Source organism: Gambusia affinis, linkage group LG18, assembly GCF_019740435.1.
Source record: "Gambusia affinis linkage group LG18, SWU_Gaff_1.0, whole genome shotgun sequence".
Taxonomy (NCBI): domain Eukaryota; kingdom Metazoa; phylum Chordata; class Actinopteri; order Cyprinodontiformes; family Poeciliidae; genus Gambusia; species Gambusia affinis.
The window spans coordinates 8,276,844-8,519,836 of NC_057885.1; the positions used below are offsets into that span (position 1 = coordinate 8,276,844).

The following is a 242,993-nucleotide window of genomic DNA, read 5'->3' on the forward strand; positions in this document are numbered from 1 at the left end:
ACCAATGTAGCCTTCACCCGTCTCTCACACATCAACAAATCCACCAAAGAGCAGTGGCCCACCCTCTGCTCTCTGTGCATCTCCCTGATTATTGCCCATCATGCTTGATATTTTCCTTAGAGGCAGCCAGGAAATGAGTTTTATAAAGCTGGAAATCATACACGCATACACACAGAAAAGCCAACACTTCCTGAAGAGACTACGTGGGGCCAGACAAGCGCTCAACCTGACACACACACACTTTTCTTCGAAGAACAATACTTCTGTTTCAACCCCGCTGCCTCCACTACCGGCCATTGGGAAAGGGAATTTCAGAACCAGTGGGAGTGGCGCTATCAGAATACCTTGCAGGGAACCTAAACAATGCGGTTATTCCTGCGGCAGCGCGACAAACATCGCCGAGCCTTTGATAAGGTCTTTAAAGCACCCTTCCTTGGCACACAACGGGCTTGTCTCAGGAAGCTGAGGGGAACCGCCAGCAAGGAATGAGCTCAGGAAAAAGCAATGTGGCTCCTTCTGATTGCTTTCTCACACTTACGCAGAGTTCATGTTGGAGACAGTCAGATCCATGAGAAACAAGCCATGGAGACCCACCGAGGTGGTCCACACTGATGATCAGGCAGCATATTGTGGAGGAAGGAAATAGGGGGGGACAACAAACACAGAATATGCAAATCAGCAGGTCTGTGAGAATGAAACAGAAGAGGAAGGAAGGAAGTGACTAAAACAACTGGAGCAACACTAATAAATCAGTTCATATTGAACACCTTTGGATAAATGAGCCTTAATGTGAAAGAGTGATAAACCAGTAGCACAGACAGAGGCTAAAACCAAACCAAGCTAACTGCAGCAAATATAGGTTTCCTCTTTAACTTTAAAAGTTTATGACATACACTTTTGTCTCACACTCTTTTATTCTCGAGATTAAAAATATGTTAAGATTCTCCAGTCAGTATCTGGAGAATCAAACTTTGTACTGCCCTGGTTACAAGTGGAAAAGCTAGCAGGAGTTACACCTTGCTATGCTAACAGGTTAGCGATAAAATATCAAAAGAAATTGGCTGCATTTAATTCATTCTAACACAAGAGCAAAAATTTTATATAAAACAATATCAAATGTTTAAGGGATTTTAAAAAGGAAATAAGTCTATTAATGAGATTATAGTAAAAGTTTAGCATAAAGCGGCCATGTTGGGTTTAGAGGCTGGAGTATTAGGGACATTTAGGGGGAAAACAATTTTTTTTTTTTCTTAATTTCTATTACACTTGAAATTTGATTTAAAAAATAAAGACAAACGACTGACAATAAAGGGGAATTAGCATATTAAAGGAAAGGCTATAGCTGCAGGTTTGGTAGGGTAACCCTGGTGCTGAATGAGAGTATGGGTCCACAGGAAGGTTATATGCAAAAGCAGGAAGAATTTATTAAATCCTACTCCGAAGTATGAAGGAACAAACTCATTTACATAAATGATGGCTCTGATCTCAGCAACATTGCTTGCAACTCTATTGTTGATCTGGCTTTCTCCACAATTTTCTTCCCTTAAAGTGACAGCAACATTTACTAATTATTCAATTCGAAATCTTAATACTCCAGTTTTTCAAATCTAATGAAATCCTGGCTCATACCACTACCCCACCTCCACCTCGCTGGCGCTTCTGTCGAAGTAGAAATTTGTCTCCGTTTCTGATCTAGCCTCGGGTCCATCCATCTGGTCCAACCGGTGACAATCTTATCCCATCATTCCAAGAAAGCGTTTTGGGTTTATTTTTTTTGGTTTTTTAAAACATAATCCGTCTTTAAATATTTCTCGGCCCATTCTTCAAGTTTAAACTCGTGCGTCTTGTTCAGCGGCGGTCGGGTTTCAGCCCTCCTTGCCTTGGCCATGTCTCTGAGTTCTGCACAGCCTTTACGTCTGGGCCCTCAGGTGGTTCTGGAATATGAGCGCGCTGGAGGAGAGCTGGTTCCTGGTAGCTTCGTGTTTGATTCCTTTAACACATATCGTTTTTGTCAGTAAGTTGGAAACTTTGCACCTTTCCCCCCCCCCCCACATAATTTTTTACAACTAACATCCTGTAGAAAAAAAATTTACACGTCTTCTTGACAAAATGTAGGTTTTTTTTCTTTGCTTTAAAACATACAAATAGAAATAAATTGATAAATCATTGAAAATGTCAACAGTAGATGTTTATCACAAATGATAAGTTTTTTTTCAAAAAGTTATGCACTCTTAGTATCTCTAAAGGAGTTTTAATTAGCTGGACTGAAGAAGATCGCAGACCCATAAGAGCGTTGATATAGAATTTAGGCCACACCCTCCCTATTTACTACAAAAACATGTCACCCGATACGCTTGCATCCAATTAACGTTCAACCTCATGATCCTGAGGACTTGGTTTTCAATCAGTTGGAGATTTAGACTTGACCAGAATCCTGAGATGAAAAAGCACCGAGCAGAGAAACTGATCAGAGGAGATCAATAAATACACAGAGAACTGAACCAACCACAAAAGGATCTACAAACCAACGGGCAAAGGCTAAGACCAGACTAAGAGTACGATGAAAACTTCACAGAACAGAAATAAATAAAAAGCAAACTCAAAACAGAGGATTAAACCTGAGATGGCAAGACATTAGTCACAATAACAAACAACCCAGAAATGATCAGGAAAAGAACACAAAGGAAAACAAAGAGCCGTGGATCACGGCATAGCTAAGCTGATCAAAAGGTTTTAGCTGCGAGCGGCAGTTCCAAGACAAAGGTTTTGGACTGAGCTAACATTTTTGATTTTTTGTTTCCTCATCATGATTTTTAGACAGAATAAACCTTCTGTCAGGATGAAGCATTTAAGACAAGTTAGAAACCACAACAGCTGTTTGTTTTAGAGCTGGTCGCATCCCAACGTGAACCTTTGCTTCTAGAAGATGGTGGTCAGCTCCTTCTCAGTCCTGTGACTGAGAAGATATGTTTTAAATTTAAAATGTAAAATATAGCAATATCTTTATCATTACATGGTGGAATAGGGAGAGTGATTTTTCTTTTGTAGATAAAAGAACCGCAACGTTAACTTTCGCCTCTGTCCAAAAATGTACAGTTAAACAAAACTCAGTCCCATAATTCCCAACAACGTTTGATGTTTTAATTCGACTCCATTCTTCAACCTCTTCTCTACTGACTGTAATCACAATCTTAATTATATCATATGATGAACGACACCTGGAAAAACAGATGTCTGATGAAAGGTAAACAAGTGAATTTGTTAGATAATCATCACAGTGTATTTCAGTCTACAGCTACGCAAAAATATACACACAGTCTGCAGAACGGGCGATATAAATTAGCGACAAGTTGCTTCTGGGTTGTGTCTTAATCCAACTTCTCCAGCAGGGTTTGGACAGGAGAAATTACACAATAACTTGGAACAGGTTCAGCGTGTGGAGAACAAGTGAAGTCTTTGAAAAACACGGCTCGGGGAATAAAAATAAGCTTGAAGCGGGTAGCTTCGATAGAAATCCTGCCCAACTTATGGACAGCATATAAGAAAATTGACTCAAAGTATTTTTTTTAAATTGTTAAGACGACTGCTACAGCTTAGACTGGCAGAGAGATCAGGTCGGATTAAAATTCTCGTCAGTGATCTCGGAGAAAGAAATCACAACGGGAACGCGCCGTATGCCTTCAATTTGTGTGTCCAGCAGAGCCCCAAATAATTCACAGTAGTCTGCTGGATTGGTCACAGTGGCATTGTTCAACAAATCATAGACAGGCGTGACTGAATCTGTTACAAATAAAGCCTTTATGCATCACCCCGATTCAGGAATAGAGCTAAGCTCTGAAACAGGCCGCAAAGCTAGCGAGTGAAGAGTCGGCCTGTAAAACTGTCTCCTCCCGGAAGCCAAAATCCTCTGAAAAGTACAAGAAAGGAGAAAATATAAAATATTCTACCATTATTTCAATACCACATGACATGAAAAAGATGTTTCAGTGTAGAAGTGGTACAAAAATGCACACCAAATGCATCATCATTACCCAACGAAGCTTAACTTGTGGCTTCAGCTGGTGCGTGTTTGTTTGTTGACTCGAAGGAGACCTGGATTACTCCTGCAATCCGTGCATTATTTTTCCATCGGTTACCAGCTGATGAGGAACCAAAATAAATGCAGCTGAAGAATCTTGGTTTAAAACAACCAACAAAGACCACAGAGGTGTGAAAACTAAAGCCCAGGAGGAAAACTAGCCTTAGCATTCAAGCCAGGTTCCATTGTGGGGAATTAGCTGTAGTTTGCTAGTTCCCCACAACAGGAGCTAGCGAGGAGCTTGTGCATTAGCATGATTGACAGTATTCCCAGTGTTATGGACAACATTTGTTAAATTTTCAGCTGGTGTGATTTGCTTTCATACTGCACTCTATCAAACGACCCAAACCCTTTGATAAGCCTTTCAAAGTATCCTTAATATTCCATCTTCTAGGTTTCAGTGGTTGTAGGATTCCTCTTTTGTGTTAGGTAAAAGACGACAAGCCATTTCTCCTGCTGGCGCTAGACTCAAACTTTGTATGTATTTACCCAGAATTCCCTGCGCTATGGTCTGTTTCCTGCTTTTGAAGCAGCCTCCTGGCTGCTTGGCATTTACATATGATTTCAAACTGCACCAGCATTCACTTCAGACTAATGGAGGCCTACGTTTGTAACCAGACCAGAGTTCCCTTTCTTTTAAGAATGAACTGGTCTTTCTAGACAAACGAACCAGAGTTCTATTAAAGCGGAATAAAAAGGCCGGCCATTAATGCACCTTAATACTCTCCTGCTGGATCTGATTGTTTGTTTCTGACGTCACTTTGGGTTTTCAGGGTAAAAACTGATACAAGAGCTGAATGAGAGATGTTTACTCATACCGTATGCCTCATGTGTGTCAGCAAAGGTTGAACATCCACCACTCAATGTTTCTACTCTATGACTGGACCAAAACATTTTCCAAAATGCCTAATTTTTAAGACCATGGTAAAGCTTAAAACGAATAACGGATATGTCAGCAATAAAAACAAACCTCTCTATATATTTTTTTAATTTCTCAGACAAAGATAAAAGATGCAAAACAACACGATTAGCATGGAGCTAAATGCTAATCCCAAAGAAGACAGTAGAACAGGAAAAAAAAGGTTTCCCTCCTCTGACTGGCCTCCGGTTGTTTGTTATTTTTGGCAGGAAAAAGATCACTGTGATTACTCTGTTACATGAGCGGCGGCAGCGGGGAATGAAGCTGTGGGAACCTGCGCCTCATAAGTTCAGGTGAGCCCGAGTCAGCCCGGATGAAACAGTGCAGAGCAGATTGGATTGCACACCTACACACAGCGCAGGCAGGGTTTACTCCTGAACATTCGCTCACCTTGTGCAGCCCTCAGGACACACACACACACACACGTTTGTGTGGCTATCTTTGTGGGGACTTTCCATTGACTTCCATTCGTTTCTACAGCCTAAACTTTACCCTTATCATTACATACCTAACCATAACTGAATTCACATCTTAGTCTTAAACCTGACCTCTGACCCAAAAACAGCATTTCCCTTTGTAGGGACCGAAGCCTGGTCCCTACAAAGAGCAGTGGGACCCCACAACGTAGCATGTCAGAAGAATGGTCCCCTCAAGGTACTACAAACAAACACGCACACACACACACATAGAGAGGGAAAGAGAGAGAGACAGGTATGTTAGAAAAGAACAGCTCTGACACTTCAAGGTGTAGGATGACGCCTTAAAATTGGCTCCTTACCACATCCAAATATTTTTGCTGCTTTGTAATGCACATCGATACAATAGCAAGCCTGGGAACGGGGAGATTCTGATATGAGAGAAGCAAATTTAATAAGAAAGTAACACAATTACAACACGGGAAAGAAACAGAAAATCAGCAGTTCTAAAATGGAGAGAAAAACCAAATACTTTGTGCGCGTCGGTGAAAAGAGAAAGAGAGACAGTGCGTTCAAGGTGTGAGAACGCAGAACCCGCAGGCAGGTCTGTAACCCGATCCCCATGTGAAATCTCAGGAAGCGAGCAGGACGTAAGATCAAGCCTACGCCGAGTGATTACAAGCTGGATACAATGTGCTCGCATTCCTGAGACGTACACACACTCAAGCCTCACAAAAAAATAAAAAAATGAAGCGTTGCAGTAAGAATTCAATTCAGCAACACACACACACACGCAGACATGTGCAACAAATAAATGAATCCATATGCAAAACACCCACATCCATCACCGCGCTCCTCCTCTCCATCTTCGGCGAGCAGAAATTCCTTCTCACAGGGATTATGTGGCCAGACACATGCTCTGACCGTGAGTCAGAAGTGACCATAATTAACTGCGGGGGTCACCATGTGGTCCGCGGTGAGGACGGTGAACGGGTCGTCAGCACGACTCCCATTCTTTAACAGCCATCGCAGCTCAGCTGATATCAATTTATGGGTTGGTTTTTTCATATGCATTTTCTTCCCTTGATTATTTTGAAGCAGGTTTTCTACAATTTTGACAAGATGAGACATTTTATTATTTATTTATTTTAAATATATATATATATGAATGTATGTTTATATATGTTTACCAAAATATTTAATCTAATTTGACAAGCAATATTCACATTTTGAAGTTGAATTTGATTGAGAATGTGTGGAGGGAGCTAAAGATTGGGGATTTATAAGACTAACTCTTCAACATGCCATTTCTTAATAAAAATGTGAATGAAAGCATATCCCCCGTATCTCATTTTCTTATCTTTTCATAGATGCCCGTCTCATCTCCTATCAGAAATAAGCTTTTTGATTGAATAAAAATAATCAAATCTAAATCTAAACTGTGCCCCAAACATACATGCAGCTGTAACGCCATAAAAAATGCGGCTCTAAGTTAAAACCCAGCTCAAGTTTCTTCCTACCTCTATTGTTTCTGGTGGTTTGACCAACTCAAATTTAAAGACTTTTTAAGAGTATTATGAATAACCTATATTACAAAAGAAATTACTTACCAATGATAGGTGCAAACATGCTAGCTAGCAAGCTAGCTAACGAGGGTTTACTAGCGGCTAGTTAGCAGTAGCCTCTCAGCACATAATGAAAACGTCTGTGTGCGACTCAAACTTTTGGCGGACAGAAAAGTCCCACGAGAAAAATAAACCACACCACAAAAATCTCAATAATACTCCAGAGTGTGTGTTTGTACTATAACACTAATATGAATAATCTGTGTGCGGGTGAAACAGGCAGGCGTTGAACTGCTAAATCCCTACTGATATTTTGCACCAATAACACGACGGCTTTGCTTTTTAAAATCAGACCACCAGCCGTTCTCAGTAGCTAATGGCCTCTTTGTGTCATTTTATTGATGCTTTTGTTGGTTTTGAAGTCCAGGCTTCCGCAGGTCAACAGCAGACATTGTTCAAACCCTTTGGGGCCAATACATGCACAAGCCTGATAATAAAAAGCTTCAAGTAGGCCAATCACCTGCTGAGTAATTCATGTAGAAATTCCTCCCTAACGAGCATTGAAGGTATTTTCAGCTCTACCATTTATAAGTTACTTAAGTTTATCAGACAGTAAAAAAAAAAGAAAAAGAAAAAAAAAGTAATGTCTACAAAGTCAGATTTAGTTGTGGATTCTAGCTGGACCACAATAAGTTAAGTTTTCTCTGATGAGTCACTCACTACAAGGCTAAAATATTTGTAACTTCAGCACTCATCCTACAGAATTGGTAAAAAACTGACTGATGTTCAGAAATGCTACCCTGACAGAAATAAAAATCTATTTTGATCAGTAGAGAAGTCATCCCAAACCATGATGCAGCCACCACCATGATTCACTGCAATGACGTTCCTTTACTGATGTTTTTTTTTTCTGTGCAGCTTCTTTGGCGTTACCCTTTTCTCTCTGCAAAAATGCCGTCCCATATTTTCCCCTGGAATTGACCGTCTTCACTCAGTGACAGTTTCCGATATACGGGGGTATGCGGCAACTGCAATTGATTTGTGCAGATTATCTCATACTTAAGGTGAAATTGTGCTTTTTGTTTAGATTTTACTAAATGTAGGTCAACTCTCTAGCTCGGGGAAACCCGTTGAATAACCTACAGCTGAACTAAAATCCCATCCACACTCAGCCAAGCGAGAGTAACTAGCCTCATCAAAGCTAAAAGAAAGTTTCGTCACTTCGGATTTATTGTTTAAAACTTTCTTCTTTTTTACCTTTTACACGTTTCCTCAGGGTCTCCAGAGACGTGCAGCTGCTGTGGAAGAATGGGAGGTAAATGTTTCAAGATGTGCGTCAGCCTGACCTACACCGTAGCTCAGACCTGTAGAGGAGTGGCAACAAATACGGGCTGGAAAAGTTCTTTAAAGACTTGTGCGATTAAGCTTAATGGTGCAAACGGCCTTCATTTTATTTTTAGTTACATTTAAGAAAGTGGAGGGGAAACGTGTGAGGCTTAAAGAACGTTCAAAAAAATTTCTCTTGTAGGTATTTTTGAAATTCAATATTTGTGATATCGCTTTAGCAGTGGCTCTGAAGGCAGGTTAAAATGTGTCCAAATGCAAATTTTTGTTTAAATCTTGCAGAACTCTTGTGAAGTTGGAAGTGTAGCTACGTACATCTCAGCAATTTGGCTCCAGGAATGACTCAGTATTTTTGAATATCATTTAATTTTCTTCCTCAATCATTTAGAGCTTGCATGAGAAGTCCCAATATTAGGATTTAACTTCGTGATGCGTCTCTATTAAACAATCAGCAGCGAAACAAATTTCACCTTCATATGGTTGATCCAGAACAAATGACAACAGGGTTGGTGATTTTTTTTTCTTCCTGGCACTGAACGAAAAGCACTAATTGTGCTTATCCACTAATTTGTGGATAAGAGATGGAAACAGATAGATTGATAAAGAGTAAGGCAGAAATACTCCAACATAAGATTAGATTTTATAGAGCTAAATCTGATTAGTCAGGATTCATTTAGTCTGCTCCGGAGCGCTGCTTTGGTTTTGTCTTTCAGTCGGATCTAATGGAACGTAATAAATCAGATTCAGTTCATTATTTTTGAAAAAGAAAAAAAAAATGATGGTCGTATGTTGACCCAACACAGTCAAACTTCAGTCTTTTTTGTTGTCACCACGTATTTGAACATGTAGAAACGATGGAGCGGCGGAATTGGACAAAAGTTGAACCTGTAAATGAACAAACAGGTTTTCATGGCTTCCCAGGGCACATTTCTGGGCCAAGCTGATTCTGAAAGGACAAAGAGTTTTTTTTCTATCGGCCCTCGCCTCGGTGTTTGTGCTGGCCATGCACAGCAGCTCCCGGCCCTGATGGAAGGAAAACAGAAAATCAGCTCAAAGGATCAATAAAATTTTTTTTTTTTTTTTAAATAAAAAAAAAAAAACGGAGAAACTTTACGAGTCTCAGCTTCCCTGCATTGAGTCATCAGAAATGAACCCTCTGGGACTGTAAAGGGTTAAAACTCAATCTAGGATATTTTTCACCTCGTGAAATATTTGTGAGCGGGACTGGACGGGGATGAATCTAATGCAAAAAAAAAAAAAAAAAAAAAAAAAACAAGCAGCAGCTAATTACCCCCCACGCATTTTCCCCATTCCACTAATTAAGGCGACTTTGAAAAGTATTTAGAACTTTGAAACTTTTCCGCATCATGTTACGTTACAGCTAGAGATGCACCGATGTAAAGATTTGGTCTAATATTTGATATTTACGTTACTGTTATGGCCCACAACCGATATTTATGTCTTATATATTTTCACCTTGAAACTGACCCAGACTATTACTTGGTCAGTTTCCTAAACTAATAGATGAAGTTATTTCCCCCCAAAAAGATGAGATAGGGAGAAAAAAAAAAAAAAAAACACAAAAAAACCCTTGGCAAAAAATTACTTAGGCCTTTATTCTAGAAAGATGACAATTTTAGTTATTGATTATTCTACCAATTAATCACTTTAAAAACTTCATTTAATCTCTTGAACCTTTTTTATACAATATTAGTTGTATCTTAAAAATTACTAACAAATAAGCAATTAAATTTTTTTAATTAGAAAAGCATTTTATTTATTTTATAACAAAGTATTCCTTTAGCGTACGCATAATCGTTTGTAGCAAAGACTGTAGCTAAAAAAATACTTCTAACATGACTAATTGATTAATAATTGAAATTGGTGCTTATTAGATTTTTTATTATTTTTCTTTACAGACTTTCAATCAGGTGAAGCTAAAACTTGTCCTTAAACTAAGGAGTTCTGCATAGAACAGATTCACCAACAAATTAATCTTAAATATAAAATCTATATATTTTTGTTAAATGTTTATATTGATTATTTCAATATAAATATTAACCGCGAGTAATTCTTTCAAACCTAATGGCACTTACGGGTCGGTACACTCCGGTGAACAATTAAAGAATTACTAAATTAGTTGACGCTTACTTTAATAATCGATTAATCACGATTAATGGCTAGATGCAGTAACATGATGCACCCATAATAAAGAGGTTGAAAAGTGAATAACGTCCAAGTATTTCAAACAAGAATATTTGGACGTCTCGGAAAAGATTCTGATGGGATTTTAAAAAATGCAGCACGTTCAAATTGAGGTCAGCCAGCTACAAGGAAAACATAAAAAGAGACAACGCAATCTGTTTAAATCAGTGTAATAATTTAGTGGGATCAACAATTTGACATTAAATTAAATCAATGTGTCATGATTCTTCCACTGCGGCGCTCCCATAAGGCATGGCATGGTGTTTGGATCAGAGCGGTTCTGCTACGGCGGCCGGTCGGTTCCCAGGCTGCCGCCGAAGTCTCGAGCATATAGGAGACGTTTCTGGGGACTTCCCAGGCCGTCGTCAATGTCTTCGTCGGAGTGTAGATGTGCAATCCTCTGCGTCGAACTCCTGAATCGATCCCCTCTGGTGTTGTGGGCGAGCCATCGCTGCATCCACTGCTCCCGGAAAACGGCGTCTTGTCTGGACTTGCAAAGACAGATCCGGGGCATTCACGGAGCTTCCCAAACCTCTGTTTATCTCCTGTCCACCCACTTCATTTTGTACGTTTTTTTCCCCTCTCTCTTCATCTAGTTTCAGCGTCAGTCACGTCGGATCATCTCCTCCCTCCGGTCTGAGGAGAAAGTAGGAGGAAGATTCCAGACTTCTTCCGAGTTTCCCCCCCTCGAAAAACGAGAAAAAGAAAACGCAGAAAAAGGAAAGTGCCAAAAGGAGCACATGTGAACCAGTCGCCCACACCAACTGAAGCTCTCCGGGTGAGTCACTGCTACAGAGAGCTTTTGCTTCATTGGATCCAAGAAGGCCTCCAAAAAGAAAAAAGAAAAAAAAAAAAAGAAAAAATTCACAGGAATTTGAACTCGGCCAACCGTGACTTATTTGTGCAAATGAACGCTGGAGGTCTCTGGTTTGAGGAGGGGTGAGGCGTGTCCTCTGGTTTGTGTCCTCCGTCCCGCTCCGTGGACAGGAGGTGGAAACGGCAGATGAAAGGAGTTCAGTTGAAGAGGATGGAGTCGGGGTCTCTGTTGGATATCTGAGCCATGTGTTTCAAGATGTCCTTTTTAGTGATGATTCCCAGCAGCCTCCTGATGACGAGACACAAAAGGTTCAAGGTTAAGCTCGGACTTTTAATACGAGAAAATGGTTTATTGTGTTTTTAATATCAGCTTCTGAAGGAATCATTATAGAGAAAGAAGCCGATTGTCTCCTTCTTATAGACACTAGAGAAGTCAAAAAATGGGATGAGCAGGTATAGAAGAACAAGAGGAAATTGGGATCAACCCGGACTGACCCACCTTATACCCTTGAAGTACGACATCGTATATTTTCTTGACCCGAGTTTCAAATTTCGGTCAACCAAAGATTCAAACCTGCTTCAGCTGAAAGGAAGAAATAGCTCAGAGCAGGTTGTCAAATTTATTTTAATTTTAGAGCACATCGAGATCTTAATGTACGACAGAGGATTAGGGCTACTGGGGAAAAAAACAGAGGATTTTGACTTTTCTCAGATTAAAGTGGGAATTCTGAGGAAAAACAAGGTCAAGCTCTTATGTTCATTTCAATCAAAAAATAAACAGAGTCACTTTCTTTCAATATTAGTTTAAAACAAAAATTCTTATCTCTTTTTTCCACCAATGCTGATCAACTAAATTCCTCTGTACACTCCACATGGGGATCCACTCTGATCAAAGCCTGGGCCTCATACCATTGGCCCCAGAGCAGAGCATCTAGAGCAGACGTGTGTGAATCCTACAGGGGCCCGTTGTGCCTGTCGACGGCCTGCTAGAGGCCGCGCACGATGCTGGGAAGTACCGACGGACTGAGACGCTTCTGCTCACGATTACTTTAGATCCAACAAAGACACCTCACTTAAAGAGGCATGAAGAAGATCCAAACTGCAACCCCGCGGGAAATGTTAAATGTACATTCTGCTAAAACTAATCTGAAAGACTGTCCGCTTACTTTTCAATCCCCTGGAAACTGTAAAACGGAACAAGAAACTGCCGTTTCACACCGACACCCACAAAGAAACTGTTTAGATTAAGACTTTGAAGTTGAAACTCTCCCGGCCGCCGCAGCCTACGCCGGCGGTGGCATTCCTCCTGAAAATGAACACAATGTGCCAAAGACAGAAAATAACAAAGGAAGACCACAACATGTGTACGTGGAAGTTGTTTGGCGGTGAAATCGTGAGAATGCACATAGACTTCCACTTCCCCCGAAAGCCGAGTTTCAACAAATCCGAGAGAGGAAGAGATAGAGGACTAAAACATTTTTTGTGGTTGTATCTTTTGTTGAGGTCCGTTTGTCTGATTCTAAGAGAACAATATTAGACTCGTATAAAGTCTGACACGCAGCTGTACTGTGGGTGACGTGTTCAGATTAGTGGGCCTCGGTGGAGCATGGGGTGGAAATGATTTCAGACAAAGTGAGGTAACTTTTACAATCAGCCGAGCAGCAGACCGAGTCCAATTTCTGGCTCTTTGAACAGAAATGTATCCCGATTTTCCAACACACAGAGAAGAAAATCCCCGCTCAGGTGTTTGTCGTTTGGTCTCTCAGGGAACTAACTTGGCTATAAGTTCTGTAAAGGTCCAACAGCAATATCTGCTGCTGGGAAGTTGTAGAAAAACCAAAAATACCAACTTTTTTTTGTCCGTTTCTATTGTAAAAGCCATTCAATCTACCCGGACCGCACCATTCATTCGGTTGTAGGTCATAGGTTATAGGATGAGCAGTGGGCCATAAACCAAAAATTAACCAAAACAGAAAGTTATGACGATGACCGACATCATTTTATTTAATTTTTTTTCCCACCAGGGGGTCTTTTTGTGAGCTCTAGTGTCCCTTATGTGACAGTAGGCTGACAGGAAAGGGGGAAGGAGAGGGGGGAAGACATGCGGCAAATGTCAGTCGGGTCCGGGAATCGAACCCCGAGGACTCAAGGCCTCCAAATGTGGTTCGCGCCATCCCTTACGCCACCACAGCACGCCCCGACCGACAACATTTGGCCCATCTTGGTATTTTCGATGTTTTAAAACAAGGAAATGAAAAATTGTTTTTGTCTTTTTTTGGCCGTTTACAGGTGGACCACTCTCAGGTCCCCTTAAGACGCTGCTCTACTTGTACTTCTTCATTTACTTCCAGACGCTGTAGTTTTAAAGTTTTATAGAAGAATGCCACTTCTATTGCCGAAATAACTGCGAAAAGAAAAAAACATACATAGGACAACGGTACGATTAGCCTGAGGCTATTCGGCGTCACATCGCACCGTCCATTGACTGGGGGACATAAAAACATAATTACTTGCGACAAGCATGGGACATAATGTAGTTGCACGAGAATGACGCCACATCGGGCGTTTGGGTTTAACCTCGTCTGTCCAGTAAAATTTCAACTGGTACAGCGTTTTAACACAACTGCTCAAACATTGCATCAATAAATATAACATTACTTAATCTCATGAGACATTATGCAAATGCTCAGTCTACACTCAGGAAATTTCAGTCACCTATGCATTCTAGGGAGTGATTAAAACTCAAAGGGAAACTGATGGCATGACCAATTTTCTGACTATATCAGATTATTATTCGAGTACTTCTGGGCACTAAAAAGGCCATTTGTTTTTTTATGCCTGAACAACAAGCTAAAATAAGTAAATGTACAAAATCCTGACAGAAGAAAACTGAATTTTATCCCATTGTATGTGCAATATTCAGGAAGGACACAACACTTCAAACAGGTTTTAAAGTTCCAATAAATCACCTTATTTTTTCATGTTTGGCCTTGTGTAATACGTGTTAGTTAACTGTGTGACAGCAGCTTTATTCTCAATTCTTTCATTTTTTTTCTTTTACTTTTCTTACGATCATCCTGGCAACTGACAGATTTTTGAGAATCAAAAGTTCAAATTTTTTTCCTCCAGCTTTTAGAACCTTCTGGACTACTGAATACAAAACATTTAAAAGCTTGGTTTTGTTATATGTAGGTTCCGCAAATCACAAGCCACAGACACTGAAGTTGGCTTCTGATTAGACAGTGCGCTATGTCACAGGACTTACCATTTTGACATCTGGCACAGTTCAAAATCCACCCCGTTGAAAGGTGGTTTGAATTATGCTACATGGAACACAGATTCTTTAAAGACATTGTTTGTGATCTGTGACTGCCCTGTTGTTTATAATATGTAAAAACAGAAACTTCCAATTCTATGTTTGGCATCTTAACCAGACCCAGATTAAAAACCAGAGGTCCATAATGAAAAAAAACCCAATCTAAGAGTGAGGAACACAAGAAAATTTGCTATAAACTATTTTCAATAAAAGCTAGATTTGTCTTAAAACCTTTTTCTTTAAACATCCCTCTCTCCATGGGTGTCCATTATACAACACAAGAAAATCATACCCGTTGTGTGTGACCAGACACTGGCGGAGCCCCAGTTTCCTGAATATATCCACGGTGATGTCCATGGGTGTGTGGTCCGTGACGGTGAAGGGGCTCAGGTCCATGATGCCTCGGAGGCGGAGGGGAGGGGGCGCTTCGGGCGGCTGAGCGGGGCAGTGCTCTGTGAAGACCACCAGGGAGGCGCTGACGATGCCGTCCTGACGTTTCCGGGCGTTATCTGATAGGAGACGAAGAGCGGAGGAAATCCAGATGAAGAGCTCATTGGCATTTCAGACCAAACGTTTTACACTTCGATCCGCAAAATAACAACTTCAGAGGCTCAAACTGCAACAAATATTTGCTGAAGTATGCAAGAATTACTCAAAGGCCTATTAAACCAGAAATCACTGACAACAAAAAGGGTCTCAACAACTACAATCCTCACAATCACATAAAATGGTACAATTTGAATATTTATTTAAATTCATGTTTGTATTCAGTCGCAATCCCAACCTATTGATATGAGCAGGTCTCTTCTGAGCACAAATCCCACCAGCCTTTGGGATTCCTGCGAGATGACCACAGGGAAGCCGCTGTAGTGAGTGATCTCTACTAACGTCTACAAAAAAAAAAAAAAAAAAAAAAAAACGTTAGGAGTTATCGTGTGGATAACAAGACATCATTCAAACGTAAACATAATAGGAGATTGAAAATGTATTCACACTTTATGAACTCTTTGTCACAATGCAAACACAAACTTTAGGTATTCTACTGGGATTTTGTGTGACCATGTCAAATCACAAAGTGGAGGCAAAAGGAGATGTGATTATGAATGTTTTTTGTTGTTGTTTTGTTTTTTTACATACAAAAATCCATAAAGTCTGGCATGCTTTTACTTCCATACTTTTTAGAACCTGCGTTTACTTTAATTGGTATTATTTTTCATCAGGTATGAATACTTCTACAAAGTGCCATGCTTTATGTATAGCATTACCATAGTAGGGCTGAAAGGATTCATCGGATTAATTGTGATTAATTAATTATTGAAATCAATCATCAACTAATTTAGTAAGCGATTAATCATTACTGGAGTAACAAATTCAAAAAAGACAATTTTCTAAAGGCAATACTCAGAGCAGTAATTAAGCCAAAACTGCACAAAAAATATGTACACTTTGTATTTTAGGTTTAAAAATATCCTTTGTCTGTAAATATGTTCTACCCAGAACTTTTCAAGTGGCATAGATTCACCTTGTTCAAATGATGTAAAAGACAATATCTCTTAAGCACCTTATGATATAATATTACCAATCAGATAATTTTAAAAATAAAAACAGATTGATGCTAAATATTGATGTTAAATCAAACAGAAAAAGGCTGAACTTTTGAAATGATCAACATATTTCAAAAGTTTTTTTTTTTTTTGCATTTTAGGCAACAAAAAAAAAAAATTACTTTCTAAATTATAAAAGGAATTGAATAATTTGTTTTTTTTTTACATTTTTATCATATTTTAGATATGGCATTAAAAAAATGGCTTGAGTTGCTAAATGAAAAATCTCCAGAATGTGTCAATTCTTTCGTCCAATTAATTGATTCATTAATAGAATAAATTGATAGAATAGTCGATTACTAAAGGAATCTTCAGTTGCTGCACAGGGTTTTGGGTGTCCGTACCTCCACCTCCCCTACAGTCATGCTGTCCTGGGTGAGCACGGCCAGAGCAGGGTCCCCCCTCCTCGGCCTCATCACGTCCACTGCCAGGCTGCTGTGCTCAAACTCTTCTTTCGGCTCCAGGAACGGGTAACCGTTCAGCCTTATGTGAGCCTGCAGATACAAGTGAGTGAATCTTTCTGCTTTAGCTGGATTAGACATGCAGAAATAAACATGCCAGGGGAATAAAAAAAAAATAAATAAATGCAAATGCACCAGAAAAAACAGAACAAGCAGAAGCAGAGCCGCTCGTTCACGCCTTTTGATCGGATCGTTAGCCGGAAATGATGGCTAAAAAATACACAAAAATCAAGTTTTTGTTTGCAGACACTTCACCTCATAAATTCCCTCTCTTCCAAAGGCGTCTGCCACCCATTTGCTGGTCATGGTTGCGGCCATGAGGGGAACGATGTACTCTAACCCGCCGGTCAGCTCAAACATGATGACCACGAGCGACACCGTCATTCTGGTCACACCACCTGCAACGGGACACGGGTGGCAACAACATTAGACTTTGTGCACACAAAGCACCAGCCACCTGATTGTTGCAGCTTCAGGGGAAAACCCCCCAGAAATGATTGCAGTTGCATCGAGCTACGTGGCTTCAGTCTGAATTCAAACGCACGTCTCTTGGCAGCCTCGTCCTTCTGTCGACAGCTGGATGGGAGATTTATGCGGCAGCCATTTTTGAGGAATGAAAACGAGCTCGTTAAGATGTCAAAAATGCAACAGATAATACCGCTCTCTGAATTGCCTCCTGATGTTTACTCAAGAAATGTTAAAACTCTTTCGGTTTCCTGTAAGACCGACCAATAAGTCAGCGATGTCTTTGTCCGGCCTGTCAAAAATGAACAGATTTTATTCAATGAAGTTTGAGTGCAAATAAGCTCACAGTGGCTCGTGTTTCTTTAGTTTTTAGCTTGACAGAAACTTAAATAAAAACCTAAACGCAACTGTTAAAAAAAAAAAATGTGTGCAGCACAGACACACAAGAAAAAAAGAAATAGCAGAAGCAAAGCTGATTAACATGCAACATTCAGTTTTTTAGGATACCTTCTGATTAAATATTCAGATCCAAGATTATTTACTATTTAAATCACTGTTCTGTGAAGGAAAGCAATTATCAGATTTTTTTTTTATCTAACAAAGGGTAAAATCTAACAGGAAGCATTTAAAGGATCTAATTTACACTAAGTAATAAGAATAAATCAAAAATATCTCTCAGTAACAAGTTTAAATATAAAAAACTTTGTTTATGTATTTGTTTTGTTTACCAATCTTTATTTTCAATAAAAAGGAGCACACTTATTTCCTGCCTTCATCCAGTCCGACAACCATCGAAATAAGGTCACAAAGTTATAGAAAAATTTGAAGAAAATCATTTAAATTACAAAGTTAGGTATTGTCTCTTGTTTGAATAAACGTCAGTGGTTAAATAATTTATACACACAAACTAAAAATACTTGACATTTGTTCTGCCTATATCTATGTCTTCCCATCGCTGCCTTGTTTAGTTTCTAAAACCATTTCCAGGAAGGACTGAAGACACAATCTTAACCAGTTTAGCATGTTCAAGCTCTACATTCTCAGAATACCATCCCACAGATACCACAAGATGTCTTTATCAAACGGCCAAGCAGCTGCCTGCTTTTCATCAACTCCAAGCTCCTTCCGGACTTTCAGAGGAAACCGCCCAACAAGAAATTTGTAAATTCCATCCCAGTCACAACCCAGATCTCCTGAGCATCTCATGTAAAGTGCAAGAGGTAACGCTGAGCTGCTTAAATAAACTGCACCGGGCTGAAACAGCACAAATCCAGAGAAGACGAAGCCCCACCTAAACAAGCAGCGGCCCCAACCATTGCGTAAAGGCCCGGTGTGATGCAGTCGGCTCCTGGGGAGCACCACCCTCTAAAGATGAGCCAGTCATGGTTGTAGTAGGCCAGCTGCTCCACGCCCACGCCCAGCAGTCTGCCAGCTATCGCTCCCACAGCCATGCTGGGGATGAAGAGGCCAGAGGGAACCTGGGAAAAGAGTCAAGAGGCTTTAAGAATGCAGTTTTCCACCAGAACAGAATTTTAAAAGCAAAGTGAGACGGTGCCTAAATTTAGGGTGTTTTCAGACCTCGTAGATCGGAAGACTTGGTTTGATTTGGGACCAAAATCGCACCATTTGTATCAAACAAACCAAAACATTTGAAAAACCTGTTTCTTCCCTCACCCGTGGTAGCACTGCATCAGGAACCACTGAAGGAAACGACAAAGAAACCTCTGAAGAAGACATGAGTAACTTACTACTTTGCAAAAGGTAAACAAAAAAAGAGTAGAGTCAGATTTTAGTGCTTGTAGGACTTCTCTTTTGTCTTTGGTAAAAGACCACAAACCATTTCTCCAGCTAACGCTAGGTGTGTTTGTTTTGGTTGTATTTACACAGAATGCTCTGCACTATAGACCTGAGCAAACTCTGGTCCACTTGTCATTCACATACGCATTCGAACCGCACCAGAGTTCCCGTCAGCTGAACCGGGACATATATTTTTAGATAGACCAGAGTTTCTTTTTTTGGTCCTTAACAGATTCTGATTGCACATTCACACCAAACAGGTCTGGCATGAATGCACCCTAAGTCTAATTTGTGAAAGTTTCATTCATAAGTTTCATTTAAGGGTGCATTCACACCAGCCCTGTTTGGTCCACTTTAATTGAACTTTAGTTCATTTGCCTAGAAAGTCTGGTTCACTTGGGGAGGTGTGAATGTGCAATCAAACTCTGATCCGCTTAAAAACTTTAGTCTCTGTTTGGTCAAAGTGAACGCAAGTGCAGTTCTAACATGAATGCCAAGTGAACCAGAGATCACTCCAAAAGCAGGAAGCAGACTATAGAGCACGGTATTCTGGGTAAATAAAAACAAAACAAACGCAAGAGTCTATCGTTAACAGGAGAAATGGCTTCTGGTCTTTTGCCAAAGACAAAAGACAAATCCTACAACCTCTACAATCTGACACTACTACGTTTTTGTTTACACTTCGTGAAGAAGGATTTTGCGCTTATGTCTTATTCAGAGGTTTTTGTGTTGTTTCCTTCAGTGGTTCTCGGTGTAGCACCACCACAGGTGAGAAGATGAACAGATTTTTCAAAAGATTTGAATAGTTTTGACCCATTGCAGTGTGAAAATGTAACAAATGTTGCAATTTTGGTGTCCAATCAAACCAATCTATCGGACTATCAGTTGTGAAAACACTCTTGCACACATAAAACTCTTTTACAAACAGGTAGCACTACTAAAGAAAGAACGGAGTCTTGTATTTCAGACACTTTTTCCATCATAAACTGAAAAAGGTTTATGATGAATGAAAGGGAAGCATGTCTTTAAAATGTGGCTGCAGTTTTGTATAGTGAACACAGTGGTAGCTGTGGTCTCCTCACATGCTTAGCACTCCCACAGAGTCCGCAGGGGGGGAAAAAACACGATGAGATCAAAGCGGAACGATGACAATTTAACAAGCAACCAAGTACAAATGGCGATATAAAACGTCTACGACGCGCCGAAGCGAGGCCGTTTCTGCGGGTCGCAGAAAGCCAGAGCTCACGTGTGTCCTGAACTGACCTTCATGCCAAAAGTGATGACGGTGATCAGGATCTTGAAGATGAGGGCCAGGGCCAGCTGCCACAGGGCCGTGTAGAGGCCTGCCCCTGCTGGCCGGTCAGCCAGGCTGTTATCTACGCCCGTTTCTGACGTGTTGACCGGCTGGAAGTGAAAAAAATTTTTTAAAAAGAGAAAAATGATACATTATCTATAGCTTAACTTGTCTTACAGAGACAAAGAGCCACCTGCTGACCTGTTTGTAGCCACACAGCTGAGAGGAGTCCAACAGGGAGCAGTCATTGAAAAGCTCGGATATGAGCTCAGCTCCACTCATTCTGGTGTAACTGTTTGGGAAGGCGAGCAGGGCGGTCACCGCGGTGACCAGCAGCACCTCGATGACCGGGTAGTGCCCGAGCCGAGTGGTTTTCCCTGCAGGACGCGCAAAGACGAGCCGATTAGTACACACAAACAAAACACAAAGAGGGGAAAAAAAAGGATCAAACAGGCAGTACTCACGCGTCCTGCACCACGCGATGTTGGCCTTGATGAACAGCGTCCCCCAGAGGCCGCCGAATATCCCCAGCAGGATGAAAGGTGCCAGCTCCACCAGGTGCCACGGGGCGTGGAACTCCACATAAAACAGCACCAGGCGGCTGTTTCCAAACGGGTTGATGGAGCGCAGGGTGAAGGCCGCCACCAGGGCGGCGAAGAACGAACGCCACAGGGTTTTCAGGGGGAAGTAATAACTCACCTAGGGGGGAATCAAGAGAAGCAGGAAGTAAGCAAAAGGTTGGGATTTTTGCCCATATATGCGCAAAGGATTATTAAAAATATTGATTCAGTGGCAGAAGCTATAAAAGTAATACTGTGCTTTGGAAATACATTCTTACTCCTTCATGTTTATCACATTTTGCTGCATTGCAATGTACAAACCAACACAAAGCATTGCTAAATGTCCAGTTTTACTTCTCAATGACACATAGTACTATGCATGCGGTTGAAAAATAATTGTTTTTCTCTCTTCTTTACAAGAATCTCTTCTTCCACATGTTTTATATAATTTATTTCCCTTTTACTTCTTGATTACAAACTCTTTTATGTTGTTTTGTCACATAAAAAGTGAAGTTAGTGATTGCAAAATGAGACAATGTTAGAGGGTATGATTTTTTTTTGCAAGCCACAGTACACTTATTTTCATTTTAAATGCCTACTAGTACACAGAAAACATCTTTAGAAAATAAACAAGACTAACAAACGAATTCAATTTTGAAGCGGATCTGACATAATGTACTCCCCTCCCTACATCGTCATTTGTTTCCGTCATTGAACATTTCGTTATTCAATAACCAAGAGCTGCCAAGGACACACTGACTCTCCGAACTATTGCAGCAAACGTTTATTCCCGGTTTATCATGTCTTAATTAGCTGCCAGCGTGCGTTTGCTCCAGTACAAAGTCACATGGCTGTGAGAGAACAAACAAAGAGGAAAAGCAAGACGCGACTAATTCAAATCGTCTGTGTCATGTGGTGCAGATGGCTTTACTGGCTCTGTGGCAGGACAGGGAGACGGGTATGCACACTTCAGCTCATGGTTTTATTTCTCAACTTCCTACCCACCTCCTCCAGACTGAACAGGACTCCTCCTATGGGGGCACCGAAAGCCACCGACACTCCGACTGCGGCTGCCGCCGATAGAACCTGCAGAAAGAGGGGGGGGGGGGGGGGAAACGAAGAGCGTTTCAGAACAACGGAGACGGGATCCATCAGAACCAGAAGCACAGGGAAAACATCTGCTGACCAGGAACAGATGATGTTTACGATTTGCCAGTCGGAAAGACTGAATCAGTCGAAACGCCACAAACGAGAAGTAACGACAACACTCTTCGGTGTGGAAGTTGTTACTAAGGCAAGATGTGTGAAACTGGGGTATTTCCAGTATCAATCAAGTAAATAAACAAACATATATCTATAAAATGCAGATTTTTCTTCACAAATAAGAATAATGAAGAAATACATTTCACATCTTATCTTATCCATCCATCCATCCATTATCTGAACACCCTTCTTCCCTAATGGGGTCGGGAGGGTTGCTGGTGCCTATCTCCAGCTGCGTCCCGGGTGAGAGGCGGGGTCACCCTGGACAGGTCGCCAGTCCGTCGCAGGGCAACACAAAGACATACAGGACACAACCATACACACACACACTCACACCTAGGGAGAATTTAGAGAAACCAGTTAACATGACAGTCATGTTTTTGGACTGTGGGAGGAAGCCGGAGAACCCAGAGAGAACCCACCATGCACAGGGAAAACATGCAAACTCCATGCAGAAAGACCCCGGGCCGGGAATCGAACCCAGGACCTTCTTGCTGCAAGGCAACAGCTCTACCAACTGCACCACTGTGCAGCCACATCTTATCTTATGGTGCACAAAAATAAGAATTAGTTTATCTATCTGATGAAGTGAAGAAGATATGCTCGAATTATCTTTAGCTGTTTTTTATCTGGCCAATTATTTGTGTTCCATAAGCTAAAATGTTGATGCAATTGCAGATTGATTGTTTTAGAGAAAATTATGAATTTATTTTTACTCTCAAAATGTTAGTTGTCACGTTTTAATTGTAAATATAGTTACCTGTTAGCAAGAACTACCAAGAATAAAGTTTCAGTTTGCTTAAACTTCAATGTACCCCAAACAATCACTTGGTGATGTCCAACAACAAAAAAGAAAACAAACCTTTATTCTACCAGTAAACATAACAACATATCACATCCTCTGAGCCCACCTCTCGCCGTTTGGCCTCGTTTTTGCGGTATTTGGTGAACAGATGGCAGAGTATGTTGGCACAGCAGCACGCCACATGGACCAGAGGTCCCTCCTTCCCCAAGCTGAGGCCGGAGGAGACGGCTAAAACCAGAGTGATGGTCTTTATGATCAAGGTCCACTTCCCCAGGTAGCCACGAATGATAAACCCACTGAGGATTGTTTTAATCTGAAAACGACAGAAAGAGAGAGAAAGAGGGTTGTGAGCGGATTGGTTTTCCATTCCAAAGATAATGACCTGTTTAGACTTTGGTGAGGAATCGCTTCAGATGTGTATCTGCTCTCTCTCTCGCAGAGTTATAAATCCTAAAAAAAATTTAAAAAATATTTTAAAAAAGAGGGGGAGGGGAATAAGTTCCCTTTTTTTGTTTGGAGAATATTTTCTTTCAAATAAGATGTTAATCTCCTGACCGCGGGCCTCCTGACCAGAGTCTGACCTGCGAGAGATTACAGTCAGAGGAGAAAATGATCTGAGTACGTGAAACTAGCCGCAGCGAGAGGCCGACAGCTTGGTTTGGGTTTTTTATTCCGAGATGGATCAATCAGTGAGACTTTTGGGACAACACAGAAGAGTTGTTGTTTTTTTTTTATAAAAAGCCTTTGTCTGCTCCCTTTCTTAGAAATAAAAAGTGGAAACACAAGATTAAGTGCTGGAAAGACGAGGGAGGATTGAATAAAACAGAGAATAATATAATGCTTTTAATTCTTGTAATGGGTTTTAAATAACCAGTGATGGCATAGTTACTTTGAAAAAGTTACTTTAATCGGATTACTGATTACTCCTTGAAAAAGTAACTTAGTTAGATTACCGATTACTTGATTTGGAAAGTAACTTTCTCAGTTACCTTCAGCAGCTGCTAACACCAACACTCCGCCACCTGTGAAAATTACATTGCCAATACTTAATTGCAAGTCATTTTATAATTATTACATCGACAATGTATCTCCACTTATATGGTTGAACTGAAGGGGAGATTGTTAAATGGTTACAACAGTACAAAAAAAACCTTAGTAATTTGTGCGTGTTTTTGTATTTATAGTTTTCTGTGTGGAAAACTATAAATAGGATTTTAGATCGCAGTGGACGTGATGAGGCCCCCCCATCACTCCCCGCCCCAGTGTCCAGGTTCTGCGTTACGGCCCTGCATTTGGTGTCAGAGCTCAGCGCTCCTCCTGCAGCTCCACAACTCAGATGTCTCACTGCACAGATTTGTGACATTTATCCTTAATATTAATAATTATAATGGCCTTTAGTTGCACAACTTTACGGACACGCTCATTCGTGGCTGTTTTCACGTTTCTTGCGCTGTTCATATTAGTCTCGATGTTTGCAGTTTTCTGGAGCGCATCACGAAGCTCGACGTCATTCACAGCTTGTATATTAACTTGATATTAACAAAGACACAGCGGGACGAATCATGAGTCTGGCTAAAACTAACTGGATGACAGACAAATTATGTCTGTACTTCTGAGCCCAAAAAGAGCAACCTGCGACTCATTAAATCTACAAGCGACTTCAGAAGAAAACAAGCACAAGGCTGCTTATAATAATCGGACTTGGCGAGCAAAACTAAAAATAATTTCTGTTTTTCCAGCAACAAAATGCGCAACTCCCTCCATTGTTTATGTTTCCGTCGCTGCTGATAAATGTCGCATAAAAATGGCGATCACTCCCCAAGAGGAAATTAAATTAAATTAAATTACAAAAGAAAACAGTAACGCAAAGTGATTTTGATAAGTAACTGTAGTCTGAGTACTGGATTACTCGTTACTGAAAAAAGTGGTCCGATGTCAGTAATGTGTTACTGACATCACTGTACATAACAAGACATAAAAGAAACAATGTGATCTTTATCAGGTTCTAAAATTATTTTATTATTTTTTTAACCATCAGTACCTCTGTAGGAGTTCACTGGTTTGATACTTAAAATTGCTTAATAGCAGAATCCCAACAGAGAAAGTCAAAACCAATGACTTTAGAGACCCAAATTGTCATTTCGGTTTGTGGCCCTTATCTGGGACAATACAAAGGATTATCAGTCATCATCCGATTAATCAATTAATCATCAGAATAATCTCTGGAAGAACCGATTACTAAAATAATGACCTGAAAACACAGCAGCATTTTTAGCAAAATCTTTACACCTACTACTAGGCATGGTGGTGGAGGGGTAATGATGTGGGCTTGAAAGACTCCAGACATTGCAATAGCTCAGCAAAGGTCCAAATCTCAATCAGTAGTTGCCGAAACAAACATCTAGACAGCAATGTTGCACAGACAAGTGGGTCAAGCGCCGCTAACAAAGAGGGCAGACACTCAAAGGTCATACAGAATAAACTCCTGGGAGTTACCAGAGTGCACTTGATTCTGGATTTAAACACATTTAGAACCTGATAAAGACTAGATGAAAATCATATTCTGCTATTTACTATATAGAAATAATTTTGGATCTCCCATCTGATCTAAAACAGGAAAGGTTTAGTCTGATTTAATGTCAGACACCGAGAGAAAAAGGGTTTGTTCTTTTTTTTTTTGCAGTGGACGTAAATATGTGGCTGTAACTGTAAGAGAAATTCAGTCAGATATCAAACAGATTGGTGTAACAACATGAGCTCCACTGTTACCTCTGGTATTCCTGATCCACAGGCATATGGAGCAAAGGCCCTGACCAGCGTCACAGCCAGGAATGAGAAGAGCAGAGCCCAAAATATGTACATCAGGTAGTTCACTATGTAGGCAAATGGGCCCTGAAAAACACAACAAGCACATTTATTAACCTTAATACTGAAGTAAATGAAAATATAAATCCAGTCAGAGAAAAAAAAATGTTGTCTTTAACGATGACATGTTGCAGCCAGTAGATGGAACCCAAGCGTCACTATCATTTATGTTGCTGTCCAAGTCGCTGAGATTCTTATTAGGACATAAAAACATGCAGCTTCCAAAGACTGGTTGAGCAAATACAGTAAAAAAATAAAATAAAATAAAAGGTTCTCAAGCTCTTTATGTTGTATTTGTAACACAATTAGAATCATGATGTTCACATTTATGTCCGTTTAGAGCAGAACTCAAAGATGTTCCTAAAAAAATAATAAAACACATTCAGCTGTTTGATAACAGTTGTAAATACCGCCATGTTTTACGAACAAATGAGGGAAGTACTTCAGTTTTTGTCGCTTATTGAACTTTAGGAAATTACAGCAGCTGCAGAGCGCGCCAGCAAAGGGAAAATAACGGTGATTAACGGGTGTGAAAAACAACTTAAGCCCATTTATGTTCTACTTTTTCTCGCTCTTTTCTCAACAGTCCCGTTGCCATGACAACCGACTGACAACAGCTCCACGCACCCACAGAGCAGAGGTCATGTTCAAGTGCATCATGAATCGACATCAAAAATGCATAAAAACATTTTCCACACAAAAAAAGTACGTAAAAACACCAAAACAAAGCTTTCAGTCCGTTACAGTTTCATGTTTTCGGGGTTGATGTTTTTTTGCAATGGTTAAGAAGTCATCGTCTCAACACAGCGGTCGCTGATTGGCTCATTTAAACACCTGGTCTACTGATAATCTGTCAGAAAATGGGTGTGTGGGTCACCTTTTTTAAAAAAAACTGAACCAAAACATTGAATTCCACAGCACATCTACATGTTAAGTTGTAAAAGTCAAGCTAGCATAACTACCCACTTCCTCACTTTTTTTTTTTAAATGGACACTGATCTGTGAAATATGATACTCTGGTACCGCGTTATCTTGTTGTCTTAGTGCTGACAATAGCAAAACCTTGCGCCCCTTTTGTTAGATTCTTTGCGTGATCGTATCATTTTCCGACCACATTGCTGACTCGATGTACAGCAATGGCACACGTGTGGCGCACAATAAGTCACGTGATGTCCAATCCAATAATATTTATCAATACGTGTGACCCTATGGAACGGCGTCCTACCTGAGCCGTTCCTGCTATGAGTTCAGCCCAGCTCTTCCACTGCGGACAGCGGTCCCTCTCCTGGAAAGTCGTCTCGTTAGACGTCCAGCAGCAGTGCTCGTGGTTGAACCAGAAGCCAATGAGACAAACCCCTTCCTTCAGGTCTGTCATCCAGTGAGCTGCGATGTCGATACCACCAGCGAGAGCACCTGTGGGACAGAACGCAGAGCCCAGGATGGAGGCAATTTGTGGCTGAGCGCACAATATTTTTCCAGGTTGCCATTTTGTTGTGTTCTGAGCCAATTTACCGTAAGTATACGAGTATCCTTTAATGTTTTCCAAGCCAACATGGAGTGCATTGACAAAGTAATTATACCCCCAATGAGGACAGTTAGCTAGAAGATGTGTTGAGATGTAGCTCTCCCTCACACACAATGATTTGCATGTAGGGAAAACAGTGATCAAACTGTCTCAACGGATCTTCCTCCTGGCGAGGCGGCATGATAGTCCTGGGTTTGACTCCTGGTTATTCTGACCACAGGTTCTCCCAGCCTGAGCTGAGGATCTAATGGCTGCTTCTCTGAAAAATACCCTCCTTGCCTGATCTGTCGGTATAGATGGTCGGTCCATGCGGGTTAGGATAAATTCAGACATTAAGAAAAAGAAGCTTGAGCTTCAAGTTTCTCCCCTGCTTTATCCATGAAAATGATGTACAACTTTGTGTAGTTCTTTTGTATAATAGTAGAAAAACACACTTAACTTTGCTGCTGTTATGTTACAAAAAGTGTAAACTCTTCAACAAAGTGCTTGGCCTGCTTTCCCTGAGACCAAAGCCAAGTTTCCTGCTGGGCTTCCGGTCAATCTGCAGAATAATCACTTTCTCAAAATAAAAATAAAAAAGTCACATTGCCTGCTTTCAGTGCTATCCCAGTTCTATTTTGTGACTCTACACCTGCAGTATTTCAACTTATGGGAAATCAAAACTCAACTGCTGCAGGCGGCCCCAAACCGAAGAACCACTCTGGATTTAACAGAGCTCTGTCTGGAGGATTGACACTGAAACCATGACTCATTTTAACTCTGCCTGCTTTCAGGAATGTTGAATCATTGCTGTAATGACTGATATCAGCTACAACATTTGGGACGAATCAAGTATTTTTGAATGTAATTGTGCTGAAGACCCAGTGTTTGACGATTTAACTGCAGGCTTTAAGCATCCAAGCATCTCGTCAGATGTAACGTACATCCACCCACCATTTAGGTAAGCTAGTAATTATGTAAAGGTTGAGTGTGTGAACTACCTGCCATGAGTCCCACCAGCAGCATGAGCAGCCATCCGGAGAAGGCATCGCTGACGCTGTGCAGCAGGGCCACAGTCGACTCTCTGCTCTTATTGGTGATCTGCATGGTGACAGAAAAGTAAAAAGTAAGACAACGCCTCCTGATATCGCTTCCTACTTCATTTAAATGACACAGTAACAGTGATTGGTTGAATAACGAGTAACAAAAATACGCTTTTACCATCGTACACATGAAGTGCACATATCACAAAATCTCCAGCAATCTCCACATATTTACAGTAGGGCTGAAACGATTAATCGGATTTCTCACGATGAATCGATTACTAAAATAATCGTCAATTAACCAACAGAAGTATATGGACTCTAAAAATGATAATCTGCAGAAAAAACAACACAAAGCAGTAATTAATTTTGTTCTGCAGTTAGGGCTGAAACAGTTAATCAGCTTAATCAAGTATCAACTAAATTAATAACTGATTAATCATTAACTGGGGTCTACAGCCTAAAGAAAGCCCATTTTCTGAAAGAACAACACACTCAGAGCAGTAATTAAGCTAAAACTGTGCAAAGAATATATACATTTTGCATTTGGGATTTAGAAAAAAATACCTGTCTGTAAAGATGTTATTTCAAAAAGAATTGAATTGTTTGTTAGCATCTGTACTTCCAATATTGTATAAAATAAGTTTAAATGAAAAATCTGCAGAATGTGCCGGTTTTTAATCAGATTAATCGAATAATCATCAGAATAATCTATAGAATAAATTAATAACTGAAATAATTGTTAGCTGCAGGCCTAATTTACAAAGTTGTTTTTTTTTTACCTTAAATGCTAACTCTCTTTATTTTTATACTGTTTTGCCTTAATTACAGCTCGTAATACATAGTTCTTTCAGATAATAACCTTTTTAGAGAAGAGTTAATGATTAATCAATTGCTAATTTGATACGTCACAATTAATCAGATTAATCGCTTCAGCCCTGGTTTTTAAATTGGCAAAAATTGATGCAAGGTTCTTTGACTCCTTTGTGGCAGAGCGTTCACTTTCCTCCAGAGAACTGAACCCGACTCTGCTTCGCCTTAGTGACACCTCCATGCTAACACCTTCGACAGAACGCACATGCCTTCTAGTCTCAAAGTAAACACTTCTTTATCCCCTGCTCTTGTTTTATCTCGCTCCATTTCTTCAAATTTACTGCATACCTCTCTGTGTCTGTCGCGGTCCTTGCTCTTCTCCCTGACCCAGTCGATGGTGTTGAAGTCTTCGTAGGTGCCCACCCCAGGCAGCGGGTCTTCCAGAGGGTCCACTAGCTTGGTGGGGCCGCTCCCGTTCATACCGGCTGCTCTGCTGCTGCTACCGGCGCTGTACTCATCATAACCTCCTGGGGGAACGGAGGTGGAAAGAGGTAAAGGTGGGGAAGGAGAGAGAGAGAAAAAAAAAAAACATAAATGGAAGTATCTTTCACAGTCAATGATCAACTCATCGGTTCTGACTTCATTAGTGTGCTTTAAAATAGGTCATTTCCTGTTTTATTGACCTGCCACGATTCTTAAAAACAAGGGAGCCACATGAACTTTATCACTTACGCTGAGGTATAAGATCTGGTCTCTCTCTCTCTCTCTCTCACACACACACACACACGCACACGCACACGCACACACACACACACACACACACACACACACACAGTGTTTCTCTGTGTGTTTCCATTTAGGTAGTGCAGTAAAGTGCAGTTGTATGAGGCATAGGTCTTTCCCAGGAGTGACTAATGCACCTAATGGATGGCGCACTTAAATTCATCACAAGGTTTGACTAGAAGAAGAAGAAGAGGAAAAAAAATCAAACATATTTTCAGCATATTCATGATAACTGAGCACCGAGTAGCTCAGTTCTGTTAAGATTAGACAGGAAATTAATCTGTAAGAGAAAACTTGCACTTAAACATGCTGACGTAATCATAAATCCAGCACACAGTGGGGCTTTGGTTAACAGAAGTAAGTCTTCCACAGAGAGAGCGAGATTGTTTTGGCCGTTTCTACTTCCCGTCACTTTGTCATGTCATGTGTGCCATTTAAATCAAATCACTGAGTTCATGAACCAAGAGACAAGCTTTGTCAGTACATTTTGTCTGCAAAAGATTAACTAAAGCTGCATTGATGGATGAAACAAATCAATGAGTCACAACAAAAGTGCTGCATAAACAAGATTACATCTGCTAAAATCATTGGCAGCAGTATAGTTTCTCTCGTATTGGAGAGAAACTATACTGTGTGTCATGTCAGAGCAATCTTTAGAAGCAAAACATTAACCTGAGGAAATGTCTGTGGGAAGAAAATTGCAAAATGGAAAATTTGTAAGAAATGCTGCAGGGATGCACAGATTGCAATTCTCTGGCATATCACCAATTTTTCAAAAACCTGACATGCCAATTCCGATCGATACCAACTGTTTTCTTCTGGACAAAAAATGACTACATTTAGTGACAAAGTTGTTGGCGATGGACTACATAAGACTGGTTTCTCATGCAAGTATTCGCTGATCAATCCTTCGTTTTCCTTTGTCAGCTGGTTGATTTATCAGTGCACAATGCTGTGCATAGCTTAAATTTATTGTTCGAAAATACAAAAAGATCTGATTGGGACCGTTTAGTTTTTTTTGAATGATAGCTTCAGGAAATGGATTGGAATCCATATTGTGCACAATAGTGAAGCCATTTTAGAGCAATACCCTAGTCTCCGACTGCACGCAATTAAAAAGTTAGCGCTGAAAAAGTGATGAATTTTTCTCATCACTTTCATTTGTAATTTTAGGCTCTCGTTGGCTTTTGCTAAAAATATATCTATAGTACTGATGTGGTGTAATGTGTGTTTTTTTCTTTTAAAGCTACAGAGTCAAAAAGGAAAAATTCACGGCAGTGATTTTGATGACAAACGTATATTATTTAATAACTCTTATCTGTATTGATGACAATCTATGTAATGGAAAAGTGTCATAACAATCCTTTGGTTATGACACTATAATGACTCTATTCCCAGGATGTATTCTCTTGTTCTGTAACTTAAAATCACTTTCCCATCAGAACCTCATTCTATAACCAAACCGGAGCCCTCAAAGAACACTTTCTACTTTTTTTGTTTTTGTCTGTCATGACAGTTACAAATTTTTCTTTTAAAAACCGCATTTATACGCATATATATCCACACAGACACATAATTACAGACATGGTGGTCGGTAATTGTTTAGATTTAACAATATGTGACAGAAACAGCAGCTGTTTTAAAACTGCAACCATCTGGTTTATTACTAGCTGGAGGCGAATGTCTGAGCTCGATTTCGTTTCATGACACCGGCAGCGTACAGTTCACCGTGCTTTTCATCAGGGCGACTGTTTCCCCTTACTGTCGTTTTCTCCAGGAATGTGTAACGCAGAAACTTATCCTGGCAGTTCCTGCCAAATTAAAGTCAACAATGTTCACAACAAGGTCCTTCCTGCAAAACGGATTCAGACTCACGAGGAAGAAAAATTATGAGGACGAGAAGGGGAGTGCAGTACACACACTGGTAAAAATTACATGCAGGAAGTCGACTGTCACAATGAGCAAATGTTTGGATAAAAAAAACTGAATTCTGATAGATTCTTTTTGAGGATTTGTTTCAATTAAAGACAACTTTTATATAATCTATTCCTTAAAATGACTAGAAAACTAAACTAAAAAGAAAACATCTGCTGCCCTTAGAAGTCCCGCTGGTCCACTTTAAAAGAAAAATGTTGAAATTAACCACATGAGTGCACATATGTTAATGTTCAGATGACACTGCGGTTTTTACACAAAGAAGAAAAAAAATGTCCAAGAAGCACCTTTGAATGTGGGATTGGGACATTTAAAAAAATATATTGTTTATTATTGACTAGTAAAGTACTGAGTAGCATGTTCTGTAAAACAAAAATTAGAGGATGTTATTCCACTACATTAACATTATAGATAATTATTTTTATTATTGAAGTGGCATTTTAAAAGATTAATATTCAAGAGCTACAAAAGAAAATCTTAACGTTTGATTGATTGATTGATTGCTTCACCACACAGAAGCAATCAAAAAGCAGATCCCAATGGAAACAGGAAGTAACACAGGAAGTCAGGCCCTTTTAGCTCGAAGCTCATTCAGATGGGTCATTTTGGGGGTAAAACAACAATTTCAGATAAAATATAACTGTTTTCATTTCTGTATTACTGGAATTGAGAACAAGTTAAAGTTGGAGGAGGCAGGGCTCAGCTGTCACTTTGAATACACTTTAAGAGTTACTTCATATAACAGGCTTAAACTTGGCCGAAACCCACAATGTAAATGCACCTGAGGCGAAGCAATCACTTTGATAATATTTGATTTTGGTGATTTCATGGCGACAGAGCATGAACTGTAGCATATTTCAGAATGTAAATACATTTCCCCGACCGTCCAGGAACGCAGCTGGAATCCAGAATTCCTTCACACTTCGCATCTGAAAGAGCTCCTATCTACACAAACGCGTAGATAGGAATTTTCTACAAATTCAGCTCTGTAGAAAAATGTTGCTGCGCATTAAAAACAGAAGTAGCTTTTCAGCTGTCACCTGAACTGACAGGTTGAACTGGTCTGTAGAGTGGACTAATGAGAGCGAGTAAAAGCGGAAGTATGTTCCCCCGAGGCCGCGCTGACATGAACACCGACAACATTCAGGGCAATTTGCTGTGACAAACATGTTTAAATTCTTTGTCTCAGAACTGAATTTTAAAGTTTAAAACTTACAGAAAGCTGCAAAAACTGGGGTGAAATCAGAAAGCTAAAAGCACTACTAAAAGCTGATCTGATGGCACCACTGTGGAAGACGAGACACTAACATAACAAAAGACAGCTAATTTTTAGCCGTGGCGCCACTGCTGATTTTATTTTTTTGTCAGCTGGTAGATACATCATGCCAGAGTGCTTGCAGATCTTGCTAGCTACAAAAACTTTGGGTGTAGATGTTGTTACTGACTGACTCAAATTTAGCCAGGTTGAGTAACGGTGGGGTGTTTGAAAATGAAGCCACAAAAGTTACGAAGGATAAAAGCAGCTGTGGAAAAAGAAAAGGTTTCCAGTTTCGGCCATTACCCAGAATTAACCCGCCTTTCATAGGACATCAACTTGTACCTGCAATCGAGATGTTTGCTTTCAGTGACTTAAGCCTGGAGAAGATAACAGGAAAGCTAAACTGAGCATCGTTTAATATTTTTGAGGTGGAGTCGGACGTCTCTCTAGTCTTTTGGAAATCTCAAATGAATACACTCAGAGACTGCGCCTACGGTCAGTAATGCTAACTGTGCTAATGTCTATTCTAATTACTTTACCCTTGATTTAAATAATAAACCCTCCGTTTTACTGTGACTGCTAGCTTAACCACACAGTGTGACATCACCCCTGCTGCTAATAAAATCAATTAATGAATGTTCAGAGCAGGAAGGCTAAAAGTAAACATTTGAGGTATGCACCAATATGACAATTTTATTCAATATTTAAACTTGATGTTAGAACCAATAACCGACATTTACCAATATTTTACATCATAGACCTTTTCCTACCTTTGCGACACACTGAGTTCAGTTAAACTCCCGACAATCCTGCACTGTATGACTATCACTGTCACAAAACAAATATCGCATGACCAACCTCTGTCCCTCCAGAAACAAAGATCAACAAGACGGAAATAAATATCGGTTGTTACCATCAGCCAAATTTTAGTCATCGGATCGGTACTAATATAATCACTTTCCCAAAATAATGGCCCAAGTCTTTTGGGGGGGTTTTTTCCCCCCCAAGCGATTTTTTTTTTTGTCTAATTCACCTCTTGGCCAAAGGAAATTTCTTAGACCATTATTTCAGAAAGATGACCATTTAAAAAATAAATATTGCTGATGTTGGTGCCGATATATTGTGCATCCCTAAAATAGTTCTAAGTAAGAAGTCTGTGTTGACTACGAATGGCATTGGCAGGTCAAAGCTTTACAAAACATGGAGATTGGAACCGGGTACAAAACTAATCGACGCATTTCCAGGCTTTTCCAAGGTACTGGAAAACTCAGACAGCACAAACTAGGTTCTGTGAAGATGACAATGTTCCCGATATTTACATGCGATGACTATGTACCCGTCCGCAGGCCTGTGGCTGTGTTGAAAACATTTATTGCAACATACTCAAACATTTAGGATACTGTTTATCTCCTAAAGACGCACAAAAAGAGACAACAGTGAACAGGTTTCCTCCGTGTCTGAAAATGATTTGTGGGAATATTTTGGGGGGCTAAAAATAATAAAGGTGTGTTGTGTCCACCTTGGAACAGGATGGATATTATCTCGGCTTTGAACTCATACATGGCAGTCACAACACAGTCAGCAGAGCCTTGAGAAATCACGGTCCAAAGACTAAAAAAAGGTACACAGAAACACCTCACTCAGATTAAAGATTAAGAAAAATAAAATCTTCACCAAAGTCAGATTTCATCTGACCCCTTTCTCTATTGTGCAACCTCAAGCAGTTACTGGACCCAAATCATATGACGGGTGGTAAATGTACTTAATGATTAAACTCTGCTGAGGAAAAGATAAAGTCGGCATCTCATGCACAACAGAGAGAACCACATGAACAAGATAAACTTGATTAAAACACAGGGAGCAGACGATTAGGCAGCTCTAGCAGCTGCACAGAAACTGATGGACAAATACCAACAACTGGTTCTTAATGCAAGCGGTCCAACAGGAAAAACATGTCGCTTTTTAAGCCACATCACCGGGACGCAACAGAAATGACTAACTCACCGTCCGCCACTAGTTCCTCCTCATCCATCTGCTTACTCCAGAACTCCCAGCCCATCTCTCGTTACACTCCCCCCACCCTCGCTCAGGATCCACCGTCAACTGAGTCAAACTGGAAGTCTCTTCCTTCTCCTTGAGGAACAAGCCCTACCGCAGGGCCCTCCCTCTGTGACTCACGATTGGCTAAGCTGTCTGGGAAGCGGATGGTGATTTGCTGAACTACTTTTTACAGGTCTTGAGTAATGAGCTTACTGTACGTTTGGGGAGGCTGAGAGGTAGGCGAGTGTGGAAATAAACACACTGAGACAATGAACACAATGAGATTGCAGAATTTAAAAAGGTGAAAGACAACATAAACAGATGAGTTTATGTTGTACTGAGATGCATTACGTCAAGGTGACTTTACCTGGTATTCACTCAGTGTTTTCCAAAGGTCTCATTGCTCTTCATGGTTTAATGATTGAACACAGTAAAAAAAAGGATCTGAACAATCTTGGATGAAATGCTTTACAACTGAAGAGTCTCAGGGCTTTCAGTGTTCAAACTGAAATGAAAAAGTAGCTACTGTGCTTTCAGAAGCAACTCATATAGTCCAGACAATACTGCATGACACTGAAGATTATCTTTCCATCCTGACCTGATTAGACTGCAATATTACACCAGCTTTGTAAAAATGCACCAATCACACTGATTCTACTTTTATTGTAAGTCTGACCTTCCGATTCAGATTTTGATCAATTTTAAGGGGGAAAAAATGTCGCGCATGTTTAGATACCAGTAGCAGTTTTGAACGCAAGAATTACAGAATACTTTACTTAATACAAAAAAGTTTATCTCCTTGACTTTTTAAACGGAATTTTATGAAACTCAAGAGAAGCACTAAACAACGTTACTTTTACTGTTGAATTTATACACAAGAAAAGTGGGAGTTTTTAGTTTTTATGTAATAGTCATATATATATATAAATATATATATATAGATATATTTCAGCATTTTTTGTTCAAATTAATCTCTTATAAAAATAAAATACATTTTGATCTGTCTGTTATCCAGTATCATTTTACATAAGGACGCATGCAAAAACAGTAAATAATTAAATAAATAAAGACTGGTGACTGTAACATAGCGCAAGCAAGTAGTTTGCATCTCAACACTCTTCAGTGTGGACGTTGTTAGCGAGGAAGGGAGATTAGAAGTACCAAAAGGGGAGTGACATTTCAGCAAACAGGAAGCGGTTCAGCTTTGTCCATTTAAGCTTTCAATGTCTCTCCCTCATGCATTTTGTGATGTCACCTCTGCTCTCAACATGAATAATTAATGTTAGCTCACCACAAAAAGGCTCCTCAAAGCCCCAGGAAAACCAGAATAAAGAAACAATAGATCACAGCTTTGTCCACTGAAATACTTGGTTACTTACTTTGTTGCAAACATTAAATTTTCCTAATAATTTGTAAATTCAGCAAAACAAATTATTTTCCCCAAAATTTATTTTCCAAGAGATAGAAATGTTAAAGAGTCATAGTCTGGTTTACAGAAAGCATATGCCAGATTTATTTCCAAAACCGTTTTATTTCTAAAATAACCGCCGAACTACAAGGAATACAAACATTTAGAGAAAATGTTTTATTAATTTTTCTACTAACAATGCTTTATCGTAACAACAGGCAAGATCCTACCAAAGGATAGAAAAGGCCAATGGTGTCGCACAAAAACTGGAACTATACCAGGAAAGAGCTCCAGAAAGTTACTGTACAACTACTGAAAATGGTTTTCCCACAATCTCCTCCATTTCTAAGACTTAAAAGTCCAACATTTGTTGTTCACTGAGAGCTTCCCTTCTGACTCTCCCACACGCTTTCTGCCACAACCAACCCCTCGCGAGTTTCCAGAACAATTCTCCTCTCAGCGGGACGTCAGAGGACATCTTTTCCGTAATGTTCAAAAACATTTAACAGTCTGTTCCCAGTGGGAGCGCTTGTGCTCTGCTCCATAACATTTGTTTATGTTAGTGCACTGCGGATGATTTCATGCATTTAAAAGTAGGTCTGATCAGAGATCTTTCAATTTTATTTTTTTTTGCCCCTTTAATTATTTACATACATGCACAGAGGACCGGAGGGTTGGGCGGTGGGAGGGAATATTTTCCTTTGCATCATGGGAACTTCGCTTGTGTACAGGCTCTATAATATTTCTCTGAAGTTCAGGAAGATTTCGATGCGTTCTCTTGGATCACATTTCTGCCAAAACACACACTGCTTTAGCTGACCCACATAAATGACGAAGGATAGGAAGACACAGGTTCAAGCTAGAGTTCGAACTTTGAACTCTTAAGGTCCGATTGCCATGGGAACATGAGTTTCATGTGACCTCGATGACGGAGGCTGCATAAATGTCTGCCTTATTGATTGCAATTACTTTGAAATTTTGAATTTTAATCGTATTTACAAGGTCAAAGGAAATTGAAGGAAACTGGCATCAGTGCAGACGATGTCTCTTAAAGTGTTTTCTTGAGCATAAGATCATTTTCTATTTAGATAAAGAATTAAAAGAAACAGTCCTCGCAGGACATAGCAGGATGAAGACACAGTAATGAATATGAAAGTGAGAAAAGAGTCAAAAAAAAAAAAAAGTGCAGTAAATGTCATCGCAATTTCCAAAAATAGCATCGGAATTTAATGTTTTCCTGATGTTATGCCGCCCTAATTCACAGTATTTTCACAGTTCATGGCTTCCGATCATCACAGTCATTATCACATGTCAAGAGGTTCACAGTGTAACTAAGCCAATCTGGTATATGAACCACTCAGAGGGCCGTAAGCCAATATGCCCAGCCATAAAGTCATTAGAGGCAATAACAACACACTAACTGGTAATAAATCCAACACATTCATTTACACAGTCGAGATTGAGAGCAGTAAAAAGAGCAATGCATGCAAAACGAGAAAGATAAAAGCAAACTGGAAATTCAGCTAATTAAAGAGGAAAAAGCCCCTCCTCATTACTTAAGGGGTGAAAGCGTCCATCTGAATATCTTTTGCTTTTTTACAAACCAAGAATGAAACTCTTAGCAGTTAAATTTCTGGTCTCTAGTAATTAAATTAGCAGAAATCATTTGTTGCTGCATGCTCATGTGAAAGCATTTTTTGTATTAAAAGCATAGCAGGGTTTAGGCAGGTTCCACCAACTCAAATTTAAGACTTTAAGACCTTTCTGAGGTCATGACAAGTCAAATTTAAGGTCTATATCATGACAGAGATGTTCAAAAGAAATGCAGGGGACCAAAACGTTGGAATCTCTGGGAATTATTTTGTGGCTCTTGGTAGCAGCTTTTGCTAAAGAGTTATATGCTAGTTGCTAATGGCTTGTTTATGTGTTTGCTAGCTAGTTGGCAAGAAAGCCGTATGTTTGCCTGCAAAAGAACCATATTCTAGCTGCTAATGGTTTGTTTGCTTGTTTGCTACCAAATTTATATGCTAGCTGCCAATGGCTTGTTTGTATGCTTGCTAACTAGCTAGCTAGAGAGCCATATGCAAATGGCCCATATTCCAGCTGCTAATGACTGGTTTGCTTGCTCGCTAGCTAGCTAGCTAGAAAGTCATATGTTAGCTGCTACTGATCCATATTGGTAATGAGCCAATTGAGATAAGGGGTAGGATTAAATGAGTGTTCACTTCTTCCCACTCTTTTTCCAACAGAAAAGAAGTGGTAAACAAATTATTTGTTCTTGGTTATGTATGGATTTGTTTTCCTCCTACCTGCTTGTTTTCTTACTTTTAAAAATCAGTTTTAAATAAAGAAATCAAATCAAAAATAAGTTAGATACTAGTGGCTTGTTTGTGCATTTGCTAGTTAGCTAGTTAGTTAGAGAGCCAAATGCTAGCTACTAATGAGCCCTGTGCAAGATGCTAATAGATTGTTTGTTCGCTTGCTAACTAGTAGCAAGTAAGTATTGGCAGATTGTTACCGGTACCATTAGCTGCTTTGAGTCACAGAACGCAGTGACTCAACACTTTGGCCTCATAGAAAAGACCCGCGAGAAAAAAAACCTACATAGAAAACATTATATTTAATTTTCCTCCCACGATGTATTTAAGGCTAAGTTACGTTTTCTGTCATGAATTTAAGGCATTTTAGGGCTTTAATTTTAGATTAATGAACTAAAGACTTTTTAAGGATCCGTGGACACACTGCAAAAAAAACCCAGAATGCTTTGAGTTTTCCAATTGGGCCTCCTAATAACTCATAGCAAAGAATCAAAATTCTCAGAAGAAATGAGAAAAAGAGAAGAAAAAAAAACAAAATCAACCCTAGTGATATATTTCTTGCAACATGTGTGGCTAAAACCAGGCACAGAGCAGCACCTTATTAAAACCATCTCTTGGTTCAGACAGGGTGATGACGGCATCAATCTGTGGGTTTTATTTCCACGACAGGGCCGTGGAGCTGAGCCAGTCTAGAGGTGAGGAGAGACCCATACTGAGAAATCCGCAGAGAAAACATTTAGAAGACGCTACGATCTATGAATTGGTGCGGCTGTTTTTCATCTTGGCAAGACGAGGACTACCCTAACATCAAGAAAACATAATAGGGGGTGGATGTGTGGGCTTTGGGAAAGCCTCAAAGAGCAGGCCCTGGTGTGACCCAGAGAACGTCTGGTGCACTCCAGGAATTTTTGGAAAGTCCTGGAGGGCTGGCGCTGCCTATCGATCTAGTAGAGTCTGAACATCTATGCCAAAAAGAGCTGGAGAAGGAAGAGGAGGATCACTCCAACAGAAAACATGATGGTGCCAGAGGTGCTGTACTTATGTGTACTTACTCCTCATGTACATGGATTAATAATTACTTAAGATCACTGTGGAAACAGAAAGTGCACCCAGTAATTCGCCAGTAGGGGTCACAACACAAATAACGGAGAAGCAGAGGGAGAAACTGAGTTCTCAGGTAAATACACTCGCATGTCAGGCAGTTTGATTTCTACAATGTAACAAATGTTCCTTATTACCAGCCTGCGGACATGCAGACAAAGTCACTTAAGACTTTCTTAAAAGAAGACAACAACGGCATCCTACAACTTGTTCCAAAACCTCAAGAGGGAAAAAAAAAAGAAGAAGTGAGAGTTGGACTAAAACCTCAAGAATTTCAAAACAAGCTTCGGGTTCATTTGAACAAAACAAAAACTTGTTCAGTGTATAAGTCAATGGAGTCTTCTAAAATTTCTAGTTGACTCTGCATGACTGAGGCCAGCATGAGTCACAACTCTCCTATCAATCCCACAGCTTGATGCGAAAACAAGCTGTGGGATTGAGTCAACCGGACTCAAAGCTGTAGGTGACGGAGATTACAAATAATCTACACTCCAGAAAGGGGGCAATGAGTGGGATGTAGCTCCACCCTCGGTTTCTAACAGGCTGATAGAAGTTTATCACCAAGAGGAATGTGATAAACTTCTTCTTTACCAAGAAGTTGATAAGAAGTAAAGCAAAGAAAAAAAAAAAAACTCCTCCAGTTTTTCTCCTACAACTTCGACCGGACACTCTGACTGTAAATTCACAAACTTCCTAATTTGCAAAAGAAAGTTCCGTTTAAAAGTGAGGCGAAGCGTCTTTCCTTTCCTTCAGCTGACACTGCAGAACAGCTCACTGTTGAGTTAAGAAGTTCTCCAGACTTCCTTCCTGCTGACGCGCGTTTTATTCTGTTTGAGTTAGCCGGCACGGTGAGGTCACCAGTAACCAGGCAGCTCTAAAGTGCAGAGGAATAAATAGATCCTGCTCACCATTCAGATGCGCCACATTTATTATTAAGGGCACCTTTTTATGAAATATACCACACATATATGCATGACGTTTACTTAACAGCCGGCTTATTAATTGGATGAGGGCATTTTAGGCTCTTAAAGGGCCCCAGTTAAACAGAAACCACAGCAACTCGAGTTTAGAAACAAATAAGACCGAAACTTTCCATGCCAGTCAAACATCCAGTCGTAATTAAATCTCATTTTATCTATTCACGTCGCCTTCTTACAACATCACAAGGCAACAGGAATTTAATTATCTGACGATGACATCATCAGTAACCGGACAACATTGGGGAGGAGAAAAAAAAAAAAAAAAAAGGATGATTTCTATACACACTTCCCTATGATTGAAGCTAGACCGCTGATCAATGGTGCCTTGTAAGAGTATTCAAGGCACCATTGATGTGAAAAAGAGAGAGAACTTTTTCACGTCCTCTCTCGCTACAATCGCAAACCTCAATGAGATTTAATCAGGATCCAGATGCATTAGTATGATGCAAATGAGTAAACAAATGAATAAGGCAAAAATGAAGGAGGTGTGGGTGGAGCGACACATTCAAAAAGTACGGCTAAAACGAAATTACATATATACTCCATAACTGTGAGCATAAAGGAAACTCAAACACCAAAGAATAAAAATGGGTCTTTTGAGGAAAGATTTAAAAGTCTCGACAGTCTCAGCCGTCCGTACATCTAAAGGTAAACAAAGTTTAGATTTAAGTTTAGAAACAAGGTGGAGGAACTTTCCAGACTTAAATCATACTGATTATTTGGGAAAAGACTCAAACGTTGCCAAACACAGACACTATAGATGCGATGTGACCAAGCTCCTTTGAACTACTTTGAAAACAAAATGGACAATGACAAACTGCAGCGGTTTCAATGAAACATTTCCACACCGGGGCTGAATGCAAATGCATGTTGCAACTTTTCAGATTTTATATGAACTATATCACACTTACCAATATGAACCCAACCCACCGACTTCATGATTCCGTGGAGAGAGTTTTAAGCATTAACAGTAGACTTTCTGGGGTTACTTTAGGCAACCTGTGCTATGCATGTTGAGCTGAAACTTGTTGGCTAAAATGAAAGATTACCACATCTAGAGCTGCCAGTGGACTGAATAATGTCAGGCGTGGGTCAGTCTGAGTCAGCCAGGGCCCTAATTAATACCAGACCTCGGTCGATGGTCGACAGCTTTACAGAGGTGACTCCACACGCGCGTGCAGGTTACCTGAGCTGAGCGGGGGGACGTCATCTGTGGTCGAAAAGTCCAGCGTGGCTCCTGCGATGTCCACCATCTCGTCATCGTCGTCGTCGCTGGGGTGATGGAGGCCGTCGAAGCCGCTGCTGTAGCCGGGGTTCTCCATAAGTCCAGGGGCTGTTTCACAACACACACACACACACACACACAATTAAAAATGGACCATTTAACTTCCAGCGTCTATAAAATGAACCCTTCCTCCTTCTCTAACTTCAGGTAATTACCTCTGTCCACGACGAGGGCATAATTCCGATACAAGCGCGACAAAAACTGGAACATTGGCTCTGAAAGTCAGCGGGGTGCCTGTGTGTTTATTCCACCCAGAACAGTGTTCAAAATGAGGAGGGTGTTATAAAGACCCACTGCATATCCGCTACTCTCATACAGACATGACTACAGTTTTAGTTAAAGGGAAGTTCTGTAACCACTTCCGCTCACTTTTTCTGTCGCATCTTTGTGGTTCAGCTGGTAGGACGAGCGCCTAACACTCACCAGAAGAAGACCCGGTGGATTATATTAGCTGGGGCTTTAATAATAAGCGCTTTGCTGCTGACGAGCAAATTCGCATAGTCCCCCCCTCCCCGTATCCCTCACAGGCTAACTTATTGTGTTGTTGCTGTTCTTACCAAATGGGAAAAGTAGAAGAAGAAAAGTTATGGCCTTACTTTAAGCCTTCGACTGGAAAAAAGCGGCAATGAAGAAGTCTTGTGACTCGGATTTGCCCCGCCGCTCTCCCCTCTTCTTCTCCTTCAGCTGGAGCTGCTTATGTCAACAGCAGTAAACTTAAAGATAAAATCCTGCGTCATTCTCCACAGCGGCAAAACCTCGGCTTTTACACGGCGGATAAACACGAAACGAGCGCGTTTTAATATGGTTTATCCATCCGAACACGACACATTGCAACTGACTGTATTTTTCGGTATTTACCCGTTTTTTTTTTGCCACTTAAACTGCAACATGTAAGCTAGTGTGATGTAAACTATACACGACTACCACTTCCGGTTTTATCCTTCAAATCTCAAAACTTTCGAATCTGCTTTTTAATTACAACATAACACATGTTATGTTATATCAGAGGTCTGTTTTTACAGATTTATTCATGTCTTTGGGATGTGAATCTACATTTTCTGAATCTACATTTTCTTCTTCTTTCTTCTCTAAAAACGTTAAACTGTGAATTTTATTTTGGAGGCGTACGGATGTTTATTTCCGGTTACACTTTTTCACTTGATAAGAAAATACTAAATATCTAAATTCCAGGACAATTAGTCGAGTGAAGAGTCATTGCTTTTCCCATTGATATGTGTAAGGCGTTTTCAAATGGGTCAGTGGAGCAGTTTTACTAATCAATCCTCGATGTTTTCCTAAATCTTACAGTTCGGGTCGATTACAGTCAGTAACTAAATTAATCCAGAAAATGCTTTGATCGTCAAACGAATTTGAAAAGTGGAATTTTAGCTGAGTACTCTAGTTCTTCTTTTTATGTTTCTCAAACACTGGAGACCGAAAATAAATAAATAAATAAATATTGAATTTCTTGAATGCATAAACCTAGCCATTTTAATGACCAATGAGGTAACGTGCCACAAATTAACCTATAAATTATGTGGCACGTAATATGTGCAAATATTAATTTAAATACAGATAAATTAATATTTAAAAGGTTAAAAAACATCTTCCAATTTCTTCATTGTGATAGATTTGCAGGTCAAAAATGATTTAAGAAATGTATGCAGGACAAAAAGAGAAAACTGTCTGTATGTAAACGGAGACATGTGTAAATGAAATGTAGTGTCAAACTGATCGAGGCAGATCGTAGTTTTCTCATATAGCCCCAAAAGCTCAACTGTACCATAGGAGCTGCAGCCGTGCTATTAAATGAATCTTTAGGAATATGCGTCCATGTTCTACTTCACAGCGGTTAGAGGGCGCCACCTTGCGGCCACTAACTGAACTATCCATGTCTCAGTTTCATGCAGAAAGTGGCTCCAAGTTTCCAACAGACACAACTGTTTCACCTCTGAGGTCTTAAAGCATTGATTTAGTCATTGGTGTCTTCTTTCTTACTATAAACCCAATCACGCACAAAATGGTCCATTCCTAGGAAAACTTTCCTTTTGGCAGTAAGTCTTCTGAAAAGTCTGAACCAAACAGGATTATCATGACCAAACTGAGAAACAAGGAACACTTCCTCATCCTTTTGTCCCTCTTGTTTCTTGTTTGACAATATATAGTTCTGTGAACAAGTTGTATCATAAGTTGTTCAATCTCAAAACTTGAGATTTTGGAAAGCTGGGGTTGACTTTCACTAGTCATAACCAGGCCTGATTGCTGTCAATAAAGAAAGCGAACAGAATCCGCCTCATAACATCAATTAGGCTACAAAAACCAGAACGCCAAGGCGCAGTCTAAAGAAATTCAAAATAAATTTTGTTGCCAATTTGTCAGAAAATGGGTACAAAGCCATAAAGGAAATCACAAAACAACCGAGACACATCTACAGCAAAGCCGGCATCACTCCCCTTAGCTAAAGGACGTTTTCATCATTCACCAATAGGAAAGAGACTGGGTCAAAATTTGCCACACAACCTGATAATTATGTTGCAATTGTCCCAAAACACTGGCAGTTATTTATAATGCTGGATTTCTACTGTTGCTCCCCAAGGCAAAACAACCATTTATTAAGTTTAGCGGGTGAGTTTGCTTTTTATTTCACTTACCATTTAATAAATATGATCCTTTGAAGTCTGCTTTTTGCATTCACTCTGTGCAACACAGAGGCAGAATGGGGGAGGAGGGGGTGACTACTATTTCACAGCACTGCATTTTTACGCTCTATTTCCGCTCTTGTTTTTCAGCGTTTACAACTTAAGCAGGACTAAATAACAGCCCCTGCTTCCAGGAAACACAACTTGACAGAGCTATCAGTACTATCAACACATGATTACCGCTCAATGTGCCTCCAGGGTAAATTTCTCCACCTCCCACAGACCTGCTCAACGACTCCCCTCTCTCCGCTTGTCATTTGTCAACCTCCATATAACCCCAAGCCGTGTTTACTCAACCATCCCGCGACTTTCAAATGTTAGCTTCCCCTGAGAAGCATTCACACGTTAGCTCAGGACATTTAGGAGGCCCGTCAAAGCGTAAATCACAACAGTACGGCTAGGAGGTAGTTTAAAAGTCATTATTATTTATGGTACAATTTCCTCACACAAGTGTTTTTGCAGTAACAAAATGTTTTCTTTAATAAATCAAAATTTAACCGAAAAAAAAAACAAACAAACAAAAGAAACACACTCTCTTACAGGTCCAACAGGCAATGTTTGTCCTTAAAATATCAATATGTTTCCAATGAATTTTCCAATGAGAATTGCTGTTTGCACCACAGGAAAACAATCAGAAATATACACAGTAACGACAACGAACAATGTAATCTTAGACTTAGGGTTGCTTACAACTAAAAACAAGAGGAGTCCTTTGCTGATATTGACGTGCAGCTTTCAATAGACTTCAAGCTACTTCAAAATGGAGCAGGTTGACTTTAGCAGCAATTAACGAATGGCTATGTTTCTTTACTTGACTTTTCAATTCCTTTTGTTTTAAAATGTTTTAAACTTGTTTTTATCAGAGGCAGTACTCTGCTGCTTTAAGCATGTCCATTCTTCTAAGATTTCGTCAGTGACTTCATCCTACACTAGCAGCTATTGCCCACTAGGTGGCAGAAAAGTAGCATACAACTATTAAAAAATAAGGGAATAACCGCCGGATAATCAGGTCCCACTAAGTGGTCGACATTGACCAGCCTAACAAGTATTAACAGCAACACAAGGTGGCTGGTAAACTGCATCTCTCTCTGTGTCTTGTATTCAAATATCGTGTTAAACTGACCGAGATTATAGAGTACTTTAGGTGACTGATTTTAAAACAGAACTCAGCCAACTAGGAATGTTCAGCAAGATAAAATCCTACACATTTTTTTAAAAAATTAAAGATTTCTTGACCTTCAACAAGATTCTTACAGCGACCGCACAATTTAGATCTTTGCTCTGTAGGGAAAAATGTGACAGGAGATAGGTTCTCTTTTAGGTGCTTGTTTGCTTATTTTGTAGCATGTAGTGGGAATGGACAAAGCTACACTTAAAACCTGCCTACCTACATTTTAAACTCACAGCTAAAAAACTAGCTGTTAATATTGAGACAAAAAGTTACTAGCTAGCAAAACAAGCTAGCTGATGTAATAAGTAGTTCTCTTTGCTTTTGTTTGATTCTTTGAGCGTGAAGAAAACACTAGCACCTCTTTAATTTTGAGTTTTGCTGGTGGAACAATAAATAAATTGTGACAGCAAAAGAAATTCCCCCCAAAGATTAAGTTTGTATGCTAAGCTAACCTGCTAGCTAGCCTGTCCTGGCACAATGGTACAGCCTGAGAAGACTAAAACAGAATTTAAAAATAATAATACACACGACAGCAACAAAAAAAAAAAAACATGGATAAAACAAAAACATTTTGAAAAATATTTAGTACTTCCAAAATGTTTTAATTTTTGGTTTTGTTTATTGATGTGTGTATTTTTGTCCCTGAAGTGTTTTTCCACTTTTGGTAATATGGTATATCTAATTTTGCAAAACACGTTTTGCTTAAAAACGGTATAGAAAAATGTGGATATGTTGGTAAACGTTAGGTTTTATTCTTGCACTTTGGAACTAAAAGTCATCTACCTGCTGTACAGATTTCTCTCCATATGAAGGTAAACTAGCATAGTTTCCAAGTCAGCTGAGGTGACAGCTGGGAATAGAAAATGGCCGAAAATAAATTTGCAAACTTCACTTGATGCAACACAAACCGCACTCCACTCCGGATTCATTCATTGTAAACATATACAGTAAACTTCAACCCTTCCAGGTCTTCTCACCCATCTTTTAAAATGAATGTTCTTGAACATCAACACCACAATATACAAACCATATACATAATAAACACTAGTGCCTCCTGTACATAAAGGTCGTTACGTGACAGTCAGTCCATGGAGTGTCAAACTCCACACAAGTACAGTAAAGTGACACAAAATAACACAATAAAAGTATATTTATGTCTTGCAGAATCAATGTTTAGCAGTTAATAAAGCTGACAATGGCACTGTGAAACATTGGCTTTAGTGTGGATATGAGAAGCACCAAAAAAACTCCTCAAGTTCTCCGAACTGGGAGGTTTAAATATAAAAAAAAAAACAGAAGTGAATGACACAGTCATCTCGCAAAAATGTCTTTGGCAACAAAGTGTGTAACAACAGAAAATACATAGTGTCAGTTTAATAGTACAGTACATGTCTAAGGCACAAAGTGTTTGATTTCTTTGTCGTGGCCTTGAAAATATGCAACAAGCAGGCTTTTCGGACACTTATCTATCATCTATAGATAAGTGTTATCTATAGCTGGTTTTCGTCTTCGCTATGATGCTGAGAGTCTTGTCTTCATCTTTGTTTTTCCATGCCTTAATGTTTGCCTGTTGAGCTGTCTTGTAGGACCATTCTGGGATGACTTCACGTGCTTCTTGGGATAAAATTAAGAGTCAGAATATCCTTTGTTAAACTGCTTTTTGCCAGTGGTTGTGTGTGAATACCCTTACTATCAGATAGTAGTTTCAAAAGCAGTTTTAATTCCTATATTTATGTCTAAGTAACCGTCTGCAGCAGCTTCGTATTTAGTGTCGTCATACAACTATTAAGATATTGTCCTTAACTGTGCGATTGATAACATGTCTTCCACGTGTTGGACTTGATTTGAACTGAACGTGTTAACGGCTTCATCCTTCATGTCACTTCTTCTGTCTTGCTCAGTAATGTCCGTATCCCATCGATATCCCCATTCCCATTCCCATTCCCAGGCCCAGGCCCAGGCTCTCTCTCAGCCCTCTGAGTTGCTCCTCTCCCAGCCGAATCTTGTCCTCAAGTTGTCTCTGCTCCACCAGCAGGGCAGCCTTCATCTTCACAAAGTGGCTGGAGAGAAAAAACAAAAGTACACAAAGCAATTTAGTACTCAAGGACAGTTCACTGGCCAGGTTGAAGGTGAGTTAATTCCTATTCTGATGCGCACCTGTAGTCTCTGTGCTGTTCTGGAGTGAGGCAGCGGGCCAGAACCCGGCTGACGGCCTGCTCTCTGCGATCGACGTGGTCCTTCAAGTCCTGAGCCTCCGACAGCTGTCTCATGAGGTGACGTTTCTTTTCCAGCAGGGGGAGCTACAGGACAAAAATGACCTTATTTAATTAAGTTTATGAAGGTTTCATCAACTCAAATTTAAGAGCTTTTTAAGAACTTTTAAGAAAACTATGAATAAAAAGTAATGCCCATATCATCACAGAGATATACAAAATAAATGAAAAACTGAAATTTCTTAAGTCTTTTTGTGGTTCCTGGCAGCAGCTTTGTGCTTCACACGTAACAAATGGCTTTCTAGCTAGCTAATTAGTTAGATATGCTAGCTGCTAATGAGCGATATGCTGGCTGATTTTTTTGTTTGCTTCTAGCCACTTAATATGCTACCTAGAGAGCCATATTCTAGCTTCTTGTGGCTTTTTTGTTTGCTAGCTAGCAGGTAATGGAAAAGAGCGCAGTGACTGAAGATGTCTGCACATAACTCAAACTTTTCTGATAAAAAAAAGTCCTGTTTAAAAAAAGTCTACATACAAATTTAAGACGTGATTGACTTACTTTAGGATTATTTACATGAATTTAAAATATTTTAAGGCCTTAATTTTAGATCACTTAAATTCATGCTTTTTAAGGATGTGCAGACAACCTGATAATAAATAATAATTTTTGATCTTTAAAATCTGTCCCAACCCCGCCGCCCCCAAATAATAATAATAATAATAAATAAAAAAATACTTTTACTAAGACGACTCTTCTTTAATCAGCATTTAATTTCTGATTCTTTTCCAAACGTTTTCTCCTCCTCACCCGGTCCTGGTGCTCTGTCTCAGGGTCCAGCGTGTCCAGTGTGGTTTCCACTCTGAGCAGCCTCCCAGACAGAGACAGCATTAAGCTCACCACCTTGTCAAGGTCACCAATGAACATACGGTATTTGTCCACCTCGTTGGGTTTACACACGGACACTACCATGTTCTCCACCTACAGGAAGTAAAAAATAGACACAGAGGCTATTTGACTACTTTTATTCTTGGTGGATAAAGATATCCTCAGATCTAGAAACGTCACTCGTTGTAGAATCTAGAACCTACTGGATCTAGAGTCTAACTCTAGCATCACTGATGCAAAAGTGCTGAGCTATTTACCACAGATGGATGAAGAGATGGACAAATAGAGTTTCACCAACTCAAATTTAAGACTTTAAGACCACTATAAATGGAATTTAAGACCTATATTTCAAAAGAAATGTACGAACTTCGTCCAGCCAACTTGTGATAAATTTGCACTTGCCCATGCTAGACGCAAAAAGCTAGCTAGCTAGCAAGGGTATGTTAGCAGTGAGTTAAAGAATGAAAATGTCTGCCTGCGGCTCAAACTTTTGCCCGACAGAAAAGTCCAGCGAGGAAAAAAAAAACAAAAAACGGAGCATGTACGAGAATAGAAAAAATTTAAGACCTGTGATCAACGTATTTAAGGCCAACATACTTCTTTAAATGGAATTAAGACATTTTAAGACCTTGATTTTTAGAATGCCTGATGAATGAATGAGTTTCTGGACAAATAAAGGAATGGCTGGATTGTTAGTGGAAGGAAGGACATTTAGGGGGATATAACTTAGAACGTAGGATCAGAAGTAAAGTCTTACTCCTTACAAATGCAAAATACTTCCATCAAATTGAGTATTTTTCCATACTTTTCCCAAACTGTGTAAGAACACTAACAGTTATATATAAAACAAAAACAGTAAAAAGGCCCAGGAGATTGCCTCTTTTCCAAGGTTTTCATTACTTTTCTAACAACTTTTTTTCTAAACCATCATCCAATCAAAATCATTTTTAAAATAACACAAATTCTTCAGACAAAATTTCCAATATATGACTTTATAATCTGAAATACAGTGGCTGCCAACATGCACAGATGATTTAAAGCACTTAATCTAGTGAGCAGGATTGGACTGGACCTCGTCTCCCAGCTGTGCGTTGGCTCTGATGTCCTCCTGCAGTCCCCTCTGAGCCTCCCTCAGCACTCCCAGCTTCTTACGCAGGCTCTCCATCAGCTGCTTCTGCACAACACGGACACAACAGTTTCAGCTCGCAGTGAGAAAAACAACAGAAGAACAAATTCGGACAGTAATGAGTAGCTGGATTTTTTTTTTCTTTCCAGATTGGGCTGATTACACAACAAAACCCTTCAAGGAGATTTAAAATCAAAAGGTTTTTATGGATTTCCTCTGACCTACAAAGGCTTACATTACAGTTAAATATATAAACATGTACTTTCAAGAATGTTTGGGTAACTTGAAACTGCATCAACATCGGCCTCCCTGCTCACAGTAACGCTTAGAAACGATAAAGATTGAGCTTTTTAATTAAAAGTGACAAAAGGTACGTTTGATGGGTTGGAGAAGGGTAACTTTAAAACCTTGGAACATTGTGTCTACTACCCAGCATGGTGGTGGCAGCATCATACTGTGGGGTGGTTTAAGAGTACTTTATTAATCCCCAAAGGGAAATGAAACTTTGTTTTAACTCGTATCAATTTCTTCAAAGAGTTATTGTAGCTACTGACAGGACCTCTTTTTGAGTCTGCATGATAGTGAATTTAGAGAAACCAGCCTTGTTCATCAGAATGTCTAGTCATTTTTATGAACCCTGGTCTTGTTTTTGAAATTAGTTGAAGTTGTTTAATGTATGATGATTTCTCTCCAAAAAAAGCTCCTTAAAAGTGGTTCAAAATTAAGCTGGGCTGCGTGTGTGTCCACCTTGTAGGCGAGCTCGTCGTCCTCGAGCTTCTCTCTGCTGTCGGTGAAGTCCTTCATCTGCGACAGGAGCTGAGCCTTGGCTGCAGACGTGTGGTAATAGGACGAACAGCTGGAGCTGGCCCCGGACTGCCTGAGGAGAGGAGGACCGACGGAGGAGACGGTTTGTTTATGCGTGTTGGTTAGAAACGCCAGCAAACGCGCGGGTTTTTAAAACGGCAGTGAATTCTGTGAGTTGAGCGTGTCAAAAGAGTGAAGACAGGGATATGAAAATCATCTCAACCCCCGGTGAGCAACTAAACTACAGAGGCAGGGAGAAAAGCCAACAGAAAACACAGAAGACAGAACTGCTCAAACGGGGTTTTCTGCAGGTTTAACCGACTCAAATTTAAGACCATTTTAAGATAATTTTGAATGATATATCACAACAGAAATGTGGAAAATAAAACAGCTTCTTTTATATAGTAGTGCTAGCAGAGAATGCACCTAGCATCGCAGGGGTTGGTGACAGAATTCAGCCGGTGGCAAAGACGAACGTTGTCAACAATAACTTGCAGTTATTGGTGATGGACGAAAAACAGCTAGCAAGCCAGCTATCAAGCGTCTATTAGCAGCTAGATAGCGGTAGCCTCAACCGTCTCCAGTCACAGAACGTAATGAAGATGTCTGCGTGTGACTCAAACCTTTGCCTGACAGAAAAGACCCACAAGAAAAATAAACTACAAAGATTAAATAGTGCCACAACAAAATTTAAGATCTGTGATTAACAGATTTAAGGCCAGCTTACATAGTTTCAAATGAATTTAAGACACTATAAGGCCTTAATTTTAGACACCCAAATTCAAGACATTTTAAGGCCTTAATTTTATATGCACAAACTTAAGATTGTTTAAGGATATGCAGACGCCCCGTAAAAGAATGGAGTATAAGTGGCAACAACAGGTCTTGCCCAGGTTAAACTACCTGTCCAGGCTGTTGGTGTTGTGCTCCACAGACTGACTGGCTTCTCTCCAGCTTTCCGTCCCAGACTCTCCTTCGCCACTCAGAGGGAAAAGCTCCAATTCCTCCTCATCCAGCGAGCCGCTCCCATCGAGAGTCTCAGCTGACGGCGAGGCCTCTGGATCCGGCAGCGTGTCGATGTCTGTCTCCAGCACTGTGACGGGTTGCGCGAAGCACGGCAGCTCGCTGGTGATGGCCATGTCCTCCACCGGCAGCTCCTGGAAATCGTCGATGTCCGTCTCTAAGGGAACCTCCAGCTCAACCTCCAGGCTGTGGACCGGGCTCGGGCTCAGAGTTTTTTCCGACTCTGCGTGTTTCTGCTGACCTTGAACTTGGAAGTCTCTGTTTGTGAAAGCCTGGTGATGCTCGAGCTCTCCTTGACTGAAGTATGCTTCTGTAGGATAATCCTCTCTCGGTCTGCCAACTTCTAAACCCGGAGACGGACTATGAACCCCAGAAGATGGGGGTCTCTCCCGCTCGGCTCTAGGTCTGGTGCTGGGCAATGGTTTGAGATCTAGACTGAGGCCCACATTCAACCCTGATGGACTGGAAGAGAGATAACATTTCAGAAACAAAATCAGTTTAAACTTCATAAGTACTCTCAATACAATTATGTGACAATAAAGACTTTGAACACTTGGTTTCTGTTGCACAGAATCTGCTTCCTCTATCAATAAGTGTAGATAATATTTATGAAAAATATGGCGTGTAACTTTTGTGTTAAAACTAAAAGTGAATTTCCTGGGAAGATCTCAAAGAAAATAGTGTGAGCTTGCAAAAGACAAATCCACCAAAAACACTCTCTAAAGTTGCAGCGTTTGTTATATTTTCAGCTGCTGCAGTTCGATTTCTTACTGCACTGTGTCAAATGATACAAACACTTTCAAAAACCTGTTCCCCCCCCGCCAGTAGTGGCAGCGTACCAAGAACCACTGAAGGAAACAACATGAAAACCTCAGAAGAAGAGGTCCGTAACTTCCTTCTTCATGAAATGTGAACAAAAACAGTAGTGTCAGATTTTAGCGGTTGTTGGATTTCTCTATTGTCTTTAGTAAAAGACAATCAGCTATTTCTCATGCTGTCGCTAGACTAACATCTTTGTTGTGGTTGTATTTACCCACAATGCTCTATGCTATAATCCTCTTCCTGATTTTTGAGCGGCGTCTGATTTGCTTGGTGTTCACATACGCATTTTGACCAGGCCAGAGTTCACTTAACCAACCAAGACGTAGGTTTTCAAGCGGACCAGAGTTCGCTTTTTTGGTTCACAGAGTTCAATTGCGCATTCACACCTTCCCAAACCAACCGGACTTTTTAAGCAAACGACCTGGAGTTTGACTAAAACGGACTAAACAGGGCTGCTTTGAAAGTGTCAGTATTTCATCTCACCTTCTCATTCTGGTCTTAGCTGGTAGAGGTGGAGGTAGAGATGCTACTACAGGCTCCGCCACAAAGTCATCCTCCCTCTCAACATGGCGTGGCGCCACAGGCCTGAAGGCCTTCCTGGAGAACATCGGGCTGGGCGGGGCAACAGCGAAGGCGTGCTCCTGAAACGGAGCTGGACTTTGGCTGGACGGTCGAGAGAACGCGTGCTCCTGAGTTTGAGTCTGACTGCAGCTGCATCGAGAGCAGGTCTCTGATGCTTCTTGCCTCTCCGGGGGCAGGCTGTAGGACCTCTGCCGGGACTCATCAGGTGGCGGGACGTAGGAGGACGAGTGAACCGAGTAGCGTCCCTCTGTGCTGTCGAAGGAGGATGGGATGGGCTGCGGAGCGGCAAACGCAGAGGACGCGAGCAGCGCGTGGTGAGACGCCCGTCGGCGGTGGAACTGCTCCCACTTCGGGGGGGGTGGTCTCGGCGGAGGTGGGGTTTTCTTCTTCCTTTGCCGCGCTGCGCTCGATGAGTCTCCGCCCTCCTCCATCTCACTCAGGGTCTGGCTCGAGGCGGCGTAGATAGAGGGCGACCAGCGGTGGCTGGTCTCGAAGCGCAGGTCGTTTTCAGACATGGCTCGTCCTCGAAGGTAAAGGGGTGCCGGCGGGGGCGCGGCGTTGTAGACATCTCGCTCGTCACCACGACTGGCAGGCCGTCTGGAGTCCGAGTGCCCCTGATGAAGATGATGCTGCTGTTGGTGAACAGCTGGCGGTTGCCTGGACTCCCGTCTCCAGGTGGAGTAGTCTCTGAAGGGGAAGGGAAGTTATTTAGATTAATTAATCTTCTTATCTAATGTTATTTTTTGGTCTCATCTGATGTGAGCATAAATTAAGTTCCAGATGTTTCCTTTCTGTGTTCCCTGCTAACTGAGTCAGGTCATCTTAGGCCACACATACCCTACATGCCTTTCTCCCTCTGCTACATGTTTACATACATCCAAATACATATCACGATGGTCACATCTTGAGCATGGATGATTGCCCCACACACTTAGAGCTCATTAGAGCTAAATCATAGTCAGCCGTGACTAAGTAGGCTTTCCGCCTGCCGGTGCACAATGACCAAACCAGACCTGATGCCTCTGGAGGCTGGCTGAAGCAGAGATGGAGCAGGTGAGTGTCTCAGAAAGAGAGAAAGGTGAGGAAGTACTATTTTATGCTTGACAAACAAATGATGTAAGTTGTTTCCAAAGTGAGGGGCTCACCTCTCCGTCAGGCTGTACTTCCTGTTGAGTTTGACCGTTTCCTGTTGCGGGGCGTGAAACGTCTGGGAAGAGATTTAAAAAAAGGTTAATGACACCTAGGCTGAAAAGCGTTGGGAAGAGGGTGTGTTACTCCACCCTGCAGTACACTTGAGTGGAAACAAAGCTGATTAGGGAGGAGGCCATTTCTGCTACATTAAGAACACTTTCTTCCTTCTATTGTTGTTTTCCGCATTCTTTTCTTATCTATCTTTTTTATTAGGTACAGTTTAGTTCAAACACTTGCTTGTTCACTTGTTCAGTACTTAGCAGGAATGTTTGCTAGATATGTTAGTCCAATGTTATTTAATTTTAGTCTAATTTTAGTTTCAATAAATTTTTCAGAGTTTCACCAACTCAAATTTAAGACTTTTTAAGACCAATATGAATACAATTCAAGACCTATCACAACAGAGATGTAAAAAATAAATGCAGGGAACTAAAACTGTGAAATTTCTGGGGTCTTTTTGTGGCTCTAGCTAGTGAGCCACATGCTAGCTGCCAATGTCTTATTTGTTTTCTTGCTGATTAGCTAGCAAACATGCATTAGCAAATTACAAACCATGATGGATTTAGTCATGTTGGCTGCCCTTTTGGAAAAGAGGATCAGTTTTCTGTCAAGAAATGCCACAAAAACTGTTGTTCACAGTTAGCCATGGTAGTCGTTTAAGTTTACTTTTTAAGTTTATTTCTATAAGAGGATCAATACTTTCTTACCAATTTACCATCTTGCGGATCCGCTCAAAACTAAAAGAAAAATTAAAGTTTTGACAGCAAGAACAAACCTAAAGATAATTCTTCGTAACTTCACAGTTTTGAAGTTTTTCTTCACTGCTAACTACGTCAACATCTTTAATGCTTATATGAGTCTTACAAAAATCAAAGAGGTGATGGTAAGTAACAATACGTCCAATAATAATTATATATAAATCTACAAGACACTTCTTTATGCTGGCAGGGGAAGAGTTTTGGGGTGCTTAACGTATTAGAGTAGTGGAAGTGGTGAATGAACTTATTGCACTGTCTTGGTTTAGAGGTGAAAGTAGCCAGAAGGTCCCCACAGGGTGGACAGGCTGCACAAATATACTATGAAGAAAAAAAGAGCTTACATTACTGTCTGTGATGCAAATCAGAACATCCAGATGGTATTTTTGTTGGTATAACAAATGTGTATTTTACACATTCGGCCACCACCTGCTTTCAGCAGCGGGAAATATCCATGAAATTGTGTAAAATAACTACTAAAAGATGAAATGTTCTGTTTCATGAATGGCTAATTTCCACTTAAAAGTCTGTTGACATTTAAGGAGGTACTGAATGTTTTTATGACAGATTTTTTTGGCCAATGCTGGGATAATTAAAGCTGGATGTGCATTTTTGCAGAATAAAATATTTTCTTCAGCTAATCACAGTGGTTTTCTAGAATAATATCTTTGCCAGGAAGTCTGCAATTTTTTAAATTGAAAAATCTTAACTCTAACTACAAGCAAAAAGGATCTAATAAATAAAAATTTGAATAAAATAAATTAGAGGTAACCCAAGTCTAGCTTGACTAAGCTAATAATGATGCAAATGATGTTTGACTTGGAGCCAAATTTAGCCTTAAAATAATTGAGTTAAATGATTTAAAAATTGTGACAGACTGGCAACCTGTCCAGGATGAACCCAAAACGTTGGCCTTAAGATAGGCACCAGCACCCCTCCCGATCCCACTAGTGACAAGGGTGTTAGAAGATGGATGGATGATTTAAAAATGCAGTGCACATTAAGGGACATATCATTTTAACCCTGAGAAATAAAAGATAAAAGCTCACAACTTAATTGATAACACATTAATGTCCAGTCTGACTGAACATCTGTTGATGCTTTCCTAATAGAGGGGTTTTCACAGACATAAGTTTGTGTCTGTAAAAGCCCACATCTGTTCCCGTTAAAAATAGTGCATGTACTTAGAGGTAGATTTCAACACTTGAGGTTATCGCCGTGGCATCAGAGCCGCAAGCTTTGATTTGAAAAGGACCACGGCATGAAGGGGGGCAGGGTTCAAGACTCCCCCACCCCAAGGCTTCAGTATAGCAAAAAATCACACTGAACAACAAAAACCAGAGTCCGCTCGGCTCAAATATTTGCTGATCTCACAAATGTGTTTAGTCCCAAAACAAATGTCAGTTTTGATTACTTGGTGTCAGATGATAAGGATACTTAAGGGATGCATTTCAGGGGAGTTGTAAAAGTTAGACCTCCGCTCCCCAGAGTCTAGAATCAATTTGCGGTGAAGCTGTAACCCAACACTGCTATTAGCACCAGAACCATAGAGCACTGCCGTTGCCCAATCTCCCCCTCAATTCCACAAACTATTTCAATGATCTGCGAATTTTCTATGTGAACTTCAGACTTTGACCACAGGCAGGATGTGAGGTTCAGTTCAGACCAACCATTCAACCGCGGAGTACTTGGACAGAGCAGCAACTTGACTACAAATCCAAGAGTGACCACTAGATCCTTTTAGGTGCAAGTTGACAAATCAGAGTTAGATTTTAGTCTCTCAGTGGTCAGTTGGGTTAAATCTAAAAGAGCAGTCTGATTTCAGTGAGCTAGAAAGTTTATTTTTCCCCCTGAAAGACTTTACTTAGACTCAGTACTGAAAATACACTGGATGTTTGGTTTGAGTCCTCAAGTTTGTGAACTTACTGAAAATGTATGCACCCAGAGCCAGAAATATAAACCTTCTGAAATTAGATTATCTCCAGCATTCCTACTTAAGAGCAGAAAACTATTCCTTCATTAGTGTTAGTGAACCTTAATTTGTCATCACATATCAGCTAAGCTTTGCTATACTGCGCTAACCATAAACATGGTGTGGAGGTCAGGAAGAACGTAAAAAGTTAGCAATTAGCAGGAATAGTGAGATGTTTGAACTATTTTCTACTGAGGCAAGTCGATGTTTCGGTTAGACCCCATGTTGGGGTCATGTTCTCAAACTGATGAATGTGTAAAGTGCAGTACATAACAAGAAGGCTTAGCAAAGCCTCTTTGTTTGATCTTATTTAGCTTTCAAACTTTGCCAATTTTTAAAAATGTTTGGCCCATTTTCACTTTATAACAGTTTAGGATCTACATAGTCTCGGGAACACACATGGTTTACTTAGTAATGCTAATTCCTTATTTAAGACGACCTGAATATGTCAACTCTAATTATTTTGTGGTGTTTTTATGAGCAAGGTTTTGTTTCACAACTGTTGTCTCAAACACACAGTGTGACATCACCTCTTTTCCCCAACATAAGTATCCACTGCCTGCAAAACAAGGGTTCAAACTCTGTTCTTAGAGACAATTCAGAATCAACTAAAAATGTTATTAGCAGGTCAAATAATTTTATATGAAGACTGGAAATTTGTCAAGAATCTCTGATTGGTCCAACTCTATTCAAAATCCTGCAAACAGACTCATTTTGAACTCTGCACTGTAAATCCAGTTATATATACATGATAAACTCAAGCAAGAAGTCCTCCTACCTCTGTGGGTGTGTAGCTCTTTGCGTTGTACCCCTGATGTAAAGAGTCTTGTTTCTCTGGCTGCAGATGATGGCTGACGGGATAAAACGCTGACCCCTGGACTTGGTTTTGACAGTGAGAAAATGTCTGAGGTTTGGGCTGCCAGTTGTGGAATTGGTCCTTAAGCTGGATTTCTCGCTCTTGTTCTCTGATGCCAGAATGACTGTAACAGTCCTGAGGTGGGACATGTTGAAAATGTTCCAATCTTTCCTTCTCAGCCTCTCTTTTTCTTTGCAGTTCCCTCTCTCGTTCCCTCTCTCTCTGCCTCATCCTCTCTTCTCGCTGAATCTCTCTCAGTCTTGCCCGTTCCATTTCTAGTTCTCTCTCCTGTCTTTCTAGCTGTTGCTGCCTCTCCATCTCTCTCAACCTTTCCTCCCTTTCTTTCTCAATCTCTTTCTGTCTCTCCCTAATTGCACTGACAGGCTGCCGCCTAGGTTCCATATTATTTGGAGGATGGACACTTTCTTCTTGTGCTCCTTGGTAGGAGTATCTCCTTTGGGTAGAATTTTGCCCTAGATCTTCCGTCTGTTGCTCTTGATGCCAGTCTGGTTGGTTCTGCCTGTTGTTGGACCTATTTGATGTATTTGACACAGGAATGCCTTTGGAAGTCTCCTCAAAAAACTTCATTCTATCTGCAAATGGAAGAATATCTGACTCCTCTAATCGAGAGCTTGAAGAGGAGCGACTGTGGGAGGAGCCTGATGAGGAAGTGAAGGCACAAACTCCATGACGTGACCCTGTTACACCCAATACCTTTTCACCCGAGACTCCACACCGTCGATCTCCATCTAGTTCTAGTTGGAGCTTGTGTTCAGGCGTCCATCGCCAGCGGCGAGCCTTGCCAGCAGGAGCTGGTTCCTCAACAACTCTGATGCCGACACCAAAGCTGGAGACCCCTGGATCCAGAATCTGAACAGACCTGGATCGATTATTGCCCTGGGGGAAGGATGTGGTCTGAGTCTGGGAGATGCCACAGTCTGGCTCTCTTAAGGTTTTTGATGTCTTGACCTGTGAAGAGTTTTGGGAATCTTCAGGGACTCCTGGTGTGACAAAGGCAACTTTGACAGATTTCTTCTGAATAGGCCTGTTTGGGTCTGGTCCATCTTCACAAAGGTCTGAACATTCCTCTTCCTGGACAGTTTCTCTGCTGCACAGCAGCCCTCCTGGACCATGACCCCGCTGAAGTTGCGCCTTTTTCCTCTGGATTTCGTTGCGGAGGTTGGTGGCAAATCGTTCACTGCGTCGACGGTTCCGCCGAAAGTTTTTGGATGAGTTTGACTTCTTTGTGTTTTCCTCTCTTTCTGCCACTTCCTCATTCTTATCCCCCGTCATCCGCTTTTCTACAAGCATTTGCTCGTCCAGCAAAGTATCCACACTGGCAGCTGCACTGAGTGGCTGAAAATCACTCTCTGCCATGTGATCAGAGTTCAGTTGTTCCCGGGTTGATGATCCAGTGGGTTCACCTGGTACGCTTACAGAACGTCCCCAAGGTGTATGATGATGAACTGGTGACAGAGACCTCCCATTTACACCCACAGCTTCTAGCCTCTCAACTGACGCACTATCCTCAACTTCTCCCTCCAGGAAGACAGATCCTGGAGTCGAGCATCGACTACCTTCCATCTTATGTAATGTGGGAAAGGTTGAGTCTTCCGTTGTGTGCTGAAGTGATGAAGCATGGGACCACTGGCTGCTGCAGGCCGATACAGAGTGATCAGATGGGTTTGATGGGTTGAAAACCTCCAGAGAAGAGTCATTGCTATTGAACTGCAGTAGCTGGAGCTGAGAGGCGAGCAGCTTCTCGGGTGCACTGTGCCGGTGAAGGCCTGCTGAGGAGTGATTGGTCTGACAGTGGTCAACATGGGACTGCCCTTGAATCTCTGTGGAGGATTCAGAGGGTAAGGAAGCAGAAGCAAATGGGGTGATGGGAACTTTTGAGGTTGGAACCGAGTCAGAGAAGTGCTCCGAGTGCGCCTCGGACTTAGAGTCATTTTCAGAGCTGCCATCACCTTTAATATGTCTAAATTCATCAATTTGTCTTTGACTAAAGTGTGAGTGTGTTGAATCTGTTTTTACATTCTCAGTTTGGTCACCCTCTTCTGGTGCAGAGAAACCATTTTGAATTCCAGAATCGACATTCAGACAGGGCAGGTTTTCTTTACAACAAGTACTGTTTTCAACTGCAGATGATATGCAATGTTTGTTGCCGTCATTAGTACGACTCCGGGTGGCCCTAAAGCTGTCCTTTCTAGTTGGAGGTTGAGGGGGGTTGTTCTTTCTCTCCACTTGAGATTCTCCATTTCTAACAATGTCCAAACCCCCTTCCCTCTGGTTGTGTTCATAGCAGCACGATGACGGCCGCCCTTTTATCTCAGTGGGCCTCGTTTTTGGCCTGGTCAACGATCTGGACTTGTGCACAATTAGATGCGCCTCATCTGGGGCCTCACCAGGCGACCTCCCTAGAGTGGAAGCTTCACCAGGGTAACCTTGACATGCTGGGCTGAGGCTCTGGAGGAGGTTATCCATGGAAGAGGCCTCACCGGGCCTTAGAGGCACAGCAGCGTAATCAGATGTGTTCGAACTGGCAGAGAAAGAGCTGTAGGCAGAGTCCCGCTTGTTGTTGAAGAGGGTAGGGTCAACGGGGGAATTGTGGGAGTCGGAATATGGCTGTGTGGTGGGTGTCGGTGTGTCCAAGCTCTCCATAGATCCCAGGGAGCTGCTTCGGTCAGTGGAGGAGTACGGTCTGGGCAACTGAGACCACTGCATGGACACGTCACTGCAGAGACAGGAAGATAAATATCTGATACATAAGCAAACTCAACATAAGAAACAGGTTATGCAGCTTCAATTCGTCTAAAGCTTTGAGTAGTTCTGATTGCTTTAAAAAATTTCAAATATTCACTAATATTTTTGCTAAATGCAGTTTCTTGCAAAAATATTTCCAACATTTGGCCAATGCTCACAATTTTATGACAAAGAAAGTGAAAACCTGTATTCCTCCCATTGAATTTAACAATCATTAAAATACTTTTTAAAGACAAATAATAGACATTGAAGTTTGCTGTTGTGACATATCACATTGTGACAAAGGGGTGTGAATAGTTCTGCTAGGCACGGATTGCCCTACAGGCAGGATTTATATGGTTTCTTCAGGAACACTACGGTGTCAGTTCAGGACAAAAGAGTAATAATGCTTTCATGAACTACACTGAAGAAGTTATCCTTAAATTTCAAACATGCAGAGCATATTTTCCTTGCATACATTGTTTCAACTCTGCAGCTAGAGAATGTGTTTCCTATTAGAGCGGGGCTGAAGATTCACAGCAGCCCCATGTGTTTTTAAAGCCCCTCTGAGAAAGACTCTTTAGGCGAAGAGGGATTTCCTCCTCATCAACTCCCAACATTACAAGTCCCAACCTTGAAGAAATCTCTTGATTCCTCTTATCTTCTTTCCACCTTTCTCTGTCATTCTTTTCTTCCGCCATTAGGTTGTTCCCGTCTCATCTCCTTTATATCAAAGGTTAATTGCCACTGAAACATCAGCTTAACAAACAGCTTCCTTTTACTCTTTTGATGATCACTGACTGCAATGCAAACATTTTATAAGGGAACTTCTTCATGGTTTTACTCTCAAGAAAGATTCTGTAAAAGCAACAAACGGCTCAGATGTACAGCCTGTAAAACACTTCTCAGACTTACAAGCATAATGCAGTGAAAGTTTTTCCCTCATGCTTGCCAAGGTAGCTTAAATGGATTGGGTCTGCAATGGCCAAAATCCATTTGGCCAGAAATAAGTGTGACCAAGCGAGAGATAAAAATGCTCCAGAAGTTCCCCGTAAACCCAAGCCTAAGTCGAGTAGTTGGAACCAAACTAAGATTCAGCAATCACCCTTACAAAATATGAGTCGTTGTTTATGGTCTGTTGATCTGAATAAATTTGCATATTTTTATTCTTAACTGGCCACATACTGGGAAAAAAGATTCTATTTGACCAGTAGAGCAATGCAGACAAGTACTGAAAAATAGCCTCCAATGTTCAAGTTTAACTTGCAACCTGGATCATTTCCCAATGATGGATAAGTGTTGAAGGAAAACAGCTAAGAGATTCTTTTCCAGGGCAAACAGCAATGCAGTAAATGTCACTTATCATTAATAATCAATGTAATTCTTAGCGGAGCTCCCTTCCACTCAATTTTAACCTCATGGAATTGACTTGTGACATCAATAAACCTTCACCCACACATATGTTTTACTCAGCCCACTGTGCAATTGTAGTTTCACATATTTGTGAGGAGATTATTTCCTGATGAAATCCATAAAAGATATTTTGGCAGTGAGCAAAAGGAGTTCGTATTGGCTCTTAAAGTTAGCTGGGGCAGGTGGGAGGCATGCAGTGTTCCCCAGCCTTGGTTCAACTGGTTTAAATTGATTTTGTGAAACCCCCCACAAGGCCTGGATACATTTTATTGTGGCGTTTCTTTTTTTCCAGTAAAGAACAGAGTGATCCCTCACCCTTCTGTAATTCTTTGGTGTCTTATTCAAACAATGGCCAAAGTTTCCAGGGAGACAGAGGAGGGGAAAGCAGGCAGAAAGCTCTAACGAGCTTTGATCTCAAACAAGTATTGAGGTCTAACCAATAGACGACCTCTAGGCAGTCTTTGTGGTATTTATGATTCGCATTTCATGGTTGAAAAGTCTCACCAGCTACAAAATACTCCAACCTGGTAGAACTTTGTGTGAACACAGACTTGTGTTTTGTTGTGTTATGAAGGTTCCTAAAGGAATTCCCCATTAGGTTTCAAGAAAGGTCAGTTATTTTTTTGTGTTTTACAGATGCTAGTCATGCACTTTTGGCTACCAGATGATGTCCCAGTGAGTTTTTGGCTTCTCTGGTGATATGCATGGATTAAAAAAACAATCAAATAGCTGACATTTCTTAAAGAAAACTGGGGAAATTTCATTATTGTGCCATTGTGCTGTGCCCAGCATCGTCTCTGGGACCTCTCCCATACATATCAAAATTGTACAAATGCCAAATTATCTGTCTGTTTTGAAAGTAGCTTTCTAAAGCTTTGCTACATTGATAAATATGCCAATGTCTCGTAACAACACCTTTAATTGGGACCATTGATTTCAACCTATTTCTGTCCAAAATTTAAAAATTAAACGTGACTAATCTGATAACTTATACCCAATGAACCCAAGTGCAAAGCTGTAAATGTAAAAAATAAAAAAATTTCTGATAATGTAACTATGTTCCAAGCTACTGACCACATGGCTTCAAAAATGATTTTTTAATAGATGTGACCTGATTAATTACTCATACATACCAAAGTGCAACTTTTTGGATGGTTGTCCAAAAAGTTGACTAAATTGACAAAATTGACTTTAATTTGTGTTAAACAAAAGTTTTGAAGAACTAAATCAAGCTGAAGTAAAGAAAACCCTGGGGCTGAACCAGCAGTCAGCAACACTCAACAACCTTCCCAATCTAAAGAAAATTGGTCTTGAACAGCAATATATATTTGAGTACTGGGAAAAGGTAAACATGTATCAATTATCAATATACGTCATATATATCTTTATTGTACAAATATTCAGCAGTACAACAAAGCAAGTTGAAACATTTTAGCAAAGATGACAAACATCATTTGCAACCTACTATAAAATCATTTCAGAAAGTACGTTTCTCAAAACACGTGCATCAAACATAATCCTTGTTAGATTACTTAAGTTTCATTTCATCTTCAGTTCACCGACATTCTGATAAATGACAAGTTAAAAATAGAATTTCATACTGTTGTTTGGCTCATTTCTGCTCAGTTACTGTAACCTTTAGAGAAAAGCTGAATAGCTTCATTTGGTTCTGTAGCCACAGACTGCCTGACCACTTACTATTTCAGCAAATGTGTCTCTGGTGGTGAAATAAAGCTAAACAAAATGTGACATATACAGTAGGTGGAAGAGAGGCACAATGGACAATAACTAGTATGAAGGTAGGCCGAGAATTTAAAATTCAAGTTTAAAAACCTCAGACATTTTTCGTCCTACCGTTCCAACAGCTTAGCGTCTTTTTCGTGAAACACCAGAAAACGTATTAGTTTTCTCTTCATACAGTAATGCAGAGCTGCCCCTCACCTACTTGTTGCTGCTCTTCCTCATAAATCCAGAAAAGACCAACTTGTCACTTGTCACTCTTGATGTAACCCTGTTTTAAAACTACAATTGATGAAGATGAAGAACACAAAACCTTTTCTAAGTTTGTAAAGGACTATGGACAAAAAATACTGACTGTGGGAAAGATGTGGGAAAGATCCCATGGTTCATTATCTGCATGGGAAAACATTTTTTGGGAAGGAAGTGAGCAATGAATGAGTGGAGAGGAGGCGGTTGTATAGATTTGACCTGGTTGACAGAGAGAGGAAACTAGGATATAAGGTCAGTACTGGACAGGAAATGACAGTCACTCCTGCCCAATCAGAGACCAATCTGGGACATGTGAGGGCTGACGCAGAGATACACCCAGGCATCGTGTAAGGTCGCTGGATTAATCCTCAGTGTGTCAGCTAAACACACCAGCAACAATTTTTATTAGCTAATCAGAATGGTGAGAACAGATAAACTTCCTTCCTTCAGGCCTCATATTATGTTGGTCCTTGGATAAAAACACAAGTCGTACATTAGAAACCCATTCACACTGTACAGCTTGTCCTCTCTCTTCAGACAAACACAGTTTACTGGATGTCTTCCTCTCTTTGTCCACATGTTCTGGGAGTCACATGCCATTGTCCAGAGTTATGCCAGGAGCTTCCTCCTCATCCGATGTGTGTGTGTACTTGTCTAGCTATCCTATTTAGGACAGTTTCTGGCACATTTACTAATCTTCTAAGAACCGATGGTTCTTATGGGGACAATCAGCCCTAATATGGTGTACCCTCTTGTTAAGGCTAAGGAGTTCAATTTAGAGATATGGTGTATTAGATTTTGGTTAAGGGTAGGGTCAGGAATATAATTAATAATGGTTTGGGTCAGGCATAAATGTAGATTCTGAAATAAATGGTAGTTAATATGCCACCCTGGTGAATTTGGATCAAAGTAAGGGATTAAATTCTGTCCACTGTGATGGTTCTGTTACTAAAGAAATGTTCAGAATTGTTTTTTAACTCAATGCAATCTGTTTGCTTAGATAAAAACATTTTAAAGTACTTTAAATAATTAACTGAGGTTACTGTATAGTTTGATCATGAGGATCAATTGGAATGTATGTATGACTAAACTGAATAAATCTTTTTGTAAACTACATCGAGACAACATTTTTTAATTGCCGGTATATAAATAAAACTTAATTGAATTAATACCAAGTCCTACTGTGGACAGAAATACAAATTTGTGTTTGCGTAATCTTGTTTATGTAGCATAATCAGGACCTGACATTTACCAACCTTATGAAGACCTATAGGATTTATGGGGACCAAAGCCGAAATATAATATGACAGACCCCATTTTAAGGATTTGTGTTAGGTTTAGAGGCTTGGTGTGAATTTAATTTTTGTTAAGAGTGGTTTAAGAATATATTGGTAACGGTATCAGCGTGTTGTTGTGTATCTCTTAGCTGGGGACTGAATGTGTTTGACCAGTAATGATCAAAGCTGTTTTTCCTGTGCACTGCTCATATATTAACATGCATGAAGTGCTTTAGTGGTCAGTAAAAAACTCCTCACTGAATTGTAATCATCAGGCTGCTGAAAGTGGCCAAGTCTTCACACATTTTAAGTCAGTAAACATAATATCAGGGAATGTTTTGTAGCTTTTCAACGTTTATATTTTTATGTACGCTGTACTGGTTCGAGTTCATGTGTTCTGATAAATGGTAAAACCTGCATAGAGTCACTTTTAGTTTTCATTTGGTCAATCAGCCTTCAAAGTTTTTAAGTAATGGTGGATGTTTCTAAAATCCTTCAAAAAGTACATGATTAAAAAAATGCAGAGCCTTGTAAATTTATTAATACTTGTTGAACTATAACAAGTATAGTTAATTACTTAAATTAATACCATTACTTAAATTAATGGAAATCAATGCAAAGTCTGAATATGGGTAGAAATCCAAATCTGTGTGTGTGCATACAGAAACTGTGGGAATGAAAAGCCAACACAAACACACAAACACATACACACTGATGTACTGGTATCTAATCCTCAGGGGACTATTAAATCTAATAGTGTATTATATCACTGATTCTTATCATAAGAACAGTACAAAACCCTTACATAGCATGCAGCTGACAAACAAGGACAGTGCAGCTATTTTTATTGTGAGTCAATATGCAGATGCCGCAGACTTCCTCTTTCTTTCAAACAGATTACAGTTTACCTTGGTGAGATCATACAGACACACAAAGGGTCTTGTATCTACAGCACATGGTTGATTTTAGTTCAACCTGAATGGACAATACAGTCCTCCAACCCTGCTGTGTTACAGGAACAAAAATATCTCCATTGACACTGAGGTCATGAAGGTTGTCAGCAGCCTAGCTCCTCGGTTATTTAACAATGTTATTGTTTTAGCTAAAAATGTCAGATGTTTCTAAGCTGTAGCCACTTTGTTTCTTGCGTCAGTTCAAAAAGTAGCTAAATCTTTTTGACTTTTGGGTAAAACATAAGCTACAGACACAGCATTTGGCTAATTTAACAACTTAATTAGAGGCATAAATATGTCCAGCATATAACAAAAACCGATATGCTTGTTAATGTTTCATGACTTGGCTTCTTAATAATGTTCTCCTGTTGTGCTACTTGCTATTTAGCTACTTACAGCAAACTACACTCCTGGAGATGAATACAGAAACTGAAACGTGTGTGTAACCTCCACAAACAATGCAAGCAGGGCTTTGGATGGACCCACCTTTGAAGTTTCGATTTCATATAAAGTCAAAACCTTATATGAAGTTTCAACTTCATATAAAGTCTTCTGAGAGCGATGTGATTGGTTATCACTTTAGGATGTTTGAATAGGAGCCGAAAATAGATAAATGCTTCCTGCATGGGCCGTGTTGACTATAAAATGCGGTGATGTCACCTGTTTCCTGACAATTGTTGTTTTTTTGAGATTGAACCAGTCACAAAGAACAAAAAAATCCCCGACTCTGCCTTGCAGCATGAAAAAAAAATCTGATGGGAGTCACAGGAAGGCAAAGAGTGACTCAAATGGAGAGGATGAAACACTGTGTAAATAAAAACTGCTGACAAGAGTAATACGTTAGACTATTTGGGAAATCTAAGTTGATCAATTCAAGCTTGGTTAAGAAATACCACAAAAGATAACATTTTTGTGTTTGTTGCATTTTTTTTTAACAAAAAAAATGTCAAACTACACCTGGAATAAAAGCCTTAATTTGCCACTTGTTGCATCAAACAAAATATCAGAGACACTTTTTAGCTTGATCTGAATGTACAATAAGCACAGAGTAGAATTTAATCCCATATCAACATGAATAAAAATAAATAAATACTACTGGTGGGGTCTGTTTCACGTCCTGCCCATCTCTATGTAATGAAATGCTGCTATCAAGTACTGCCAAATGTTCTTAAGTCGGTATCAAATTATTAGGTGTAACACAAAGTATTTGTGTTTTGTTCACCATTTTTTTCTGCTTTTATTACCATTTTATAGTAAAAAGAACCACAAAAATCTTTGCTTAAAAACAGACATTGGAGTCCTCTTTCTTTAACTTACAACAAATGTTTTCAGAGAAAGACTGAAGCATATCTGGATTCTTGTAGCTGAAAAGCAACTAAAAGTTTCTTCTCTATGCGTTATAGAGCTCTGATATACAGAGATTTTCTGATTTCTGTACTGAAAAGCTCCAAAGGGCTTCAGTCAAATGTTGCTCCAAAAGTTACTGTATCAAGTCAAACCTAGAAATCAATCATTTTATTGGTTATGGGTAAATGTGACGTCAGTCCATCTGTTGTGTCTCACCTGTTGTCGGTTGTGTGCCAGGGTAGGGTGTAGGAGCCGGAGTGGAGCTGCATGGCAGACGGAGGCGGAGGAGGGGGGAGCGGTGGGGAGTCGGCGAGGGGCAGGCGGGGGGTCAGCAGCGGAGGAGACGGAGGAGGGGGCGGAGGCAGCGGCTCCGACAGCTTGGCCAAGTGCCAGGAGTGAGGCCTGATGAGAGGAACGCTGCGTCTGCGTGAATGAGAGAGGACGACCCAGGTCAGTATTTATCCCCAAAAGAATATTCACAGCTTAAGATTTCAAATTAAGCCAGTAAATTACAATTAACGCAAGCAGAGGAATTTGGCAAAATGTTTTTTTGGACTTCCTTAGAAGCTGTTTGGACTTTTCCCCCAGTGCTGCCATAAAACCCTCATCTCACATGAGCAGTAAGTTCTCCAGTCAGATCCAAGGCCAGGCATTCCACCGTGTCCCAAAATATTCCCTAATTCCTTTATACAGATTTCGGATCTCACAAGCTGGCCAGATTCAACTGAACCCCCCGCAGAGAAAGTGCGAATTTAAGAAAAAAGAAACAAAGAACAAAAATAATAGTAAAAGATAAAAAAGGGGGCGACTGGGAAGGGGACCAGAACAGTTTCGATGGATGATCGCTGGAGTCTGAAAGAAAGCTCATATCTTTTAAACCAACACACCGTCAGGAATGCTGCTGCTGGATGGAAGGAGCTAGAAAACCTGCTGAGTTGACAGCTAAGGTTGGACAAGGTTTAGCTTTGGAAACATGAGGTCTGTCTATAAATACAGCTGCTGCAAAGCACAACAGTTTTGAAAGGTAAAATCATTTTTGCTTCAAGTTGAAAATGAGTAAATTTAAAAGGCAAGAAATCAAGAAAAATCTCCCTTTATTCTGTTAGAAAAGGCGAAACGTAAAGACTTGATGTATAGATGGATGGACGGGTTGATGGAAATGACTTTTGGAGAACGAGAGAAAATTAAATCTAGGAACATAAAATACATAATTGAGTTAACACTATTATTTGGACATATGTCAAGAAGATTTGTACTTTGAAAAAAATAAAATAAAATAGAGCTGGGTGACCTAAAGTTGAAATCCCAGCACCAGCCCAGAATGAGGTTTACGGTTTCTAAGCCAGAAAGTGCAAAATCCGTAAAACGACACTATTCTGGGTATTTCACAGAAGCACTTGGAGGTACAATTAAGGAAGAAGAATGCAGATCCTGGCACCACGAGGGAGAGGAAAAGACCGTTTTTGAGTATTATTGTTTATGATAAAGCAGGAGCGGGAGACCCACTTCCAAAATAAACACTGTAGTTTCCTGGTTCTGGCTCCTTAAGACGGATTTCTATCTGATTGTTCAACTTTGCAGACAATATCCTTGAGTAATCCCCTGAGAAAGTTTAAGTCAAGCCCGCATATGCGCGTCTATCCATTTGTTTGTGTGGTAACTATCTGAAGTCCAGCCAGACGAAATGCCATTATTGAACGCACCACAAATATTAGCGAACCGCCACTTCAGTACCACTTCCTGTTTTCATTAAGTTTAACTTTCAGAGATTTACGACCAAGAAAAAAACTGAACAAGTGACATTTGACAGAGAATTTGATAACTGGGGGGTGGGAGGCGATAGAAAAATGGCAGATAAATATCCCAAAAGACAAGTTGTGTTTTACTGCATTTCCAAGGAGAAATAATGTTTATTTTAAAACCACATAACTTATCCTTTTCTGAAAAAGCAAAGTGCTCCCTAGGCTGGATCAGAGGTGATGTGAAGATTAAAACTCTGAAATCTACAACAGAGGGTTGTATATATTTTCCCTCCCTCATTTTTACCATGTTAACTTAGTAATTTCAGACTAAAACTGCTAAAACATTTTAGCAGAAGAATGTGTGGGAAAAGCCTTGCGGCATGTATGCATCTATTCTGTCCAGCAAACATGATTTGCAATGTGTCAGAGCTAAGTGAGACTCTTAGAAATCCTAACCACACTAAAGTTTTGTTTTGTTTGTTTCTTGACAGTTTAATGGCATTTAATACATCAAGAAATACATAGCTATTAAAATACTTTAAAAACTGCTTTAGATATAAATACAAGTTAATAATTACAGGTAAATCACACATACCAGAACTGCCATAACACTCTACAGAGATAGTGAGTTGCTGGACAAGAAGAATAATACAGCGGACAAGAGGAACCTCCAGAAGACACAAAGGGGAACTCCTGGCTAAAGTCTGTGAAATGCTGAATGTGCACTTCTTTTATGTTTTAGCTATATTGTATTTTATAAAGTTGGGTCTTATGTATGTAATCAAGTTTTTCTGCCACCAATTTTATGAATAAACCCAAGTAAATCAGTAGACATGTATAATGTAGCAAACAGGAGAGCTAGCCAGATAGCATTTTTCCATTTCTTAAGTGGTGATACTGCTTACTTAGTAACAGTAGAGTTAGAAAAACTAACTAGCACTGAAACATGACCTACCTCCACCCAAGTTCGCAGCCTCATTAAAGGGAAGAACCACGTTTGTCAGGTGCTGTGGGGTACAGGGACACTGGAGCAAATCAAAACATTGTGAGCACTAAGCTTAAGGACTGTTTAAAAGTATGGTTTTCCATTAGTCAAATTTAAATACAAAATCAGTTTCCATTGAATCCATGAACGTTATTTCTGACAGGTGATGTGCCAGTCTGAAACTCAAAAATCCACCCTCCGGAGTAAATTTTGTTACCGTGCGAAGAAGAGTCAAAGTTAGTTGCTATTCAGGTACTTAGAGGTACTTAAAAATTAATTTAGTAGGATCACAAAAGATGTAAAGTAGCAAACACAAAAGTTTATTTCAGTGGATGCTGGTCATTTTGTAGATTTGCAGTTTTGATCTTCCACAACAAACCTTTTCAGGTATGAACTGGAGATGACTCCAACATCAGTTTATAAGATGTCTCAGCAGACTGGCAAATGTGAGTGTATTAAAGCAAAGTTGCTCCAAAGTTATGGTTTTGAGTCTCTAACCTCTCTGTCCTGGAAATGTAGGAAATGTTTTGGAAGTGTGACTGTATCTGGCTCCAATCTCTTGGGAAATAAATAGCAGGTCAAAACTTCACAAAAACCAGAGATCAGAAATCTCAAATCTCTGATTGCTGCCTTTCTATTTTTGTGTTTTATAAATATCAATACACATACAGGTCTCGAGGTCGGAGGGAATCTTGAATTTAACCAAATAAAGTTTTAGAACAACTTCTGCTTTCTTCTCTCTGACACTTTAACCTACTGGGTAACCTGTTGCTGCTTGATACAACAACCAAAGAGGAATCGCATGAAATCTATTTTGAATTCATTACGCTACAGTTTGACAGATAAGAGTAAATCCTTAACCTGAACACAGAGATAATAACTTATCCCACCACTTCTGTTGGTGTCTTTTTGTAAAGAAACCGAGAAATTTGTCAAAGTCGACAGGACTTTCTTTTTCTAAATATCCTCTCAGGATTCTTGAGCAGCTTTTGAGCATCTCGAACTTAAAATCTAGTAAAAGAGGGAGATATTGACAACTAAGATCAAAATCAGTGAACAACAAAGATCAGAATTCAAGAGGGGGGAAAAAAAACTCTGACTCTGAAAGGGCATTTATGAAAAGATCTGCTGGAATGTGGCACTTAATGGCCAGAAATAGGAACAGCTGACTGAAACCGCAAAGGTCACAGCGCATAATCAGAGTCACACATGGAGACTCACTAAAGCACTGACCAAACGCCAGACAGACGGGAAGATCTGAGCTCTGACAGAAGCTGCTGCAAAGCAAGACGAAACTACGGACTTTGGCTACGGTGAGTTTCTCTATTTGAGGCAATCCTCAAATGAACACCTTCATTTTCTGTGTTCAGATCCTTTACAGATGGAGAGTTTTCAAAACCTACCTGACGGCACAGGTATCCACTGCTAAAAGGATCCAAGCTCAGCCCTCGGGATCCCAGGCAAGCCAAGTTCAAGTTCAGATTGTGACCCGTCTGCTGTGACGTCTTAAACTTCTTCCACTCAGAAGGAATCAGCTCAGATTCATCAACCCCTTAACAACTGAAGGCTTGAGGGACAGGGAGATTCCCTCAAGCCAGCTGAGGTCTGACGAGAGTTGGGATGTGATGCAAACGAGTGACAACTGATAGCCTGAGCACTGACGTGAAGAAGTAAAGTCAGCTTCTGACCAAGAGGGAAAAACCAGCTGACGATCCTCACATCCCTTCTCCCTCCTTTTCCTCTTTTCCTCCTCCTCTGCTCCTCTCGCTGGAAGACAAAACATGGCTATGTCTCCCAACTGGACTCGGCATGTCTCTATCTCTCTCTCTTGCCATTCCTTCCCTGCCTCTCTCTCGCTCCCCCCTCCTCTACACCAGGATGTGCTAGTCCGTCAGAGAGGAAGCCTTGTGGCGGACAGATAAAGCGCTGGACGGCCCGCTAAAATAATACCAACAGTTCCACACTGTTATTGTTTGACAGGAGGGGAAAAAATGCAGAGGTACTTCCTCCTTGGACGTGTGTGCGTTGGCGTGCGCGTGTGTTTACGGAGCATGAAAAAGAGGTCTGAAAGAAGTAAAGAAAGCAGAGACTTTTTGAACAGATGGGGGGGGGCGGAAGGAGCCAGATTTTCTCCAGCCCCCCGCTTTGGCAGAAACACGAGAAAACAAAATGTGGTGAAAGACGGGGAATGTAAGAGAGGATGGGAGGTCTGCAGGGGAGTATGAAAAAAATAAAAAATAAAAATCTGCTCAATAATTATAGGCCAACACAATGAGTGGGGGTGATGGATGAACAGAAGACCTTATCCCTGTTTTTAATCGCTCGGACACATTTCTTTTACACACAGAAATATAATCAAAGCTGTATGACTCAGACTGCTGCGTTTTGTGCTACTGATAAGTAGCCAGTTAAACTTTGTGCAACAGCGTCAGTCTTAAAAGGCAACACAGCTGCAGTTTAGCCAGCTGGCATGCCAAGAAGTAGACAAAAGACAATTTGGAGAAATCCCAATCTACAACAATCTAAGGAAAGTGCTACAGCATTCACCATCTGCGCCAGGTTCAGTCAAATTGTTGATATCATTTCAAACATGCATACGAATAAAACACTGACATCATTGGCATACATTTGTATCTAGACTCTGACCAGCTTCCCTAACTTAAATGCTTAACCCATAGTGGGAGCAGGTCGTTATGGCTTCTTTCAACGATAGCTTTTCAATGAAGACAATATTAAAGGAAAACACTCCTAACTGCTGTCCTGTCTCCCACGTTAGGGTCATAATTCATAGAAGAAACTGAGATGTGTTTCTTGCCTACCTGGTGTGAGGGTTCTTACATCTTGCACTTGACCCACCACTCAAGTCCAACTTTTATCCTGACTGCTGTACAAGAACTGCAGAGATTGGTCAAAAATATGAAGTGGGCGGGGTTACTATGCTGACATACATTGCAGTTAGAGGGATTTTCTAAGGCAGTATAGGTTCAGGTCTAATTTCTGGCACATGTCATGTACAGCAATCAACCTGAGGATTAGGCCTAACCACCTCCAATTTGCTGTACGTCGTCATGCCAACTAAACAACACTGATTAATCAAAGCGTCCATGGTCTCTGAAGCTGACCTGTGGCATCAAGGATCCAGGACAAAAACAGGCACTGGAAAATGGGGCAGGCAGAGATAAAAGTTTCTTTTACCGGCCCATCTTCAGACACCAAGCAAACAAAACTTTTTACAGGTTTTCTGCAGGTTTTACCAACTCAAATTTGATACTTTTTATAATCGTTCTGAATGAAATGTAAGACCTATATTGCTATGGAAATGTACAAACTTCGTTCAGGTGAATGGCGATAGATTTACACTTACCCATGATCAATACAAAAGAGCTGGCTAGCAAAGGTGTGTTAGCAGCTAGTTAGCGGTAGCCACAACCAGTGTTGGCATAGTTACTTTGAAAAAGTAACTTTAATCGGACTACTGATTACTCCTTGAAAAAGTAACTTAGTTAGATTACTGACTACTTGACTTGGAAAGTAACTAAGTTACATTAAAAGTAACTTTTTAGTTACTTTCAGCAGCTGCTAACAACAACGCTCCGCCTCCTGTGAAAATCACATTCATCTTTGCCAAAACTTAATTGTAAGTTATTTTATAATGGTAACATCAACAATGTGTCTCTACTGATAAGGTTGAACTGAAGAGGAGATTGTACAAAAAATAAAAAGGTGAGTAATTTGTGTGGTCCACTGTTGTCTGGAAAACTCTATGAAGGATTTTAAAGCCCCCCTCCCCCCAGCCTCCAGGTTCTGCGTTACGGCCCTGCATTTGGTCTCAAAGCTCAGCGCCCAGATCTCCTCCTGCAGCTCCACAACGTAGATGACTGCACAGATTTGTGACACTTATCGTAATATTAATAATTATAATGGCGTTAAGTTTCCATTATAATTATTGGCAACTATGGACACGTTTATTCGTGGTTGTTTTTACATTTATTGCGCTGTTCATATTGGTCTGTTGTTTGCCGTTTTGGAGCACAACGCGAAGCTCGACGTCATTCCTTAACTTGACATTAACAAAGACACAGCGGGACGGATCATCCGGGAAATGATGGACAAGGAGAGACTGAGTAAAACTACCTTAATGACGGACAAATTCTGGGATTTATTATGAGTCTCTGCTTATTTCCAAGCCCAAATGAGTAACTTCACGTTCAAAAACGAGCCCAAAAAGGCGCAACCTGCCGCTCATTAAATTTGCAAGCGACTTAAAAAAAATGATTATTATAAGTTATTATATTAACTTATAATAATCGGACTTGGCGACAGAAACTGAAAATAGTTCCAGTTTTTCCACCAACAAAATCTTCCTCCATTGTTTACATTTCTGTCGCATAGAGACGTCAGTCACTCGACAAGACGAGTAGAGGAAATACGATTACGGTAAATAACAAAAGAAGATAGTAACGCACAGTGATTTTGATAAGTAACTGTAGTCTGACTACTCGATTTGAAATAGCAACGCGTTAGATTACTCGTTACTGAAAAAAGTGGTCCGACGTCAGTAACGCGTTACAAATTAACGCGTTACTGACATCACTGGCCACAACCGACTTGAGTCACAGATTGCAATGAAGATGTTGACGTGTGACTCAAACTTTATCCGTAAAGAAAAGTTACAAAGAAAAAGAAAATTAATAGGCGAGATGTAATTGTCCTGCCAAGACCTGCGATTAAAATATTTAAGGCCAACTTACAGTTTTCAAATAACTCAAGACCTTTTTCGGACTTAAATTTAGATACATACATTTTACTTTTTCAGGAAGGACATACAGAAATATAATTGGGTACTTTGGGAAAATTTACAGGTTGTCAGTGCAGCAAGTCTATATAACAAATGCAATACAGATTCTTTAGTAAAAGATAATGCCAGATTCTTCCCATGATGTTTAAGTAAATATAAAAACAGCAAAGAGTACCATGAATCTTGTCTAAATTCGTGGGACTAAGTCACGCTATGTAAAGATTGAAATTTAATATCTATTGGAAGAATTCCAATAGATGGAAGAATTCAGTTCCACAAACCTATTTACACGTACAGAAAAGGAGGATTAGAACTGCATAGTTATCCAATTTTTGATTATTTATTTTCTCAGTTGCATATTCACAGTTTAACTCAGAATTAGGGAAGAAAATTGAAAGCCCTTTAAAACCTGACTTTTAATTTGAACCCAGTATGTTATCTTCTGGTATCACTTGTGAAACAACAGAAACAGCATGTTGGACCACCACCCTCATTTCTCTGAGACTCCCAAGAGGGTGGTCACAGCATGTAGGTATGAAGTGGTAATTGCAGTGAATGACATTGCACAAAGGTCTAAAGGCAACATCTCATTGCTAGTTGCCTCAGCTCTCAATAATTTGATCCACGTATTTCCTGTGTTCATCCATCAAAGTTTCAGGATAAATGGAACTGACACATCTTCCGAGAATGATGGGAAATCAACCGCCACCCCTAACAGACACAAAAACTTTTATACGGGCCGCAGATGATTTGATCTCCGTGCGTGAAGTTTTTCGGGTCTCAACTCTTTGCCCAGATTGGAACCTTGTTGAACAAACATCAGCAGGTGCAAGTCTCTGATACCGAAGGCGTTAAAGTTTAACTAACCCCTTAACGGCAGAGACTTTCAAACATAAGTCCCTCGGTGGGCTTCAAAGATTTCCGGGACACATTCCATAGAAGTGTGTCCATGTTGTGCACATGGATGCAAGTAGATTCTTGGAATTCCAAGTCTTCTCCTTAAAAAGGTGAAAAGGTTAACTATGTCAGAGAGCCCAAAGAACCTAACCTCCTCCCTGCTACCCCCCGTGGCCACCTGATTAGGATCTATTTGTTTGCTTTATGGGTCTCCCATTCGTATATGTGCGCGTATCTGCATGAAATCAGACCTCCTTCTGTTTGCCTTGTAGCCCCTTGAACTCCTAATGATGGATGTCTGGATGACAAACACACTTGAGGACATATCTTTACTACATGGAGGACCTCATACGATCCTGTTTGCTATAACCAAGGGTCAAACACACACAGACATTTTACATACCAGGTAATCAGTACAGTGAGACTAGGCCCATAGAGGGGGTCGATGGCAGGAAGGGTGAAGTCCAGTTTAGCCTCTGCAGCACAATGAGCTGTTTGTTACTGCTAAGTCCCCAGACTAGTGTGTGTGTGGGCGTGTGCGTGTCTCTAATCAGCAATCCCTCCCTACTTATAGAAGGAAAGACATTTTCTAGTGATGTTTTTTTTCAGCATCAGTTTGGTTCACATCAGCTGCGTAGATGCAGGAAGGTAACAGATGCAGTGACAATGCAAATTCTGCATGCTAATAATATATAGAGCCTGTTTCTGTAGATTATGACAGCAGTAAAGTTTTCTCGATATTGGCATATTCTAGTTTCTGAGAGGAAACACCTACAATAAACTACATTATTGCTTTCTCACTCGACATACAGTACACTCACAAAGCCACTTTATGTATGTGTGATTTATGAAGAGCTTAGACTTATAAAATGGTCAGTGCGAGTTAAAATGAATTGAAACGGTGCAATTCAAGTAAGTAATCACTGAAGTAGGTGAAGATCCTGAATTCAAATTTACTCAGATAAATACAAGTAGAACCATAAAACAGAGTATCAAACATAAAATTTATTGCAAGAAGTATTTATTTGTCTACCTTCGCATGCATTTAAGCTGACATGATATCCCATTTCTAATCCACACCACACCCTTAAGCTTTTATCTGAATAGACTTTCTACAAGATTTAGCAGTGTGTTGAAAGGATTTTTTTTTTTTTTTACTTTAACAGTTTTTCCTGTAGTGCATTTGTGAGATTTGATGACTGATAATTCGTCTTGAACATATTGAGGTAAGGAGTTTTTGCAGGATAGTCAAGCTTTATCAAACCAAACTTTTTTATTCATGTCTGTATGGACATTGCTTTGTGAACTGGTGAAGACTAATGTTAGGAGTCGGAAGGGAACCATCATTCCCTTTTAGACGAGTGTGACGAATCAGCATCAGTCCTGTTCACGTCCATCTGTCAGGTGTTTAGTGTAAACCCTCAAAACACCAGACATCCCTGGATATCTTTCACCAGGTGGCCAATCATCGTCATTTCACTGAAAATAAAATTACCGTAATTTCCGGACTATAAGCCACGACTTTTGTCTCACGCTTTTGACCCTGCGGCTTATACAACGATGTGGCTTATTTATGAATTTTTCTAACGGCCAGTAGGGGCGCTGGAGCAGAAAGGGTAAGCGTGAGACAGCTGGAATATATCGGTAGAGGAAGACTAATGTAACATCGTGCTTTGTGCATGAATAAAATTAGCTTGAACAGACCCTCATCATGGAGAATGCAAGAAGAAATGCATATGATGCAGCTTTCAAGTTAAAAGCAATCGAGCTGGCCGATAAAGAAGGAAACAGACACTGAGGAAGAAGACTTCATGGTTTCAGTACACAGGAGGAAGAGGATGACGGCTCTCCGTGACTTTTAACCGTATGTTATTTAAACCAGCCCTGTTAGTGTTGTTTTGCTATATTGCTGCTGTTCAGAAAGAAAAGCTACGGCATATTATTAAAACTTTAAAAACACTTTCTGTGTACCGTCTTTCTTTGTAAATATCTCATGTTTCAATGTAGGCACATGCGGCTTATACACCGGTGCGGCTTATGTACAAAATGTGTTTCCTTTAAAAATGTAGAGGGTGCGGCTTATAATCAGGTGCGCTCTATAGTCCGGAAATTACGGTATTTAGAATGAGACTTTTTTTGGTTGGTATATCTTGTTGAGATGCACTCTTTCAAAATACATTTATAAACACATTTTTGAATCAATAACCTTTCATTGAAATAAATGTACACTTCAACTTTAAAAGAACTACTGCTACAAGTATGATAGCAAAACCATAAGAAATACATTTTCAATCAACAAAAAAAGAGTTGAAACAAGTATACATTAAAATAAGTAAAAAAAACAAACATTGTTTATTGATGGAGACTCTTCATATGAGCATTTTTTTAACATGTCAAGACATGTTTAGCTCGCTTAAACAAAACCAGGAAAATACAAGCATTGCACCAAGATCCACTTGAAGGTTACTTTAAAGGAGGTGGTAAATCACATTTTGTAACGTGTTCACTATTTTAGTGTTTTTCTCATTTCTATACTTCAGGCTCTCTTCTAAATCAGCCATGGAAATACAAAGAGTTATTTCTCAATCATCACTAACCAAACACGCACTATGGACAATGGCTAAAATGAACAGAATATATATGTAAATTGAGTTTATTTATAATGTTCCCATTCTGGAGTTTTGATTTAAAATCCAATCCAGAGGCTAAACTCTGTTTTATCCATCACTGCATTCTCATACACTTCAATTAAAGTTTTAAAAGTGCCAGATCTTGAAACATCCCATGACAATTGTTTGAGTTCATCTTTCAAACAAACCTCTGCAGCTGCTGATGGACTGAGCCTTAAACCTTAAAGAATCGGAGGAAATGACCAACATGAATGTTACGATCTCAGCTGACGAGGCCAACATTTTGATTCATGTCTTCACCTCCAAATGGAGTTTCAGGAATTTATTTTGGGGCGTGAGACGGCACTGTCTGCTTGTTAATGCCTCTGTTCGTGTGTGCGTGCGTGTGTGTGTCTGTGTGTTGGGGGGACAGCGGTGTCATGTATCTCGAGTCGCAGCTTAATGGGCCAGTTAATAAAAACCAGGCCTCAGGAGACAGCTCCACTGTAGGAGACCACACGCAAAGAGGAGACACTCACTCCATTACTTCAACTGCAGAAGTAACAATCATTAACATCAATTTAAGCTGTGAAATACATGCAGCTTAAATGCAAAAATATCTATTTTCTAACAGAAATACCAAAGCAAATTTGTAAATATTTGGTAGATGATTAATGAAACAAATGGCTCCTGTAGGTTTACTGTAATGATCAGTGGCCAGTTTGGATATTAGCCACACAGGCAGATGCCCAGGGCAGCAACAGAAGAGGGGAAGACACTAGCGCAACCTTTTAAAACTTAACTCATCTGATCCCGGAATAAGTTTTATGTTGCTTTTATGAACGTGTAGACACCCCAAAGATCAGATTGTACTGAGGAAAGGAACATGTGAAAACTAGTTGCTGAATTTAATTAAATTGAATTTAAAAATATCATTCAAGTATTTTCAAAGAGTTGTCGTGTGATGCTGTGGGCAGAGAGTATCTTGAGTAGTTGTCGGTCTTTGAATGAATCTTAAGACACCTTTTGACTGACGACACTGTTGCCATGAGACGGTCTCATGGCTATCATGACATGCTAACAGCTCAATATTCGGGCAGTAGAGACGATGCTGTGCGGTAAACATGGATTTGCAGTCGTAGTCCATGTATTACTTGGGATTTTGCAATGATAATCAGTTGTTCCTGGTTCTAAAAAACCCCCACATTGTTCCTACAGTAATAGATCCTAAAAACTGTCTGACCGTAGAAAAGTAAGAGCAAAAAATGCTTCCAGCTTAAATGACTTTAGGCTACCATCAGAATACCAATATGTTAGCTTAGCATTCCTTTTCTGTATTTTAACATAAACTAGTTTTCTCACCAGAAACCAATCGCAAGACATTTTTGCAATTTTTTTCTAAAATGATGAGAAAGATGCACATTTTTCTATTTAAAAAAAGTAATTGTTCCCCTCAAAAGAAAAATAAAGTAAAAAATCAGCTACAACAGTGGAAGACCAGTTACTGGAGCCAAAATGTTTTTACTTCAGTATTGTTGACAGCCCTGAGTCATTCAGTCTGACGTAGCTGATGTGCGTTGCTCTTCCATGGTTTCCCTCAGTGGTTTTTTTATTGTACATTTTTTCAATCACCAGTAACAGTGAGAGCAAGGCTGGGCTACAGACAGTCTTTGGTGAAACAGTTGGAAACACAATGGTAAGGTAAAGTAGTACGGTCAGTATGTGACCACATGGGGAGACTGAGGTCAGGTGTCGTTTTTTTTACCCACCCCAACTCTGTAATGTCTTTATCAGTCTACGTGCTAACAACTTCACCAAATAAAATGACAAGTTATTTATTTTAAATTTGTATTTTTTAAGACTGTATAGATGGTGTTTAGGTATTGTTAATAATGTTTCCCAATAAAACATAATTTTCAAATTTTCTGTCAACTTTAAACCTTTTTTTTTTTAAGTCAAAAACCTGATGGGCTGCTGGATGACGGTCCTAGCGCCCCCAACCAACGGACTTGTTTTCTGAAAACCCTGCCTTTGGTCTCACTTGAAGGTTTTTGTAAAACTCTGCAAAACAGAGTGTGAGCTGTTAAGATTTGTACAAGCAGCTGCAACAAGTGAAAGTTGCAAAGCGTATTGTGATGTTACAGACGAGATGTCTATTGATGCGTTTTTAATAAAAAACAATTTGTTATGCCGCTTACATGGCACCTTCCTGAATAAAAAAGGAGTTAAAGTAAGCCCAAACTAAGCTCTGCAATACAGCGGATTTAAACATGAACTCCTGATTAGTGATTCTTTTGCCCCTAGGCCAACAGGTATCTTGATGCGGACTTCGTTTTCTTCACATCGTTTTAATTTGGCCGTAGCTTTGATCAAGACGATCTCAAGCGCTGGACAGGCTGCATAAGGTTCGAGTTAAGCCAGGCTCCCTCCAACCCAGTAGTCCCATCTTTGCCTGTTTGTTAACAAATCAGAATATGAGCAGAATTAGATTTAAATGGAGAAAAAAGGAGAGACCTTTATCAGATCTTTTTTATTATTCTACTGGCCAAAATTAACTGATGCAGCAAAGATGATTGAAAGCAGAGGGACGCCTTTGTCCGTTCAGTGTCCACTTTACTTCTGATGTACTGCAGGGCCCAAATTGTTTACGGATGGGCCTCTAATCGGATCCAGAAAGGTATATGCGTGTGTGTGTGTTTGTGAGTGTGTGAGGAAGAGGTCTTGGGGAATGCCAGGAATGTCTATTGTTCAGCTTGGGAAGGAGTGATGGGGGGCAGACTATTGTGCTTCATGGTTCTTGGCACCGCAGACCTCAGCATGCCCCGTTCTCCAGGGAGCATGTGGTTCAAAAATCCCAAACAACGGATGTGTGGTGTGTGTATGTGTGTGTGTGTGCGTGTGAGCTTTTTTTTAACCCATCCATCTCTCTGCAATAACATTCCAACCAATTAGATGAATGTTTGGGTGTGTGTTGGTGTGAGTGTGTGTTGTGTCTACTGCCAAAAAAGCTCCTGACAGTCCCAAGCAATTTACTGACGAGAAAAACAAACCAAAACAAACAAACAAGAAGGAAACAAGAAGAAGAAGAAGAAAAGAGTGAGTCAGCGTTCAGAGGCAGAAGCACTGGCCAGTCAGAGATTGAAGCTTGGGAGGAACAGATGAAAACAAGCGTTTCACATGCGCAAACAAACTGTGAAGCCGAGCGGCGGATGGGATCAGAGCCCCGAGGGCTTAACTTCAAGGAGCGATTCAGGAGTTGGATGTTCTGATCAGACTTCGCTGTTACCGATTACACTGATTAGATGGACCCCAGCTACATCCTTTTTCGCTTCTTATGGGTTCAATTATTAAGATTTAAAGTGAAAGACCAGCTGTAGGGAAGCCAGCAGATGGCAGCCTGGTATCGGCTGGATCCCACTCGCTGAGATCCTGACTTTCTGAACATGTGGGAGGTAAAGTGAGGTCAAGGTTGTTTGCGAGGCACATTTTCAAACAAAAACGAGGCCATTCGAAATGTTTTACACCATAAAAACATCACGCAGTCACCGAACACTGTGTTTTGTCAAATGCCGTCATTCAAAAATCATCAAGCAAATATGCTGACTAGTTTTCCATTTACAAATACTCAAAGGCCAGAAGACCTGAGAAGTGTGGAAGGTTGATACCACAGCAGCAGATCTTTAATGTGTTTTGTTGCACTCTGTGATTTAGAAACTAACAGAAGTATTTTGAAGTATACTCTCTGAGCTACAGAGAGCCAGCGGAAGGACTTGAGAAATGGGGTGATGTGCTCTATCGTCTTAGTTTTAGGAATCAATAAGATAAGATAAGATAAGACACACGCAATGCGACTAAAGATAAACACACGGACGAATTTCTCTAGATCTTGCTGCGACATTAGTCCCTCAGTCATGGAAATGTTCTTTAGGTGATAGAAGGAGCAGCTTTATACTTTCTTTTTTTATATATAATTATATTTATTGGTTTTAACGTTTTGACAAACAAACAAATACAATACAAGACAAGAACAAGAGAACAATCCAGCTCTTAAAGTTACATATTTATATACGAGCATATGCGTACACATACACACATATACATACCTACCAAAGAGAAAAGAAGAAGGGAAAATAAAAAAGACAGCAATGGAAAACTTTGTACTTTCTGATGTGGAGACATTATAGCACACCTGTATCTGCAGCACACAGTCGAGAAACAACAGTGACCTGTCATTTTACTAGTCGCTTTTAGTTGGTAAAGTAACCTGGTAGCTGTGTCTGTTTTCAGGTCTCATCATATTGTTGCCATAAATGAGCTAATGTAGCTTTAGCTTTTAAAAGTGTTAGACGTCTCCTGTGTGAAAACACCTCAAGACTCATTAAGATCAAAATGACAAAGGTTCCCACCGTCATGTTTTACAACCATGTCTTGCATGTACTTCTGTTGTTTTCAGGTCTGAAAATTGTTAGGAAACTGTAGTAAATAATTATTTTGTTCATCTACAAATCCCAGCCTTCTTTAAGTTCCAAAAAGATGTAAAAGTGTTTGTGCTCATTTCTGAGGAAGATCATTATCACCGTAATGGCCAAGAGAAATCCATGTGCTAGCTCCTTTGTTTTTCTACCACTTTTCCCCATTTCCATCCTTTCGTGATCTCTTCCTCTCCCTCGTCCGGGCTTCGGCTAAAGCCAACATTTAGCTAATGTGGTGCGGGGATCAAAGAGTGGCCTGAGATCAAAGAGCTTTGTCACAAACAGCAATTTACGCTGCCATGACAAACATAATATCATCCCTCTTGTAATTACAATTTTGATTTCTGCACGCAGACTTCTGCAGCCACTGTGAGCACGTTGTGTTGCCACGTAACTCCAGCCTGGGTCAGACTGGGATGGTTCCTGCCTTTTATCCAGTGCTTGTGGCTGGGATTAGCTCTTTTTGGAGTTAAAGTAAAACATTCAGTACATTTATTTTTTTACGGGAGATAGTAGATGTTCTCTCTGGTTTGATGATCTCTGATACCTCAAGTCCATATGCTAAATACACAAGGACTTCTATCTACAGCTAGCAGTGCTAAACATGCTAATAGACTGTGAAGACATTTTAAAAGTCGTCTCTACAATCATGTCGCTTTTATTTTTAAAGTGAAGTCATGTCAAACTGCAGAGATGTATAACGTTGACTGCTCTCTCTCTTACACACAGTGTGACGACGCCTCTGGCCTCAATGTAAATAAATACGATAAATAATTATCTATTGCAGATACGGTTTCCAGACTGTCTTGTATTCTTTGTAGGTGCTTTTGCTCAGCATTCCCCAACTTTTGATTCATTTTTTGTTTTTGTTTTGTTTTCCTTTGGACCAGCTTTTTCACCAATGTTATGCCCAGTGTAGCAGCATGGAGAAGTCCAGGACCGAAACCTTTGCAGATGAGCTATGTCCGTCAGTCACTTATTGAAAAACCAGCAAAGATGTGACAGAGTTGACCAATAGCAGCTCTTTGGAAAAACACTTTGTTAGCTAATTTAATAACATTTTCAGTCAAACTGGCTTATTCTTGATATTTGCCACAGAGTCAGCAAAACAAATTGAAACGAACTGAGAAATTTTACCTACGTTAGTAAGCTACATACAATCTAAGTTACAAATGTGTTTCTTTTTTTCTGGTATGTTGTCTGACATGCCTCTTTCTGGTTTATATTTCAAATATAGGAGTCTAGAAATGCTTAAGCGGTGTAAAGGAAGAAGTAGTTTGACAAACCCAAAGCATTCAAGCTAAAATGAGCAACTATTAACAACTATTTAAACGTCTGCCTTTCCAGCCTTCATGTTATAGACACCTGCAAGTTAAAAAGAACAGCTTCCTATTCAGATCAGCAGCTGTAAACAAACTGTTTAGTCTTTTGTTCCCTTCCTATGAAAGCTGCTTCTTTTCACACAAAACGCATTTCTTCAGCACTTTAGCTCACATTAGCCGGACAGGAAGTACCAAGGAAAAACTTTGGGAGGAACAGGAAATGATACATTTGCTGGAGAATGCCCCTTTGCAGTGTTTAAAGCTGCCCAAATGGAGTAGCTGACACACACACACACACACACACACACAGACAGAGACAGACAACAGATTTAACAAAGGGTCTCAGAAAACAGGAAGAACTGAGGAAGGAACATTTCCAGGTTGGGAGAACAAAAACCACCAGAGATTTTATCCCCTTACAGATATACACCAGAAAAAATAAATATCTGAAAATATTCCATTGGAAAAGTACTGCAGTGGGCATTACTATATTCAAGACATTCCCTTTTTCAGAGTTTATTTTCTCATTAAAAAGATTTGAATTATTTGTTTACTTGTCATTTCTATGTATGTTTAATATTGCATAAAAATACTGCAGCGGTTAAATGACAAATCTGCAAAATGTACCAATTTCTTCACCCGATTAATTGTCAGAATAATTGATTACTGATAGTACAGTTCTAATATATAGAGATTTATTTATATTATCCATTCTATTATTAGTCTAAGTATTATTCAATAAAAATAAAATTTGAAAAAAAAAAAGATGGATGATCTCTATCCATTACCAACCATTTTTTTAAAATCTAAATCTGCTAGGGTATGAATAGTTTTGGGCTCAACTGTATATCTTTAACAAATATAAGTGAAAAATTTTTTAAGAAGTGTAAGAAATTTTCAAGTTAATAGCCGGACGTTAATGTTAGAATATAAATCACTGCTCCTTTAGATAATAAATAAAAAACCAAATAAAGAATCTGAACTGAATTGTATATCTAATGTTTACTTTTCTGCTGGCGTAAAAAGAAGGAAACTCTGGAGTCCATTCAGCTCTCGAAGCTTTCACTCTAAAATGTTTTTGTATTCTTTGTGGCTTGTTTGTCAGGTTCCACTACATTCTCTAAAAGAAGGGTCTGCCTGAAATACGAGGGCGGTTAACACCAGTGTGGCTTCTCTTTGCTCCTTAGCTGCCTTGTTAAAATGCCAATAAAGCATCAGTAGAGAAATAAAAAGGAAAAACTGACCAAAACACAATGCCGTCTCACCCGGCGCTGAACTGCTGCGCAGGCCAGTAAATTCCTGCGGTTAGCCAGATTTAGCTTGCAGGCCTTCCTTTGGCCTTCCTTTGGCCTGAGAATTACAGAACGGTACAGTAAGTCAGAGCTAAATTACTTTTTGTGTAAAACACGAACAACACTGTTGAGGAAGGAGGGCAGCCTTCAAGTGGCATGATGGGATGTAATTTTGAGACTTAATAATGTCCTGAACAATGGAAAGCCTGTAATCAAACTTGCAGATAGTTTTGCCCTTTTATACAGCGATCATGAAAATGCTCCTGATGTTTTTACATGTTTTCTTGTCCTTTTAAAGTCAAACTTCTATGTGCTTTTATTGGATTTCAAATACGACTGAAGTGATTAATTGTTATAATCATGATGAATTGATTATGGAAATAATCACCAATTAATTTAGTAATTGTTAACTGGAATACACTGCAGGGCTTTCCCTGGTGTATGATGAGCCTGGTGGGCCACCAGGCTTTACTTATGCCCCCCACCAGGTTCTTTTTAAGACTTGTGATCACCTATCAATCTTTCAATAACACATTGTTGTCAAGTGATATTTTCAGATTTCCTGTAAATGTAAAAAACATGACAGGCCGCTGGATGAATGACTGCCAACCACCGGGCTTAGCAGGTCTTCTGGGGGAAACCTGGCACTGACTCACTGACCCAACATTTTATGAAAGAACAACAAATTCAGAACAAAAGCTAACATTAAAATCAACAAAAAAAATATACATTTTGTATGTATGTATGCATCCTCAAGTGGAATAGTTTTAATTTGATCAGGTGCAAAATGTTTCTCCAATGGTGCTGACTTAAAGAAGGCTGAATATTAATTCAACACTCAACGTTCATATTTAATTCATTTAAGAAAAGGGAAAACAGTTTAAGTTTCCTTCCAGTTTTCAGTTACATACTAAAGTATCGTGCTATTTTACAGCATGATATTTTAAATGCTGTAAAATAAAAGAAACACTTTAAAGTTTGTGGTTGTAAGCCGACAAAAATCAGAAAAGTTAGAGGAGTAACTTTAACTCTACCAATCCACTTTGAATCACAGATCTGCCTCCGACTCACGTGAAGCAGAAACCTTACACCAAAGCAGCTTTTTTTTCCTCCTTCTCTGTTTTAATTCCATCTCTTCGCCAGCTCCACATTTCCTTCCCCTGCATTTACATCATATAATTAAATCCGCTTTTTTTTTCTTGCCCGCTCCATCAGCTGAAAAGGCCACTTATTCAGGAGCGAGCTGTAAAACGGAGGACAAGGAAGGCCATTACTGGCTAATTTCCTCGAGGCTCCACAACAAATCCAGCGAGAGCCTGAAAACAGAACCGTAAAGCTGCTTTCAATCAAAGCTTTGGTCATTTGAAATGTAAGTGGCCGTAAACCAACAGGTCCTTGATAAAACCACGTGTGTAAAATGCAGATCAGACACCGAGTATAAAGGATGTAAAGAACCTCAATGAATAACAACCTCTAATGGCGAAGAAGCAAAATGACTCGTGTGTGTGTAGAAAGTTTCAAATGGATATTTAGATGTACCGATTACAGTATCGTATCTTATTCCACTCCTGAGTTGCCTCACCCACCTCATACCTCCTCATATCTTTTCACATTTCTTATAAAGTCCCGTTAAGAAACATGGAGCTCCTTGTTCCAACATGGATGCCCTCCTCTCCCCCACCCCCCGTGTCATTAAAACAGACGGTAATGAGTTCTGGTTTGTGACTCAGGTGCCTTTCCCACTGTTAAAACTATACGAGAGCCAGGAGTTCACCATGTGAGCGTTTCATCATCGCTCAACGAGCCGCTTGTTTTGCTGGCCGGCCTAAAAACTCCCACGTCACCGTCCTGGAGGCTGTCCTGTTGCTATGGTGACGACTCAAGAGCCAGACAGAGACATGCTATGAGACAACTTGTGAAAAAAAAAAAACCGAGGTCAAAGTGCAACGCAGTTTGACCTACATGCAAATTTTGCCGGACGATAAATTGTCCCAGAAGTTATTGCGATAAGCGATAATGTTGCTCTTTTGAGACCTTTTTCAAGGAATGTTGTGGTAAGGGCACAATAATGCAAGAATCCTCTAACTTTGACTAACTTTAAAGTCTAATAAACTGGATATTTTAAATGTCCAAGCAGAAAAACTGTTTATGTTTAAAAAAAAGAGGAAGAAACGGGACCAAACCGCCATAACGAAGGTTGTTCTCATCCAGTTTTTGGCATAAAGAGGGACAGAAAAAGGTAAATAATGTAAAAGGAAATCATTGAGTTCATTTTAATTCAGCATGTGAAAAAATGATTCATTACTTACTGTGACAGGCATGGCCTACTTAATACTAATTAAGATTTGGTTATCTGTAGGAGCGCACCGATGGCAGTTGTCTGACCGATCACCAATCTTTGAAAATCAATTATCAATTTTGTTCAATATTGATTTTTTGTCTGAAAAGTAAGGATGCACCGGTATGAAAATTTTGGCCAATATTGATATGCAATATTAGTATTGCTCTCATGGCCGATAATCAATATGTACTGATATTGTCTATATTATAAATGATATATTTCACTATCCTCCTTGAATAAAACAACCACCACTGAATTCAAGTAACACATGACCAACCTGCTACATCTGCTTCCAGACACAAAAGGCTACAAGTTAGAAATTAATGTTAGTTATTAAAATTGACCCAGTTTTATTTTTCGGATCGCTAAATAAAAATGACTAATATCAGCCGATACCGATGTTGGTGCCGATATATTGTGCATCCCTACTGAAAAGTCACAAAATATTGTGAATAAAGTTGCTAAGTTCCCATCAGTGTGTTGATTAAAGAAAAGCGCTACACAAAATAAAGTATCTCATTTTAACCAAATCTACCACAGTATTTCTTTGAATGAAAAAAAAAAACATTTTTGTTTTTAGGCTTTAAAATAAAGAGAATCAAACTACTACACAAAAGTAACGATGTCAAAAAGCAAATACTTTGCAACCAAAAGACGTTACTTTATCAAAAAGAAATGTCCTCACGCTGTTAGCGTCACTCTTTGTGAAAAATCCTTGCATAAACTGCAAGAAATTATTTATTTTTTTACCTTTACATCTTAAAAACAGTAATTCTTTAGCATAAACTGCATGGGGAGCGTTAATCATCTCAGAGTCCAGGTAAGTCTGCAGGAGCTGCAGAATGTTCAAATGGTGTAGTCAAAGCCCAGATCAGTGATAAAAACACGGTAGATAATTTATCTTCAAACTCACAATTAATCACTATTCTGTGTTGCTCTGTCACATAAACTCCAATTAAACATGATGTTTGGAGTCGTAACGTGACTAAATATGAATCACATTCACGCACCGCAGCAGCAGGAAAGTCCCATACAGTCTCCGTACCAGACTGCAGCACACTGATGAGTGACATGCTCATCATAACTAGTAGCATTCCTGGGATAATTTCCATCCCATCTGAATCGCCACAAATTATTCATCCTGCGGATTCTTATCATTTGAGATTGGTGTGGCTGCTGCTTCGACAGAACAAACCTCCCTGCAGACGCCGGACCCCCATTCCAGATCAAGAGACGTCGCTTCCAAACGGCTGTCTGAAAAATCCATCAAATCTTTTACATCACGTATGCGACCTAATCCAGGTGGGATTATCTCCTCTCTCTTCAGAGGCACGATGTGTTTACACACGGCGCTGAATTTCAATCAGGACAAAGGCTCCATGGTTCGCTTCTGTTTCCAACATTTTAAGTGATGAAAACCTGATGCAGAAATGTGCTAAGAGTAAGGAAATATTTAAACAGTATCCCCATAATTAAAAGTTTAGGAGCCAGTTTAGTTTGTTAACCCACGTTTTCTTCATGTTTCTTGCTCTCGCTGTGTATTTTGGCCAACTTTCTCGCTCTACTTTAAAGCAACGCCCACCGTTTCTCAAGCATTTTTCTAGAAATCCTTTGACACTTTAGAACGCATTAGGCTGCATCTGCCTAAAAGCTTCATTTGTTCAAACATTTCTCAACGCTGATTCGACGTCTCGGCTGTTGGAAGAGGTAAAAAAAAAAAAACTCCTGCTGCTCATCTAAAACCTGCGGCTGTAAATGTGGAAATGTTGTTACGTGACCTCAGATCAGCGATGGCGGTTTTACCCACATCCTCTAATCAAAGGCTGAGATGCCAACTGAATAAATATATATATATATATATATATATATATATATATATATATATATATATATCTATATATATATATATATATATATATATATATATATATATAAAATGCTCCTGCTGTTCGTTTCTCTTCCAGAGCCATAAAAATTAACAGAGGCTCAATATGTGAGAAGTGGGAAAACACACTTTCACATCCTGTATCAAGCAAACTTGTTAGCAAACGTACTATGAATCGGAAAATCCAACAAAACCTAAACGACACGCCGGCCATGACGTTTAAAAGTTGAAGCTTAAATCAAGGATTTAATTCATGGGACAAATTTATATGCATCACTGAGATTCAGTTGTTCATCCCCCATAATAAGAGAAGTTCATATTAGAAACTACTTATAGGTTCAGCTTTTTCCAGCCTCAAGCTACAGGGTTTAGTTTTCGTTGGTTGAACTGGGATTAGCTAAAGAGTACACAGTTATGTTTTGGTGTTAATAATTCCTCACTACTGTTTAGTTTAGCAGGTTGTAAACATTTGCAGTAGCTGGTATTTTACTATTGAGCAGTCCCTCCAGGTTGTTGCAATGTTTTTGTTTTTCACCTTTTTCAAATTTTTGCATATCAAAGCTTTTAATACTTTAAATCTTTATTTTTGCCATAACATGGTCTCACAAAAAAACACACACAAAAAAAAGCTGAAATAGCTTAATTTTTCTTTCTCATCTAGTTATAATCCCTCCAAACGCTGCATCGTTGTCCTGCTGCTGTTGTAATGGCTGAACAAAGTAAAAGAGACAGAGACAGCAGACACAGGAAGCGCACCCATGACTGCATTTACACAGTGGAAGAAAATCCTACAGAACATCTGAAAATGTTTTTGTTTTTTTTGTTGTTTTTTTAAAATGAGACCAAATTTACCGTTTAGCGTCACACATGCTATTTTTCTTGCAGGGTTGGTTTTCAAGAGGCGTTGTGAAACAGGAAGTTCAGCTAGAATGGGAGCAAAGGGGACCGGTCAAAAATTCAGCTGAACTGCAGTGATTGGTCAGAAAAGAAGGAAATGCAGAAAACATTAAGGCGATTGGTCAGATTTGGGGAAATGTTGCGACGACTATTGGAAACTTTTGTTGTAAACCTATAAGGAAATGTAAATAAATGAAGAACCTTGCACACATAAACAACAACAGGGCATAATGAAACAGGGATATAAATCCAACGCTGTAAAAACAGACGCAACAACACGTCTGAAACAGCAAGCTTGCTTGAATAAAACAGTATTTAGTTTTTAATAGAATCAACCAGGTGAGAAGATGCCTGGCGCTGGTGCTGCTGTCTGAACGGTTGGATCCGCTCCAGGCCTAAAATGCACCATGGGAGACAAATTAACAGCCTGAAGACCTCAGACTGCAGGTAGGCTGTCAGAAAAGGATGTTTCATCAAGGTTCATGAGGCCTACGCCTGCATTTCTTCCAGAAGAACATTTGTGAGGTCAGACGCTGATGTTGGATGAGGGGATCCGACTCTCAGCTCATTCCAAAACTGTTCTATTGGGTTGTGGTCAGGAAAAATGGCTGAAATTTATCTTTGCAAATTAGCAGTTAGCAAACAAGTCCAACGTCGCCACCTCTAGGACTGAAGTGGAAACTGTAGAGCACAGAGTAAAATGTTTGACCACAGAATCCCAGCCGACATCATGTGTTTTGTTAGTAACCGACCTGACACAATATCTATTAAGATTTCCTTACAATGTGTCTGGTAAACAGAATCCTAACAGGGAACGGACGATCATGTCCTCCTTCCTTTCCCACCGCTGTGAGTCAACGTCAACACAAGAGAAGAAGAAGAAAAGTGACTGCGGCACATCTATTTCTGTTAGCCAAAAACTCCCTTTTAGACAATTAGAATAAAGCTCCAGTTGTCTGAATGCGTGTTTACCTCCTCACTGTGAGCTTCAGTATCCTGTACGACCCCTTGATGAGGATGAGGGCTTCCTGTCGGCTGCCGTAAAGGGCGGAGCCGTTAATGTTGATGAGCTCATCTCCAACCTTCAGCCTCTTGCAGTGCGCAGCCTTCCCTCCATCCTCGATCTGAAGACAAAGATGGGATTCGGTTCAGATGAGGAAAAATTAGCTGGAAGGCTAACAAGGGCACATTCACACAAAGAAAAAAAGAAGAAGAAGAAACTCGTTGTTAAGAATAAAAAAATAAATCCCTTCAACAATCCCATGGCGCAGTCAGGACGACTCCTTTAAAACCTGTTTTTGGAGACATTTTTAGTTAAACTGTTTCCGTCCCCATGGCAACCTTGCCCGGGAGAGCATCTCCAAAACAGCCCAAGTCAAAACATCCCACAAACCCCGTCTCATTCCCCCGTAACAAGCTCTGTGTGTGTCTGTGTGTGTGTGTATGTGTGTGTTTGGCTCAGTGGTGAGGACTGAATTGTTAATGTATTACTGGGATGTTTTAGACTGGTTTAAAATAAAAAATAAAATAAAAAACAGATGGGTGTGTTGCAGTGTGAGGCAAGGCTAAATTCAGACATAAATCACTCACAAGAGACAGAATCCCAGACAGACGGTGAAACTAAAAACAAGGAGGAAGATTCAACAGATGAAGCACGACCCACATGTGGAGGCCTTCAGTCCTCGACGCGGCCGTCGCGGGTTCGATTCCCGGACCCAGTGACATTTGCTGCATGTCTAACCCCTTCTCCTTCCCCCTTTCCTGTCAGCCTACTGTTGTATAAGGGACACTAGAGCCCACAAAAAGACCCCCTGGTGGGGAAAAAAAAACAAAAAACAAAAAAAACTAACTGCAGCCACAAAATGTTTTACTCACTTTAAGAAACATTTGGGAATGTCTCAATTAGGTTTTCTGCAGGTTGCACCAACTCAAATATAAGACTTTATAAACACCATTGTAAATAGGATCGAAGACAGAAACACACACAGGGAATCATGCGGTTTGGTGACAGAAGTGAGCCAATGTCTAACATGAACAACTGATGATAAAGTTTTCACCTTTTCGAGCTAGCTAGCAAGGGAATATTAGCAGCTAGTTACTGCAACCACCTTGAGTCAAAGAACGCAGTGAAAATCTATTTGTGAATCGCATTTTGGCACAAAGGTAAAGTCCTGTGAGAAAAACGAACATTACATAGAATATGTTAAATTAAATAGTTCCACCACAACAACATTTAAGACCTGTGATTAACGTACTTAAGGTCTTAAATGTTAAATTTAAGACTTTTAAAGATGCGCGGACACCTTGCTACCTATCAATACCAATAATGAAAGAGAATTTTCTAATACTGAGTCCGAATCCGTTTCTTTGTCAAAATCAAGGCTTTGTATTGAAAAATAAAAAACTAAAGCAGCTTTAAAATGCAGAAACGCAACACCTTATATTTCATCAACACCACATTGCGCTTATTCCAACGACATTCCAGCAACAAATATTTCCTCTCTGTTTTGATATGTCTTGTTGATTACGACTGAATATAGTTGAAATAGTGAAAATGAAACAGTAGCAGAATAACACTTGTGCTCAATATGGAGTGCAAAAGTTAAAACACGACAGCACTGGTATTTTAGCAGAAGTTCAGAAATTGAGACATTTGAAAAGTTGAGACATTTGAGAAATTTGTATCACAAAAAAAAAAAAAAAGGTTTTCATTCATTTTTTGCAAAAGAATGTGTAAGGTTATTAAAATGGAATAAACAAAAAACATGTTTATAACTGAGGACAGCAACAACAAGCAAAGTTCGAAAGAAACATAGCGGCATAAAAAGCACTCTAATCCGTGAACTCTTTCCAGTCACTTTGTTTTTTTAAAGCTAGACACACAAGAAGGGCTCCGGCTGAGTCGAAGGCATTCGACAGTGTTTATTTTCACTTGTTTCTAATGAGCTTTTCACTCTAAAAACAAACCAGAGGCCAAAAAGGCCTTCAGCAGACAACTGTTTATCGCTGCTCATAATGTGAAATATTGTTCACACACGCACACACACACGCACTTACCCTCAAAACACCAGAGTGGTAAAATGACCTTTCATTATGCAGAAATGCAACAGATGTAGCACCAACGAAATAAACTCTGTTGGTGGAAGATTACAAAATACACAGGAGGGGGTCAGTTCCCGGTCCTGCTAAAACTATCAATGTACCGTTAAGCTCTGAAAATAATCCATCGGTTTCCCACGGAAACGAAACTATGGGGGTGGGGGATGGAGGCACATGAAGGTGAGGCAGGATGAGCTGGACGTAAAACCAGCACCAGAAGGTATCAAGGCTCAAACAAATGATTCAGAGAGGGCAGAGGAAACGGCAGAGAAGAAAGAAGGAAGGGAGGAGACGACCTCAGGGGAACGAGCTGTAATTTGTCCGACACACACACACACACACACACCTGTGGATTTTATATACTCAACCCCAGCATGCAGACATGTGGGGCATAATTAGAGAGTGGTAATAATAGAGTTGATTATGGAGCGTATGTTCCTACGTGCGAGCTGATGAGGTCATTAACCAAAACGCCGTTCTCTGGAGGGGATGGAAGTTGTTAGCCGCTGCTGCCGCTCGACAACAAACACCTCCAGACAGAAAACCAAGGTCCGACTTCCAACAGAGAGACGCTTAAAGTTGTTGCCGGTAAATAAAATTAACTCTGGCAGCTAAAACGTAAGCTTCTTGCATCACACAAAAAGCTTGCGCTTTAAGGTTTTGCCGTAACGCGGTGTGGGGTCCCGCAAATGAGCAGTCATTGGTTTATTTTCCATTTACTTGTTTGCCCTTTACTTCACCCAGGAAGACCCCACCGAGATCTCTTTTTTTCCTGAGATTCCTGGTCATGTGGGTGGCACATGTAATAAAAGAAAGATTTAATGTAGGAGTCTTAGATTAAAAGGAGAGAGAGAGAGAGAGAGAGAGAGAGAGAGAAGGGGGAAAAATGTGAAATGTGTTGATATAACTTTCCAGAGCTGGACACTCCTTTCTCACGGATCCAGGAATGTGTCTTGATACTCGGAAGGTGCAAAAGGTGAGTCGAGAAGGCGGTTGGTTGCACCAGATCTTAATTTTCTTTGAAAGGAGTTGGAAATCATCATCGTCCTTCAGTCTCAGAACTGTGCATTGCTTTCTGTCAAACAAAGCCTTGATAACACGCATCAAAGTCTAGTTAAAATTTGGCAAAATGTTGAAACGTTCAAGGTGTGGGAAAACATTTGCAAAGCAAATTCAGAATTTGCTGCTCAAATCTTTAAATATGCAAGTTCCTGAGTTAGAACAGTGAGGGCACAGAAAGGCGTTTCAAGCAAAAATATTGCTATAATATCAATATTTCTAGTAAAATGACAGTCCTATCCACCTCTCCCTGACCCATTTCCTGGCTGAATGTTGTAAACATTGCCCACTAAATATTTGCAACATTGTTTTTGAAAGATCACAAACATCTTTTTAAAAAAACTTTTTTTCTGAAAGACAATCAGATTTTTACAATGTGTTTATTTATTTCACTAAACGCTGATCAAGAAAATAAAAAAGACAACTCATTTAGTAAACAATCAGACTGAAAACACCGTGTCTAAACATGTCCCAGAATTAGGTAAAACTAAGAATAATTGTAAGAGTAAACTGAACAGAGTGTAGCTGAAACTCCAGTCCTTAAAAGATTTACACCTGGGTGTCCTGGTGGGCAATCACCCAGTCCTGGTGATTGCCCACCAGGACTGGGCGTAGGGGATAGCGCGACCCACGTTTGGAGGCCTTGAGTCCTCGACGCGGCCGTCGCGGGTTCGATTCCCGGATGCGGCGACATTTGCCGCATGTTTTCCCCCTCTCTCTCCCTGTTTCCTGTCAGCCTACTGTCATATAAGGGGCACTAGAGCCCACAAAAGACCCCCTGGAGGGAAAAAAAAACAAAGATTTACACTTGAAGCAAAGTGCAGTAAAGTGAGTGAAGCACCTTAGTTCATGCTCAATTAACTTTAAAGTGCCATCATCAAAGAGTCATATCAAAACAAAGAGTCGACACCAATTTGGAACAGATACAAATTTGTTGCTTATTGTGAATGAAATGCACAATGTTAATGACAGTATTGACCAAAATAATCACAATTATGATTCTTTCCTTTCAGTTAACTCTAGTAGACTCTCCAATCCCCTATTTCACACACACACACACACACGCACATTGCCTTTGCTCAGAAATGGCCAAAGTTTCCACTTTGTAATTGTCTCCTAGCGAACTGTAAACAACGGAGACAGATGACCGGTCAGTTCCAGTTTTCTACGATGGTTTTGTAAAACTCAATCTGGCCTTGAAAAGCCCCACGCTAGTTAGCAACTAGGTGAATTATCGCCTCCTTGTGGATCAAGACACACAGATGGTACACTTTAAAGATTCCTTCAAGATTCATAAAATATTCCTCAAACTTTCAAGTGACATTACAATGACTTTCCACCATGTCTGAACGAATCAACGAGGAAAGGACGAAATGGCTAAATGTGTTGTTGTCTCAAAGTTAGGGGTTTCAAACTTTAAATATTATGTATTTACTCCATTACATACTGCTCACTTTTTAGTCTTACCAGCACTTTTAACCTCCATCGTTCGAAGCAGTAGTTTAGTGCCATGCCCTCTAGTTAAATATTAATTGTCGGTGTGTTGTTGTTTTTACTATGACTTGCTGTAAAAATGAATTGCCCTTTTGGAAATGAATACAGATCTGAATCGGACAAGTCTTAGTTTTAAGCTACAGCCAAAGATACAGATTAACCGAAGCCAACAATGTGTGCTTTCATTCATGTGTCATTAATAACCCCTACAACAAACCCCCCCCAAAAGAAAGTCACGAAGCAGAGCATACACCAACTGTATGCACACAAAGCACAGAAACAACTCGTGTGCCAAATAATCACAGAGGATGATAAGTACCAGCCTACCTCTGTTTTTTTACGTTAACATCTGGTGAAAGAAGGTTTTCTTCTTAGTGTACATAAAATAAGCAAATGACCTGACCAATGTGCCTGCCTGCCTAGTGTTAGGTGTGTGTGTGAGCCTGTGCCATGCTGCTGTCTGTGCCGTGGGATGTCCAGACTGGGTGAGGTCAGCCCCGGCACATGGGAAACGTGAAAGAATGCCCTCTCTGTACGCTCAAACATGCACACATCAGACACACCCTTTCAAATTTAGATTTAAGGAGCTGCTTTTTGAGGCTTTGTGTCGTGGTGCAGTGCCAATTTCTGAAAAGATGGAGGGAATATGTAGGTAGATAAACAAAAAAAAACACAAAAAAACCCCCCTGAGTCTTCTGAATCTCTATCACGGACTAGTAAAAGTGATCAGCCTTGGTCTGTAGGTTAGTAACAGCTGTCTGTGGAAATCTGATGGAGACGACGAACAAGACAAATAAATGTGCAACACAAAATGCTTTGGAGGTCACATTCACGTATGTGTGGTTGTATTTCCTGCGTCATAGTAACACTATCTGTTTACACAGTCACGCTGTGGGAACTGGACTTGCCTATGAGGCCAATAATCGAGACCCGTTAACATAAAAGAATAGATTTTATGTAAATGACTTGGTTTAATGTTACAGTAACAGCGAGGGTAAGCGGTTGGGGTGCTTCATTCGATGAAAGTTGGCATGAAGCCTTTCAGGTGGCGGAAATGTGGGTCTGTATCCATTAGCTACTGTCAGTGGGTCCCTACACATTCTTCCTGACTCGTGAAGAATCAGGTTTCTTGGTCGATGATGATCAGTGTTACTTTTCTGCCCCATAGTAGCCGTGTTTCCGTCAATGCGTATTTTGACATATCGGATTAGAAAAGGTTGATGGAAATGTCAAAATTCGAGATAACTTCCTCAATTTCATTAACAAAATGTTTCTATGTTAGCTTAAAGGCAGAATGAAACACATCTGCCGAGCAAGTTTTCGTGTAGCGAACATTTACCTTGGATGACTGATTGGCTTTTTCCATGTAACGTCGTCAATGCTAGTTGACAATTAGAAGTTGCCCGATACTAACACATTCCTGAAAATCTCTCTTCATGTTTCTGAGGCTTTCTGAGGTCAGTGCTGGTTTTTCAACCTCCACTTCCTATTTATTACAGCCGTGCGCAACACCAACATCTGAGGAAATTACGCTCTGCGTAGCCTTGTTACCCACTGCCAAGTGAGTAAACAGTTAACCAGACAAGTCAAAATTAACACTGATGTCATTCATTTCTCTCTGAACATAACGATGGAAACGACTGGTGAAGACGAAAAAAGGAAAGAAAAACACTTGAGAGTAATCTGAAGACTTTCTCTCTGAATGAAGACATGAAAACCGTGACATGACGGCGGCCGCCAAAAGGGGTCTTTGTGCCCCTGCTATTGTCTGTTGGGCTCCCATGAATAACCACCATGTCCCCAAATATGTGCAGAAACACGAGTAGAGGAGCTGGAGGATTCACTATCACTTCTTTCAAAAAGCTCTGAAGGTTATTCCCCACGTTTTCTGTTTTGACAGCTCCTAAATTCGTCATTATTTCCACTGACCGTTCAGGGGAGTTTATTGCCCCAAGTTGGAGTTGCTCTATGTGTGGCGATTTCTCCAGAGTGAGGCTAAGGACTGGGAATGAAACATAAACTCAGTGTTTGTATGTGGTGAGGGGGTTACTACCAACTATCCAAATGGAAGTTGAGCTTAACCGAGAAGAAATCCCGACCATTTTCAGTGGGAATAAGGTGTGATCACAGATTGGCATTACCCATTTACAGAAAAGCACATCCTCCAATTCAAACCGCTGTAATTTAGCTGCGCTCTACTATGACATATGAAGTTTCCAGTAGTAGCCCAAAGAGGGCGATAGTGAGGCAGTTTATACACAGTCTACCTAGAAGAGGAGAACGACAAAACAGCAGAAAGGATGGAATAACGTGATTGCCCACCAGGACTGGGTGAAAAAACTATTTTATCACCAAATTTGCTACATGCTTTTGTTTTGGACTCTGTGGGCTTCCGTAGTTCATAGTGACATCAGCAGTATTTTATAGCCAAGGGCCATCAAGCTAAAAATGAGGGGATTTCTGCTACCAGCACATTTCTTTGGGCCTCTTCAGTAAATATTCATATTTTGTGCTATAAACACAAAATCTCATCAAATATTTTTCTCTGGTTTCTTGTGCAAATATTTTAGACTAATTTAACTTACGTACTAGTAATACTTCAGCGAGATATAGGAGTTGGCTGCACAGTGGCGCAGTTGGTAGAGCTGTTGCCTTGCAGCAAGAAGGTCCTGGGTTCGATTCCCGGCCCGGGGTCTTTCTGCATGGAGTTTGCATGTTCTCCCTGTGCATGGTGGGTTCTCTCCGGGTTCTCCGGCTTCCTCCCACAGTCCAAAAACATGACTGTCAGGTTAATTGGTTTCTCTAAATTCTCCCTAGGTGTGAGTGTGAATGGTTGTTTGTCCTGTATGTCTCTGTGTTGCCCTGCGACAGACTGGCGACCTGTCCAGGGTGAACCCGCCTCTCGCCCGAAACGTAGCTGGAGAGGAACCAGCAACCCTCCCGACCCCATTAGGGACAAGAGTGTCCAGATAATGGATGGATGGATGGATACAGGAGTTGTTTTAAGTACTATATCCACTTTCAGATGTTTTCCCTTACAACGTGGGAAAACGCCTTGATAAAAGTGAAATAGTCTGCCAGTGGAAATAGTACTTTTCATCGACATTAAGGAATTACTGACTTCAAACAAGCTCCTATATTTTGCTGAAAAGTTACTTGTACGCGAGTTTGTCTTATTCCAAGTGTTCTAAGACATTTTATGGTTTTGCTGTGGATTCAGTTCACCTTATTTCATTTATATTTTCAGGAAATCATAATGAGGTCCTAATCATTCATTTAAGCTCTACATGTTAAAAAAAAGGCACTAAACATCTCTAAGAGCCTTTTCCTTACACTTATAGCATGACGTTCTTCATGTCTTGCATGTATGGAAAAACAAGCTCCCCTTTCTTATACAACTGCTCTCAAAAACACACACACACACAGACACGCACCCTTCCTCAACCTCTGCCCTCCAGTCTGAGCCATGTGAGGTTCTCCTCGCTTCCTCACACCCACACTCACACAAGGCCTTCTTTATCAGGGCGGGAGGAGGGGAGCCGTCGAGATGGAAAAGGAAAGAAAGCTCCCACGCTCGCAACGAAAGCGACCAGCAGACGGATCCGTGTTTGCAAGTGAGCTGCAGTGGCGCTTCGTTGTTGCCACTGTCCTCAAACGGCCTTCCCATGGAAACGCCGAGGGGAGCGAAACGAGACAATGATGCCCCCGGACGGATAAGCCCCTCCATGGGGGGATGAGGTTTCAGCAACACGCCCTCGCAGGAGAGCGGAGACCTCGGGTCACCGACAGTTGGATCCAATTCAATGGCGGAGTGACAGAAGGGGGAACGGGTGAAATAAGTGAAGTGGAACAGGCAGAACATGAAGAAAATGTAACTAGCTAAACGAGAACAGGCTAGAGGGCGGGGAAAAAATCCCAACCCTGACTTTTTTAAAGTCACTGATTGTTTTCTGACCTTTTGCAGGCAGACTGGAAGCCACAGAACGATCCTGTGAGCGCGATCACATGGAGGAACACCAGCATGTGAATAAATGACACCAAAGTTTTATCTTGCAGATTAAACTGTGTTTTTTTCCTTCAGGCAGAGGAGCTGCGTCTTTTCCCTGTATCAATTTCAAAAAATAAGCCATATTGCCCATTTCTCCTCAAACCCTTTACTTCCATGAGTAGATGTGTCCACTTGACATTAAAGAAAGCGGAGTGGGCATTCCTCCACAGCCACACCGACCCAGCATGTATCCACACTGAGGCAGCACTGACGTATTCTGTTTGTTTTCAATGCAGAGCCGGTTTGGAGACTATTTAAAATGTGCCCGAGTCACTTTCTGCTGGACTTCTTCATCTGTATATTTTTGCTAGGCTGCACTGCAGAAGTGAGACTAAATATTACAATTTTTTAAATAAGATGTCGCCTAAACTTTGTGTTAAAAACACACACACACACACACACACACACACACACAGATGCATTAATCTACACAAGAGTGGCTGTGTAAAACAAACAGCTAAAGGAAGGCTTGAACTGCCTTGTTAAAGAAACTATTGTCGTCAGTTTATTAGCTTAATGCCCTTTGATACCCTTTATAGAGAGATAAAAGGAATCCATCAACACAAAGGATGAAAAGATGGAGAAGAAAAGGCAGAAAGGTGGACTTAAAAACAGTTAGAAGCCATGTGTCGTCTGTGTTGTTTGACTGACAAGTGATCTCAGGGAAAAGTCCCCTGCTGAAACCCCACCGCTTTCCACCAAAGACGTTCCGACCACTTTAAGCTCCACTAATGCCATTAAAGTCAAACCTAATCTGTTGAAATAAGCCCCTCGTTACCGTCTCCGAGCTGCGGGCAACATCAAAGCTCCATCAGCCGCAGCCCTCTGGAGAGTCGCACAGCAGCGCCGCGCTAACCCCCGACCCTGACGAAACGCGAACCTGTCACTTGGATCCCATCCATCATACCGCGCAGCATGGCTCTGAACTCCCATAATCTACCGCTACAACCCCGTCACATACAAACACGTTGGTGACTTCTTGCCCCACACAAGCCTGGCACTCACACTGCGACATCTGACCTTTTTTTCAACGTCTGGCTGGCAAGAGACAGAAAGACTCTTGCCAGCCATCTATATTGGAACAATATATCTAAAGAGACGTGGATTTTGTCACGAAATGCTTAAAGGGAAAGTATCCTGGTTCTAAATGATTGGCTCAGAAGTTCATCATGAAGTCATTTCCAAATACTTGTTAGTCGCTGTATTTCAATTGACCGTACAACTGAGCAATTTGGCATTTTGAAAGTTAATTTCCTTGATGGAAACACTGCAATTTTGGAAAAAAAATCTCCTTTTTCAATAAAAAGTTTTAGCTTTTGGTTGAGGTGGTATTTGGCTGTATCAACATTGGTTTAGTTCGCAATGGAAACACTTTTTTCCGCATCACACAAGTCACATGATCAACTACCAGATGTTGCCACTGGCGCAAACCACAAAGATGATGACAGGAAGTGGTAGGAGGAGGATGGTGTGGTTGGTTTTTAATTACATGAACAAACTTATTTACATGTGATCTAAAAGGAAATGTGTTTCTCATTCAATAAAAACACCAGAAATGTGAAATTGTTGATTTTCTGCTCGCAATTGTATTGGAAATGCAGCTAATTGTTATTCTGTCTTTAAATCTCAGCAGTATTCTCAAAAAATAGTGCAGTTACATTTTGTGTGGCAAATTTCTAACAACACCTTAATATTTGCAAGAGGTTGCAAAAGGTCCGACAGCACATACACATGGATTTGTTTAACTACATGTCTTTACCAAAACTCTTTGCTTTTCTTTTAAGGGCGTTAAAGAGACACGGTAATTGCTGGTGAATGGAAAGCAGCTGAAAAACTAATGATTAAATAGTAAGACGTTTAAAGGGAGCACTCGGTTAATGAAGCAGGAGAGCCACACTTTCTGGAAATTCTGTTGCACATGAAGAATTGGGACAACTGGATCAACAAGTCATATCAAAACAGGAAATGTGCTAACTGTAGCTTAAAGCTTCAGATTCCAGAAATTTTTTTTTCTCCTTATAAATTTGCAAACGTAGCCCGAGGCAAGTACCAGTTGGCAATTGTACCATCCTGTGGTAGATGACTGCTTTCTGTACCCAAAAAAAAAAAATCCAGGTATTAAATGGATAAAAACCGCAAAAGTGAGAAATGAACAATACCCACAAAATAGTGCAGATAAAACATCACCAAGGTTACAGAAATAACGTAGGGCTGTAACTTCATATCTTTCGCCAACAAGTGGGTGGCAGAGCAGCCAGGACATAACTGTTGAATGAGTAAAGGGGAACACAATCAAAACGGTGATTCTTAACTGCACCTCGGAGGCAAATATAGAAATACAAACTCTCTGCTATTCAGGAGCTCTTCCAATAACCCCGGTCTGGAAAGTTTTGAGAGCTAAATATACCTTCAGACAAACAAAAGGACGTTTGTGCACTGCTTGGATCTCCTGCACCGTTTGTCTCAACTTCACAAATTTGCATCTACAAGCACTGAATTTTTGGGACGTTATGTCGTGGACTATTGGGCGTCCACAGGGTCGCTTACACACACACCCCCTGAGAACGGCCTCCGGCTGTGCGTTTCTGGTGGGTTATGGAAGCCATTAGATCCGGTGATCAGAGACGACAACAGCCTGGGTTTAAAGGTCGGCGGCCTGTTGGGAGCAGGATTGATCCATCAGTGTCTTGGAAAAACAGAAAATCTGCCTGAAAGTGTTGCCATTTATCTTTCTTCCTGACACACACACACACACACCATTTCAGTAAGGGTGAAATATTAACTTCTTAAAGTTGACCAAGGCCTTTTTTTTAGATTTGCTGGTATGGCTCAATATAGATATTGAATTGTATCTTTACTTTTGAGAAATCAAAGAAGCACTGCCAACTCTGTGTTTTGCACTTTGCTCAAAATAATACTGTGGTTCAACCAGCTCACTTAGCGTTGAAGCTGCCTCATGTAACCTTTATTAAAAATATGATTTTTACATATTTGATGACACTGTCACCATGTTGTCACAGTATAATTTAAAACAGACAACCAATGAAAAGATTGAGCTCCTCCACCTCCCCCGTGTGCTGCCATTACAGTCTGGAGAAATTCACCATTCCCGATCAGAAACAACCAACCAGTCCAAGCGCTGTCAATCAACCTCGTGAACGCGCTGTTAAATGTGCCAATGGTGGAGAAACAACTTGCAGAAAAACTATTTATCGGCCATCATCGGTGGCCAAGCTAACTATTCTTAGAATGGCCACCATGTCGGGCTCACAGGGGCATGATTGACAGCGCTACGACCCGCCCCCTGGCCCTGATTGGTTGTTTCTACTTAGCCGTGGAAGAAGGCAGAAAAGCTCAATTATTTCCCAGATTATTATCTAATAAATTACTGTCACGACATAATGACAGTTCCAACAAATAAGTAAAAAAAAATGCTTTTTACAAAAGTCATATTTTGTAATATGTGACCAATTTGTTCTAAGTGCTGATATCCATGACTTGTATGCAATATAATACAATGTGCTCCCTGATCAAACCAAATTGATATTATTTATTGGATTCATAAAACCACATTTTCCTTAAAGTGGACTAGGATTATATTACAGAACATCTTTCTAAATCATAGGTACACAATGTCAAAGGGGTGAACAGGCTTAACTGTACTCTAGTCCGCCATATTAAAATGAACTAAAAAGACGCCAGACCGTTTTTTTTATTTACATCAATTTCTCTCCAACTTTCTTTTTCAATGCAGTAAAATCGCTTCATTCTTTTCTCATGTGTAACCGTTTTATCCCGCTTAATCCATGCCAATGTATCCAACTTTCCTCCATTTTAACCTTTCATCAACCTGTATCAAAAACAGAGAGACTTTAGCTCTGATTCAGAGTGCATGCAGAACTCTACGAGAAGTTTTAGACACTTTTCTGCAGGCTGCAGTGATTGGAAAAGATATAAATACACACAGAGGGAAGAAACACAAGATCAAATTCAAGCCAAAAAAATTGCTTTGCTGTCTGTTTTTGTTTCTGCAACTTAGGAGAGCCAAAGGTCTCGGTTCTAACAAGAAGAGAGCACAGGGGAGGTTCTGACTCACACTAAGCCTTCCCTGAGAACCACACCTACAGAGAAACAAGGAGGAACGTGAGGATGTTTCCGACAGACTCCACAGAGTATGTACAGCGCAAACAGGAGGGATGGCAGCTTGACAGACTAATACACAAAGAGACTGTTGTGTCAAAACCTCGGCTTCAATTTCCCCTGTTGGGTTAGCCGCGAGCGTGGACCACATTGTATCGTGGAATGTGTTTGGGGATACAGCAAGCACGTGTGGAACAGCATTTTCCTTTGGTCTGTGGTAAAACTAAATTACCATAAACTGTAAATGTAAACACAGATGCATAGGACTGTACACTAATCACGTCTGTAAAGGTTCCCCATAACCTGCCGTAAAAGCATGGAAACGTCTTCTAATGGCGGAGAGCTGAATGAAACAGCTGCAGTGCAGCCGCTGGAAGGCAGAGGAAGAGGAGCTAAAACCAGGATTAAGTTTGGATTAGATGTAAAAAATTCTTAAGATAACATAAAAAGGGTCAGCCTTGCCCGTATACTTGCTATACGCTTGTCTGCAAGTAAAGGGGCAAATAAGCATCTTTAAATAAATGCAGTTATTTTTTGGATATGCATCATTTGTTTCAAAACAACATTGTTTTTATCAAATACTGGCAACAATCCAGGTGGTTTAGGATGAATAATGACTACTGGGGCCCCTCAGAAACTGAAAAACCGCAATCATTTTCCAGTAAAGACGCTCCACCTCCGCGTTACCGGGTTGAGCTGGCAGCAACACTCCTCAGTGTGGAAGTTGTTCCAGTGGGAAGATGATTATTTTTGCTTAAAAATGAAGTCAAAGGAAGTACATGAATGTAAAGAGGCTTTTAAAAGGGAAACTGTATTTTTCCACAGAGGAATCTTAGAGAATCATTCATTAGTGAATGTTTAGGAAAAGAATGAAGAAGTCATTCATTTCCTCTTTTCACCATGTTGGTGACCTTTCAGAAAGCACAGAGGAGTCAAGATTCCTAACAATACTTTGGATATTTCCTCAATTTGGCAAAGACTTCAGTAGGTACCAGGAATGCATTTCTGCAAAGTTGCCCTGTTTCATCACAGGCAGCATATCAGGAAAATACACAACTGCGATAATTCAATTGCTCATAATGGCAATGATTAGTGATGCTCTGATCAGGTTTTTTTGCTGCCGATTCCGATACCGATCACCCATGAGGCCGATCGTTGCCGATCACCTGGATTGGCTGTTAATTTTTCGCTTTTGGTATAAATACTGCTACGTGGTCTGGCAAAATGGAAAACTGATCTGGCAATAAATTCACCTAATTTAGATATAAAATTACAAAATATTTGCAGGCACAATACAGCAGCTATTCAGTTAAAAAGACAACTGAAAAATCAGTAAAATAACATTTAACAGTTGGTCCTCATATATTACACATAAGTCAAATAAATCTCACAACACTGCCTATATCAAATAACGTCACGAAAAAATAAATATTCATTCAGAGTCAGATGCAGGTTGCATCAAAATAAACAATCCTGAGTTACTGAATCAAAACTTCCTGAGAGCTTGGCTAGCTGATTAACACTGGTTCTGATTGGCTGGCTGTGACTGAGCGGAGTAATTATGCAGAACATTTTTTTTTTTTTCCAAGATCATCTATATCATGTTATTAGCAATAGCAAAAGTTTTAGTACATATGTAAAATAATTTCTTTTTATTTATTTAAGCTACCTGTTGCAGCTTTGAGCAGACGTTCGGTGTGAGAGTTCACTGCGGGTGGAGCAGAAACGGCGCACAGTCTATGAAATAGTTCTACCCGTAGCGGCGGTCCAAGAGCGAAAGCAGAACCAGCGTCTTACACCACCAACTCGAAGATTTGAATTATTTTCGGGTTTTCTGTTTAGCTTTCTGACCGTGATGCTAATCCAGGTGAGTATTGGTAGCTGTGCGCTGCTTTACCTGCCATCTGGTCGCTCCGGATGTCCTTTATTTTGCCTGCATTGAGCCTCGATGTAGCCAAACTCCGTCAAATGTTAGTTTTTTTTTTAAACGTCATATTAGATTTGTTGTGTTGGCGCATTTTGACGCCCTTCAACACGCAAATGTCCCCATTCAGTCTCAGAGCGTTATAGTTCCTTGCCGCATCACTTAGGATTTGTTGCTGTGCAGCAACAAAATATAATCGATTTTGAAGGAAAGAGGAGATCTGCAAAATGAGATGCAGGTGATCGGTTTTGGTGATTGGCAACAAGAGACAGTGATCGGCGATCACCGATCGTACACTTTTTTACAGAAATCGGCCGATTATGATTGGTGGCTGATTGATCGGCACACCTCTAGTGATGATATGATCGATTCTGATTAACCCACATGTTTCTGCGTCTTTACATGTTTACATCCATCTAATTGGCCAAACAGATCCTCAATGTGCAGAATGTGCAGAGTGTGACAATTCAAACATGATAACCTACCAATTATTGCATCCAATTAGACCCCCGATGCTGCATGAACTGACATTGTGATGATTTTTAATCCAACTTCTATTTCACATACAGGAGACACGAGTTGTAATTCTGCGTCAACAGAATCTAGTAAATCCGGACGTAAACAATGGCTGAAAATTATAATTATCAAATTATGAAAGACGCCTGTGTCAGTGAAGCGCGTCACATCCCAATCCCACCACTCTTGGCTCCCGTTACGCAGAAGCTGTGGGTCATTTTGGGGTTGTAAACCATTCATGCGGAGGTCTGATTGCGGTCCGATTCTGATTGCTTTCTGATGAACACGATCACAAAAAAAGAAGAAAAGCCGAAGTGAAAAGCTCATCTTTGCTTCCTGGGGGAATGGAGTTGTTTTTACAAGGTCGTAGGTTTGTGATAGTTGAGGGGTGTGAGTGCAAAAGCCTGGTTCCCTTTGGGTCCTCATATATAGAGAAAGTGTGTGTATGTGAGTGTAAGCCTCCAGACGAAGCCTGGGAGAAACAGCTGAAGGTTCTACAGATCAGAGATGCATTCATTCCAACCCCACCCAACACTGCAACGCACACACTGCAACATTCCTCCAGCAGCCAAGTATTTGTCTGAAAAACATTTCATTTGAAAACTCTGTTAGATCATTACTGAATAAAACTGCCATTGTTGCTTTTGCCCAGCCTTATTGATCCAGATTTAATTATTAACATTTCATTATTTCCCTTTCGACTTTCTTTGGAGTTTTTGTGAGGTCGGCTGGCTGGGATTGTGAAGCATGTTTTTACAGTGATCTTCTTTTTTATCATTAAAGTTGTTCTTATTTTAGAACACACGTGTATACAACCTCTCCCATTTCCAACACCAACTCCAACCAGTTTTTAATATTCGGACCAGTTGAAGATTTCCATAGTTTGAGGATTATTCTGGCAGCCGTGACCGTCCCCACCTGTACCACAGTGCTTTGGTGTTTTGACATATTAGGCATCACTGTTTGATCTCTCAATAAGCAAAGTATTGGTGACATCGGTATCCCCACACCTATCCACTTTCCAATGTGTTGCAATACTTCTTTCCAGAATGGGAATACAGTGATCTTCTACTGGAACTCAAAAGACAACAAGAAAATTAAAGTAGAGTGTCGCACTACTTGTTATTAGGGTAAACCATTATCTGAAAGCGTAGTCAGCATGCTAACAGACAAGAATGCCACATGTGTAAAGCAACAGACTGCAGGCTAGCCAACCTGGCTTGGTCTCCATTTCTCTCTGTGGAGACCAGGGAGCTCTGACGGACGTTTCAGACAATCCCAGGTGCAAGGTTTTGATTTCTTCAAAGACGTTTTGTACAAAAGATGTACATCTTGGGGGAAGCGGGGGGGTTTATGCAATGAATTGCTTACAAATGTGTTCAATCTCTAGATTAATCTAGACAGGTGGTGGATAATTTGTCATAAAAGATGGCAAATGGTGATCTGTTAATCAATTTATGTGAAAAAGCTTAGAGATCCAAACACCAATTGAAAAAGATGGCTTGACATTTGACTACATTAATGCCTAGCCACAGATGTAGGATCTTCATCGGATTCTGTTGAAGAAGCTGAAAAATTAAGCTTAAAAATGACTAAGAGCTGCTGAAAGAGGAAATCTGCTTCCTGCAACTTTAGATGCTTGACAGCTATAAGAGTCAATAACTCATATATGAAATATAAGCCTTTCTGCAGTTTCGTTAGCTAGGAATAAGGTAATTTGTTTAAAGCTGGTTAGACAAAAGCAAGGCACAGTGCTCCTTTCAAAAAACTAGTTTGAAAAAGCTCAGCTGGAGAAACCAGGCACACCGAAGCAACAGCCCGAACAGGTTTCCCATAAAAACATCTTTAAAACGAGTGTTGAAAATATTTCTCTAATCTGAAACCACGAGGCTGGAAAAAGTGTCTCGACACCAAAATATGCAAGCGAGACTCTCAAATCAAGCAACAACTGCTTCTCATATTCCCTGACGTTCCGCCGTCCCACGGGAACGTCGCCTCGTTAGTTTGGGACCGCAGCGAAGTTAGAAACAGAAATATGTCCCCCCCACACACACACACACAAATCAGAAGGGAGCGCTCAATACATCATAAAACCACATATGAAAGTGAGACGACAGCTTTACAGAGGCTAAACACGATAATCAAAGGAGCTCATCATGCCCGCATTCTGAACAGAGACACAAATCTACATAAAAATGTCCCCGAAACACATGGGACTGACAACTTACATCGCTGTATGTCAGTAAACACACACAACACTCCCACTCGGGTATTTCCACAGATCAACATACTTTCATGCGTGTATTTGTGTCGCATTAAACAGCGCGACCTACCCGCATGTGGGTTTGTATTTTTCAATGTTTGTTGGAGAGAAATTGTTGTAGAAAAGAGGGATTCAAAGTAAATCGGTTTCAATGTTAGAAATTGAGTCACGGCATAAAATTATCAGGAAACAAAAAAAGAACGCACCACTCCATGAGAAAGGCTAACCGTTTTAACATCTATAGACGAATACACTGAACCGAAGCGATTGTAATGGTTTAAAACCATTTTTGCTGAATTAGATTAATTTTTACACCAATTAGGTGCAAGTTGTTGGCAGACCTTTTATTTGAAAACATCCACACACATACTGTTATAGTTTGTTCACAGGCAAAGTCGACTTTTGAAAAAAATGACATACAGTAGCAAATTACCCAATGGACAGTTAAAATGTAGCTTTACGATTGTTTTAGTTGTTGTTTAGTTTATGTTCTTGTGATCACATTTAGTAATCAAGACTTGGTTGGATCGGTTGGTTGGTTCTCCTTCAACACGGCTCTGCGTCATACAAGCCAAACCTTTGATAAACCTGTTCCCCCACCTCACCTGTGGTGGCGCCGCACCGAGAACCACTCAACGAAACGAGAAAATCCTCTAAAGAAGACATGAGCGTTCCTCCTTCTTTGTGAAACAAAAATGGAGCAGCTGCAGATTGTAGCGGTTGCAGGACTTCTCTTCGGTCGTTGGTGACAGGCCATGAGTCATTACTCCCACTAGCGCAAGACTGACATGTTTGTTTTGGTTATCCAGAAAGTCAATTTCCTGCTTTTGAAGCGGTCTCTGGTCCCCTTGGCATTTACATATGCATTCGAACCCCACCAGAGTTCACTTCAACCGAACAGAGAACTAGGTTGGTAAATCTTTTTTTGCTCGATTCAGCACCAAGGAAAATAAATAGCACTCCTAGATTGGCTGTTTTGCAAGTTCCAGCAAATAGCTCATCAAGTAGCACTTGGTATTATACGAGGTATTTCAACTAAATTTGGTGTCCTGACATCCGGACGTAGCCTAAGTTGTTCTTTACTGATTTCTTTTCTCAAGAGTGCTGTCTCTGTTTGTCTTTTACTGAAGTGAGCCCAGCCTGTAGAGCATTTTGAAGTGAAGTATTGTGAGTGATACTTATGCCAAGCAGGGAAGAAGTGGTTTATACATCTAGTTTTAAACTTACAAAAAGCAGCCCTGAACAAGAATCAAACACGGAGAACCAACCAGCATTTAGCTTTATATTTTTAATATCGGAGCAAGACCCAGAGGAACTCGTGTTAGTTTACTCAGCCACCCAAAACAGGAATCAAACATGGAGAAACAACATTTAGCTTCGTACTGTACAAATCTAGAAGTCAACCCAGAACAACTGGAACCGACAATTAGTTTTATAGCTCTCTGATCCACAACAAACGTAAGATTAAGAGAAACCCCTATTAGTTTATAAATCACTGACTACTTATTCTTGTTCCTAGTACACATGGGGAACCAATAGTTTAGTTTTGTACTTCTTTATCTGTCTTTTCATTTTGTTAGTATTTCCTTCTAAATCATGTAAAGCACTTTGAACTGCCTTGTTGCTAAAAATGTGCCATACAAATACAATTACATCCTACTTCCATTCAGCAGCATAGTGACCTGAGCCAATCAGCAGCAAGACCCAGCAGATTGCCACTGGAACAACATTGCAGCTGTTGAATGTTGCATTCAGTGCTGATTCCAAACCAATAAGACAAAGAAACCAGCCAGTGACAAATCAGAAATGCTCTAATTCTTTATAAATGAATCAACGTGACAGTTACAGCTGTTTAATATCACCAGAAAGGGGGAAATGTCCTATAAAAAGCTGCTTACTTCTTTAGCTGCTCAGAATTCTTGATTTTTACAAAAAATGAAAACTCTCTCGCCCTCTCTTCCACTTCTTCAAAGCAAACTCAGGCCTCTACATGCCACCTAAACCCAAGCCACTAACAGACTGACCGGCTCAATAACTGGATGAGAGAGCAGCACAGCGACTGACTGACAGAGTAACTTATTGAGCAGACAAAACCCCCAGACTCACCATGTCATCATCCTACGTCTAATCTGCTGCCGTACGGAGTGAAGTTTTCCAATCTGAGTCCTGTGCGTATGCAAATACGCTTATACTCTCACACACACGCGCACACACACGCAATCTACTGCAGTAATTAGCTATGCTCCCGGAGGAATGTTGACCAAATGGCTTGTATTCCTCTGCTGTCTCGAGCTGCAGGAGTTGCCCCTCCCCCGTCCTGCAGGGCCATGCACGCCCACGCCGAGTCTTCAGGACATCCTGAGAGGGCAACTGGCACTCTCACACATGAGCACCAACCTTAAAAAAAAAAGAGGGGAAAAGTGGGGCATACCCGCTCCAGTAAAGACGTGCTCTTATGAGACAGCTGTAGAGACGTAGACCATTCTTTTCTTTCTTTCTCCATCTCGATAAGAGAATAACTTGCAGATTTCTATCCTGACGGACCTTTTTTTTTTTTTTTTTTATCCATTAGCTGGCAAAGAAATGGAGGCTCTGGCCTGCTGTACCACATTAAGACAGGAAATGGTTCAGGATGGATCCGTTAGCTAAACATGGAGACTCTCATGGGAACCGAGAACCAAAACATATTTAGGTATTGGAAAGTGCTAATGTGAAGAAAAGCCAAACGGGAAAAAAAATCTGTTTGTGAAATCTTTCGTGCAGCAGAAGCTCCAGAGCAAAGCCATGAAGGACAATTACAGCGCGCCAAACTGCAAACGAATAATCCCAAAAACCTCCCGATGGCTCACGTTGTTTGTTTTGTCCTCGCCGAGGTCCCGTGTCTGAATAGATGCTTTTGTCTGCTGCTGTTCCTGTGACTGATGCATATCACTGCCTCCAAAACAAGTTTGTTTTTGCAACATTTGCAGAAAGACTAGCTCCTAATTTGTTTGACAATGTCGACGAATTACACAGAAACGTCAACACGGCGGGGCTCGGGAAGCACACAGTTTCTTCAACATTTCTGGGTCGATTTACCTTGATTTAGTATTTTTCCTGCAGAAGGAGCAGCCTGTTCACCAGCATCAAGAGCAGACTACTTATATGCCGTTATAAAGCAACGTGCTACGTTTGTGAGAGTTGACAAAAGCTACATTGTAAAACGTGAAAGTTGTGAATAAAAAAAATCTCAAACTAAAAACTCACAAAAAAATGCTGTGGGGGTTAAAGTTCATCAGAGTTGGTATGGATGAAGGCATAATTTTAGCTCCACTGGATTCAAATTCACTAAAGGAACGCTATGTTATTGCATTTAAGGTAAAAAAAGTGTTTATTTTAATTTTTTTTAGAAAAAATAATTACTGTTTCTAAACATTAATGTATTTCTAATGTTGTGTAAAAAAGGCCTAAGCAGTTAAATGAAAAACCTGCAGAATGTGCAGGGGTTTTTTAAACTAACTAATCGGCAGAATAATTAATTAATCGTCAGAATAATCGATAGAATGATCGATAACTAAAGTAATTGCTAGTTGCAGCCCTAAGTTATCATAATGTTAATGTCCCCAACATCACAATCTCAAAGGACTGTTTATGTGTAGTATTTCATAAGACATTATATTCCATGCAGTTCCTCCATGGACGCCATCAATTCGCCGTGCCCTCGACGCCAACACTTGATTCATATTTTTAGTGACTGAGAACTGAAAGCTGAAAAAGAGCGGTGGAGGCGCAGTGAGGAAGAGAGGAAACTCAGGAAAGTGTGGGGGAATAATAATCGACATAGCAATTACCGAGTTAGAATGGATATGGGATATGCTTTTCGAAAGTTGTTTTTTATTATTATTATTTTTAATAGCTAACAGTCTGTAAACTGAGAGTACGCCGTAGGTGAGAAGCAAAAGAAACATCTGGAAAGATTTGATGAATAAGTGGAAACTTATTCATCGAACTAATCACCAGCTAATTTCTTGGTGGGTTTCAACTTAAGTTAGTGATGCTAATCTGATTAATAAATCAGTAGAATGCAATATTCCAAATAGTACAATACATATAGCATAAATCAATTTTTTTTGATTCATCAAATTTTCTGTTTTTGAATATTTAATTCTGAGATATTTTTTTTCTACGATGCACTCTTGGAGTTTCCCTAGTTCAGAGTGATGTCAAGAACTACCATCTTGATCGACAAGCGTGTTTTACAGCTTCTGCTTATTTATTTTTTTATTTTTTTTTTTTTTTTTCCCACCAGGGGGTCTTTTGTGAGCTCTAGTGTCTCTTATATGACAGTAGGCCGACAGGAAAGGGGGAAGAAGGGGGGGAAAGACATGCGGCAAATGTCGTCGGGTCCGGGAATCGAACCCGCGACGGCCGCGTCGAGGACTCAAGGCCTCCAAATGTGGGTCGCGCTTTCCCCTACGCCACCGCAGCACACCCAGCTTCTGCTTATTTTGACTTTGAATTCAGGTCAACTCACTGAAGAGATGCTTGAAATAAAAGCCAGTTTAAAAAAAAAAATAGAGAAAATTTTTTTTTATTTGCTATAAAAAATAAATTTTAATTTCATTTTCAAGCTATGTCACCCAGCCTTAGAATGGAGAAATTGAAATTGGGGAAGTAAACCAGATTTTGTAGGACGCCAACTATATTTGACCTTGTGTTCACCATAAACCGATCTGGTGAATTTCACAAGATTAGGTCAGAAATTAACATCAACATCAGAAAAATTTTGTTTTAAATTCGACAAAATGTAATGTTTGTTACTGGTTTCTAAATTGGTGACTGCATGAAGTTTTTATGACTTTGGTTTGGTGTTTTTATGATGTAAAAACACAAAACACTGCCTTGTTGCTCAGACTTGATTGACTGACTGATTGATTGATCCATCATGTTCAAGTCAGTCATCTCTTTCCAGCATTGAAAAACAGATTTTACCTCCTGTGTACATTGATTCCTACTTCACACCCTCTTGTGCCATTCAGAAATGATGACATTCAGCAGTAGTCCGTGACTGAGACTGTGTGACACACACACACACACACACACACCTCTACAGGAGCTTGTCTGTTGTTCTCTCTATCCATTAAGCACCTGAAACCCTTCTCTGAATCGTATTTGCTCGTTGTCAAGCACTCAATTGCCTTCTGAGTGGAACAAGCCAATGAACAAAAACAGCCATGCAGCACAGTCTGATTTTTATCTCCCCCCCCCCCACCCAAGCCCTCCAGTCACATTTTCCCAGGGGCCCTGTTACTGCGTGCGTGCGTGCGCGGGCGTTTCCAGAAGACTGAGCCAGGCTTTCCATTCCCCGCTGTGGTGAATTCTAAAACGTACACCGGCCAACGTTTACACCACCACAGCAGCTGCTGCCACTGCCGCTGCTGCAGGTCCTCCCATAAAGTGTGCGGGATGCAGCGAAGGTAAAAGGCAGCCCAGGCCACCCCCAGCAGAACACACACTGCAATAATTACTTGCAGCAATTCAAAGACACGTTTCTTGTGTGCAGTGGCTCGACGCCCGCGGAGACTGAACCACCTCAAGAGGCAAGGAGAATACTTTGGCCGTCCTCTATTTTTAGAACAAGATGGAGTCAAGTCCGAAAACTTCCCCCGTACAGCTTCGGAACACGACGCCATTTGTCACGCCGCATGGCTACAAAGTAAAGGACGGTGTATGCACCCACTCGCTAAAGTAATCGAAGAGCCACGTGAAAAGCAAAGATATTTTAAAAATGCCCCCATCAGATAACCAGCATCTTTCATTTCTAGGATTCCCACATCCTACAGACTCCCTCTAACCCCATTCCACGAAAACCCCCCCTCACATCATTCCTGCCCCAGGCCATGTCTTCTGTGAAGTGGTTCTGGCCGTCTGTCAACACTTTGGGGGTTTTGCCTGGAACTGAAAGGAGAATCATGGACAGGAACCACGTCCCCTTTCGTCTAGGGACTCCCAGGAAAACTCCTGGAGGAGGGAGACCTTTTAAGAATCACCACAATTCAATCAATAAATAAACCGACATACAAATGCTGAAAGGTGTACAACAAATACATATGCATTCTTTTTTACAAAAGCATCAAAATGTACTTTTTTTTCTGTGCACTGTAATATATCATGTACTAATCCATCAAAGTCAGTGGGAAAAATAGTTTGATCAATCAAATGTTAGCATCTGCTTGACCTGTCACAGTGACCTATTCAGTAATTTCATGGTGCATAGGAGCACAAGAATCAAAATGAAGAAATAAAATACTTCAAATTCTGATATTTAACTTCAAACTGTTATTCAATTCAGATTTATGACCTGCAAAAAATTTATTCAATGGTATGTATCTGTAAATATGTGTAAAACATATAATAAAGTTAAACCGGTGCACAAGCTGAAGTAGTGCAGTCAGTCATAACCCTCCCATTTTTCCAACCTGTTTGCTAATAGTTCAATTCAACAGAACCAACAGTAACAAAAGTCCTTGGATGAAAGTGATAACATTCATGCATTTTTGCAGCAGTATCCCTGTTTTAAAATTGCATTACAATGAGACGCGGAGGCAATGTTAGCCAACTGAAGTTGTGTATGAGGAATGATTTTTTTAAAAAGAACATTTGTGTTGTTAGCTTACTTTAGTGATGATGAGCGGCTCGCCGTGCTCCAGTCCTCCTTTCAGCGTAAACCCCCAAGGCGCGCCCCCGTTCAGCTGGACCTGGATGTGGTGGAAGGAGACGAGCTGCTCCACGGTCTCCATGCCGCTCCGCACCGAAGCTTCTCAGTGCCGGTGGTTAGCAGCCCAGCGGTGCCGGTAGCGATCCTTCTGGCCTCTCCATCACCGCTCTAGCATCAACAACGAATGGATGGTGGGAAAACGGAGTGAGCGAGCTCGAATAGAGGGAGGGCAAAAACTTTTTTTCCGGCCTGTATGAAGTTATTGGCAATGTTGTTAGCTATATCCGGTCAGTCTGTTCGCCAAAAAAGGGCACTTTAGCATAATTTCGTCATAACAGTCCAACTGGGTATAGTACTAGAGCATACTTTAAAAATATTTTGGGTCAAATATTTGGTCGAAGGAGTTTATTTCTCCTAAAAATAGAGCAAAAAAAACTGTTTTATTTTTGAGACTGAGACGAATATTTCCGGTTTTATTTCTGCACTGGCGACCCAGCCGAAAACTTTGGGAAAACTTTTACACCCCAGCACTTTTCCCAAGCGAGGAAAGTGGCTCCTCCCACAACTGCAAACGCGCGCTGTGATTGAAAGAATGGACGACCAATGGCAGAGCTCCATCAGAGAAGACTATCCAATAGAATAACTGATAGGAAATCAAGCGGAAAATTTAAAGCGACGGTACTAGGATAGGGAAAAACCAAGGAAATCTGTGCAGTTAGGTATTATCTATTCTTGTTTATTTCAGATATGTAAAAAAGATTATTCATACATTTGTATAAACAACAGAAAGTTTTATTTCTTAGATATTTTAGTTACAATAATACGTTTTCTACTACATTATCTAGTGGGAAAATATTCCTGCTCTTTTAAAGTTACTGGACGTTGGATTTAGATTGGAAAATACCTGAATTTCGTTCCTTAAATCAATAAGCAAGAAGACCAAAGCTGTCTGCTTATTATTAACCGTCTGATGTCCTCACAATAATCTGGTTTTCAGGTTTAAATAACCTAACCACATTTAAGTTCATTACATTCCAAATCGGTCTAATTATGATCCAATATATTCCAATTCCAAAAATCCCCAAATAAATAGGCCAATTTATTTTAAAAAGGGCTTCCCACCAAAAACAGGCAAAGATAAAAAAAAAAAGACAAAGATGAAATGTTTGTACTGTGTACACGTATGCAAAATTTCAAAGCGGTCACATCACACCTTTCAGAATTCTATTTCTTAAAGAGGTAAAACTTTAACTCTAAAGCACTAGAGTAAGCTTTAGAGTCATCCAAGTCCCCATTGCAGAATGCAGAAGTATTTGTTGACCAGCAATACCTCTCACAAGAATGGAAACGCCTCAGAAAAAATCTAAACAATCTAATTAAAATGTGTTTTGGTGGGGGGGTTTTTTCCAATTTGGGGATGTTTCTTTGTTCCAAAGACAACTGACTAATTAGTGAGCGAGAAACTTCAGCTGGTGAATTCCAGTCTGCATTTATTTTTTTCCCCGGCTCAGGCAGCGCCGTTTCTGGCACATCGACCTTTGATGCCCTCAGTCATTGTAAATCTGTTCCTCCCTGTGTATATCCGTCTTTAACACTCGCTGCCTAAAGTTTTCCCACAGTCACTCTGCAGCCTGGAACTGGAGATAATCACTGTTGTGGAATGTCACCGCATTAAGGTGCCATTTGACTCAACGTGTGTGTATGTGCGGCGGGGTGGGGAGGGGGCTACTATCTTTCGCTATTTTAAGGCAAACGAGAAGGAAAGATGACATCAAACAGAATCAAATAGGAAGGGAGGAATGTTTGAACAAGTCCAGACATCTCTCATTTTAATCCAGACTGCGGGGAGTTTGTTGTTGGTTACATTCTTTTATTATTATTTTGTTGTTGTTTGGTTTTGTTATCAGAAACTAAACAGTACGTTAGGAACATTGGAAGCAGCTTTTCTTTTTTTTTGAGACATCTAATCACACCGCACACATACAAGCAACTAGAATGCCATAAAGCTGTAGGATTACCAGAAATATGAATTGCAAATGACATTCAAAAGATTGATTCAAAAGAAAATGTTCATCCTCTTTTGGACTTAATTCTACAAAACACAGATTTAATCTATAGATGTAACCCTCTCCAATTCCAGTTACATCTTCAAAATATATTGTGCAAGTCTAACGACTCCAGGTTGGCACCTTACAAGTCTACTCTTTACCAAATAATAAGCCATTTTTGCCCTCAATCCTACTAAATAAATCTCCTTTCACAGCTGCTGAAATCAAATTATTTTTCTTTACAATAAGGCAACTTTGAATTTTTGACACAAATTTACTATAGAACACTTGTACTTTATAGAAAAACAACACGATTTTATTGATATTTTTACATTTTAAGATGGAAAAAAAAGCAAAAATTTTGAACAAAGACGATGAATAGATATTTTTATGTGATGTTGATTATTGACAGGAAAAACAGACATTAAAATATTACAAGAACTCTTAGCTGCGCAAATGTGTTTATTTATTTCTTTTAAAACTGCATTTACTGTTATATCTACATGTAGAACCATGAGTTTGCTCTTTATCAGTTTTAGTCAAGAGTCATTGTGAAAGCTCCAATTAGCCACAGGTTGCAGATCCATGCACTGCATGGATGGTGGCAATAATGAAGATTATTCTGCCCCCTAGTGTTCTAGTACAGAGGATGCTGAGAGACTAGATCTACTCTTTAACTCACCAGGCACGGAGTAGCTGGTGAGAGCATATTTACTTAAAACAGCAGTTTCCATTTATTAAGCCTGAAGCATAAGAGGCCTACCTCAGAAACATCTGCATTTTCATATGCCTGCCGTATTATTTCCTAAATATAATAGCAGAAAACACACTAAGGGTTTCAGAATCAATATACTTTTTACCATAGATTTCATGGCTTTGATAAAGGTTTTGATACTTTATGCCTCCTCTTAAAAAGAGACATAGTTTGATGTCTTTTTCTATACCAAAAGGAGTGGAGTCTGTCGCTGTCTAAATATGAAGTTGTACGATAAAACTGATTCATGTAACAGCCCAAAACAAGTGAACAGCAGAAATCCAAGAGACCAAACAGCCTTGGCAAAATCCAGACCTAATCTGACAGAAATTAAGCTGGTTAGAAAAAATAAATAAACTGGAGCGACGCTGAAAATATAGGTGTCAAGGCAAACTTATTCTACACTGACACTAAGGTCATACAGGAAGTGATCGTGTCAAGTTATCATGCTATTCAGTGAGATAAAATTGTAATTTTTTTTATACACCCTGCTTTAGCTAACACACAGTGTGATAAGTTGTATATTTTGTTAGTTTCCTGGTTCTACGTAGACAGGAACTGTTATTGTGTCCTACAGCAAACACCAAATGCAGTGACGTATTTAAAAGACAAAGAATAATCCTCTATTGAGTATAACAAGAAAATCTCTGTAAGCAGAAAAACATATCAACTATCAAAGAAGTAAGCATGGATGTCTCATAGTGGTCACATCTTAACTGTTTGTTTTTGTTTGATTCTGGACTTAGCTGGTTCGAACTGTGCAACAGTTCAAATATCCAAATTGGTCCCAGATGTGTTCAGTTTGAACTGATTTGTATTAAATCATTTGAGAACCAGACAAGATCCACTGAGGGTTCCAAACTGGTGTTGCTGCATGGTTGGGTTTTTCTCTGTCTTTCCAGTCCACGTAATGTTTTCCCTAAAGTAACTCAGAATGTGGGAGTTTTACCATTTTTTACACACCTTTACGCAACACTCACGTGGCTTCCCTGCGTTCTCGTTGGCTGATCGCTCCCTTCCGAGTGGTTAATTGGGATCGCCAGTCAATTGGAGCAGGAAGTGAAATGAAAACGTCCAACATGGCCAGCCGTCAGGTGCGCCTGTAAGTCACGCCCTCGGCCGTGCGGAGGATGGTTGCCGACTATAGCCTCGTTGGTGGAGCTCGCTAGCACCAGAGGTTGTATTCACGAACAATGAGGGCGACCCGCGCAAAGCAGGGCTTTCTGCGTGTCTGCGTCCTGACCTGTTTCATCTACCTGCTGTGTTCTACCTGCACCGGAGTCCTCACCGGGCGGAAGATGGCCTCCCGCCAGCCCGCGCCGAAGCGCAGCCGGCGGAGTCACCGAGGCGCGCACCACCGGCCGCTGACGGACGAGCAGAAGGCCGATCAGAACCTGCAGTTCATGCTCAATTTGTACCGGAGCGCAGCCGAACCAGACGGCAGACCCAAGCAGCACCGGAAGTTCGGCTCCAACACGGTGCGCCTCGTGAGACCCGCGGCGTCTTCGGTCCACTACCTGCCCGCTTCAGGAGGTGAAGGAACAAACAGTTTGTCCATTTTTTAAAATTATTTTATTTTATTTTATTTTATTTTTTTTAGCAAAGCCCTACTATTCAGGATTGAATTGGAAAAATCTGGAGCCTAAAATAATTCAAGTTTAATTTCTGGGTACAAGGTCTATCATAAGTTTTCGAGCCAGTTTTTTTTTCCTTCTTCACTTTATTGTGAGAAAAATATATATCCTGACTGTCACTTTATAAAAGTAACCCCACCACCAAAAAACGGCTACAACTTTAAAGCAGCAGGGCCAAGAGGGTTAAAATGCATCTAAACCAACTGTTGAAGTCTTGAAAGTGTAGTAGTTCAGTTTATCAACCCAAAAACTAGGAAAAGTTTCCTACTTCAATTTATTGTGAATGGGGAAAAATTGAAAGATATTATGGTTATGAATTCAATTTGTACACAAAAGTGAACTTTTTAAGGTTTTGAAGCTGGAACTATTAGAACAGTCAAAGCAGTTGTAATTTCATGCAAAGGTTTCTTCCCAACCCCAACCAAATCCAGCATGGCTGTGTTGCATCATAACACAATAAAAAAAAATAAAAAATTGCACTTTTGAGAATTTGCTTCAAACTAAATATTTGATAGTAACAGTTCTGTCTAACTTAATGCAGTGAACATATTCCTACAGTGTTTGAGAGCACAAAATAAAGAGAATTGTATCTTGCCTATTTGCCAATGGCAGTTAGCTTAGCTCCTGACCATATCAAGTCACTTGCACTACTGGTTTTTGAATTTGGATTGATTGTATTGGTTGCTGTTACCATCTTAATCCTCAAAGTCTATTTGACCAACCCTGGGTATCTGAAGGCAGCTTGTACCACCAGTGGTCTCACCATTGACTGCCAATTCCTCCTATTGTACTGAAAGAAGTTTACCGGCTCATTCAAAGTAACTCTGTATGTTTATGGGTCAGTGGAATGAGATCCAAAAACCCCTTAAAAAATTACAAGGCAAATCCAGAACAGATTTAATCAAGCTCAGTGTTGACATGAATTGAACATTGGTTAAGTCCTTTGTTAAAATGCAAATCTCACTAGTCCTTTTCCTGCTAATCCTGACTCATACTTATTGGTGTTCAAGGGATGTTTGACATTAAAATCTGTTTTAAGTCTTGTTTTAAACCTCATCTTGAGACTTTGGCTACAGATGAAAATGCAATTGTTTATCAGTTGAAGAAGGATGTCTTGGTTGGTCAGTCACCCCTTCTGGTCCTCTTCTTCAGCCCTGTAGGTTTTATAAACGTAAAACGACTTCCTTTGCACCCTTTTCATCCACTTTGCACTGCTATCTATTTTGCATTCATACAAGCAAGGAACAAAAATCAAGAGTCTTTGAAAGCCCTTTAGAAAGTGTGAAAAACTGTGGATCAAGTTTGCTTTAACAGGCAAGGATCTGCATACATTTTCTTTCCTTATTCTAGAACCCTGATTGCTGACTCTAGATCAAAGGCCCAAATAAGAGAATCAATCCTGAAGTTCTAATTTGAGACTGATTTTGTTCTTGTATAAAGAAAAGAAAATAAATTTTTTTTTCTCAATTTCTCTCAGATCTCACCTATACCTTCACTGTACAATACAAAGTGGACACTCTACCCTCAGAGCAGCTTGTCAGAGCTTCATTTGTCCACCTGCGCACCTCCTCCACACCCTCTGGCACCACCCAAGCCGTAGAGCCGCCCCTCTGCAGGGCTCAGATCACCTCACTGGGTGCCAGCAGCCTGGTCACCCTGGAGCCCCACCAGCGTTGGACGGAGACGGACATCACAGCACATGTCAGTGCCCACATCTTGCAGGAAAAGGATCAGGGTGAGCAAGGACACCTCACCCTCATCGCCCAGTATTGGTGCGCGGAGCCTGCCGACGGGGACGCCGGTCCCTCGTGGTGGAGGACTTCTCTTTGGGGTAGAAAGCGCTGGAGCGGCGAGCCTCAGCTGGAAGTACCCTCTCTTCTTCTATATTTGGAGGAAGAGAGGGAGGTAAAGGAGTGGATGGGGGACTTACTTGGTGCTGAGGGGGAAAACCTAATGAGGCGAGTCGGGTGGTGGGAGCAGCCTACGATTCGCCGCCGGCGTAGCGCCAAAGAGGAATCCTCCAAAGATTCTTCTCTGGAAGAGCTGAAAGATGCTCTCGCCTCCTCCTTGTCTTCCTCCACCTTCTCTCCAGCATCCATCTTTTCCGACATCCCAAACTACAAACGCAAAACTGACGTCCCAAAGAACCGCTGTAAGCTCCACTCCTTCAACCTGGCATTCAACGAACTCGGCTTGGGTCATTACTTCATTGCTCCCCGGGTCTACAACCCCAGATACTGCCAAGGGGACTGCCCAAGGGTGCTCCACTATGGCTACCACTCGCCCAACCACGCCATCATCCAGACACTCATCAAAGAGCTGGGAGTAGGGGATGTTCCTCCACCATCTTGTGTTCCCTACAAGTACATGCCCATGAGCGTATTGGTTGTCTACAAGAAGAAGGTGGACTACAGGGAACTGGAGGACATGGTGGCCGAGTCTTGTACGTGTCGTTAAGGACTCTAGGCCCAATAACTCAGTTGCTCAGCACTAAGGCACTGACCCAGGAAAAGTTGAACAGGGCTTAGTGTGATGAGTTCAAGACTGAAAGCAGAAAGTTTCCAATCACAGTTAAAGCACTTTAAAGGCAGTTTCTGTGTGTGTGTTTACTTCAGTTTTTGTCCGGTGTCATTTTAAATCTGATCTGTGCTTCACAACAGGGCTCAAGCGGACCGAAAAATATTTTTGTATAAAAAAAGCTCTGGATGATGTGGCACCACTGATGAAGGCCAGGTTCTTCTGTTATACTAGATTACCAAAGATAAAGTGGGGTGGGGGGTATTTTAATGGACAAGGCATCAGCCATGTTGGATGTACCTACTCAGGGGGTTGTAGAGTTACATTGTTGCTGTCGACAAACTGAACTTTTTGCTGTTTTGGATGTATTTATGAAAAGAATCTCCTGAAGAAAACTTTGTGCTGCCACTGGGATGTACCAGAGGACGCCAACTGAATATGACAAGGAGGTATGACGGTGTTGGATGTTAATAAGACTGGAGAAAAGAGTGCAATTTTTATTCTAAGTGAAAATGATTAATAAAATAAAAAGCATATTTTCTAAAGCCTTATCTGTGTGTGTTTCCCAAAACCAAAAATGTTTCATTTGTATGGCTTAAAAGCCCCTTCCTTCTTTGAAATGCATGTCAGGATGTCCTTGCTAGGTCATCAACTTTTGGATGATCAATTTTATCCCAAAAGAATGACTCTAAGAAAATTAGAATTCTCTCAAATATTTCTCCTTTTGGTTCTTTAATATAAAGATACTTGGAGATGAGATGCTACAACTCAATTGACTTACAATAAATGTTATGTAAATGCATAGAAATGATGGCTCCCACTTGTTTCAGGTGACCAATTTCACTTCTGTTCATCATTGGAGACATTGGTAGGGTATATTTGCAATCAATTCTTTAAAAATGAATGGTTTATTCAATTCAAAAGTACTTTATTACTCCCAGAGGGAAATTTAAATGTTTTAACTTGTATTTTCTTCAGAGTTGTAGATGCTAACAGCTGTGGGCAAATGATTCCTGTAATGCTGTATTAGCATATTGGAGAAGCTTCTGACTGAAGACTCTGTTTTGTAACAATCACGAAGATCCTCAGTTGTCTGTAATTTTGATCCTTTTTTTTTTTTTTTTTATTAACGTTTCTTGTTTTGTAAGGTGACTTTAATAACTTCCTGTAGGGCCTAGATCTGCAGTGCTAAGCAAAATGTTAATTGTTTTATTTTTTCCAAAAACGTTTTAAACTGAAGATGCTGGGGTAACGGGTTTGGTTTTACCAGACTAATTCAGGTTGTTGGTGAATTTTAACTGTTTTTAAATTGTACTTCAGGCAGTAATCTGAGTTGAGTCTAACAAGTTAAATTTAACTCAGCAGTCCAGAAGATGTGGCTTCTTAGAGAGCTTTTTTTCTTTCAGTACAAACATTACTTAAGTATTTTTCTAATTATTCTTTTTTTTGCTCCAATTATCTTTGAGTATGCAAATCTGTTAAAGCTGAAACATTTAGGTGTGACCCCTTAATAATAAAAAAAAAGCAGAAGTGGGAGAATTATGTAAGGAGCACATACTGTATGTTGGACGAATCTGAAGGTTGGGGGTGCAAGTCCACCCAAAGGCTGGGTGGCTCATTGTTTTTCTAGCCAATGAGGTAAAACATATTAAGCTATACCCTAAGAAAGTACTCTCTAGATTATCTTAAAACCCAACCACATATAAGAACTAAGTTTATTCTGAGAGGAAACCAAAATTCATCCCCAAAAATGAAGATGCAGTACCACAGTAAACCCACCAGATGGTGCTATTCTGTCAGAAAACTGCGCAGGAACAAGCACGCAGCATTTAGTTTCAGAGAAGGCAAATTAAATCAAAATTACGTACTTCAAATGACCCAGATATTCTCCAAAAAAGCCTAGCTTGCGTCTTGCATGTCTGTTTTGTACAAGCTGATCTCACTCTCTCGTCTTCCTGACCTCTGTACCAGGAAAAGCCTTTTAGGAATGACACGTAACATTCACATTAAGAGCAGAAAAGGTTAACTGGTTACAAATAGTCAAATACATCACATGTTTAGATCTAGAAAGGGAACATTCAGAAGATAACCCATTGACAGCAATCGACATAAAGAAGAAGAGAGTACGGTAAACATGAGAAAGAATACTTCTTGTGTTTATGTTGGTCATACAAGATAGAAAGAAAGATGAATCATCTCAAATTACAGTCGCTGATTTATTTGATAGGGATAAATTCAATATGCCTGGAACTGTCTGGAAGCTGCAGCAAATCTTTCAACCTCACTACTGTTTTTTTCCCACCACCAGATTATAAATGTGATCTTTTAACAGTCTTTTTTTTCATATCAAATAATACCCACCAAGAAAATTATTCAGAGGCATAGGATATTGGTTTATGCTGCAGAAAATGTGCAGGGTTGGTCTTTTAGCAGCCATTTGGCACTGAAACGTGAAGCTAAGTAGGGCACAAAAATGTCAGTCATCACTGTTTGCCAACCTCCCTGCACTGACGGGTATCCACCTTAACGGCTGCATCTACAGTTTGTGGTTTCACAAACACACATGGGGCCACTCTCACGAGGGGAATTAGACACGTAAAAACCAAGGGCCTAGGTCATGGTCATCTGCAACCTGTTTTTATGTCGCTATGTGAAACATATTCAGTTCCTCCTCACCAACATTTTCACCAAGAAACTGTTGGCCTTTTTTCTAGGATCAGTCCTGACCTGTTAGGACCGGTGCACTGTTCAGAAACAACAGGGACACACACACAGAGGTCTGCATGTTCCTGTAAATGTTTCTGTAGAAGGTGCCACCAAGGGAAGGAAACAGACAATCTGAGTCAGAAAACCAGCGATTACAAAAAGAGCAGCCTAGTCTATTCTGGGTAGTTCATGGACAAAAGAAGGGTTTGTTCATCCGAATGTAAGAGGTGATGAAATGAGTAAACAACAAAGTCAAACAGCTTTATGCTTACTCAGCCCTGTGTCACTTTTTAGACGCATTCTGAGAATAAGTGACAATGTTCAGTGCAATGTTTTTATTGTTTCATGCCTGTCAGACAAAGAAGTATTGATAGTGATCGGCAGTTTATCTTAGGGGGAGTGGAATAATTGAAGTTCTTGAACAAAAGAATTTAACATCTCAGAGTGATCCCATCAAGCTGTTGCCTCCTTCATGGTGCCAAATGGAAATCTGCTTTCACACCTCAGTCAATTTGGCTGATGGGAAAATCTCAACACAAGCAACCATTGTTTTTGGGTTGGTCTTTTGGATGAATTGGGGGGTTTTCATCACTTTGTATTTGGAACACAAAAGGAAATGCTGTTAAAGTAAGTTGCTAGGTTACTGTAATATTATAGGAAATTCACACAAAAATTAGACTACAATGCAAAAAAAAAAGCCAATAATCACAACCAAATCTGACAGGTAAATGAGGCCTATTCTGACCTGGTCAAGCAAAAATGTTCTAGACGGGTTCTGAGGCTCGTTCCTGAATCTCCTGGACTCAGCTCTGTTCTTGCATCATGCTATATGAAGAGCCATCATGTGGATCCCATAAACTAATCAGAGGCAAAGTTGGGATAACATGGGAGACACTTCCAATTTGACTGTAAAGAGTTTGTTTTTTTCTAAGTTACACTCATTAGACTGAGGGAGAGCAAAAACTTAAACAAATCAACACTAAACATTTAAGGTTGCAAACATGCATTTCAATAATTAAAGACAGGTTTACATTCAAGGTTTGAAGCTGGAGTATGTAACGTTTTTTAAACTATGTTACATATTTGTTAAAACTGTCACTATTACGTTATAGTATGAGACGGGTAATTACAAAAAAATAAGATTTAAGCTCATTTGTGTCCTCCCTGAGGTCCTACTGCTGTTTGCAGTAGGACAACCAAACAGAGCCAAGAGGAGGGTCTTAGTGCTGTCAATCATGCTGTTCACAACTTCCCCCTTGCTCTCTGTTAGGCCAGAGCAAATTCACCACAATGGTAAGCACATACACAAGCATGATTGACGGTGCTAAGACCCTCCTGCTGGCTCTGATTGGTTGTTTCTGACGGAGCGATGTATTTCTTCAGAAGGCCATCAGAGCACAAAGAGGAGCTTGATTTTGTTCACAGATTATCTCTAATGTATCCCAGTATTACATGGTAACAAGTTTAACAAATATGTAAACTAAGGATTATTTCAAAATGTAATAGATTTATAACATATCAAAAAAGGATCATATAATATTTCAACACATTGAACTTGATGTCATCCGTAATTCATATGAGTAATTTTAAAAAATCACATTCAACATTGCACATTATTACAAACATTTCTAAATTGGCATCATACAATCTGTAATTTTCATTGCAAAAAAAACCCTCCGCTGAAACAATCACAAAATCATGGAGCAATGGCTATTTATTGATATTTTAACAGTTTAATTGGTTTTATCAACATATTCTGGCACAACCGGCCCTTTAAGAGCATTCAGATTTTTGATATGGCCCAAAATGAAAATGAGTTTGACACTCCTGCACTAAAGTAAATTTAAGAAGGGCAATTAAATTAGGTGAAAGGTCAAATACAATGCAAGACTTCTTAACATATAAATTAGTATTCAAAGTGATTACAAGATCTTTCCACTTGGTGTTTTGTAACTTGTAACGTGATCCCAATCAACCTCCGGTACACAAGTAAAATTGAGAATAAAATGCAAATTTTCCAGTATAGTTATCAAGTTATTTGGCTCATTTGCATAAAAGACTTGTGAAACTGAAAAGAGCTCATGGTCTTATTACTAACACAGTGTAGTTTTGGATTTCAGGTAATCCCTTGAACAAGTGTCTGGGTCCTGAAACTACAAAAACTGCATCATAAGAATATCCATCATTTTGTCTGTAGAAATCTAACCTGCCATGCTCAAGGGCTAAACCATCCAGTCATCCATCCATCCATTTTCTGTTCACCCTTGTCCCTATTGGGGTCAGGAGGGTTGCTGGTTCCTCTCCAGCTACATTTCGGGTGAGAGGCGGGTTCACCCTGGACAGGTCGCCAGTCTGTCGCAGGGCAACACAGAGACATACAAGACACACAACCATTCACACACACACACACACCTAGGGAGAATTTAGAGAGACCAATTAACCTGACAGTCATGTTTTTGGACTGTGGGAGGAAGCCGGAGAACCTGGAGAGAACCCACCATGCACAGGGAGAACATGCAAACTCCATGCAGAAAGACCCCGGGCCGGGAATCGAACCCAGGACCTTCTTGCTGCAAGGCAACAGCTCTACCAACTGCACCACTGTGCAGCTAGAAGGCTAAACCACGCAAATCTAAATCATTTCAAGTGAAAATACATTTCTCAATACCACATATTGTGTTTTATTTACTTCTTATTCCTATTTCTGGGAACAAAAAGTGTCAGACGTTATTGCAGCTGAACCTTTACCACACTGGCTATCAGAGATATTGGCCTTTAGTCAAGGCCTTTTCAAATTTAGGGACTTTCTGAGTAACCTATTTCTGTGAACATTAGTCTGCGCCGTGCACACAGCCGACACATGAACTGAAAGCCAGTCAGATGTGGTCATGTCTGACACTTGCCAACAGTCCGGACCCAAAGTGGAATTTGAGTTAAGCTTAAAGTTCAGAAATTATGGTGAAGTCAGACTTTAAAAAAAATTAATTCTTAACAAATATTAGCACTGGAGGGGACACTGGAACAACCTTCATATCAGACACATCTGATAATGGCAAGTCTCTCTGAGAACGCCACAGCTCTTCTTTGTGACCTTTGAATGTTTGGTGGAACATTAGAATCAGCACTTTGGTCATATTGATTCAGATTTTTTCCTGGGATATATTAAGTTGGCCTAATGCAGACTTTATGCAGGTTTCACCAACTCTAATCTAAGACTTAAAAAAAAATTAAGACCTATATTTTGACAGAGATGTACAAAAGCTCTCTAGTTAGCTAGCTAAAACATGAAGCTCATTGTGTTATGGCAATTGTGATATAGATCTAGCTAGCTATATGGAAAGGAGATAGAGTATAGCTAGCTAGAGAGCTAGAAATTGACAACATTGGTATCCTAACTTCTAATGGCTCGTTTGCTAGCTAGCAAGCATTAGCAGTTTATTACTGATATCCTTAATGCACAGAATGCAGTGAGTGAAAATGTCTGACTCATGCCTGATAGAAAAATCCTGCAAGAATAAAACTACATAGAATATATAAAGGTAAGTAGTCCTGACATGAAAAATGTAAGACCTGTGACTAACGTATTTAACTTACATTGTTAAGACAAGACATTTTATGGCCAACTTTTAGCTCTAAGGCTCTAACCCTGACATTAGCAGGGTGCTAATGAGGGTTTTCTCCCTTTGGAGCCCTCATCCCATGGAGCCTGTTAGGGTTATTCTGATGAGTCATGTTTGATGATAAATTATGACACACACAATTTATGTCAGTCTTCTTGGTGAACAAGAAACTTACAGGAATTTAAATGATAAAATTTTCATGTCATGCTTGTGTACCTTTAAGTTACATAATTTATTGTTAAAGTTGGTATTTTTTTTAAACAACTTTAATAATAAAGTTGGTTAATAACCAGTTTATTGTTGGTTATTGTTAAACCAACAACATGTTGGTTTCACAAACTTATTGTAAAGGGAGTGTGGGAGGAACAATCCAGCTGTTCCACCTAGTCGACATGAACAGAACACAATGATCTTCACATTGTTATCTTTTAGGGACACAGATGCTACAAAGCTCTTGATTTTGTTAGTTTGCTTTGCAGACGAAAGGACATTCCTACAAATGACTGCAGTAAAATTGACCAAATTCTTCCTCAAAACAAAATAAACAGCAACATGCTCAGACCTGCCTCCTCAGCTAACACTTAAATGTATGAATCGCACACATGTGTACGCATGTGACACGCTGAGGTCACTTTGTGCATAGTGTTACAGCATATTGTATACGACAGTAGCTGATGCACAGCAGTACAAGGCTCTTCTCATAAGGATAGCATTTAATGTCTGAAAATGGAGTCAACATTAGTTAGTCTCTTCCTGGAAGCACCGTTTCACTTTTCCAGTAACTTTCCACTCTGCTGAACATGGTTGATGGTTTGATTTATGACAACGACACTTTTCTGCAGACACACCATGTCTCAATTAGAGAAAAAAGAGAGATAAAGGCAGACAAGGGTGCAAGGGGTGGAAGGGTTATAATTACACTGCATGGACTGGAACTCTGTCCCTCCCTCGTGTTCTCCCCCCTCTGGGACCTTGGCCTTACTATATAAAGGAGAACCTGACCCACGCAGGTTTGCTCAGTCAGGCAGATCTGGGTTGTACATTCCGCAAAGCTGCAGCTTGAAAACCCTGGCTTTACCTCCAGAGTCAGTCAAGTTCTCCTGCTGAGTTCTTGATTTAGCGTTGGACATCAGGGGATCCTCCTGGTCCAGGATAAGTTCAGAGGTCTTTAGAGATAAAAGAAACCGACCCAACTCTTTCCAACTCCATTGAAAGGATGGAACAGCAAAGCTTCTTCACTCACAGAAAAGCATTGGTGGTGATGTGCATTGCAGTATTTTTGCTGACCCAGCAGGTAAGGAGACTATGGATTTGATTGAAATGTAGAAAGTTCTTTTGTGGCTATTATAGGGGAGACGCATACTGATTTTAAAATGTTTTAAGTTACAAATATAAAATTCAGTTCATCTTTCAAAAAGTGGATGATCATCATTGGAAGATGTTCACAGTTGTATCTAATAAATACGTTACATTGCTCAAATTTTATGCACCTAAATTGATTTTGCTCCTACATACCAAAATCCAATAACTTAGAGACAGAAAATCAAAATCAATATGGCAGTTTATCGTCTTGTGATGAACTTTCAACAACTAATAGACATTCCTGTGCATTTTTTTTTGTGTGCGGTTGCCAGGCACACGCAGGTCCGCTGGTATCACGGCTCCAGTCTGGCTCTGACCAGATCCAAGACGTAAGAGGGGAACACGCAGAGCACATGCTGAAAAGAATTGCCCGCATGACCCCACTATGGAGGATCATGAGCAGCAAACCATCTGGAGCTTTCTGCCAAAACAACTTTGAATGTGCGACTGGACTATGCAGGTAACAGGAAAAGTGTATATTTTCAGATGCCTTCAATGACAGAAATTAAACTGTGATGCATCATCATTACTGTATCCAAGTTAGTCTTGGGATAAACCTTGGAGGACTTACAAATTCAGTTAATGGGGAAAAGTTTGAAATTCACTGGGCTGGTGGTTCCCAGAGATTTTCTGGGGCCCCCTATGGATTACAATAAAAATCAAGTCAAAATCAAGAAAAAAAAAAATCAAGTGGGCACAGACATCGTTCAACCAGACATAAACCTACACACATATTTTGTTTTCAAACTTCACTGAAGTTTATTTCACACTTCAGGTTGCAACAAAATAAAATACAAACCATCTTTACAGTGAAACACTTTTGTGTAACTTTTTTTTTTTTTCATTCATCCATTCTGCTTCCCGCGCCCCCCTGTAATGGCACTGCGCCCCCTCTAGGGGGTGCGCCCCACACTTTGGGAACCACTGCACTAGGACTTACTTCTTGGGTCAGCTTTGAGCTACCTGGTTTTTCATGCATCTATGCAGGTTAACAGCTGGAGATTATGTATTATATATGTGCACTACTAACTTAATGAGATCTACAAACCATCTATTCCTACAACTTTCACTAAATTTTATATGTACTCTATTTGTTGTCATGCCATGCCTTCCTGAGGGCTAATTTCTGTTTAATTTTTCCAACTTGAAACTTCAAAATAAAAACTTTGGATTATAAACTGAACACAGCATGAAGGAACAAGGAGACAAAACAAAACTAGCGACTGGCCTGTTAGCTTGAACGAAATGTTACTAAGCCAAGACATTTAACTGGTCTTAAACCTTATAACTGACTTACATTTAAACTCATATCCAAATATTTCTAGATAGGCTACAGCAAGTGTCATAAAGTAACTTAAGTTGAATTTGTTTTAATTTCCATTTAGATATTGCTTGGGATTAGCTATTAGTTGCAATCGCTGCTGAAGCTAATTCAAGGCAAAACCAGTGTATTTTTTCCCTTCTCTTTATCTAAATACTAAAAAGAATAATTGCACAATACCATGTGTGCAACTTATTTAGTAAGAAACAAAATGTCCAAAGCGCAAACAGTTTTCTTCTACATTTTTAGCTATATTCTGAATTCACAGCAGCCATGTTGCATTCGAAGTCAGAGACCTTTGGCTTTCCAAGTTGACATGACTTCATCAAAAGACTCTGTATTTGATTATTACCTCATAAAACAAAAATAGAGCAACAACCTTTATTTTATTACTCTTGCATCATCAGCAAAAGTAATACCTGACCTGCTAGCTTAAAAATTCAGTAGCCTAGCTAACATAGCTGAGAACATTCAGTGTTTTTGCCTCATATTTTGCGTAATTCTGAACAACGAAGAGATTAGATATTTCTCATGAAAGAAACAAAACTCTAAGCAAAGAAATTTAGAATCTTGATAGATTTTCTAAGAAATTCAGATTTTTTTCCCCCCACACAGTTTAGGTTTTCTTGGTGTTTTTTGCAAAAATGACCTGGAGTTGGGGCTACATGTTACTGTTGTTAACGATTCTGTGTCATGCACCGTATTTTTTCATGACATTAGAAACTTCTGTCTGTCCTCAGGGAGGGACGCTGCTCTACAAACCAACGCCTCTCAACAGACCCTGTGAAATATTAGATCCTCCAGGACGCCACCAGCGAGTTTACATCAGCGTACAATCCCAATCTGGACGCATTCTGAAAACCAGGATACAAACTTTATTTTTATCTGTATTATCTGAATTTGTATTTATGACTATGAGTATGATATCTGCACAGCTACTTGGATTTGTTGACACTTTAACTACCAGAAAATTGATACAAACAGTTAAATATGTGCATAATTTTGTATGAACTGAGGAAAGTTACCAACATGACTTTGGTCATGATTTAAAAGCTTTCAGCCCTCGCCCAAAAGAAGATGATTTTTGGTTTTGGGATGTTCAAGTTACTTTAGCCTTGAACTTCATTCTACAAATGATGTGATGAAGTTTTGTATGCACACAACTTAACTAATAATACAGGGTTGGTTGATAGTTCAGTTGGATTCTCGTGATATAACAATAATGGCCCATAAAAAAAAACAACCAAAAAAAAACAGACATAATATACAAATCCCACAATTTTTACATTCTCTGGACAGAACTGGCTTCAATTGTTTCCTTAGATTGTCTTTTATCTGTAGTTTTATTCTAATGACAGATGGTAGGAGCAGGAACAAATTTAAAGCACAGAGACTCTTTCACGACCTTCGTCAGACGTTGATGTCATTATGCTGTTTTGACGTACTCACGCATTCCTCTTATCTCGAGAAAGTCTACGCAGCAGAAGATAACCTACATACATACAGTGATGCGATTAGCAGAGCATGGAAACCCTAAACTGAAATGCTTCTAACAAGAAATTACAGATTTTTCTTCAAAATACCAATCATTATTTATTCTCTAGAAGAGGCTGTGTCCTGCACAACTGATAAAAGACCAAGAGAGATTTCAGACTTCTTTTCAAATGCTTTGTATAAAATGAACAGCGCTACATGGATCAAACTTTAAGTTGGCAATGATAAACTATATTGAGTTCTAGAGGGAGAAATAATTTTGTTTACAGGATAAAATCGCATACATATTTATTTGCCTTCTTAGTCTAAATGTCAAAAATGTTCCTGTTTGTGTTTAGCTCTTATTTTTGGTTCACTGTAGAATACTTTATCACCCTGAATTGGTTTTCTTCAAGTGCTCAACATGGATCTGATTCATAACCAGGAGCTGCACGGCCTTAACGTTTGCACATCTATCCCTTGACACCGACAGGGTTTAGAGTCCTTTTTTAACACGCCTGCAAAGTTTACATCATGCACATGGCAGGCGGAGTCTGATGTTTTGCACACTGTGTATCAGAGAGAGATTTTAGTTGGACAGCACTTTTTAAAGCTAAGTATCGTTGTACTGTACGGTGTTACAAACATGTAAAAAGAGTGGAGAAAAAGTCAAATAAAAGCTTCTGAAAACGGATTCAGTTTCATCTTTTCAATCTGATTTCAAAAGGTTTTTGCATTCACGCACACCTGGCTGGTTCATAATCACGAAAAAGTCACGGTACATGTGACGTTTCTGGAACGCATAGAGCGAAAAACTAAATGGCAAGCAGCTGCTAATCAAACATTTGGGTTCACATTTGGAGCAGAACATTATTTTTCAGTCATTCTACAGGCAGAGAGATTAAAATATTTTAAATAGTTGCCCTTCTTCCCCAGCATCAACTCTCTCGACTGCTTCTTTCAGCAGACCAAACCAAAGTAGAAATGCTTGGCCATAACGCATAGCATACCTATAAAAACCAAAACATTTCAGAACTGTCGAGCAGAGTGGGGAGACATCATGAATCTCTTCAGGGCGCGACGCGAGAAAAACAGAATGAACAAGAAACAGTAACAGCAGACGTTTAGCCAACTTCACCAACCCTTTCATTCACCCAGCCATTGTTGCTACTTTTTTTCCCCTTTACATCCCAAAACTTGATGAAAACTTTATATGGATGCACAAAATCCAGTACAAAATTCAGTGCTTTACGTTCAGGCTGATTGGATCCTTTCGTCAGTGGTTGTTAATTTTACCGCTACAAACTGTTTAGTATTTATTTAGACTTCTCCGCTCGTGGAAACATCTGCTTCATGGAGTTTGGTATGTTTGTGCATAAAACTATCTATGGTCCTGAAATAGAATGACTGACTAATTTTGGTTAATATTTTAAGCATCCTTAACAATTCGGCTAAACTTGACATTGCCTTATTTATGTACTTCTGATAGTGCTTTTGACATTTTTTGAAATGCACATCCTTCTTCAGAGCATTTTTGAAATTCAAATGAAATTTATTATCTTGCCTGTTCACGACGCCAATGAAACATGTATGAATCAAAGGTCACGTATCTCAGCGGTAAAAAGTTTACAGAAATAACACACTGCAAAAACACACAAAATCTTTCTGAGTATTTTTGGTTTATATAGCATAGTGTCAATATTTAAGTACACTTGAAATAAGACCAAGCAAACAAACTTTTCAGCAAGATATTGGAGCTTTGATTATAGTCAACAATTCCTTTAATATTGATGAAAAAGTCCTAGTTCAATCAACAGATTTCTTGATCTATACCAAGACGTTTTTACCATGTTTTAAATGAAATAACCTGCCAGGGGAACTAGTACGTTTTCATCATCCATCCATCCATCCATTTTCTTACACCCTTCTTCCCTAATGAGGTCAGGAGGGTTGCTGGTTCCTCTCCAGCTGCGTACCGGGTGAGAGGCGGGGTTCACCCTGGACAGGTCGCCAGTCTGTCGCAGGGCAACACAAAGACATACAAGACAAACAACCATGCGCACACACACTCACACCTAGGGAGAATTTAGAGAGACCAATTAACCTGACAGTCATGTTTTTGGACTGTGGGAGGAAGCCGGAGAACCCGGAGAGAACCCACCAGGCACAGGGAGAACACGCAAACTCCATGCAGAAAGACCCCAGCCGGGAATCGAACCCAGGACCTTCTTGCTGCAAGGCAACAGCTCTACCAACTGCGCCACTGTGCAGCCCACGTTTTCATCAATATTTAGGAATTATTAGCTATAAACAAAGCTCCTATATCTTGCTGAAAAGTTTGTTAGTTTTGTCTGATGTCTTGCTGAAGAACTTCTTGTTAGTTTTGTCTTACTTCAAGTGTACAAAGATATCTGCACTAGAAAACTGCACAACATTTTGTGGTAAGATTTGGTGTTTAGGTTGTACCGGCAGCCTTTTTTTTTTTTCCCCCACCAGGGGGTCTTTTTTGTGGGCTCTAGTGTCCCTTATACCACAGTAGGCTGACAGGAAAGGGGGAAAGGGGGAAGACATGCGGCAAATGTCGTCGGGTCCGGGAATCGAACCCGCGACGGCCGCGTCGAGGACTGAAGGCCTCCAAACGTGGGGCACGCTACCCTCTACGCCACCGGAGCACGCCCCCCGGCAGCCTTTTTTCTCACCTTTGGTCAACTTGGATAGAAATTCCCAATCAGAGCGATTTGGAGGTGAAACCAAGCTTGCATGAACAGAATTTCGTTGCATATCTCTGGTGGGAACAGCACCAGCCGGATGATCCCAGCTTGGCTGCACTAAACTGAAAAGTGCGTGAATCATAAAGCAACATCTGCTGCCGGATAATGACAAGACATCTGAGTCATACGCCTTGCATTTTTTCTTATGCCACTCAAGGGACCGAAGCCGCTGTCAAGAGTTCAAAAGTCAAACAGCCGCTGCTGTTTAAATCGTCAGGCTTTCACAATAACTGGACCAAGCCAAGTGTGTGAGGGTAAAGTTCTGTTGATTTCACCTCTGCATTGACCTTTGACATAAAAATCCCATTTACAGAGAAGCTATTAAGCATTCTGAAAGGCAAAAGACAAAGAGATGTGTTTTCTGAAAACAGTAAACAGACCTGGGCAAACACAAGAGTGAGGTCACAAAGGCCTAAATATATCAACCTTTGATATCTGAAAAGTGTGGCTTATATTTTTATCTGTCCCACAACCATCCTGCTACGACTTTACAGAACCACGTTTTCCTGACATCACAGCTTCAAACGTTTTAGGGGAATGTCTCTACCAGTTTTGCAAATCAGGGAACATTCAGTCCCCTGATTCCTAAATGGATTCACCTGAATGTGTGCTTCAATCTCAGCATAAACCCAACCGTTCAAATCCAGCTCATCCTGCATAATTAAGGTGCCAACAGCTGTTAAATGGGCTCACTGTTTAGTCATGTTGGGGTTTTATAATCTGTTTACTGTTCTCTTGTGTGTTTTTGTAAAAAAAAAAAATGCTTTTGCTCCGATGGCCTGATGTTGACTTGGCCTCTTCTTCCTCACCAGTCTGGACAGAAGTCATCTGGCGCTCCTGTCCTGCACACGCTGTTCCTCACGCAGACTGTGCTGGGTCAAGTGTGTGAGAGACGGGTCGAGGAACCCCTGGCTGGCACGCCGTCTGGACCTTCAGAGGTTATCTAAAGCTTTCCAAGCATGTGAGGAAGTTAGTTTGCTGTTTGGAAAGTGTGGAAAACCCTGGCTTAGGACACAGGCTAATTTTTCCACTCATGCCATTAGCCTGTTTAGCTTAGCACAGCTAAGCTAAACAGGCTGTATACTACTGCTGTATACTACTCTATTTTTAGCGCAGCTATGTCAACTTATCAACTTAAATTGTAAATTATTCAAGATAATTATGGACTACAATTTGTTTAATTATGTCCTTTTCTCCTTTTTTGTGCAGCAGTGTAAAGTAGTTTTTTCTTCTTATTGTAAAACATTATATACATCAACTTGCCAATGGGACCAGGGATGGAAATTAGCCACGTAGCTATAAATAAATGTTATATTGTGGTTCCTCAACTAACCCTCTAAAAATATTTTGGTTTGATTAGCTCTGGAATTACATATTTTCTGCACAAAAATTTGCTTTGTTTCTGCTTATCACATAAATCAGTTATTACAAGTATTTTGTAAGGTAGCTATAAACTTTGTCCAAAATTTGTCACAAAGTTTTAACAAAATAATGCAAAGGAAAAACAACAGAAACACCTAAAGGTCAGACATGTCATGATATATCATCAAAAAGTATCGGTATTGGCGATACTGGTCCTGTATTTTTTATTTGGTAAACTTTAATATGTACTGTATCACACTGTTCTGTTAGCTGCAATAGCCTCTAAACAATGGATGTACAGGGGATAGGAAGACATCGATCAGTGTTTTGTTTGTGGTTGAAAAGGTCTTTGCGTGCGAACCAACCAAGACTTTTAATCTGTCGGGGTAACATTTGGACCCAGAAAGCAAAACCTACTGAGAAAATTAGATCTGACTGACACAGAAACATTGGCTAAAGACAGTAAAGGCAAAGTGAAACAAGCAAACAAATAGTCATAAATACCAACCCTATAGGTGATATTTAATTCCTATATCTAAAAATAAGAGCCAAGTCTTGGGTTGATATAATCCAGACAGGAATAAATGTCAAATGCTTTTCACCCCGATTTCACATGAATCTGGTTTCACTTTGGGAACCACAGGAACTTACTGACTAATGTGCTGAACCTGTTTTAAATGTTCAGCAAACGGCTTTCGGCCAAGAGGAATGTTTTCCATTCGCACCACGATGTAGTTCAAGGTGATCCATCACCAAGTTCATTCTTTTGCTCGTTTATGACACACAGATGGCAGATTGGCGAGCGTGTTTTGACCACTTGTCAAAGTTTTATATTTTCAGGCCTTCACGACCTCACCGTCTGTGTTTGTTCAGATCTGTTTGCTCTTTGGGGGAAAAAAAAAAAAAAAAGAATTGGTCATTTTGGTCTTAATATTGTTAAACTTTGAACTCCAACAAGTTACACTCACATTTTCCACTAAATGCTAAAATGCACTGTTGCAACAGCTGTGCCACCGACGTGTCTGTCTTTTTTCCACCGAGTCCAACCATAACTTGACTTTTTATATGTCTTTTGGAGTAATAGCTTCCTCCTTGCTGAGCACCTTAAAGTCCAGACCAGTACCAGTTTATTAGTGGAAAATGATACTCTGGTACAGGTTTAGTCAGCATGTTTGCAAAGTGTTTTGTTCTGTTGGTTCCCACTCCAAGTTTCTCGGCATGATTGACGGCGAATTGTAACGGAGAGCTGTTTCCGAACCTACAGGGTGTTCTGTTTATGAAGCAGAATTAGCGACAGGCTAATAATCTTGAACGCAAACAGAATTCTACAGAAAAAATGTCTGTGTGTGAAACAGGTTTAGAAAAGTTTTGTTTTTCAATATGGCTTACTTTTAATTTGTTGCGACTTTTTGTCAAATTCAGATTTGATTTGCCTTTAGAGGGTGTTTGCTGGTTTTTATTAGCTACACATTGCTAAGTTTCAAATTAGTTTATGTAATCATTTTCTTTGTTTCACACTTTACTTTTTTCCCTCATTGCGCATTCACCTCTCAGAGTTTGTGTGTTTTTACCCAGCAAGAGCCTCAGTGCAGCAGAATTGGACAGACTCTGGTTCTCTATCTATATACTAACAAAATCCAATGTTTTAGTAGATTGAGTTGACACTATTACCCTCAATCGTTTACATGGTCAGTAGCAGATTAGTAAGTGCCAAATAGCAACATTGGACCTGAAGTACTCAGTAAAACACCATTCTTATGTACAAGTTATCACACGAAATGGAATCATTTAAGTCAAATGTGACAACGGAGATGTACAAAATTAACCAAGTCATAAATATGGAAAATTCTTCAACACAATATCTGAAAGTTAGAAAAATAAATAAATAAATAAAAAAAATATATATAACTACACGTCTCTTTCTCCCTGTGATACCTACAATTATATCAAAAAATATTTTGGAAATAATTCAGAAATATCTGTAAAAACCCTGTACAGCAAATATCTGTTTCTCAGCAAGTTCTGATCTCTCCTTACCTGATGAAACCCTGCATCACCGTCCGGTTCTGGTCTAATGTCCCCTTCCTGACTCCTTGCTCTTTCTATTGTGACGATAAAGAATGTTTTTTAACATGTGGAAAGCAACAGTGAGCATTGGGTTTATTTCTGGCGTTAGTTAACTAGCAATGGATGTGAAATAAGCAACATCTTGATAGCTAGCTTAATATCATATAACGTCGCGGATTATTACCTAGTCATTTAGATAACTTTATCTCCATTATCTACTCAACTCACGTGGTTTGTTTCGAGTAGCTAAGGTTTTTGGGTTTGTTTGTTTTTTACCTTTTGGTTCTGGCTAATTGCCCCGCTCATCAGCAGCTGCTCTGCCCTCGGTGATTAGATCCTCAGGTTCAAACGCGGCGTCAGAATGTGTATGCTCGTGGTGCGTTTAAAGACGGTTCCGAAAATCCACTTACCGCATTTTAACAACCAATTAAACAGTTGTAGTGGCTGAAAAAAGTGCGGTAGCGAAACGAAACTGAAGAGGATTACATCTATAATTTCAGCATGTTTTAGTTAGTTTTATAAACCTACGAAAGAGTCCCGGTTTGTTGTAGTGTTTCTCCATTAATTACAGTTTTTATATAGTTCAGGTAACAAAGAGGTTTTCTCAATTTTAGTTATTTTGTTAGTTTATGTTATCTATAACAACGGTGTGAAAGAACTTTAAAGGTGTGAAGAAAAACCAAGACAAACTTGGGAGGAAATTCACACAGATAGACAAAAAGAAGAAATGGCACAAAAACATCACAACCTAAATGTAGCAGAGTAATTATCATCGGTTGGGCAATACTCGTTTTCTCATAATTCTGGTTGGTCATCATACTTTTTCTAAAGCCTAAACACAAATCAGAAGATGATTTGGTGGATGTAGCAAACAGACCATACTTTCGTTTTATATACACATTTTTAATCCTTTAAAATTTTTGGGAAGATTCCAGTTTGCTAGATCTCCAAGCAATTTCTCATATCCTTTCCCTGAATCATTTTCATAAAAACCCTGATACTAGCTAATTTCTCATCCATTCCTAGCTCTTTCTGTAATTTTCAACTAAGTTCTCAGATCAGGGTGAATATAATCAACTACAATATCAAGTCCAAATAGAAATGACAAAAAACATATAAAATAGGATCAAATAAGCCGAAAACAAGGGGTGGGGGGGAAATATTGGAAAGATAATTGAATTAAAATCTCAATAATGGAACAGACTAAATGAATTAATTTATCTTATTTATAATAACAAGCTCCACGAATTGCATAGAGACATAAATAACATTTTTTTTTCCCCAATCATGTTTTGCATTGTGACGGTTTTGTAATATTATCTGTGACGTTGTGCATTCATAGAAGAAACCGAATTAGGACAACATCTACAGTTGATTTTGTAGTTTTATTACAGAATTAGTTTCAAAAACAGTCAACAAGCAGCTCACTCAGTAGATGCACTCATACTCTTTTCACTGCGACTGACGTCATCGAGGACTACGCTTAAAAACGTCACAGAAAATCAGCAAAATCAGCTTGTCAATGCACCAGAGGCACAGTCAGGCATTTTCTTCACCTACACTCAATTCCTTCCTGATCTCCTCTCAAAATATGGGACAGTGAGCACATAAACCAAGAGTTAAACATGTTCGAAATATAGTGCAAGACAACAGATGTGTGTGTAAACTGTTGACAGTTCACTATAATTAAGCAAACAGCTTGGTCTACGGTAAGCGGTAAGTTCTAGACAATATCACAGCTTATCCTTAAAAGGAGCGATACGCTCACTAACCCAACAAAGGCAAATATGAGTAAGAAATATGCTGAATTTCAGTATCACAAATTGAAAAAGCTGCTTTTTAACAGTGAAAACTAAAAGTGTCAGACGTCTCTTGAACATCCTTCAGTTGTGTTACCGTCTTAAAATCTCACAACAACTAAATAAATAAGAGTGTAAAGATTTACATATATTGCTGTCCAGTTACGAACCCTGGTGGAGATGCAATTGTACTATATTGTGAACTATTAACTATCTATTTTGAAGTTGTTCAGTCGATGAAGATCACACACACACACGAAAACAAATGCCTTCGTTATAATCAGCCTAGTTAGTTGTTGATTGTTCAATTTCTTTACTCCAGATAAAAATGGGTTTCTATATAAAAAAAGAACACCAAATAAATGGGCTGAAGACGTGAACCTTTGACACTTAGCTCGGAACACACAAAATTCAACAAAAAAAGCAAAATTCAGACAGCATTGTAAAAAAAAAAGAAAGAAAAAAAGCATAGGACCAATACTAAAGTGGCGATAAATTAGTTTGCATTTTTCTTTCTTTTTAAGAACAAATGCAGATTATAATCGTGGCTCTCGCTCATAAAAAAGGTAAGATACACGAATTGAAAATCTCAGGCGGATGTAAAGCTGAGTTTGAGAAGTCAGCAAACAGGTGCAGAGTACATTAACAAGACCTCCAGATATTAAACAGTATATTTCTCTTCAAAGCCAAGGCCATTTGGTTTACAAATGTCAGACTTCATTTGACTAAAAGAAGTTTGAAACTCACTTTTCAAAGTCATACAGGAAGTAGTTAAGCTGCCCTGTGTTACTTAGAGTCAACTAAAGAAAAAAAAAAGAAAGAAAGACTTGTAGTCGAAAACACTCTGGTAAAAACTTTTTCAGTGTTTCTGTAGCAAAAAAAGCATCAACAAAAAAGAAAAAGTGACAGGGTGATAAATAAAAAAAACAACCCAAAAGAGTCATTTGTAATCATTGTGGAAATAATCCTAACCGCTGAATGCTAACTCTGGCTAAATGCTAACGATGGCGTCATAGCTGATTTTAAATTATTCATCTGTAGTAGAAAAAGGAACAGGTGACAGAGTGGTAAAGTCAAGCAAAAGATTAATTTGTAAGCACTGTGGAAATGCTGCCAACCATTAAATGCTAACTTTGGCTAAATGCTAACAATAATATCACAGTGCTAAGTTTAAGGGATATATTTGTTAAATCTAATAAGTCTTGCCTCTAATTCAGACTCTAGAATACTTTTGTCAAACTGGAATTGATCACTCTACACTCGGCACCAACAATATTAGCAAGTCCAAGTTAGATTTATGTTAGAGTTTCTTATAGGGCTGTGAGGTTCAGTTTGGTGAATCTATTCATGATAGTCAAAAGCGTAGGTAAACTTTTGTTGTAAACCTTAAATTGTGTGCAATCCCCTGAGCTTTTGCTTCATTACATCCCTAATATTCCTCAACTCATTTGGAGGAACAGATAGATGGGATCTGCTTGTGGGTTTAGTTTTTACATTTTAATTGATGTAATCTGCTGGTATGGAGGAAATTACAATCCTGAGCAACTCAGGAGAAGAAATTTTGATTTTCTGTTGCTGTCCAATCATGCTGTATGAGTAAAGGATTAAGCGAAGGTTATTAAAGATATGAGCACTGAGGACTTCCTTAAAAATGCTAACTTGTAAAAAAAAAAAAAGCCAACTGGCTAGCAACATGGCTTTTACTCTACAGCCTAACAAAAACAGCAGCACACTCTCTGCTTTAACACTCTGACCTTATGGCATCTCACCATTCTGTTACTTTATTACTGTGCTATAAAACACACTACATCCTTTTCTGGTAGACCGTCACTGCACCGCACACGCCCCGCTAGGCAGGAAGTCCTGCACATACACCGCCACAGCCTTAGTGAGGTAGGTCATGCTCCCAAAGCGGCCACTGGGAGCGCTGTCGTACAACAGCTTGCACACTCCTGTGAACGGGTCCTTCTCCAGGATGTGCTCTTCCGCTCCCAGGTCCTTCTGCGGGGACGGGAGGCAAAACAAGAAATCCGTCTGAGCGCACGGCTGAAATCTAGACGCTGGCGTTTGGGGCCGCCGATTCTGACCTGATCTTTGTAGAACATGTCGTTGGCCTGGTGGACGATCTTCTCCACGTGAATGATGGAGCCGATGCTGGGGATGTCCACGTCGGCCAGCATGGTGAGGACCAGGATGGCCTCCACCAGCAGCTGTCGGTACTCGGGCTGGGGGACACGGTTCAGCACCGTCTCCACGTGGACGGAGAACTTAATCTCTCCAGGCGTCATCTGAGGACGGCAAATAATAAATATGGAACTAGTCTAAATCATTTTTCTTGCATTAAGAAGGAAGGTTTGGTTTAATTTCGCTAATCAAAGCCACATCAATGGTGTTTTATCCAAGTGATTTCAACTCTTCGTTGGCATAGATGGACTAAAACCTTTGATTATTATTAATTAGAGAGTCTTCAGCAATAAATGGCTAAAAACTCTTCAGTAACAGATAAAATATTTCACCAATCCCAAACTGAATTATGCAGTCACCTTAAAAAAAATCTTTAACATCAATCCGCAATAAGTCTAACTTGGACCTGCTGATATATTGTAGTGTTGATTTTTGTCTAATGCTGAAAAAGCATTAAAAATGTGTTTTCACAACTAGAATAAATGTTTCTCAGTGTACAATATCTCCCAGACTGTTTTGATATCACGTTTGGTCAAGGAAATGTAAAAACGTAAGCAGTTGAGTGATTTCTTACCTCTCTGGTGGTTGAAGATGGAAGGACAAATCCCTCTATGGAGAGACCATGGCACTGCAACACAATTAGGACAGTTTATCTCTGCCTTATATCAAAGAATTCAATACGTTGAACTCTTTGATAGCATGTTTAGCAAAATAAAATAAGACCTTTAGGTTCTAATTCTAGCACCATCCAAAGAGACTAATGAGTACTTAGCTGAACAACGCTTTCTTTAACTGGTCAATTTGTAAAAAGATACAGGCAAGAATAAGTTATTTTTTTCTTTTTTTTTGCGGCGCTAGTGGCTCGTATTTTTTGTGACAGTAGGCAGACGGGAAGGTGGGTGAGGAGAGGGGGGAAGACATGCAGCAAGGGTCGTCGGGACCGGGAGTCGAACCTGCAACCTCCGCGTCGAGGACTGGGGCCTCCAAGCGTGGGGCGTGCTAACCCCCTGCGCCACAACAGCACGCCCCAAGAATAAGTTCTTTAACCTATTCCAAACTTATTACACTTCACAATAGGGTAGATTATTCACTGAATAATGAATAACAAACGTCAAGCAGACAGACCTTCTGCAGGATCTTCCACACTTTCTGGTAGAAGCCAACGGGGACCCTGTTCAGCGCTCCGTCCAGCCGCCTCCTGCGCAGCCACTGGCCATGTCTGGTGTCCTTGGAAACAGGGAAGCTGTCCGGAACGTCAATAGACTCCACAGAGGGCAGTCTGTACCTCTGCAGGGCGAGGATGACAAAGGACAAGTCTCTGTAGGCCAGCGTTTCTCAATTCCGGTCCTCAGGCCCCCCCTGCCCGGCATGTTTTAGGTGTTTCGCTTCTGCCACCCACCTGGATTTAATATGTGGGTGATTAACGGGCTTCTGTAGCACTTGATGGTCATGCATTAATTTAAATCAGCTGCTCTGGAATAGATGTACATCTAAAACACGCAGAGCAGGGGGGCCTGAGGACTGGAAATGAGAAGTGCTGCTGTAGCCACTGATGGTATGTGGTGAAACAGCACCCCCTGCTTGTTTAAAAGCACAGTGAAACGTTTTTAGACGTATTCACAAAAAGTGACACCAAGTTGTTGTTTTGTTTTATGATGCGCTTTGGAAGAAAACATCTGCATCCTGCTAGTTCATCTTTTCGTTTTACCAAGGGGGAAGTTTCAACAGTTCTACTGAAGGGCGGGGGACATCTCAAAATCTGTTACCAGATGCAATTAACCAACTTACAATTAATTGTCCATTAATGGTTAATTAGATTAAAATAAATTCCAATCGATTAACTAATAACGTCCGCTTAGTGTTGTAGTTTGGCCGCCATCCAGCAGAGGGCGCCGCTGGTCATCCTTGAAGGAGCCAACTAAACAAAGATGGCGGAGCAAAGCCAGAACGGGAAAGCGAAACGGTCCAAAAAGAGTCCAGTGCAGGATGCAAAAAGCACTTTATGCGGTTCTGTTTTGAAATATAACCTCTAAACGAACTCCTTAACTTACCACTTTAGTTGCGCTCATTCAACCGAGCTGCATGAGGGAGGAGCGTCCACTTCTCTACCAAAAATTACTGATATGTAACGAAGAGGATGTGCAGACAGAAAAGCGGACGGGTTGATGGGAGAAAAATTGTTGAGAGCTTCATGGAGCTATGTTTTAACATTCCTTCAAGAGTAACAAGTGTAAGAATATCTCTCTTTTCATGGGGAGTTAAGGGTTTTACATATTTTTTTCTTTATAACTTTCTTTTTTCTATTCAGCAACCCAAAGGGTTCCTTTTATTGTTAGGTTTTATGAATATGTCCAAGTGTAATAATGTGGGAAAACCATTACATTACTAAATCCAGGGGATGTCTCTATAAAAATCCTAAAAAACTGGCAGATAAAAGCAGATTTTTACCCCAGATTCGATGTTTTCTACGTCCACTGACTGAGCTCGGACACCCTGAGAGGCAGAACAAACAAACAAATGGAGATAATGAGCAAAAAAAAAGAAAAAGCAAAAACAAAAAATTGTAGAAAAAGTTATGAATCGGATCAATCCCAGACTAGTAGAGTCACAACATGCACGATCGCACACCAGTGTCGGAAACAATGGGGATTAACAAGTAGTTGAGAAGAATCACCCGGAGGAATTAGTCAAGTTATTATAAAAAAAAAAAAACATTTAATTTGAGGAAATTAAATGTATTCACCATCTTCAATCAGGCAGCAGATAATTCCAAAATCATCCTGTTAACAGTTTATTAAAAAAGAAAGAGCACCATAATACATCATATTTTCCCCTCGGCTATCAGATCGGCAGAAACGAAAGGCGCTTCAGACTGAAATGAATGATCTCTAGTGAACCCCAGCTGTTTATTTTATTGTCACCTTCTCGGTGGGCGTCACAGGCTGGTCGAGCTGAAAGGCAGAAACATGATTTAAGATTTTGAGTTTACACCCATGAATCTGGTTTAATCCAGATCAGATCTTACAGTCTGCTTCGACTAACGCAAAGAACAAGCTAATGAAAGTTGGAGGTGCTAATGTCCATTAATAGCTTTATGAACAATTTACTGATTTTTGACAATTCCTGGACTGCAACTTTACATTTATTTTTTCTTACCCAATTCTGATTTAGTTTTGAAAAACTCAAACTTAACAGTGTTAAAAAAAAAGGATCGATTATGGCAACATGTAGCTGTTTTCAACTTAAAATTAATCACTTGAAAACTCCTCTTGTTATTTGCTATGGCTATATGTGACAATGATTTTGCCACTTTAAATACTTAAATTTGAGCAAAAAATGCTGCTTTGCTTAAAAAAAAAAAAAAAAAACATACAAGGAAAGAAATAAGAAGAGAATACAAGAAAGAATGATAGAAAAGCAGAGAAAACGGTAGAAAAAATAAGATTACTAACGGGAGGAAAGAGGAGAAGGAATAAAAAGAAAGAAAAAAGAAAATACAATGAAAATTCATGATGCTAAACGCAGAAGCGATGTTGTCGTGTCGCACGCAAGTCTCAACAACAAAGACTTGAGACTTCAGCTCCTGGTCAGGATCTTGAATCTCTTTAACGATCTTGATCTCATGTGGAAACGACGACGACGAGGTAAACTAATGTTCTGTCCACATGTAACACACCACTTAGAGAAGAGACCCGATTTGTGTCAAATTGTCACAAAAAAGACAATTTGTTCCTACTTTTATGCATTTTTTTTTTTCTTTGAAAATTAGTAACGTTAAACTCAAATTTGAAACAGATCTTGACAGTAGATAACCAAACCGTATTTTCTTGTGGGAGACCCAACACCATCAATTTTCCCATATGGATTACCGTCCAAATAAGATCCAGCAGGAAAAAAAAACTACAAACACCAGCTCCTTTAGTAAACTGGAGTTTTGAGTCAGTTTTAGGAATTAAGATCATTTTTCTCCATTCAAACGTGATTCGCACAATTAATAAAAATCTCCGTCTCGGATTATTATTATTTCTTCAAAACTTTAAATCGGTGAAACTGAAATCATTTTCCTCATCTGCACCCTTCAGGTGAATTAACACCCACTATAACATTCAGCATCACCTTACTGGGGTCCAGCATAGACAACCTGCGCTCCAGCTGCAAGAAGCACAAAAGTAAAGTTCACCATATTGTTTAAAATAAGATAATCACGTCCCAGAATCTCATTTTCCTCTGTTTAATAACAATTGTTGAGTTAGCCTCTCCGTCCTTAGTACTGTTTAAAAGTTGTAATGGTGTTTCTCACTCCACACCCGAATGCAGGTCGGGTTAAAAGTCTTAATGTGTTAATGAGCCTCAGCTGCCTACCATCTTCATGTCGCTCTTCAGTTTACTGATGCCGGCTCTCTCGCTCTTGGTGGTGCCGCTGTTGCCTAGGTGATGGATGGAGATGGCAGGACTGACGCCGACGTCTGCCTCCCTTACTGCGGACGAGAAAACCAAACACAGTCTTACATTTTACAGCGCTCTGGCATCGTTTTCTATGTAGTTGCCTAGTTTTCTATGTAGTTGCCTAGTTTTATGTTTGCGCTTTATTGTTGATTTATTGGCAGATCTAGCTTCATAAAAACTTCAATAACTTAAAACCTGAAGGAAGAAAAAAGACACAAAGAAAGAAAGAAAAACAGAGAAATGAAAATGAAAAGAAAAAAGCAAAGAGAAAGAAAAGAGACAGATAGAAAGACAAAGAAATAATGTATGAAATTAATAATAGCAGAAGACAGAAAGAATTAAAGGACAAAGAAAAAGGTGGAAAGAAAAACATTAAGGAAAAAGGCAAAAAGAAAAGAGATGAAATAAGAAAGAAAGATGAAGAAAGAAGGAGAAAGAGAGATCAAGAAAAGCTGAAATAAGAAATGCAGAAAGAAACCGGAAGAAGAAAGGCAGAAATAATGAAATAAAAGCAGAAAGAAGGAAAGGAAATAAAGAATGAGAGGAATAAAGAAAGGAAAGAAAGAAAGGATACAAGGCAGGCAGCAAACAACAAAAACATTAGGAATCAAAGAAGTGAGATATGCTGTATGGAGGGGAAGAAGGGACGGAATAGAAATAGGGACACAAAGAGGAAGGGAAGATGGACACAACAAAAGAAAAAAGGAAAAAGGTCTGGACCACTGACACCAAATCCAGATCTCAGATTTTTCAGGTAGGATGGCAACTAGACAGCAGACAAAATATATGTAGCCAGGCTGTGCAAATTATTCAAAACAACAAGTTGTGATAATGGAGGACTGACCGCTGCGCTGCACTCCGAACTCTTTCCCACTCAGGATGTGGTGCAGCAGATTCTTCAGCTCAGACGGGCTGAGACTCATCAGGCTCTCTGTGGCTTCCTCTCCTGCTCAAACACACGAAAACAAGTCCAGGATGTTCTTCCATCGTTTCCAATTCGACTCAGTTAGAACCTCTGACTGACCAACGAAACAAACAGGCTGGTAACGTGTGACGCCCACCTGAGCAGCTGAGCGACTGAGCCAGTTCGGCAGCCATGACCTGAATAATGAGGCCGATTCGCAGCCGGAACATCTCGCTGAACAGAGACGGCTGAGTCCTGATGCTCATCGCCAGGTACACCATGATCTCCTGGGAGACGGGCAGAGAGGGGTGCTGGATTACGACAGGTAGGAGCGACTCACAGGAGGCTATGAGGGGGAGGGGAGACGCAGTGAGCCACCTGGGTGAGGATGGCCAAGCTGATGTTGTTGTCGCTGGCCTCGTCGATGAGAGCGGCCAGCTGGTCCGGAGGGATGGGAGCCGTGATGGTCTTCTCTCTTGGCTCAGGAGGAAGTCCCACGGTCAGGTGCTTCTGGTGCGCCAGCAAGTCAGAGCACGCCTAGACAAAGTTGGGGAGATGGATTTGGAACCGTTTCTGCACTTCTAAAATGCACGTGCTTAATAAGGTTTATAATCAATTTTTATGTAAAAGTTTTCCCAGACTCTTGTTTTCCACACTTCCAGGTCACATACTGTTCTCATATACAACATACAAAAACTAACTATGAAGTTATGGCTTATAATTTGATAGCAGACAGCTTGGAACAGGCTGGAACTTGGAGAAAAAAAATAACGGGGAGTAAGGGAAGATATAAGAAAACGAGGGCACAAAATAAGAAGAATGGACTGTAGGAAAGAGAAGGGGAAAACATCAGAAAGAAAAGAGGAAATTAAAAAGTGGCAAAAGAAATTAAATTCAGGCTTTGTACAGGTGTCACCAACTCAAATTTAAGGCTTTTTAAGGCCATTAGGAGTAGAATTTAAGACCTGCACCACATAGAAGTGCACAAACAAAAATCGCAAATAAATAAATTGCACGGGTTGGCAACAAATGAGGCAACGGCTAAATCAACTGGCGATTGATTAGCACTTACAAATGATGGATGTAAAAAAGCTAGCCATTACTGGCTGGCTATCAAGGGTCTAGTTAGCTAGCTAGCCAGGATAGAGCTTGCTCGCTAGCAAGATTACAGCTAGCTGCTAATTAGCAGCGAGTTAGCAGTAGCAGCCTGGAATTGAAAGAACACGTTAAAGATGTCTGCATGAGACTCATATCTTTGCATAACAGTAAAGTCCTTTGAGAAAAAAACCTACATAGAATGAGATTAAATAGTTCTGGCACAACAAAACTAAGACCAGTGACTGACATGCTTAAGGCTAACTTATTTATTTCAGATTCAAGATAACGAATGGGTGCTAAAAATCAGGAGATAGACAGTTTTTTATACTTTCAGATACTTTTTCCCATATTATTCTAGGACCTGGAATTACTGAAATCAAGTTCTGGACTTTGACTAATCTTCCTGAAGCTCCCAGGAATTGAGAGCAGCTTTTGCTGCAAGGATCCCTCACACGGCAACGCAACCGCTCCGTACCGAGTCGAGCTCCTCCACCTTCTTCTTCAGCATCCCAGAGATCATCCTGATGAGGCCCCAGTGTTTGAGGTCACCAGCCTTCTCATAAAGCTCGCTCAGTAGAGATCCGACTGTGGAGCCTCTGCCTCGCAGCTGGGTGTCCCACTCCATACCCCTGAGAGCACACACAAACAAGACGGTTACTGTGGACTGCGGCGGCAGTAGCAGTCCTGTTCGACTGCGCTAATATGCATAGGTCAAAGTCTTACTTGTCTTTGAAGAGGATGTAAAGGATATCTGCCTGGTCCTGGAGGTTTTTCGTGTCCTTCAGCAGCTGCACCAGAGCGTCATAGTCAACGGCTCCGCTTTCGTCTCTGGGGATGCCGCTCTCCACTGTGACTGACACCGCAGAGCTCTGCAGAATGGACGGAGGGAGACACGGTCAGAGTGAGGCGGGCATTTGGTGCCGGCGAAGAAGAAGAAAGAGAAGAACAAGGAGAACCTGTGTTTCCTGCGGCTCAGAAGGGTCTGGGAGATTCAAGTTGAGTGACGGCTGACAGGAATGAAACAGCTTGCTCGGTAGGTACATGTTGACGTCTGGAAGAAGAAAAAAAGAAAAGAAAAAGTCACAGGGATCACCCGGTTCATGCAGATTTTATCAACTCAAATTTAAGACTTTTTATAACCATATTAAGACCATTATGAATAAATTTTAAGAGATATCTCACGACAAATGTAAAAACAAAATGCAGGGAACCAAAACTGTTAAATTTTTGGGGTCTTTTTGTGGCTTTGGCAGCAGGCTTTGTGCTTCTCACATGGCATATGGCTAGTGAGCTAGCAAGTTTGTTAGAGAGTTAACTAGCCACAATGGCTAGTTAGCAAACAAAATAAAAGTGAAAAAGTACAGGAACCAGACCCAGAAAGGGGGAAACAAATGTAAGAAACCTGATATCAACAAAGAAAATCTACTCGTCTTCTGCTCTCTAAGCTAACTAGCTAGATGATATGCTAGCTGCTGATAACTTGTTTGTTTGCTTGCTAGCTAGCAAGCAAGTACAGGGAACTTATCTTATCTGCCTTTAGTCACAGAATGCAGTGAGTGAGGATGTCTGTGCACAAGTCAAATTTTTGCCTGACAGAAAAGTTCCAAGAGAAAAAAAATCTATATAGAATATGAGATTAAATAGTCTTTCCACACTAAAATTTAAGACCTGTGATTAACAGGTTTGAGGCTAACTTACGTTTTCTTAAATTTCTTAAGGCCTTAGTTTAAGATAAAATAATTTAAGACGTTTTAAGGATGCATGATTCATTATCTTGAGGTTCATTATCTGCTGAGAGTTTAGAAACAGAACTCCTGTAACGGCTCACTGTGTACGTTCAGATCCTGAGCCTTGTTCATCAGAGAAACCATCTCTTTGGTCTTGGTGGCCACCGCCTTGAACCTGCCCAGGCCTCCTGCCTGACGCTTAGACTTTTTGGGGGAAGAGTGAGCCAACAGGTGGTCCAGATACTGGGCGAGGTCGTCCGCTTCTGGAGGAAGGGACAGCGAGGAAACAACAATGAGTAAAAAAAAAAGTAAAAATAACAGGAAAGGGCAAATACACAGAATAAGGAGAAACTAAAAGAGAAAAAGGACCTAACTCACCTTTCTTTAAAACAACACAAATAATATAAAATAGTGTAAAAGACTTAAAGGTCTGAAAAATCTATTTTTAGTTAGATTTTTTCATTAGCATGCAATTGTTAAAGAGAAATGTGATGCATTAAGGAGAAACTGCACCGAACCAGCTGTGCCAAGTCATGCTCGCAAAATCAGTTTTATCAGCCAAAATGTTTTCACTGCAGCATAATTTGCTATTTTAATTCAAGAAGAAAGCAAACATTTTCAAAGTGAACTCAAGCTGCCATGCATCTTTATATATATATATATATATATATATATATATATATATATATATATATATATATATATATATATATATATATATATATATATATATTGGGTTGATGCAAACAAAATACACACACAACATGCTGCCTCACCACAACCACCATCACTATGGAGAAACTCTACACAGGATGAGGGTCAGTGTACAAATGATGTAGAAGACAGTGGTGATTAATGCAAGTCTGCAGGTGATTCAGGTTTATGATGGAGCTCCAGGTAAATTATGTTAAAGATAAGCTCAGAGAGGTTAGTTTAATCATTTACAATGACAGAGAATTAAATTTATTGTAATAATCAGAAACAAAAATAAAAATTATTCAGTACGATTCAGTTTCTTCATGGGCAAATGCTTGCGACAAGAGATAAATGAATTCTCTGTACCAACATTTGACACCATGAATGTATTTTTTGAGTGCATTCTAAAAGTAAAACGTACGAAAAAGCACGTAACCTGTAGTGGTGCAAATGTCTTATTATTAGCTGGTCGCCACTCCTCTCCATCATCCAGACTTTATTCTTACCATCATCACAACGTAACTCATGCACGTTTCCATCGCCGTCATCATCATCACCATCATCATCATCATCATACTGGTCGCCGTGCCGGCCCATGCTGCCGGAACCCTTACCGTCGAGGAAGCTGAGGTGAGCGCAGCAGGAAGTAGTCAGGAACTCTGACAGCTTTCCCGTCTGGGTCCTTACAGAGGAAGGAGACGGGAATGAATTGATTTATGGTGTTTACAGGGTTTGTACACTTTTCCCACAGTAGAATACAAGAACTTTACAGCGTAAGTTTTCTAACTTTACCAGCGAACAATACAAATGAACTAAAAAAAAAAACAGAGTTTCAATTCACTATTGTATAATAATTTATTACAGCTATTAATAATGTCCAGAGGGGACATTATTTTTAAAACATTCGACAGTAGGGACAAACTTTTATGTTTTGAAATGTCTCTCTCTATACTCCCGCTGTACACCTGACTGGTCTATGAACAAAACTTTAACAAGAAAAACAATAAAAAAATAATCTTTACTTCAAACACACAGATCAATAGGTCAAGCATTGACTCATTAGAAATAATTAATATTCCTTACATTGAAACAAGTCACATAAAGGTTAATTACATTTCTGCTCAAATTAAATGCTGAACTTGTGGAAAATGTCACGGTCTGACAGTGTGGGGTGTCCCGTCAGATCGTCAGTTACCGAAACCACACACAAAAAAAGTCATAAAGGCAAGCATGGGTTCACTGTGACCTCACCAGAGCAAAACAATTGTGGGCTCCAAATGACCCCGTCTCTTAAGACCGTGGGAGCATTAAGCACAATATTTCAAAGAAAGCTACAAAATAATCTCTAAAAAAAATGCTCTTGCTATGTTTACTGTCATTTAGGAAATAGAACTAATTTTGATGATTCTCACTGACCTAAAACAAGAAAGAAATCAGTCCAATTTAACTTCAGGCAGTGAGTTAAATTGGACTAACTCACTTCCATGACTTTTTACATGGAAAAAATCAGATTTTTCCATGTAAAATATGACTTTTTACATGGAAAAAATCAGATTTTTCCATGTAAAATATGACTTTTTACATGGAAGGTATCACCTGAAAATAACATTTTCTAAATTTAAGTTTTTAATCGAAGGTTAACTTGCATTTTCTTACAAAACTGTACAGTTTGACTATCAAGTACCTTCAAGGACCTCATGCAGTAATCCAGCACTTTCCAAACCTTGAAAAAACCCAATTTAAAGTGGACAATCATCAAACATAAATCCACCTTGCTCCTCCGTAATATCCGTCCTGTAGCTTCTTTAGCGTAGCTATGACTGCAGGGTCCAGGTCAGTGCGGTCTTCAGCTGCAGCAGAACAAAGCAAAACAACCATCACAGAGGCAAAGCATGTACAGGTTTCACAGAAAGAACGTGCAGCGGAGACAAACACCCACTCAGCATGGTCTGTGAGATGGGGAAGGTGACCGTCGGTCGTCCGGTAATCCTCCATCTGGACGCGAGGTAGGCAATCTCGTTCCTCAGCATCTCCACGATCATCTTGTTGTCCAGAGCCAAGTAGAACTGCTGGTGGTCGATAAACTGTGTTTGGTTTTAGCAAAAAAAAAAAAAAAAGAAAAAACATGGAGGACGAGAGGTTTTCAATGTGAAATCTTTTGGAATTTTAATCCAAGTATCTACTGTTTGACATTACCTGAGGAGTGAAAGCAAAGATTGTGTTTCTAATGATGTAGAACTTGGAGGTTCCCAGGACTCCTATTCTTCTGTAGGGTCTCCCTGTCAGGCCGAGCCTTGGGTTACGGCCTGAAACGGACAAGGAGAATTAAGAAAGAACGGGAAGGTGAGGGAAAAAATTACATTTTGTGCCACCAAGTATCATTGCAACAAGATTTGATGTTAGCCGTACATTCTCAGTCTGTGCTTAGGACTCTTATTTTGAAGTACAAAAGAAAGCAGTTCTTGGTAACAAAACCGCTGAACTGCTCTTTTTACATCGTTTATGAGGAAACATTTTTACTAAAAAATGTATTGAGGCACGAACAAGATATGAAGTTTCTGAGCACTGTGAGAACATTGGCTAGATTTTAGCCGCTAATGTTTAAGTTAGCATCAGATCTGAAGCTTCCCATTTGCACTAAGCTGCCACTTCACAGTTTTCTACATAAAGTCTGGACTTAGTTTACAATCTAAAAACTCTCAAACTTGAACTGGATACCTATTTACTGAACTGAGATTGCTAAAAGCACAACTTGAGATTCACTAAATTTATTTTTGTTTGCGAAAAGACAAAAAAGGAAAAATTGAATGATTTTCTGACAATAGTGCCACCTCAGAATGAGACAAACATCAAGCTAGATTATACGGACTGGTAAAAACTAGACAGAATTATTCTACATAGATTTTAGATTACGCAAGACCCAGTTTATTATATGTGAAACTTTTCGCCTATACGAGAGACAGAAAAAGGATTATATTTTTGCCTCCACCGGTTCTGAAGACTTCTTCTTGACACAAGAACAAGAGACGATGTGGAGCTTGTACCGAGTCTGGCATAGATGTGGCTCAGGACTCTGGAGGGCTGAACATGGATGGGATGGATATCCGCCACGGTCTCCACGTCTATACCGTTCTTCATCAGCAGCCCCTTAATCTCATCCGTCTCAGCCAAAATGGACACTAAAGGAGAAAACCGGTTTGTTTAGGTAAAAACAATAAAATGACTGCAGGAATGAACTGGCCTTGGCTGTGAATTCACCCTGTACAACTACATCAGGCTTAGGGATTGTGGAGAACCTTCTGTTGAGGGGATCAATCTCTCCGGGGGCGAGAAAACCCTAAAAACACACAAGAACTGTTTATAGGGTTTCTGCAGGTTTGACCAACTCAAATTTAAGACTTTTAAAGACCTTTATGAATAGCATTTATTACCTATGTTCCAAAAGAATTGTACAAACGTCATCCAACCAACTGGAGTAAAATTTACACTTCCCCAGCATGGACACAAAAAAACCTAGCTAGCAAGCAAGGGTATGTTAGCAATGAGTCACAGAACGCAATAAAGTCTGCGTGTGACTCAAATATTTGCCTAACAGAAAAGTTCAGTGAGAGAAAAAAAAAAAAAAAAAAATATATATATATATATATATATATATATATGAGATTAAATATGTCTGATAAGATAAAATTTAATACCTATGATTAACGCTAACTCACACTTCTAAAATGTCATTTTAAGGCCTTAATTTCAAGCTATGAATTTAACAGGTTTTATGACTTTAAAGTTTATTGGACAAATACTTATGCATTCTGATTTAGTTTTCAAAGAACTACTTTATTTAATCTTCAAAAGTGTATGTTTGCTACATTCATTCTTTTATGTTTTGTATAACATAAAAGAATGTTTTTTTACGTTTTTGGGTAGCCCCTCCATTATAAGAGGGGCTATACCCAAAAACCTCCCAGTATTTCTTCATTGACAACAAGCAGGAGCTTACTGACAGTTTGGAGGCTTTTGGCATTGTCTGGATGAGTAACAGTAAGCAGCATCAGACAGACCAAGAAAACCAATTACAAACAGTGAGAACAGGTTTCTCATGTTTGGTCACCTCAGAGAGGAGTTTTCCAAGGATGTACAACGATTGACCCCATTTTAGAGGACACTTCCCCATTGGGATCCTTTCTACTGAGTGAGGGTTCATGTACTCCTCTTCCACCTGTTTGAACATCCAAGCACATAGAGGGAGAGATTTACAATCACCTAAAATCCATTTTCACTCAAAGAACTCAGTGTGAAGCTGAGATTAGATATAAAAGACGTGCTAAAGGTTGAAATCCATCACCTTATCTGGAGGGACACTGTAGAGTTCTGGCAGCAGCCGGATCCCATCTTTCTGTTTGATCAGGATCGCCTCCAGCGCCTCTTGGTACTCCAGCACCTGTAACCAACATCAGCGGAAATATACAGAAAACACGTCCGCGTACCTCCATGTGCAAAAGAACGTACAACATTGTTTCAATAATTTACCTATAAAAGGAATCATTTAATAAAAATGTGGTATAGAGGTGTAAAATCAGGCAAATACACTGCCTGGCCAAAATAAAAGTCGCCACCTGGATTTAACTTAGCAAATAGGTACAAGCCTCCTATTGTATAAGTACTGCATAGGCGATTATCTTTCAGCTGGCAACAAGTTATTTAACCCCAGCTGATGCAATGAGTAACTCCTCATTTCTTAAACAACCATGTCGAAAGACACATCCTGTGGTCGTGGAAAAGACGTTAGTCTGTTTAAGAAGGCTCAAATCATTGGCATGCATCAAGCAGAGAAAACATCTAAGGAGATTGCAGAAACTACTAGAATTGAGTTAAGAACTGTCCAACGCATCATTAAAAACTGGAAGGATGGTGGGGAACCATCGTCTTCCAGGAAGAAATGTGGTCGGAGAGAAATCCTGAATGATCGTTATCGGCGATTACTTAAACGTTTGGTCAAATCAAATCGAAGAAAAACAACAGTAGAACTCAGGAGTATGTTTAATTGTGAACACAAAAGCATTTCCACATGAACAATGTGAAGGGAACTCAAGGGGTTGGGATTGAACAGCTGGTTAGCCGTAAGAAAACCTCTAATCAGTAAAGCTAACCAGAAAAAAGGCTTCAGTTTGCTAGGGCGCATAAAGATTGGACTCTGGAGGAATGGAAGAGGGTCATGGGGTCTGATGAGTCCAGATTTACCCTGTTCCAGAGTGATGGGTGCATCAGGGTAAGAAGAGAGGCAGGTGAAGTGATGCACCCATCATTCCTAGTGCCTACTGTACAAGCCTGTGGGGCAGTGCTATGATCTGGGGTTGCTGCAGTTGGTCAGGTGTAGGTTCAGCAACATTGTGTGCCCAAAGAATGAGGTAGCTGACTACCTGAATATACTGAATGACCAGGTTATTCCATCAATGGATTTTCTCTTCCCAAGTGGAACAGGCATATTCCAAGATGACAATGCCAGGATTCCTCGGGCTCAAATTGTGAAAGAGTGGTTCAGGGAGCATGAGACATCTTTTTCACACATGGATTGGCCACCACAGAGTCCAGACCTTAACCCCATTGAGAATCTTTGGGATGTGCTGGAGAAGGCTTTGTGCAGAGGTCAGACTCTCCCATCAACAATACAAGATCTTGGTGAAAAATTAATGCAACACTGGATGGAAATAAATCTTGTGACACTGCAGAAGCTTATTGAAACAATGCCACAGCGAATGCGGGATGTAATCAAAGCTAAAGGCGGTCCAACAAAATATTAAAGAGTGTGACCATTATTAGGTGGCGACTTTTTTTTTGGCCAGGCAGTGTACAAACCTAGATGAATGACATTTGATTTTTACTGATATCTGACCAAAGTTTAACTCCCAATAAGTATAATGGTTCAGCTTGTTCGAGTATGCAGGTTTTGTTGATGCATGACTTATATGATTGGTGTGGTATTTAGGGTCAAGATCCTATAAAAGGTACATTTCCTGGGATGCAGACCACTGGGAAGACGGCCAATTGTCCCAATTTCTGCCAATTGTCCCAGTGTCACCCAAGAACCTACAATTCATTAAAGGCAAACTTGGTCTTAAAAATTTAATTGCACAATCAAGAATTAGTTTCCAGCAAAAATAAACAAAAGTGAACATGTGTTTTATGTTGGTCACGGAGGGATAAATTACCTGCTCAGGACTGTTGCTAAAAATGCCGTCGAGTATAAGGTACGTCCAAAACAGAGGCCACTCGCACTCTATGTTTTCAAACAGCTTCAGCTCAGCGGACTCGTAATACAGCCGGTTTGGATCCTTCACGGAGAGAAACGCAGATCAAGACAAAGGTTTAGAAATTCAGGCTTCTGACCCCTAACAATAATAAAAACTATGAAAGTTAACTATAAGCTCGTAGGGATTCACAAAGGTCAAGCACACAGTTAAAGCGGTACCATTATATTGTCACATTTTAAGGCCTTCATTTTGGATAAATGATAACTGGTGATCGATTTTGAAATTATGCAGTTTAATTAAAGGACTCCACTGGTTTCTTTTGAAAAAACAAAGCAACAACAAAGTTTCACACGTTCAACCCTTTAGTCAGAGAAACTAAGATCATCTGAGACATGCATTCACTGCCATGGTGACTGAATCTTTTTGTATTCATGCAGCATCCCTCAGTTTATTGCTGCCCGCAGCTACTTTCCACCCAAACAAAACCCAAGAAAAACATCATCACTGCGGATACAAAAATCTCCCCGGCTTACACTGCTTTGATGATGAAATTTAGGAGAAAATAAAACCGGTCACAAAAGTAACAGTTCAGTTTGCTCCGTCTCAGATGTAACAAGATAACGTTTTGTGAAAAGAAGAAGAAAAGAGCTGTATGTGTGTGAATTGTTTGTGGTTCTTTTTTACCTCTCGGGGAGTTCTGTGGCCGTCTCTGAGAAACCTGCAGCAGCCGTATCGACCCTGAACACAGAGAGCAGAAGCTGATAAAGACAAGTCCTATTAAAAAAGGTGGTAAAATTTTCACAAGAATAGGCATTTAATTAAAGCTGTAGAAAGTATCAGAGCAGGAAAAAAATAAGAATCTCTGGCAAGACAGCAGGAACACAATACAACTGTTTCAGTGTTTCACCTACTCACATTTAAGACTTTCAGACATTTTTAAGCCCATCATAAATGGATAAATTTGTATTTTTCCAAAAAAGCTAATTAGCTAGTTAGCTAGCAGTGAGTTAATGGTAGCCTCAAGTGTCGTGAGTCACAGTACGCAATGAAGATGTCTGAGAGCAACTCAAATTTTTGCCTGACAGAAAAGTGTTGCAAGAGAAAAAAAAAAAACAAGAATATACGAGATTACATAGTCCTATCGGGACCAAATTTCAAACCTGTGATTACTATATCGTCACCTTCCTAAAATAATGGCCCAAGTCATTTTTTGGCAAAAAAAAAAAGAGAAAATATCACCTTGCTTAAATCATCTTTTGGAAAAAAAAACACAACTTAGGTGATCATTTTAGGAAGGTGACAATATTAAAAGCTAAGTTGCATTTTAAAATGAATTTAAGACATTTTAAGGCCTTCAATTTTGATAAATGAACTGGAGATGTTTTATGGGTGCACAGAGACTGTGTTTATTCTCAATTGCTTAAAAAAAAACAATAAAAGCAATCTGCATGCATATTACTTTCTACTGTTTAGAATCAGAAACTATAACGGAAACATGGAGATAAGCACACATTTCTAAAATTATGCAGTTCTTCAATGAAAAAAAACAACAACAACAAAAGCCTAGAACAAACCTCAACTCCAAATCCTGATTTCTACCATACAGCCACTGTAGGGGAGAGGCTACCTGCAGTTTAGAGATGATCTCCTCCTTCGTCATGTTCACTATGCTCATGTCCTCCACTGCGAAGGCGGGGTAGGTGATGATGGCCAGGACTCCGGCGTCTATTTCTTTAGAGATGGACGCTCTGGGTAACATTGACGTCAGAATAGACTGAAAATGAAACACAGAGAGAATGTTTGAGCTAAAAAAGAATATTATTACTTTTTATAACATGTTTTGTGTGTGTGTGTGTACCTGACAGTGCTGTATGTCATCGGCCAGAGCATGGACCACAGATCCAGGCCCTCCTTTTGCTCCAAACAAGTTAAGTTTATCCAGAGCCTCCAAAGCTGCCTGTAGGTCAAGCAGCAACATTAGCAAATAAAAGATTTACTGAATACTCCAATAAGCAGCTCTCAATCGTTAAAAACAAGAAAGAAACGTAGGTACAACTTCTGGTGGAAATCCACATGGTAGGCAACAGCCAATTCAAGATATACACCCAATGCCAACTTTTAACATGTTGCCATGGGAGATTAAAGGATTTCTCAAACATTTATGAAAGAGTCAACACGCCAAGGATGCTTTTGATGAGAGAATAACATTATAACATGATTTAAAGCTGAAAATGAAGTCTGTTTTTCACCACACTGCCCCTTTAAATTAAACCCTGTGTGTTTACTGCAGTGAGGACTTTGCATGCTGTGTTATTTCTGTGTAGGTGGCTATTCTCAAATGACCGCAGAGAACCTGATACCTCCTGTTTAGTGCCACCCAAGGACAGCACTGGAGTCAGGCGGGCAGAGCGCATGAGTGTGAAGCTAAATCTTCAAAATGATCATGTTTAGAATGAAGCTCAAGGCTTTCTTTAATATAACCTCCCCATCATCTAGCACAGCTGTCACCTTTAAGCTCTTCTTCTCTTGTCATTCTCTCCAACAAATATCAGCTCATGCTGCTCAACTTCAAAACAAAGCCGCTGCATCTGACCCAGAGTCAGTTCAGAGCGGCCGGGTCAGCTAAATGTCAGCGTAAAGGCCGCTGGAGTGACTGTGCAAGATATTCACGGGCACACCTGTTCCGGTTTTAGCTCCGGTTCAGGCCCCCGTTCGGACGTTTACCGTTATTCCTGCGACTCTGTAAAACGGGAGCTAACCTTAGCCGTGCCTATGGAGCTGGCATTGATCTCTGTGATGCCCTGGTTGGTTTTGTCTCCTCTCTCCCACATCCCATAATCCTGTAAGAGGCCAGACAAGGAGGAGACACTCAGAGCAGTTCCAGAACGTAAAGGTGAGGTGAGCCAGGTGGATGAACGGACACTTACAGCCACTTTGTAAGCTGCCTCGATGTAGAACATGAGATTCTGAACGACATCCACTTCGTCTTGAGTGTAGACAATATGGAGGCCTACAGCAGAGAAACACAGACTTTAGATCTAAGCGCATTCGGGCGTTGGGGCTAAACGGATAGGAGGTTCTTTGCTGCACCCGACGCAGTCATCTGAGCGAGGAAGAGCAGGAACAGAGAGGTGGCGTCCACCTGCAGGTGGCCCCACTGGTCGTCGCCGACGACGGTGGCGCAGGTCCTGGTGTTGTACTTGGCGTGGAGCGAGTCTTTGGTGCTCCGGCTGTATTTAAACTTCTCCACTTTGTCCAGCTGTGGGAGTAAAACAAAGACAACGAAAAACAGAGCACTTTTGAAATGACATACTTTCCTGTCTGTCTCTATTTTATTTTTTTTTATAGTTTGGCCTTTCCTGCGACTTAGGGTATTTTCACATGCGATACTCCGGCGGACTCGGTTCGATTGATCTGTTCCATTTTCATCTGGTGTGCTTCTCTTTCACACTCCACTGAGTCAAATGAACCAAACCCTTTGAAAAACCTGCTCACCTTGTAACATAACCATTATGTTTGTTTTTTTCTGATTAATTACATTAAAGAAGTAAATGTATCAAACTGTTTTGTAGAACAGTTGCTGTTATTCCATTGTTTAAATTATTCCGTATTTCCACTGTTGAAAACTGATTTTGGGCAGTGTCCTTTTGGTTTTAGGTGTGGTTGACATTAGTGAATAAAAAGAGCCGTGTGCGTCGGCGCGCGGCGGCACATGGCCGTGTGCCGCCGGAGAGGGAGACGCAACACCGTCAGATCTGTGCAGCCGGAGACTTGACTCGATTGAATGTGTAAAACAAGTTGAAAAAATAAATAAATCAAAGAAAAGACATGAAACGGCAATCAAAGTTCGCCCCAGCGCGGCAGATTGTGCATTTAGAAACTGGATCGGAGCTTGGATCCAGGAAACGCCGCCCGGTGTAAGAGGACGCCACTGAGAGAAAGAAAGACGCTCTCCTTTGGGTTGGGCTTTACCTTTCTCTTTTTTTTTTGGGCGGGGGGTGACATTTTGGATTTTTCATTTTGCATTGGGTCTTTGGATTAAAACGGGGAAATACTTTCAGGGCTTTGTTTTGTTTTTTGAGGATATGGGACTCTTTTGCAGACATTATTCTCTTTCAAAAAGAAAGGCAATTTTTGGACATTTAATTATTTAGGGTTTGTTTTACTGATATAAACTGAGTGATTTAAATCTAAACCTGTAATTATTTTTGAGGGATTTTTGGTTACTGATCTATTTATCAGAATAACTATTATTATTTAATTTTGTGTTATTATTATTATTATTATTATTATTATTATTATTATTATTATTATTATTATTATTATTATTATTATTATTATTATTGTGGTTTTTGAATAAATCATTGAGGTAATTGTTTCAAATTTCATATTGAGTGGTTGGATATTTATGTTCTTATCAAATTAAATGGTGTAACATATTTGACCTGATTCCTGTGACAAATCCCCCTTGAGTATATTGTGAGTTCCGCCTTAAATCAAGCTGAATTTTACAACCTCCTCACTTCAACCGAATCAAGACCTAGGTTTGTAGGCAGACCAGAGTTTACTGTACTTTTTTTTTTGGTCCGCATTAAGGTTTGATTTTGCACTCGCACCTCCCCAAACAAACTGTGGAGGTGTCAAACTAGCTCACTGACTCATTAACAAACTAGCTCATTTTTTGACTGGTGCTGTGACGCTTCTGGTCCGTGCAGTTTCGTCTCCACTTCTCGTCTTTGCAGGTGGAACCAGGGCAATGGACGCAACCGGCTCTCTGTCATGCTGGATTTACTGCAGCTCTGCTTTTCACTGGCTATTATCAAGTACGCCAAGCCAGGTCCTTCACAAATGCCAGCAGACTTCCAGACTTTGATAAGAAGCAACTAAACACAACATATCACCGGGACCCTTCATCGACATGAGCAAGGGCCTCCTCAGGTTCGACCATTTCTAAATAAATGCAACTTATACTCAGGAAAATTATGTAATTTGACTTTCCTAGCAATTCAAACATGAAATCCTTTTGTATGCAAGCAATAAGTGAACCGATGATCTTACCTGCCTCATTATACACTGTAGAACGCCTCTCATCAGCTTCACCACGCTCTATGGGGAAAGAGGGTGAAACGTCAAAAGTTTTAAGGTACTGCAGCCGAACTGAAGATGTTGAGTCCATCCACACACCCAACCTGTTCCAGCTCATAGGCCTTGGCCTTGTCTTCGTCTCTGTCTGCGTTCTTCCTGTAGGCCAGGCTGAGGGCCCACACGGACGCAATGCTGTACACATTGTCTCTGACCCAGGCGTCCGGCTGGTCGGTGCTGCCTGGCAGGAGACCCGTCACCGGATCCTGTCCAACACACGGCAACGACAGTTTCTCATATGGAGGATGAGGCAGCTTAGCAACAGGGACGGAGGGCATGGTGAAAGCAATAACGAAGTATTTGATGTTAATCCCAACCCATCATAATTTTTTTTTTTTATGTACTGTGGAGACGATACATGATGTCTTACTAAAATATTTACATCCAGTGCGTTTTAATATGATTTTGTAACACAGAAGGAGTGCACCCCAGTTAGGTGGAAGGAAAATACACTCACTTATAATCTTTACAATTACATTGATGCTTATGGTGGTCAAATATTACAACAGTATTTTAGGCTCACAACATTGAGTCTGGACTACAGCTTTTTTGTTGAATATGGCCTCTTGAGCATCAGGTTCAAACTATCACCTTTTGGAGTTTACCAACATAATCATTGATTCTGGCGCTACAGCACACCGTTAAAGTGAGAAATTTGAGAAATAACAGAATATTAGTGAACAACATATGACATTTCCCATCCCGATCGCAATAATATTGCAGTTGCATGGTGTCTTAATATTGAGAAACCTCCTTAGTTTAAACAGATTAATTTAATAAAATGTATTAAAGATGTTTCCGTTCTGTACAGTCTGATCTTTATGAACGAGAAACACTTTTATTATTATTTTTAAATGTGATGAAGGCCAGACCTTTGCTTATTTCCTATGATTAAGTTTGAATTAGTCTGCAATAAGTTTAGGAATTATAAGAAATCTGATTCTGACTGGAAGCAGCTGATTGTTCTTTCTCTAGATCATCTTTCGTAGTCATAAATTAAAAAAAAATGAATCGTGCTTCCAGCTCTTAACATCTGGAAGATTTGAAAAGGCATAACTGAAATGAAATGTCGAACGATTTATGGGTGCAAAGCCATTTAGCATTCAGTAGGAAATCTGGACATCATCTACCCGGCAACACGCACGTGAAAAATTCTACGACAGCAAAAACAAAAAATGTCTAAAACTACGTTTCCAATAAAGCCCCGTCACCCTCCTGCTGGATCAGGGTTTGTGTCCAAATGTGCAGCTGCTTGTTCGGCTTTTCTCAAGTGTCGCTGCTTTACAGCTCATTAGCTCACAGTGGCAGTCGGCTCTCCCAGCACCAAGGCAGCTTTTGTTTCCAGCAGTGAAAAACCATTCCACAGAGTGGCTGCCGGCCAGGTGGAAGTCAAAATGCTGAGGCGTTTTAAGGAAATCTAAGCAGCTGACTCATAAAATCTGAGATGCAGAGCAACGTGACTGGACCACCAGAGAGTTTTCAATTGGAACAAGATGTGATAATGGAGGACTGTTGGCCAAGTGCTCTATTTGAGCAGTGAAGTGGACACAGTCACAAGAACTGACCGTGTTCACATTCAGATACTGACCTCACATCCAGTTCCTCCCGTTTCAGAGAAAACAGACCCGAGAGTGATTCAGATGAAACATTTTTGCACGGCCCTGAAGGAGCCAAAAGAACCACATCATCTGTAAAGAGCACATATCGGCCAATGCCGATGTTAGTGCCGATATAGGGTAGATCTCTATGTATAATAGGGATAATGATGAGCATGTGTTATCGGCCATAACTACGGATGTACGATGTTTGAGTTTTGGCCGATAACCGATGCCAATGTTCTTTTCCTAAACCTACTTACTGAAACTATATGGCTTGTTCTACTGTGGAATTAAAATACTGCATTATCTTTGTCCATTCAGCCAGCTACCAAAAGCAAATGCTACAAAGGATTCTGAAAATGATGCAATACCTCCAACTTGCTTTATGTTTAATGTCAAATTTATCCATAACGTCTGCTCTGTCAAAGACAATGACAAACACTCAAAACAGTGCAAATTTGTAAATCTTCACAGAACAAAATTCAACCTGCTCACAAGCAACGAGTGAACATGTGAAAAGCACAACAGTTGTGCATTAATACTTAACAGTTTCCTATGACATTGTGCTGCGCTGCAGGCATCATTGTCACTGGTTTCACATAAAAACATTTATGCTGGTGAATTATTTCACCAGTATAAAAGGTGAAATACTTTTATACTGTAGTTTCACCTTTTATATTGTATATTTAATATTGGCCGATACCGATACCATGCAGATAATATTGTGCATTCCTAGCCATGACAGAAGTACTAATGTCAGATATCGGTATCAGCCCAAATTTTCATATCGGTTCATCCCTAAACTCATATACTACCATTTTGAGGAACCAGCAAAACATTTTTTTGTTTGTTTGTTTTATAGGTCACATTTGTCATGCTTAATCGTTCAGCTAATACAAAAATGAGCTTTGTATGTTCTATGATACACAGAAAGAAATTCTAATCATACTCAGTAAATACGGCCTCAAAGAAATACAGAAATTGGTACAAAGCGGTTACAAATTTTAGCTAAATACAGGTAACAAGCAACATGGTTTAAAAGAAGATTTGTGCAGTAAAGTGTTTGGACTTTGAAAGGTACCACAAACTTTACAGATGTATTTATTTATTCTTTTTTTCACGAAATCCATGGGATTAAAAGGAACATTATGTGCAAACCAAAATATCTTTTCAGGAAGTAATTTCTGTAGCGCAGGTTCACATGAAAACCTTTACTACATATTTCTGACATGACTTTAGTTCCTCTACAGTGACTCCAAACACCCCCCCAAAAAAAACATTTAAATATGTCAGAGCAACACAGACTTGCGAAATATAACCTTACTTCGCCCTGTGCATGCTTTACCTCTAACTCTTTTTAGCTTCCGTGTCTGCAACCACTAAACGTGTTAGTTAGCTTAACTCTTAAAGTTGTCAAAGTTATGTAGAAGCTCTTTAGCCACTCACTTGGTGCTGCAGGATAGTTTCCTGCACTATCCGGGCATAGTTGTCCAATTTAACGCCAGAGTTGCTCCTACTTCTCATGCTGACAAGTGAAGGTCTCACTTCTTCTAGGGCGGGTACACACAGTTCTGGACAAAAATGATCTTAGTTTCTCGACAGAGAAGTCATTTTCTGCTGCGCTGTGTTGAATTACTAACAGCCTGAAAGAAGGACGACTAAGCTGTAGTTTGGCTGCAGTATACACAGTTCAGCAGCTGGAGGCAGCGAGAAAGAGGAGGTGAAACATGAATCCCAACTGAGAGCGCAACCGGAAGCAACTCTTCCCATCTTCAAAGTAAAAGCAAACTTCACAGGAAGTGAGAATAGACCAAAGTTTACAGTATATATATAAATTTAAGTTTTAACAATACTAAATTAGCCCAGCATAAATGCCAACCCTCACTTGCGCTCTAAATTGGATATTCTAACAGGACGATAGGACCTGGAAATATTTAAACCAAACATTTCAGAAAGCGAGATGACCACATTAGTTGCATTCAATAACCAGGCTAAAATTAAGACACAAACTTGAAAAAAAATCATAATCATTAACTTTTTAAAATGGAAAATATAATTTAGGAACTGCAGAATAGTTTTTTTTTTTTTTTTTTTTTTACAAATAAATTTGAAAATCTAAAGCAAAAATGGTTGATATAAAAAGAAGTTAACAACAAAACAACAAAAAAGCTCACAGTGCTTTTATTTTTCTTTTTAATGCACATTATTTGGTCAATAAATCTCTTTATTTATTGAGATAAATAAAGCTTCTAATATAAGGGCTTAAATGTAAAAAGACTACAATAAATCCCAGAATGCATCATCGTCTACGTTCGTTCCTGCTTGGAAGCTTTCCGGCTTGAGAACGTTCCTCACTCTGTCCAGTGCAGATGAAAGCGTACGTGAATGCTTTTAAAAAAAAAACTAAATAAAGTCTATCTAACTTACAAATTGAGTTAAATCTTAATTTAATTTCGATATTTTTCTTTTTTTCTTCTTTTTTTTTTTTTTTACTTGTTTCACAACAGCCGTTACTTCGCCCGGGTGAGGGGGGATGTTGACGGTGTAACACCAGACCAGAGACAAGAGTCTTTTCGCGTCTTTTAGCTAACTGTTCACTTTTAAACAATTTTAAATAGATTAGTTTAACATAATTTAGCCCAACTCCAATGAGTGCCAGAGAGCACAGTGATGAAGGCAGCAAACGGAGGGTGGCGTATGTCTACAGCCCGGAGTACATCGAGACTTGTGACACTTTATCCAAAGTCCCAAACAGGGTGAGGAGATGGATTCAAATAGAAATTGATTAAATAGCGTTTTCTTCTGTTTGATTTAAATTCACACGCATAAAGTCCGGTTTAAACAGGATTTTCTCAATGTTTTTTATGGCCAGGCGAGTATGGTCCACTCCCTGATAGAAGCTTATGGACTGCTTCCACACATGAGGTGAGTTGTTTACGGTTACTCTTTAAAACTTTACAGGTCGGAAAAAAAAAAGAAATATGCTGACTTACAAAAAACATATCTGTGAACCATTTGAGTGTTTGAACTTTTTTTTTCGGAAAACAGAATGAATGAAACATGCATCCGTTTTAATCATTGTCTCAATCCCAAAGAGTTGACTAAAAAAATACTTTCAAATGGTACCCAGGGAGCAGAAACGGTAGGCGTTTGAAAACATGGACAATCATGCGAGCATTGGGTTTTTCAGAAGAAGATTTGCATATCTTTTTAGATACATTTTTAAGTTCTGAGCCAGCAACATTCCGACTATGTGTAGCCAATAAGTGAGACTATTGCATCCTTGGTGCACAACGGAGCATTATGGCATATCCTTCCTCCCAGCAGCAGTCAGTCCTTATATCCATCTCTTTTATTCATTTCTTGCAAATAGTATATTTTATATACAGAAATATACATTTGTGCATAAAAAGTTATATAAATATATATATATTAATTTGCACAAACTACTGCATAGGGACAAAAAACGTTTTCTGACCATCCAGTTGTAAAAATAGAATTGTTTTCTTATGTTCTCTGATACAGTGTTTTTTCTGTTTTCCATACTTTCTTTTGTCTTAGTCTAAAAATGCATGCATGCATTTACTTTTAGCTTCTCCAATGTGAGACACCATAGGATATTTCTACAGCTAGCTTAAGTCGTTTATGATATACTGTGGAAAGTCATTTTAATGGTTTGAAAGCATCACCCCCTGAGCAAAAAATGAAAGAAAAACCTGAGTTGGAATTGCTGCCGTTTCTACTATTTTACATGATAACCAAACTATTAAGCTTTATTTCAAAATATGTTGATGCAGATATACTCTAAGGTCATATGCATGTCTCCTCTATGTAATTTTCCTAAACCTATAAAGTAATATTTTTGCATATTTAGTGGATATCTGCAAAGCCTATTTAGCACAGTTGCTTACTTCCATTAGGATCCCAGTTTAGCCTTTCATGTTGTTTTTCAGGGTTTTTTTTTTCCTCTTTCCTCCAGCGTTGTAAAACCTCGAGTTGCCACAATGGAAGAGATGGCCATGTTCCACACAGATTCCTACCTGGAGCATCTGCACAAGATCAGCCAGGACGGAGACAACGATGACCCCCAGTCAGCCGACTACGGCCTGGGTGGGGAATGCGCAAACTAGAACTTAAAGTTATAATTTATTCTTAGCTGGTAAACAGGACTCCAGAAAAAAATGTGTTTCACACTTTAACCATTGGAGAGATTCTGCATGTGTTGGTATTTTAAATTAGTTTTAAGTTCTGTGTATTCAGCACATGCAGAAGTTACGGTTTGGAGATGAGAAAAGAAGGGTACAAACATGTCTGTGACCACCAGGGGGAAGTATAACACTGTCTTTCATAAAAGTTGCATCTGTTGAGATTTTCATTTCTAACTTTAGACTGATCCTGAGGTTAACTCGTCTTGTCTTTGTTTCCTCGTCTCATTCTGTGTATTTATCTGTCGCTCTCACTCCTTTCCTTCACTCTCATCCTCCCTCTGCTCTGTTCTCAGCTCTTCCCACTGGAACTTCCTCCTTTTGTGTCGAATGTGATTCCCCAACCCGAGTTCATCCGTCCAGTGTGTTATGAAACTAACACCTTGGGTTAAAAAGCTTGCCATTAGGCACAGGATTGTTTCGGAGGTGTGAAAGCGCACATGCGCAGAACGCACGACTGTAGGGCTTTTCGACCCAAGAACTGGCAGAAGGCTAAGAAGGATACCAACTGAAGCTGGACAGGTTCAGCGGTGCTACTTAGTCTGTCCAGTTTAAATTTCTTTTCTAATAAGGAATACACGTGTTACCTGAGAACTTTGTTCATGGGAGACGACGTACTGTTTGATATAAGGTGGAAGCTAAGGGTCTAAAGCGCGTTCGACATTCTAAAAATAACAGCGCCATACAGTGGCTTGGCATGACAACTGCAGGTGACTCAAGGTGTTCCGGAACTTTTCCACCCATCGTCATCTGAAAATCCCTGCAGTTTCCTGGCAGAGGTCTCGTGTAAACATAGTACAATGTTAACTTTGTGTATCTTTATTTGTTTGTTTGTTTTTGTCACATTACGTTCTTTTGTCTATTCTCCTTACCTCATGTCTCATTCTATACCCAGGCTATGACTGTCCTGTGGTGGAGGGCATATTTGACTATGCGGCGGCGGTAGGGGGCGCTACTCTGACGGCAGCCGAGTGTCTGCTGGAGCAAAACTGCAAAGTGGCCATAAACTGGGCGGGAGGCTGGCACCATGCTAAAAAGTAAGCTCTACAGCTCCACAGATAGTCAACAAGTTTAATTCGCACGACGTTGGTTACGATAGAAAAAGGGCTTGACAAACTGAGTCTATTCCAGTTTAATAGCTCGCCTTTCTCTTCTGTGTTTCTTTGGTCTTCAGGAAAGCGAAGGAAGTACTAAAGCACCCAATTTTTTACCAACATATTTTTGTTGGTAAAAAATGTAAAACAATGAACCACTTTTCTTTCAGTTCACTTTTTTCTTTTTTACCCTTTTGTGTTTATTTGTCAAATAAAATTCCAATTAAATACACAGAAGTGTCTCGATGTGACAAAATGTTGGAAAGCATTAGCTAGTTTACTTTCTTCTACCTGGATCCATATTTGCCATTTTACATGCAGTTGCCATTCGGTAACACTTTGTTTGATTTGGTGTTCATAAGACTGTCATGACACCGTCATAAACATGAATTAACGCCTGTCATGAACAAGAAGGAGTCTTTTTGAATGTTTATGACTGTTGTCATGAAGTGTCTTTTGGTAAATAATGACACTTTTAATGCAAAGTTGATTTAAAAGTTGCATTAAAACTCTATTAAAAGTGCCATATTTGCATTACAGTGTCATCATTTGCCAAATAACGCAAACTTGACACTTTTAATGGATTTTCAGTCATAAACATTCATGAAGACTCCTCCATGTTCATGACAGTATCATCTCAGTCTTATGAACAATCCCTTCAGATAAAGTGTTACCTTTTTTTATTTACTGAAAAAATATTTTAAAAAGATTTTTAGTTTCTTTTTTTTTTTTTTTTTTATCTATGTAAAGAAAAATGTCTTGATTCTTTCTCTTTTGTGTTTTCCAGGGATGAGGCTTCGGGGTTCTGCTATGTGAACGATGCTGTGTTGGGGATCCTCAAGCTGAGGGAGAAATTTGAGCGGGTGCTGTATGTGGACGTCGACCTGCATCATGGAGATGGTATGGATGGAGAGCAGCTCTTTATCCTCCTCAAGATGGGTTTTATTTCTACATTACATTGGCTCTTTCTAACTATTAAAAAGTTTCAAGTTCTCTGTAAAGATTACAAGTGTTGAATACATTTTTACTGGTGGATTATGAACTTTGTTTTTACTCTGTGGCACAGGTGTGGAGGAGGCCTTTAGTTTCACATCCAAGGTTATGACGGTTTCTCTGCACAAGTTTTCTCCTGGATTTTTTCCCGGTCAGTGACTCAAGGTGTTTGGTTTTTATTTCTTTTAAAAAGAAGCTCCCCAAGGTTCCTACAACCTTTAAAAGTCTGGAAGGAGCTCATGTTGGTTTCCAGTTTTGGATAAGTGTGGAAAAAAGGAAGTCGTTTGGAAACCCTCTCTGCTTTCTCAAATTTGTTTTTTCTTCTATTTTCTAAAGACCTAATATCTTTGTTTTGCAATTTAGCACATTGATTTTCACATTTTACTCACCAGACTTCAGTTTTTAGTCACTAAAAGATTTCACTAGATGTTTGGACTGGAGTTCAGTTTAAACTTGACATGTGGTTTTTCCTGTACTGAACTAGATCTGTTCAGTACAGGAAAGTCTAATTTTGAAAAAGAAGACGTGTAGGAACTTTGATCCTTGTACGATCATCTTCATTCTGAGTCCTTAAAAACAAGGGCGTCCATTATTAGGCACTGGTGACGTCTGTGACACGGGGCTCGGAAAAGGCCGTTGGTACGCTGTGAACATCCCGCTGGAGGACGGCATCCAGGACGACAGATACTTCCAGGTTTTTACCAGGTAAATAAAATTGCTCACACATAGAGAGGAAGGCAAAAGCTTTGATTTGAAACCTTTTAGGCTTTAGTCCTTGGTAGAAGAGCAAGCAAAGGCAGGTTTTGAGTTTTTACTGAGTACATTTAACAACCATTTCTCTCAGTATTATTCTAATGTTCCACAGGAATCTGTATTCCTTGAATTTAAATTTGCTTCTTGGCTTTCCTCAAACCTTTCTATTTGAAGCTGTAAAACCCAGATTAGAGAAACAGCTCACTGCCACGCCTGATAAAGACGTTTAAAAAGCTGTCAAGTCAATTCGGCTTTGACTTCAGTAGCGCCACTGATTTTGGTCGAAGCAGTTCTTTCCTAATGTGCCCTGAATAAATGCAGGCAAATTAAAGTGTGAATTGTGTTTAATTTAAAGCTTTTTATGTCTCCTTTAATGGGGAAGGCAGTCACTGTATTGAGCAAGACCACTTTAAATACTCGGTTTTCCTTTAATCTGGAAAATACAAGGAAATTAAGAGTGCTGAGATTTTTTTATAGTACTACACTGAATTGTCTCAAACCACTATGAGCTGGCAGGCCAATCAATCAATCGATTGATCAGATATGTTGATCAGTGTTCCACTTACTACTAATCAAAAGCAGCTGGGTTTCTAGCCTTGATTTAAAGGAGCTCAGTGTTTCAGTCGTTTTGCAGTTTTCTGGAAGTTTATGCCAGATTTGTGGTGCATAGAAGCTAAATGCTGCTTCTCCATGTTTGGTTCTGGTTCTGGGGATGCGGCGCAGAAGCAGAACCAGAAGACCTGAGAGACCTGAGAGGTCTGGAAGGTTGATACAACAACAGCGGATCTTTAATGTATTTTGGCGCCACTCGGGATTCATAACCTCCAGTTTTTACCCGAGTGATGTGTTCCGATCACCGTTAAAGGCTTTTGGTATGAAATTGTAAATACTTGGGTTAGTTGACATCTGAATTGATGTCACTGTAAGGGGTATTTACTGGAACGCATGATGGGAGACGTTTCCGCTTGCTCCGCAGCGTGATGCAGGAGGTGCGGTCGCAGTTCAACCCGGAGGCCGTACTGATGCAGCTGGGCGCCGACACCATGGCGGGCGATCCCATGTGCTCCTTCAACATGACCCCTGTGGGGGTGGCCAAATGTCTGCTGCACGTCCTGCAGTGGCAGCTACCTACCCTGCTGCTGGGAGGAGGTACTCTCTCTCTCTCTGTGTGTGAATGTGTGCTTTTATTCTGGCCGGCCATGTGTTTTTGAACGTCCTCCAGACGTAAACGTACCTGTGACTTCATAAAGATCCAGAATGCAGCCTGTATTCTTCGCGTGCGTTTGAATTTTCCTCACACACGGCGCCCTGTTTCAGACTCCTCAGCCCCTCGGCCAGATGATAGCGACTAATTATGCGACACAATGAAGCCATTTTACTCCACTACAATCCGACCTCTCTTCCTCTCTCCCCCTCTCCCTCCTTGTCCTACATACTTTCTCTCTGCGCTGTATCCTCCTCTCCCGCTCGCTTCTTGTCATCCTCCTGATTTCCCTCGAATCCGCCCTCTTCATCATCACTCCTTCATTGTTGTCTGTGTGGGGAAGAGGGGTAATAAGCTTTTGACCTACTGTCCTAGTAGCATCCACCAAATTCAGCTGTCAAGATATGACAAAAGTAAAATTGTTACTGTACTCATCCTTGAGCTCATTGCACCCCACTCTTTTTGTCTCCAGGAGGTTACAACCTGGCCAACACGGCCCGCTGTTGGACGTTCCTGACCGCGACGGTCCTGGGAAAGACGCTGTCCTCAGAAATACCCGACCACGAGGTACGACAAACGGACCCCCGTGGTCTGTCTCGTACCGCCGCAGTTACTCGCATTTACATATTCCCACGCGAGCACAAATGTTCTCATTCATCGTACCCTCTCTCACACACATACACACTTGTTAAGAACTGTCCTGCTGAGTCACTCGTCTAATCAAAGATGGCTGTTAACTCAATAAAGGGGGTTTGTGTCCAGGTGAATCAGACGGCCAGGGGGTGCTGACAGCTAAACACAGCCTCCTCTCAAGCTGACTTGTGAGCCAGAAAGGTCACCGACCGACTCTTGGGACGTTTTAAAGGAGAAATCTGTGATCTTATTTGCAATAAATGGGGAAAAAAATATATATTTATGACACTATAAAACATAGTGTACATGTGTCCTTAAAAAGTCTTAAATTAATTAATCTAAAATTAAAGCCTTAAAATGACTTAACTTCATAAATAAAGTGCAAAGTGGCCTTAAATACATCAATCACAATTGTATTTAATCTTACTTAGTCTATGTAGGTTTTTTTTGCTGGACTTTTCTATCAGGAAAAAGTTTGAGTTGTCCGCAGACGTCTTCACTCACTGCGTTCTGTGACTCAAGCCCATTAAAGCTACCAGCAAGAAGCTGCTATACTAGTCAGCAAGCAAACAAACAATCCTGCAACAACTGGCATTTGGTATCAAATTGTACATAATTGGGTTAGTTGACATCTAAACTGATGTAAACTATGTTAGCTGCTAATGACCCACATGCTTAGTAGCAGAGAGCTAGCTTGTAATCAAACAACTTTAACCGCTAGCATGTGGCTCATTAGCAGCTAGAATATGGTTATATAACGACCTAGCTAGAAAGTGAACAAACCATTAGCAGCTGGCATGTTGCTCTCTAGCTAGCTAGGTAGATGGAAAGTAAACAGACAGCCCATTAGCAGCTAGCATATGGCTCATTAATATCTAGCTAGCTAGAGAGCCTGTTTTCTTTCTAGGTAGGTAGCTAGCTAGAAAGAAAAAATTTAGCTAGCTACCTTTCTAGCTAGGTAGCTAGCTAGATAGAAAACAAGTCATTAGTAACTAGCATATGGCTCTCTATTCAGTTAGCTAGATAGCTAGCTTGTGCTGTATATCATTGTGAATGTGAGAAGCACAAACGTTGCTGCCAAGAGCCACAAAAAGACACCAGAAACTTCACAGGTTTCGTCCCCTACATTTCTTTTGCACATCTCCATGGTGGCATAGGTCTTAAATTTTATTAATAATTGTCTTTGGTAAAACTCTCAAAGCTCACTAGAGCTTAAAGTGTTTCACATAAATATTTAAACTGGAACCTAATATGAGTGATTAACAGAAGCATCCACTTAAACTAAATGTTTAAAACGTGCAAAATTACAGATTGTGGATCTAAAATGTAGGTAATCACAGAATCTAAATATAACTTTGGAAAGGAAGGAAGGCACAGTGGCTTTTAATCGTATACAGACCTCCCTCAAGACTCACATTAGACTTTGTTTAATGTCTAATGTTTTAATGTGACATTTAAACAAGCAGATTTATTCGGGGGAAAAAAGAAAATAGTGTCAGATTACTGTATAAACTCTCCTCTAGCATATAAAGATTATCCGTTACATTAGGCTCTGTTCACTGTGATCTAGAGAATAGGTGTGTTGTTAGGGGTTTGTAGTTTTGTAATGGTGAAACCAGGTTTCCTCATCTTGAAATATGCTCATGAGGTCATTGAGATAAAATCTGTTGGAGAAAGTCAAACCTCCTTTTTTTTTTTTCTTTTTTTTTTAGCAAATGATGCTAAAAGTAGAAAGATGACTCATCCGAAGGCATCAGACTTTATATTTCAGCTTGCAGGGATTCTAGGCCTGTTTCCTAATTAGTGGAGCAATATTCTCAGGATTTTCTTCACCTTCTGAAACCTCAGACATCATTCTGGACATTTTTAGTTCATGAGGTCAATCATTTCTAATTAGTCAAGTCATCCTTGTTGGTTTTTTAAGTGCACATGTCAAACCTTTATGTAAGAAAGACTCTCTTTCGACTAATTTAGCTATTTTGATTTTAATTTTCCTAACAGCTCAGTAGATTCCCTAAACAAAAAACGTTTAACCCTCCTTAAATCATTTTTTTTTGTTTATTTCTCATAAGTCACAGTGATATCAAGTATTCAAAATGGTTTAAGTGCTAAAAATGGAAGTTGTTTTACAGATCCATACAGAAGAGAATAGTAATCTGGAAAGTCTTGCAGCACGTTTGTGGCAGCAGACGAGGCGTAGTAACTAAACCGACATGTGAAGACTAAGCATTGACTGCCTTGTATAGCTCTTGGTCTTTGTTTGTCTGCTTGCTTTCTTTTCAGTTCTTGATGCAGAACAATAAGTGATCCTTTTAAGAACGAACAAGATCTTTTCCCCAACCACAGGATGTGCCATTTGACACGGTCATTTAGAGAATGAGCGCAAATTTCAGAATCCATTAGGGTTAAGGAACTTGGTGGCAGCTGGAACATATTATTCAGTGCAGTACACTTCCAGTGGGTGGATCAAGCCTATTTGCTTAGTTAGAACCAGCTGGTGGTTTCTCTTTTTGACACCAATCTTAGTGATCGGTTTTGGTTTCTTTCTTTCTTTGATTTATTTCTTTCTGCCAGAGAAGGTGTTGATTATGTCAGCAAGACAAACCCCAACATTATGTCCTGCACAATGGCTTTTGAGTGAAAAAGTCCAAGCAACATTTGGCCGGGATGGTATGTTACACCGTTGTGGTCCTAGAAAGAGTTCAGAGAAAAATAATGGAAGTCAACGGAAAGTCCTTCTGAAGGTAAAAAGATGCAATGTGTGTGTATCCGTGTAATTGGACCAAGATGAGGTTAGCTCTTGTTTCTCCTCGTCGCCGTTCAGTGGTCCTAAATACCCTTTGACCTCATTAAGGGGCACTCGTGGAAAACAAAGCAGCTATCAGTGCGGACAGCTGCTGCAGAAGAAGAACCCAAGGAGGTTTCACACACTTGAGCCAATAAACAGAGGGGCGTCTTAGCTTCATACTAACTGTGTTTTTAGTGTGCAGATGTGGATTTTTAAAAAATTTTTATCTTTGGAACGTTGCAGGTCTTTAACTCTGCACAGAAGTGATGGTGCCAGTGTTTTTTTGCGGCCGATAAGCGGGGCATTTATCCATGATGGCCAAGCAAAGCTGAAGTCCCAGCGACATGGGGGAACAAAACCTACCTTTGTACCCTGCTGCCCTACTGTAGACCACATGAATACGCACATTCATTACTGTCGGATAATGCCCCAGCCTGTTTTCTAGCGTTTTCACGCGCTTCATTGTATGATAAGTTTGGCCTCGGTTGTGAGGAAGCAACTGTTCGTTAAATAGGAAACTGCTGAAGGTGCGTCCTTATTGAAGAATGCTCAAGTAGAAAATAGAAAGTAACAAAATGTTTTATTACGTTCATGCCGTTGCTTTATAAACGCTTTGCCCTGCAGAAGCATTCATATGTGTTCAACTTTTTCCACATTTTAAACATCAACAAACATCAATATATTTGATTGGGACACAAACGAGCACGTCAGTTCTGAAGCAGAAGGAAAATCATACACAATACTTTTGCAAGCGGTTGTAGATCCAAACAGGCTCTAACAAGATTTGTCTCATCACCTGAAACCAGCCTCAAATACGTTAATCAAAAGTCTTAAATTTAATCTTGACTTATAGAACAATCTTTTACGTTCTATATGTGGTTTCTTTTTCCTTCTTGTGGAGCTTTTGAGGCTATTGGTAACTCAGTGCTAGCACACCCTTGCCAACAAGGTAGCTTTTTGTGTTTACAGAAAGTAAATGCAAATGTATCCCCAGTTGGCTGGACAAAGTTTGTACATTTCTATGGAGGTATAGGTCTTAAATTTCTTTCGCAATGAACTCAAATTTAAGAGGTCTTCAATTTGAGTTGTCGAAAGCTGAAGGAAGCCCGTTTAGATCACCTCTGAACAGATTGTATTTTGTGCTTGATTGAAACCAACATTTTGCCAGCGTATACATGTTTTGATTGTGAAAATACACAATAAACCTGAAAATAAGAGTCAAAGAACACATCAGTCAAAGCGAGGCAGTCACATCAACAATGGTGCTGTAGTATTAAATGATTATCAGACAAAATATTTCAGTGCAGATAACCCACACAATGGCTGCATGTGATATACTTCAGTATCAAACCGTAGCAGAGGTAGAAGTTGTGTTGATAGCCATAAAACCCCGTTGACTTGTATTGTCGGATAGCTGTTAGCTGATCCTGATTGACCCTCCATTGTGTGATGCGGGCTGATGATGGCAGCGTGCGAGTTAGAGGTCAACAGTTCACTGTTTTCTAATAATAGCTGTACATGTCAGAGGTGTGTGAGTCATATTTTTTGGTAAGAGTGAGTGAAAATGTTCTTAAAACATTTTGACTAAATTTCTGCTTGACAAAAGACTGTTCACATGGTAGAAAACCTAACATCCGTTTTATTTCTGGAGGTGGAAAAAAATTAAATAAAGCACAAAGTTAATAGTTGAAATAACAGCAAATAATTAATATTGAAGAATAGCAGAAGAAGAAAGTGAGGGAAAGTGGTCAGACTTTGACAGCATATCTCCTGAACTGTGTTTCTGGAACGCCGGAGCAGACGTACGCTCTATCTCTTTACTATTCAGAGCTTGGGCCAATTCTTTTTATCTTAAAGAGAATTGGGCCGAGCTCCAACCCCTGTGGAACTCCACAAGCAAATGCTGTTCGTTTACAAGAACCAACTGGAATTTGTCGGACACATAAGATGCAGTGTCGCACGTTCAAGCCTTCTGTGAACAAGAGTTTATCGAAATTCAACCGGCTCCCCCCCGATTGTACAACAGTTCTATTAACACTGCAAGCCGAATATGTTGAAGTAACTAATTTGCCTTTGGACGTGAGAAAATTCGCCGCAGCTTTTTAAACAACTTCCAAAAAATGTAAAATCCTCGCAGTAAAACAATTAGGCGTCAAAGAGCAATAAAGTTAGAAAAGGCGAGACATGAAAGGCGAAGATGTCAAAAGTGGCAGAGCTTAATCTGATGGAAATAATGAGCTGTATTCTGCCACGATGAGTGAGAGTGAAAACTGGTTTTTACTTCGATTAAGTGTTTGTTTTTTTCTCTGACCAGACACATTTCCCCTCGTTTTTAGACTTCTTGGATCACTAAACAAATGATGTTAGGTTTCTGCTTTTCTGGTAAAGGTGGGCTAAGCTGAGCCCCTCCTGTTGCGTGCTGGTCATATATGCAGAGTCTGCACTTTTCAGGAAGATGTGATGGTACTTTTCACTTCAGACAGCAAACAATCTTAGGTCATCTTCCGTTCATGGAATTTTGCACTTCAGCATGTTAACGCTGGTGTCATTTTGTACGTTAATTATTCATTGTTTTAACTCCACGATGTTGCCGGGCAGTGTTGAGCCAAGAAGTAAAGTACATAACGACCAGTGCTATAAAAAGAGATGAGAAACATATATTTTCAAAGGTTTTCTAATATGCCCTACAGTTTTCTTTTCCAACACAGTGACGCAAACATCCCTACCAATAAAAAGTTTTTTTTAAATTATTATTTTTATTTTCCTTCTACTTGGAAAATGTTGACAGTGATTGAGCCAGTCTTCTGCCATCAAGCTGTCCCGTCGCCCTCTCTGGTAAGATATACAGCTAAACATATCCCTGCACTACGAATTCCTGAATTCCCCTCGATTCTGGTGAGGCCAGCAGAAGTAAATACGAATGCGTGTCCGACTGAGAGCCGCACAGGAAAGGAGGACGTCTCTGGCCCCCAGATTGGCAGCAGGGACGCGTTCCGCCTCTTTGCTTCCTACTTCCTCGCTTCCTGTCTGCAACCACTTCCTGCCCGGCCCCTCACTGCCGTCAGAGCCGCGCGGGCTCCCCGGAGTCACGGACTCAATCGCAGGAAACGTCACCGGGCGCTGGCGTTTGGGTGTGTGTGTGAGTTTGCAAGAGGACGCCAGGGTGATCCTTCTTGAGAACGGCAACCAATAAATGTGAACGTTTTATTGGAACATTCTTCGGTGCTAATATGAAGCACTGAAGAAGAACATATGAACATTGGGGTTGTATCAAAAATAATCTGTAAGTTTCAGGGAGCCAGGCCTTATTGCTGTTTTTGTGTAGTGCGTGTTTGTTTTTCATGTTCGTGGTCAGGCTCCATCCAGGAGGACCGGAGAACATTTTGTTTTCCTGTCAGGCGAGATGCTTTGCTAATCCTCCTGGAGTCATAACCACAACACTTCAGAGTTTTCTATTTAGTTTGTGAAGATCCTCTGGCCAGTCAGTCCACTTCACACAGTGCACTTTTACTGTGTTTTCACCCTGATAGTCCGGTTTTTGCAACATTTGTTACATTTTCAGCTGCTGCGGTTTGTTTTCACACTGCACTGTGTCAAACAAACCAAACTCTTTAAAAAAACCTGCCCGCCCCCCACTCGCCTGTGGTGGCGCTCCACCAAGAACTACTGAAAGAATCAACACAAAAACATCTGAAGAAGATATGAGCCCAATTTCCTTCTTTGCTAAATGTAAACAAAAATGGAGTAGCATCAGATTTCAGCGGTTGTAGCATTTTTCTTTAGTCATTGGCAAAAAATAACCACAAGACATTTCTCCTGCTAACGCTAGGCTCTTGCCCTTGTTGTGGTTGTATTTACCCAGAATGCCCTGCGCTTTAGTTCGTATCCTGCTTTCAGAGTGATCTCTATTCTACTTGCATCCGCCTATGGATTCAAACAGAGTTCACTTTAATAGAACTGAGACCTTGCTTTTAAGGCGGACCAGAATGAGCTCTTTTGGGTCGCATCAGTGTTCGATTCACACGTCCTCAAGCGAACCGGACTTGGGGTGCATTCATACCAGCCCTGTTTAGTTTGCTTTAATCGGACTCTAATCGTTTGCCAAGAAAGTCTGGTTCTTTTGTGCAAAGGCACAAGGCGAAGAGAGGGAGGGGAAGGGAACACGTTTTGCAAAGATTTAGGTTTGTTTGACGTAAACGTTGCAATTTTAGTCCCCCAGTCAAACCAAGTCTACTGGTCTATAAGGTGTGAAAACACCCGTAATTGTTTTCCCAAAGTTTGCGTAGCACAGTTTAACCCTGTAACCCTCCAGTGGAGGAGAACTAGCATGCCTCTGTTTCCACAAGCACACAAATGTTATCTATTGACTACAGGGCCTGTAAAGGAGAACTGTCAGATGAGTGTAAAGAGGATGAAGTGGTGAAAATGGCAGGGAGGACCAGTCCAGATGTGAAGCCTACGTGCATTATGTGACCACAATTTGAGTATCGGACTGTTTTTTTTCCTTCCTAAAAACATTTATTAGATAGGAGCCTGATAGCAGATGCAGCCCATTTGTTTTCCTGAGACATTTTTCCTCTCTGCTGCGCGCCTCGGCATCCTTCATAGCAGGGGATCCTGCTGATCGCTGTAAAAACAAACACCCGCAGACACAGCACTGCTGTCCGCAGATGGGCCCTTGCTCAAAAAACACATACTCCGACTTTCTCTGAGGCGTGTTTGGATTACTCGTGTATAAACTCCAGTCACGCGTGAATCAATGTGTCTGCACCTGACAAGAATGGATGGCCGCGGACGGAGCGTTTTGTCTAGAGTTTTACGGCTTGCACTTTTCGAATTCTGGACATTTTTGGGAAGCAAACTAAGATAAATGAAATCATACGCCGAAGCAGAGTAGATAAAAGAAGTAGAGAAACTGTATCAGGTTGTCTTTCATGCTCATCTGTGGGCAAACGATTTCTCATAATTTGACACAATGAGGTGTTCTGTGAGGAAAACGTCACAAACACAAATAAATACTGGTTTTGGAACAGATACGGCTGGCTAACATTTTTACATTACGCTGAAAACCTAGTTTTGTGCCAGGGAACAAACAATTTTATTGAAATCTACCAGTTTTGCCAGGAAGAGTGGTCAAATATCCGTGGCAGAAATATTCCTCTCAGTCACCTTCTTAATTCTTTTTTATTAAAATCAATTCACCCTGGAAGAAAATGGCTGAGATGCAGCACAGGTTTCATGAATGTGAGCTGCTAGGTTTAACAAAGTTTGATGTCCAATATGTCACATTATTAATTAGCTTTACATTATATTAAAGTGGAGTTTAATCTTCCCTTTGAACGCAGCATTTTTTTTTCCTCCTGTAATTAGTGTTTCTTGTGAGAAATTTGTACAACCAGTGAGTAATGGAGTAGGGGTGGAGGGTCTGCGTTTAGGACCACGGCAAAAGAAAAACAGCTTTTCCCTATTCATCTCCCAGAGTGTCTCTGCTCAGGACACAGGAGCCAGTCGGTGGGTATTTTCTGTCTCCTGACCTTGTCCAGTTACGTCGATGGGCTGCGTCACTGGAACAAGCAGCTTATCTGTTTCCCCTATTGTTCCTTCATTCTCACATGTTCGCTCACATTTCGTCTTTCTCAACTGTGTTCTGTACGATCTAGAGATGTGCTCGCAGGGTGTGGACCTGTCTCTCCCTCGTCTCCTTTCTGTCTCTTCCTTGGTCATCCAATGCAAACAGGCTGCCAGCAGGAGACTGTGTGTGTGTGTGTGTGCGTGCGTGTGCGTGTGTGTGTTGTTGGACTGCAGGAGATAGAGCACTGAGTTCATGGGAATAATTTGGACGGGTCTCTGTGTGTTAACTACACTCACATTGAAAACGGGTGGTAAGACACTAGAATTCATGACAACAAACTGGAAGCACATTTGTGAACTTGGAGTCGTACAAAGGCTTTATGAAATTTGCATGCATTCACCTTGACTTTGATGTCATATTGGGGATGAACTGTTCTTTTTCTGCCTAGATGAATTTGTACAAAAATCAACTTCATACTAAACCCAGTAAGGAATGTTTAAAAAGCTCAAGGACATTTCTACAGCTGAGCTAATATTTGGTTAAGTATCAAGCATACAGTTTGTAGCCGTCAACAAGTTTCAAATATACATCTGGCAGGATCACCACTCGCTTTCGCAGTATTGGCTGGTTTTTCTGTGGAATGGTCTGGCACAGTTCTTAAATTTTGAGGTTTGAGGACAGGGCAATTCCAGAAGCTTAATGTTGGCCTGTTGCATTAATTTCAAAACAAGTTTGGATGTGTATTTGGTATCATTCTCCAGTTGGAAGAATGAGTTTCAACTACCTGACCCCAAATTATCACCCTCTGATGAGAGGTATTTGGAGAGGATGTTTCATTGAGCTCCAAGGTTAAGACTTACCACAAGCTGGAAACTGGTGGTACTTAGGGGTTATTACGCACGGTGAAGCTCATTTTACATCGCAGAAACCGAGGGGCTCCTTACCAAGAAAGATGCTCCAGCTTCAAAATCGACACAGTTTGCAGCAAAACCTCATGGACAAGCCAAATCCCTTCTGGAGAAATGTTTTACAATCAAAGAATGGTGAGTGGTGGTGGGAATAATGAAGAAGCAAGAGTACCACCAACATGGACACAACTGGGTTTTGCATTGACTATGGTTGAAAGCAAATTATTAACATTTCTAATCATAAAAGTGTTCAAAACCTGTTTTGAACCTTTAAAAAACATCTTGAGATGCTCAAAGCCCATGCCTTAATGGATGAATCACACGTAAATCTGGGTTTCTGCAGTTTTGCCAATTCAAATTTAAGACCTTTTTTAAGAACTTTATGAATTACATTTAAGACCTGCATCACAACAGAAATGTGCAAAGGAAAATTGCATATTTCATGTTGCAGTAGTGACAAACCTTTTTGCACAGAATTCAAGTAGCATTAGACGGGTTGGCAACAGAAGCTAGCCTTAGGCAAAGACAAACATCGTAAATGCGAAAGAGCTAGGTAGCAAGGGTTTACAGGCAGCTAGTTAGCGATAGCCTCAACCGCCTTACGTCCTATAACCTAATGAAGATGTCTGTGTGTGACTCCAAATTTTGCCTGACAGAAAAGTCCAACGAGAAAAATAAACCACTTAAAGCTAACTCCCAATTCTCGATTGAATTTAAGACATTTTAAGGGCTTCGTTTTAGATGCATGACTTTCAAACTTTGAAGACTTTTTAAGGATAAAGAGACCCCCTGTAAATACACAAACTGATGCCTTCACATGCATTGACTCGCCTTCCCTCTGACCCAGTATTAAACAAAGACAGTGTGGTCCTTGTGTCCAAATAAGCAGAAATGTACTCGTGCTGCATGTTGGCTGACTTCTGCCGTGTAAATCAATGTTTGTTGCCAACAGACCTTCAAAGCTCTTTTCTAATGAGATCTACTGACTGCTGTACTAAAAATTTAAATAACACATTACCTAGAAAAACCCCATATGTTAGGATTTAGCAGTCAGGAATCTTTTGTGCTTGTCTTTTCTGGCAGTCACCTTTCGTTTAACATACTGAGGATTTGACTTGTTTTGTACCTTTGTTTGCCTCAGTACTTCTGAATATGGCTGAGTTCAACTCGTTCCTCCTTAGATTTCAGTCACCTTGGCTCTCTCGGTGTGTTCTGGTCAGTTTTCAGTCCAAGGCTTTCACAACAGGGTCTGCATACGTACTGACGCACTTGTGGTCAGTCATGGCCTCAGAGTTTGTTTTGCTCTCACGCCACTGACTCATGGCCCAAGCCAATCATCGAAAATACTTTCTTTGCCTCTCTTCCCCCGACCCCCAATCTGACAAGGCTTGGATCAACTTATGATTAAACAAAGTCTCTAGATTTCCACCTGTTTCAGTTTTTTCTCTTGGCTGTGGTCTGACTCGACACGAAATGCCAGGGAGACTCTGGCATTTGCTGAAACAATCTCTGAGCCTTTTTGTTCTCATTTGTGAAGCGCCGACCGTTATGGTGGAGGTTTGATTGATTTGTGGTTCCTCCTTTGTGTTCTGCCTTGCATTTTCTTTCTGTTTGTGAAGCAGACGAGACGGTTTTAAATGTTTGCCTGAGCAAGTAAAATTCCCTTTCAAGAAAATTAGTTCAGAAAATGGAAGTAACATACCGCCTTCCTATACGTTATCTTTCCTCTAAAGATGAGATTGTTAATCCCTTCTCCAGACATCCAGACTTTAACTTTGTTGTACTAAGCTAAACATGTTGTTGGCAGTGTTGGTATAGTTACTTTGAAAAAGTAACTTTAATCGGACTACTGATTACTCCTTGAAAAAGTAACTTAGTTATATTACTGACTACTTGATTTGGAAAGTAACTAAGTTACATTAAAAGTAACTTTTTAGTTACTTTCAGCAGCTGCTAACAGCAACCCTCCACCTACTGTGAAAATCACATTGAGCTTTGCCAATACTTAATTGTCAGCTAATTTATAATGGTAACATCAACAATGTGTCTCCACTGATAAGGTTGAACTGAAGAGGCGATTGTACAAAAAACAGTACAAAAAATAAAAAACAGGAGTAATTTGTGTGGTACACTGTTGTCTGGAAAACTCTAAGAAGGATTTTAAAGCCCCCCCTCTCCCCCCAGCCTCCAGGTTCTGCGTTACTGCCCTGCGTTTGGTGTCAAAGCTCAGCGCACAGAGCTCCTCCTGCAGCTCCACAGCTCAGATGGCTGCACAGATTTGTGACACTTATCTTAATATTAATAATTATAGTGGCGTTAAGTTGCCATTATAATTATTGGCAACTACGGACACGTTTATTCGTGGCTATTTTCACGTTTATTGCGCTGTTCATATTGGTCTCGATGTTTGCAGTTTTCTGGAGCGCAACGCGAAGCTCAACGTCATTCAGAGGTAATAAGTTAACTTGACATTAACAAAGACACAGCGGGACGGATCATCTGAGAAATGATGGACAAGGAGAGACGGAGTAAAACTACCTTAATGACGGACAAATTCTTGGATTTATTGAGTCTCTGCTTATTTCCAAGCCCAAATGAGCAACTTCACGTTCAAAAACGAGCCCAAAAAGGCGCAACCCGCCACTCATTAAATCTGCAAGCGACTTTAAAAAAATGAAGCCCAAAGCCGCTTATAATAATCGGACTTGGCGACAGAAACTCAAAATAGTTCCAGTTTTTCCACCAACAAAATGCGCATCTCCCTCCATTGTTTACATTTCTGTCGCATAGAGACGTCGGTCACTCGACAAGACGAGTAGAGGAAATACGATTAAATAACAAAAGAAGACAGTAACGCAAAGTGATTTTGATAAGTAACTGTAGTCTGACTACTGGATTTGAAATAGCAACGCGTTAGATTACTCGTTACTGAAAAAAGTGGTCCGACGTCAGTAACGCGTTACAAATTAACGCGTTACTGACATCACTGGTTGTTGGTAACATGTTCTTTAATTTACCGATACCGCAACATGTTGCATGAATTTGCATTGTGTAAAGAGTTTATTCACTTTAGCCCATGCCATCTAAGCTAATTTATCTTTTTCAAACTAGATGTCCATTGAAACATGTTGCTCTGATTTTGAATATCTGCACATGTGCACAGGTTGGCAGAAAACAATCATTGTCGGTGGAAACCAATCGGTATGCATATAAAGATAGTTTGTCAGCATTACAAGCAAGAGGAAAACTGGAATTCGTCTCCTCTTTTTGCATTTGCAGTTTTTGATTTTCAGATTTTCAGCATGTGTCGACCAATGTTTTGCTTATTTACCCTATTGGCCCTTTTCCATTACTACCTAATTTACATGACCTGACTCTATTCTATTTGACTCCATACAGTTTTCCGTTGTTTTTCCATTACAGTTGAGCTACCAGTTCTACGTAGTTGGGATTTTCCTAGTAGGGCTGTCCCAGAGTCTGAAAAGTAACATAGTGTGGTCTGTATGTGACAAAATAAGGAAGTTTCTCAGCATATTTTGAGATTCAGATTTGTAAAAAACTAAATGTACAAAGCTCAAGGCAAAACGATCAGATTTGAACAAAGACCACGAGATAAACCCTAAATGGAAGCTGACGGGCTATTTTTTGGCCAAACAAGAAAACACACTTAGTCCGGATTTCAGGACAGTCCAAAGCACGTCTGCCTTTAACCCAGATGTGAGCTTGTTGGCATGGGTCTGCATATGTTCAAATAGTACTTTGTAAATAATTTACAGCAGGGGAACAGAAATCTCCCAGTGAAAATTGCAGCAAAAAAAAAAAAAACACAGGAGATTACACTCTTTGAATTTATTCACGAAAAGTTATTTTTTTGTTCTTTTTATTGAGGTACCTATATTTTATGATTTAAATTTGACCTATTAAAAGATTTGGGGAAATGCCAAATGTTAAGTCTCTGATCATGTGAAACTTAAACCAGGGTTTGCTTACTGTAACATGCATAATATGCCAAGAAACACACAAATAAGAGTTGTTGAGAAGAAAGCTAACTTGATAATATTGATATTACCCTGAATCTTTCCTACGTTGCAGTAAAAACCCAACAACGATGAGACAGCAACGTAAAGGGACAGACCGTATTTGGACAAAAAAAAACACGTCAAACCAAAGTTTGCGGTGCGACCTGTGAATGCATGTCTGCAGTTTTTTACAGAGTACGGACCAGACTACTCGCTGGAGATCAGTCCGAGCTGCAGACCGGACCGCAACGACAGCAAACACCTGGAGCGGGTCATCAGCACCATCAAAGGTATCAAAGATATTTGTGTTTACTGGACGCCCCAGGTGCATCTCCGCGTGGGTGTGGAGCGTAAACAGGTGTGCGCCTGTTTGTGCGGACGTGAACCCTCGCTCACCTACAGGGCCTTTGTCTCTGCATGGCTCTTTCAGTGCGTGGTGTCATGTGTCTGTTCTTGTCGCTGTACGCCTCTCTGCTGGATGAAAGTATAGTTTCTTTAGTGTTTTGTTCCTTTGGCTCTTATCGTCCCTTTGTGCGTCTTTGTATGTATGATCTGTTTTTGTTTTTTTGGGGGGAGTTTTTTGGCCTGTGTCCTCTCAGTCACCTTCTAGTTCTTAACAAACGCGGTATTCTTTCAGATGAGTCTGTATGGTTTTATGTTTGAACTAAATCTTCATCCTTGAGTTTGGGCGTGTGTGTGTGTGTAGTGACTTGTGGTTAAGTATAAAGTCGGCCTTTTGGTCTTGATGTTGACAGCCCGCAGCTCTCGAGAGATGTTGCAGGAAGGTGAAGCTGAAGTGAAAAGTTGAGCGGCAGGAAGATTTCTATAAGGTGGTGCGGTGAGGGAAGAAACAGCAAAAATCTGGACAATACTTACTGACTAGGCTTATTTTTGACCAAGATTTTGGTAAAAAAAAAAAAATCTGACTAGGAACTCTGTCTAGACATGTAGACCACAGACTAACAAAGCATTTATTTTTGATGAACGTTATGAAAGTTAGCTTGGTCTTTCATGAACATTTATCTAAAAAAAGAAAAAAGACATTTGCTCTATTATAAGGTGTACATTTTTTTCTGATTACACCTTACCAAGCTCAGCTGGATCTATTTAATATGTTGAAAAGTATTCACAGTGTTCTGGTTAAGATTTTTATTGTCACAAAAGGTCTTTCCTGTGTCAACTGCCAGTCTAATACTATATTAGAGTATGTTCAATCAAGGCCGTGCTCGTGCTTGAAAACTCTACTTTAAAGTGCAGTAGTATACTACAGTTCACCAGTATTACATTGTCTCTATCAGTATTGTGGCTTTATCCCTCAAAACTCTTTGAAAGCAGTTCCTGTTGATTACGACAATATGGAACTTGGTAAAATGCTAGGCTAACGCTAGCATGTTTCCTCTCTGTTTTCATATGACTTGTTGATACTTGGAAACATAAGAGTTCCCGTTAAACGTGTCTGGGGATATGTTATGACAGTGTCACATGACTCAGGCCAGGAGGAGCAGCAGCAGCAATTTGATTGTAAATGGCAAAACACTCTTGGACTTCACCATACTCCCCATATGATTGGAAGTACAGACAAAGTTCCTTTTTTCACAATTCCAAACAAACCACTTCGTCCAGCCTTAGGAACAACACACCTGATTCAAAAAAGAGATGCTATGGTGGAGTTAGTTTGATATTCTTTTAAAATTAATCAATTAATTATATTGTATTAATTTTTGTTTATTCTGGCACTCTACCCTTTTTCTACCGGGGGAAGGGTAGAGTGCCTTCTCCGGATCGGGGGGTGTCCTGCCCCAAGTGGAGGAGTTCAATTATCTTGGGATCTTGTTCATGAATGAGGGAAGAAGGGAGCGGGAGATAGACAGGCGGATTGGCGCAGCGTCTGCTGTGAAGTCAAAAAGCGAAGCTCTCGATTTACCGGTCGATCTACGTTCCCACCCTCATCTATGGTCATGAGCTTTGGGTCATGACCGATAACGAGATCGCAGATACAAGCGGCAGAAATGGGTTTTCTCCGTAGGGTGGCTGGGCTCTCCCTTAGAGATAGGGTGAGAAGCTCAGTCATCCAGGAGGGACTCAGAGTAGAGCCGCTGCTCCTTCACGTCGAGAGGGGCCAGTTGAGGTGGCTCAGGCATCTGGTCAGGATGCCTCCTGGACGCCTCCCTGGTGAGGTGTTCCGGGCACGTCCCACTGGGAGGAGGCCCCGGGGAAGACCCAGGACACGCTGGAGGGACTATGTCTCTCGGCTGGCCTGGGAACGCCTTGGGATTCCTCCGGAGGAACTGGTGGAAGTGGCTGGGGAGAGGGAAGTCTCGGCCTCCCTACTGAAGCTGCTACCCCCGCAACCCGACCCCGGATAAGCAGAAGAAGATGGATGGATGGATGGATATTCTGGCCTGGTTTTTATCTCATGACTATTTTGGAAACCTTCAACCAATACAAGATTTGTGATGCTAGAGGTAATGAGAAAGAGAAGGACAACGAAAATGGGGGAAACATTTGCCATGAGCACAGAAAAGAACTCACTTTTCTGGCACCTGTAAATTCATTCAAGAGACGCCACTCTGCTGGTGAATAACTGGGATTTAGTGTGAAAGCAAACCCAGACTAAAGGGAAGAATGTGCTCTTTGATTGTATCCGAAATAGTGTGGACATGGCAACAATTAACAACTCTGTCTTTTTGCATTTAAAGGCAGAAGATCGTTTTACTGTGGCAAAGGACAAAAAGCCTGCTGGGAGTAGATTCTCTTTACCCGGACAGGATTAGGTTTCTCGGTCACATTAAAGCAAGAAATGAGGACTTTATTTGGCAAAATTTTGCTGGCTTGGAATAAGTCGTTACAAAACGAGGGATTGAAAGTATCTCCACTGCTTAGTCATACGCCTTTTATTAGGGACAACAGAAGACTGGTGGATGGAGCAAATGAAAGGGTGGAAAAAGTAAACGGGAAGATGGAGTGAAAACAGGAACTTGTTTTATCTGTTGTTCCCATTTTTTTTATTTGAGTACCAAAGTGGTTGTTAAAGAACTTAAAGCCATTTAGCACTTTTTTTTCTTTTTTTTTTTTTTTTTCTGAAATCTTTGGTTGTGCAATTATGTCTAGTTTTAGAGCTTCCATTGGCATACATCTGTTAAAAATCATTTGGGAGACATAAACTTTGTGCCATTTCTTCTGTGATAAAACTATTTCTTTTCATCCCTTTAAATAAAACCAGGAGATGAGGGGCGGGGGGGTCTATCTCTTTATTCTCCTGACATTTCAGACATGTCACGTCTGTTTTATGTAGCAACCTCCATCTTCTAGTCAACCCCGGCCTCAGCCTCTCGCCATACAACATAGGAGACTTCAAAGTGTCAGTGACAAGTCGGTATGTTATACAGTAAATATCGGGGCGCCTAGTTTTCTCTGTTTCTGATTATATGAAGACTGGCATGTCTGCTCCACTAACTGATATGCCTACTCACAAGCAGTGGATTCAACAGACACACACCTCAAGGCAAAAACCGGTCCACATGACATCACTGGGGGTCCGTAAGTGTTCCTCTGGTCTGGGAACAACGTGCCGCTTATAAACACCGGTTTCAAAGAGAAAGTGGTCAGTGCGTGAGCGTGCGTCCACATCTGCAGCCTGTTTGCTCTAGTGACCCGCAAAAAAAGCGTACGACAAAGCGAGAATTCATCAACAAGATTACCTAAACGCAAATGGCAGACTGAAACGTGCTTGCTTCATGAGATATCACTGAAAACACAAATCAGAGAACATGAGGTTGTTCAATAAACGTCTGTTTCAGAGTCATTTTTATATCCTGAAATGATCACGAAAACAATGTCATCCTCCAAACGACAACGATTATCACCACAATTATTCTGAAAGGCTTTGTTTCACAGGCTTGTTGTAAGTGCAAGATGATTATGAACTCTGTGAATAATTGTGTTGAATATTTTAAAAAATCACTCCAATTGGAGTTTTTTTTTTTTTTTTTTGTTATTGTTGTTTTCACAGCCAAGAAACTTTTAGATTATGTAGCTTATTAAAAAGTTTGGTAGTGGCTTTGTAGAATAAAGCAGCTGAGACCCTGGAATCTCACTGTTTACTTTAATTTCCATCATTACAATGTCCCCACCACAATTCCTGAACTTTCTGATCTGGGTTGCTAAGATCTAGACCAGGCGTAGGCAACGAAGAAAGTAAAACCTTATTGATTAAAAGTGTTTTAAAGTACTCAAATTTCACAAACACTGCAACCAAGCAGCCATCTGAAATGGAGCTATCTGGAAAAGTTTGAGTTCCTGAAGCTTCTCAAGAAGAAAATCAGGAAATGACTACAGTATAAAATATTCACCTAGTCTGGTATTAAGTGAATTGTCATTAGGATGTAAGTCGTTCCACAGTTGATTTTTTTTTTTCTTTTTTTCCCATGAGAGCAACCGAAGTACGCCGCACCAAAATTAAATGACTAGTGTTTGCAAAAGCAGTTGCAGTCGTCATCCTCACATTCCAGTTAAGGCAAAGGCATAAAAATGACTATATTTCTGTCAAAGACATCAGAAACATCCTAGTTTTTATTACGATTGTAAACTAGCCATTTAATGTTCTTTGAAGCGTAGTAAAATAAATTCTACGTAGGGTGTAGCATTAAAGGATTACTCAATTTTTCCCGATGTTTGTCGTTCACACATGACAATTGAGACAGTGCAAACTAAAATGTGTTTTTTTTTTTTTATTAGGTGTTTTTTTGGTTCCCGCAGCCATCTATCTCATTGTGTGTATTTACAGCTCTGCTTTTACAAGAGTGGTAGCATAATTTCCCCTGAGGCTTTGCGCACAATTGTGACTCTTTTCATTGGCGTGAAGCTGCCCGCACGCGCACACAGCTGCCTTTTTCTCCCAGTCTGTCTGAAGAGTTGGATGTGTTTAACGTCCCACCGGTTGTGCGGATGAATTCTCCGAGAAGATCATTTTTATACTTTAGGTATGAGCCACAAAACCCGGCACAGAGAACCGTCAAGCCGTCATCTGCTTTGCCGATTCATGGACTTTGCCCACGTAGTCTGAATCGGAGCAAAGAGAAAAGGACAGAAATACTCGAAACGAGCAAAGCTGGTGTAGACGTACCACAAAACACTTGGTGCTGTAATTGCAGTGAAGGGTTGTTTTTTTTTTGTTTTTGTTTTTGTTTTTTTTTTTGTTTTGTTTTTTTACAAACTTTTGACTTAGTGGGTCTGAATATAAATACACACCATACTTTTCACATATTTAATTCCGCTTCACAGTTCTCTGTTTTTTTTTTCTTTTTGTTTTTTTTTTTATTATCTTTCTCACAAAAATCCCCCCAAAATACAAACAATTGATGTTTTTGGTTGTCTTATACGGAAGCGGAAAGCAGATTTTTTTTTTTTCCCAGATGGTTATCTGGAGAAAATGGGCTCAATTTCTCATTTTCCACATATCATTTTCCCCTATTGTTTCCTCTAGAAAACGAATTTAATTTCCCTACGTTTTTCTCCGGTTAACGAGTTAATCTGAGGTCACAAGATGATTGGGGTGTGTGTGCTCGTCCGAGCTCCCTTTCCTGTTTTTAGTCTGCATCGGGATTTTCGAGTTTCCATTTGTCATACTTTTTAGGAAAAGAATAAAAAAGACCCTGCGTGTAGAAAGTCCCTCCATCTGGAACTGTTGGTGTGTTGTCAAAGCTGCGGTTTACTGTACATGTGGCCCATGGTTAGCTTTTACCAATGCTGCAGCTATTTAAGAAAGAAGAAAGTCCTAGAATGCATGCCATGCTTAAGACACTTCTGTATTTTTGTTCCTGTGGAACACATGAGGTAAGGTTTTGACTGAAACTAGTGTTACTTTTTTAAAAAGATTGACCAAAAGCACAAAAATCCGTCAAGCTTAACTTGTCCAATCTCTTTGAACCGGGAGGTCGGATCAACTTCTTTCTTCATTGTGAACTCTTAACAGTGGCATTTCTTTATCTAGCAATCAATTCCTAGTCTGTTTCCATTTTATCTCCAGATGTTTTTAAAAAAATAAAAATAAATAAAAAATATCCGTAACTATCTCCCATTCCTAAAGCTCCTCCTGATCACTCTTCTTGGAATCCAGTGGAAAACGGCTTAATCTGAAGGAGCTGCTCTCTGTTCGGAATTTAAAACAAGTTATAAATAATCCAAACGCACACGTGGCCTTTCAAGTATTTTGTTTTGCTCGAATTATCTCGAAGATGTTTTTGAGTCTCCGGCGGATTTCATGTGAAAGTCGGAGAGAAATGAAATGCAGGTAGAGAGAAAGGAATGACATTTAGCAGATGTATTTCATCTCGAAGAGCAAAAACAGCAAAGTGGAGAAATGCTGATTTATGCTGTTGTGCTCATAACTCTAAAGTTGGAGAAGTAAGTAGAAGTCATAATTCCAACAAGGGCCGAGGTTTTTCCCCACCTACTCTGGATTCAAAATCCAATATGGCTGCAGGACATAGAAAATTTTACTGGTAATTGTGGCAGTAAAATGTGAATTTGCAACTCTGATTTGTACCTTGTTACAGCATTTTGTGAAAGTACAATTTCTGAAAGAGTTGTAGCATCTGATTTCACATGGGCACTTTGCAGCTAGATAGCCAAACTGTTAAAAAAGGTGAAGAAAAATAAACCGTGACAGACACTGCTAACCCTTTGATTTTCATCTGCCTTTTTCAAGCGCTTCCTATCTTTCATCGTCCATTTCGTGTTCTACTTACTGAAAAAGCAGATGACAGAGGAAGTTGTGTAGAGTTTTGGTTTTGGAAAATCCTCCATGATGTCTGCGTGTTTGTTTTGCTTGCGGGAGGAATGCGTGGTGCAGAAAGAATGCAAGCTGTATAGGGGACAGAAGAAGGAATAATAGCCTGAAGATGAACACGACTGGCATGTCTTCACGTTGCAGCTGAGCTTTATCTGCAGCAAGAAGCCATAAATCAGCCGCACCAGTAAACCATCCTGTCATAGTGGGTGTGGGAGGCTTGGAGCATCTGGGCTGATTTGTTTCTTGTAGTTTTCTACATTTTGCACTTCATCCTCTCAGTGGAGGGAACACCAAGTAATACAGTTTGTCATCGGAATAAAATTAAAAAAAACTGCAATAAAGTTGTTGTTTTATTTTGTCCAACGGCTCTGAGTCTTTACAGTATTTTCAAACTTTAACCAGCTTCTCCCTACGGAGAAGCATTCTCTACACATTTGTAGGCCCTGAACGCACACCGGTTGGTATTAATGTTTACACTTCAGAGCTGCCAGTTGTTGTTCCAGTTGTTCCGATAAAGCTTGTTGTTCACTGTACTCGGGTGACGTGACGTGGACCGCACTGACAGCTCCACAATGGCCAACAGACAGGACATCCTCCCTCAGTGCGTCAGGGCAATCACTCATCCCCTCTGAGTGCACGTGCCGCGCGTTTGTTTTTACCAATCAGGAGCGTTTTCGCATTGCAAAGGATCAACAATGCGACATTATTCCCGCCAAAGTGAACCCATCGACTACACTTCATAATGCGCCCATTGTGTCCAAACACTTGCTTTGTGTCTGTATTTGAGCGTTTAGTCGGGCGTGGAAACCGATCTGGGTCCTCATGCAAATGAGCTCTCGGCGATTGGCGTTGTCATACCGATTCCCTGCTTTGCATGCTTTGTGTTTCGTCAGGAGACTGACAGGGCTCACCTCGGCCTCTGCCAGATGTTGCTTTGCATTTCCCGTGGCCCTCGTGTTCAGTTTCCCTTGGTGTCTTAATATATGTGTTTAGCCTGGCTTAATGAGAAGGATCTGACCCTCTTCTGCTGTTCCTCCTTCTCTGTGGGTTTGTGTGCTTTTGAGTGCTCACCCATGTAACCTCTCTCACCCCTTTCATTTCTGTCTCCCCCTTGTTTACAGGGAATTTAAAGAATGTGGTTTAGGACCTGGCAGCCTCAGCCAAACTCCACACACATACACACACACACACACACACACACACACACACGCCATCTCTCCGAACCAGGTCTACGCTCGGCAGCTCTAATGAAGACAATATGGAGTGGACCACTCCTGCCCCAAGGCAGGGATTGAGCAAACAAGGGAGAAGAGAACGAGACAGTTTTGGAAAACATTAGTTGAGTGTTTCCAAGGGGGAGAACAGTTTAATAAGGGATGGGGGTTGACGTGGTCTCTATTCAATGTTCACTGTTTTTAATTCCTTGTGTTTTTTTTGTTTTGTTTTGTTTGTTTTTTTAATGTATGTGGGTTTGTGCAAATGAAAGTTTATTGTATGCTCTTTGTAGTTTTGAAAGACTAGATGACAGCGGTTCACCCCTGAGTGTTCGGTACCAAGGGAGGCATCAGGCGGACATTAAATGGAAAAACAGATTTTTCAGGGCTCCGGTTTCACGGTCTGCCCCCAGTCCCGCTGTGTGACTTCAGCCTCTCGTGGACAGATGAGCACTAAAACAGACAAAACATTCGAGTCCCTCCAAGGCCCCGTTAAACATTTGTTTCTAAACGTATCTGGAACCCGTTAAAAGGTTCGTGAAACATCTAGAGAGACCTACAGTCTACAAATTTGGAAAATGGACGAGCACGCTTGCTTCCAGCTGTTGGCAGACAGCAGAAACATGTGGAATTCTGGGATTTTAAATGAAACGAAGAAACAAAAAGATAAAAATAAAGGCCTTTTTTTTGTTTATTTTAGATTAAAAGCCAAGATTACATTCTCTTAAGAAAATAAGAGCAGCTCATCCACCATAAATGTAGTTGAAGTTGGTTGGAAGCAATGGAAAGACTAGAACTTTAAATATATCAAAGCCATCCGTAGCTACAGAGAACACACACCGTATAAACATTTCACATTTACTGTTCCGAGTGTCTAACATACCAAAACTGTGAAACTACATGTTCGCTGAAAGTTTGTTGTGAAGGTTTGAGCAAGCTGTGTGAAAGTTTTTGCTGGTTTCCTCAGTTGTCATAACATCTGAACCAACAGTGTGAGGCATTCTGTGGTTTCTTGTTTTGGGAAATTAACAGCGATCAACGTCATCAGAGTGAACCATTTTTTTTTTTTTTTTCAAAATGTCACGGTTTCTGTTTGTGGTTGAGAAATGTCTTCAAATAGGATTCGTGAAATACTGGAATGTTGTTTTTCTGTTTGTTTTTTCATTTTCATGAAAGGATTTTAAAAGACAATTTATTAAAATAAAGTTTCGCACCACCATGTCTTTGCAGATTGATTCAAATGAACATGAAATGTTTTTTGTGACATGCAGTGGCGCAAAAGGTGGCTATGCAGTGCATGCGACGCATAGGGGCGCTGCACTAGAGGGGCGCAAAAAACGATCAGGGGCATTTTTTTTTCTAGTCAGCATTTTAAGTACTTAACAGCTGATCAATGATCAATAACAGAGGAACAGCACTGATTAGGCGCCCCTCCCCTCCTGCCAGGGGAGGGGGCGCTCCTCCTCTCCTCTCCCCTCCCATACAGATAGCTTGGGCAGCGTCCCTTCTAGAACGCGCTATGGCGCGTTTTTTTTTTTTTTTTTTTCTTTTAAATTTGTCGTAATGCCTCGACAGCAGGGAGCTAAAGATGGGGCGCAGAAAAAACTCCGGGGCATAAAACAGGAAACGGAAGAGGGGGAAGGATAAAGATGTGGGAGAGACAAAGAAAAGTTTTTCAAAGTGGTTGAATGACAGAAGGTAAGTAATGTCAGTGTATCAGCAAGAGAGTTGTAAATATTCAGGTTAGCTTAAGCTAGCCTAAAATGACAGTTGGTTGTTGTTGTCCAATACGGGACGCGATTCATTCCGTATTGCTATAAATGTCTGATAGACACACCTACCTCACACCTCTCAACAATAAGTGTAATAATAATGACCAAAACAGAACACGGGAAATATTAGGGTCAGCTAAATTGTCGTTGCGGGACCTTATTAGGACCACACAAACTGACGCTGTTGTCATGGTTACCTAGAGACGGACACTATGCAGCCGCAGTGAGCTGCTATCAACCAGTGTCTTTTTAAAATGTCCGCCCGATACTACACCGTCCTTAAAGTAAAACCTCTGGCAAAAATACAGATGGTAGTGGGAAGACACGGGCTAAACAATCACAGTGAAGTTTAATAGGGGCATTAAAATAAACGTGTTGGCGACATTCAGTGGCACCCAGTGGGTTTGATATCACACAGAATGGATCAGGAGAGGAACCGCAGAACCTAAAGAACCAGACATCAGTCTCTTCATCCCTCAGTCATTTCCTGAGACCAAAAATTATATATATGGCAATTTAAAGAACAAATCATACAAGTAGATTAATAGTAAATGAATATCGTGAAGAGAACATTAAAAACGTTTGTTACGATTGTGTAGGAAAAATGTTGATATCTTTTATAAATAGTGTTTTGTGGTCAATATTATTTCACCATTTTATTAATGTGGGTTGCCAGTTTGGATAAGGCTTCCCATCAAGCTATAAGAATGATAGAAAACATGCTAACAAAAAGCCTCAGGCCTGGAGCCCATAGGCAGTTGTACAAGTTTATGTCTAGGGGGGGCGCCGGTGAGCTGTTCGCATCCACCTCATAAATATGTAGACGCACCCCTGCATATGAGAGACATTTAATTTAGCAGCTTAAAAATTCTTAAAAGTTATAAACATAAATACAAAACAATTAATTTGTTTCAAAGTAATAGTGGTGCCATTTGGTACTTAATGATCTGGCTACTTCCCCTAGATATTCAAGGGTTATTGCGTCAACCAGAGTTTGGCAGCTAAAAATTTAGATTCGGTGAATATAAAGTGTTAACAACTAAAGTCGGTTCCCTGGTTCTGTACTGTGGCTGTTAGTGATAAGGTGCATTTTCAGCCACTAAGGAGAGATGAGAGAGAAAGATAAATCACTGAATAGCCCTCTGAAAAATGTGTCCCTCTCACTAGTGGAGGCCCCAAAGAGTATATATTTTGGGGCCAATATGCATATATGCATATATATGCATATGCATATATATGTATATATATATATACATATATATATATGTATTTATATATATCCATCCATCCATCCATTATCTGAACACCCTTCTTCCCTAATGGGGTCAGGAGGGTTGCTGGTTTCTCTCCAGCTGCGTCCCGGGCGAGAGGCGGGGTTCACCCTGGACAGGTCGCCAGTCTGTCGCAGGGCAACACAGAGACATACAAGACAAACAACACACTCACACCTAGGGAGAATTTAGAGAAACCAATTAACCTGACAGTCATGTTTTTGGACTGTGGGAGGAAGCCGGAGAACCCGGAGAGAACCCACCATGCACAGGGAGAACATGCAAACTCCATGCAGAAAGATCCGCAGAAAGATCCCCGGCCGGGAATCGAACCCAGGACCTTCTTGCTGCAAGGCAACAGCTCTACCAACTGCGCCACTGTGCAGCCCTCTGTATATATATATAGATCTATATATATATATATATCTATCTATATATATATATAGATCTATATATATATATATATCTATCTATATATATATATAGATAGATATATATTGCCTCCACAGGTTCAGGATCTGGACTTCCGATGTTTTCTAACCCGAGTTTTCACATGGAGGTTTTTCACTACCATGTGATTCTGATACAGAATGTGAATCCCTCAGCATCTCCTCTACAAAATCATTCACCTCCTCAGGAGATGCATGAGGTACCTCACAATCCTCTGACAGTGTTTCCTCTAAGAGGAAGTCCAGATCCATGGATGCCGGGTCAGGGATGATGTTTTTAGGGGTTGTGTTGTTTTTCCCATGTCTTACCTGACGCCTGGCCACTTTCCTTCTTGGAGGTCCTGGTTCCTCTCTCTCTCTGAGCTCCTTTCGCAGATTTTCCAGCTCCGTTTGGTGGTTGAGCTCACGGGCGGAAAACATTTGGTGGAAGGCAGAAAGTTGTTCTCTGAGATTGTCCTTCTCAGCTCTCAGATTTTCAAAGAGCTTTTGTTCCTGCCTGAATTTCTCTTCGTAAAATCTCTCCATGTCGACCTGCAGCTTCCTCTCACGAATCTTGCCTTCATATTTAGACTGAAGCTCCTCATACTTAGTCTTCCGTGTGTCCAGCTCCTGTTTGAGGGCGTCACTGTTTTCTTTTTCAGCCTGGATCTGAGACAGAAATGTTTCTTGCTGGCATTGTGAGAGGCCTGCAGTTCCTCAAACTCCTGCTGTAACAGATTTTTCCTCTTCCGTTTTATTTCGCTGTGCACATTTGAAGTGACAGCAGCAGGGCTGAGAGTTTCTGAATTGGTGAACTTTTCTACAGCCAGCAGTGTTCTCTTGATCTCTTTCCCCTTGTTGATAAAAACTTCCTTGGGATTTTTCTGCTTCTCCAGCTCAGATTTTGCTGCTCTCAGTTCCTTCTGCAGACTGACAAATTTTTGGTTCTCATGGAACCATTTGGCTCTCTCCATTTCCAGGAGAGATCCAAGTCTCTGGATCTCTCTCTGGAGCTCATTGACAGATGGTCTGTTTCCATTCCTGCCTTGGTGATGTTGTTCACTTCTCCATGTCCTTGACTGGGATCTCGAATGGGATCTGAACCCGCTGTTGGAATATTGTTGTCTTAGACAACAAAATTCACACAATATTGTTGAATATATTCAACGTCACACAATGAGTCGTGACATTTGAGAACTCTGCCACACTAACCAGCACCCCCTCACCTTCCTGTATTGGAGGGGGGACGTGTTGTTGGGGTGGCTGTGATTTATTTTTTTCTGTAGACTTTTGTTCATGTTTTTTTTTTCTTTCTTTTCGTTGAGGCATTGCTTCTTAGGACATGTTACATGATCATCAAAATATCAAACAGCAACACTGTATTCAGTCACAGTCTTCTTCAGATTTGTTGGGAGATTGAATACTGGAGATCCTTCCTGCTCTCGACATCACCGTCCACCAACGACTCCTTGGACATTCTTGGATGATATTAGGACTAAGGGTGGGCGATATGGACTTAGTATTTTATTGCAACATTTTGTGGTGATAATAAAATTGAGGATAAAAATCATTTCTTAAATTTTTTAAGGTGTTTGCAAGGTTGTGACTGTATGGTGCACCACAAATACACAAATACTGCTCTAGAAAAACATTCCCAGAGTAAATGTATTTAATTTTATTTTCTTATTTACTGATATTTATTGATGCTCTAGTGTAACACAAAGTGGGGAAAATGGTAAAAATAAAATCCATTAATGAATGATGTTTAATCCTGTACTGTTAAATACATGAATGACTTAACATCATTTATTGAAATTTATCGAGACGATAATAAATGAAAAATTCTTATTTGATAGGAAATTTTGCACAATAAATCAGAAATGATAAGATAACTGCCCAGTCCTATTTAGGGCAACATTTAAATTTCTGTTTGCAAGAAACTATTTTAAAATTTTATTTCATTTTATTTGTGGGAACATGCTGAACAATGGCTTAATAACTTAGTAAATGGTTTGCGCATCATATGCTGTCCGCTTCTCGTCCGGAACTGGACGGACAGACGGACAGATGGATGCTTATAAGCCTGGTGTGCCTGGTGACCAACCAGTTCAAAGAAACTCTACCAATTCTGATAAAAAAAAAGTTATCAGTTCGACTGTTTAGCCAGAATTATGCCAGAACGTAATTCCATACAAGTTAGAACAAAAATCTATAAATTTAAACTTGTGCAAAATAATATGCTAAATACAGATTTTTATTTCTCTGGGCAGTTTTGACCAAAGACCTACCTTCATGTTTCCCCTTCAAATATGCCTGTTGTGTACAAGTGTTGTATTGACTTGTTTCCAGGTGATTTGGAACAACATGTCCTCCCTGACTGCACTGTAATGAAGTGCTAACCCCATTCCTGCCAAATGTTCTCTTCAGGGTCTCATGGCTTGTAGCTGAGGTGGACACACATCCATTCAAGGCACCAAAAGGAGTCTGGTGAGCAAAATTTACTAGTGAACCCAGGAAGACTTTTATATCTTATACTAGGATAACGGGACATGGACCTGGAAAGAGTCCAACAGAAGAAACCGCCAGTGAGCAATGAAAACCGGGGAGCCTAAGCACAAAGGAGGTGTGACACCGAAACCAGCTTAGTATAATAAGGGGAATGCTGAACAGCTGAGGGAAAGTCTGAGCAGGGAAGGGAGAGAAGGAGACTAATTAACACACAATGAATGCAGAGGAAGTTGAACCAGAAACACAAAAAGGATCTACAAACCAGAAGGGAAACAGGCTAACATTTCAGTTAAAGGCTGAGATGAAAAGTCAGGCAGCAGAGCACAAAATGTAACTCAGAAACAACAATAAACTTATGATTACAGACCGTAATCAACATCTTAGATTATCAATACGCAAACACTAATTACAGGTATGTCTGAAGAGACATGGAAAATAACTGAGTATAATAAAATAATCTAATGGAAAGACTAATGAAAACCAATTTAGACTTAGTGAAAATTCAAATGAGCAAATTTACCCCCGTTTTGACAGTTCTTTTTGTTGATGAACAAAAAATATCATCTATGTGGGTAGATGTGTTGGAAAAACAAACAATCCCACAACGGAGATTCAAAGAATCAAACTGCAGAAATCATGCGATCTTGCAACAATTTCTGTCCACCACTGGTTTCTACGTCTTTAGATAGAAAATGTAAATATAGCTCAATTTGTATTGTTTTCAAATTTATTTCCATGGAAGTACAGACACTAATGAATCTTTATTCAATTTAAAGGCTGCTGTCTCAACAACCATCCATTTAACCTCTCTGGATTAAGAACGTTTTAATAGAAATGCCTATTTTTTAGTATCAGAATAAGCCTTTATTGTCATTGTACAGAAGGCACAACAAAATTGTTTTCAGTACAGGCCATCCAAAAAAAAAACAAACATAAAAAAGACAACATAAGACATGGGTACACAGGATCCTGAGGTTTGTGAATGAAGCACCTTCACATAAACGGATTTGGTGGTTATATGTCATAGCTTTGCAGAAGTAGAGGAATATGTGAACAAATGCATAGCTACATAGAGATAAAAGTCCAAGCGGAAAGTGTTTGTTAGTGTTGTGCAGAGATAAATATCAGGAAATGCTGACTTTAATATACTGGTTTGTCAAACGTCCAATGAGGTATTTATTTGAATAAACAACCAGAATCCTAATCTCAAACGGCCAAAAAGAAAGAAAAAAAAAAAGATCGTAAAGTGGATATGTAGGGTTTGATCACTGATATAAACTCTTTGTTCCTGTATTACATTGTCTTCTGCTAACATGTTGATGTGGACAAACCACAGAAATTAGTTAAGAATAAAAGTCAGGACACCAAGTTATTGTCATGTGTCTCCGTGGCGTTTTAATCTCTGATTTACACAGTGCCGGCCGGGTTAATGGAGGTTTTAATAGAGAGTGTTTGAAAGAGGAACCACAAATGTCAGGCAGTTTCCTTTAGAAGTGATGTTCCTTTAAATTAATGGCCTGGAAATTCACACCAAACTTAGGAGTCACCAGTCAAAGCAAGCATGTGCTGAACAGAAGTGAGCTCAGAGTCTGCGTGTGTGTGTGTGTGAGGATTCCCTGTGATCTTTATGAACAGTGCTGCGGTCATCAAGGCGGTTTGAGCCCCACATAGCCAAACCTAGTGAAACTCATTACACCGTTTACGAGCTCGGAAAAGGAGAGACGATTGAAATTCTATCTCATAAAAGTGGGAGGAAAAGGAGGGGCGGAGGCCTTACACGGTAACCGGCCAGGGGCTGTAAACATGAGAGACGTGAGAGACTTGTGTGTGTTTATGTAGTTTTTCTGTTCTCGGTGGGGTCAAATTTAAAAAAAAAAAAAAAAAAACAACAACTTTGGGGCCTCTTGAGGCGTCATGGGACAACTGGAACTACTGGATTTTGTTTTCCTAAAAAGCATTTCCCAAGTTTTGGGTTTCTTATTTCTCTTTTTTTTTTTTGTTGGTAAAGATAATAAAAATAGTAACAGCCAATCCAAAACTAAAACAAAAATATTTTCAAGAAGAAAAGTTATCAAAAACAATCATGCTGTCAACTTGAGACATTCATAAGTTCCAAAGCCAAAACATTATATTTAGTCTGATGACATACCAGTGCTACATCCTGCTAGTAAAAATGCAATCTGCTTGGTGAAAAACCACATTAGCAACATCCTGCTTGCCTGCAAGAGAATTGAAGTCCTTCTAAAGTCCTTGTGAAACACGCATTCACAAATCTGAAACAAACTTCCAGGAAACTGAAGAAACAGAGTTCTTTAAATCAATTCTAAAAACTCAGTTGTTCAGAACTGCCTTGGATTCATGATCACTGGAACACTGATTGATATATTTGGTGTGAATCTACTTTATGATATTGATGACGGTATTTGACCAAATGTAATGTTTATGGCTTGTTTCACAATTGGTTGATGTATTATGTTTTTATGGCGTAAAGCACTTTGAACTCCCTTGTTGCTGAAATGTGCTATACCAACAAACTTTACTTGCCTTAATGATTTATACATGTGTCTCTGTATGGGTGATACTCTGGTCCTGATTGAGAAGGTCAAATCACACGGCCAATACAGTCTCTCTTTTCTTGTAAAAGGTAAAATACACTTCATGGCACTTTTCCACTGTACGGTAACAAAGATGACAGGTAACTTAAATCTCCTGGACCTTTCACGCCTGAACACCTCCTCAAAATACATGTGTTTACATAAACTGGAATAACGGAATCAGTGAGTAATGCCCCCCACTTCACATCTACTCACCAATTTTAGTGTGTAACTGCCTCTCTCTCACCTCAAAGGCATAACAACGGTCAGTCAACTTCAAACCTCCACTCAGTGGATTAGGAAGATTATGCAGCTCTAGCATAAATGTTTCAACTCATCGGATATTATGTTCATTCAGATTTTTTGCACATGCTGAAAAATTCCACAGCCCCACTACTTAGGGACAACCGCTACAAATGTTGCAGCCATGACAACATTAATTAATCTCTTACTATCCCATGCAGAAGCTCTGTTTGCGCCAATGAAGAGTCACTCATAAGAGTATGTTGAATACTTAGGAGTGGCTCCCCCTGACACGTAATTTTGATGACCTACTTTTTACATAGTTCAGCGAATTAATATTTGATCACTTCAGCACACCCGTAGACGATGTGTGGAGCATTGAACTTTCATTTACAGCTGGTCAGGCGAGCATTAGATATAGAAAGAAAAAAACAAAACGGGACATCCAATAAAAATGTAAAGTATTTATGGAAAGCTGTCGGTTTTATGCACTTCATCCATACTTCATAGATGTGATAAAGTGCACCTCTTTTCTTCAAATTTAGAAAACAGGCAGTACAAGTTGGGGAATAGTTCACTTCCACAGATCTAAGGAATTACACAATACCCTTTTTTTATAGTGTATTTAATTTCTTTTGTCATATTCTGCAATTTTATGAGATTAATCTTTATAGAAAGTAAAACATTTTTTTTATTTATTAGAAAGTGCTTATGGGACTCACTCAAGCCAGGCCATCATACAAGAAAGTTAGATAATCCTTGTGATGGAATAAAAATGACATAGACGTATAAATATGGAAGATAATTCTTCCATCTTACATAAAGCTTGACTGTGATTCAACATGTTCTGTAAACGAAAATCATCCGCCACCGGTTTGGTGAGGTCAGAGCCTGTCAGGAGTTGTTTTTGGCTCCGTTCATTACGCCGTCCAGTAGACGGGTATTGATGTGTTTTTTCCTAAAAGAAAGCTGAATGGATAAATGTGGAAAGAGTTTTGTATTTTGAATGGCTGAATCACACAATTTGATGAAATCTAATCACACATTCAAATCGACTATGGAAAGTAGATGTAATCAGATGGTTTTTGTTCTCTTCCCATCCTTACTGCTCGACGACATGAAAAACGCACAACAACGCTAATGCAAATCACCCGTGGTTTCGCCTGCGCTTTGAATAGAGTGAACTATTTGACCTTTAGTGTTGATTAGTTCAGATAAACTCGGAGCCCTGTCCTCTCTGCTTTTTCTGTTTCTCTTGTTAAAAGCCTTGGCAGCCGCTCTAAACATTTGCATAAGTCTTGTAATTCTGGAGCTTCTCCAAATCACCCAAAAAAAAGAACTAACGTAGTAAGCTTGAGGAACTACCGTATTATCTTTACGTTTATTTCCCCTCCTCCCCTCTTAAACTTTCTGGCAGCTTGGACGAGAAAAAGAAGAACAATCCACCTTTCTCTCTTTGGCGGCTCGGCTCATGTGTCATAATTATTTGTCCGCGAAGATGGAAATCACAAACGGTTTCTTTGATTTGAATAACGTCTCCCCCTAAGGAGAACAAAGCGGCGTCCTCCGTCTATACGTCCTCCTCCACATCAACATGTGAAGTGTCGGTGGTCAATGGCGGAGGGGATTTACTCGCACAATAAAGACAGATGCCACCTTTTATCTGCTTAACGGAAGAGAGGCCGAGCGCATGGCACTTGACCGCACAGAGGCACGCTGTTGGCGCCTAATGACGTCTTCCCTCCGCAGGCTGTTGACATGAATGGTGAATGGGGAATGGACTTGTTCTTTTTAAGTGCTAACTGGGGGAGGGATGTTTATACAATACAGCTTTTTTTTTCTCAAAAAAAATAAATAATCTGAGTGATTTGAAAACATGAAGAGAATCAGATTTTCTACAGATCTGATCTTAAGTTCGAACTTCTGCTTCTTCCTTCTAGTGACAACCAAATAAATATTCAGACAGTTGAACAAGCACGTCTTCTGAAAAGTTAGTGTTTGATACATTATCTGAAATATTAATAGAATTTGAGGTAATGAAGATATGGACTGCAAGATTGTAAATGTGTGTAATTCTTCCTGTTCTTTTCACTATTTTGTTTTTATTTCACCATCATTTGTTTTGTTGACCTTTACCCGTACTTGGACTGTTTTGAATTGAACTGAATTTCATAACAGTTTTTTTGTTTGTAACTGCAATGTGTTTATATATATATAAATATATATATATATATATATATATATATTTAACGAAGTGGAAACGAAGACTAAAGAACATGTGTCAAACTCAAGGCCCAGGGGCCAAATCTAGCCCACCATAGATTTTTATGTGGCCCTCTAGACTCCAAATTACACCAATAAGTCCCTCCAGTTTTTCACAAATATGCAAAATTCAAACAAAATCAACAGATCCCCACATCTTCTCTGATTTTTACTGCAAATATTTCTCAAAATTGGCCAAAAACATTGGTTCTAAGGGACTGCTTCCTCAAGCTTACTAGACGTTATAGTCCGTGATCGATGTAGTGATTAATAAAAAGTCACATTTAACATTAGTGCAAGTATTGTAAAAAATCCTTACAAATATTTCTTAATTACCACCACAAAATCTGTGGTTTTGATTTTGAATCACAAAAACAATCGCACAATCCTAGATGGACTGATCAGTGTGTAAAGATGTTCAATATTGTTTAATTTTAAGAAACATGTATTGAATGGTGAAAGAAACAGATATTTATTGATCATTTAACAATGGTTTTATCAATACGTTTTGGCTCAACCTTGCCCTTTAGAACATTCAGATTTTTGATATGACCCAAACTGAAAATGAGTTTGACGCCCCTGGATTAAAGTGTCATCCGATTATAAGATCCTGATGAAGGCACTTTTTAAATCCTTGGTAGCAATGAAAGTGAATGACCAACTACTGTGTTGGCTGATGCTGCTTCCTGTCTGCACTGCAAGAGCACAAAATCTTATCAAGTCTTTTTGATCTTCTTTTTAGCGCAACTATCGTAATGCAGTTGAAATAAGACAAAACTAACTTACAAGTAACTTTTCAACAGCTTGTTTTAAGTCAATAACTTGCTAATATTGATAAAAAGTCCTAGTTCCACTGGCACATTATTTTATGTAAAATGGGGAAAATGCCTTGTAATAAGTGAAAAGACCTGCCAGTGGAACTAGTACTTTTTTTCTTTTACCACAAAACTCGAGCTCGCTTTCTCTCCCTGATGAGTGATTCAACAGTTTCTCCTCTGCGTCTTCAGTGACAGTGAACGAAGACCTCGTAAGAGAGAACGTATACATATGCAAATGACCCACAGACCACCACGGTCTCCCTGTCTCATGTGTGAGTGACAGGGACAAAGACTGAGCGGTTTGAAATGGTCCATCTGATTCCTGAGAGTGTTTGCCTCAGAATGAGCAACATCTGCCTTGCATAGCGGCCGCCTACAAATGACGGAGTTCGGATCCGGGTCTGGGTCCGGACCTGGTCTAACTTTTGACAGATTATAATGGGGACAATGCAGGGATGTGAGTGATTGTTTAGAAGTGGTCAGTTTGGATTTTTGTATTAAAAATTCTGTTTTAATGACTGAATCTTGATATTTTTTTTTTCTTTTAAGGAAAACCTTCTAATGTAAAAAGCCAAATGTGGACCAATTAAAACTGAAATGTTGGAAACCTGTTTATGTTTCCTTGAATTAATTATTCTGGTTTCCTTCACATTAATTTTACAAATATGCTTTCTAATGGCTGAATGTGTCTCCTGAATATCTATTGTTAACTTTCATCATATCAAACTATTTCTTTTTAAAATGTCTATTTATGTATCCTTAGTCGGTTTTCACTGAATACCTGATGATTGTGAGTCAAATCAGTCCCAGAATGAGGAAACGAGCCTTTGTTGTCCTCATTGTACCAATAACAGAAGCAGAAATGAACACTTCCGAACAGGTTTGATTTTGAGTGACTAAGTAACGAACAGTTTCTTCCAAAGAATGAAAACTAGGAGTCTCAGTCTGTGGATATTTTTTGCCTACGCACTATAAAAACGCCTTTCTTGCAGTTTTCTGCTCTCTTCCCGTGGGAGAGAGAACATAAAAATAATAGTATTAACCCTGACATAAAACTTCTGTGGCTTAAGACTTTTATGACTTTAAGTCATATTTGCTTTGAGTGAGCCCTTGTGGCTACACTGCAGCTGAACCTTATGTCACCTAACAGTCCCAACAATGTTCCGTTACTTCACAGCGCTAGATGTGTTCAGCCCACGGTTACTTTAATCTGAAGTGCAAACATGAGATAATCCCTGTAGATGATTGCTGCCATGTGATCACACAGGTGTTTCACATCTGATTTTCCAGCACTGACAAGCACAGCTACACAGGGGAGGACATTTTGATTACAGCGTGCATGCCCAGTTACGCCCTTTTGGCAAATTTATTTAATTTTTTTTCTGGTAAATTGCTCCAGTGTCAGAGTCAACTTTTCATACTGTAATGGATGTACGAATACGTCCATCTCAACAGCAGATAAAATACAGACTATTTGCTTTATTGATTACATTTGAGGGAAATTAAGATTTTTTATTTGTTTGTTTGTTTTCACAAGTAAAAGTTTCTGGAACTTGATAAAGACTCCAATTCATGTAGTTTACAGAAACGGTTTCCAAACAGCCAACAAAGCATTTAATATGATCCCTTTTTAGAGTTTTCATTTCCTGCGTTCCAATTATGAATGTGCGGGAAACTTTGTCAATATTTTGTTAATGTCGAAAAAAAAACACCTACAATTTTGCAATTGTGATATTTCCATTAAATAGGAATTTTGTTAATTTAAAAAAACATTCCCCACCATTGTCCTCCAACTACTTCCTGTCATTGTCTTCTTTGTGGTTTGCACCAATAGAAACATCCAGTTGTTGATCACGTGACTCACATTCGGTTTCCATTGCACTGAAATTTTCTATTGAAAAACAAATGTTTTTCAGAAATTGGCTTGTTTCTATTATGAAAATTTATTTTGGAAATGTCAAATTGCGCAAATGTATGGTCACTGGGAACACAGCTAGCAATAGAATGAAGGCTTAACAAATCAGCAAGTATGTTTTAAATAATCTGAGTTCAGCGTTTCATCTAAACATTTTATAGAGAGGAGAGACACCAACTGGAAGCTTTGAATCAGATCTGAACTTCATCGTAAATCTCTGATATTCTCTTGCAGTGCAAACCTTTCATTTCTTGTCCACAAAGGTCTAACATACTTTGCCAACAACAGAGAAATGTGTTCTCTCTCACAAGAACAAAATAACATCATCCCGCTCTTGAAAACTTGGTTTGGGAGGGTTTTAATGTTACATTAGTGTTTGAAGGGACGCCTGTCAACTTCCCAAGAGTTCTTTGAGATCTTATGAAGTCTTGTCCAGGAACAACTTTGTTCTTGTTCTAAAAAATCAAATGTCTCTGATCACGTGTCTGTCTGTACAAACCGTAACTTTATCACAGTTTCTTTTCTCTTCCAAGTGCCCCCAAATACAGCCACACAAGTGATTTAGAAGTGGTGGAGGTTTCCCCCAATGTTACATATCGTAGCATGTTGTCTTCAATCAACAAGAAGGTCTACAATAGAACAAGAATAAGTTAGATTTACCAATTCCTGCTCTGCTAACTACTGTCAGGAGAATAAGCCAACAACAAAGCATTTCTCTCCTTATGTGTTCAAACTAGTGCTGTCAATTGATCACAAAATTTAATCAGATTAATCACACTCTAGCACTGTGATTGATCACGATTAATCACCACGTCCCAGAGCCTGCCAGGAATGCTAATTCTAATTAGCATGACTACAGATGATGGCGGATAAACAGTTCTCCTGTAACGGTAAGTTCTTTCTCTGACTTTACCGCGTTAAATAGAGCATGATATGAAATAATAAAATAAAAGCATTAAAATAAAATCTAGAAACAAAGACACCGAAGGCGGCTAAAACAAGGAGACACACGCCACACCAGTTTTCTTCTTGTCTGTGCTAATGAGACTTCAGTCCAGATCCAGTGAAACTCCACTCCTTGCTTTGTGGATGTTTGGACTCACACACAAACACACACACCCACACACACACTGGGCTTTTCAGTGAGGAGGAGTGACACACAAACTGCTTTTTATTCAGCAAGCAGCTCTCTGAGGATCTGACAGAGCCTCCTGCAGTCACTCTGTGAACACGCTTCTCCCTGACAGACCTCAGCGTCTCCAGTATTTCACTTTCACATCCACGGCAGACCCTCTCTCTCTTCTTGGACTGGGCTTTTTAAACTCCAAGCAGGTTGGTCCATCTCTGATTTATTTTTTTTCCACATCATGACACCAGATCAGTGAATATTTGTGATGAATCGAGGGAAAGTTTTAATATATGTGAACTGCGATTTCACCAATTTTGTTTGTCACACTGCTAACGTAATTTATTGTTTGTTGTAGTATATCTAATGAACATCTCCGGAGTTGCTTTAGTGTACTGGGAGACTATCATTATGTTTTAGCATTTGAATTTGTGAGAATATATTTGAAGTTAAAAGTCAATGCTTGCTTGACTTGCTTGAGTAAAAAGTAAAATTTTACTCGTGAAAATAAGACTGTTCTTCCTGTTTTTAATTTGCCTCTTATTAACCATCCTCAACATGGAGGCAATTATAGCCATTGGTTTGTGTGTGTGAGCAGGACAGACACACTGACATTTTAATTAGCTCGCCAGTCTGTAACTGTGTAACTGAAACCGCTGTTGTTGTTGTTGTAGTAGGGGGTTTGAGTGTCTGCACTCAAACAACACTTTGTGATTTCCCAAACTCCCAGAACGCTCTTTATATTTACTGCACCACAAAATCTCTTATGCTGATATGTAGTCCTTTAGTACTATTTGATCGCTGATATTTTGGACTCATAACTGTACTAACTAACCAAAACCTTTCCCTAAAGTACTATTTTTGAATTACATTCATATCTTATTTTGACTATTTCCAGCTGTAAATGAGAATGAGCTTCTACTAGCTGTTTTAGCAAATTAGCTTGGTTTAACAGTTTTTAAAGCTTTTGTTAGCTGAAGATATTTCAGCAGTCATGTTTCCTATGAAAAAAAGTTCAGATTTTTTTTTTTTTAAAGTTAGGTTTTGTGAAGGTTTTATCAACAATAATGATTCTCTTACCTCTTGTCATACCTTATAGAGAGTTTGTAGAAATCTAAAGAAATTCTGGAATGCTAACAGCTGATCAGAAATTAGCAAGTTTTTGCTCATTTTAACTTCCGAAGACTTTTTTCAGTGCTGCGCTGCGCGCGAGGGATAAACCCACTAGCGATAGCCTTAAAGGGCGAAGCCTATACGAAATAGAACAACTTTGACTAAAAATGTTCATACCCGGTGGATACGTCTCTAAACTTCCACTTTTTAACTTCCAACAGTTTCGTAAGGGGGCGCTGTTTTGTTTGTCGGTAGTTTTCTTAGCCAAACAACGACATTGTATTCGCGCAGAAATGCGCACACTGAGCCTGACGACCGTATCATTCCGCCAAAACAGCTGCGACTTCTCGTTCTGTTGGGACTAGTTTCGAAACATACGAGACCCTGAAAATGTTGGATTAGAGAGCTCCGTAACATATTGGTACAAGCCAGTAGAGCCGCTTTTAAAGAGGAAACTCAGAAAGACACAGTATGGAGAGAAGTGAACAAAGTTAACATTATTGTAAGCTTGAGGACTAAAGGAGCAGCAATGACTTTCCTTTTGATTCTTTTGCAAGCATTATTCTCCGCTGTAAATGGACTGTTGTACAGTGGACCTTGGTACTTGTGGAGGTTAGGGACTACAGTCGCCTATGAATAGCTAAAATTAGTGAAATCTCCTCCGAAAATATTTATAACTGCCTATTTTTAAAGTTCAAACTATCTTAATATGCATTAAAACACAGAGTGGAAACCGTCTTAATATCTGGTTTTCCCTACCTGTGCTCTTGGGGGTACAGCCTATCAGTGCCAAGGACAATAAATAGAGCTCCTGGATTGGCTGCCTTGCAAATGCTTGCTAATAGCGTCACAAGATAGGGGGGGGGGGGGGGGGTTTAGCTTCTCCAGCTGTATTTTATTTCGAATATTTTTGATTTGGATTTGGTTCTATTAAAAACAAACAAAAATAAATTTTGTCCTATCATCACTGAACAGGTAACTGCGTTTTCACAAGAAAAACTTCCAGATGTTGTTGAGGTTTTCTTGTAAGTAAAGGTCAAATTTGTGACACTATTCATGTAGCGTTTTTAGCTAACTTAAAGTGAAGCAGTCAAAGTTTGTCAAGGTCCAAAACAATTTGGAGTTGTTGATGAGAGCTAGCGCCGTTTCGATTTATAGCTCATTCTGGCTCTCTTGTTTATAATTTCAGTAGTGATTTAGAGTTGTAGGCCTTTGGTTAATGTTCACCATATGTAGTTCTATGCCTGCTGGGAGAGTCTGGCTTAATTACCTCAGCAGAAAATTAAGACAGATGCAGACTCGCTCGCAGCCAAGACAGCAGTCCAGACTGCTAATGAAATAATTTGCCAAGCGAAACCGAGACTTCACAGTGCTGCGAATGTGCGGGAGGAATACAATGAAGTCGGGTCAGCTGTAAGTAGGAAAACAAAAAAACAAACACTGATCCTCCTTCAGTTGTTGTTCTTCCTTACGCTTTGTCCTCCATTCACACACGAACGTTTGGGTACAGTTTGGTTCAGATTGTGAGGGACATCCAGCCCCAGGTTTTCAGAACAGCTCTGTTTTCTGTTGAAAAAATTAAAAATAAAACATTTTTTGTCATATCCGCACTGAACTGGTAACTGCTTTTTCACAAGGATGTTACAGGATAAGGAGAGTCCTTGCGTTTGTTTATTTACTTTTTATTTTTTTGATTTTCACACTGCTGCCCCCTGTTGGCAGTTTACAAAGTTCAAATTACCATCAAATCTAAATTTACTCTAAGTAAAACAGAGTCAATCGCACTCTCAAAATAACATTAATCCAGTTATGCTGGCCATTTGAAATGTATATGTTGTTTGTTTAAGTATTTAAATGCAACTTTGTTATTTTCTCTAGCATACAAAGATAAGAGACTCAGCTGTGGCAAATAAAAACTTTCCACTGCTGCACCAACATACTTTAATACAGTTTGGTTGTTATTTGTTGAACTTATTCTTCAAATTGTTGTTAGATAAGTCTTAATTTTTAAGTTTGTGTCTGACTGAAGGAGATAGTGTCATCTACTAGCGGAGTTGAACAGTACAGACAATTGAAAACATTTTTGAAGTGGTGAGAGTATTTATATATCACTTTACTGCCAAAACAAGGACTGGATCTGCACTAAAGACTGGAATTTCACCCTGTTGTTTTTACACTTTCTCTTCTGGCTTCAAAATGTTCTTGTTTGATCTCTGTTGCAGAGATACAAGCAAAAGATAAGACGGCATAAAGCATACCACTAAACAAAGATTTCGAAAGTTATTCCAGGAAATCCTTTTAGAAAGAAAAACATTTTCATTACAAATACCACTTTAAAAAAAAAAATCATCCTACAGAACTTCCTAGGAGTTCCTTGAATATTTGAATTCTCCTAAACCCTTGTTGTTAACATCTGATAAATGGGAAAAACAAAAAAACATCAGTGGGGGATCGGTGGGCTGGTTATGTTTGCATCTTCTGCGCTCATGTGGTGTCAAGCTGTTGGGCAGAGGCTTCATGCGCGGCCTGACAGTAATCGGCCAATGAATAATGAACAGACGCACAAACCTGCCATTGACAGCCGTTTGGGATCTTTGTTTGTGTGTTAGCGCTATCGTTGGAGTGCAGCTGCATGCCTGCCTGTAGCAATTATGCTCTCTCTAAATAAGAGCCAGAGGAGAGGCTGCGTGCATGCGCACACGCATGTGTGTGTGTATGTTAAGGCACACATGTTTTTTTGAACTAAGTGTAATATAAACCAGCTCGGAGACCATAATGTGAGCCTCAAGGATTGTGTTGCATGCTCACACACATACACACGCATTGCATTACTCAGCCTTTTTACCTCCGCACACTGCAATAACATATTTGAGTTTTACACACACACACACACGCACACACACACACACCTTCTGAGACAGTCAGACATATGGCCTGTTCTCATATGTACCCCCCCCCCACACACACACACACACACATGTGACCCAGGCTCTCCTTGAGATCCTCAAAGGCTCTGTTGTGTTGGGAGTCCCATTCACACACACACACACACACATGCAGCCTACAAACTCAGCCCCATAAACACTACTTCAAGTCGTCGGTGCCCACGGGCCTTTTCATGGTTAATTTGCTGTTCAGTAGGTCAGGAGGAAAAGCAGACACACACACACACACACACACACAAAGTCATTCTCAAATTCAGAGAGTCATGCGGCCATCCCGGCACCAGGGTCGCCTTGCTGCGCCTTTCCCACACAGATGTGACTCTTGTGATCTACGGGGACAGAGGAACACGAGTGAACCTGCTGTTCACAGTCAACAGGGCTTTTTCTTTGTTTCGTCAGGAACCTGCAATAAAACATTGTTGGTTTTTTTTTATTGAGATATCTTGCACATCTATGGGTACTCCTGGTGAAGCCGCGTTTTAAAAACAGGGGGGAAAAAAATAAAGGTCTTAAAATGAAATCATCTGTTCCACTGCAGCAGCTGCATTTCACCCTGGACATTTTGGAAAAAGCCAACCCTTTAAGTTTAGAACATTTATTCATCCGGGGAAGAATCTGTCATTAAGAAATACTTAATAAAAAAATATATATATATATCCATGATGGCATAAACACCTGTCACGTTTATTTTATAATAATCATTTTCAGCTCACCAGAGTTTCTAGGAACTTGTGTCATTCAGTTTCTTGGGGTATAAAAACAGGAAGAAATTCTTAAATATGTTTATCTAAAATGTTGGCTTTAAAATGTCTTTAATTCGTTAAAGAAAATCTATGTTAGCCTTTAAAAAAGTTGATCACAGGTCTTAAATCTTGTTCTGGCAGGACTATTTAATCTCTGTGACTCAAGCAGGTTAAGGCTACTAGTAATCTTCGACTTATTGTCTTTGTGTGACGCTTTTTGTTTCCTATTTTAATGGGACACGAAGAGGATGTTTTCTCATTCAGTTTTATTATCTGCTAATCTAAGCAGGAAAATGATCTCGTCTGATGCCGATCTGATATCAGCGGGACTTTTCAGCCGACCAGTTTATCTCTTCCTCGTCCTTCTGCTCGGTAACATTTCTCCATCCTTCCTCTTTGTCCTCATGCAGGTTCTGGGTTCTCCTGGTGATGACCTCAATCCTGAGCCCTGGCAACACCTACGCTGCGATGAAGGACCTCTCATCGTCTTCTTCTCCTCTCACCACCCTCCTCCACTACTCTTCCTCCAAGCCCTCCGTAGTGCCCTTCTCCTCTTCGGCAGGTCCCGCCTCGTCGCCGGGGGTCTCGCTGTCAGCCGCACCGCTCTCCAAGCCGCAGCCGTTCTGTCTGCAGACGGGTCCGCACCTCATAGCCAGCATGCAGCTGCAGAAGCTCAACTCTCACTACCAGAACCTCGCCTCGGGGGTCTCCGCTGGTCACTCAGCACCCGGCGGGGCTCAGAAGACCTTCGGCGGCTCACCGCTGAACACGGCCAGCCCTCTCCTGGGGCCCTCCGGAGGCCTCGGCACCGGCGGGAACATGGGAGTGGGGATCGGCATTGCGGGCCAAGGCTCCGGAGCGGCCGGGATTATCGACTTTGACCCCGTGGACGAGGAAGTTCTCATGTCTCTGGTGGTTGAGCTGGGTTTGGACAGAGCCAACGAGCTGCCGGAGCTCTGGCTGGGACAGAACGAGTTTGACTTCATGTCAGACGTCCCGGCCGGATGCTGATAAATAAAGACAAAAACGCCACACAAACATTCGGAGACAGCGGAATTGATCGACAAAGAGAGACAAGGCTTCTCTCACCGTTTTGTTTTTCTCTCCCCTAACTTTCTTGGTTGATATGTTCAAGGAGAGTTCAAGAGATTCAAGGCGCCTTCCTGTTTCTGCTTTACTGTCAAGGTGTTACTCGTGGACAGGAAATTCAACACAAAAAAAAGCGACCTCTCTCTTTAATTTGTTTTGCGAGTTTGTTTCGCCGTGACGTTCTCACTCGAAGAAATACCCAAAGCACACGCGGAGCATTCCTCTTTTGTCCACCACTGCATCTCCGGGCCTTATTAAAAACCAGTTGGCTGATGCGAGACGGCTTCAAAGAAACACACAAGTCAACCTCTCGAAGTCCGAACTCTAAGGACGAGTAAGATGCACCTGTCGGATTGGGGTCGGCGCATAAAGAACATGGAAAAAAAAAAAAGTGAACCAGGACTTCCACAAAAAAAAAGGATGACAAACACTACGCTTCCTGTTTTCTTAATAGACAATATTGAGGCTCCGCTCTCATGGGAAAGAGACTTCACCTCTTTGGCTCCACAAAGATCTGATTGTCTGAGAACTGGTTATCTCCACATACTTCTTTTTTTTTAGTTTGAATTCAGATCAAGCAGTCCTACCCTTGTTACTTAAGACAGCGGCTGATTATCCATCAGGGGAGTCCAGGACAAGGGGACCTTTTATAGTCGCTGTTTTTGTGAACATAATGAATCAGATTAAGGGACGTGGAAACTTTAGGAGCATGTGACATGAATGCGGTAAAAATGTGTAGAGCGCAGCGCCGCTGAAAACAACTGGAGCCTTTCGGTCAATTCTGTGCCAAGCTAAGCTAATGCAGAGCATTTAATCTGTGGACATAAATGTTCGATTCACACACCTTCAGCGTCATGGTTTTTCTGCTTTACCTCTCAAATAACTGTAAAAACAACTTTTATCAGCTCGGGCTAACCGTAAAACCACTTTCCTTCATGTTTCTGAGGAGGTAGCATGCTGCGTAAACACTGTGTGTTTACACACCTTTGACCCAGAGCAAGAGATGTAGAGCTAAACTGTCACAGGAAATGTCAAAATCAAGAAAAAACTGTTTTTGGCTTTGATTTGGTGTTATATAAATCTGTAACACCTGGCAGGATTAATACCTTAATCATGCTCTGCAGCGATCAACAACGTTTTACGCTGGCGGGAGCAGCCAACAACACACACTGTCATATAGAGGATTGGAACCACTTGCCTCTTGCTGCACAGATCTCTCATCACGTCATCCGCTGAATCGTCGACCTCAGAGGGCATCGTCCAGTGAAATCGGAGCGGATGTGCCTAGTTCACTCGGCTCAGATGGAGTAAATGGGATCTGTTAAAGTGTGTGGAGAACTAACACTCGACTCAAACTTCCAGAGTTCTTTGTTCTTTCTTTGTTTTTAAAAATAAAAGAAATTAGGATGATTTTATGGCAGATGTTTCTGGTCAAACTTTCAATTTAGAATATGGATGGATGGATTGGTTGATGGATGGATGGCTCATTCAGTGGATGGACAGCTGTATTGATCGACAGACGGATGGATGGAAAGATACATGTATTAGTCGGCAGATGGACGGATGAATGAATGTATTGATTGACGGATGGATGGATAAATCGTTAGACAATGAAATCAAATTTTATTTGTATAGCACACTTCAGCAGTAAGTCATTTCAAAGTGCTTTGCATCATATCAAACACAGAGATATGGAAGAAGATCCAGAAATGCGGATGTTTCCTGTGTACGAATCCTGATGCTCTGTGACCTTTTCAGTGAATTCAGCAGAAGCCCTTGAAACCTTTTTCTCTGGAGCTTTCTGCTGCGACACAACATTATTTTAATGTTTTCGTTTAAAGTGTCGGGTTACGCAATCTCAAGTGGGTTTGTGCCATGTGATATGACTGGAAAGCAGCAGAGAAATGCTAACAGGGGCCCTCGGGTTTATATTACATAAACCGTTTGCTACATGTGAAACTAAGTGTTTAACAGTAGCCATTGCACGGCTTGGAATCATAATAGGCCTTTAATGTGATCTTGTTTCTTAAGAAATACATAAATGTACAGTAAGACATAAAAAAAATGTCTTGCATGTCATATAATCAAGATACATATGACATGTCAAGCAAAGAGATAGATAACTTACAGATTCGTGGTTTTAACTTCCTGATCTTTTCCTGTTTTCGGCTTTCATGGTTGGTCGTGTATTTATATGATCGTAAATAAAATTAAAACTCCAATATACTCAGGTCTTGCTCCTAACTCCTTAGTATTTACTCTTCAAAAGTGTTCAAACCCCACTTTGTATTTTGCCACGTTAAATCAACAAACTTCAACAGCAACAAAAAAAAATGTACAAATAAAAATATCTGAAAGATATGGCAGCGTCAAGGCTTTATAACACCATCTTTTGATGCCAATCCAGCTGAAGGTCTTTTACGATTTGCCTTTACCAGCTTCTCATAAAGTGTAAGTTTTCACCCAATTTTCTTTGCAAAGTAGCTCAAGCTCGATTTCAAATCTTGTCACAGATCAACATGGTTTAAGATTAGACTTTGACTGGGTCTTCCCAACAGACAAATTATTCCATTGTATCTTTGTCTGGGTGGAAGTTGAACCTTTGCACACAGGTTCAGGTCTTTCACAGCCTCCAAAAGGTTTCCCTCCATCTTTCCATCGCCTCTGACCGGAGGAAGAACATTCCCTCAGGAGATGATGATGGTGGTGGTGGTGCAAATAAGGATTTTTCATAAATTGAAGAACATTGAGCATCATCTTCATCAGGCTGTTTATACAACAACGGGATCTTTAATCAAAGGCTTCCTCAGTATTTTAGTAACTCTCACACACTACTTCTTGCCTGCAGCCATCTGCATCCACAACAACTTTGTGAGGAAACCTCTGTAATATAAGTCATAGTTACAACAACATTTAATTTCCCTTTGGGATTAATAAAGCATTTTTCAGTTGCACTGAATCATTTTGCCTTTAGCAGGTTACTGTACACAACATCTGTTTCTTGTTGCTTCTGTGCTTTGGAGGGAGTCCTGGAGACTTGAAGCTGACACTAGACCTCCCCACTCATCCTAAAGGGCTTTATGTCTGTGTTTTAGATGAATGCAGTCAAGATGAGTTCCTCCCCAACACTCTCCTCCCCCCCCTGCCTCAACCCTAGACATGTTATCTGTTGTGGTAAGAGGAGATGAGCAGGCGACAACAAAAGGACTTTCACCCTCAAGTCACCATGTCTGTCATCTGCGCATTGTGGCTCTTCTACCGGGCCACACAAAGTAGCGCACCTACATGTGCTTTTGCACACCGGCGGGCATCTGTGGCAGACCGTACAAAGGCACGGAAATAAAGCCTCACAGACTGGGGCAGAGGCACAGGGATGCTGTTACAGCTCCGAAATGGGAGTAGCAGACATGAAACAGACTTGTTGGTTGTATACAGACCTAGGTTTTCACAGCATTGTGTGTGTATACTCGTTTAGGACCTTTCCTGGTATGTCCACTAACGTTCTCAACATCGATTGTTCTTATGGTGGCCAAACTGTGGTCCTAACTCAATGAACCCCCTTTTTTAAGGTTTAGGAGTGGTTTGGAGGTATAGTGGGAACTAAAGTTTGTTTAAAACCTCTTGATTGTCGCAATGACACTGATGTCCTCATTGACTTGCATGTAAGCATTTTGAGGGTAACAGTTAAGGGGAAAAGCTTAGAGTTAGGGAAATACTGGTAATGATTAGGGTAAGTCTTTCATTTAGGCATAAACCCAATTACTAAAATGAATGGAAGTCAAAGTCCTAATATGGGTTGAGATACAAGGGTTAGGGTTAGAGCTTGTCTGGTACAATTACTTCCCTTTTGAAGACCAATAGGTCACTCCAATGTAAGGGACACCTGTTTGTAGACTTAGTGGTTAGATTTAAGTTTAAAGCTAAGATTAGGAATGTATAACAAATGATTGAGGTCACGCTTAGGGTTATTAATTGGTACAAATAAAGCTGGGTTAAAAGTTGTGTGTTTAAAGAGGAATTTTGTTTGTGAAATATTTTTCTTTAAATAGGGATAAAACACGGTCAGTCTTGTTTATTAATTTAGATAGAGAGGCTTCAGGTAACACTCGACCTCCATGTAAGCTTATCCTTATTTTACGTTTACCTTCCAGCTTGCACACACTCACACACACCAATACTGTGTTTTTTTTTTTTTTTTTTTTTTGCTGTTGATAAGGATCTCTGCTACAGTCCTGGGTTTCCTTTCTTTTTGTAATGAAAAAAGAAAAGGAGCCATTGATGAAAACCCGCTGAAGGAGCGTTTTGACGGAATCCCTTTTCTGGCTCTCCAAGGGATTTGGTGAGTATTTCCTTAATAACAATCGGCTCTCTGAGGTGTAGCGAAAGACATGAAGTTGCCCCTTGCTGCCTCCAAATCCAACAGACAGACACTCTGAGTCTCCTCTTCCTCTGTCTCGTCCACTAATGCGGTCAAAACAACATTCTTCAGATCGAAGGGAGCCTTGTGTTTGTTTCCATCTGCTCCGTATTGTTTTAAAGTCTTCTTTTGAGTGAGTGAGTGAGTGAGTGAGTGAGTGTGTGTATGTGTGTGTGTTTTTTGCGGTCCAGTCTCAATCCCAGTTGAGTGGATGTTTTCTTTGCTGTGTGAACCAGAGTCCCCCTCAGCTCCCCTGAGAAACTGCCTGATGGAAATGCTTAATTTGTTCTCCTTCCTTTTTAAAGAAATTCACCCCTCAGTGAGACTGAATAACCCAAACAGGGACTTTTTTTCCAACTTAAACATTGCTTTCAGTATTTCAAAACTGGAATTTTACAAGACATGGACTTAATTTTTGTTTCTTTTCCTCCTCTGATATAAATAAATTTTTAAAATGACCAAGCAAGTCTTAGTGCATCTTAGGGCTTTCCACTAAAGATGTTCTAGTTGTTAACGAGGGCTGGTGTTCAGCCTGTTCTTAAATGGTTCTGAGTAAGAATTGTTATTCTTTTCCACCAAATCAGAGGTCCCTATTACGTCATTATAAATGTCTAATCCAATTATTAATAGATCCTCCCTACTTTATCTTGCGTTTTTGTGAAGGACTATGTTGTGATAGGGTGGAAACGCAGACAGGAACTTATGGTGAACATGGTGGAGGTTTAATAATAAAAACAGAAATCTTACACAAGGATAACAGGACATGACAGAGTAACAAAAGGATCCACAAAGGACAAATGCACAAAAAGCAGAACACAAGAATAACCAAGGAATTACCTAATATGGCAACACTTTTCTATAAAGCAGTGATGAACATGAAATTAACTGAAAACAGTAATAACAATAATAAATAACCTGGAGGTGGTCAAAATACTAATGAAAACCAAAACCCAAGGAGCGTACCAAGGATTCTTCCTATGATTAAGACAGCTTAATCACTCTGCTCCATTTGTAGAGTTTCAAAAATTAGTTAAAAACAGATTTGCTTGCAACTAAGTCTGCTTTTAGTTAAAGTCACTGGATATACGTAGACCTGCTTACTGTCAATTAAATGAAAAAAGGTTGGTTATTAAAAGACAAACCTCTTCCACTGCAAGATTTTAATTTGTTGGTATGGATTAGTTAAAAATACATCTATCTATCTATCTATCTATCTATCTATCTATCTATCTATCTATCTATCTATCTATCTATCTATCTATCTATCTATCTATCTATCTATCTATCTATCTATCTATCTATCTATCTATCTATCTATCTATCTATCTATCTATCTATCTATCTATCTATCTATCTATCTATCTATCTATCTATCTATCTATCTATCTATCTATCTATCTATCTATCTATCTATCTATCTATCTATCTATCTATCTAATCTTCTACTGCTCACGGTTCACAGCACCACACTGCCATCTGGTGGATTGTATTGGGCAGTGCAACCAAGAAGAACATTGAAGAGCATTGCCGCCAACCTTGAGCATCATCTTCACGCTCAAGATGTGAAGATTCTTGGTTAAGAAATTATTCCCTGGTCTAGAGGAAATTTGTCTTCAAATAAAAGTAAAAATAAAAATAAAACCACAAGAATAGATCCAGATTGGTAAGTTGCATGTTTTCTCTTTGGTATGCGGAACTACATACTGCCCTTTAGTGGATAGTTAACAAAAAAATAAATAAATCTTATCGTTTAAGTTTAAGATGTAAAATTATTAGATTCCTCGGCCCATTTTTGGATACTTTTAAATGTAAATACATAAGTTTAATGTGAACTCACTCAAAAAATTCTATCAGGGGGAAAGTTCAAAGATAAAACCTGCAAAGACAGGGAGGAAGGAGGAAAATGGAAAAAGGAAGGTAGGACAATATGAGAGTATGAAGAAAAGAGAACAGAGGGAAGGCAACAAAGGAGGTAGGAATGTAATAAAGGAAAGCAAAAAAAACTAGATCAATTTCCATTCTTTCACAGAATGTGCAGGAAACCTGCAACGTTTGCAATATTCAGTGTTTTATACCCTTTGGGCATTTCTTAGGAACACATTTCTCCACTCTGTATTCCTTTTCCCTATCTGAGCCCATCAAACATTTTAATATATGTATATATATTTTAGAAAAAAACATGTGTTTACATTTCCAAAACAATTAAACTTTGAAGAAAAAGTAGGTCACGTATAATCATCCTCACGGGGAGCAGGGGGATTTGATTCAGGCGTGAATCCAGAGCAGGTTCATTCACCGCCTCTTTGGGAGCAGAGCTGCGTTCAGAGAAGGAGTTGGCATGTGTTCATTAGCTGGAGTCATTTGGCAGAGGCCAAAGCAGTCCCACCAGAGGTTTTAAAAACGTAAACATGACTAAAATGAGTCACAAACATTTCCTGCATCTCATGATAACCAAGAGTTGCTGTCAAACACAGCTTCATCTCTGCGTGCAAATCAATAGTTTATGCAATCATGCAGATTTAATCAGAACGGAACATTTCTAACAACAAAACGCCCAAACAAATGCACAAAAAAACATTCACTCTCACTAGAAATGGCTAAAAGGAAAGAGTCTTGTATTTAGGAAACTCGCTTTGATGGGGAAAGCTAACAAATAAACAAAACCACCTCACCACACTATCACAAAAATAATTAAGCTTAATGCAGAAATATCTATAACTGTTTTTTTATACATAAAATTAATTTATTGACATATTTAAACATTTATCTGCTAACATGCTCCAAAACTAATGCTTTAATGGCACATTTAGATAGTGGGTTTATGAAATATGTACTTTTTTAGGTAGAAAGTGACTTACTAAGCTAAAATGGATTTTGGCTTTCGACTTTCGACATTAAGGTCCCTCCCAGTCTGCCGTCGGCGGCGATATCAGACACTAGCGGAAGTGAGGAGGTCCTTTTCCCCGCAGACTCCAACATGGTGAGCTGTCTTTCTTCATGATTCTGCTGCGTTATAATCTCTAAACATCCCCTTCTCTGTTCATATTATTAAACCAATACATGTTCTAGTGTAAAATAACACATATTAACTAACGGCAGATTTGTAAATTGTGAGGCAGCGGCGGGATTTTTAGTCTTAAATGGTGGTTTGAAAAGCCACTTGCAACCCACTGCTTCTTAGCTTAGCATAACGGAGGCAAGCGGTATGCTGCTGTTATGTACAAGAGTTTCCCCACAAATGAGACCTTATGTCAAAATATACATTTTAAAATTCAACACTTCATATGTATGGTGTGTCCTTTCAAAATGATTTAATGAACGTATTGGGGACGTTGGAACAGTTAGGCCGCTTTTGGTTGTACCAACCCGCATTCATTTCAGCGGCACGGCTACACAGCAAGCTAACGCGGCCGGGCTAATGTAGTCTCAATTAGCGTGCTGTCAGAAAGTGTTTGTGCACATTGACAATTAATATATCATTATAAACGTGTTCAGAAGGGTGAATTCTCAGTCTCTTGACCGGCTCTGTCGTCTGTCCTCCAGGCAAGAGGACCGAAGAAGCACCTGAAGCGCGTCGCAGCGCCGAAGCATTGGATGCTGGACAAGCTCACCGGAGTCTTTGTAAGTAAACTTACTTCTATTTCTTATAAAAATCGCGGCTGGATGAAATATTATCAACTCAACTGAATGAAACTAATTGGATGTGTATGTTTGATTGATCTGTTTCATTGCTTTGTTACTGTGGAAGCATTGAGAAATAGCAAGCAGAAGTGTTTTGTATCTATATCGTTTGAAAGTAACTCATCTAGTCATGTTAACATTTCTCACTCCCCTTCTCCTTCCAGGCTCCTCGTCCCTCCACCGGTCCCCACAAGCTGAGGGAGTGCCTGCCTCTCATCATCTTCCTGAGGAACCGCCTGAAGTACGCGCTGACGGGCGACGAAGTGAAGAAGATCTGCATGCAGAGGTTCATCAAGATCGACGGCAAAGTCCGTACTGATATCACCTACCCTGCTGGGTTCATGGGTGAGCCTAGAGATACTTTTATTTTTCTCCCCATCGTGGTCGCGTTTGGACGTTAAACCGTCGGGTCGGGGATGTAGTTAATTCGGGAGCGGTGATGAATATGTGGTTTTGATCAGCAGTGAGCTGAAAACTCTCCAACCCAAATCCTCTAAGAAGTTCTGAGCTCCATTTAAAATGTTTGGTTTTCAAATATAGTTCAGATGCAAGCTGGTCAGTTAGCTTAAAGTGTAATTATTGAGGCGTCGATTTTGATGCTTTGTTTATGCCAGCTTCTTTTTAACTGGTAATTTTGAGGGTGGAATTACCTTAGAACTGAGTGTTGTAGTAGATGTAGACATGTCCTGTAAAAGTTCACTTAATGTTTGACAAATGTCGTCAATATGAGAATTACCCGTTTGTTTTTGGGGTTTTTTCTTTAAAGAACTCTACTTTTATTACTGTTAGGTTTTTAAGTAAGATGAATTAAAACTGGTGCAAAAAGAAATGGATACATTTTCTTCTGTGGGAAATTATTTGTGGAAAATAACACTAGAAAGAGTATAAAGTGTCCAGAAATAAATTTAAAGGTTAACATTATTGGATCTGAGTTAATAGCCATCTGGGAGGTCTAAAGAGCCACTTGTAGACCTAATTTAGCAAATATTTTTAAATTGAAGTGAGTGGTTTTTTAGATTAGTAATACACCAGTCAGTCAGCGTTAAAAATCTGACTTTTTGTTTTTCACTGAATACAGCTGTGACCTTAAAATGCTCCCTCTTTTTCAGCATGTCAGTGAGGCTAGCCCTTAAAGAAAATAAGCACTAAACTCATTTAGCAGCCCAGACTTGGAAGACATCTGTACCGATTTTAGTTTCCAGTAAGAATCCGATCAGTCGGTTCATCTTGGATGCAGGGTGAATTACATGCTTTGTTTTTTGACATCTGCTTCATCCAGATTAAAGTAGATCTGATTATTGACATCCAAAGCTGTCTTTGTTGTTAGATGTTTGTGTAGTGTGGGAATGAAGTGAGTCTTTGCTTTATGGTGTCTTGATTTGTTATATTATTAAACAGATATTGGAAGATTAACTAACCAGTCAACCAGAGATTTAATTTGGTGAAGTTTTTCTCGTTTGGTTTTGACTTAAACCCAAAAATTTCAACACTTTATCATATAAAATATACCAAAGCTATAAAGTCACAGATTTTGTGGTCTATTAAAAAAAAAAAAACCTGAAGGTGCATCAATGTGTTTAATGCAAGTTTCTTTCTTTAAGTTTTTATGTAAGGTGAGGGGCCATTTTTAGAAACTATTTGGGATAATCTTTTATTTTAAAATACACATCTGCTACTGATCTGGTAACCTGCTGCTCATTTATTTGGTCTTCCTTGTTGTGCTCTAGTGGAACAAAATAAATTTTTTTGCTAAAAGTGGATGTGGCAGCAGGGAATAGCTTGATAAAATTATCGCCACGCACACCTGCTCAGTAACATGGTGCCTAGTTTCAGATGCTAATTGAACAAAGTTGTCTCTGCTCATTTTTAGTTAAGGTTCCTGAGATTCTTTGTCAGCTGTGGACAAAATAAAAACATCCCTTCTCCTTTCTTCACTATGTTATGCCGAGGCAGCAGTGTTTTAACTAAAATCCCACACCAAGCACTGTAGTTGGTGGTTGTTTATTACTTCTTGCTGGCTGATCGACGGAATCATGTGAAATTAAACAATGTTTTCTGATTCCTTTCCTTCAGATGTTATCAGCATCGAGAAGACTGGTGAGCACTTCCGTCTGATATATGATGTGAAGGGACGTTTCACCGTCCACCGCATCACCGCCGAGGAGGCCAAGGTGAGAGCTGAGCCTCGAAAATCAGAATATTTTATTTGTTCACCCATTCACTCCTTGAGTTTCCATAGTTTATAGTGATGTCTATGAATTTGGGTTAAATCTATGATGAAATATAAGGGTCAGGCAAAGATTTTACGGTAGTTTTTTATTTTTGAAGAGCATAAACTCATGTTACAAGAATACACTCGTAGTCATATGACAGTAAAGTCAAAGTAATACAAAAATAATCATATTAACAGATTGAAGGGAATATTAGGAGAATTAAGGAGACGTCTAATACAATAACACAACTGTTTTTTATATAATTTAAGCAACGTTTTTCTCAAATGTAAGACTATCCTTATAAAATTCTGTCTGTATTCTATTATTATGACCATGTTCTCGTAAATAAAATAAATATCCTGATATAATACGCCTATACAATAATACGCCATTGTAAAACTCTTTATATATAGCCATTTATTTATCTTTTAGAAAAGAAAGCAGAGAAGAAAAAAAAACTACTTTATTTTGAAGCTATGTTGCCTGGCACTAGGCATGACAAGTATTGACTAGTTTGTCATAAAATGCCTGAAACTCCTAATATTTCTGGTTTTCAATACTATAAAAGCAGCAGAAATGTCTGTGCTTAACTCTGCTGTGGATCGTCTCTTCTCTCTGCAGTACAAGCTGTGCAAGGTGAAGAAAATCCTCATCGGCACCAAAGGAATCCCCCATCTGGTGACCCACGACGCCCGCACCATCCGCTACCCTGACCCCCTCATTAAGGTCAATGACACAGTCCGCATCGACCTGGAAACCGGAAAGATCACAGATTTTATCAAGTTTGACACTGGTAGGTGTGACTCTTAAGTCAAACTCCACTGTTCCCTCTCTAATATCGTTTTATTTACTCTGACCCTGTTCCTTCTGCTCTCCTGTCTCCAGGTAACCTGTGCATGGTGACCGGTGGCGCTAACTTGGGGCGTATTGGCATCATCACCAACAGGGAGCGCCACCCTGGCTCCTTCGACGTGGTGCACGTCAAGGACACCACAGGCAACAGCTTTGCTACCAGGCTCTCTAACATCTTCGTCATTGGCAAGGTGAGCAAATTCAGACTTGGACCGTCATCATCACTGTCCTCGTTTTGTATAGGGATGTAATATAAGCAGGTTAATTTAATCACCTGAAAGCAACGAGCTTTCTCATGTCGTTGACTTCCAAATTGGGTTAAATGACTTTCAGGATTCTTGTTCAGGTGACCTTTTGAGACACATCATTTTGGAGCAATGATGATCATTAGTGGTTTTGATCAGCAGTGAAAAAAATCTTACCAACTCCTCTAAGAAGTTCTGAGCTCCTTGACCCACACAGCTGTTTCTACACGTTATATCAAACAGTGTCAGTGTATCCTTAAAAGGTCTTTATTTCAATTATCTAAAATAATGGCCTTAAAATGTTACAGTCTATGGATAATATGCAAGTTGGCCTTAAATACTTTAATCACAGTTCTTAAATTTTGTCGTGAAAGGACAATGTAATTTTATATAGTCTATGTAGCTTATTTTTCTTCAGTTGCAGACGTCTTCATTATGTTCCGAGACTAGTTGGTTAAGGCTTCCCCCTAGTAAACTCTTGCTAGCTAGCTAGCTAGCTTTTTTACGTCTTCCATTTAAGTGTAAAACATTTCCACTTTGCTGGAGGACGTTCATCAACGCTACTGGCTCTTCTGTTGCCAACCCATGCGGTCCATTGTGTGAAAAGCTTAGCACTACAATATGAAATATTTAATGTTATTTTGTACATATACTGTGACACAGGTCTTAAATTTTATTCATGGTGGTCTTAAGAAGCCTTAAATGTGAGTTTATGAAACCTGTAGAATCTCTTATCAAATATATTGCTAATATTTGCATACTGTAAATCTATAAACACCATATCAGAGTTCCAGATACAGAATTGGTGAATATATGTGGGTAAAATAATTTGAAACAAGATGATAAAATAATTTGGTATGTGCTTGATGTGGGTTTTTTTTTTTAGTATGAATCCATTTGACCAATCTAAATTGTTGTGATCTGACTTGCTTTGGTTCCAGGGCAACAAGGCCTGGGTGTCTGTGCCCAGAGGAAAGGGAATCCGTCTGACCATTGCAGAGGAGAGAGACAAGAGGCTGGCTGCCAAACAAGGCAGCAGCTAAAGTGGCCCCTAAACAGACAGCCTGACCCTGGTTTTCAAATAAAATCTTATTTACAAAAGAATTATTGTTTTTGTGTGGTACTTTACATAAGGTAAAAATCAAATCAAATTTTATTTAAATAGCACATTTCAGCTGCAAGGCATTTCAAAGTGCTTTACATCAAATCAAACACAGAAACACAAAGTCATCAAGTGGGGTTCTTGCTTTTGCATCCATAAAAGGTTTACTGGTTTCACTCCTACTGTGTTATATGGAACGAAATACTTATTGGTATTTTTATCCACAATCACGCAGTTTAAAACGAGGTAAACAGCCTTTCAACGGGCTTCCGGCACGAGGCTCCGTACACCTCTTTCACAGAATTTCCCTCTGGGACGCCGTCGTTTCTCGTGGATTTTTATTTTATTTTTTTCCATTGTTTTCTCCGAAGAGTTTTTGCTGCGCTAGTGGCTCGTATTTTTGTGACGGTAGGCAGACTGGAGAGGGGGAAGTAAATATTTGCGGCAAACATGCGGCAAAGGTCATCCGGATTTTATTCTCATTTTTATTATCACCACAAAATATTGCAATAAAATACTAAGTCCATATCGCCCACCCTTAGTCCTAATATCATCCAAGAATGTCCAAGGAGTCGTTGGTGGACGGTGATGTCGAGAGCAGGAAGGATCTCCAGTATTCAATCTCCCAACAAATCTGAAGAAGACTGTGACTGAATACAGTGTTGCTGTTTGATATTTTGATGATCATGTAACATGTCCTAAGAAGCAATGCCTCAACGAAAAGAAAGAAAAAAAAAAACATGAACAAAAGTCTACAGAAAAAAATAAATCACAGCCACCCCAACAACACGTCCCCCCTCCAATACAGGAAGGTGAGGGGGTGCTGGTTAGTGTGGCAGAGTTCTCAAATGTCACGACTCATTGTGTGACGTCACGACTAATCAGGCTTGTGATGTCATCGTCATTGTTCTTCATATGTAACAAACTTCTACCTTCTGGTCATTGTTTGCTGCACCACTGACCAGTTCAGACGTACACAAAGCACTTCGCAAGTATACTTCGATATTTTTGGAGATCAAGATGTCGTACCAAAGACAACAATACTCCAACAGCGGGTCAAGATCCCATTCGAGATCCCAGTCAAGGACATGGAGAAGTGAACAACATCACCAAGGCTGGAATGAGAACCATCCATCCGTCAATGAGCTCCAGAGAGAGATCCAGAGACTTGGATCTCTCCTGGAAATGGAGAGAGCCAAATGGTTCCATGAGAACCAAAAAGTTGTCAATCTGGAGAAGGAACTGAGAGCAGCAAAATCTGATCTGGAGAAGCAGAAAAATCCCAAGGAAGTTTTTATCAACAAGGGCAAAGAAATCAAGAGAACACTGCTGGCTGTAGAAAAGTTCACCAATCCAGAGACTCTCAGCCCTGCTGCTGCTGCTTCAAATGTGCACAGCGAAATAAAACGCAAAAAGAAAAAGCTGTTGCAGCAGGAGTTTGAGGAACTGCAGGCCTCTCACAATGCCAGCAAGAAAACATTTCTGTCTCAGATCCAGGCAGAAAAACAAAACAGTGACGCCCTCAAACAGGAGCTGGAGACACTTAAGACTAAATATGAGGAACTTCAGTCTAAATATGAAGACAAGATTCATGAGATAGATCAGATGAAGGTTTCCTACCATCAACTTCAGGTTTCATATGAAGGAAACGTTTCTGCTCTGAGAGAGCAAGCAGAAGCAATTCTTTCCCAGAATTCGATGAGGGACCTAAAAATTATCAACGACCTTGGAGCTGAGAAGGACAATCTTCAAAATCAACTTTCTGCTTTCCAGCAAATGTTTTCCGCCCGTGAGCTCAACCACCAAACGGAGCTGGAAAATCTGCGAAAGGAGCTCAGAGAGAGAGAGGAACCAGGACCTCCAAGAAGGAAAGTGGCCAGGCGTCAGGTAAGACATGGGGAAAACAACACAACCCCTAAAAACATCATCCCTGACCCGGCATCCATGGATCTGGACTTCCTCTTAGAGGAAACACTGTCAGAGGATTGTGAGGTACCTCATGCATCTCCTGAGGAGGTGAATGATTTTGTAGAGGAGATGCTGAGGGATTCACACATTCTGTATCAGAATCCCACGGTAGTGAAAAACCTCCGTCTGAAAACTCGGGTCAGAAAACATCGGAAGTCCAGATCCTGAACCTGTGGAGGTCAAGAGGCTCCTCAACAAGTGTGGAAAAGACACTGCACTCTCTGGGTCTCAAGAATCAGCAACAATGGGACAAATGCAAAGAGGCTACTAAAACAAGCAGAACCCTTTCAAAACCCTCCAAATATTTATCAAATTATGCACCAAAAAAAAAATAACTACATGGCTTAGCTGCAGCCACACAGAAAAGAGGTGGCAGTTCTTAACTGGGCGCCTGTTGTAGGTTGTAGGTTCTCCCTGTGTTATTGTGGGTTTTCTCCGGGTGCTCCGGTTCCCACACTTAAATTAGGTAAATTGGCCAATATAAAGGATGTTCTAAAGAAAGGGCTTATTGAGTTCAAAAACTGCTAAATGGCTCATATTTGAGAAACATATGTGCCATTTAAAGACACTGCAGCTCAAACCTGGAATTGTTTGCAAAACTGGAATCTCCAGATACAGTTGCAGTCAAATTGAGCTTCTTTATACATATTTTACAAGGAGGTTCCTGCTTGACTCTCCTAATTATTCTCTACATGCCGAATTTGAGCTGCTACCTTCAGGCAGCCCAAGGGAGAATAATAAAGTGATACACACACCCATCTACACACACACACCCACCTACCTAAGTACTATACTATAATATACATAATTACAGAATATATATATATATATATATATATATATATATATATATATATATATATATATATATATATATATATATATATATATATATATATATATATATATATATATATATAATCTGCAATTATATATTACATATGTAATTGCAGATTATATAAATATGTCTATATAGACTGATATATATATGTCTACCTTATATATATGTATATAGATCTATATACATATGTATGTAGAGATATATCTATATGTATATATATTTATATAACCTGTAATTATATATTACATATGTAATAGCAAATTATATGTCTATATCTATATAGATATCGCTCTCTCTATATATATCTATCTGTATGTGTATATACTCTTTGGGGCCTCTACTAGTGAGTAGAAATTTTTAGCTGCCAAACTCTGGTTGACGCAATAACCCTTGAATATCTAGGGGAAGTAGCCAGATCATTAAGTACCAAATGGCACCACTATTACTTTGAAACAAATTAATTGTTTTGTAGTTATGTTTAGTAAAGCCAGAATTTTTAAGCTGCTAAATTAAATGTGACTGGAGCTATTTCCAGTCACAACCTTCACTTTAATTGGGGCAACGGAATCAATGGGGACAGAAATGTATTCATATAGTGTACATAGTATTCCTAACTACCTGATGTCTCAAATATCAAACATATGGCAGAGTATGAGTGATTAGGCCTGAAATATTAATGAATCTTTGTGTCTTTCATTTTCTAAAATGACAATATGCTACACTGGTGGACATCGTTTCTCTTTGTCATGACATGGTGACTGTTTAAAAAAAAAAAAATCTGTAGTACATATTTTTCTGAAAGTTGCATATAATTTTTAATCACTGGCATGTCCTTGTCTGATTTTTCCATAAAAGCTGCTGATCATATGTACCTAACAGTGTCCAACTAGTGTTAGCTACACTGGCTGGACACTGTTACACACATAAGTGTCCAGCTAGTATTTGGACACACATACTAAATGATATTTTATTCTCTTCCTGCATTTCCTCAGCACACAACTGCTGCCAGATCACATCCTGAATTTATCTTCCCAAAACAAGTTGAACACAGAAGAATTGGCTCGAATGTTTGGCACATGCAGACAACTGATGGCGGTGTAAATAATTTCTCCTGTGGATTCTAGACACCCACGTCCAATTACGTTATGTGGATATCTTAGTATTGTGCTCTAAATATTGAAGAACCATGTGGCATCTGTGCCTGCCATCAGGACGCAGGTATTAGCCTCTTAACGCACCAGCTTGTGTTGGTTGTCTCTGGTAACTTGTGAGCTAACCTACCACTGTGACCGCTACCGAGCTCCAGGGCTTGTTATAATCCACAAAGCCGTTCTCTCCATTGTTGGTGTTATTTAGCTCCCATACTTTATCATCCCTCTATCATTAGTAGAGGGATGTAGAGGGATCCAACTCTGCTTTCCTGTGAATCAGAGTTGGATGTGGCCTGTTTCCAGTTAAGCACATCGCCCACCAGCCACCGCAGCAAACGCTCATGCTTGCTCGCTGGTGCTTTGTGCATTTAACACAACTTGTTTTATTACTGGCTCTGGAATAGATGTCTTAAATTAACTGTGGACAGAATGCATTTCTGGTTAGCAATCGTGTCGGATATCTTGGATTCCTTTGCAAGTTAATAGCACTACAGAGGAAGTGCTTGCCACTTTTATTAGAATCTCCTGCTGTTCTTTCTTCAGCTGTAAATTTTATTTGACTTAATTTGGAGCAAGGGATCCACACTTCCTTAAAGTCTTGAATTCATGGATCTAAAATTAAGTCCTTAAATCTTAAGGGTCTTAAATGTTGTGTCAAGACTTGAATCTTGAATGTAGTATTTTTTGTCACAGGACTTTTTTGTCAGGCAAAGGTTTGTTGCTTGCAGACATCTTCATTGTGTTCTGTGACTTGAGAACAGAACACAATGTTGGTCAGCTGTAGCCATCTTTGCAGAGGCTGCAGCTGACCAGCTGCTAATGTAGCCTTGTTAGTTGGCTAGCCAGCTTTTTTTGGGTCTCGTTGGGGCAAGTGTAACTTTATCGACGTTTGTCTTTGACACTGGCTCATTCTTTGCCAACCCAGGCAATGCTACATTCATTCTATGAAAATAAAAAGCCTGGCACCACTGCTGTATAACTGTATGGGTTTCTTTTGCCCATTTCTGTCATAAAACTGGTATTAAATTTTATCAATAATTGTCTTAAAAAGTCTTAAATTGGAGTTGGTTAAAGCTGCAGAAACCCTGGTAGAAACGAACATGGTCACTGCAAAGCTTGGACATTTTCAGCTCTATTAAACGTTTCTCAGTTTGACATTAAGTTGAATAGTTTAAATTCCTAGTTAAATTATTACTACACTTGAAGTATTCCTACATTATATAATTGTATTTTTAAAAGGCTGTATTAGCACTAGTAGCTTTTATTCATTAGTAGCTGGACAGGAAGAAGTAAATGGCCTGGGAATTGAAATGGGGACAACTGTGTTGACTGTAGCCTGTACATGGTGGACCTTCTCTACCCCTGAGCTATGTGGCGCCCTACGTCTTTTTGCCATTTTCTTTGAGTATGTGATAGTGACGGAGATATTCATAAAGTCAAAAGGCCAGAGAAGTATAAGTATAATATGGGTAAATATTGGTTATTGGCCATGGCAGCAATATTTATATTGGCTGTTGACGTCAGAGCAGATTTTCAAATTTGTTTTTCACTTTGTCCACTCAGTATGGATGGACCTTATGCCTTGCGGTTCATCTGCTTCCATATACAAAAAAGAGGCACAGTCTTTCACCTTCTATGCTTATTTCCTTATTCCTGCCCAGCCTCTCCCCGGCATATTTTACTTTATCCCTCCATCTTATGCTCCGATTCCCTTTCCCATCCCTCACTGTCTCTGCGTCCTGACTTCAGTACCCGTCCATATGGTGACCGCTGGGTTGCAGCATGCTCAAGCACTCCGGAAACCTGGCTTGGCAAACACCGCCACAGTGTGTGTGTGTGTGTGTGTGCGCGCGCGTGTGTGTGTGTGGTGTTGCTTACACATTCATATGCCAGGGTGGGTATTAGTGCAGTCCAAAGAGCTTGAGATGAACATGACACGTCTAACTCTGTGACTTTCATTTGCCGCCCTGCCTTTCCAACCTGACAACCTGACAACAATCCCAGCAGGAACCTGCGACTGTTCTGAAGGCCGTGGCTCAGTCTCTCCACACCGTCTGCTTTCAGACAGCTCGAGTAGCTCAGTAATCCATCTTTGCAGACAAACGTAATTTGTGGTCTGGATATGCTGATTCAAATAAAATGCGAATCTATCTTCATACTGAAGCACGTTGGAGGGTGACAACCTCTTAGCTAACAGGATCACCTTTACATGAACTTAACCACGATTAAACAAAGCATCCTAACAATTCCAGTGGAAGTAACTCTAAAACTGAAACAGATTTTTAAAAAAGCAGACCTCTTCCAGGGGTTGGTATTTTGTAACCAATCAAAAGTGACGGCTTTGCCACTGCAGACCAGCCATTATATACAGATAATCTCAGTCAGGCAATACATACACAGAGACTCCCGCTTTGAAGAGGTGAAACATGAAGCTAACCAGAAGCATGCTTTGCTCTCCTCTGGTTCTGTCTGGTCTGCCCATGTGAGCATGGCAACAATCATATTGGGCTCACATGAAGGCTTTGAAGCGCTTCTGGCTGAATGTGAGAAAAGGCAACAGGACTATGAGCAGCAGAGGAAATGGACAGAAAAACATCCAGTTAGAGAATTGGGAACAATTGCGTTGAAAAAAGATTACACACAAGGCAGGGAGATTTTGTAGCATCACCACAAGAATTCTGACAGAGAAATGTATCCAGGCAGGTGTTTAACCAAACGTATAACCCAGTCCATTAGGCTTGTTCAAGATCAGGTCACAGAAGCAACTGGGACCTACAGGGTAATCTAAAGCTCCTTCACCCCAACTACACTGGACAAGAGGAGCTATATAGTTCCTCCAGTGCACAGGTGTGAGACACTGCAATTCTCTACAACTTTTAGATGCATTTCAGCAACAACACACCTGAATCCCATAATTAAGTCAACAGCAGGGCTCTGTAGAACTTGAGTGCGTGAAAAGGTGATTCAGTCGATTGATTTGAGACACAGCCAAAAGTTGCAGGACAATGACCCTCAAAGACTGGAGTCTGACACCCCTGCTTGAATGAGCTTAGGGTCTGTCCTGGGACCTGTTCCCTCTGGGATGTGCCTGAAAAGCCCCCAAAGGGAGACCTATTTTTGCCAAATCACCTCAACCAAGGCCTTTCAGTCCTAAACCCAGCCAGCCTACACAGAGCACTAATTTCAGCCTTCAGTGTTTGAGTTGGTGTTCTTTTAATCTTGATTCCTCTTTTTATTAAAGGTGAACTAATAGATTTAGTACATTGCTTTTTTCCTCATTCTCAGGAGCTTCTTGTCTTTACCACACCAAAGGAGGATCTACATTACTGATGGGGTCTCAATTTGTCTGGACCTTTCCTGCTCCATCCTCTACTGGCATAGCAGACATAAAAGACTCTTGAACTCCTTACCTAAAGCCGAGACTGAGTCTTGACTTGGGGGAAGGCACCGGACTTCACTTGACCTACAGGAGGTGACTCAGAAACTCGTAAAAGGCCTCGGCAAACCTTTGAGTCCTCGAAGACTTGGCACTTGAACCTTGCTGACAGGCATTCCTACCATTTGGGCCGTTTGGCGGAGAACTCTCCAGGGTGTTGTGTCAGACGATTGTTTTTGAACCTGTTCTATTCAGAAGCGTCAAAGATCTTAACACTAACCATGGCTTGAATCTGTTCATCTGTCAAGTAATGTATGTAAAAGGCACTGACTGACACCCATTGAGTGTCCCTTCTGATGTACATTCACTGTTGATATGTAGTCTGTGGCTGCAGAGAGGGAGTTATGAGTTAGGCCTTAGAGCTGACGTCTTTTTTTAGAACATGGATGCAATTATTTAAAATAACAAAAAATTAGCCAACTAATCTTAATCTATTCAATATTTATCATGTTGGGTAATATGCTACAGCTCATAATGTTGCAGGAACTGAATGGCTACAAGGTGGCGTAGTTTGAAATCGGTCTTGCCGCAGCTTTATCAAAGCTGATTTACTCTTTACCAACATTTTCACACACACAAAGCAATTTTTTCATGTGAAGTCTTTCTCCATCTCGGAGATGTGAGGGGTGAGATTGCTGTGTGATGTTTGAGGTCAAGACGACTGAGAGAAACAAGTTAAAATAAGAACTTTCCGCATCAGTTAAACCATGTCTGAAATTAGTTTTCACACTTTTAACAAGTTGAAAAAGTTTATTCTCACTTACTGGTTCCAGTCTGTTCATCTAACTGGGAAAAGGCCTTGGGTAACAGATGGTAACAGACAGTATACTCCATAGCCTGCCAAGTAGTTTTTGAACGTTCTTTGCTGCTTCCTATATGCTTCTGTGTAATACACCGCCTGACAAGTTGGAAGTGTTTATTTTTACAAACTGGTTCCATGCTGGTTCTGCCTTCTACTCAAGCGCAGAGGGTTGTTGTGTCTACACCCGCGTAAACAACCTGACATTCGCTATCAAAACCGAAGGGAACTCCTCTCGACCGCCAGAGCTAATTCCAGAGCAGCACCAGCACTTTGTGGTCACAATCAGGAGCTTCTTAACATTATTGGCCCGAGTTGCGTTCATCATAACCCAAGAGACCATTTTAACTGGGTGGAGGTTTGCTGGACGTTTAAATGGCAGATCTTCAGGTGTTAAATAATCTCTGGTCTGCTAGTGGTGCCTGTTATGAACGTCAGCTGAGCAAACTACAAGACGCTGACATACACAGTGCATTACTCATGTTGCAACCACAAACCTCAATGTGTTTTATGTGGGATTTTGTGGGACAGGCCAACACAAAGTAGTGCATATTTGAGAAGTGGAAGGGAAAAGATACATGACGTGTAGAACCAACTTTTACTATACTTCCAGCTGCAGATCTTTTGCACTATGTCTTTATTAACTTTGCACACTGAGACACATTTGTGGCCATTCTCCTTTTTAAAATATCTCAAGCTCTGTCAGACTGAACTTGATTTTCAAGTCTTGCCAGAGATCGTCAACTGGATTTTGGTCAAGACTGGATAGTTTGATATAAACCATTCCACTGTAGCTCTGGATGTGTGTTTAGGGTCGTTGTCGTCCTGTTAGACAAACCTCCACCCCAATCTCAAGTCTTTTGAAGTTTTCCTCAAGGACTGCCCTGAATTTAGCTCCATCCATCTTCCCATGAAGTCTGACCAGTTCCCCAATGACCAATTACTGCAAATGGGCAAATGGATGAATGCTTTAAAACTTATAGTTGTCCTCATCTATTGTCAATTTGGTCTTTTTTTGGCCATAATTGGGTGTGAGGCTTGAGCTGAAAATACTTACTGAACTAATTTATCTCTCCATATTTAAACAAGTTGCCATCATAGGCGACATTCACTCAATGATTTATGACCCGCATGTGCAGAAAAAGAATGCCAACGTCACACCACAGCGCATTGTTTACCAAAGTAATAATGGATGGAGTCATTTATGGAACGATTTTAATGTTTATTTAGCAACGGGAGCCGACAGCATTGTCACAAAATCACAAGATGAAGGAAGCTAATAAGAAGAAAGCACAACTTGACTGCGATTTCTGTAGGGAAGTCTGTTTGGATGTTTAATCAGAGCTAAGAATTGGGGGATTGTGATGTGCTTCAGTGACACAGACTTCTTTCATAAGTTCATAATTACAATCCTCAGCCATTGTTTATGTCCTGATTTACCATATCTGGCATTTTCTGTTGCAGAATTATGACACATGTCTCACACCAATCACATAAAAGCCACATAAAATGCGACATGACCGTTCGGACTGCAGATGCTTTGAAATCTATTGGATATCTGTACTAGTTTCACTTTATGGAAGTGGCACAGATTGATTTTTTTTTGGGGGGGAGGTGCAGGGGGTGAGAAGTTCAGAATTGGGCCATTGAAGACTGTGCAAAAAAGAAAAACAAAGAAAAAAAAGTGGATTTAGATGTAGCCATAGTAATCAGAAGGAATTAATCTTTCCTAAGATGTCATTGAGGTTTTAGTCTGAAAACCTGAAGAGACGCCTACGGCTTTGAATGAGTGTCTGCTGGAATAACAAATGGTTTGAAGCAAGAGCCCAGTGACTCTTTAAGAGACTCCTGCTAATAGGATACAGGCATCAAAGTCCGGCAGAGAGAGAGAGAGAGAAAAGAGGAGAATAGGAGCACAGTAGTAGAAGTGAGTTTGTGTTACGGCTAAACGTGGGCTGGACTCCTGAAACAATGAAGTCAGTCATCAGGGGAGCCGGTGGAGGTGAAGGGCGGAGGAAAGGGGGGACTGGGTAAGGACAGCTGTTTCTAATCAGTTGCTTCCATGTGATTGACGGTCTGCCTGACTGTTGGCTGATTGGGACAATTGTCAGTAGAAGTGTACAATTAAAAGCAGACTTCTGCTTAACCACTGACTATCTCACAGATTTAGTGAGCACGGTTGCTAACTAAGTGTTCGGGTATGCAACCGTGCTCAAACGATGGTCCGAGTACCGTGATGTTTGGATGATGTAACCCAGCCCACTCCCTTCTGCTGCTCCACACGTCCTCCAGTCCTTACGAACTCTCGCTGTTGCAAAAACTCACTCATAACCCCTTGTCCTCCCCTCACGATCTCCCAGAAGTTTCTCATGTTGATGTTCTCTCTACACTGTCAATAGAAAGCCAGCTTATGTTAAAATTCCTCCACATTCTGTTGCCACCCCGCCCTCCACATGACAGAGTCAGACTAGCATGAACAAAAACATTAGGTAGGCCAAGTTCATGTCTGGGAGGGATCGCTAACGGGGTCCCGCGGGGAGTTGCTCCGAGGACCAGATGTGCTTTTAGCCGGGGGAAAGGAGCAGGAGTACGTTCAAGAGCCTTCGGATGGAGGATTGTTTTTTTGGGGGTTTTTTTTTTACTGGGCGGAGAAGAGAATAGAACAAGGGATGGTGAAATAAACGGGAAGAAAATGGCTCAAAATGACACAATGGGATTGAGGAAAAGGATTCAGCCTCTCAGATTTTATTTTTATTTTTTTGCCCCCATTTAACAGCAGTCAAATATTGAGTGAATTGGGCGACATAGAGGAATCCTGTAATCTTCACAAAAAACAAGCCTAAATTTAAGCAAACAGTTTGGAGAAAAATCTGTAAGACAGCTTCTTAAATAGGCTTACCTTGGGATGTATTTTAAAGCAACACCTCAACCAATGTGGTTCATTCTGTGACATCAGCAACCCGGATATCAGGGAGAGAGTTGTGGACCTCAACAGGTCTGTTTACTCCTGCTGTGCAATTTCCTGTTGCCCAAAGCTGCAAAGTTTGTTTCCTTAATGGACAGTATTATGTTAAATTGACTTTTTTGAGCTTTACATCGTGTCATAATCCTTCATCGAAAACACGAGTGAAGTCCTTCCTTGATTCTTTCATGCATGTCTGCGAAAATCTTAAATCTCCATGGCAACCACTCAGCTACGTAAAATACCTGTGTGGACCTAGCGCTGCAGTTTCTGAGCTATCCCATCACAGAGCAGCCCTCTGCCGTGACGTCCCCATTAAGCTCCTTCAGACTAGCCAGCAGCAATTAGCAAACACCTGGTGGAACTGCACATCTGCTGAACTCATCATACGAGCTACTTCTCAGTGCAACGCAGTAAAAACACTGTTAAAGGGTTAATAGAGAAGCGATGTGTGATGACTTCCTGAAGGCGGGGTTTCAGGAAGAGCAGGACTTTTTAAAGAGACAACGGCCCAATTTCAAGGAATTAAATCAGTAAGTAAAATTTCTTTCAAGCTATATTTGATAAATATGACATTTTTGTAACAACTGAAGGTAACATAGTTACTTGATTGTGTTATAAAATGGCACTATATCCCTGAAAAACACATAGTACAGGCCCCTTAAAAATCTTAGTTCTGTATTCGGTAGGAATGGATGGATCGTGAGAAGCTTTTTAAAAGTTACCCAAAACATTTGAAGTAAGTCGTACCATTTGGAATCAATTGTACAGAATATTAAAAATATTTATGCAAACTTGAATTTGAATAAAATGCAGGATAAACCCCCCTCTTTCTTTTTTCATGCATTTTTAGCAAAAACAGGAAAGTTTTAGTCTGATTCAAAGTCATCTGCTCAATGTGGTAATGGTGGAGAAACAACTTACCGTTTCAGGAAAACCGTTTACCCGCCGTTGTTGGTGGCTATGCTAACTAGCCTTAGCATCCACGGAGGACTCTACTGTCGGAAACTAGCTGTAGTGTAGCAGAGAGCAAGGAGGCGCTCGATTGACAGCGCTAAGACCCTCCTCTTGGCTCTGATTGGTTGTTTTTGACCAGGCACGGCACATTTGTGCAGATGGCAGTAGCACCACAGCGAGGAGGCAAGAGGAGCTCCATTTCTTTCCATAGAGTATTTGTCTCACGATATACTGTCGCGACACGGTGACAGTTTGTGACATAAAACGTGTTGTTTATCAAAAGTTACGCACTGCAGCTTTAAAAAGGGTGAGGTGAGGTCAAATGACAGCCGGCGGATTTCCTGCAGAAAACACGCTCGCTCTAGAGGGCCACGTCATGAACGAGACTCTCCCAACCGCTCGTGTGCCGTCTCCTTTTGCTCAGCTGAGCTCCTGTTATCGCTTTGTGGGGAGGAAGAAGAATGCTCTGTGGGCAGCTGGTAATGTGGGTTAACCGCTCGGAGCTGGCTGACAGCAGAATGTTTTCAAAGACGAAGGGGGCGGCAGGAAGAGCCGAACACCCTCCTCCCCCCTCTTCTTCTAACGAGGAGCTTGTGACTATGCGATGTGTCTGATAAGCTCTGTGGACATCCCAAACTGGGGACAAAATCATATGAAACTAATGTAAACAGAAGCATGGCGGCTGATGGCTGGTTGGAGTGAGACTCGAAATTATAAGATTGTTAGCTAATTAAAAAAAAAAAAAAAGTGACTAAATGATATAGTTTATTCTCTTTTTAATGGCATTTCACAATTACTCAGGAACACTTTGGTAGGACTGGGTTATGCCTGGAGAACTGCATGCTACAGATTTAGCGTGGTGTCGGAAACATGCTGTCAAGAAAGCGACATGTCCACCGCGTAATTTATTTACTTAACTCTATTGAAAAAGTCCGATGCTTTTATTTAACTGACATTCGCGTTGATTTAGGTAATTACAGCCTCCACCCGATGAACTCGGTTTCTCAGTAAATTACACTGCAAAAGCACAAAATCTTACCAAGTACTTTAGGTCAAGTTTCTAGTGCAAATATCTTAATACACTTGTGATAAGACAAAATGAACTTACAAGTAACTTTTTAGCAAGACGCAGGAGCTTGTTTTAAGTCATTAATTCCTTAATATTGATGAAAAAGTACAAGTTTCACAAGCAGATCATTTCACTTATAACTAGTACTACTCTTTACCGGTCTAACTCAGTTCTTCCTTCCACTCAACTTTCCATCAATATAATTGAATACAGTATTCAGTTGGCAGCCAGCTTCTACAGCAATGATCTTTTGTGTGCTGGCCTAAGGCAGAGGG

The 242,993-nt window shown here is 40.2% G+C and overlaps 8 protein-coding genes, 1 long non-coding RNA gene and 2 other non-coding genes across 23 annotated transcripts; 7 read left to right on the forward strand and 4 right to left on the reverse strand.

Moving 5' to 3' along the window:
* Window positions 1–10,680: 10,680 nt before the first annotated feature.
* clcn5b (chloride channel, voltage-sensitive 5b) lies at window positions 10,681–43,133 on the reverse strand. 2 transcript variants are annotated; one of them, XM_044097016.1, is made up of 17 exons: window positions 42,838–43,133; window positions 42,143–42,289; window positions 29,482–29,660; window positions 28,279–28,378; window positions 26,999–27,186; window positions 25,678–25,800; window positions 23,015–23,221; window positions 21,846–21,926; window positions 20,745–20,979; window positions 20,482–20,657; window positions 20,250–20,390; window positions 18,481–18,667; window positions 16,980–17,122; window positions 16,608–16,757; window positions 15,444–15,549; window positions 14,952–15,168; window positions 10,681–11,632 (listed from the first exon to the last, which is right to left on the reverse strand). In XM_044097016.1, the coding sequence occupies exons 2-17, from the start codon at window positions 42,276–42,278 to the stop codon at window positions 11,542–11,544; spliced, it is 2,460 nt and encodes an 819-aa protein (XP_043952951.1). In that variant the 5' UTR covers window positions 42,279–42,289; window positions 42,838–43,133; the 3' UTR covers window positions 10,681–11,541. The 2 variants fall into 2 exon arrangements, with proteins under 2 accessions (XP_043952951.1, XP_043952950.1); XM_044097015.1 differs by lacking the exon at window positions 42,838–43,133 and adding an exon at window positions 42,397–42,651.
* Window positions 43,134–45,353: 2,220 nt separating this feature from the next.
* Window positions 45,354–120,437, reverse strand: shroom4 (shroom family member 4). 4 transcript variants are annotated; one of them, XM_044097019.1, is made up of 13 exons: window positions 120,311–120,437; window positions 116,505–116,713; window positions 92,278–92,429; window positions 68,282–68,488; window positions 58,264–61,078; window positions 54,713–54,774; window positions 53,469–54,254; window positions 52,044–52,625; window positions 51,084–51,213; window positions 50,283–50,384; window positions 49,133–49,303; window positions 48,269–48,411; window positions 45,354–48,171 (listed from the first exon to the last, which is right to left on the reverse strand). In XM_044097019.1, exons 2-13 carry the CDS (start codon window positions 116,625–116,627, stop codon window positions 48,009–48,011), a joined length of 5,436 nt encoding a protein of 1,811 aa, XP_043952954.1. In that variant the 5' UTR covers window positions 116,628–116,713; window positions 120,311–120,437; the 3' UTR covers window positions 45,354–48,008. The 4 variants fall into 4 exon arrangements, with proteins under 4 accessions (XP_043952954.1, XP_043952955.1, XP_043952956.1 ...); XM_044097020.1 differs by having other exon boundaries at window positions 120,328–120,411; XM_044097021.1 differs by lacking the exons at window positions 116,505–116,713; window positions 120,311–120,437 and adding an exon at window positions 111,955–112,041.
* On the forward strand, window positions 120,199–124,043 carry bmp15 (bone morphogenetic protein 15). Its single transcript, XM_044097023.1, has 2 exons — window positions 120,199–120,880; window positions 122,459–124,043. Exons 1-2 carry the CDS (start codon window positions 120,541–120,543, stop codon window positions 123,436–123,438), a joined length of 1,320 nt encoding a protein of 439 aa, XP_043952958.1. The 5' UTR covers window positions 120,199–120,540; the 3' UTR covers window positions 123,439–124,043.
* A 6,468-nt stretch (window positions 124,044–130,511) lies between these two features.
* On the forward strand, window positions 130,512–134,674 carry leap2 (liver-expressed antimicrobial peptide 2). The gene is made up of 3 exons (XM_044097024.1): window positions 130,512–131,118; window positions 131,459–131,646; window positions 133,248–134,674. The coding sequence occupies exons 1-3, from the start codon at window positions 131,041–131,043 to the stop codon at window positions 133,300–133,302; spliced, it is 321 nt and encodes a 106-aa protein (XP_043952959.1). The 5' UTR covers window positions 130,512–131,040; the 3' UTR covers window positions 133,303–134,674.
* Window positions 134,675–136,663: 1,989 nt separating this feature from the next.
* Window positions 136,664–140,709, reverse strand: LOC122819945. Its single transcript, XR_006368691.1, has 3 exons — window positions 140,457–140,709; window positions 140,151–140,215; window positions 136,664–137,700 (listed from the first exon to the last, which is right to left on the reverse strand). It is a non-coding gene; the product is annotated as an uncharacterized LOC122819945 (long non-coding RNA).
* Window positions 140,710–141,546: 837 nt separating this feature from the next.
* On the reverse strand, window positions 141,547–167,776 carry phka1a (phosphorylase kinase, alpha 1a (muscle)). Of its 6 annotated transcripts, none has more exons than XM_044097029.1 (33): window positions 167,469–167,776; window positions 164,472–164,630; window positions 164,341–164,388; window positions 162,373–162,541; window positions 162,210–162,292; window positions 162,042–162,122; window positions 161,141–161,239; window positions 160,910–161,056; window positions 159,967–160,020; window positions 159,241–159,363; window positions 157,377–157,472; window positions 157,143–157,250; window positions 156,293–156,371; window positions 156,079–156,213; window positions 155,231–155,340; window positions 154,974–155,118; window positions 154,806–154,884; window positions 153,649–153,716; window positions 152,440–152,601; window positions 151,568–151,662; window positions 151,335–151,480; window positions 151,087–151,240; window positions 149,892–150,050; window positions 149,671–149,800; window positions 149,454–149,555; window positions 148,526–148,641; window positions 148,280–148,315; window positions 147,085–147,114; window positions 146,612–146,656; window positions 145,289–145,450; window positions 144,738–144,791; window positions 144,067–144,267; window positions 141,547–143,980 (listed from the first exon to the last, which is right to left on the reverse strand). In XM_044097029.1, the coding sequence occupies exons 1-33, from the start codon at window positions 167,544–167,546 to the stop codon at window positions 143,807–143,809; spliced, it is 3,627 nt and encodes a 1,208-aa protein (XP_043952964.1). In that variant the 5' UTR covers window positions 167,547–167,776; the 3' UTR covers window positions 141,547–143,806. The 6 variants fall into 6 exon arrangements, with proteins under 6 accessions (XP_043952964.1, XP_043952960.1, XP_043952961.1 ...); XM_044097025.1 differs by having other exon boundaries at window positions 153,541–153,716; XM_044097026.1 differs by lacking the exon at window positions 148,280–148,315 and having other exon boundaries at window positions 153,541–153,716.
* Window positions 167,777–168,451: 675 nt separating this feature from the next.
* hdac8 (histone deacetylase 8) lies at window positions 168,452–196,168 on the forward strand. Of its 3 annotated transcripts, XM_044097032.1 has the most exons (11): window positions 168,453–168,778; window positions 168,895–168,947; window positions 170,002–170,132; window positions 171,123–171,264; window positions 172,109–172,221; window positions 172,388–172,465; window positions 172,911–173,019; window positions 174,044–174,216; window positions 174,744–174,838; window positions 188,376–188,481; window positions 196,106–196,168. In XM_044097032.1, the coding sequence occupies exons 1-11, from the start codon at window positions 168,671–168,673 to the stop codon at window positions 196,126–196,128; spliced, it is 1,131 nt and encodes a 376-aa protein (XP_043952967.1). In that variant the 5' UTR covers window positions 168,453–168,670; the 3' UTR covers window positions 196,129–196,168. The 3 variants fall into 3 exon arrangements, with proteins under 3 accessions (XP_043952968.1, XP_043952967.1, XP_043952969.1); XM_044097033.1 differs by lacking the exons at window positions 188,376–188,481; window positions 196,106–196,168 and adding an exon at window positions 175,034–175,180 and having other exon boundaries at window positions 168,452–168,778; XM_044097034.1 differs by lacking the exon at window positions 188,376–188,481.
* Window positions 196,169–197,860: 1,692 nt separating this feature from the next.
* On the forward strand, window positions 197,861–218,435 carry cited1 (Cbp/p300-interacting transactivator, with Glu/Asp-rich carboxy-terminal domain, 1). Of its 2 annotated transcripts, none has more exons than XM_044097036.1 (2): window positions 197,861–197,896; window positions 216,347–218,435. In XM_044097036.1, the coding sequence occupies exon 2, from the start codon at window positions 216,366–216,368 to the stop codon at window positions 216,945–216,947; it is 582 nt and encodes a 193-aa protein (XP_043952971.1). In that variant the 5' UTR covers window positions 197,861–197,896; window positions 216,347–216,365; the 3' UTR covers window positions 216,948–218,435. The 2 variants fall into 2 exon arrangements, with proteins under 2 accessions (XP_043952971.1, XP_043952970.1); XM_044097035.1 differs by lacking the exon at window positions 197,861–197,896 and adding an exon at window positions 211,134–211,341.
* Window positions 218,436–223,094: 4,659 nt separating this feature from the next.
* Window positions 223,095–229,537, forward strand: rps4x (ribosomal protein S4 X-linked). Its single transcript, XM_044097038.1, has 8 exons — window positions 223,095–223,105; window positions 224,342–224,422; window positions 224,986–225,063; window positions 225,288–225,468; window positions 227,197–227,294; window positions 227,958–228,129; window positions 228,222–228,379; window positions 229,375–229,537. The coding sequence occupies exons 2-8, from the start codon at window positions 224,420–224,422 to the stop codon at window positions 229,474–229,476; spliced, it is 792 nt and encodes a 263-aa protein (XP_043952973.1). The 5' UTR covers window positions 223,095–223,105; window positions 224,342–224,419; the 3' UTR covers window positions 229,477–229,537.
* Window positions 225,557–225,634, forward strand: LOC122821162. Its single transcript, XR_006368968.1, has one exon. It is a non-coding gene; the product is annotated as a small nucleolar RNA SNORD61 (small nucleolar RNA).
* Window positions 228,563–228,636, forward strand: LOC122821161. The gene has a single exon (XR_006368967.1). It is a non-coding gene; the product is annotated as a small nucleolar RNA SNORD61 (small nucleolar RNA).
* Window positions 229,538–242,993: the final 13,456 nt, after the last annotated feature.

Coding starts and splice junctions, on each gene's coding strand:
- bmp15 (XM_044097023.1), top strand. CDS start 120,541: ATGAGGGCGACCCGCGCAAAGCAGGGCTTTCTGCGTGTCTGCGTCCTG. Junction 120,881..122,458: donor CTACCTGCCCGCTTCAGGAG/GTGAAGGAACAA, acceptor AATTTCTCTCAG/ATCTCACCTATACCTTCACT.
- rps4x (XM_044097038.1), top strand. Junction 225,064..225,287: donor ACAAGCTCACCGGAGTCTTT/GTAAGTAAACTT, acceptor TTCTCCTTCCAG/GCTCCTCGTCCCTCCACCGG. Junction 228,380..229,374: donor ACATCTTCGTCATTGGCAAG/GTGAGCAAATTC, acceptor CTTTGGTTCCAG/GGCAACAAGGCCTGGGTGTC.
- cited1 (XM_044097036.1), top strand. CDS start 216,366: ATGACCTCAATCCTGAGCCCTGGCAACACCTACGCTGCGATGAAGGAC.
- hdac8 (XM_044097032.1), top strand. CDS start 168,671: ATGAGTGCCAGAGAGCACAGTGATGAAGGCAGCAAACGGAGGGTGGCG. Junction 168,948..170,001: donor GGACTGCTTCCACACATGAG/GTGAGTTGTTTA, acceptor TCTTTCCTCCAG/CGTTGTAAAACCTCGAGTTG. Junction 171,265..172,108: donor GGCTGGCACCATGCTAAAAA/GTAAGCTCTACA, acceptor TGTGTTTTCCAG/GGATGAGGCTTCGGGGTTCT.
- shroom4 (XM_044097019.1), bottom strand. CDS start 116,627: ATGGAGACCGTGGAGCAGCTCGTCTCCTTCCACCACATCCAGGTCCAG. Junction 92,430..116,504: donor AGCCGCTCATCATCACTAAA/GTAAGCTAACAA, acceptor CTTTGTCTTCAG/ATCGAGGATGGAGGGAAGGC. Junction 49,304..50,282: donor ACGCACAGCTGGGAGACGAG/GTCCAGTCCAAT, acceptor TACTTCCTGTAG/GTGGAGAACATGGTAGTGTC.
- clcn5b (XM_044097015.1), bottom strand. CDS start 42,451: ATGTTCCAGTTTTTGTCGCGCTTGTATCGGAATTATGCCCTCGTCGTG. Junction 16,758..16,979: donor GAAGAGAGGGAATTTATGAG/GTGAAGTGTCTG, acceptor TTGTATCTGCAG/GCTCACATAAGGCTGAACGG. Junction 11,633..14,951: donor TGTCTGGTCACACACAACGG/GTATGATTTTCT, acceptor TCTCGTCATCAG/GAGGCTGCTGGGAATCATCA.
- leap2 (XM_044097024.1), top strand. CDS start 131,041: ATGGAACAGCAAAGCTTCTTCACTCACAGAAAAGCATTGGTGGTGATG. Junction 131,119..131,458: donor TATTTTTGCTGACCCAGCAG/GTAAGGAGACTA, acceptor TGCGGTTGCCAG/GCACACGCAGGTCCGCTGGT. Junction 131,647..133,247: donor TGTGCGACTGGACTATGCAG/GTAACAGGAAAA, acceptor GTCTGTCCTCAG/GGAGGGACGCTGCTCTACAA.
- phka1a (XM_044097025.1), bottom strand. CDS start 167,546: ATGAGAAGTAGGAGCAACTCTGGCGTTAAATTGGACAACTATGCCCGG. Junction 162,293..162,372: donor CGCTCAGATGACTGCGTCGG/GTGCAGCAAAGA, acceptor TCTCTGCTGTAG/GCCTCCATATTGTCTACACT. Junction 145,451..146,611: donor TAGAAAACATCGAATCTGGG/GTAAAAATCTGC, acceptor CTCGCCCTGCAG/AGGTACAGACTGCCCTCTGT.